General features: G+C 40.2%; 2 protein-coding genes across 3 annotated transcripts; one reads left to right on the top strand and one right to left on the bottom strand.

The window, feature by feature from the left end:
- Positions 1-97340: 97340 nt before the first annotated feature.
- Positions 97341-104251, bottom strand: LOC126475443 (probable prefoldin subunit 4). Its single transcript, XM_050103306.1, has 4 exons — positions 104095-104251; positions 103858-103962; positions 98090-98206; positions 97341-98008 (listed from the first exon to the last, which is right to left on the bottom strand). Exons 1-4 carry the CDS (start codon positions 104125-104127, stop codon positions 97856-97858), a joined length of 408 nt encoding a protein of 135 aa, XP_049959263.1. The 5' UTR covers positions 104128-104251; the 3' UTR covers positions 97341-97855.
- Positions 104252-104395: 144 nt separating this feature from the next.
- On the top strand, positions 104396-228235 carry LOC126475442 (N-alpha-acetyltransferase 60). Of its 2 annotated transcripts, none has more exons than XM_050103305.1 (6): positions 104396-104817; positions 104893-105001; positions 129051-129215; positions 163169-163395; positions 212077-212181; positions 227142-228235. In XM_050103305.1, the coding sequence occupies exons 2-6, from the start codon at positions 104927-104929 to the stop codon at positions 227302-227304; spliced, it is 735 nt and encodes a 244-aa protein (XP_049959262.1). In that variant the 5' UTR covers positions 104396-104817; positions 104893-104926; the 3' UTR covers positions 227305-228235. The 2 variants fall into 2 exon arrangements, with proteins under 2 accessions (XP_049959262.1, XP_049959261.1); XM_050103304.1 differs by having other exon boundaries at positions 104396-104802; positions 227142-228233.
- The last annotated feature ends 60123 nt before the right edge of the window (positions 228236-288358 follow it).

The raw sequence follows: 288358 nt of genomic DNA, 5'->3' as shown, positions 1-288358 counted from the left end.
ACAGTGCAGTCGTTGTCACAATGCAGAAACGGAACGATTTATCTGACGATCAAAAGGTCACGACCATTGGCTCTCCGGCCAAAGTTGGAAGCTTTTGCGAAATGCTTAAGTTTGTAAACTGTTCGTGCGGCGCCGTGGTTAAATTATACCGTGCATGGCAAAATGGCACTATCCAGATGTGTCGCCGAGGCAACTATGGTGCAGCGCAACCATAGATAACAACAGTGGACGACGTCTGCGGACATATCTACATGCGGATAGACATGCAGCTGTTGAGCAACAGACCGCGCAGATGAACCAAGGGGCAACCAACAGTGTCTCCTCAACGACCACTCAGCGAATGTTGCTGATAGTTCTCTGCAGCAGGGGCCTTGTTCACGCACCCATGTCGACTGCTGTTCATCAGCGACGAGGGCTGGAATTTGTTCACGACAGTACGGATGTTCGCTGAGTGGCGACAGGTGGCCACTTCAGATGAATCACGTTTTATGCTCCATCGAACAGATGGCGTTTGGCGTGTAAAAGCCTGAAACAATTGTCGGAAGGGTCCAACCCAGAGGATGAAAAATTATGGTCTGGGGAATCTTTCGTGGCATTCCTCAACATCTAAATCTACAGCTACATAGATATTCCGCAAGTCACCGTATGGTGCGTGGCAGAAGGAACTCTTACCACTATTAGTCAATTCCTTTGCTGTTCTACTCGGAAATAGAGTGAAGGAAAAACGACTATCTACACTCATGCTCATAAATTAAGGATAACGCTGATACATGGTGAAACAACGCTCTGGTGGGCGGTTTGCGGGTTTCAATCACCTCGGGGTATTACCTTGCGGTGCATTTGACCTGCGGTCGTCGCACGGTGGCCCTGGCAGCAGTCCACATACGCAGAGGTGTGTTGGTGCATGTGAGAGTACGGTGCAGCGAGTAAGTGTCCAGACGTTTTCAGACGTGCTAATGGTGACTGTGTGTTGAAAATGGCTCAAAGAACACATATTGATGACGTTATGAGGAAAAGAGTACTAGGACAACTGGAGGCTGGTCAAGCACAGCAGGTCGTAGCACGGGCCCTCCGTGTGCCACAAAGTGTGATCTCAAGATTATGGTAACAATTCCAGCAGACAGGAAACGTGCCCAGGTGCTATAGTACGGGACGTCCACAGAAGGTCACGGAGTACTGCAGGTAGCCTTGCTCGGGACCTTACCACAGCCATCGGAACAGTTTTCTCCAGACACACAGTCTACAGATGACTCAACAGATATGGTTTATTCGCCCGGAGACCTTCAAGGTGCATTCCACTGACCCCTGGTCACAGGAAAGCCTGTTAAGCCTGGTGCCAAGAACACAGTACATGGTCATTGGAACAATGGTCCCAAGTTATGTTCACGGACCATTGATTCTCGCCGGGTATTCATCTGGCGTGAACCAGGAATCGGATACCAACCCCTTAATGTCCTTGAAAAGGACGTGTATGGTTTGATAGTGTGGGGAGGGATTATGATTGCACGTACACCCCTGCAGGTCAGGTGTATCGGGATATTTTGCACCAGTATGTCCGCCTTCGGGGTGCAGTGGGTCCCACCTTCCTCCTGATGGATGATTACGTATGGCCCCACCGAACAGTACCTTGAAACAGAAGATATCAGGAGTGGCCTGCCTGTTTTCCAAACCTAAACCCCACCGAGCACGTCTGGGATGCTCTCGGTCGTCGTATCGCTGCTCGTCTTCAAACCCCTACGACACTTCAGGAACTCCGACAGGCACTGGTGCAAGAATGGGAGGCTATACCCCAGCAGCTGCTCGAACACCTGATCCAGAGTATGCCAACCTGTTGTGCGGCCTGTGTACGTGCGCACGGTGATCATATCCCATATTGATGTCGGGGTACATGCTCAGGAAACAGTGGCGTTTTGTAGCACATGTGTTTCGGGACGGTTTACTCAACTAAACACCAATACTGTGGACTTACAGGTCTGTGTCGTGTGTGTTCCTTATGTGCCTATGCTATTAGCGCCAGTTTTGTGTAGTGCCGCGTTGTGTGGCACCACGTTCTGCAGTTATCCTTAATTTATGAGCATGAATTTATATGCCTCTGTATGAGTCCTAATATCTTGTATCTTACCTCCATGTTACTTAGGCGCTATTTATGTCGGTGGCAATAGAGTCGTATGGTAGTCAGCTTCAAATGCCGGTTCTCTAACGTTTGTTAGAGTTATCTCGTCATTCTTGAAGGCACAACAGATCAACACAAGTATGCATCTATCCTTGGGACCATGTCCACCTCCACAAGCAGTTTGTTTAACTTCGGCACAATGGCACCTACCAGCAGGACAGTGCAATGTCTCACACAGCTCGGAGTGTACTTTCATGGTTCGAGGAGCACCGGAATGAGTTTATCGTACTGTTGTGGCCACCAGACACCCAGGATTAAAGTCCATTCGAGAATCTATGGGACCACCTCGATCGGAGTGTTCGCGCCATTCACCCTCAGCCGTGAAACCTAGCGCAGCTGGCCACAGCACTTGAGTCGGCATGGCTCCATATCCCTGTCGGTACCTTCCAGAACATCACTGACTCTCTTCCTGCAAAAGTTGGTCATTCAGGTTTCAATGTGACTGGACCTTGTTTTTATGGATTCCATGCAATTAATTTACACCGTAGAGCACGTGAGTTAGAGACATGTCCTAAATTAGAGTGCTTTGTCACCATGATGGAAGGAACAGTGTGGCGTTGCCCTTGACTGGGATGCCACCTGACCTCATACTGGCCGTCAGTGTTATCGAGAGTGTGATGGGCAAGACGCGCGATATCGGTGCATTCGATCGTGGACAGATCATGGGTGTCCAGCACATGGGGCACGTCATCGTCGAGGTTGCACAGGCACTAGAACTTACCTGTACCACCGAATCAAGGGCATACTGTGGCTACTTCAATTTGGGAAAATCAGTTACCCATAGATTTTAATATTTCTTTCTTAACAGCACCTGAGGCTGCGTATAAACAAAAAGCCCTACAGGAGAGTCTCTGCAAATGGAAGAAGACTGTGGCAAGTTAAAACTTTACATTGGTCAGTGAGGCGTCCTTGGATGACATGACTGGCCTAGCGAACTTCTCGTGAGACGCAGGGATTCAGATTCTATGGAAGGAAGGTAATGTTTATCGTCCCATCGACAACGAGGTCATTCTAAGTTCATTGGACAAAAAATTAGTCACGCCAGTGCACACACACACACACACACACACAAACACACACAGATAAATCATTGAGCCTTTACAGATGGAGCAGCGATCGGATCAAGTGCGCATGCGCACTGCCCTTACGTGAGCATGTGGAAGGGCCGGTTCGTTATGTATCAAGCGGACATTGTACGTAAACACTGGTAAGTCTAACGACGTGACAAAACGGCAAGAAGGGACATTCGAGTTTGACCATGCTCTTGGTTCGTTCAAATGGCTCTGAGCACTATGGGACTTAACTTCTGAGGTCATCAGTCCCCTAGAACTTAAAACTACTTAAACCTAACTAACCTAAGGACATCACACACATCCATGCCCGAGGCAGGATTCGAACCTGCGACCGTAGCGGTCGTGCGGTTCCAGACTGTAGCGCCTAGAACCGCTCGGCCACACCGGCCGGCATGCTCTTGGTCATAGGGCGTGTGAATTTGCTGGACTCCTTGGTGTTTCGCAGTGGACTGTTCAACGTGGCTACAAGCAGGGGTGTAACACAATAGCCACAAATCACGACAGTCAGAACTGTGGCCGGAAAAACATCGTGACAAAGAGACTCGAAGGGCTCTTCACGGCTTTTGAATAAAAATCGCCTCCAAAACCGAAAGGAATTAGTCCAGTCAGTGAATGAAGGTCCATCCCAACATGTTAACGAGAGGATATTGCGACGGGAACTGCTTGCAGTGAACATGTGGAGTCGGTCACCCCGGAAGAGGCCATTGCTTACATAAAGACGATAACAGCAAAGTTCATCGGGCTGAAAAAATATGTGACTGGTTTTCTGATCACTCCCCCGCACTATTAAGTCTCGACTGGCCTGCAAAATCACCTGAGTTGGATGTCACACTAAATCTGTGGGACATGTTGGAACAGCGGGTATAACACCGACGTCAGCATCCCCACAGTTCTGTGGAGCTGCAAGATCAAATCGTCAGCGAATGGCTTTACATGGATGCGACGTAGTTGCACAACATTGTGGACTCACTTCCTAACCGAATCCACGATGTTATCGAATCCAGGGGTGGAATTACACGGTATTAAATGATCCAGGTAGTGATTTCTCTAAGAAAGACTAATTTTTTGTGCTTTTAGCTTAAGACGAAGCACAATCTCTGGCTGTGTTATGTTGTGGGAAGGAAACGACTATACCCTCTCAAAACAGCTATCCTGATAGTCTCCCTAAACGATTTAGGGAAATGATGGAAAACCTAAATCTTGATGGCTGAGCAAAAAGTTGAACTGTCACCGGTTCAGAATCTTGGAATTGTCACATATAATCTGCACATCATGTACACTAGAAGATTTTTCTTTTAAGTTTTGTTCTCACACTCTCTTTTCATTAGTTGCCAATGTAAAGGAAGCAACGTTACCTCTCATTCAAGTAATGATGAATACAGCCGGTGTTTAAGTGCAGGGCAAAGCTATAGACAAATAAATAAATACACTGGTGACCATTAAAGTTGTAACCTCAGGAGCTGTAGCACATGACGTAATTTTACTTATTCTGGGTATAGGAATAAGGCGTGATTAAAGTTGCAGGTGTGATTCCTAAGTATCCCAGCATATTAGTTGACCGAACAGTACACAGGTGTACTGCCGCTTCGTATTTCAGTATTTCGCTGATCAGGCATATCGCCATCCTCAGGTGCGTTCCCAACCACAGACGCCGATGCAATTGCCTCTTCACCCACCAACTGCGCACCTGGGTACGGACAGCTCATAGAGTGGCCCGCAGGGGATATAAGTCGGCCGTACTCCTTCAGGAGGTCAGTTTGTCAGCGCATGAGACAATGGCGTCATGTCACTCCGCTGCTGGACCAGATGGCGTCACTCATAACCAACTAAAGCACATCCGCCGGAAGCTCACACGCATCTACAATAGGGCAATTCCCGTAACCTTGGAAGACTGCACAGGTGGTGCGTATGCCGAAATCTGGAAAAAAATCTGAGTTAGCCCGTCAATTAGCAACCAATCAATCTCTTGTTAACAATGTCCAAAATTCTTGAGTGGCTGCTACTCTAGAAGATACGACCATTAGTCCTCGACCAGGATGTGATCATACCGGATCAGTTCACCTTTTAACCTCGGCTTTCGGCGAAATTACAACTACTACGGATCTCAGGGTATATCGCCTATAATATGAACTTATCTAACTACACCACTACCTTTTTTTTTGGAGAGGGATCACGACCGGGTCTGGAAAGACAAACTGATCACCAAATGGTATGGCCTTGACGTCCTTCCTTAGTACCGTATCAAGTCGATCCCTTGACGTCCTTCCTTATTACCGTATCAAGTCGATCATCATCTTTCCCCAGAACAGGACAGTAACAGTTAAGGTAGGACAACGCTCCAGCCTCAAACACCTCTCGGAAGGCGTTTCACAGGGATCGGTTTTGTCACCAACTCTTTTTGTCATTTACGTTAACGAGCTTCCATTTCTGCCGCGAGTTATGCTTGCCCAATTTGCTGATGATACGGCTTTGTTGACCAGTGCCTGACGAGTCAGTGCCGCTATCAACCGCCTCCAGTGACAACTGACGTTAACTGAACAATGCCAAACTCAATACAGAAAAGAGGAAGGCCGTTATGGTTACAGGACGACACCCTGATCTCCGTGATCGCCTGATTCTGCACAAATGACCGCTCAACTGGGCGGACAGAGTGAAATGTCTTGATATTGTCCGGGACAAGAATCTCCTTTTTAACAATCAAGTAGGCGATAAACGAATGAGCTGCTACACTTTTTTCACCAGATCTACCCTATACTAGCTAGCATGGAACCACAGACTGGGAACAAACACTGCCTTTATTCTGCAACAGTCCTCTCAGTGCTACTTTACGGTGGCTTCACATGGGACATTGTTTGCCCCTCACCCTTACACCTCCTCCAGGCAGTTTAGGATCTGTGCTTTTGGGCCATATTCAATGAAACTCAATGGGCCTGGATCCAGGCCCTTCCCATGAATTTGGCATAACACTCCTCGGGGAATAGATTCGGATATCCACTACGAATCTCCTCAACAAAGTTTAGGCATTACACCTGACATCCAGGGGCCTTGAATATGTCAGCTCTGTGGCAATTGCACATGCACAGTGGCACAGGGTCAAGGTACACTAAGCCATCGTGAATTATCTTCCATAATACGTCGACTTGAAGCCAAATGAGGACAAGGAAAAAAAATGGAAACTTAAAATAAATCAGTCAGGAACCATCGGCTCAGTAGGTCATACAACCCAGAGCCAAAGACTCTGTTTAAGACCCATTTACCTTCATCCCAGAAGTCCAGCCACAGAGACAGTACTACTTTGGAAACACCCACCCGCCACACATACATAAAGGCGACATGCCTGATCACCGAAATACTGTTCTCGTTGGAAACTATGACACCGCAGTACACCCATGGACTGTTAGTAAAATATGCAGGTTATTTGGGGATATACACAGTTAGAAATTTAGTACACAGAGCTACCATCTCTGTATCGACGTAGGTCAGGTCCACATAGGCAACATTTGTGGCCGAGTACACCAATTTTGGTCAAAAAGCAAGACACCCAAGGTCTTGTGTGCATGGTTAAAAGTAAACCGCGCTTAAAATGTCTGTGCGGTCCACCAGCAGTAATCAGCAGTCAGCAGATCGTCGTCAGCCAACCGTACATCTTACCTTGGTTAATTCCACGTATTGCAATGAAATATGCCTTGGAGGAGAAATGATGGTAATAGAGATACGAATTTGCACACAGCCGCCTATATACACACTTTTCTGTAGAATCGCTGGTGAGTGACGTCATTGTCACACATACTTTCGTCAACAAGTAGCAGTATATCTAGCTACCAGTCACATAATTTATGTTTGGCAAAAAAAAAAAGAAGTAATAACAAATTTTTCGAAGGTTGAGATGGATATACCTCTCGAATTGGTCAGTGGGAATGCATCAGTTCTCGAAAAAAAGAAAAAATGACAGCTGCAGTATACAAGAAGAGATGTACAGTGTCTCGTTTCAGTCATTATTCTTTCGTTCAGTCCGAATACCTACGTCATTTAAATATTAAATTCATAAAATATATGCTAATTGACACATCTAATAATCATTTTATGAAAAAATCACGTCTTATTATTTGTAACTGTATACTGCAGGCAAAAATCCAGTTTTCATTGCAAGAAAAAATTCTTAGTTACTGACTTTAGGAAAAGATTGGTAATTAAGATTATATAATCAAAAAACTACAAAATAATTTTTCTGTCGTCTTTTACTTTACATTTTACGTAAATGCTCATTGAATATGCACAGTTGCTTAAAAATTTGAATCCACCTAGAATCGAATCCAGGCCCTCCTTGCAGTAAGCAAGCACACTACCGCAGAACCACATTGCTTGTGGAAAAAAAGGCCTTAGAAGTTGATATTCTGGAGGATTTTTGAGAGTTGCACAGAACTGCTTTTGGAGATATATATTTGAGTTTTGAATTAGACTTACAATAAATTAATTACAAAAGCCGATTGTCATGTTGTCCCCTTGTTAGAGAAAAACAGGCGATGTGGTGACATGTGGAGGCACAATTTAATTCTACGCCTATAAAGTTTGATTCATAAATTAATAAATTTCTGCGTTCGTCTTATGTTTAGTGTAACGTATATGGTGCCTTGAGCCTTTCTCAGTACATCGAGATGTTCCACCATCTGATTACTGTACAGTTATAAAACCTGGCCATCTTGCGAAAATCGGGTGTGAGCCACAATCAAATTTAGTCATGGTCAGCTCGCTTGTTTAACTTTGATTGAGGTCGGCGCACAGAATTTTACGGCGAACAGGATTAAATGCCGACAGTACCACAGTTAACTTTTAATGGAGGTTGGTGCACTCAGCCAGTGGTATTGCACTATGAGAGATAACATTGCAGAGACCTTGATGATATGCCACAGCTCTCTGGCTTAACACGTCAGAAATCTAACAGTAGCTGTCATAACTACCAGCTACATGGACCAGAGATCCTGTACAGCCTTGAATATGGCCTTCCCGAAGCCACTGATCCCAGATCCGCATGACGCCCTAACTAACGCTAGCAGAAAAACCTCGACCGATAAAATAAGGTCTCTATAGGCAACAATGCTGTTGCTCTCAAATTCCAACAAGTGCTGGTAGACGTTTCTGCTTCTTACAAACAATCAACATTCAAATCCGATACTTTGTGCAGTTGCGATGAAATGCTTATCGCTTGCATATCCAGCCATCTAGTGCACTTCATGTCAAATTGACATTTGTTGAACGCCGCTTCCATGGAGTTGCAGTTTAATGGCCAGCGGCGTAAATAACGCTCTTGAGCGCATAGTGTTTTAGTTGATTAGAAGCACGTTGATTCCACAGTGTTTCGTATCAGGATCCATTACAGTGCCAATACCTGCTTGCCTTCAATTTTGGCTATTTTCCGCTTTGGACAAATACGCCGCTGAGCTAAATCTGGAGTCGTCCGTTGAAAAACCATTACTTACAACGTTTGTGCAGTGCGCATCATGTAAGGGATAGTCTCCCTGTGCCTCTAGGTAGATACAGTAGCCTGTAATCAGTAAGACGAAGTGAAAGTCAGCTGGTTCATTAAATACAGAGAGGATTTTCGTATCGGCCTTCGAGCGATCTAGCGAGAAGTGAAGGCAGATCTGCGTCGGTGACAGGAAAAGTGAAGCTGCTCGCGTGCGATCGCAGTAGAAGAAGCATAGCCGACGGCACAAAAACAGTCCACACCACGGCGGAATGGCTGGTGAAAGTCTGGAGATGCCGCAGTAAGCATATTACTTATCTCTAACGCATGCCGACAACAGCAAAATATTGGAGGCGCTCCAAATCTAAATTTGTATTTTAAATGTTGTTTTGAAATGGTTTTTCTTTCTATTTTTGGGCTCCCGTGTCCAACCATGGAGAAACGAAGGATTAATGCAGAACTAAACCATTTCGACTATATATGTACACTACAAACTACCACGTGAGGTGGCGAAGTGGTTAGCACACTGAACTCGCATTCGGTAGGACAATGGTTCAAACCCGCGTCCCGCCAACCTGATTTTGGTTTCCCGAGATTTCCCTAAATCGCTTCAGGTAAATTCAGAGATGGTTCCTGTGAAAGGGCACGGCCGACTTCCTTCCCCATCCTTCCCTAATCCGATGGGACCGATGACCTCGCTGTTTGGTCCCCTCCCCCGAGTCAACCAACCAACCACTCCAAACAAAAATATTCTGGGATATCGCAGTCGAGCCCTTGCTGAACACCCTAGACAGTGACGAAAGGGTAAGAGGTGTGGTGGCTTGCGCAGATGACCTGCTCATAGTGGTTTCAGCCAACTCGAGAGCAGAACTAGAGACAAAAAGCACACAACTGCTTCAGAAAATTAACAGTTGGTACAAAGAAAATAAATTAAAAATAGCTCCCAACAAAACTGTATGTTTACTGCTCAGAGGGACACTACAGAGGAATCCAATTCTAAAATTAGACAATACAAGCATACAGAGGAAGTAAGCCACATGTTATCTCGGACTGCGTCTAGACGAAAAACAGACTTTCAACCACCATATATAATTGACAATTGACAAAGCCTCCAAAATTATGCACAAACTAGAAAGACTAAACACAACTCAGTACAAATTACCTATTAAGACGATAAGGATCCACCACATTGCGATATTTGAATGCATCGCATGCTTCACCTCAAGTGCTTGGGCTCACAGACTGAACCTACAGACTAACAAGACAACTGCAAGACGAGAATGAGCGGAGCCTTCAACACCACGTCACTAGAGGGACTCTGCGTTGTGATGGGGATCTGCCCTACAGACACAACAGTACGTTACAAAGCTGCAATTTACTGGCTGAAGAGGGACAGGCCCGATAAAGTCACCGAAATTACGGGAACCAACATTATGAACAAAACACAAATGAAACAATGGCGGATTCAAACATGGCAGAGAGAGTGGGATGCATCCGATAAGGGTCGCCGAGTACACTCTTTCTTTCCTGATGTATACGAAAGACTACAACTGAAACATGTCGACCTAAGCTGGGGGATGGTCCATTTCCTGACAGGCCACAGGCCGTATCCGGTACATTTAAACCGTATGGGACTAACTAACGATGAAGTATGCGTATGTGGAGAAACTGGGACACCAGAACATGTCACACTGCTGTGCAACACGCTAGCACAATACAGAATGACAATGACATCAACAGAATAATACGTAATCCCGATGACTGGAACACAATAAGTAGTGTAGTCGATATTGTATCGAACATTCTGCACGAAGAATACAAGCGCCAAACCCATATGGAAGGAGGCGTAGACAAGCACAAACAACACAATAACCACATGGGAGGACACAAACACGACCACAGATTCCGAAACCGAGAAAGGAACACTAAGTGAACATGACTCAGAAGGGATCAACATGTAAGGGACCAAAACCAACAATGTATGACACTGCATGTCACAACACAGTCACAAACAACACAACAATCATAAAACGAATAAACACCGGCACCACATACTAAGACTGTAGTAATAAGGTAATGTCGCTTGGGAGGAGAAGGCTCGAAGAACTTTTATTCCGAGGCTCCTCCTCCCCAATGGCATCCTGCATAGTGTTTAAAGTATACTGCATACAAGCAGTAATGTATTGCTCGTCTTATTGTGTGGAGACAGAAGTATATTCTCTTCTCTATTCAAAGCTATAATCAATTAATTACATATATCAGAAATGTATTAAGTTATTTAAGGAATAACGCATTCAAGTAGCAATGAACTATATTCTGTTTTAACTAACAAGTTACAAACATAAGTGTATTTCTCATGTGAAGCTAAAATTCATGTATTCCATGTATGAAGTGCTCGAACAATATTTAATCTGTATAATCTGTGTAAATATACATTAGCGCAAACCATTTCAGATGAAAATAGCTCGAGGTTGTACCGAGACCTTCTCATCTGAAATAGATAGAGATAGATAGAAATAGATAGAAATAGGCCATTATTGAGCAACATGCTCTCTCTATATTACAAATTATTCTTAACCACGCTCATTGTGTTACATTTTTTTCCTTTTTAATTTTTGTTTGACATTTGCATTGTATAAATTATATTCTCATCAACTAGGTAGTAACAAATTATATGGAACCATTTTAACAATTATTAAGCATTCAATTCGCTGTAACCTCAGAGAAATCTTTATATATTTTGTTCTTTATATTATTAAAAAAAGCATTAACAACTGTATACCAATAACTCTGTAACAGTGAGAAGTCTTTGCTATTAGATTCAGAAGCATGCGACCCACCTTACATTTCAAGGCGGGGGTTACTCTGTACTGTTAATGAAATAAAATAAAAAAATAAACTCCAAACTAATATAGTACTCCAGAGTGAATCTTCCACTCTGCAGCGGCGTCTGTGCTGTATTTCAAGTAGACTAAAACTGTGTGCTAGACCTCGACTTGAACCAGGAAGTTTGCCTTTCGCCACCTTCTGTGAAGTTTAGATAGCAGGAGAGAGGTTCTGGCGGAAGTAAAGCTTTGAGGGCGAGTCGTGAGTCGTGGTTGGATAGCTCATCCTTTAAGAGCACTGGCCGCAAAAGGCAATGGTTCATGGCTCCAGTCCCGGCCTGGCACATAGTTCTTATCTAATATGATGCTGACGATGCAGAGTACTTTTACAGTCATACGTTTATTTCATGCACGTGGCAGTTTATTAGATTGTACTTAAATTTAGGAAAGGCTTTTGACACTAACTGAAATGCACTCTTTGAAACTTTGAAGTTGTTGCGTATAAAATACAGGGAGCGAAAAGTTATCTACAACTTATACAAAAACCAGAGTGAAGTTATCCCAATGAAAGGATATGGAAGGGAGACAGTTACTGAGAAAGGAAGGGGTCTGGTCTGTGACCAGTGACTGACGTTATTCACTCTGTGCACAGAACAAGCATTAAACAAAAGAAAGGAGAAATTTAGAAAAGTAATTATAGTTCTAGGAAAAGAATAAAAGCTTTGCTGATGACACTATAATTGTCGCGGAGAAGGAAAAACATTTGGAATATCGGTTGATTCGGATAGATAGTGTCTTGAAACGAAGTTATAAGATGAACGTCAACAAAAGTAATAAACCGGTAACATGCAGCTGAGGAATGTAGATGAGGAAACGAGAGCCTAAAAGTATTAGATGAGTTTTGTTACTTGGGTAGGCAATACGTGAGGATGACCGAGGTAGAGAGGATATTAAATCTACACTCCTGGAAATTGAAATAAGAACACCGTGAATTCATTGTCCCAGGAAGGGGAAACTTTATTGACACATTCCTGGGGTCAGATACATCACATGATCACACTGACAGAACCACAGGCACATAGATACAGGCAACAGAGCATGCACAATGTCGGCACTAGTACAGTGTATATCCACCTTTCGCAGCAATGCAGGCTGCTATTCTCCCATGGAGACGATCGTAGAGATGCTGGATGTAGTCCTGTGGAACGGCTTGCCATGCCATTTCCACCTGGCGCCTCAGTTGGACCAGCGTTCGTGCTGGACGTGCAGACCGCGTGAGACGACGCTTCATCCAGTCCCAAACATGCTCAATGAGGGACAGATCCGGAGATCTTGCTGGCCAGGGTAGTTGACTTACACCTTCTAGAGCACGTTGTGTGGCACGGGATACATGCGAACGTGCATTGTCCTGTTGGAACAGCAAGTTCCCTTGCCGGTCTAGGAATGGTAGAACGATGGGTTCGATGACGGTTTGGATGTACCGTGCACTATTCAGTGTCCCCTCGACGATCACCAGTGGTGTACGGCCAGTGTAGGAGATCGCTCCCCACACCATGATGCCGGGTGTTGGCCCTGTGTGCCTCGGTCGTATGCAGTCCTGATTGTGGCGCTCACCTGCACGGCGCCAAACACGCATACGATCATCATTGGCACCAAGGCAGAAGCGACTCTCATCGCTGAAGACGACACGTCTCCATTCGTCCCTCCATTCACGCCTGTCGCGACACCACTGGAGGCGGGCTGCACGATGTTGGGGCGTGAGCGGAAGACGGCCTAACGGTGTGCGTGACCGTAGCCCAGCTTCATGGAGACGGTTGCGAATGGTCCTCGCCGATACCCCAGGAGCAACAGTGTCCCTAATTTGCTGGGAAGTGGCGGTGCGGTCCCCTACGGCACTGCGTAGGATCCTACGGTCTTGGCGTGCATCCGTGCGTCGCTGCGGTCCGGTCCCAGGTCGACGGGCACGTGCACCTTCCGCCGACCACTGGCGACAACATCGATGTACTGTGGAGACCTCACGCCCCACGTGTTGAGCAATTCGGCGGTACGTCCACCCGGCCTCCCGCATGCCCACTATACGCCCTCGCTCAAAGTCCGTCAACTGCACATACGGTTCACGTCCACGCTGTCGCGGCATGCTACCAGTGTTAAAGACTGCGATGGAGCTCCGTATGCCACGGCAAACTGGCTGACACTGACGGCGGCGGTGCACAAATGCTGCGCAGCTAGCGCCATTCGACGGCCAACACCGCGGTTCCTGGTGTGTCCGCTGTGCCGTGCGTGTGATCATTGCTTGTACAGCCCTCTCGCAGTGTCCGGAGCAAGTATGGTGGGTCTGACACACCGGTGTCAATGTGTTCTTTTCTCCATTTCCAGGAGTGTAGATTGACCACAGCAGTAAAAGCTTTTGTGGAAAAGAGAAATTTGCTAACGTAGAATACACAAGTTGCGGCTGAAAAGTTCGGTGAATGGTTCGAAAAATTAAGGAAACAAGAGCTATAAACAAAATAGCATAACTGGCCTTGAAATTAATCACCATTAGCTACATCACACTTCTGACACCGGTTGTAAAGCTGTTGGAAACCGTCAGAAAAAGCTTCTTGCGAAATCCCTCGAAGCAGCGCGATCACCCGTTCTTGGGGATCCGTAATGTCTGTGGTACATCCTGAGGCATCAGACAATAGTTTGGTAAGAGAGGGAAGTGGATGTCTGAGGGTGTGAGGGGTGGGGGCATCGTAGAGGGACACCAAGGCTCTTAACACAGTAAGCAGTAAGAACGTTCGGCTGGTTTAGTAGTTACGCAGAGGTGAAGAGGCTTTCACAGGCTAGACTAGTGTGGGGGTCTGCGCCAAACGAGTCTTTGGACAGATGACCAAAACAAAAATTAGTATTCTACAAGTGGCCGTATTTACTACATATGAATAACTTTTCCTCGGTGCCATTGCTATAGTAATTGTGCTATGGTAGCTACTACTATTTCAATCAATGAAATTGCTACGACTACATTAACTACTATTATACGATGCACAGGGTATGGACAGAAATATGGTAACACCAAACACACAACACATTATCATGAGACCACAATAGCTCAATAATATTGAGATCTGGTGACTGTAGTGTCCAGGGGAAATGCGACTATTCATCCTCCTGTTCACAAATGGTTCAAATGGCTCTGAGCACTATGGGACTTAACATCTGAGGTCATCAGTCCTCTAGACTTAGAACTAATTAAACCTAACTAACCTAAGGACATCACACACATCCATGCCCGAGGCAGGATTCGAACCTGCGACCGTAGTAGCAGCGGGGTTCCGGACTGAAGCACCTAGAACTGCTCGGCCAAAACGGCCGGCCCTGTTCACAAAACAAGTCCTAGAAGATGTGAGGTGTGTGAACAGGAGCACTGTCGTCTTGGAACGCACCATCTTCTGTACCATGGACTGGACCTGACCAGCCAAAACGGTCACATAATCCTTGACAGAAATGCGACCTTACAAAGGAACCAAAGAATACCAAGATATGGCTCCCAAATCATCACCGAAACCCCGCCATATATGACGTACGACAATAAAGTAATGAGACTGACTTTCTTTGCAAGATGTGGCAACCCTGTAGGCTTGCGTAGGCACAATATCTTTGATCTTGGTCTGTAAGCTGCTTCTAGTCCAAGCAGCACGTCGATGCAACTGCTCAGTCATGAGTTGTGCTGTAATACGTTAACACGTGTTTGTGTCTCTCGTCACGGAAATGGAACCGAATAATATTGCACAACGGTATGCCATTTCTTTTTGCGTTAAATTGGGTGAAAACGCGACGACAACTTATGGTAAGCTTCAGAAGGCTTTTGGAGAGGAGGTTATGTCAAGAGCTCAAGTTTTTCGTTGGCATAAAATGTTTAATTAAGGCAGAACGAATATTGAAGACTGCAGTGAACGACCATCAACCTCTCGGACGGATGTCAGCTTGGCCAGGGTGCGTGAACTCGTATGATCTGATCGACGATTATCCGTGAAAATGATTGTAGAAGATTTGAACATCAATCATCAATCGAGGTAAGGTCTAGTAATTACTGAAGGTCTTGGTATGAGATAGATTTGTGCAAAAATAGTCCCCAAAAATCTCACACCACAACAGCGAGAAATACGGAAAAATGTGGCAGCTCATCTGTTAGAGCAAATGGAAATCAATCCAGAATTGTTGAGCCGTGTTATCACTGGTAATGAAAGTTGGTTTTTTCAGTACGATCCAGAGACAAAACGCCAAGGTTCGCAATGGTGCTCAAAGGGATCACGCAGACCAAAAAGAGCTCACATGTCAAAGTCAAAAGTGCATGTGTGCTTCTTTGATTCCAAGGGAATTGTTCATAAAGACTGGGTGCCTCCTGGACAAACAGTTAACCAATATTACTACAAAGAAAGTTTAGAAAGACTTCGTAAAAGAGTTCTTCGTGCCCGTGCCAACATTGCTGATAATTGGATTCTGCATCACAATAATGCGCCATCCCATACTGCTCTGTCAGTTCAGCAATTTTTAATCTCAAAACAATTCACCAGATATCGTTCCGTGCGACTTTTTTTCTATTTCCAAGAGTCAAAACGGCGGTTAAGAGACACCATTTTCAAACAACGAAGGATGTCCAAAAAGCTGTGACCAGGGTTTGGAGGATGTTACAGAAGATGAGTTCCAGAAATGTTACCATCAATGGCAGAAGCGCTGCAAGAAGTGTGTGCAATCAGAAGGGAAATATTTTGAAGGAGACAACACTAAACTTGTGAAATTTAAAATTTTCCCGGCGAACTGAATATTCAAAAAGATTTCGGGCTTGCAGCCGGTCGTCGTTAGCTTCCATCCACGATATTTCGACTGGACAACTGCCAGCCATCCTCAGGTGAGCCATCAAAGACTGACGAAGGCGCCCTTCGTTCCGTAATATATAGCGTGCAGCGAGTATTCCGCGCATGCGTCAAAATCATATGGAGAGACGAACCACACCGCCCCCAGCAGCGCCCTCGCTGGTGGAACTGCAGAACTCAGCTGTCTTCGGCGTTGTCAATTGCTGCGGCCATCGGAGTACTCTGACGTCTTCGTCTGGAGCAGATCTTAGAGATGACGGGGTTCCATGCATTATCTAGCTGGTAGCCATTGTCACGGTTGATAAGATTGTCTGTCATGGGAATTTCCACTGATTCTTTTATGACGGAGTCCCAAAAGGATGTTTCTGTGGCCAAAATTGTTGTCTTTTCATACTCCATTGAGTGTCCAGTGGAAACGCAGTGCTCAGCAATTGGAGACTTGCTAGATTGCAAAAGGCGAGTACAGCGCTTATGTTCAGTGCAACGTTCTTCTACTGTTTGCAATGTTTGTCCTTTACGTGACATGCCACACTGACAAGGTATTTTATAAATTCCCGCCTTCCGCAATACCAGATCGTCTTTCACTGATCCCAGCAAGTCGGAAATCTTCGATGGTGGACTACTTTCACTTCGAAACCGTGGAGGATTCTTGCAGTTTTGGAGGAAATGTTGCCAACAAAGGGAAGAAAAGCTGGAGATTTAGTAGACGTGCTCTCTTCTTTCTCCACTCCCTGTTTCTTTGGCTTAATTGCAAGTGCCTTGCTAATTTGCCGGGTAGAATATCCATTCTCTTTGAAAACCCTCTTCAGATGGGCAAGCTCTTCAGGCAAACTATCTGCATCTGACACTACATGAGCTCTGTGTACAAGTGTTTTAAGTACACTCATTGTTTGCGATGGGTGATGGCAGCTGGACGAATTTAAATACAAATCAGTATGTGTGGGCTTACGATAAACCGAATGCCCCAGAGAGCCATCACTCTTCCGTCTAACTAGCACATCCAAGAAAGGGAGGCAACCATTTTTCTCTAATTCCATGGTAAACCGAATGTTCTCATGAATGGAGTTGAGGTGATCTAAAAACTCCATTAATTTTTCTTCTCCATGAGGCCACACTACGAAAATGTCATCCACGAACCTCCAAAAAACAGTTGGTTTGAGGCCTGCTGATTCAAGTGCTCTCTCCTCAAAATCCTCCATAAAAAGGTTGGCCACCAAGGGAGACAAGGAACTACCCACGGCGACGCCGTCAATCTGTTCAAAATATTCTTGGTTGAACATAAAATATGCTGAGGTGAGAGCGTGGCGAAACAAAGTAGTGATTCCCACCTGAAACTTAGTGCCAATCAGTGCCAAGGAGTCTGCAAGAGGTACCTTTGTAAAAAGAGACACCACATCAAAACTAACTAAAAGATCAGAAGTACTTCGGCGGAGAGATCGCAGTCTGTTGATAAAATTGGCCGAGTTACGTATGTGATGTGGACATTTGTCCACAAATGGCCTCAGCAAGGATGCAAGATGTTTGGCTAAATCGTAAGTGGGGGCCCCAATATTACTCACTATTGGCCGTAAGGGTAGTCCGTCTTTATGTACCTTCGGAAGGCCATACAGTCTTGGAGGTACGCTGCCATGAGGTCTTAAGCGCTTGATCGTCTCTGGAGGCAACGAGGAGATGTCTTCCGTTGAACACGTCCTGTAGGATCGTTCTCAATCTTCCTGTAGGCAGAATCATGTAGGAGACCATACATCTTATCCACATACAAACTGCGAGGTAACAGTACAGTTAAATTGCCTTTATCAGCCTTCAGTACCACAACGTCCGGATCTTCTCGGAGATTTCGCAGTGCAGCCCTTTCTGCGGAGGTAATGTTACTGTGTTGAGGCGGAGCCTTCAGAAGAGCACGGCAAGTTTCCCTCCTTACTTCCTCTGCAGTTTCCATAGGGACTGGATTGATGGAGTAACCTCCGCCAAATCTGAGTGGGTACACAAGGATGCGAGTTCTCGGCAGATGTCAAAATTTGACCGTCTGGTGCCACAACAGTCGCCGCCACAGGGGATTACTGCACGACGTTCCGTTGTTAACCTCACGGACAAGAATTTGGACGACGCGACGCGGTCGGTATTAAGTAAGGGTTTGAACTTTGCACCTACACCTAGAGCACCACCTTTGATAAGTTTTGTGAGTGGTGTTGAAGAAGCCGTACGACGCTTCTTGTACAGCTGAAGACAGCGAAAGAAATTATAGAAAAATAAATAACCAGAAGAATAAAAAAGACATATTGCGCTTTTGGTAAACTATACTACAAATTAGGCGATCAGTATCTTCTGCTAGCTTTGACCTATGGTAACGACACATGGGACATGTGAAAAATTGAGAGTTGCTCAGCAAGCAACGCAGGCTCGTATTTGGGGCTGCAAATGACTACTATGAATAAGTGGTGCAGGCCACACCAGAGGAAATTTTGCGATAACTATTCCATAATAACAGCATTTTAGACCGATGTTTAAATTAAAAGTTTACAAAGCAGTATTTAATGTTTATTATTTAACTGTATAGAATTAACTGTACAATTTATGGTTTAATGAATGGTGAGATAAAAAATGAGAAGAACTGGATTCATTAATGTTCTCAATGCGACTTGTGAACATGGTTATGAATAACTATATTTATTATAAAAAGAAACAAAAATTTGAGATTCTTGCCCACTCAGAAACCAGTACTTCAATTTTAAAAATAACATATTATAACTATAAGGGAACTTTTTTGTTGAGCTAATCCCAGATAACAAATCAAATGTAACAGAAAAAGGTATTGTATTTGAATTAAGTATATTTAAAATTTGCTTTCTTACTGTACCTCTTTAAACGAGCAAAGTTACCTGATAATGGAGTTCCTCAGGTTCGAAAGTTCATGACGCGTCTGGCGACAGGAAATCAAAAATTTTGTGTGTCCTGATTTGCATGAAATGTGGAACTGTGTCTAGCATCAGAAAATTTTTCTTGTCTTAAAATCAAAACAATTGGTTGCGGAAAATTTGGCCGTTAAACAAATTTTTTACTTGGTAAATCAGCAGCGACTGAAACACAACTTCATGTCCTGCCCATAACAAAGGCCAAGAACAAAAGCGAATTAGTAATATAATCTTTACGATTTTATTGAATATTTTACCTAAAACTAGCTTCTTACCTGCAACTTCACCTGCGTATGCACACACGGCCCGTCCCACAAAATAGGTGACTTATATGAAATAAAACACAAGATTTTGTTTGTATGGGTTTTTATGCGAAATAGGCTCCTTGCGAATCAATGCACAATTGCAATATTTGGAAAAATTGTTCGAAACTAAACTAAAAAAAACGGCGCATGGGGACAGTTAGGCGAATATGGTGATTGTTCAAGCACGACGATGAATTTTTGAGCCAACAAATCGCGTACGATGTTGCTTTCGTGTGGTGGTTCATTGTCGTGCAGCAAACATTGTGATCCTTAATTCCGGTATTCAGGTCGAACTCAAACTGTCCTCTCCCATAAACGATTTGAAATATCCAACTAGCGATCTTCGTTGGCCATTTGACGCACTGGGGGGAATTTTTTATGGATAATTCCTTTTGAATCAAAGGAAACGGTGAGCAGTGCCTTGACACGGTTTTGCTGCATGAGCGCTTTTTTTTCCTTCTCGGAGATTCTGAATTTTCCCATTCCAAGGTTAGGCGCTCTGTAAGTGAATCGTACCGATAACACCGTATCTCGCCAATCCCTAGCGGCCAATCTTTCCATGTCTCTGCGGTGTCAGTGAGTGAGGGGGGCACAAAGCGACACCAAATCTCGCCCAAATTTTGCGTTAGAATGCGGTGCCAAGTTGTTTTAGCAATTCCACTGAGCACCTCACCTAACCTCATAATTCGATAACGATCATTTCGAATGATTTCAGCCGCTTTTTGAACGTTCCCTTCGACTCAAACTGTCGATGATGCTCACGGAGATGTATCATCTTCATTGCAATCTCTACGATCACTAAAACTTGCGTACCACGTAAAGACTAGGAGATGAAATACTGGCAGAAGTACACCTCTGAAGAGGGGTCTTCAGTCGTGCTAGGGTAGTTCAGTCAGTAGAGCATTTGCACGCGAAAAGCAAATGTCCTGAGTTCGAGTCTCGGTCTGGCACACAGTTTTAATCTGCTCAGATGTTCATATCAGCGCACACTCCGCTGCAGAGTGAAAATCTCATTCTGACATCTTTACGACTCATTACTTCATTACCATAAACTCAATCATTTCAAAATGTGGCATTTTTACCCCAATTTAAAACTAAAATTAATGTTCACACTTTATTTTCCGTTTCACAACCGGTTCAGAGCATTCTGTTAAAAGTTTCGATTATTATGAGCAGTCTGTACCATGGGCCTATTAAATTTAAAACGAAAGGAAATCGAAATATCATACTAATTAATTAACGCATCCGTTCACATATTCAGATCCGTTCACAGATTCATTTTGAGTTTTTGTATGTCCATCCTTTTGATTGGAGGTCTTGGGGACCACGGCCGTTCACTACTGTAAGAAAAGAAAACGCCTACAGTCGTTCTCATGGTATTATTTATTGTGTAGCTACAAGTTTCGGCGCTTCAAGTGCCATCTTCAGGCCTTAGTTGATGCTGAAGGGGTTATCACGATCCATTTATAGGCTGCATCAGTGGCCAACATAACTGGTTTACGCAGACCAAGCAATGTCAGCACTCCAACCATTAACTGCGGTTGATGGTTGGAGTGCTGAGATCACATTTACAGTTTGTTACCACTGATGCAGCGTATATATGGACATTCAGTTCTTCACCACCGACTAAGGCCTGAAGATGGCGCATTGAAGCGCCGGAGTTGGTAGTTACATAAGAGATAAAATCATAAGGACGGCCGTAGGCGTTTCATTTTCTTACAGTTCATTTTGAGGGTCAACTGCCAGTTCCACAACAAATCATCAATCCTTTGCTGTTCTTCTTCTGTTCACTACATTTTCTGGCGTTCCAATGACAGCATCACCTGCAGAGCATCGCCCCAGTATCAGCTGTTATCCACTAGATTATTTGTAGAGGGTGAACACGAACTCTAACGACAAAATTTCGGAGATGTTCGGGACATTTTATAAGTATTCTGGTAGAAGGAACATATCGTTTCCGGTAGCTCATTACAAGGTAATAATGTAGTTATGATTTATTCGGTTTGTTATCCCACTTACCTTTGTTTACGTGAAAAAATATACACAGCCGTGAGAAGCTCTGCAACAATAACTCACCTAACAGGTACAACACAAAACACACAGTAATAAACTGTGCCAGAAGTCATGGCATAGCAATACGCATATTTATAAATGGCGTTAGTATCGGGTACACAAGGTATAAAAGGACAGAGCACTGGCGGAATCGTCATTTGTTCTCAGGTGACTCACTTGAAAAGGTTTCCGACGTGATTATGGACGCACGACGGGAATTAATAGACTTTGAATGAAGAATGGTCGTTGGAGTTAGACACATGGAACATTCCATTTAGGAAATCGTTAGGGGATTCAATATTCCGAGATGCACAGTGTCAATACTGTGCCGAGAACACCACATTTCAGGCATTACCTCTCACTACAGACAACGCAGTGGTCGACTGCCTTCACTTAACAATAGAGAGCAGCAGCGTTTGTGTAGAGTTTTCAGTGCTAAAAAACAAGCAACTCTTCTAGAAATAACCACAAAAATCGAAGTGGGACGTACGAAGGACGTATCCGTTAGGACAGTGCGCGAAATGTGTGGCGTTAATGGGCTGTGGCAGCAGACGACCGAAACGACTGCATTTGCTTTCCGTTAGTAAGAGCTGACGGCAGAGTTCGAGTGTGTCGCAGACCCCACGAAGCCATGCACTGAATTTGTCAACAAGGCACTGTGTAAGCTGGTGGTGGCTTCATAATGGTGTGGGTTGTGTTCACACGGTATGGAGTGGATCCTCTGTTGCAAATGAACTGATGATTGACTATAAATGTTCATGTTCGGCTACTTGGAAACCATTTGCAGCCATTCATGTGGACTTCATGTTCCCAAATAACGATGAAATTTTTATGGATGACGATGGGCCATGTCACCACTCCACAATTGTTGGCTCTGAGCACTATGGGACTTAACATCTGTGGTCATCAGTCCCCTAGAACTTAGAACTACTTAAACCTAACTAACCTAAAGACATCACACACATCCATGCCCGAGGCAGGATTCTAACCTGCGACCGTAGCTGTCGCGCGGTTCCGGACTGAACGCCTAGACTCCACAATTGTTCACGATTGATTTGAAGAACATTCCGGACAATTCTAGCAAATACTTTGACCCAAATCGCCCAGGGAGAGGTCAGTTCGCGCACAAAATCCTGCACCGACAACACTTTCGCAGTTACGGACAGCTATAGAGGTGGCATGGCTCAATATTTGTGCAGGGGACCTCCAACGACTTTTTGATACCATGCCTCGTCGAGTTGCTTCACTACACCGGCCAAAATGAAGACCGTCACGATATTAGGAGGTTTTCCATTACCTTCGTCACCTCGGTGTATATGAGTACACTGTGTTCATTAGTGGCCGTACAACATGCATCGAGTAAGCCGGAAGTTACTTTTACATCTGACGGTGCAAAAGGAGACGCATCCCTGTCTATGGTGCAAGATCGCTAGCAGCACACACATTTCTACCAACGCGGAGTAAAGCCGTCGGCACACGGACCGTGCAACCGAACGTTGAGCGTGCCGAGTTTCTGACGTCATAGCGTGGAGTAGCACGTTCGGGAGTCTTTCCGAACGTGCAGAGCAATATCTAGCGTGTCAGATATTCTGAGCGTGCGTCTGAGCTTTGACCACCTACGTCACACGCACGCCGTCTCCCTTCAGTACAGAGTTGTGAGGCGCCATATTGGCACTCATTTCAAGCCTATACGTATATATGCCGTTTCTGGGCACTAGCAAATTGAGAATCACCGGAAAACCCGTAGTAAACTGTGTGATTCGTTCCAATAAAAAAATGATTAACATCATATTCGTGGCAAAAGAATTATTGTAACTTGCATATTATAAGAGTATGCCATTTGAAGGCAGCGACACACACTGAAAATCCACCCAAAACGCATTCTTCTTGGTACAATTTGTTATAATTAAATTTCAATTAGTAACATATCTACGATTAAGGTTTTCACCAAGTGTTAACATGCTATGATTGAGTGTCACTACTGTGTTGATGGTTTAGCGAAAAAAATTGCGTCAGTGATTCGCATGAAGTAGTAAGTTTGGGCAGAAGTTCGCGACTCGACAAGTCTAAATTTTTTTCGTAACATTTGCGTTTTTATTACGTTCTGATACTTCATCATTAGTTGAATATCAGTATATACTATAATATTTGATTTTGTGTAAATATAAGTTCACCTTTTTTGAAGGGTGACTTTGTTCGGTTGGCTTCATTTATAGGACAGCTTGCGCTACTTGTATAAAGATATTTTGCTCCTTTTTCTTTTCCGCTTCGTAATTCACATGTTGCAAAGATTCCGCTATGGGTAGGAACAGTGATCAAGTAAGGATTACCTTGACGTTTTACTAAAATGTGGGAATGATGTCTTTATTAATTGGACATGGCACTTTCCTTTTCGTGGACGATGGAGCAAAATGTGCGTTTTCCTAGAGCTAACGCGGGAATTTTACTCGCGCCCGTTTAGTAAACAGTGTGATTTACCAACTAGAAACCTCCCGCAACTGCCGCTGGAGTGCGTTGTGATCGCGTATACCACGTTGGGGACCACGTATCGTATGCACAAGTCGCATTATTTCTGAGCGTTCAGCAGCGTGTTGAATTTAGCACACTCAACGTTGGTGTTCGACAGCACGGCCCTAATGCCGACGGCTTAAGGCAGCCTGGACTGGGGAATGTGCCTCGGTCACTGGGATGTCTTCGGCTCTCACTGCAGGATATTCGATTCCAGGTGCCGCGAGGTGGAGCTCTCGGGGTAAGCCGAGGGGGCCGCTTACTCGTGGTAAGGCTACAGCCCGTCCCTCACGGCACTTGCACACGCTACCGGAAGACATGCGGCTGCTTCCGCCATATGGCTGCAACCTGTCTGCGATTACCTTCTCTCTGTTCCTCGCGAGCTACCATGGCTACCAACTTAGCTACCCTGCTCCCATTCTTTTTCGTACGAAGGTTCTCTGATAAATAACGCTTTCGCTTGTAATACACGTCGACAGTTGACAGCACGGACATGAAACGCGTGTAATGAAATTTTATGAAATGATAACCGCTAATCATTATAAGGTATTCACATAGCATCGAACTGTTCCACTCTCAGTTTCGAAATAACACAACATATTCAGTTCACTACATCTACGTAGAAACACTTCACTAATCGCAGATATAACACATGGTGAGGGGATAATACACTACTGGCCATTAAAATTGCCCACCAAGAAGAAATGCAGATGATAAACGGGTATTCATTGGACAAATATATTATACTAGAACTGACAAGTGATTACATATTCACGCAATTTGGGTGCATAGATCCTGAGAAATATTTTTTAAATGTAAGCATGTAGCCACATTTACAAATTTATTTTTTGGACATAACATAACTCGCTCCACATCATTGCCATTTATCATGCAAATGATCCAGGGAATCTGAAACTAACTGGTTTTGGAACGCCCTTCCTATCAGCAGATGTTGTATGAATTCTCACAAATATATCATCGAAAGCTGTGAAAACAGTTCTGTGAATATGAGCATTGACGATAATGAACACAATGTTATCAGAATACACTGGCGTCCAAAATTATAGCAAGAAACCATTATTTCCCCACTCTGCGTCAAACTCTCAATAGACGCCCGTACGATCGCGTTCTTCACAGAAGGTGGCATTCTGGTCAATGGACAATCACGCAAAAGATGACACCAGAGCACCTACCAAACGAGGTGTTTTTGTCGGGTAGTCCGTCTTCCACAGTTGCTGCGTACACAGTCACAGACGGTGCAGTATAGCACAGAGAAGACGCCTACCAGACTCTGCGGTGGAAGGCCATAGGAAGAATGGAAGTAGGACAGTCGCAAGTGTGGTCCGATGACTTAACGTGAATCGTTCTGTTGTTTCTCGGATGCGGCAATAGTTTATACAGATGGAAACTGTATCCCAAAGACCAGAGCGGGGCCGACCATTTGTAACAACAGAAAGAGAGGACCGTTATTTGGCTGTGAGGGCATGACGGTATTGCCGAAGTACTGCACGGCAACTGGCATCTGACCCAACAGCATCAACTGGACGTGTTGCATCGAGACAAATGGTGTACAGAAGGCAGAAGTGGGCAGAGTGGTCTTTACTGTCAGAGACCTGCTTTATGTGTACATCTGATGCGTCTTCACAGAAGGGAACGTCTAGAGTGGAGCCGTCAACATGCCACCTGAACAGTCAAACAGTGGGCCAATGCTCTTTCACAGATGAGTCCCGATTTGGTCTGTAGAGTGATTCTCGACGGATTCGCATCTGGAGAGAACGTGGAACTCAATTTTGCGACCCAGACATTGTGAAAATGGACCGAGATCAAGGAGGATCCCTAATGGTGTGGGTAGGGTTTATGTTCATCACATGAACACCTCTTCAAGCCATTGTACAGATGGACTGGCAATGATTAACTACTGTCAGATATCGTGACGAGATCTTGGGACCTCATGTGTGGTTGTTGTGAGGTACTGTAGGCCCAGACTTTGTATTGATGGTCGATAATACACAAGTTCATAGAGCACAGGTGGTTGATGTTTTCTTGGAAATGGAAGATAATATACCCCTGGCGTGGCCTGCTCGCTCTCTCGATTTGAATCCCATAGAGCACGTTTGGGATGCGCGGGGAGGTGGGTTGTATTGCATCAGCTTCCATCAACCACTCTCAATGACTAGCAAGCAGCTCTGCAGGACGATCAGGCATCGTTGCATCAACATGAGATTGATGACATCATTCAAAGCACACCCTATCTTGTCATGCCTGTATTGCTGCCAGAGGTGGTCACACCTCACACTGAGCACATTAACCAGTTGTCAGAATGTGTCTGCAAAACCGTTAAGTTGGAAAACACGAAGAGAATTTTTGTCTATTGTTATGTATGTAGCAGTTGTTTACATTTCTGTATTCTTTACGTTGTTTCTGCTTTAATATCATCTGTCTATATTTTTTTGTGGCAAAATAAACGCAATCGTGGAAAATGTTCGTTTGTTGTTTTAATTTTGGACACCAGTGCACAAATGATTTCTATGTATATTAGTCAACAATGATAACATAATTTTATCAAAATAAGAGCTGATATGTAAAAGTTCCCTAAATTTTTCGAGTGCATGTGGTTACGAGTACAGTAAAACACCATATGGTGCCTCCCACACAGCCTTCTTTTATCAAAGTAGCAAATGCCTGTGAGCCAAGCTGTTTGGTTGCTGATTGGTGCTCATATTTTTACCGCCCTGTTTCCATGGGTTAGTGGTTTTGTGATAGCTGACTTGAGGGAACAGTGTTTTTGTATAAAGTTCTATTTCGGGAAAACAGTTGCAGACTTGCACAAAATGTTGAAGCAAGTTTCGGAAAGAATGTTTTAGGTCAGACACGGACTTACGACAGGTGATTAAAAATACACTTGGACAGATGTTATTTACTGTACCAGTCGACAGCAGTTGGACAACCTTCGTGCTGCTCCACTCTACATTGTTGCCAAATTTATTCAAGACGATGGCCACAGATATGGCAACATTGCAGTGACATCATGCCTGGAAATTCAAATTTTGGGGGGAAAACAGGTAAATTGGGCTACACCCACTATCCTAACGCCCTCCACTCACCTCCCTGCCACCCCACTCCTCCCCCTCCCCTTATCTCCACAAATTGGTGGGAAAAGGTCTCAGGCTGTGCTGGGCAGCCAGATAGGATGGATATAAGTCATTATTTTGTATGCATTCCTTATTTAGGAACAATTGAGTTGCCATAGAGGGTAGCTCCATCCAATGTCTTCACCATAAGTTCTGGAGTGCAACTGACCTAGTTCACAGCACTGCCACCAGAGGGAACTGTTGTCCCTCCCCCTCTTCCCTCCTTGACGTAATACAAGATGGCGGTCTGGGAAAATGGCGGGAAAAGGACTCAGCCTGTGTCTAACTGGTGGACTGGGAGGATGGACATAACTGTTTACTGTGTTCACAAGACAAGATGTCTATGCTGGACAAGGAGGAGTATATTAGCATCTGAGGACTGTGTCGATAGCAATGATATTTGATAAAGGCAAATATGCTTCATGAAATAATAATATGGGGCTAAGTTACACATCCCAATTCATACTGATAAACGAGTGTGCTGCAACTGTAGATAATTCGATAAAAGTCCAGTCAGTCAGCCTTCTGAAGCAAAAGAAGCAAGATGTTAGTAGTGGGACAAAGGATGTATGGGGACACTCTGCATTGTTGCCAAATTTATTCAAGATGGCGGCGATTACGTCATACAAGATGCCGGGCTGTAAACTTCATAACAGTGCAGGGCATAATCCAAAATGGCGGGTTTGATGGGAAGTTTGAAATTTGGCAGGAAGATAGGTCAACTGGGCTACCTCCACTAACCTAACCCTCCAGAAAGAAATTGGCGCGAAATTCAAATTCCAGCACGATAATGCAACACACAACGAAAATAGCGGGAAAATAGACCAATTGGGCTACGTCCACTAACCTAATCCCCCAACCCCTAGAAAATGGCGGGAAGTTCAAGTTCCAACAGGGTAATGTCTCCGAAACTGTACTTCCCTTTATTATTATCATTTATTATCGTTTTCTATCATTTATTGTTATTATTTATTATTATTTATACCATGCACTTGTGTCCACTACGAGGTCCAGAGTCCAACTGTGTTAATTCGTACCCTTGCCACCAGAGAGCGCCGCCGTGACGTTAATCAAGATGGCAGACTTTGGCCGGGGAAAATAGGCCAATTGGGCTACCACCACTAACCTAACCCCCAGAAAACTTGCGCGAAATTTGTATTTTGGTGGGAAAATAGTTCAATTGTGCTATGTTCACTAACCTAACCATCCAGAAAAATTTTTCATCAAATTCAATTCCAACAGGATAATGGCTGTAAAACCGTACTTTTTTTATTATTGATTATCATTTATTATCTTCATTATGATTTATTATGATTTATTATTACTATTATTATTATTTATTATTAATTGCATCTAATTCAAATTCCAAAACGATAATGTCTATTTCCTATTATTATTATCATTTATTATTTATTCAAGATGTCCGATTTCGGCGCGAAGAAAGCCATTTGCGTTACATCCATAACAAAAATCTGTCACAAGTTCAAATTCCAAGTTCAAGTTTCAAGGAGTACTGTCATCACTTGTTCTCCGGCAGACTTAGTACACATCTTCGAGATGGCGACACCCAGTGCACTCGCCACTAAGTCCAGACGCCAACTGACTTAGTTCAAATCATCGCCAGCAGAGGAGGCTACCCCTGGCGCCACCGGTCAGCAGTAGCCCGCGCGCATGCCTCTGGTCCAGCGCCCGCTCGGATCATGCGGGTCCAGTGGCACAAACATGTTTTGCTCGTTCGAACCCGTCCATTCTGACGTCACAACGGTATGTTGTCCGTTCACCACGTGCATTCGGCCCTCTCACACGTTTTGCACCAAAACTGTACGCCCAAGAGTGGAATCTTCCCCAAGGTCACACAACCGCAGGTCCACCACATGGCTTGCTCGACAAAGAATGCTCTCGCTAAGTTAACTGTCACAACGTCTATTCTCTCTCGAACGCGCTCGAGTTATAACCGGACATGCACCGCGCCGCCGCCCCACGGCCGTCTGATCGCTTACGCAACACACCCTCGTACGCCACCTCCATACACGTGTTGGACATAGTCTTCTGTAAATATGCAGACACCCACATCGTGCATCTAACCTATCAGTTACCTAAGTACCTTATTCCATTTCAATTTTAATCATATTCAATAATTCAATTTACAATTTCATATAGGTATGCAAAGGTCATCAACTACATATTTTCAACTACTTTTCAAGGACCAGAGCGCCACCTCTTCCTAAGAACCCTCGCCGAGTTTGAATTATGGCAGTAGAGAAAGGTCACTTGCGCTTTCGCTACCAACCTAAGAAAGAACACTTGTACTAACCTCAGCCACCCGACTGCCACTTCCTCCTAGGATCAGGCGCCAAGTATGAAATCTGCCAGTAAAACAAATCTCACGAGCGTTTTCGCTACCAACGTAAGAAAATTGTTGCAAACGAAGCTCACCACCACTACTACTTCCTAGGGGCAAGTGCTAAAAGGACTCAGCCTGCACTAGGCTGAGGAGGGAGGAAGGAATGTACTTTACATATTTCCGAGCAATTTATTTAGGGATGGATTATATGTATCACAGACCACATGCTCTGACATGCCCCACAGCATACAGACCTGCAAACCACTCCCACATAACTCATGTATACAGCTCTAACACACTCTTCCTAATTGTAAACCGTCAAAAATAACACATTGCACAGCCTACAGACATGCGAACCACTCATAAACAATGCACAGCATTTACGTCCATTTCGTCATACAACACCTAAATTGTCAAAATAATAATCCATGTAAAAGACTCTGCTTGCTAATTGTCAGCTGTTGCAATCATACACAAGCCTTTATTTAAACAATTAGAGGCAACACCACCAACTAGTGTATTCACCACTGAGTCCATAGCCCAGCTGATTTAGTTCATATCGATGCCACTAGAGGATGCAGTAGTGACGCAAGTACCATAATCTAAGATGGTGCCACCTAGTGTGCTCACCACAAGCTCCAGACCCCAACTGTCTTAGTACATTTCCTCGCCGTCAGAGGACGACACAGTAACACCAACTGTTGCGGAAGTACAGTTATCCATGATGGCGGTAACAGGGTGTTCTCCACGAGATCTACGATGCTGTCATCTGTTTCGTGACGTAAATCAAGATCGTGAGGCAAAGCGACTCAGTCTGCTCTGGGCTGCTGGAGGGTGTACAGAACGAGTTCACTCTATTTAGTTTCAAACATTCTCTTTAGCGATCGAATATACCCATCACATTGATACAAAACATCCACCCTCATGTGCTTGGCGTCACAATACACAGACTGCCGACATGCAAACAACTCCTACAGGGCCGCTCGTAAAATAACGCAACAGACACGCACAAGCACGCAACACCACAGCGTCTCCCCCGCGAAGTCACATGCCTGACAGCCCTCAAACTACACACGGGTCCCTGCTCGGCTTCCGTAAACATGAGGTGGCGACAGCCGCATTAATACTCCATGCTCGTGAAATTCCTATCCAAATACGAGCTCACCTAGACACAGCTCCTGGCGCAAACAGCCAGGGACGCACGCGCCACCAGACACAGCAGCCGTACACGGATGAAACTTGCATTCCTCTATACAGTCACCGTTATACTGTCATAGCACTCCCAAGGGCATTCACGCCAGTCTCATATTCGAGGCATCTCCAGGCGCTACTTGTCTATCCCATTGATTGCAGAACAGCACAGAGTGTGTTGACACACACGCTCAACCGCACGTACCCAACCCCCCAACATGACCAACACAACACAGCCAAGTGCACACGCATAATTAAAAACTCATCTAACAACCTTCCCAATCTTATTCTTACGTCACATCACTTTATATATAAAAAAAATAGCCATCATGCTCTCAACATACGCAAATGGTCTCACCGCTCCTGTATCGCACCACAATCAATCGAGCATTCTCATTTGCTCTTATCGAATTTACAAGTCGAATTACTTACTCCGCAGGTATTGGAGCACCAAAAACCTTTTCTTTCTCGGACTTCCAGCAGTTATTTGGCAAAGATTGCTAAATTGGTCAAACAGTTCCTTCATCTATACATCTCCAACCTCTTCATTCTTTCTACCGACGCTACACTCAGTGGTAATAAACTATTTTACACTGATCACCATTTTGCATCAACAACTAAACATGCGAAATTTGTCTACAAGTCATCAAATACATACTATACTAGCAAGAATATTGGACCATCAAACCGATCTCCAACCAGGGAATATATCACCGAATCCCGTCTCGATCTAGTAAACATGCAATTCATTTCCCCAACCACACCAAATCACCCTCTTTACATCGGCGAACCAAAGTCACTCTCAGAACTGACGTTCAAAGACATGCTCCTCTCCCTTTGGCATAAACGCTTTGCTCATTCCGCTTTCTTGTTCGCTTTCTACGGTCATCTCCAGGCTAGTCGATTACAAGAACACTATTTTCGCCACAATATTATACAATTTTCGCCGTACTTCTCGATATCAAGCGCACAGCACTAGCCACCCGATCACTAACGCAACATAATGCGCAAGAAATAGACAGTAAATTATTTCTCCAGAAACACCAGACTTCAGCAAGGTGCAGTGTGCTGTAAACCACTGACTAACTAGAAACAAGTAGAGTAAATTGGTATTCGCACTCTCGAATACCGAAGTCAGTGATCTAACAAATCTCACATGATCAATTTGTTTACAAACCAACTATGATCTTTCCCACGTCTAGAGAACAGGCAAACTTGTGTCCAACACACGACAATCCATATTCCCTCAACTAAATAAAGGCATCAAATGTGCAGAAGCAGTCGACCGAACAATTTACATGGAAGGGAATAACACTCCACCGCAAACGCACCATCTTCTCAAAGTTACACTTGATCACGAAAGCAGCCCAGCACGTACTTAGTTCTCTGTTCGGTCATCTAGAACAGAGTAAAGTTATCTATCATACATTCCTACACTCCAACAGGCCTGTGCATTCGGAAGAGCGCTACCATTAACGTGGGAACGCGAATCAATACCACCACATACTTTGCTTACGCGAACACATTCTAGAAAACGCCTCACATATTTCTTCTATCATTATACTTACAATTAAATCTTATGATCTAGGTCTCAACTGAATGGTAATCAGCAATGAGCGAAGTATTGGAAATACACTCTGTTGAATGTTGTGGCTCTGGAAATACCTGTACCTTCCTTAGCACCAGACATACTCTTCCCTTCGCTATCACAGAACCGGTACCCTAAGTCAGATCCACACCCTCCCTACAACAGCACATAGACATTTCCTTCACACAAACAGATACACTTTACAAACATGATCCTCAAATGCGGACATATCACTCACTCACCTGATGAATTCTAAAAGTCATTCGGCTAAGGAACGCAGTATGTGACCGGTATTTGCAGCTCCCTCACGCCGCTAGATATTTATCCATTATGTGTAATGCATTCTGTCTCGATACCATGTCAGTTGCTCCGTTGCATATCCACTGAGTTAAAGGTGATGACTAATTGAGAAGGGTCACAGCCACAAGTGAATCATATCTTGAAACGAGTCACTACTCTCGAACCTATATGCTACAGTAAAAATCCAACATGATCTTAGTCAGTCCCTAAACATCTTGCAACTACTCCCATTTATACAGCTATGCGCATGTGATCATACCATTTTAAGTCGGAACTGAGCAGAAGCCGGACAAAGCCATATCCACCACCTTCTGCAGCCTGTCTAGAAACAGAGTGAACTGAGTTACTGCGACAGGACCGTGTTTTGACCATTCGGCGGAAATGCGAGCATTGTGGTGCGTTCCCAAACTACATACAAGTACTACAGATCCACGTCCATTCAAATCTATAAGCCCAACATCCTATCATCGTAATTCTCAACCCCCTCAGCAGACAAAAATTAACAACTATAGAAGCTCAAATAACTTCATCCGATATAGAACTTACATAGACGCTGTGTGGAAGCAAAGCTGCGTTGGGGGTCCAGCGCGGAGAGAGAGCCAGAGACAGATAGAGGGAGACAGAGAGAGAGATTTCGCAATGCTTCCCAGAATAGCACAGCGTGCACCCCTTCAGGCATTGCTAACGGCATACTTCGCTCCTTACTGAATTTACCCCTCAAACTGCTGCTGCTACTGCTCCCTGTATCGAACAAACCTATAAAATACACACTTATTCATACACTACAGACGGTATTTTCAAGTGTCATCACCCTACTCTAGGAGAATGATCGTGTCCCATGTATTATACTGTACATTGCAAGAAACGCCCACAGTGGTCCTGTTTAGTTGTTTGAATCATTGTTTTATAACGCGCTTTGTACACTGCCAAACATTTCTTTTTTCCTCTCATTTCTTCGACCTCCATGTCAGATTCTAAACCGGCGTTAAGTCGCTCTGATCCACGACCTCTCACAGAAAACTAGACATCACACTATGTAAATTATATTCTTACCGTGGATATCATAACACTGAATTATTTTTAAATAAAACACACTTTCAACATAAGGAAACTAGTAGCGTTTGTCAGCGTTGTGGAGAGTTTCCAAACTACCGTGCGAAAGTCTTTCACGACCTCTACATTTAAGTTCATATGTCGCCGTGACAGAACAGATGATGGCTCGGCGTTCCATTTCGAGTTATTGGTAATTTTGCACTCATGTACGCGATCGCTGTTTAGCTGCTAACAACCCCCAGAACTTGTCTCCCACCCACAAAACTTCTCCCCCAACTCAAACAAGCTATGTCCCTCAATCACTATGTGGTAACCGATGCGCGGATGTGATGGAAAATACACCTTCGATGTACTGTAATATTAAGCAACAGACTTGATAGTGTGAAGAATTTTACACTAAGTTCAGCACCGGCCATTGATGTGACAGCATCTCCCCCAATTTCAGTATCACAGTTAAACCACCCCTTTTACATCACTTTGCGAGTATGATTGCGAATGTGGGTAGATTACTGTTCAGTACGTGCATTCATTGGAGTCAGAGAGCATTCTCCCCGTCTTAGGGTAAAAGACCAACCTCACACAGTCATTGACCATCACACCCTGCAGCACCGCTAGAGAATTAATCTCCAAGGAGCAGAAGAAGAGCGCTACACTCCACGTCTCGTCGTGTGACTAGGACCTCCCGTCGGGTAGACCTTCGCCAGGTGCAAGCCTTTAGATCTGACGCCACTTCGGCGACTTGCGCGTCGAACCACGTCTCGTGAAGGAATATAGCTCTCCAAGCCCCAACCCATCCAAGTGCACGAGATTTCTCGAGATGTTACCATGTCGAGGAGCTTAGCACTCGTTATCGATGTATAGTAACAGATTTCAAAGCGACGCAATGTAGTAGCATACAGTTAAGAAGAACAACAAAAGACTTATTTTTATACGCGATGGAGTTCGAGACGAATTGAGTTGGATACATTTTTACCTAAATCAACGAAGCTATCAACTCTAAATTATTGTTCTAGAGTCTAGGATCTGTACTTGGAAGGTATTCATAAGATAGAGAATATAAACATACACACTCCTAAGACTATGACGTTCTACACTTAAAAACTGGATATAATATTAGATCGAAAACCTTTCACCCCTATCAGACATACATCCTTCTTCACAGGCTGAACTATCTTATCGAATCGTAAAACATTTGCTGTTCATGATACGAGCGCAGTATAGCTTTGCAGAGACGTAAAGTGTTCACTTTGCACATCCGATCACAGTTCAAAAATTGTACGATGCCTGCATAAGGCCTACATAAAATGATACTTACTAGCGGGGGATATATCCTACAAGGAAACAGATAAACGCAAAGCAGCAGCGCGCGACATGTGAAAATTACAACTCATTCCATCACTAACTCTTCACACAGTGCATTAGTAGGGCAATGCGTACACAGCGATTGCAGCGCATCACAAGCTCTTACCGCTTAGTTATTTATGACCCTGAAGTCTCGATTTTTCACCCATGATGCGACAGGGGTGATCACATAAATGAAAGCTCATTTCGAGGAGTGTGTCAAGTTTCTTCACACATGATATGGAAGTCCTCTGATGAACGACAGGCTTACCGTTAACGATCGGAAGTAGACAGTGCTTTAAAACACATACAGAACACGTAGCTGTATACGAGTAGAATGCAGGCTATGTCACGTGACTGATGCATCTGGAATCACTGGTATCTCAATAGACATACAGTATAATGCACCCTCAATGGGAAAAAAATTGACTGTCTCGCTTATTTTTCCCTGATTCTCCTACAGTAGGGTTGATGAAACTTTAAACTACCGTCTCTAGTGTATGAATAAGTGTGTATTTAATAGGTTTGTTCGATACAGGGAGCAGTAGCAGCAGCAGTTTGAGGGGTAAATTCAGTAAGGAGCGAAGTATGCCGTTAGCAATGCCTTAAGGGGTGCACGCTGTGCTATTCTAGGAAGCACTGTGAAATCTCTCTCTCTCTATCTCCCTCTCTCTGTCTCTGGCTCTCTCTCCGCGCTGGACCCCCAACACAGCTTTGCGTCAACGCGCGAGTAATGGCGCCTACGTCAGTTCTATATTGGATGAAGTTATTTGAGCTTCTATAGTTGTTAATTTTTGCCTGCTGAGGGGGTTGATAATAACGATGATAGGGTGTTGGGTTTATAGATTTGAATGGACGTGGACCTGTAGTACTTGTATGTAGTTTGGGAACGCACCACAATGCTCGCATTTCCGCCGAATGGTCAAAACACGGTCCTGTCGGCAGTAACTCAGTTCACTCTGTTTCTAGACAGGCTGCAGAAGGTGGTGGATATGGCTTTGTCCGACTTCTGCTCAGTTCCGACTTAAAATGGTATGATCACATGCGCAAAGCTGTATAAATGGGAGCAGTTGCAAGATGTTTAGGGACTGACTAAGATCATGTTGGATTTTTACTGTAGCATATAGGTTCGAGAATAGTGACTCGTTTCGAGATATGATTCACTTGTGGCTGTGACCCTTCTCAATTAGTCATCACCTTTAACTCAGTGGATATACAACGGAGCAACTGACATGGTATCAGGACAGAATGCATTACACATAATGGATAAATATCTAGCGGCGTGAGGGAGCTGCAAATACCGGTCACATACTGCGTTCCTTAGCCGAATGACTTTCAGAATTCATCATGAGTGTGCGTGATATGTCCGCATTTGAGGGTCATGTTTATAAAGTATATCTGTTTGTGTGAAGGAAATGTCTATGTGCTGTTGTAGGGAGGGTGTGGATCTGACTTAGGGTACCGGTACTGTGATAGCGAAGGGAAGAGTATGTCTGGTGCTAAGGAAGGTACAGGTATTTCCAGAGCCACAACATTCAACAGAGTGTATTTCCAATACTTCGCTCATTGCTGATTACCATTCAGTTGAGACCTAGATCATAAGATTTAATTGTAAGTATAATGATAGAAGAAATATGTGAGGCGTTTTCTAGGATGTGTTCGCGTAAGCAAAGTATGTGGTGGTATTGATTCGCGTTCCCACGTTAATGGTAGCGCTCTTCCGAATGCACAGGCCTGTTGGAGTGTAGGAATGTATGATAGATAACTTTACTCTGTTCTAGATGACCGAACAGAGAACTAAGTACGTGCTGGGCTGCTTTCGTGATCAAGTGTAACTTTGAGAAGATGGTGCGTTTGCGGTGGAGTGTTATTCCCTCCCATGTAAATTGTTCGGTCGACTGCTTCTGCACATTTGATGCCTTTATTTAGTTGAGGGAATATGGATTGTCGTGTGTTGGACACAAGTTTGCCTGTTCTCTAGACGTGGGAAAGATCATAGTTGGTTTGTAAACAAATTGATCATGTGGGATGTGTTAGATCACTGACTTCGGTATTCGAGAGTGCAAATATCAGTTTACTTGTTCTAGTTAGTCAATGGTTTACAGCACACTGCACCTTGCTGAAGTCTGGTGTTTCTGGAGAAATAATTTACTGTCTATTTCTTGCGCATTATGTTGCGTTAGTGATCGGGTGGCTAGTGCTGTGCGCTTGATATCGAGAAGTACGGCGAAAATTGTATAATATTATGGCGAAAATAGTGTTCTTGTAATCGACTAGTCTGGAGATGACTGTAGAAAGCGAACAAGAAAGCGGAATGAGCAGAGCGTTTATGCCAAAGGGAGAGGAGCATGTCTTTGAACGTCAGTTCTGAGAGTGACTTTCGTTCGCTGATGCAAAGAGGGTGATTTGGTGTGGTTGGGGAAATGAATTGCATGTTTACTATATCGAGGCGGGATTCGGTGATATATTCCCTGGTTGGAGATCGGTTTGATGGTCCAATATTCTTGCTAGTATAGTATGTATTTGATGACTTGTAGACAAATTTCGCATGTTCAGTTGTTGATGCAAAATGGTGATTAGTGTAAAATAGTTTATTACCACTGAGTGTAGCGTCGGTAGAAAGAATGAAGAGGTTGGAGATGTATAGATGAAGGAACTGTTTGACCAATTTAGCAATCTTTGCCAAATAACTGCTGGAAGTCCGAGAAAGAAAAGGTGTATGGTGCTCCAATACCTGCGGAGTAAGTAATTCGACTTGTAAATTCGATAAGAGCAAATGAGAATGCTCGATTGATTGTGGTGCGATACAGGAGCGGTGAGACCATTTGCGTATGTTGAGAGCATGATGGCTATTTTTTTTTTTTATATATGCAAAGTTATGTGATGTAAGAATACGATTGGGAAGGTTGTTAGATGATTTTTTAATTATGCGTATGCACTTGGCTGTGTTGTGTCGGTCATGTTGGGGGGTGGGTACGTGCGGTTGAGCGTGTGTGTCAACACACTCTGTGCTGTTCTGCATTCAATGGTAAAGACAAGTAGCACCTGGAGATGCCTCGAATATGATACTGGCTTGAATGCCCTTTGGAGTGCTATGACAGTATAACGGTGACTGTATAGAGGAATGCAAGTTTCGTCAGTGTTCGGCTGCGGTGGCTGGTGGCGCGTGCGTCCCTGGCTGTTTGCGCCAGGAGCTGTGTCTAGGTGAGCTCGTATTTGGATAGGAATTTCACGAGCATAGAGTATAAATGCGGCTGTCGCCACCTCATGTTTGCGGAAGCCGAGCAGGGACCCGTGTGTAGTTTGAGGGCTGTCAGGCATGTGACTTCGAGGGGAGAGGAAGTGGTGTTGGGTGCTTGTGCGCGTCTGTTGCGTTATTTTGCGTGCTGACCTGTAGGCTGTGCCATGCGTTATTTGGACGTTTTACGAGTACTGAGCGTGTACTGCATTATTTAGGAGCAGTTTGCTATTGTGTACTGCAGACCGTGTATTGTGACGCCAAGCAAATGAGGGTGGATGTTTTGTATCAATGTGATGGGTATATTCGATCGCTAAAGAAAATGTTTGAAAGTAAATAGAGTGAACTCGTTCTTTACTCCCCCCAGCAGCCCAGGGCAGGCTGAGACGTTTTGCCTCACGATCTTGATTTACGTCACGAAACAGACGACAGCATCGTAGACCCCGTGGAGAACACTCTGTTACCGCCATCATGGGCAACTGTACTTCCGTTATCAGCTGGTGTTACTGTGTCGTTCTCTGATGGCGAGGAAATGTACTAAGATAGTTGGGGTCTGGAGCTTGTGGTGAACACACTAGGTGGCACCATCTTAGATTACGGTACTTGTATCACTACAGCGTCCTCTAGTGGACTCGATATGAACTAAATCAGCTGGGCTATGGACTCATTGCCGAATGCACCTGGTGGTGGTGTTGCCTCTAATTGTTATTTAAAGGCTGGTGTATGATTTCGACAGTTGACGATTAGCAAGCAGAGTCTTTTACATCGATTATTATTTTGACAATTTAGGAGTTGTTTGGCTAAATGGACGTAAATGCTGTGCATTGTTTATGAGTGGCTCGCATGTCTGTAGGCTGTGCAGTGTGTTATTTTTGATCGTTTACAATTTGGAAGAGTGTGTGTAGAGCTTTTTACATGAGTTATGTAAGAGTGGTTTGCAGGTCTGTATGCTGTGTGGCATGTCAGAGCGTGTGTTCTGTGATACATATACTCCATCCCTAAATTGCTCACAAATATATAAAGTACACTCCTTCCTCCCTCCATCAGCCTAGTGTGGGCTGAGTCCTTTTGCACCTGCCCCTAGGAAGTGGTGGTTGTGGTGGTGTGCTTCGTTTGCAACAATTTTCTTACGTTGGTAGCGAAAACGCAAGCGAGCTTTGTTTTACTGGCAGATTTCATACTTGGCGCCTGATCCTAGAAGGAAGTGGCAGTCGGGTGGCTGAGGTTAGTACAAGTGTCCTTTCTTTAGGCGCAATTTTCTTAGGTTGGTAGCGAAAGCGCAAGTGACCTTTCTCTACTGCCATAATTCAAACTCGGCGAGGGTTCCTAGGAGGAAGTGGCAGTCAGGTGGCTGAGGTTAGTACCAGTGTTCTTTCTTTGTGCGCAATATTGTTAGGTTGGTAGCGAAAGAGCAAGTGACTTTCCTTTACTGGCAGAATTCAAACTCGGTGAGGGTACTTAGGATGAGATGGCGGTCTGGTCCTTGAAAAGTAGTTGAAAGTATATAGTTGAAGACCTTTTTATACCTATATGAAATTGTAAATTGAATTATTTAATATTAAATTATCATGACATTCTTATTTGGGTTTTCGGGTTTCTTGGGGTGTTGCGATATGTACCAATATTCCACAACACCAGATTTATAAATTCCTGAAACAGTTCTCGTTCATCAACAAAGGGTATCCATACACTGGGGATGGGAAGGAGAAAGGCCGCAGGTATTTCCAATGCGACACGAAGTGCCTAGCAGCTACCGTGTGACCATGTCATAAGTCAGCATGCTCCCTGGCCATACTGTAAGCTAGCATGTTGTCTCTCTTCCATTGGCACACGGAGACTCTGGGGTCGCATGTTTTGCGTCTTTCACTTCAGAAGACTGACTGACTAGCATGAATTGGGATGTGTAAATTAGCCCCATATTCATTATTTCATGAAGCGTATTAGTCTTCATCAAATAACACTGCTATCGACGCAGTCTTTAGATGCTAATATACTCCTCCTTGTCCAGCACAGATGTCTCGTCTTGTGAACACAGTAAACAGTTATGTCCATCTTCCCAGACCACCAGTTAGTCACAGATTAGTCACAGACTGAGTCCTTTACTCGCCATTTTTTCCCAGACCGCCATCTTGGATTATGTCACAGGAGGGGAGAGGCAGAGTCCTCTGGTGGCAGTGCTGTGAACTCGGTCAGTTGGTCTCTGGACCTTATAGGGAACACGCTGGATGAGCTGCCATCTACGATGACTCAAATTGTTTAAATAAACAATGCATCCAAAATAAAGGCTTACAAGCGCCCTATCCAGCAGTCCAGCACAGACTGGGTCTTTTTCCCGCAAATTTCCAGATGGGGAGTGGAAGGGATGTTGGAGCTAGGGTGGAGGGGAGAGGAGAGGGTTAGGTTTGTGGAGGTAGCCCGATCGACCCATTTTCCCGCCAAAATTTGAACTTTCCATCATGATGTCATTGCAATGTTGCCACATCTATGGCTGCCATCTTCGATCCGCCATTTTGAATAAATATGACAACAATGCAGAGTGGGGCAGCAAGATGGTTCTCCCAATATTGTCAAATTTCAGCTGGTAAGGAAGCAGGAAAGTGCAGGAACTGTGGGATCTGATTTCACAAGATCTTACAAACATGATCTAAGATCTCCACAACACCTTGGAAATAAGTTGTGGTACACATGAACATATTTTGCAGGATGAACTGTATAAGAGAATGCTTGTGACGATATTTGGGCAACAACTGCATCAAGACCATCAGAATCAACATTGAGTGGATGTCTACAGGGAACTTGAATAGCTTTTCCAAGACCACCTAAATTTTCTTTCAAAGTATGTGACTGGAGATAGGAATTCGGTTTATGGGTATGACCCTTAAACTATGCAGCAATAGTTGCAAAGAAAATGGGTGAAAACACTGAAGTCAAGAGTAACATCATGTCCTTGTTGATCTGTCATTTTATTTATGTCTTGATGGGATTGTTCACGAAGATTTCGTCCCCTTTGATCAGACGATCAATGAATTATTCTGTTGCATTGTCCTCAGACGTTTGAGAGAGCATGTGGGATAAAAGTCAACAGATCCCCATCAGACTGTCAACAAAATTTTCCAGAGTGATATTCTACACTGAAGTGATAAAATTCAAGGGATACCTCCTAATATCATATTGGACCTTTTTTTATCCTGCTTAGTGCAGCACCCCGACGTGACATGGACTCAATAAGTCGTTGAAAGCCCGCTGCAGAAATATTGAGCTGTGCTGCCTTTATAGCAGCCCATGATTGCAAAAGTGCTGCCAGTGGAAGATTTTGTGCACTAACTGACCCCTCGCTTACGTCCCATAAATGTTAGATGGGATTCAAGTCAGGCAATGTGGGCGACTAAATCATTCACTCAAAGTGTCGAGAATGTTCTCCAGACCAACAAACAATTGTATTCCACTGACATGACATTGTTGTTTGAGAACGTAAAGTTTATGAATGGCTGCAAATGGCCTCCAAATAGCTGAATATAACCATTTCCAGTCAATTATCGGTTCAGTTGGACCATTGTGGAGCCACCATCAGCTTTCACAGTACCTTGTTGACAACTTCGGCCCATGGCTACGTGTGATCTGCTGCACACTCGAACCCCACCATCAGTTCTTATCAACTGAGATCGAAACTCATCTGGCCAGGCCACGCTTTTCTAGTCATCTAGGTTCAACCGATATTGTCATGAACAGAGAGGTGCTGTGCAGTTAATGCCGTGCTGTTAGCAAAGCCAATCGCATCGGTCGTCTGCCGCCATAGGCCACTAACATCAAATTTCGCCGCACTGTAGTTATGGATACATTCATTGTATGTCCCACATTCATTTCTGCAGTTATTTCACGCAGTGTTGCTTTTCTGTTAACACTGACTGCTCTATGCAAACGCCACTGCTCCCTCTCATTAAGCGAAGGCCGTCGGCCACTGGGTTGTATGTGGTGAGAAGTGATGCCCGAAATTTGGTATTCTCAGCATACACTTGACACTGTGGATCTCGGAATACTGAAATCCCTAACAGTTTCCGAAACCAGCTACCATTCTGCATTCGAAATCTGTTAATTTCCATGGTGCGGCCATAATTAAGTCGGAAACCTTTTCACATGAATCACCTGAGTACAGATGACAGCTCCGCCAATGCACTGCCCTTTTGTACCATGTGTACCCGATACTGCCGCCATCTGTACATGTGTGTGCCGATATCTCATGACTTTTGTCACCTGAGCGTAAAGCTGCATATCTGCTGAGCGCAGCAGTGGTCAGTGGCACTGTGCAGCTATACCTCAGATAGTCGATACCATTTTGCAGTCCCCAGCTGAGCCGCCTGGTCGAAATTGCTTTGCTGGAACCAAAGCAGAATGGTCTACCTTCCCATAGCAAAGAGATTTCACAGTGCTCTGCGATGGTAGTCCCGCTGAGCATGCGCGGCAAAAGTGAACAGCGAGATGCATCTTCTTCTTGCAGAATGCTACAAAACAGAAGAGGTGATCTGAAACGCAAAGCACAGAGACTACTACAACAAAAATATGCATAAGGATGCATGGAAGGAATAAGAACCGAAATGAAAAAGCATGTTTACTAGCTTCCTACAGTAACCACTTGCCGAAACTGGGGGTCTCTTTTTCTTATTTTTGGATCAATCATCGCATTTAATTATTCAAAATCATGCAGCGTCAATCGAGTAAAATTTTTAGTTGTATCTTATACCACCTCCTGTCCAAGTCTGATTCCAGAATCCATTCTTTGACAACACACTGTTCGTTTTGGTTTCCTATTGTTTGCCACGTTAAACGTCATTATGAAGGCAGCCGCTGCACTTGTCGTGTTCCTGGTGTCTCACATGCACTGAGTAACCAGTGATTAGCAGCAAACACCTGCAATGGAATGAAGCCGCATATCTATGAGAGTAGCTGCCACATGCGAAGGTGGACAGATGCGCTGTGCACAAACCATCACATTGGGCAGCTGTGCTGTCTTTTTTTCTTAGGGTGTTTATAACTAATAGGGCATGCCCTCTACTAAGAATCTCTTCCAGTTTCAACAAAAGCCCACCGGTTGTCCTAATAGTGTGGGAAGTGATCTGCATTTACACGCCCAGACATCGTTCTGCCAATCATAAGGTGAAAGCCAGTACACTGCCATCTTTTAGTTTGTAGATAAAGAATACGTCAAGTGCTAGAGGAGAAAATTCTGTAAGCCTTCCCTGTGTGCAGGAAGAGAGAGAGAGATTTCCTGTTGTCACTATGGCAAACCTTTCGATGGCCTCCCCTTCTACAGTAATTTTGAGAAGTGTGTGAGTAGAAGTGAGTCGTCAATTTTGACGTGAACACGCAGCAGCAGTTCATGTCTCGTCATTGGAGAGTCGCTGTTATGTGACCTGCTTCAGCTTGGCACTTCTTTAGCTGTTTTGCAGTAAGGGACGCGTTTAGCATTTGATAGTTTATGCACCGCATAGCTCACAATTTGCGGGTCTGTTTCACAACTTCTGATTGCCTGTTATCGTTAATTTTCTATCATACTGGGATCAAAAGTCGATGCTATCCAGTATACATCCCTTCCATGAATTGCCTAGACTTTGGAAAGTGATATGCGTCTCAGTTTATAGTCTTCCAGAGAACATTCAGGTGCCTTCCGCATGGATACAGTGTTCATAAATCTAGATATTATCGTGTTAGTAATTCACAAAAGTCTTAACGTTCTATGCATACTGCTACTTACATTTTGATGAAAGTAGTACTAGATCAATCCCACTTCAACTTGAACAATATTTATTGAGAGCAGATAAATTAGTATTTTTGAGAAAACTTTTTCTCTCACGATGTTCTGATGAGGCGAACCGTTTCCATTAAAAATAAATATCATCAGATGATCCTAGCTCACAGAATGCAGTCTCACTGTGACAGTGCTTCCAATGTAATACAGGTGCTATTATGAGAAACATTCTTTTTTTCTTTTAATCTGGAAAGAAAGCTGGGTGCATTTAATTATACAATGAAGCGCCGAAGAAACTGGTATAGACATATGTACTCAAATACAGAGATATGTAAACAGGCAGAATACGGTGCTTTGGTCGGCAATGCCTATGTAAGACAAGAGTCTCGCGCAGTTGTTTTATCTGTTACTGCTACTACAATGGCAGGTTATCAAGATTTAAATGAGTCTGAACGTGGTGTCACTGTTGGCGCATGAGTGATGGAACACAGCATCTCAGAAGTAGCGATGAAGTGGGGATTTTCACATATCACCATTTCACGAGTCTACCATATCAGGAATCTGGTAAAACATCAAATCTCCGACATCACTGAGGCCAGAAAAAGATCCTGCAAGAACGTGACCAACGACGACTGAAGACAATCGTTCGATGTAAAAGATGAGCAACCCTTCTACAGATTGCTGCAGATTTCAATGCTGGGCCATCAACAAGTGTCAGCATGTGAACCAATCAACGTATCATCATCGATATGGGCTTTTGGAGCTGAAGGATCACTTTTGTACCCTTGATGACTGCATGACACAAAGCTTTACCCCTCGCCTGGGCCCGTCAAAATAGACATTGGGCTGTTGATATTGGAAACATGTTGCCTGGTCAGACGAGTCTCATTTCAAATTGTATTGAGTGGATGGATGTGTATGTTTATGGAGACAACCTCATGAATCCATGGACCTTGCATGTCAGCAGGGGACTGTTGAAGCTGGTGGAGGCTCTATAATGGTGTGAGGTGTGTGCAGTCGGAGTGGTATGGGACCCAGGATACATCTAGATACTACTCTAACAAGTGACATGTACGTAAGCATCCTGTCTGAACACCTGCATACATTCATGTCCATTGTGCATTCCGACGGACTTGGTCGATTCTAGCAGAACAATCCGACACCCCACACATCCAGAATTGCTACAGAGTGGCTCCAGGGACACTCCTCTGAGTCTAAACAATTCTGCTGGCCACCACAGACATGAATGTTATTGAGCATATCTGGGATGCCTTGCAACTTGCTGTTCAGAAGAGATCTCCACCCCCTCGTACTCATATTGATTTATGGACAGCCCTGCAGGATTCATGGTGTCATTTCCCTCCCGCACTAATTCAGACATTAGTCGAGTCCATGCCACATCGTGTTGTGGCACTTCAGCGTAGTTGCAGGTGCCCTACAGGCAGGTGTACCAGTTTCTTTGGCTCTTCAGTGTTTGAATTGAAGTAAATCTTATTTCTTGGATAATGAAGCTTCAACTGCATTGGCACTTAGCAGCGTGAATAATTATCAATTTAACATTTGTGCGATTGTGTTGGGTTCTATATGAGTACAGAATCGCTTGGTTGGTCATTTGTGTTCAGTTTGCAAATGTCGCAGGCATTTTGCACAAACAACTGCTAAAAGCGGTCGACCCACACATAGTACAACAACCACAACAAAAGACGTATACATTCAAGTTGAAGAGCTGTTATGCAACATCCGCACAGATCAAATGACGAAGAAACAGATAGACAGAACACGAAAAAAAGGGAAGTAAAAGGTGGTAAAGTGCATGCTTTTAGCTTAGCAATCGTCCTCAATGAAGCGGAGATTCAGAAGAAACGAAATGTGTTTCAGATTCCACGTTAAACTCCAGGTCGTCTTTCCCTAGTTGGATAACTGGCTAGGGAGATGAAAGTACATTTGCATCAGGACACTGACCCAAACAAAATTATTATTACAATAACCTCTGCCAAAAAATAAATAAATAAATAATTTAAAATAAAAACCACTATCCCAAACTGCAACTGAATAAAGAGGTTGTGCCTCTCTCAGACAAATCCATAACCAATTTTTGACTTTCTCTACCGATATATTCCAATATAAATACATCAACCAATACAGAGTGTTTGGAAGAAACGAACTACGATCATTACCAACTTTTAAAGACTGTTAAAATGACTGTTGTTTAAATCAGAAGCAAAATAATGTTTACAGTTTAATATTGTCAACAATCAACAACAAAAAAGGTAAAATATTTTTTTAAATAGTCCTAGAGGCATGGCAACACATTTTTAATTAGTCTAATACTTGCAAAAGTCTGACATGGTGGAAAAATTGGCCTCACTGTGCCATTGTCTAGCATTGCTCGTAGAGTACCAGTGTACGTTCTAGCCACCTTCAAATGACCTTTGGTGTCATATTACACCTAATATCATATTCATATTCAAGGTCACTAATGACATTTGTCAGTGTCATCCAGGGGAAGGAGAGGAAAAGGTCTGTCAATGGGTAACAAGCTCTATCCCATCCCACACTCCCCACCCCCATTTTGCTCTCATCCAATAGGAATCATTCGAGGGCTACACTCTGCAGTGTTAAGATCAGCCTCCCACCCTTTGATCAACTTTTTTAATAATTTGATCGCTGTCTGCACTTCGTGGACCACTCTGCTTATAGCAAATTGCTCCCAAGACAGGATTCTGTAGTGAGTATAAAATAATGGGACATAACATAATCTGCAAAACGTTAGTTCAGTGACACCAAATGCAGTGGCCAAAAGTATACGAACAATCAAATGACATCACATCAATATTATGCTGACATCGTACCGACATTACACCAGTGTCACACTGATGTAACATTATGCCAATGTCATTATTTCTCTCCATTCGAGACCTCTGTTCTGTAGTAAGATGTCAGTCGAGGGACCCCCTGCAATCGTGCTGTTTTCCTCAGAATTTTTTTAAAAAATGATATTGTTATTGGACTATCACATCTCATAGGTAACATATCTGTAGAATGCTAGATGAGCGGTGTATTAGTTTTTTGTGATGATGTGTAATATGGCGCAGATACCCTGACAAATAGCATATATTCAAACACATACAAAGTAAATATTTCGATGCTTGATGTATATCACCTCTGTGCAGGAGATTGTTGTTTGCAACATATCCCAAGCACCACTCTGACCTTGGCATACACGTTATTTTTTTGGCAGACATTGCATGACACTCATTTGATCTTGAAAGATGCACCATCGGTGCCCTCCAGCACACACCAGCCTTGAAAAGCATGCCACACTCGATGCACTAGATGAGGTTGGAACCGGATAAAGAGAAAGCCGCTGCAGTGTGCGTTTCCTAGCAAGAGTGTTGCAGTGTCTCAGTGAGGAAAAAAAATTTTGCATTAATAATGAAAAGGTCCCCCCCCCCCCCCCCCAATGAACCATGGACCTTGCCGTTGGTGGGAAGGCTTGCGTGCCCCAGCGATACAGATAGCCGTACCGTAGGTGCAACCACAACGGAGGGGTATCTGTTGAGAGGACAGACAAATGTGTGGTTCCTGAAGAGGGGCAGCAGCCTTTTCAGTAGTTGCAGGGGCAACAGTCTGTATGATTGACTGATCTGGCCTTGTAACACTAACCAAAACGACCTTGCTGTGCTGGTACTGCAAAAGGTTGAAAGCAAGGGGAAACTACAGCCGTAATTTTTCCCGAGGGCATGCAGCTTTACTGTATGGTTAATGATGATGGCGTCCTCTTGGGTAAAATATTCCGGAGGTAAAATAGTCCCCCATTCGGATCTCCGGGAGGGGACTACTCAAGAGGACTTCGTTATCAGGAGAAAGAAAACTAGCGTTCTACAGATCGGAGCGTGGAATGTCAGATCCCTTAATCGGGCAGGTAGGTTAGAAAATTTAAAAAGGGAAATGGATAGGTTAAAGATACATATAGTGGGAATTAGTGAAGTTCGGTGGCAGGAGGAACAAGACTTTTGGTCAGGCGAATACAGGGTTATAAATACAAAGTCAAATAGGGGTAATGCAGGAGTAGGTTTAATAATGAATAAAAAATAGGAATGCGGGTAAGCTACTACAAACAGCATAGTGAACACATTATTGTGGCCAAGATAGACATGAAGCCCACACCTACTACAGTAGTACAAGTTTATATGCCAACTAGCTCTGAAGATGACGAAGAAATTGAAGAAATGTATGACGAAATAAAAGAAATTATTCAGATAGTGAAGGGAGACGAAAATTTAATAGTCATGGGTGACTGGAATTCGGTAGTAGGAAAAGGGAGAGAAGGAAACGTAGTAGGTGAATATGGATTGGGGGTAAGAAATGAAAGAGGAAGCCGCCTGGTAGAATTTTGCACAGAGCATAACTTAATCATAGCTAACACTTGGTTCAAGAATCATAAAAGAAGGTTGTATACATGGAAGAAGCCTGGAGATACTGACAGATTTCAGATAGATTATATAATGGTAAGACAGAGATTTAGGAACCAGGTTTTAAATTGTAAGACATTTCCAGGGGCAGATGTGGACTCTGACCACAATCTATTGGTAATGAACTGTAGATTAAAACTGAAGAAACTGCAAAAAGATGGGAATTTAAGGAGATGGGATCTGGATAAACTGACTAAACCAGAGATTGTACAGTGTTTCAGAGAGAGCGTAAGGAAACAAATGGCAGGAATGGGGGGAAAGAAATACAGTAGAAGAAGAATGGGTAGCTTTGAGGGATGAAGTAGTGAAGGCAGCAGAGGATTAAGTAGGTAAAAAGACGAGGGCTAGTAGAAACCCTTGGGTAACAGAAGAAATATTGAATTTAATTGATGAAAGGAGAAAATATAAAAATGCAGTAAATGAAGCAGGCAAAAGGGAATACAAACATCTCAAAAATGAGATCAACAGGAAGTGCAAAATGGCTAAGCAGGGATGGCTAGAGGATAAATGTAAGGATGTAGAGGCTTAACTCACTAGGGGTAAGATAGATACTGCCTACAGGAAAAGGAGAAAAGAGAACCACTTCTATGAATATTAAGAGCTCAGATGGAAACCCAGTTCTAAGCAAAGAAGGGAAAGCAGAAAGGTGGAGGGAGTATATAGAGGGTCTATACAAGGGCAATGTACTTGAGGACAATATTATGGAAATGGAAGAGGATGTAGATGAAGATGAAATGGGAGATAAGATACTGCATGAAGAGTTTGACAGAGCACTGAAAGACCTGAGACAAAAGAAGGCCCCGGGAGTAGACAAAACATTCCATTGGAACTACTGACAGCCTTGGAAGAGCCAGTCCTGACCAAACTCTACCATCTGGTCAGCAAGATGTATGAGACAGGCGAAATACCCTCAGACTTCAAGAAGAATATAATAATTCCAGTCCCAAAGAAAGCAGGTGTTGACAGATGTGAAAATTACCGTACTATCAGTTTAATAAGTCACGGCTGCAAAATACTAACACGAATTCTTTACAGACGAAGCCGATCTAGGGGAAGATCAGTTTGGATTCCGTAGAAATATTGGAACACGTGAGGCAATACTGACCCTACGACTTATCTTAGAAGCTAGATTAAGGAAAGGCAAACCTACGTTTCTAGCATTTGTAGACTTAGAGAAAGCTTTTGACAATGTTTACTGGAGTACTCTCTTTCAAATTCTGAAGGTGGCAGGGGTAAAATATAGGGAGCGAAAGGCTATTTACAATTTGTATAGAAACCAAACGGCAGTTATAAGAGTTGAGGGGGATGAAAGGGAAGCAGTGGTTGGGAAGGGAGTGAGACAGGGTTGTAGCCTCTCCCCGATGTTATTCAATCTGTATATTGAGCAAGCAGTGAAGGAAACAAAAGAAAAATTTGGAGTAGGTATTAAAATCCATGGAGAAGAAATAAAAACTTTGAGGTTCGCCGATGACATTGTAATTCTGTCAGAGACAGCAAAGGACTTGCAAGAGCAGTTGAACAGAATGGACAGTGTCTTGAAAGGAGGATACAAGATGAACATCAACAAAAGCAAAACGAGAATAATGGAATGTAGTCAAATTAAGTCGGGTGATGCTGAGGGTATTAGATTAGGAAATGAGACACTTAAAGTAGTAAAGGAGTTTTGCTATTTGGGGAGCAAAATAACAGATGATGGTCGAAGTAGAGAGGATATAAAATGTAGACTGGCAATGGGAAGGAAAGCGTTCCTGAAGAAGAGAAATTTGTTAACATCGAGTATAGATTTAAGTGTCAGGAAGTCGTTTCTGAAAGTATTTGTATGGAGTGTAGCCATGTATGGAAGTGAAAAATGGACGATAAATACTTTAGACAAGAAGAGAATAGAAGCTTTCGAAATGTGGTGCTACAGAAGAATGCTGGAGATTAGATGGGTAGATCACATAACTAATGAGGAGGTGTTGAAGAGGATTGGGGAGAAGAAAAGTTTGTGGCACAACTTGACTAGAAGAAGGGATTGGTTGGTAGAACAAGTTCTGAGGCATCAAGGGATCACAAATTTAGCATTGGAGGGCAGCGTGGAGGGTAAAAATCGTAGAGGGAGACCAAGAGATGAATACACCAAGCAGATTCAGAAGGATGTAGGTTGCAGTAGGTACTGGGAAATGAAGAAGCTTGCACAGGATAGAGTAGCATGGAGAGCTGCATCAAACCGGTCTCACGACTTAAGACCACAACAACAACAACAACAACAACAATGAAAAGGTAATCAAAACCATAATTTCCCACCAAAGTTTTTAAAATGTTGCTAAAAAATATATTAACAGCTATCGATAAATCACAAATAATGCCATTTATGGTCAGTTACAGCTTAAACAAGAACACCTGCAGACATGTTAGCATGAAGGTAATGTCGGATTATAAATTTTATTGGTGATGTGTTCGAAAATCTGTGATATAGGGCATTGAAGTAATGTTACCCATATGTGAATGGAATCGTTTATGTAGTGTCTGAGTGTAGATTGCTGCTTTATTCCACAGAAACACCCTAATCCCCTTAGTGGTACTAGGTGACAATACTATCACAGTAGGAAACTTCTCACAAACAGTTCGACTATTTAATGAGAGATAGGGTACACTCATCTACAGGAGCACGCTTTTAATAATTTAATTTATTCCAGTTCGCCAAGCTGGTAACTATATATATATATACAGGGTGGTCCACCGATCGTGACCGGGCCAAATATCTCACGAAATAAGCGTCAAACGAAAAAACTACGAAGAACGAAACTCGTCTAACTTGAAGGGGGAAACCAGATGTCGTTATGGTTGGCCCGCTAGATGGCGCTGCCATAGGTCAAATGGATATCAACTGCGTTTGTTAAATAGGAACCCACATTTTTATTACATACTTGTGTAGTATGTAAAGAAATATGATTGTTTTAGTTGGACCACTTTCTTTGCTTTGTGATAGATGGCGCTGTAATAGTCACAAATGTATAAGTACAGGGTTGTTACAAATGATTGAAGCGATTTCACAGCTCTACAATAACTTTATTATTTGAGATATTTTCACAATGCTTTGCACACACATACAAAAACTCAAAAAGTTTTTTTAGGCATTCACAAATGTTCGATATGTGCCCCTTTAGTGATTCGGCAGACATCAAGCCGATAATCAAGTTCCTCCCACACTCAGCGCAGCATGTCCCCATCAATGAGTTCGAAAGCATCGTTGATGTGAGCTCACAGTTCTGGCATGTTTATTGGTAGAGGAGGTTTAAACACTGAATCTTTCACGTAACCCCACAGAAAGAAATCGCATGGGGTTAAGTCGGGAGAGCGTGGAGGCCATGACATGAATTGCTGATCATGATCTCCATCACGACCTATCCATCGGTTTTCCAATCTCCTGTTTAAGAAATGCCAAACATCATGATGGAAGTGCGGTGGAGCACCATTCTGTTGAAAGATGAAGTCGGTGCTGTCGGTCTCCAGTTGTGACATGAGCCAATTTTCCAGCATGTCCAGATACACGTGTCCTGTAACGTTTTTTTCTCAGAAGAAAAAGGGGCCGTAAACTTTAAACCGTGAGATTGCACAAAATACGTTAACTTTTGGTGAATTGCAAATTTGCTGCACGAATGCGTGAGGATTCTCTACCGCCCAGATTCGCACATTGTGTCTGTTCACTTCACCATTAAGAAAAAATGTTGCTTCATCACTGAAAACAAGTTTCGCACTGAACACTTCCTCTTCCATGAGCTGTTGCAACCGCGCTGAAAATTCAAAGCGTTTGACTTTGTCATCGGGTGTCAGGGCTTGTAGCAATTGTAAATGGTAAGGCTTCTGCTTTAGCCTTTTCTGTAAGATTTTCCAAACCGTCGGCTGTGGTACGTTTAGCTCCCTGCTTGCTTTATTCGTCGACTTCCGTGGGCTACCTGTGAAACTTACCCGCACGCGTTCAACCGTTTCTTCGCTCACTGCAGGCCAACCCGTTGATTTCCGCTTACAGAGGCATCCAGAAGCTTTAAACTGTGCATACCATCGCCAAATGGAGTTAGCAGTTGGTGGATCTTTGTTGAACTTCGTCCTGAAGTGTCGTTGCACTGTTATGACTGACTGATGTGAGTGCATTTCAAGCACGACATACGCTTTCTTGGCTCCTGTCGCCATTTTGTCTCACTGCGCTCTCGAGCGCTCTGGCAGCAGAAACCTGAAGCGCGGCTTCAGCCGAACAAAACTTTATGAGTTTTTCTACGTATCTGTAGTGTGTCGTGACCATATGTCAATGAATGGAGCTACAGTGAATTTATGAAATCACTTCAATCATTTGTAATAGCCCTGTACATGGTATCACATAAAATTCCGCAGTGCGGGTGGTATTTGCTTCGTGATACAATATCCGTGTTGAAATGGACCGTTAACAGTTGCGGAAAAGGTCGATATCATGTTGATGTATGGCTATTGTGATCAAAATGCCCAACGGGTGTATGCTATGTATGCTACTCGGTATCCTGGATGACATCATTCAAGTGTCCGGACCGTTCGCCGGATAGTTACATTATTTAAGGAAACAGGAAGTATTCAGCCAAATGTGAAACGTCAACTCAACCATGACCTGCAACAAATGATGATGCCCAAGTAGGTGTTTTAGCTGTAGCAGACAAATTGCATGAGAATCTGGAATCTCAAAAACGTCGGTGTTGAGAATGCTACATCAACATCGACTGCACCAGTACCATAATTCTATGCACCAGGAATTGCATGGTGATGACTTTGAACGTCGTGTACAGTTCTGCCACTGGCCACAAGAGAAATTATGGGAGGATGACAGATTTTTGCACGCGTTCTATTTAGCGACGAAGCATCATTCAACAACAGCTGTAATGTAAACCGACATAATATGCACTATTGGGCAACGGAAAATCAACGATGGCTGCGACAAGTGGAACATCAGCGATCTTTGCGGGTTACTGTAGGGTGCGGTATTATGGGAGAAAGGATAATTGGCCCCCATTTTATCAATGGCAATCTAAATGGTGCAATGTATGCTGATTTCCTACGTAATGTTCTACCAATGTTACTAGAAGATGTTTCACTGCATTACAGAATGGCGATGTGCTTCCAACATGATGGATGTCCTGCACATAGCTCACGTGCAGTTGAAGCGGTATTGAATAGCATATTTCATTACAGGTGGATTGGTCATCGAAGCATCGAAACACATGGCCCACACCTTCACCAGATCTGACGTCCCCAGATTTCTTCTTGTGGGGAAAGTTGAAGGATATTTGCTATTGTGATCCACCGAAAACGCCTGACAACATGAGTCAGCGCATTGTCAATGTATGTGCGAACATTATGGAAGGCGAACCACTCGCTGTTGAGAGGAATGTCGTTACATGTATTGCAAATGCACTGAGGTTGACGGACATCATTTTGAGCATTTATTGCATTAATGTGGTATTTACAGGTAATCACGCTGTAATAGAATGCATTCTCAGAAATGATAAATTCACAAAGGTACATGTTTCACATTGGAACAACCGAAATAAAATGTTCAAACGTACCTACGTTCTGTATTTTCATTTAAAAAACCTACCTGTTACCAACTGTTCGTCTAAAATTGTGAGTCATATGTGTGTGACTATTACAGCGCCATCTATCACAAAGTGAAAAAAGTGGTCCAACTAAAACATTCATATTTCTTTACGTACTACATGAATTTGTAATAAAAAATGGGGGTTCCTATTTAAAAACAAAAAAACGCAGTTGATATCTGTTTGACCTATGGCAGTGCCATCTAGTGGGCCAACCATAGCGCTGTCTGGTTTCCCCCTTCAAGCTAGACAAGTTTTGTTCTTTGTAATTTTTTCATTTGACGCTTATTTCGTGAGATATTTGGCCCGGTCACGATCCATGGACCACCCTGTATATATAATTTTCTATGAGAGAACATGGAGCAGACTGTTGGCATGCAAAACTCGTCACTCATCAGAAGAAACCATCGCTCAACTCTATGATTCGTTTTTCACATTGATGCAAGAAGAAGACAAAATTTGCAAACTATATGTAGATGTAGAACTATCATCTTGCGTAAGTGTCTTCACCTTCATATACTGTGATATATTTAAGAGGTTATAAACAAAGAAGTGTAACTCTAAAAGCCTCCTGAATGCTCAGTAATTGTGTAGTTGTCACCATGACTGAGTTGATGAAGCACCCCTGTCACAGTAGCCTCGTGGTAACCGACTGGTCCTGCAATTATACTGGAAACCAGGAGAAGACAAGGAATATAATATATGTGCTTTGATTGTTGGGCCTTCTGATTATGGGAAGACTAATCTTGTTCTGTCATTGTTAATAAGAGGTGGACGATCCTCTCCTAAATTGATTCAAAGAGCCAGCCCCTTCTAAGGAGTGAGTGAAAGGTGATTCAGTAAAAAGAAGTGTTTCAAAATGTCTCTCTGGTGTCAGTAATTGGTCAGATGAAGACAGTACCCTAGGCCACAAACTTAAGAAAACATTTCCCAAGCTACAAAAAAATTTCTACAGACCATGTGCACGTGTGTATTTGTGTACCTTACTAATATATGCAGGTTCTCTCAACCATGATTCGATCAGCATGTAATTATTATGAAGGTGTTTTGGGAACTCAATTGGGAACACATGAAGTGTCCTTTTCAAGGGACACTGTTGAGGAAATTTAGAGAATGGGCACTGCAGAACGATTCTACTGCTGCAAACATACATTTCATGTAAGGACAACAAAGATAACAGAAATTGGGGTTCTTATGGAGGCATATAGACAGTCGTTTTCCCTGGCTCTGTTTGCGAATGCAGCAGGAAAGAAAATGACTGGTAGTGGTACACAGTACCCTCCGCCTCAAACTGTATGGTGGACTGTGGACTGTGTATATACATGATGATGTAGAACACAGAAAATGATGGATGATCAGTTCTTCAAAATACTGCATTAATGCAGAAAATACTTTGCAATATCTTATTTTCACTCTTGATTTGAAAAGAAAATCTCAAATTACAAATTCCCAATAAACGTTTATGTACTTTTGATGAGTTGCAACTTCTTATCCTTTGATATGGCATCGCACTTTGAACATGTTGTCAGTGATCATGTGACTAGGACGAGCTGCAGTCTTCAGCCAATGTGTGCACTGATCGGATAGCAAGTGACCTGGAAATAACCCCCTCCCCATGGTTCACAAGGATTGGATCATAAAGCACCTCAATGGTTCACCATTCCCCACCACTCCCCATCATTCTCGCGGATTGGATCACAAAACGACACAGGAATCACTCCCCACCCCGTGGTTCATATGGAGCAGACTGCAAAGAGACTTGAGTCACTCCACTGTCTGCACTCTTGTTGTACGTGCATCTCGTGAGATTGTCATTATTCTCTTGTTCTCTTTGCGCAAACTGTTAGTGCTAGAAGAAAAAATTGCAAAAACTAGAATACTGTAGCAGCTATCAAAAATGTGTTGCAGTGTGATGGCAGCGCCTCTGAGATTCATGAGCTGTTGTAGCTCTTCTGTTAACCAAGGTGCAGGTTTTTCCTTTAGGTTTCCAGTCTTTGGGGAAACATTCATTGTGTAATAGAGTTAATTCGTCAGTAAATGCATGGAGTTCTGCTGTTATGTCCAGGAATGGATTGGAATTCTTCTTTCAAATTATCCGTCGTGCCTCCACTGCCAGTTCAGGTACACTAAAGCACTTAAAGCCTCTTTATCTTTCAACATGATCGAGTACCTGTTCATAATGCACAGCCTGTGGCAGAGTGGCTACATGATAATAACATCCCTGTAATGGATTGACCTGCACAGAGTCCTGACCAGAACACCCTTGGGACGTTCTGGAACGCCAATTTCATGCCAGGCCTCACCGACCGACATCGATACCTGTCCTCAGTGCAGCACTCCATGAGAATGGACTGCCACTCCCAAAGAAACCTTCCAGCACCTGACTGAACATATGCCTGTGAGAGTGGAAGCTGTCATCAGGGCTTAGGGTGGGCCAACACCATATTGAATTCTAGCATTAACGATGGAGGGCGCCACAAACTTTTAACTCATTTTCAGCCAGGTGTCCAGATACTTTTGATCACATAGTGTATATTCAACTTGTTTGTTTTCGTTTCCGTTGGATGTGTGTAGCAAGCTCGGTAATAAGTCAAAGAATTTGTATGCTTGTATTCCACTTCCTTATCAGTTATTTCTGTGATGTTTTGGGGCAGTAGAGTCTATATTTATGGAACTAGAGTGTATGTTCGGCTTCAGCCAGCCTTCCATATCCTATACAAGAATTATGTGGATGTCACATTTTGAAATATATGTTCGTTGAATTGACTTGAGAGTAACTGAACATTTACATGAGCCACATGGAGTACTGTACGTTTTGTTGCAGAAGACAGAAGAATATCGCTGGCAGATACATCTGACTTAGCTCTGGCTGGTCTGCATGCCCGGTAGTATAAAAGTATGAGGAATGCGCTGGGAGTGTCTGGGTTAGGGAAACATTAGGTGGGAATGCAAGTGGGGCTGTGCAACCAAGGCTGGCTGATTTTGCAGCAGTTGTGGGGCAAGGAAAGTGGAGGCATGGCAACGAGCCTCAGTACCAAGGGAGGGGACCATATGATCTTTCTCTCACCAATTTGATTCATATTGACAGGCTCTGTAAGGCATGACTTGGACTTTCAACAGATTTAAATAGGAAGGTGTAAATTTGTTTTCGAGAAAATCGAGTTTGAAGATTTTACGCGTACTTACATGCATCATATTGTCGAAAGTAATCATGGACTCCGCAGTCGAATGACTAAGCATTTATTTTCTTAAGCCGAGGTCTGTGGATCTAATCGCGCTGTCAGTAATTTTTCTTTTCTTTCTTTTCCTATTTTTTATCCCCACATAATTCTAACAATAGTTATGCGTGGTACACTGTGAAGTTGTACGGTGAGCAGGAACCGTTTACGAATGTAAACCAAGTTTATTTTGCAACAGACACAATGAAGAAACTGTCCACAAGCAAATATTCGGCTTATGTCGCAATAATTACACAGGCCAACGAAAAAAAAAAAAAAAATTTTTAACTTTTTTACTTTGCGAACTGATCTTTATAGATATTTATGAGTTGAATCCAAATCTACCCTTAGTTTTTTTGTATTGCCCATAGTTTTTCGATCAATATGCTTTTTATTATATAGTATAAAAATCCTATGCTATATGCTAAACGGGGAAATTAATTAAATGCTTTGTTACAACATAAGCATGGTTTATATTTACAGTAAGCTACTTAAAACAATTATATGTGTTAATAGAGGTTTCACTTGTCAGCTGGAATTGGTTTTTATTTTCTCTTTCTTTTTTATTTGAAGCTTCTTGTGTAGCTTTTTCTACTTCTCGGTGGAGTCCTCATGAAAACTCTCCCCTTGCTCCTCACTAACATATCCCATATTGTCCGGGAAGTAATAAAGGAGACTGTTCAAAAAGTGAACATTTAGGCTCATTAAACGTCCTAAAGCTTTAAAATTCTTTAACGTTGTAGCTAAAATAGAAACATATTCTGGGTCTTTTTCATATCCTAGGAAATTTGTAACAACTTGCTTGAATGATACCCATGCTTCTTTCTCATTTAAGGTCATTGTGGATTCAAAGTTAACATTAAACGTCAATTTTCTAATGTCAGGTCTGACAAAGAAGGCTTCTTTTAGTTTAACTTCTGAAAGCTGTGGAAACTTTTGGCAGAGGTACTTCAAACATGGTCCATCTTTAGACAAAGCCTTTTAAAACTGTTTCATTAGGCCTAACTTTATATGTAAAGGTGGTGGGAGCACGTTTTTTGGATCTACAAGGTTTTTGCTCCGAATGTTCTTCTTACCAGATTTTGAAGACTCCCTCACAGGCCAGTTCTTTCTGCCTACTGTTCCATTCACACAAGAAATATGGAAATTTGGTAAAGCCACCTTGTTGACTAAGGAGCAGGCATGTTACTTTTAGATCGCCACATATCATCCAACCATGAGAGGAATAGCCTATTTCATTTAGCACTATTTCTAGGTTTTCATAGCTTCCTTTCATATGTACAGAATGTCCAACAGGTATAGATGGATACATGTTATCATTGTGTAATAAAACAGCCTTTTAACTAGTTTTAGATGAATCAATAAACAGCCTCCAGTCTTCCTTTTTGTATTCAAAACCAAACTCCTTCTCAGACTGGGAAAGTCTGAGAAGTACACTAAAGCACATTCTTGTTGAAAAACTTGGAAAATTGCTGCTCTCTCTTTCTATACATGTATATGCTGGTTCCAATTGGTGGAGAGGGGGGGAGGGGTCTGTCTATGCTGTCTATAAGTTCTGATAAATCTATTGGACTCTCTGAATACTATTCAGTTGGATTCCCTTCCAGGTGGTAGCGTGATACTAAATTTTGCTTAATGTTTTGGTCTTTCAAAAAGGAGTTCTTCTTATGGCTGGTGAAATTACTGGAATTGTCAGAAAGTATTCCTGAAGGCTTTCCTATCCTAGGGATGCAGTCATTAGCAATACATTTGATTATAGGAGCAGAAGAAGTGGTTTTCGTAGGATGCAATTTCACAGAGGGGAGGGGGGAGAGGGGGAGGGAAAGGGAGGGAGAGAGGGGGAGAGAGGGGGGGGAGGGGGAGAGAGAGAGAGAGAGAGAGAGAGAGAGAGAGAGAGAGAGAGAGAGAGAGAGAGAGAGAGAGAGAGAGAGAGAGAGGTCTCATTACAGTGTGAAGGCGCTCCAGAGTGCTACTCGCAGTGCACTGCTGATGTATGTCTGCCCATATCAACGTGGTTCTGCTGGTGGTACAACCGTAAGAAAAAATAAACAGTTTGACTTCTCCTGTCCTGGGTAATCCAGCCATAAAGTAGGTTACAGAACATGCTACAGACAAAATTTTAGAAGTATATCACCAGTATTTGAGGTTCCTTACAGTCACATAGTGTTGTTCATTTAACTAGTGCCAAAAAACAAGGACTGTCTTTTCATCATCATCAGTCAAGTAGTAGACAGCATGGCTATATATCCATGTCACAGAATTCGTTTTTACTCTCAGAAAATGCACCTCATCCAGGAAGACGAGCAATTGTGCAATTATCTGGTCATGAGTCACAAGTCTGAGGAAAGCCAACATCTGGCACACCAAATGCCGGCCATCTTTCGCCGATATGCAAACAATTTGACATTCATCTGTATCCATCACTCCCAGGTGACATACGGTGGAGAGCCCTTGAGATGAATTTGATGTAGGCAAGATGGAACACCTGCTTCCCATTAACCATTACGTATCAAGTGGACAGAATGTCAATATCATTGGTGGCTGTGCTGACCACCTACCACACAATGTGACACTCTATGTGTGGGTCCTTTCTTTCAGTCACTTTCAGCGCCCTACTCAGTGGCAGATTGGTGTGCATCACCCTCGTTGATGTCAAGCATGTGGGCAATAGTGCAATGCCATGTGGGCAATAGTGCAATTCGGATTTAACTCAGTTCAAGGAAGAATGGACCAATGTAGAAGAAAGGCACTGGGATATCCAATAACAGCACTGGTGGAGAGACACACACACACACACACACACACAGACACACACACACACACACACACACACACACACACACACACACACACAGAGAGAGAGAGAGAGAGAGAGAGAGAGATCAGTGCTGAGGTCTCCAGCAGCAGGCTTGTAAGACGGACAACATTGCCACATCTTCATATCAGAGCTTACAAATAGGTCCTTTACTCTGTCCTCAACATCAAAAAGCCCTAAGCCCCTCTGTCTCTCAGGAGGGTGAGGGAATCATAGTGGATCTTAAAAAATACGCCCATACGAAGTGCATTCAAGTTCTAAGGCCTCTGATTTTTTTTCTCTAGACTGGAAAGAGATAGAAACATGCGCATTGTTTTAAAATGAGGCCGCGTTCATTGTCAATACGTCCCAGAGATGGCAGTACCGTACGGCAGATGGAATTTTACTGCCAGCGGCAAGAATGAGAACTGTTTTAAATACTTAAAATGGCGACGTTCTCCTTACTTGAACAGCGTGCAATCATTCGTTTTCTGAATTTGCGTGGTGTGAAACCAATTGAAATTCATTGACAGTTGAAGGACACATGTGGTGATGGAGTTATGGATGTGTCGAAAGTGCGTTCGTGGGTGCGACAGTTTAATGAAGGCAGAACATCGTGTGACCACAAACCGAAACAACCTCGGGCTCACACAAGCCAGTCTGACAACATGATCGAGAAAGTGGAGAGAATTGTTTTGGGGGATCGCTGAATGACTGTTGAACAGATCGCCTCCAAAGTTGGCATTTCTGTGGGTTCTGTGCACACAATCCTGCATGATGACCTGAAAATGCGAAAAGTGTCATCCAGGTGGGTGCCACGAATGCTGACAGACGACCACATGGCTGCCCGTGTGGCATGTTGCCAAGCAATGTTGACGCGCAACGACAGCATGAATGGGACTTTCTTTTCATCGGTTGTGCAATGGATGAGACGTGGATGCCATTTTTCAATCCAGAAACAAAGAGCCAGTCAGCTCAATGGAAGCACACAGATTCACTGCCTCAAAAAAAATTTCGGGTAACCGCCAGTGCTGAAAAAATGATGGTGTCCATGTTCTGGGACAGCGAGGGCATAATCCTTACCCATTGCGTTCCAAAGGGCACTACGGTATCAGGTGCATCCTACAAAAATGTTTTGAAGAACAAATTCCTTCCTGCACTGCAACAAAAACGTCCAGGAAGGGCTGCGCATGTGCTGTTTCACCAAGACAACGCACCCTCACACCGAGCTAACGTTGCGCAACAGTTTCTTCGTGATAACAACTTTGAAGTGATTCCTCATGCTCCCTACTCACCTAACCTGGCTCCTAGTGACTTTTGGCTTTTTCCAACAATGAAAGACATTCTCCGCGGCCGCACATTCACCAGCCGTGCTGCTATTGCCTCAGCGATTTTCCAGTGGTCAAAACAGACTCCTAAAGAAGCCTTCGCCGCTGCCATGGAATCATGGCGTCAGCGTTGTGAAAAATGTGTATGTCTGCAGGGTGATTACGTCGAGAAGTAACGCCAGTTTCATCGATTTCGGGTGAGTAGTTAATTAGAAAAAAAATTGGAGGCCTTAGAACTTGAATGCACCTCGTACTAACAAAGGACCCTAAAGCCGCCAGCATGTGGTGGGACAGATGGTGGAATCAGAAGCATCAGAGCAACAGGGGGAATGCAAGATGGCAAATAGATGTTGGCATATCGTGTCCATTGCAGAATATCTAGAGTCCTAAGATGGCGATCAGTAAGCCCTGCTCTGATCTGGTTTAATATACACCTACAGTTGATGACTATTGAGCACAGAAGGTGTAGAAATGTATAGCGTCACTCGTAAGGTGACAACACACCCACTGGGCAGACCCTTACCTGTAGCCAGAGCATGCAATTTTTGGACACTGAGACTACTGCCTGATGCATATCATAGGTCGCCAACCACACCAATGCTGCACTGACAGCATTACTGGCATGAAGGAGTAGTACTAGATCTTCGACATAGGCATTGCAGCAAAAAGAGTGTCTGCCAAGTCTTATCCCTGCCAGGCATTGTTGGAGGTCACAGAGCAGTGGTTCCACAGCGAAGGCGTACAATATCACTAAAAGAAGACAGTCCTGTCTCATGGAGTGCTGGCCATTGTAAACATCCTGGATGTCAACCCAATAAGATGATGCATCACTACCTCTACAATGGTATCTGAGTGCCGCAGTGAAAAACCCATAGTCAACCATATCAAAGGCCTGGCTGATGTTGAGGGAGGCCTAGACCACAGGCGTTTGGTGATCCTTAGCAAGTGTAATCAGGCTGCGATACTGACAGACTGCAATGCAATGCCTAGTCCTATGAAACAACATACTGGATCATCCCTGTGACGCGTGCTGCCAGCAGTCAAGGGAAAATCTTAATGTCACTGTTGAGTAAGGTCAAGGAGCGATAGTCACAGATCCTGAATCCATCTTCTGGTTTATATATATGTGTGATAAGTCCTTCAAGGAAGGCTCCAGAGAGCTGCTCTATGGGACAGAATAGGTCATTGCAGATGTCCATCCAAGATAGCCCCAGCAATTGCTGGAAAACTAGTAGAACTCCAGAGGAAAGCCATCGAGTTCCAGTGACTTATGAATGGTTCCCATAAGTATAGCTTCAAGGACCTCTGCCTCCATCACATCTTCAATCAAATCCGTTATTGCAGCCAGGGAATTGTGCCAAAAGTGAGCTAGACTTCCATGACCACCTCTAGGGGATGGTGATACTCCGAGTACAGCACAGTGTAGTGTCCCTGGAGGGCATTCCATGTATCACACTGAGTTTCTAGGTGTCATCCATCGTCCTTCCTGACAGTGTGGATCTATGCCCATTGCCAGCATCGTCTTTCTGCGATGATACAATACATAGATGTTCCCTACTGCCCCACTCTGTCTTGAGTGCATGCCCTGATGATCACCCCAACATGTGGTGGTATGTGAGGGTGGTGACCTCTGCCTTGATGTGATTCTCCATTGTCTGCCATGTGGGCCAATGCAGCAGTGTGGAACACTCCCATAGAATGCAGAAATAAAAGCCTGCAGAATGTTGCCTCCATGGCGGCATGTATCTACCATAGCCAAACAAGATCTTCTAGAGTGCAGGCTTGGTGCAGAGTATCCAACATGAGAGGCCATGCCACCAAGGGCGTGAGTTCCACATGTCCTCTGTTGGTCACTGACATATCAGAGAAGCAAAGTGAGCCAAATGCAACTACCATGGATCACAGCTGTGCCATACCCTGTGAAGGCCAAGGGTGATGGCTCACGTATAGGCTGCATAGTCGGAATATGCTATGGACCACATGTGGTGTCACTGCCAGACACCACACTTGCTAGGTGGTAGCCTTTAAATCGGCCGCAGTCCATTAGTATACGTCGGACCTGCGTGTCGCCACTATCAGCGAGTTGCAGACCGAGCACCGCCACACAGCAGGTATAGTCTAGAGAGACTCCCTAGCACTCGATCCAGTTGTACAGCCGACTTTGCTAGTGATGGTTCACTGCCTACATACACTCTCATTTGCAGAGACGACAGTTTAGCATAGCCTTCAGCTACGTCATTGGCTACGACCTAGCAAGGCGCCATATTCAGTTACTATGTATCCTGAACAGATAATATTGTGAATCATGTACCATAAAGAGCGACGTTCATCATTAATGGATTAAAGTTAAGTATCAAACTAATTACGTCCGCTTTCTGAATTATAATTCCTTGTCATGTTCCAGACCTCAAGTCAGTATAGTCCTTCCCTCCTCACGACAGCCTGCGTGAGCTAAAACGCGTGCATTTTGGTCTCCACTAGTAACACGGTGTTGGCTCTTCTGCCAACCCAACACCACACTTTGTCAGCTCTTGTCCCCCTGACAATGGAGCACGAGATGTAAACCCAGTCCTTATTGCTAAGATGAATAGCTAGTACAGTGCATGAAGCCATAATCATCACCACGAATGTTTTCCCATGAGTCCATGAGCTGGAGGTTAGGGCAACTGTGGTAAGTTCTGCACATGGAGAGTGACGTGGTAACTCATCCTTGGGTGCTTGGGTGCAGTTCAAGTCCCATAACGAGAAGTGTGAATGCATCCTTGAAGAAGGTAGATCATCCATGACGCCGACCTGATCCAGATGGTGCTTCGTTGTTTATGAGTCTGACCTCTAGGATAGTAAGAGCCATACCTCTGGTGTCAGGGAAATATTCATCTTCAGGAAGTATACCTTCAGGAAGAAGGACCACTACTCCACTACCAGTGGCAGACACAAGCCATGTATCCCAATGATCCTGTGAAATCTTCGACACATACCTCCTGAAGGAGGCTAATGTCAATGTTCTTTGCACTGAGCATTTTTTGGTGTATGGCCAGTTTATAGCATGCAAAAATGTTATTGATATTAATAGTAAGTTGTTTGGTACAACATTTGCGGCCACCAGGGTCAGTTCTACCAAAGCTGCAGAAGCAGCCACTCTCACTGTGAAGGGATTTTGCTGGACATAGCTGAGGGGACACCTCACCCTCATCACCCATGTGGTACTCTGATTCATCCTTGGTCTCCCAAGAGTCAAATTTGACACTTGGTAGCTGCTAGAGAGTACTGTCAGTGGAGCACTCACATGCATACTCAGCAGCAGAAGTTGGTCCATTGGCGGCAGGTGCAGGTACTGTAACTGTCATGAGCTGTAAGAACGCGATGGGGCAGACGAGCTGTGGCGTTAGGGAGGGTGGTAATTCTACCCAACACCTCAGTGTTAGAGTCCTTTGCATCATCTGAGGGCAGGTCATTGTCCTTTTCATACATTCAAAGAAGGCAGTCATCTGATGGTGTGCTCCGCCACTTCTTGTATTTTTGCAGGGGCTGCTGTTAGCAAACGTGTGGTTCTGTGTCAGAGTGTGGTCAACAGTCATCTGGCACTGCCCACATGGGAGGGAGGGAAGCAGAATTGGGTACAACTCCTGACTCAGCATCCATCTTCTCAGGAAGGTCAGCCTGTGGGTGTGAGTGGTCATTTTCCTTGGGCAGTCCAGCCGAAGACAGTGTGAAAGGAGGCATGTGGTCTGCCATGCTATTATCGACTATTGACAGTGGCACAGTGTGTTGGTATTTGGCAAGAACATGTCACTTCCATAGCTGCTGCGTAGGTGAGGGGGAGAGCAGTGGGTGTCCTAGGAACTGCAATGTCGCCAATTGCTCTGAAGCAGTCTGTACTGGATACATATCAAACAAAATGACCTTCCTGGCTGAAAACTGGCACTAATAGGAAGCTGTCCATCATATATGACAATGCCCCTGCAGTACCCCATAACTAAGTAGGATGGCATGAGCTTTCTCAATTTGATCTTGATTTGCCACACATGGTTTAAGACGTAATATGTCTCAATCATTTGTCTCTTTGCAGCCAAATGGCTTATCATGTTATCATAGGGTTTGAACACTGTCATCACACCACCTGGTGGAACTTTGAACTCAGAGTGCAGAGGCCAAATCCAGCATGGTCTGTGATGACAACACCTACATGACCTTAAGAGTAATTAAATTTGAGATCACGAGCATGTCTGTGCACAACATCTGTTCACATTTCATTTATCAGTTTCATTTAGAGGATGCTGCTAGTAGCTGATATGTAGACCCCAGTGATATTTTGAAGTGCAATATGAAGATCATCCTGGACAATCAAGTGCTCAAGGTCTTGCATGCCTGCTTGAAACAATATCTGAACTGTGGCCTGGTGGTACAAGTGTGCTATAGTGTTCTCAAAAGATAGATGCAATAAATTTGCTGTGGTGAGAAGGTAAACAGGAAACACTTGTGCACATGCTCTGCGTGACAGGTGGGACACAAACAAGATGTCCTTACCTCACCACTGCCTTAAGGCACAATGAATAAATTAATCATTCAGTATTGACAATTGTCAAAATAAATCAGTTTTTAGAAGTATGTGGGATGGTAACAAAAAATTAATAAAATAAAATAAAGTTGCTGGTGGGAAGATTCAATCAGCAGACCCCACTCTTCTGAAACAAAGTGCTTACATTTTCAACAGTGGACTCCAACTGCTAGTGGTCATACAAAACACTGTATAAATGCACATGTAAAATTTTCAAGCTCAGTTTGTTTCAAAAATGGTTGAGAGTTGCTTCTTGTTTGCATATGTTGAAGCCTTACTTGCGCCTTACATCCAGTAAATATGAATCACATCAGTGGGGAAGTTTGTACTGTTCTCTTGTAAGAACGAAACGAATTTGTAAAAGGAAATTCAAAAGAATGGTTACAGAGAGTACTATTAATGTTAGTGGTGCTAATGACATCAATGATATCATCATAAATGAGAAGAGAGAACTAAAGGCATACCTTTTACAGTGCTTAAAATATGAAGAAAGGCACACTGCAGAAAACATCTTAAACTGGATGAAGTCCATTACCACCTAATATAATTTCAGTGTCAGCAATCACAGACATAATAAGGGACAATGTGTCAAATACAAAATTAGCTGCCACGCTTCAGAAACTTCCACACATCCCATGCATTGTAGATACTTTAAACCCAACTGTGCAACATGGAATTCAGAATACCATACAGAAAAACATTGATGAGTCAACAAAGCTGTCATGTTTTTCCAAGAACAGTTCCTTTGCTTTAAGCAATCTAGCTGAAATGCTAGAAGATTAAATGAAATGATTGAATAAAACTGAAACAAGATGCCCCAACCACGTGAAAATCTTACTTATGACATGCTGCAAAGATATATTTTAAATGAAGATCCCATAATTGCTTGCCCCTCTGTTTTAGGCATGAAATTGATCACTTTAACTTGAAAGACAGAGACTGGTAGATAATACAACACGTTATAAAGATTCTCAGAGTTTCCTGTGAAGTAACTAAAGAGATGTCCTCACAGAAAAGAGTCTCAAAAATTAATCTTGGCAAGATTAAGGGAACAGCAACTGAAATATAGAATTTCCTCAAGAAATAGATTCATTGGTTAATAATTTGCTTGAGGGTTCTCAGAGTGGTTTAGGGTTATCTCCAGCAACTGTACTCAACCACCTCTTCCAAAGGCAAGGATTTGCAGATGACAGAGCATTCCAGGAGTTCTGCAAGAAGATTATTGGAGAAATGAAAGAGTTGGTTGTTCAGCAAGAACAAATACAGCTAAGTTCTCAACCAGTTACGACCGTGATACATGAGACTTCTTCCACCAGGGACAAGGTTAATGAAACTTCTAACTTATTCAGACAACGTGGGACAGTGTGGTACTGAGGTGCAAGACTCACACATTTCTCGCAGTTGACTTACATATTGTGTGCAGCTGATTCTCTTCTCTGGGTAGTCAGCTACGTCGATCTCCCAAAAGCTTCTACTCCAAAGACTACAGCGGATTACAGGAATTTATTAAGCTACTTCTCTGTTCTTGAAATAATTTGTGTACTTGTGGAACATTTTCAGTTCATTAATGGTATATTTTCAACTCTCAACACAAAGCAACAATTACTCCTTTTCACATAAGTAAGTAAACTCTGGCAAGCCAATTGGTGTCCTTAAATGTGAGACTCGATAAAACACAAGTACAATATCATAGTAACAATCCAATAATTTATGGACATTACATGCATCCTGCCTCATGCAGAGCTAAGACGTGAGTGAGATAAAAGTCTCTAGTACCAAGCGAGTCCAATACATGAATGTGCATAGAAATCTATATACAATTGTTCATTAGTCTTTTTTACAATCAACACAGACACTAACACACCAAAGAATATTACATAATTATTCCTTGGATTTTCATCACATCTTCAGTGGCGCTGGCAGCAAACACTTGTCGTCGTCAGTGACTCGCCCCTCTTACAGTCTTCTAATAACAAACTTCTGACCTGCTTATAGAAACAGGTGGATCAATAGAAATGTTCTCACTCTCCCGCACTTGAACTTAAAATATCAGGTGTTCAAGACGGTTGAAGGCCGAGTGTTTCTAGAATTTACACCAAAATTCTTGAGGCACTACAAACTGTCATAAGCTCCAAGGAAGTTACGACTGGGGACATTTGGCTATTATCAAATTTAGAAAATATTTATCAAGGCATATTCTTCCAGAAACCCCAGTGAGCCCTTAAACTGGTGGCAAACAAGAAAATTGTGTACCCTATGCTATACAAATTGGCTCTGATAGTATTGCCATCATGTGAAAGCTGATGTCATGTATTTGAGCCAGGCATATTCCAGATTCCAAAGGAGTGAGTGAGAATGTGAATCTTTTTATTGAATCTGAATGGGACAATATGAATTTAAAACCTATTGACCAAATGCAAGTTGGAACCAATATGATGTTCAATGAAATTGTTAGCACATGTGGGGATTGCTGGAATCCCACACAGTACAGCTTTCTGGTGATTGTTAAAACAAGTAAATTGAGTGAAGATCAATACAGATGAAACTTCCTTGAGAGTCTGTTTACTGATGTGTAACTATACCAGCATACTGTGGACTACACATGAATTCGCACGTGTGCTATATACTTGTTCCGTGGTCATGGAGCATATGCATCTATACATTGTCAGCAAAACTGAGGCAATCACCACAAAGTCTTACTGAGGCAGCAGCTAGAAAAGGTGAGATGTTCAATGTTGGAACTGAAGACTAATGGAGATGATCAGATTTACCCACACAATAGATACAGAAGTTGCACCCCATCACCACCCGTAGTTTCACAGTATATCGACATCATACGCTAGCTTGAAAACAGTTTAGTATACAACATCTCCACAGTTTGACATGATATTATGGAGGTTTGTGAAATGGACTGCAGAATTCAAAACTATATGACTGCATGTTGGATTATTTTGCACCCCATAGGATTTGGGAATGTCCAAACTTCTGTAGGTGTCATATAGTCGATTTTGGAGTTTCTGAGTGTTCTTCCTCTCTTTTACTGCAAAAACAGGGATTTCTTATTTTCAACTGATTCAATGGATCCATATAAGAGGGTAATCCCAAAAGTAAAGTCTCCTATTTTTTTTATAAGTGCATACACCTGTTTATTTCTACAATGGTTTACATCAGTTTACAGCTTGAACATTTAGCTAGAACCTCTGGTTTCACCTCGTCATCGGACCTGTGGAAATGTAGGAAACCTCTGTTGATCCTTCCATTTTCCAATCATAGCTCCCTTAGAGTACCGTGCAATTGTCTCTCCTCTCCCAAGTTTTGCTGATACAACGTCTTCGGGGGTATATTTCCTATTTAATTTCAGAGTACCTGTAGAAAGTGTTTCAGGTTTAACAGAGTTGTAGCTAAATGAAAACTGTTATAATAATTGTCCAAGTAAATGTGATAACCAACATGCAGCTTTTCTGCCATCAAATGCAAAACGACCTTAACAGTGTGATCTTTTCCCCCCATATCTCCACTACTTCCCGTGTACACAGCGCACTTATTTATGAAACCGTCTGGATTGTTGAGCATGTATATCTTAATGCCATATTTATTACGTTTGCTTGTTATGTATTGTCTAAATGACAATCTTCCCCTCCAAAGAATCATTGATTCATCTTCGGGGGTATATTTCCTATTTAATTTCAGAGTACCTGTAGAAAGTGTTTCAGGTTTAACAGAGTTGTAGCTAAATGAAAACTGTTATAATAATTGTCCAAGTAAATGTGATAACCAACATGCAGCTTTTCTGCCATCAAATGCAAAACGACCTTTTCAGTGTGATCTTTTCCCCCCATATCTCCACTACTTCCCGTGTACACAGCGCACTTATTTATGAAACCGTCTGGATTGTTGAGCATGTATATCTTAATGCCATATTTATTACGTTTGCTTGTTATGTATTGTCTAAATGACAATCTTCCCCTCCAAAGAATCATTGATTCGTCTATTGATAAATCTCTTCCCGTGTAATACACTTGAGACATTCTCGTGTTAAAATAATCCAATATAGGTCATATCTTATATAAATGATTGTCTGGTTCTGAGTTTCCTGGAAGTGGATTTTTTTGTAAAATGCAGAGAGCATAATACGATCAAATACCAGTCTCAGCTTATACTCATCGCTATTCCTCTATTCTCAAACAGCGGTTCTTTCTTCCAGTAGTCTTGTAATCGCAGGTATTTAATGTTACCCATATGTAACGAAACACCCAGGAAAACTAGTAATTTGCCTATACTTAGAGGTTTCCATTTACAGATCCTAGATCCCTCTTTTTTATTTTCACTCAACAATATGTTGACTGTGTTATTGTTCGTTTTATCAACTATAAGTTGCAATTCGTCTGTTACCAATAATCTGAAGAAATCCATAGGAGAATTGCCAACAGGATGAATTTGCAGAGCTTCTTTCTTCGTAAATGGGTGATACTGCATATTATGTGGTTCTTTATGCCAGGACTCACCTGGATTATCTCCGTGTGACAGGTCGGGCTCTTTTTCATCATCAATTTCCACACAATCGTCTTGATCCGTATTGTCAGATTCAGAACTGTCACAAAACAGATTCAAAAGCTGTGCTTCTACCCTATCATCACTCTGCAATTCTTCTGCAGCCTCTAAATGACAATCTCTGTGGTATGCCTTGTCCTCACTAGACAGAAAATCATTGTCGTCTAGTACACCAAGTAACTGTTCCCCTGTCAACACTTTTCCTGCTCTTTTTCACTTTGGAAGGTCCAGGTGCCGGTTCATTAGCTGCCATTACGAACAATATACGTTCAATAACTGACCACACAAAAGAAAAGTTTATACGCTTTGATGCTGCAACTAGACTGAGTAATCCCACAGTGAGCATGGACGCTTATGTCAGCTGCACTGGTTCGTGGCTTGTTTTGATACTTATCAGCCTCAGCCACAGCGAAAGTGTTAAACTAACTTACGCTAAGATCAACACACACACACCCATGCCTGAGGGAGGACTCGAACCTCTGATGGGGGGACGAATGTAATCTCAGCTTCTTTGTTTACAGACAATTGGTAAATTACAGTTGCATTCAATTTGTGCAGCAAGGAAAGAGTAACTGGGGACATGTTTACTTTTTGAGGTGTGTTTAACTGTCTCTTACCTTATCTTGATATAGGATGTACAAGGAATCGACAGAGAACACTGGGGACCCCATTTCAGCAAGTATCTATAAAGATTCATACCCACTATGCCACAGTAAAAGAGCCAAAACCACTCCCATGATAAGAAAATGGCATAGTTTCTTGAACAGTTTAAACAAATAAACTAAGTTAAGTAGCACTTGCTAATGTCACAGAGTTTCCCAATGCATTCGGTGATGCTGAAAGTTGTAGCCAAATCACAGACACTCATTTCTAGAAATGCATGAAAAAATCTGTACTCCAGATGCCAGGGAGGGGAAAGTACCATCCCTTGCCCCCCCCCCCCCCCCCTCTCCCTGCAGATCCCTCTAAGGTTGTGCTGTGAGAATCATAATGTGTGTCATTCACCTCAATACAGAGATGTGCACTGATGGAGCAAATGGTCTGTTTAATAATAATAATAATAATAATAATAATAATATCCACCAGTACATCAAAGCAATACAGCTACATCCAAACTTATATATACAACTACAGAAATCTGTAATTATTGATACTTGTTCAATTACCCGAAAGTTCCTAAATGCAATGTAACATATACCGTACATTTAAAAGGAAGTCACGCTTGATCAAGATCACGTACTTTCCATTTTTAACCAGACATAACGTCTGAGAAAGAAAAGAAATAATACTAATCAGTAACAAGTTTACATGGATATCATTTTGTCTATTGATCTGCTAGGCAATTTTGTAATACTTAATATAAAACATATTTGATGTCTGCTTAATCTGCAATACATTTACATGCATTGTAAGCTATTTTACTCTGCTCTACCATAATATCTCATAATTATTTTCAAATTTTGAGAATATTCATTCACATCATACTGTGATATGAACATAAAATTTAATTGACTCCATGAATGTTATGTATACATTGATTATACTCAGGTAAATTTTCTTTTTTGTTCCTTTTATTTCATGGCTCTTTGTCTCTCACCAAATACCTCATTTTTCCTGGGGATGTGTACAGTTTGTTATAGGCTGACATAATAATATGCAGCGTTGTAGCAGCTGTGAGTTGTATTGTTTAAGCCCCACAGTAGTGGCTGGTGAACTCTCTCAGTGCATCTGTTACATGTAAGGTGGGGATGTTACAACAAACTAACTTTTTTCCTGTAAGTTTCTTTAAACTTCAGAAAAATTCGTTTACATGAATTTATTTTCCTGCATAGTCTCCTGAATAGGAAACACATTTTTCCCACTGGCTAGGCAGTTTCTTGATCACATTTTCATACAATTAATGTGGCTGTGACAACAGCCAGTTGCACACAACAACACACTTCAACAGCACCAATGTTGTCAAAACTATGTCCTCCGACTGCTTCCTTTAGTGGCCTAAAGAAATGAAAATTGCAGAGCAACAGCTCCCAACTGCAAGGAGGATGTTCTAATTTGATCCAGAACAATTCCTGAATTTTTTGTTGAGTTTGGGATCTAGTGTTGTCATGAAGCAAGATCACATGCTGCATTGGAAATGTGTGCCTTTTCTGATCATACACGTGTTTTGTGTTTTAAAAGCAAAAAAGACTCTTGCAAGAACTTCCCCCACAGAGAGACAGTTTTTGACTTTGATGGGTGCAGATTCGTTCTTTTTGAACCCTTCCACCCTGCCCCCCCCCCCTTTTTTTCTCCAATTCCAGAGAGTAATGGTGCACTTACATTTCATCACAGCTCACAATCCGGTGCAAAAGATATCCCCCTTCAGTTTGGTAAAGTGTCAAGAGCCATTTACTTACGTCAGGATGATGAAATCTGTGCTCTGTGGTGAGAAGATGAGGCACGCACCTTGTGTACAATTTCCAAAATCCAAGGTCATCAGTAACTGTTTCTCATCCTCTTAAAAACTGTTCACGCTGTGTATACATTTGAGTCTTTCTCAGGGTGTTGTCCCCGAACTTTGCCACAAGTCTTGTCAAAATTTGGGACTGTATTACACCCACTGTTGTACAGAACTTGACGAATGCATTGCACAACAGACAGCGGTACGTCATACTCTGACATTGCAACTCTTGACTGAAAGAATGGCATAGCAATATTCTAACTGTGGAGAACAATCACTGGAAGTGAAAGCAACAATAGGCAGAGATCACACCACTCTCTGTTTATAAAAGTTTCACAATACAAAAATTCTGGTTTATGTTTGATTCATCCCGGAATTACTTTGCATTTATGTCTGCCAGGCAGTCTGCTTTCATCTCTTTGCACGTCTGTATTATTTATAACTGTTCAGTTAGTTTATTCTAATCCCTTCCATATTTTCACTTTTCATCAGCATCTCTTTTTTCATATCTTCAATATTGGCACCTCTTTAAACTATGGTACCAGTATATGTGATACTTTATGGCATATCAATTCCAGCTTGACCTACTGTAAAACACAACACACTACATACATTTATTAAATACTTTGTCACTACAACATTGGCCTCATCTCCAAACTGTAATTTTTTTAGATTGACAGTATAACAAAAACTTGTCAGGTATTCCTATTTTCTCCAAGTTATATGTTACAATATGAGTGATGAAGTCGCACATCTGGTAACATTCAGTTCAAGAAATCAGCTAATTTAGGATTCCCAGTAACAGTAACTCATTTCAAAATGTTGTTGTTGTTGTTGTTGTTGTTGTGGTCTTCAGTCCTGAGACTGGTTTGACGCAGCTCTCCATGCTACTATATCCTGTGCAAGCTTCTTCATCTCCCAGTACCTACATCCTTCTGAATCTGTTTAGAGAATTCATCTCTTGCTCTCCCTCTACGATTTTTACCCTCCACGCTGCCCTCCAATACTAAATTGGTGATCATCCCTTGATGCTTCAGAACATGTCCTACCAACCGATCCCTTCTTCTAGTCAAGTTGTGCCACAAACTTCGCGGTCTCTGGTTTGGAGCATAGTGGAAGGCTTAAACCAGAGGCTCAGATGATTCTGCGGAGATCTGGGGTGCAAATTTCTCGACCTCCGCTATCGGGTGGAGAAATGTAGGGTCCCCCCGAATAGGTCAGGCGTGCACTACACACCAGAAGCGGCTACAAGGGTAGCGGAGTACGTGTGGAATGCACATGGGGTTTTTTTAGGTTAGATACTTCCCTCCCTAGGCCCGACAAGACGACTCCTGAGACGCGGCAAGGTAGGAGTAGGCAAAATGCAACAGGGAACAACAATATTAATGTGCTAATAGTAAACTGCAGGAGCGTCTACAGAAAGGTCCCAGAACTGCTCTCATTAATAAACGGTCACAACGCCCAGAAAGTTGGCTGAAACCAGACGTAAACAGTAATGAAACCCTAAACTCAGATTGGAATGTATACCGCAGAGACAGGCTGGACAGTGAAGGGGGAGGCATGTTTATAGCGATAAGAAGTGCAATAGTATCGATGGAAATTGACGGAGATCCGAAATGTGAAATGATTTGGGTGAAGGTCACGGTTAAAGCAGGCTCAGACATAGTTATTGGATGTCTCTATAGGCCCCCTGGCTCAGCAGCTGTTGTGGCTGAGCACCTGAAGGATAATTTGGAAAATATTTCGAGTAGATTTCCCCACCATGTTATAGTTCTGGGTGGAGATTTTAATTTGCCGGATATAGACTGGGTGACTCAGACGTTCATAACGGGTGGCAGGGACAAAGAATCCAGTGAAATTTTTTTAAGTGCTTTATCTGAAAACTACCTTGAGCAGTTAAACAGAGAACCGACTCGTGGCGATAACATATTAGACCTTCTGGTGACAAACAGACCCGAACTATTTGAAAAAGTTAACGCAGAACAGGGAATCAGCGATCATAAAGTGGTTACGGCATCGATGATTTCAGCCGTAAATAGGAATATTAAAAAGGGTAGGAAGATTTTTCTGTTTAGAAAAAGTGACAAAAAGCAGATTTCAGAGTACCTGTTGGCTCAACACAAAAGTTTTGTCTCAAGTACAGATAGTGTTGAGGATCAGTGGACAAAGTTCAAAACCATCGTACATAATGCATTAGATGAGTATGTGCCAAGCAAGATCGTAAGAGATGGAAAAGAGCCACCGTGGTACAACAACCGAGTTAGAAAACTGCTGCGGAAGCAAAGGGAACTTCACAGCAAACAAACATAGCCAAAGCCTTGCAGACAGACAAAAATTACGCGAAGCGAAATGTAGTGTGAGGAGGGCTATGCGAGAGGCATTCAATAAATTCGAAAGTAAAGTTCTATGTACTGACTTGGCAGAAAATCCTAAGAAATTTTGGTCTTATGTCAAAGCGGTAGGTGGGTCAAAACAAAATGTCCAGACACTCTGTGACCAAAATGGTACTGAAACAGAGGATGACAGACTAAAGGCCGAAATACTAAATGTCTTTTTCCAAAGTTGTTTCACAGAGGAAGTTTGCACTGTAGTTCCTTCTCTAGATTGTCGCACTGATGACAAAATGGCAGATATCGAAATAGATGACAGAGGGATAGAGAAACAATTAAAATCGCTCAAAAGAGGAAAGGCCTCTGGACCTGATGGAATACCAGTTCAATTTTACACAGAGTACGCGAAGGAACTTGCCCCCCTTCTTGCAGCAGTGTACTGTAGGTCTCTAGAAGAGCGTAGCGTTCCAAAGGATTGGAAAAGGGCACAGGTCATCCCCGTTTTCAAGAAGGGACGTCGAGCAGATATGCAGAACTATAGACCTATATCTCTAACGTCGATCAGTTGTAGAATTTTGGAACACGTATTGTGTTCGAGTATAATGACTTTTCTGGAGACAAGAAATCTACTCTGTAGGAATCAGCATGGGTTTCGAAAAAGATGGTCATGTGAAACCCAGCTCGCGCTATTCGTCCACGAGACTCAGAGGGCCATAGACACGGGTTCACAGGTAGATGCCGTGTTTCTTGACTTCCGCAAGGCGTTCGATACAGTTCCCCACAGTCGTTTAATGAACAAAGTAAGAGCATATGGACTATCAGACCAATTGTGTGATTGGATTGAGGAGTTCCTAGATAACAGAACGCAGCATGTCATTCTCAATGGAGAGAAGTCTTCCGAAGTAAGAGTGATTTCAGGTGTGCCACAGGGGAGTGTCATAGGACCGTTGCTATTCACAATATACATAAATGACCTTGTGGATGACATCGGAAGTTCACTGAGGTTTTTTGCGGATGATGCTGTAGTGTATCGAGAGGTTGTAACAATGGAAAATTGTACTGAAATGCAGGAGGATCTGCAGTGAATTGACGCATGGTGCAGGGAATGGCAATTGAATCTCAATGTAGACAAGTGTAATGTGCTGCGAATACACAGAAAGATAGATCCTTTATCATTTAGCTACAAAATAGCAGGTCAGCAACTGGAAGCAGTTAATACCATAAATTATCTGGGAGTACGCATTAGGAGTGATTTAAAATGGAATGATCATATAATGTTGATCGTCGGTAAAGCAGATGCCAGACTGAGATTCATTAAAAGAATCCTAAGGAAATGCAATCCGAAAACAAAGGAAGTAGGTTACAGTACGCTTGTTCGCCCAGTGCTTGAATACTGCTCAGCAGTGTGGGATCCGTACCAGATAGGGTTGATAGAAGATATAGAGAAGATCCAACGGAGAGCAGCGCGCTTCGTTACAGGATCATTTAGTAATCGCGAAAGCATTACGGAGATGATAGATAAACTCCAGTGGAAGACTCTGCAGGAGAGACGCTCAGTAGCTCGGTACGGGCTTTTGTCAAAGTTTCGAGAACATACCTGCACCGAAGAGTCAAGCAGTATATTGCTCCCTCCTACGTATATCTCGCGAAGAGACCATGAGGATAAAATCAGAGAGATTAGAGCCCACACAGAGGCATACCGACAATCCTTCTTTCCACGAACAATACGAGACTGGAATAGAAGGGAGAACCGACAGAGGTACTCAAGGTACCCTCCGCCACACACCGTCAGGTGGCTTGCGGAGTATGGATGTAGTTGTAGATGTAAACTCCTCTTCTCCCCAATCATATTCAATACCTCCTCATTAGTTATGTGATCTACCCATCTAATCTTCAGCATTCTTCTGTAGCATCACATTTCGAAAGCTTCTATTCTCTTCTTGTCCAAACTAGTTATCGTTCATGTTTCACTTCCATACATGGCTACACTCCATACAAATACTTTCAGAAACGACTTCCTGACACTTAAATCTATACTCGATGTTAACAAATTTCTCTTCTTCAGAAACGCTTTCCTTGCCATTGACAGTCTAGATTTTATATCCTCTCTACTTTGACCATCATCAGTTATTTTGCTCCCCAAATAGCAAAACTCCTTTACTACTTTAAGTGTCTCATTTCCTAATCACCTGACTTAATTCGACTACATTCCGTTATCCTTGTTTTGCTTTTCTTGATGTTCATCTTATACCCTCCTTTCATGACACTGTCCATTCTGTTCAACTGCTCTATTTCAAAATAATTACAGATATTTCAGTATTATCAGTTTTGACAAAGACTATTTTAATCACATTAAAACAAAAAGATGAGACTGATCCATATCACAAATTTTTAAGTACAGGGTGATTATAATTAAAGTTAAACTTTCACATCGCTATAGAAATAATACCACTGGTCAGAATCGCATCAAATTGCAATGGAATATTGTCGGAGAGGGGGGAAATCGTATGGCTGAAGAAAAAGAATAGTGTGAAAATTGATCAATGTGTGTCAGAATACATGGATGGAAACGAAACACCTGTCATGCACACGACCCACTGAAGTTGATATAAACTTGCCAGGTAAATGGCTTTTCCTCCTTTCACGTCTGCGACGTTCGCCATGACTGTCTCAATGTAGGATCACACACTGCTTGTAAAGCTGTATTACAAGAATATGACTATGCACACATTGCTCTGCAGAAGTTTTAGACACTGAAGGGTCTGAAAAAAGGCGTTGGTCCAATGACTGCCGAGGGTCAGGAGAAAACGATTTGCAAATTTGAAGAGACAGGTTCTTTTGGTGTGCAACCTGGTAGAGTGAGGAAACGAATTGATTCGACGTAGTGGAAGCAGGGGCCACAGCAATGCAGGAGGAGGTGAGTGGTGGTGTGCAAATGTGTAGTGCACGGAGAATTGCCCGAAAATTGGACATACTCATGAGCACGGTGTGTAAAACCCTACGAAACATCCTTCTTTGCTATCCATTCAAAATTACCCATGTGCACGAGTTGCTTCCTGTTGGCCTGCCAGCAAGAGAGACATCTGATTAGCATTTCTTGCTCCCATGGAAGTGGATAATGATTGGCCATGGAAGATTTTGTGGACAGATGAAGCCCACTTCCATCTGACAGGATATGTCAATACACAGAATTGTAGAAGATTGGCAACAGAAAATCCACACGCAAATCAACCAGTACTCACCCTGAAAATTTCCCTGTGTGGTGCGGGTTAAAGGCATCATTTATCATAGGGCCATAATTTTTTAAAATGATGTGTGCTTCCGGTCCTGTTACCTATACCGTCACTGGTAAGCGCTATGAGTGCCTTCTGGGCAACCACGTCATTCCAGCTCTCCAACAGTGCGGATGGGATCATTTTTATGCAAGATGGCGCACCTCTGCACATTGCAAATCTAGTTAAGCAGCTGCTGAAGCACCATTTCGGAAATACTAGAATTATCAGCCACCATTTCCCTACAGCCTGGCCGTCCCAATCACCTGATCTTTATCTGTGTGACTTCTGGCTGTTGGGCTATCTGAAAGATGTGTTCAGTGTTCCGATTGCAAACTTAGCTGCACTGAAGGCAAGCATTGCACAACACATTCTGAATGTGACTCCTGAAACACTTTGATCAGTTGTGGAACTTGCTGTTTCTTGATTTCAATTTGTTGCAGAAAAAGGAGGACAGCATATTGAACATGTTTTGCACCAGTCACATGGAAATTAATAATCCGATTGATTTTGATTGATACTTTATATGCGATTTTTGGCCTCAGGACAATTAGAAACCAATTTTTCCCATCCGATGCGATATGACCTTGCCATGGTGGATGGGCTTACGTGACTAACAGTACAACACCTGTACACCCATGCACATTGAGAAGTACAGTTTGTTTAACATCAAACTTGCACCTTAGGCATTGTTGTACGATTTATTTGTTATTTGTAGTCGACTCTTAAATTATGATGCATACAGCGCCATCTATCGCTACAGTTTATAACTATTTAATTTTCTTCTGCTACACTTTTCCCCTTCTTCGATAATGTTCCGCTGAAATTCGATATCATTCTGACCAGTGGTGGTGTTTCTACAGCGGACTGAAAGTTTAACTTTAATTATAATCACGCTGTACTATGTATGAAGCGATCTACCTTCTGTACCACCAATAATAATTTTAAATCTTTTAAACATTGTTTTGCCACTTTTCCATTGTGCTCTAGGGCATCCTAAGACTTGAGAATTTAAGTACTCGGTCTTTTGACTGATTTGATGCTGGCCTCCCTCTTCTCGTATCTTGAGCTTATCTTTTAAGCTCCACGTCATTACTACATTCCACCTTCCAGTATAGCCTTAATACATCCATTATAGTCTACTCTGCTGTCCCTATTATTTTCCTTTCTACTATTCCTCCCAGGGCTAAGATAATCATTCCTTTTTGAGAGTCTTCCCCACTATATTCTTTTTAGTCATTACTGCATGTTATGCTTTACCTGTCTACTTACTATTTTAAATATTATTCAATAGTATCACTTTTAAATGCTTCCAGTTTCTTCTTCTTTGGATTTCTGATAGTCAACACTGAACTTCCATACATCACTGTGCTGCATGTGCCGACTTTTGGGAACTACTTCCATTTTCATATTAATGGCTGACAGCAGTGAGCCTTTTTTTTTTTTATTGAAGAAAGCTTTCTTTACCCGTGCCAATCTACTTTCGATACCTTTATTGCTTCAGCCATTCTGTGTACCCTTACTTCCTAGGTAAAAGAATTCTTCCACTACTGTGTTGTTTCCAGAAGTTACGGCAGCAGTTATTCTCCTTTTTATGATTCTTTGCATTGTTCATTATTAAGCCATTTTCTGAACTGAAAATGCTATCCATTCCTTTCAACAAGTCTAACATCTTACATCCCACCAGAAGAGCTATGACATCTGCAAACCTTAGCACTGATCTCTGTCCCTCTTACAGCATTATTATTCTCACAAACTCTTCATTCATCTCTTTAATTGCTTCAATATTTAACAATGCTACTTGGTTATGTTAATGTTTTGAATAGAGGGAGTTAGAAGGAAGTAGTCCTCAGTAATTTTCTTTCTAGCTTTGCCAAGCAATAAAATGTCTTCTTTGCAAAGATGCAACAACAGTTTGACAATCAGTCTTTGTCTTGGTTATGGAATTGTGCCATATTCAATAATATAATGCTTTCATGAGCTTACCAAAATGTTACTGAGCAGAAAAGCATAATCAATTGGGCTTTTGAGTTTTGTTACTGCCAGAGTTTAGAAAGCTGTACCCCACTTAAAAAATTCTCTGCCACGGAGCACAGGCAGGCTGTAGGCCTCTTCACTCTCATGCTTCCTACTACAAGTGAGGCCACTAGGGTGCCACATTTTCAACAACATTGAAAGACAAGTTTTTAGCTACTCTGAAGAAATTGAACCCAAACAGCCACCAATGCAAGACATAATAAATACTTACTTACTACTCCAGAAGTGGATCCAAATGATCACCTGTGTTCTAGCACTATTTGATACACTGAATGACATTATTACTTAAGCAACAACAAAATAAGGCAGCCAATATAGAATTACAGTATCACTTTAGTTCCTTCACTGTTGTTGCTAGCTAGAATCCAGTAAAAGTTTATTGTCTGCTTATTGTCTTCTTAGTGCTATGTTTGATAAGTTGATTCAAACAGACTCTCTACCTGCTAAACTTGTTGGAAGAAGCTGCATGAAGGAGCTAAAACTACAATGTTGGTAATGGTACTAAGGAATATTTTTGTAATTTTAAGTTCCACATATTTTGTACAAAGTTATTTGTATTTAGAAAACATGAACCAGGATTACTAAAATATGAGCAAATAATGTCCTCCAGATATCTCTTTGCTTTTACTTGGGTAATTTTTTAAGGATGATGGTGGTGGTGATATTCTTCCTCTGCACACTGCTCCAAATGGCACCCACCTTTATCATTGAGACTAATATCTGTGTAATTATTGTAAACCCAAGAGATACAAATTGGAATAACTTAGTTTTAGTAGGAGTCTCGGAGAAGTCAGCCTGGTGAGTTGATGTCTGTATTTTCTCGCATCTACTGTTGCATGTGACCTCCATAAACTGCACTGGTAGTGATGGTGGCCCACTGGCTACTTCCACTCAACTTGGCAACCTTCTCTCAAAGATGCCTTTTGTGGGTACAGTTCCATCACTATGCCACCACTGAGAAACATGCTGATTGATGGTTTTGGTTCAGCTTTTTTCTTTAATAAATTAACCCATGTGTAGTATGGTACATTTTTATATAAAATAAATCATTATAAACTTTACCATTTACAATTATAAAAAGTGCAAATGTTTAATACAATTAAAATAGGCTTGCTTTCCATCCTCTCACTTCCACCAATGGTATGTTTCTTGGGTTGAATGAAACTCTTCTCACTATTTTTGAGTATTTACTTACTAGACGCCATTACAGTTCTTGTAGAACCTTGTCTTTTTTCACCTGTCTCTACTCATCTCTGTCCATTACTTTCCTTCTCCAGTCCCTGACTTCCATTGCTTTGAGTGTCTCTTATACATCTTCAAGTGGCATTTTCCTGAGTTTTTGTCTCCTTCTGCCCTCGGGCTTACCTATACAGTTTAGTCAATAATCAGCCGCCTTTAGTGAATTAGCAGTCTAGTTAAAAGTTGATTAACTATCTTCAGTAAATTGATTCCTTAGGATGGATAGGATGTGTGACTGCTGTGTACGGACGCAGGAGGAGCTGGCCACTGTTCGCGAACAGCTGAGCGTGTTGATGGCCGCGGTCAGCCATCTTCAGGCTGCTGCCTCGGAGTGTAGCGGCAGTGGGGAGTCTGGTGCGTCGCAAGGTATGCCCCCAGGTGTTACATGCTGCACCCACTGTCCCTGCTCTCAAGACATCTTCGCGCGTATCGGGCGCGGTTGGGCCACCCTCTCCCCAAGGGGAGTGGCGGGTTCAGCGGCGTTCGCGGCGCACGAGGCGGAGGGTAAATGTGGAGGCTGGCCATGTGGCATCGCCCACTCTGCCTGTGAGTGGACATGTGGCTGCTCCTTCAGCAAGTTCCGAGCAGGCACACGGGGGGAGGGGTTTATTAGTTATTGGGAGCTCCAACGTTAGGCGGGTGATGGAGCCCCTTAGGGAAATAGCGGAAAGGTCGGGGAAGAAGGCCAGTGTTCACTCTGTCTGCTTGCCGGGGGGTCTCATCCGAGATGTGGAGGAGCCCCTACCGGCGGCGATAGAGAGCACTGGGTGCACCCGACTGCAAATTGTTGCTCATGTCGGCACCAATGACTCCTGCCGTCTGGGTTCAGAGGTCATCCTCAGTTTGTACAGGCGGTTGGCGGAATTTGTGAAGGCGGAAAGCCTTGCTCGCGGGGTGGAATTAGAGCTAACTATTTGTAGTATCGTTCCCAGAACCGATCGCAGTCCTCTGGTTTGGAGCCGAGTGGAAGGCTTAAACCAGAGGCTCAGACGATTCTGCAGAGATCTGGAGTGCAAATTTCTCGACCTCCACTATCGGGTGGAGAAATGTAGGGTCCCCCTGAATAGGACAGGCGTGCACTACACACCGGAAGCGGCTACAAGGGTAGCGGAGTACGTGTGGAATGCACATGGGGGTTTTTTAGGTTAGATACTTCCCTCCCTAGGCCTGACAATATGCCTCCTGAGACGCAGCAAGGTAGGAGTAGGCAAAATGCAACAGGGAATAACAATATTAATGTGCTAATAGTAAATTGCAGGAGCGTCTATAGAAAGGTCCCAGAACTGCTCTCATTGATAAACGGTCACAATGCCCATATAGCAACAGGGACAGAAAGTTGGCTGAAACCAGACGTAAACAGTAATGAAATCCTAAACTCAGATTGGAATGTATACCACAGAGACAGGCTGGACAGTGAAGGGGGAGGCGTGTTTATAGCGATAAGAAGTGCAATAGTATCAAAGGAAATTGACGGAGATCCGAAATGATTTGGGTAAAGGTCACGGTTAAAGCAGGCTCAGACATGGTAATTGGATGTCTCTACCGGCCCCCTGGTTCAGCAGCTGTTGTGGCTGAGCACCTGAAGGATAATTTGGACAATATTTTGAGTAGATTTCCTCACCATGTTATAGTTCTGGGTGGAGATTTTAATTTTCCGGATATAGACTGGGAGACTCAAATGTTCATAATGGGTGGCAGGGACAAAGAATCCAGTGAAATTTTTTTAAGTGCTTTATCTGAAAACTATCTTGAGCAGTTAAACAGAGAACCGACTCGTGGTGATAACATATCAGACCTTCTCGTGACAAACAGACCCGAACTATTTGAAACACTTAACGCAGAACAGGGAATCAGCGATCATAAAGCGGTTACGGCATTGATGATTTCAGCCGGAAATAGAAATATTAAAAAAGGTAGGAAGATTTTTCTGTTTAGCAAAAGTGACAAACAGCAGATTACAGAATACCTGACGGCTCAACACAAAAGTTTTGTCTCAAGTACAGATAGTGTTGAGGATCAGTGGACAAAGTTCAAAACCATCGTACATAATGCGTTAGATGAGTATGTGCCAAGCAAGATCGTAAGAGATGGAAAAGAGCCACTGTGGTACAACAACCGAGTTAGAAAACTGCTGCGGAAGCAAAGGGAGCTTCACAGCAAACATAAACATAGTCAAAGCCTTGCAGACAAACAAAAATTACACGAAGCGAAATGTAGTGTGAGGAGGGCTATGCGAGAGGCGTTCAATGAATTCGAAAGTAAAGTTCTATGTACTGACTTGGCAGAAAATCCTAAGAAATTTTGGTCTTATGTCAAAGCGGTAGGTGGGTCAAAACAAAATGTCCAGACACTCTGTGACCAAAATGGTACTGAAACAGAGGATGACAGACTAAAGGCTGAAATACTATATGTCTTTTTCCAAAGCTGTTTCACAGAGGAAGACCGCACTGTAGTTCCTTCTCTAGATTGTTGCACAGATGACAAAATGGTAGGTATCGAAATACATGACAGAGGGATAGAGAAACAATTAAAATCGCTCAAAAGAGGAAAGGCCGCTAGACCTGATGGGATACCAGTTCGATTTTACACAGAGTACGCGAAGGAACTTGCCCCCCTTCTTGCAGCGGTGTACTGTAGGTCTCTAGAAGAGCGTAGCATTCCAAAGGATTGGAAAAGGGCACAGGTCATCCCTGTTTTCAAGAAGGGACATCGAACAGATGTGCAGAACTATAGACCTACATCTCTAACGTCAATCAGTTGTAGAATTTTGGAATACGTATTATGTTCGAGTAGAATGACTTTTCTGGAGACTAGAAATCTACTCTGTAGGAATCGGCATGGGTTTCAAAAAAGATGGTCGTGTGAAACCTAGCCCGCGCTATTCGTCCACGAGACTCAGAGGGCCATAGACACGGGTTCACAGGTAGATGCCGTGTTTCTTGACTTCCGCAAGGCATTCGATACAGTTCCCCACAGTCATTTAATGAACGAAGTAAGAGCATATGGACTATCAGACCAATTGTGTGATTGGATTGAGGAGTTCCTAGATAACAGAACGCAGCATGTCATTCTCAATGGAGAGAAGTCTTCCGAAGTAAGAGTGATTTCAGGTGTGCCGCAGGGGAGTGTCATAGGACCGTTGCTATTCACAATATACATAAATGACCTTGTGGATGACATTGGAAGTTCACTGAGGCTGTGGTGTATCGAGAGGTTGTAACAATGGAAAATTGTACTGAAATGCAGGAGTATCTGCAGTGAATTGACGCATGGTGCAGGGAATGGAAATTGAATCTCAATGTAGACAAGTGTAATGTACTGAGAATACATAGAAAGATAGATCCCTTATCATTTAGCTACAAAATAGCATGTCAGCAACTGGAAGCAGTTAATTCCATAAATTGTCTGGGAGTACGCATTAGGAGTGATTTAAAATGGAATGATCATATAAAGTTGATCGTCGGTAAAGCAGATGCCAGACTGACATTCATTGGAAGAATCCTAAGGAAATGCAATCCGAAAACAAAGGAAGTAGGTTACAGTACACTTGTTCGCCCACTGCTTGAATACTGCTCAGCAGTGTGGGATCCGTACCAGATAGGGTTGATAGAAGATATAGAGAAGATCCAACGGAGAGCAGTGCGCTTCGTTACAGGATCATTTAGTAATCGCGGAAGCGTTACGGAGATGATAGACAAAATCCAGTGGAAGACTCTGCAGGAGAGACGCTCAGTAGCTCAGTACGGGCTTTTGTTAAAGTTTTGAGAACATACCTTCACTGAAGAGTCAAGCAGTATATTGCTCCCTCCTACGTATATCTCGCGAAGAGACCATGAGGATACAATCAGAGAGATTAGAGCCCACACAGAAGCATACTGACAATCCTCCTTTCCACGAACAATACGAGACTGGAATAGAAGGGAGAACCGATAGAGGTACTCAGGGTACCCTCCGCCACACACCGTCAGGTGGCTTGCGGAGTATGGATGTAGATGTAAACAATTTCTTTACACTCCAGGTTTCTGGCATTCTCTGTACATTACCAACTCTTCTTATTCTTCCTTGCTCAATTTTCACTACAATATCAATCTGTTCAAGAAGTGTCTATAGCTCTGTGCTGGTGCTTATTTTCTAGCTCTCTTTCCCTTTCACTGCCCCACGTATCTTTCTCAAAATTTTCCTTTCTCATCTCAGCAGCCAGCCTTATTCCTTTGTAGTCATCATCTAGCCTCCCAATCAATATATTACTGTGTCTTAATATGGTCATGTATGTATCGATTTTTATATTCCCACTAGCGCATTTCTGGAGTTCAATATATTCTGCAGGCGACAATAGCATTTATTTCACCTTGCTAACCTTTCTTGAATTTCTACTACAGTCCTATTATCTTCAGTTATTATTGAATATAGATATTTAAACCCTTCCACACACTTTTTATTGAAGTCTCTCTTCTACCCCTACCAGAATCCTCCACCGCATACTTTCGTTTGCCTAAATTCACTGGCAGTCCTTCTGCACTGCTCATTTTAATACAGCATAATTATTCTTCAAAGCTCTGACACTCTTTGCAATCAGTGCTACATCACCAGCATTTGTCACAAACTGGACATATCGATAAAACAGTGTTCCCCCTGAGTTTTTGGCATTTGAAAAATTACCTTCCCTAGGGCTACATTAAAGCTGCAGCATAGAGAGACATCTCTCTGTAGCAACACCTTCCCTACCCAGAGCTCTCCTAAAAGCTCTTGTTCTACTCTAAACATGCAAACTGTAGCTTGCATTGTCATTTGCATCATCCTCAATAATTTTAATGGTATTCTAAAATCTTTCATACTCTGGAGAAATTTATTCGTGTCTATACTGATGTATGTTTGTTTAAAATCAGTGTACAACTGATACAGTTGCTTTTCATAATCTCAGAATTTTCCTAGCAACTATCTCAATCAAAATGTCTGGTCAACTGAATATCTATTTATCCCAAATCCAGCCCAAAAATGTTCCAGTATTCTTTCTACCCAGCATTCTAATCAAGAGGCTAAAAATCTTACTAAACACCTTATATGTTGATATTCTACCTCCATAGCACTTCCTCTGTGGCTACACAGATGATTCTTTTCTGAACCTCCACTTGATTTCCACATGCCCTTTCTTCCCTGTGCTTTTTCTTGTCTCGAGAATCTAATTTCTTCTTGTAGTCTTCCTGCTTTTCTATAATTTCAAAACTTCCTATACTGTGTTTCACTTTTCCTTTATTGTTTTTGTTCCTTGCAACATCTATCTTCTACATGTATGCGATCCACTTTACGTGATGACCTCTCTCTCCGTCCACCCCTCTATGACTACTGACTTCCATAATGTCCAATGTGTGTCATTTATCTATAATTACACGATCTATTTGATTTCTTGTAACTCCATCAGGTGATACCCACGTGCACTTCTTAATATCTCTCCTTGGATGCCATGTGCTTATCAGCACCTCCATCCCAACGGCAGTCTAGCAGCCTTAGCCACTAATTTCATGGAGGCTATCTTTTCCTACTGTGTTTATATAAACTACTACTTTCTCTATTTTGCATTCAGATACTCAAGGATCGTTTATACATCATGCCTTTGTACTTTGCTGATTTCCAGGCTGGAGTGAAATCCACCCTCCTCCTCTTCATCTGCATCATCCACTGGGGCATAGGCACACATCGTAAATTATTACTATTATTATTATTATTATTATTATTATTATTATTATTTTAAGAAGCTCTAAATCTCTAAGAGCACAACCTATCACTCTTGTTGTTGTTGTTGGTGGTGGTCTTCAGTCCTGAGACTGGTTTGATGCAGCTCTCCATGCTACTCTATCCTGTGCAAGCTTCATCTCCCAGTACTTACTGCAATCTGCATCCTTCTGAATCTGCTTAGTGTATTCATCTCTTGGTCTCCCTCTACGATTTTTACCAACCACCCTGCCCTCCAATGCTAAATTTGTGATCCCCTGATGCCTCAGAACATGTCCTAACAACCGGTCCCTTCTTCTAGTCAAGTTGTACCACAAACTCTGCTTCTTCCCAATTCTATTCAATACCTCCTCATTAGTTATGTGATCTACCCATGTAACCTTCAGCATTCTTCTGTAACACCACATTTCGAAAGCTTCTATTCTCTTCTTGTCCAAATTATTTATCATCCATGTTTCACTTCCAAACATGGCTACACTCCATACAAAAACTTTCAGACACGACTGCTTGATACTTAAATCTACACTCGTAGTTAACAGTTTCTCTTCTTCAGAAACGCTTTCCTTGCCATTGCCAGTCTACATTTTATATCTTCTCTACTTTGAGCATCATCAGTTATTTTGCTCCCCAAATAGCAAAACTCATTTACTACTTTGAGCATCTCATTTCCTATTCTAAGTCTCGCAGCATCACCCAACTTAATTCGACTACATTCCATTATTCTCATTTTGCTTTTGTTGATGTTCATCTTATATCCTCCTTTCAAGACACTGTCCATTCTGCTCAACTGCTCTTGCAAGTCCTTTGCTGTCTCTGACAGAATTACAAAGTAATCAGCGAACCTCAAAATTTTTACTTCTTCTCCATGGATTTTAATACCTACTTCGGAATTATCTTTTGTTTCCTTTACTGCCTGCTCAATATACAGATTGAATAACATCGGGGAGAGGCTACAACCCTGTCTCACTCCCTTCCCAACTGCTGCTTCCCTTTCATGTCCCTCGACTCTTATAACTGCCATCTGGTTTCTGTACAAATTGTAAATAGCCTTTCGCTCCCTGTACTTTACCCCTGCCACCTTTAGAATTTGGAAGAGAGTATTCCAGTCAACATTGTCAAAACCTTTCTCTAAGTCTACAAATGCTAGAAACGTAGGTTCGCCTTCCCTTATCTTTCTTCTAAGATAAGTCGTAAGGTCAGCATTGCCCCACATGTTCCAATATTTCTACGGAATCCAAACTGATCTTCCCCGACGTTGGCTTCTACCAGTTTTTCCACTTGTCTGTAAAGAAATCGCGTTAGTATTTTGCAGCTGTGACTTATTAAACTGATAGTTCGGTAATTTTCACATCTGTCAACACCTGCTTTCTTTGGGATTGGAATTATTATATTCTTCTTGAAGTCTGAGGGTATTTCGCCTGTCTCATACATCTTGCTCACCAGATGGTAGAGTTTTGTCAGGACTGGCTCTCCCAAGGCCGTCAGTAGTTCTAATGGAATGTTGTCTACTCCCGGGACCTTGTTTCGACTCAGGTCTTTCAGTGCTTTGTCAAACGTAGTATTGTATCTCTCATTTCATCTTCATCTACATCCTCTTCCATTTCCATAATATTGTCCTCAAGTACAATACCCTTGTATAGACCCTCTATATGCTCCTTCCACCTTTCTGCTTTCCCTTCTTTGCTTAGAACTGGGTTTCTATCTGAGCTCTTGATATTCATACAAGTGGCTCTCTTTTCTCCAAAGGTCTCTTTAATTTTCCTATAGGCAGTATCTACCTTGCCCCTAGTGAGATAAGCCTCTACATCCTTACATTTGTCCTCTAGCCATCCCTGCTTAGCCATTTTGCACTTCCTGTTGATCTCATTTTTGAGACGTTTGTATTCCTTTTTGCCTGCTTCATTTACTGCATTTTTATATTTACTCCTTTCATCAATTAAATTCAATATTTCTTCTGTTACCCAAGGATTTCTACTAGCCCTCATCTTTTTACCTACTTGATCCTCTGCTGCCTTTAATACTTCAACCCTCAGAGCTACCCATTCTTCTTCTACTGTATCTCTTTCCCCCATTCCTGTCAATTGTTCCCTTATGCTCTCCCTGAAACACTGTACAACTTCTGGTTTAGTCAGTTTATCCAGGTCCCATCTCCTTAAATTCCCACCTTTTTGCAGTTTCTTCACTTTTAATCTACAGTTCATAACCAATAGATTGTGGTCAGAATCCACATCTGCCCCTGGACATGTCTTACAATTTAAAACCTGGTTCCTAAATCTCTGTCTTACCATTAGATAATCTATCTGAAACCTTCTAGTATCTCCAGGCTACTTCCATGTATACAACCTTCTTTTACGATTCTCGAACCACGTGTTCGCTATGATTAAGTTACGCTCTGTGCAATATTCTACCAGACGGCTTCTTCTTTTATTTCTTACCCCCAATATATATTCACCAACTATGTTTCCTTCTCTCCCTTTTCCTACTCTCGAATTGCAGTCACCCATGACTATTAAATTTTCATCTCCCTTCACTACCTGAATAATTTCTTTTATCTCACCATACATTACATCAATTTCTTCATCATCTGCAGAGCTAGTTGGCATAAAAACTTGTACTACTGTAGTAGGCATGGACTTCGTGTCTATTTTGGCCACAATAATGCATTCACTATGCTGTTTGTAGTAGCTTACCCGCATTCCTATTTTTTTATTCATTATTAAACCTACTCCTGCATTACCCCTATTTGATTTTGTATTTATAACCCTGTATTCACCTTACCAAAAGTCTTGCTCCTCCTGCCACTGAACTTCACTAATTCCCACTATATGTAACTTTAACCTATCCATTTCCTGTTCTAAATTTTCTAACCTACCTGCCCGATTAAGGGTTCTGACATTCCACGCTCAGATCCGTAGAACGCCAGTTTTCTTTCTCCTGATAATGATGTCCTCTTGAGTATTCCCCGCCAGGAGATCCGAATGGGGGACTATTTTACCTCCGGAATATTTTACCCAAGAGGATGCCATCGTCATTTAACCATACAGTAAAGCTGCATGCCCTCAGGAAAAATTAAGGCTGTAGTTTCCCCTTGCTTTCAGCCGTTCGCAGTACCAGCACAGCAAGGCCGTTTTGGTTAGTGTTAGAAGGCCAGATCAGTCAATCATCCAGACTGTTGCCCCTGCAACTACTGAAAAGGCTGCTGCCCCTCTTCAGGAACCATACGTTTGTCTGGCCTCGTAACAGATACCCCTCCGTTGCGGTTGCACCTACGGTACGGCCATCTGTATCGCTGAGGCACGCAAGCCTCCCCACCAACGGCAAGGTCCATGACTCATGGGGGGAAACCTATCACTAACTGCTGTGAAACTAATAACATTTGACTTCACTAACCTACTAAGAAAGCCAGTTCTGTGATGGCCTGAATCCTCCTCCATTATACGTCAGTATACATTTCCCCAATGTAAGCATTCCTTGTCCTTCCCATCATATTTCCTGTACTGCCACACTACTTTCACTCTACACCAGTCCATGTTTTCTCTAATTTTTTGCAACTTGCCAGGTCTCTTGAAGTGTCCTCACTTTACTTTATATCCCTTTTCATCGCCAGGTCTCATCATCCTGCAACTCTTATCCTTCCACTGATTCCGTTTTAGGAGATGATGTTATTCATATGCCCAGTCCCCAACTTGGATTACCAGACATTTTCCATGGATGGGAGGGAGGGGTGGGGATGTGTTAATCCCCTAGGGAAGTTATTCCCCTAATGGGGTTGGCTTTCCTATACCTATAGAGCCGTTCCTGCTGCCCCATGTGAGACACCCTTGGTTTGGCTCCTCTGTCAAGGTCCATCCAGCTTTGAATACCCTGTCAGTAGCTTTGCTACCAGTAGCATAGCCTTCAATTTTACTGGAGGATGCTGACACACTCACCCATCCCTGAAGGCCAGTACCGGAGCACTCTTCCTGTTGAGTTGATTGTATTTTACTCCCACCAGCTGTTGCATGCAACCTCCATTAGTTGCTACAGCAGGGTCAGTTACCTGCCAGCTGGCTCTGTCGGTCCATGCCTAGCTGCACTCAACGTTTACATACATATGTTGAACAAGAGATGTCACAACTCACAAAAGCTGCCTTACATCATTCCTAGCATGAACTACCTTTTCTTGACTTTCCACTTTTGATATTGTCACTTGAATGTCGTAGATCATTTGTCTCTGTCTGTACTTAAACCCCACCCTATAAGGACTGTACACGTCTTAATCCACGTTACACTGGCAGATGCTTTCTCCACATCTACAAATATTACAAAAGGTCTGGATTGTTCCTCCAGCACCTTTTTCCATCCTGACACTAAGCTCTTCTTCATCCATATGTCTAATTTTTATGTATATTCTGGTCAACAGTTTGCAAGCTTGACTTGTTAGATTAATTGAAGGGGTTGATGGAAGAAAGTTATAACCCTTCATTTAGTAAGTATTAGTTTGATCACTTTATCTCTCGTGTTTTTAAATGCACATCATGCTGGTAACACACAGTTCCACATGCACCATCAGAAAATGCTGTTTATGTGGATGAATTGCTTTGTTTTATTGTCTTTATGTTCTTATCTTTGAATTTAACAAAATATATAACATGCAGTAAAGCTCTTGTGGGTCAGCATTTTCTTCCGTCGACACCTTCCATTGTCCCAACATTATTTACATTTATGGTACTATTATGTGCCTTCTGTGGCAATTTGCTAGCTTTTCTGGAAATCTGATAGTAACACACCTGTTTCATAGATTTTTATGCCAATCCAAATAACCAAGTTTATACACCTTCAAATGTATACATCAACACCCTATTTGTTTCTATTCAAATAATTTAATGCACTGACTGCATTACTGGAACATGTATTTCTTCCACGTCTTCCACATTTTTCACCAACATCTAATAGGTTAACAGCTTCACATTTTATTTTTCTGAAGTTCTATTTAACCTTCCAGTACACTGTCAATTTTTCCTAAAACTACATTTTCCTCAGTAGCTTAACATATGTTCCTCATTCATCCTAATTTAGCCTCTATTCTTCCTGTTAGTGCTCTGTTTGGCCTCAATTGTTTCTTTGTTTACTATATTTGACTCCTCATCTACCGAAACACTACTAATACTTTTACTTAGGCCATTAGTCACTACCTCTGAGAACTTCCAATTCCCTTTAATTTTGTCTTAAATTTTCTGCATTTGACTCCATTGTATACTCTTTCCTTATCCTCTTAATTGACAACAAACTGTTCACCAAAACTAAGTGCAGCACAGAGAAAAAGAGAAAATTTGAAATAATTGCAAAACTGAAATAATATTACGAAACTTTATTTGAAGCTCAGAATTATGTTGTACAGGACTGGAAATCACATCATTCAGGTGCTGTCCATTTTGAAGTATGTATTCAGTAAGTCATTGCCAAAAGTCCTGGATAGAACGGTTCAAAGTTTCAATTGGTGGTGGGTTCTTGTTCAGTCTGTCTCTTGAGCTGAGCAAGAGTTCTTACTGTAATGTGGAAAATGATACTCTTCAGAGGACCTCATTACAATGAGTCACAAACAAAGGTCTGGAAACAATAGCGACCAGGTGGTACCATACTTTGAAACTGCATGATTCTCCCTCCCCCCTCAAAACTTTTACTGCTACTGTACATACTCTGGCAGTGTGTAGAGTGGCTCCATTCTGTGGAAAACAATAGCTGAATGTCAAGAAATACATTGAGTCTTTGTGCCAGACACCTCTCTAACAAGTTGATGTAAAGTTCTCACTCATCCTTGTCTTTAAAAGAAGAAGAAGTAGTAAGGGCCTTTCACAGTACAGCACAACACTGTATACTATACAGTAACTTTCCATTTCACAGTATACTTTTTCTTTATTCTCCTGAATTGCATTCATCTGTCCATCAGAACTACATTATGGTCAGCCCTCAACTGGCTATGTCTTTTTTAGAATTTTGTTTCTGTATCTTTAACCATGACGTAGTCCAGCTGACACTTATCTGTGTCTCCTCGTCTTGCAATTTTGGAAGAGAGTGGTAATTTCAACCAGTTGAAAACTATTTTCAACCTCCTAATACACTTCATTAGTCCCTCATTTTCTCATCTAGCCTCTACTGTGATGTGGGCTTCTAAATCTGTACAGTCATAGTTGGTGTTAGCTTCATTTCAATCCTCAGAGGACTAATTCTGTCAGTGTGCTGATGGCAATTAGTCCTATCTTTCTACTCACATACTAACATTTTTTACATCACTCATTGATGCCATTATTGCCCTACAATTATCAGAACAGAAATATGTCCTCTTTCCATGTCACCTCAGTAAACCTGACCAAGCCTTGCTTTAGCCTGCTTAACTGTTTTCAGAACCTCCAGTTTCCCTACATCATTCCTCCATGCTCACTCAGTGCTCTGTGGAGTATTTTCATTCTGTTGGGAATGTACACCAGAAACTATTTAGAATGGCGAAATTACCCTGAACATCACAGCAGGAGCTGCTGGAAATACTTAGTAAAAGGAATAGCAAGATTGTGTCCGGTCTTTGTTTGTCAGATAAAGATTCTCACTCTTAATCAACTGCATCACATCAATCCTCAACCTCCATATCTATTATGCTTGAAACCATAAGGCACATCATTTTCAAATCAGCTTTTTTTCACCCACGTAAAGCATATTACCCAATAAACACATTCCATCCACTAGCTCATCCTCAGAGAGGGAGAATGCATCTAGTTGCTGGATGTTCAATCTTACAATTTTGTCCACTTACCTGGATTGCATCCTTTGTAGAGTTTATTGTAGAAGAAAGCAATAAATAATTTCTACCCTTCTATGCAAATGCGACCCATTCTTCCCTGTATGACAGGTACGATACAGTCTGTGATGAAATTTACCCTTTTCAAGCATTATGTCCTCCTGTGCCTCAAGTAAAGCAGCACTACATGAACGCTAGTCAAAATATAATGTGATGACAATGCACATTTTACGAGAACTGATGTTAAGAGACCAATTTCATTTGATGGTTTCAATACCTTCTTTGTTTTACTTCATTTTTCGTGTATCTTCAGTGAAGTAACATATAAAAACATCTTCAATAAATGATCAATTCTTGGCATACTTCTACTACTTTTTCTTCTGTTTCATGCCTGTCAATTGATACTGAAATTAAATTACAGCTAGAATAGATCTTACAATAGAGTAATGACTTGTATAGAATAAAGCAGTATACCAACAATACATAATATGGGAAAGCATTATTTATCGAAGACCACAGCTGTAGGTTCCTTTCAGAACACAGACATAGTAATATCTGTTTGCTTTTGTTACGTAAAATTATTTCTTTATTTCATGTAAAAAGTAATAATACAAAATTTATAAGTTAACTCGTACCAGCAGAAATACATGTATCGAATTTGGCCAATGTCAATCCAAAGTCCATACCCAAGAAGAATAGGGCACATGTACTTCATTCCATTGTTTCTAGTCTCATGTTGTGCACATGCTCTCTGACATCATTTACGTGTACAGTGGAGCTGGCTCTCTTTGATGATTCCATAGAACATCAGGGCCTACTGTACAGCTATCACCAGCATAAGAGGATTAATAATTACAAACACTCAAAAGCATTGAAAGCATGCTGTTACGCAGTTCCCTTCTCTCTCTCTCTCTCTCTCTCTCTCTCTCTCTTTCAAAGCTCTGTCATTGGCACTGGATTTTACCAATGTCCAAACACCCATTCAAATAACAGGTTTTTTGACTCCATTTTGCAGTCATATGTAACTAGAACAATACGGAGCCACTCAGTGTTCCACTGACAAAGCATAACTTCAGAATGGCAGCTCACCCAGAGTTTGCACTCTTAATGACATCTCAATATTCACATCATGCATGTGCCATTCACCTTCACAGTGAAATTCTATTTCAAATCATCCTTGAGATCTAGGCATTTAAGGCTGTATCTCCAGTTCCTGAGACACAACTTTTAATAAATATCCATGGGGATTTTTAATGTAATTGGATAGTTTTTACACTGGCAGTTCTAAATGGACTGCTTATAATGCTAGCCTCCCTCTGGCAACTTTATTTTATATTGTTAACACAAAGCCAATTTCATTTTGCTTCTGACTAAATGAACCCTGAACAGCCAACCAGTTGTATTTGAACATCCTGACAGCATCCACAATTGAGACATCATATCACCTATGTTAACCTCCAAGCTCCTGGTGTATCGGTTTTACAGTCTTCAGGTCTTACAAAGCCTTTTTTATGTTGAGTGTAATGAACCTCCCAGCAATCATGGGCTAATATGTGGCTCAGGAAAAGATTCAATTACCAACCAACAGCAACAAATTTTGCAGTCTTTTGGGTTATAAGGGCAAAAACTACTTTTACTTTTAGAGAAGGGTTAGTGGTATAATATAGGGTTCACTAATTCCATAACCATTCCATTAGCTCACGAAAGGATTATTAAGCATCAGGAAGATTTCTGGAAAACATGTCAACTTAAATAGCACCTGTAGACAATGATCAGATAATGACTGACCATATTGCCAAGATAACCACCACCATAGGTCGAAACAGCATCCCCTTGCCATCTTCTAATCACTGAGAGCAGGGAGTTGGACATATCGAGTCCTGTAACTGCCCCTCCCTTATGTGGAAGCTAATGGTGGTGTATCTGGTCAGTACCATTCAGAAACAGCCCCAGATCAAGATAATTCAGTATTTCTTGGTAGGGAGGATGCAGCATGTTAACTTGGATGGACAGTAATCATTGACAAATATAAGTGGCTTCAGGCATGCCATAGGGAAATGTGTTTGAACCCTTGTTGCTTACATTGTATATTCATGACCTCACTGACAATATTAATAGTAGCTTCAGATTTTTACATATCATAAATTGCCTATAACAAAGAAAAGCTCCAAACATACCCAGTTACACTGACAAGATTTCAAAGTTGTGCACAGATTGACAACAGATCTTAAATGTTCAGATATATAAAATTTTACATTTCACAAAACACAATAATGCTGTATCCTATAACTACAGTATCAATGAGTCACAGCTGCAATCAGCCAATTTTACATCTATCCGGGTATAACAGTGTTCAGGGATATGTAATGGAATTATCACATAGGCTCAGTCGTAGTTAAAGCAGGTAGCAGACTTTGGATATTGGGTAGGCTGTACTGGGTAAATGTAATAAATGTGCAAAGAGAATGCTTACAATTGGAGATTGATGCCAATTACCCATAAAAGCCTACTTACAAAGTTTCAAGAAACTAGTATTAAGTGAAGAATACAGTGATATTCTTCAGCCCTCTACATATTGGTCCTGTAGGGATTGTACAGAAAAGACGCACTGATAGATTTCAGCAGTTATTCTTCCTGCACTCCATGTGTGGCTGGAATTGTAAGAAATCCTATTGTGGTACCAAGCTACATAACCTCTGCCATGCACTTCACAGTGGTTTGCAAAAAATATACATAGATGCGGAAGTTAGTGAAGCATCAACTTTATCAACTTAACCCATGAAATGTGGCGATTCTCTCTCTCTCTCTCTCTCTCTCTCTCTCTCTCTCACACACACACACACACACACACACACACACACACAGGGGGGAGAACAATGTCTAGTACAACACTGTGGCATTCAAACTAACTTTCAAGTTTATTTTTTTAAGGTTACAGAAAAGGATGCAGAAATGTAATTAATATTGCAGAGTGTTCCAAGTATAAGTCAGCTATTTACACAGGTGGTTAAATCAACAGTATCAAACAAATGAATTTTCTAACATAGAATAACAATTCTTTGCAAATCAAAATTATTTAGCATAACAGGCACAGGTATGACAAATGTAACACTATTAAGCACTTATTATTCTAGCACATATTTTTCTAAAAATAAGAGTATATATGTGAAGCCCATTTGGAAGGTATCATGGACATCACTCCTCTCAGATGAAAAATTCAAATATAGCACATATTAAAATAAAGTGAAACAGTATTCATAATGTGAGAGGTAATTCTTTTGTTTAATCATACATTGCAGTTCACACAGGGACTACAAAAAATGAAGCACAGTGTTCTTTTGAAACAAATATCTCCACGTATGACAGTGTAAAACAAGAAAATGTAAGTACAAACAATCTCTCACAGGGAATGGCTCAGTCATCATCTGCCTCAAGGTTTATGTGATTTCCAAATTTAGCATAAAGGTAAGTTTTCAGTTCACTCATTTGGTTTTTTATATTACTGCATTTATCCTCCAAATCCTTTGTTTCTGATAATATCTTGTTTTTGGCTTCCTCCAACATTTTCTGGAAATCATTGTAATATAAATAAATTCAAATAATAATAATTCAAAAAGTATAAAATATAGCTTATATTATTCTAAGTACCTCTGTTTGTTCAATATCTTGATTGATGAAAACTTCACCCATAAAATACGGAACAAATTCTGTTTGGTCCATTAGCGTCAATTCATCACATGCCTCCTCCAAATTCTTCAGCTGGTTCTGTAACAAAAACGTAAATTCGCATGCTATTAACTTGACAGTACACAGAAATTTAATGAACAAATGAAACTTCACAGAATTTTACAGAAAAATATCTTTACCAAAAACATTCCCAATTTACAGCAGTATTCCAGAATGAGATTTTTACTCTGCAGCGGAGTGTGCACTGATATGAAACTTTCTGGCAGATTAAAACTGTGTGCCAGACTGAGACGAACTCGGGACCTTTGCCTTTCATAGGCCTACCGTTTTACAGCAGTATTGTTTATGTTTGCATTACTCAGTAATCTCTACATCATCTAGACGGAGAACTAACTCCACTGAACGACTCCAAATGTCCATTTCTTCACACACACACACACACACACACACACACACACACACACACACACACACTCTACAAATTTTACAATATCCTTGTGGTTCCATTCCAGCAAATGGTAACTGAAAATAGTGATTAACTTATTAATATTACATTGTTGAGGTATTTTTACTATGTATATCCTGCAGGAAACTGAATCAGTTGCAACAATACCTAACACCCATCATCTGTTACACTGAAAGCATCTCTGCTGTTAAAACACATACATTTAGTGCCAAAAAGTCCACCCTATCTCCTGAAAACTTAATATTTCTTGTACTGTTGCTAGTTATACATTGTCACATTTGTAATATGTGTGTCTGGTACAATGAGTGATAACATGCCGGAACTGGTACACAACGTATCACTTCAAACACAAAGTATCTAAAAACGTATTTTGCTTTAAGTGAGAAGCAGATGCCCTTTCATGTGTTACCATCAGCAACTTGTACATTCACTATTTTTATCATCAGCAGTGGCAGATCTAAGCAAAATATGCCAACTTTGTTCAAATGAGTCTGCACTGGTTGAGGCACTTCCATTTGGAAACTGCAAGTACTTAAAGATTTTTGGCTGATAAAACATTTAATTTATCAATTTTTACTACGTCTCACAGCACTGGTTTACATGACAATGGATTAAATGAGTACAGTGTGTGAAAAAGCAAAATACATTTAATGAGCCCCCCCCCCCCCCCCCCCCCCCCCCAACATCCAGATCACATTAGAGTTCAGAAATGATACAGCAGAAATTTTCGCTGGTGTTTTTTTTCTTCTTACACTAGTTTTGAGACGGTTGTTTTTGTTGTTCTCCAGGAACCTTCAGCATCCAATGTAATAGAGCCATATGCTGCAGAATCAAAAACTACTTTCTTTTGCATTCTAGTTTAACACTTTGGGGGGGGGGGGGGGGAGGGGGAGGGATCTTTGGCTGGCATTGTAATCGTCTACTCTTTAAAAAAAATCATAAAAATATACAAGAAGTACAAATAATACTGCATATGCACTTGATTCACGAATAACTTCAACAATGTCATTGTTTTAACTAGGCCTAAGCTAAATTTTACCATTAGAATTCAAAATGTTGCTTTTTTTAACTTCTTTACAGACACTATGCACTATAAAAAGGTTTGCACCATAATCTGGTTGGCTTCAAGAGATTTGCATGCACTGGAAGCTCTTAACTAGCATTATCACAACAAAGTACGTATGCTGTGGCCTGGTGCAACATCAGGTGGTCAAAAACCTCTAGGCCTCCAATGACTGAACTATGTGGAACATCAGGTTACTTATGTAATGGCATGCTTCACCCACCATCATACGAGTTCATCGTATATGAGTTTTGTATCACAAGACCGAGGAGAGATACAGAAGTTCAAATATGTGTGTGTGTGTGTGTGGGGGGGGGGGGGGGGGGGCAAGATTGCAGTGGCCCACAAGCCAGATAGATTTTACAACAATTACATATGACCAGGTCAATTTACAGAAATGTTAGTATTTGGTGGAAATGCAATGAAAGTACTTAAGATGATCACAATTCCGGTAAATCTATGAAATTTTCTGACAAGGATCTCTGGATGATAAAGTATTCTCCTGCCAGGCGTCTTGGTCAACAATGATTGGATAGAGGCTTGGCAAACCACATGTATTAACTTACTGTGACATGAACTTCCTTTTGGAGGAAACATGATTTCATGACAGATACATTCCACAGGAATTAAAAATTCCCAATTGAATGGATGTATCACTGGCAGCTACGAACACCTAATGAAACAAGAGCACTTCTGGTAAACCACAAAATCTATTCAGTTTCAAAACCATGTTGAAGCGAAATTTCATAGGAATTCTAACATTCTCAATGGGATGGGTGAATCAGTAGCAGGTATCAACACCAAATCAGACAGCACTTATGATAAACCATAGCATCTATCTAGTTTCAAACAGGATGCCTTCATGTTCATAGAAAGAGACCTTCAAGAATTACATCAGACGTGGATGAAAAGATTGTGTAGTAACACTCTGCTAGTAAATACCAGTACCTCTCATTGAGTCCAGTCAAAAGTGGACTAACCCAGCAAAGCCGAGCTACAAAATGTCCTTTCCAGTAATACAGAATGACTTGTAAAAAAAGAAAGTATATTGACTGTAAAGAGGTGCAAAAATAGTTGAGAAATCAGTCATGGAAATGAACAATTTGTGACATAAGATCCAGCCTTACATAACCAACTGAGAGTATAGTACACGAGCATACCACCTTGACATGTAAAGGCTAATCCACATGTAGCAAATGTATATGTCCAGCTCAGGGAAACAGTGGACCATATTCACAGACAGGAATGCGAGTTAAATTCTCAGGAAGGCATCCTGCATACCTTTACCTATAAGTGTGTTCTGCAATTACCAGAAAAATCATATGTAAGTGTTCCAAAGCTCTCTACACCAGTTCCAGAAATTGGTCACTGTTCCCCCATCCACTATGATGCAGAAAACGGTGTAGGGGAAACTAAATTAAATGACAAGAAACTATCAGTCCCACAAATCCACTGTGCACCACCGAATCCGATACTGAAGTTCGGTCTTTGTTGAGTGGAGATGTGTAAAATGTAAAGAAGAAAATACATCAGAAGTGGAACTGCTGTACTTCACAAATGTGAATGACTTTCAAAGCTTTAATGACTTTCAAAGGAGAGAATGATGAAACCATACACTCCTCTACAACAAACACAATGTTGGTTGAAATACCCTGCAATTAACTTCAAATGGAACAACCTCTGTGCTAACGTCTTTTTAAAGATTTTAAGTGGAACCAACATCAAACCAGTTGCTTCAAATTTAACAATAAAATACTTAAATGGATGCATCTCCATTAGTAACAATGTAATTGGATAATAACTGGTATTCCATGGAAACTGAAAGGCAACCCTGCCTCAAACGTTTTGATGTAACACCTATAAAAACTATTCCACACAATGGCATCCACCTTTTAGGTACAACACACAAATAAATGATAAAATTTTCACACAGGTCTTTAAGAGAGAACCCCGAAGCAATCCAAATCCATACTGAAGGCTCCAACAACAACGACACTTGTGTTGATAAGCAAATTCTATATGGTGTCCAAGTACCCCTTCTGACTTTGTACAATTGCAATTCATTTGTAAAAGAGTAGCTGAACTTCAAGTAATGTGATCGTCAATGCATGACCACACAAACAGATTTGAAAAAGAAAGGAATTACATTGATGTTTGTGAATGAATCATCCGAATGCGGCATGGACTAGCAAGTTCCAGCCTGTTGTGCTTTGTTGCACAATTTCCAAATGCCCTGTCTTGTTCGAGAGGGTTTTTTCTAATCAATGTGCAATATATCGCAGCACACACAGGCGGAATGTGGTTTTCTGGTCTGAGGAAAATCCCTAAATGCCAATTTATCCCTGCTTCCCAGATCAAACTGCTTTTGTGTTTCTTTAGTCAGGTGTTAATGCTTCTTTTTGTACTCCCTATATACACCTGACAGCATGTCCAATGGATTTTATATACTCCTTTGGGGCAAGCAGCAGGTATAATTCCCTTGCAGTATTCAAACATTTGCACGTCTTTCTTGTTAGTTTAAACCAGGTTGAAAACCTTTGATGATCCATAGGCCTGATTCACATATTTACTTAAGGTCACAGGCCACCTCGTCATGTGATAAGGACAACAGCATTCGAAGTGTATCAAGTCAAAACGATAGCGCAGTTTTGCGTATTTGTTTTTATTTTGAATATTTGTACACATTTGTGCATCTTTTTCTGTTAACCAGCTCACAATTAACTAACACCTTCATTTGCTCACTTCCTACGTCATTTCCCATATTTGTCCCAACACCATCCCTGCCACAATAGACCCCTGCCCTATCTTTATGCACCCTATCCTCATTCCTTCACAACCTTATCTTCTCTTCCATCCAATTCACCACCTGGTCTTCCTCAACTCAGTGTGCTGCCTTCCTGGATGTTTACCACCTCCTCTCTGCTCCATCTACATCACTGTCCATATTAAACCCACCAACCACACACAATACCTGCATTCCAACAGCTGCCATCCCTTCTGCACTAAAAAATCCCTCCCATACAGCTGGTCAACCACAGATGGCATATCTGCAGAGAGAGCTCCCTTGCCCAGTATGCTGGGCAAAGGCCTTCACAGACAGGACACGGAATGGAAATAATGAGTCACAGACAAGCACAACAAGAGACTACTAAACAAGTAGCTTTCAGCCAGAAGGCCTTCTGAACTACACACACACACACACACACACACACACACACACACAATCACTGCCTCAATATTTATGGTATTTCCAAATTGCTTGTATATCAATTGTATACAGTGCCACAAATTTTTTATTATATGCATCTTAAACGAAGGTTATTTGATCTCATATAATCAATGGACAATAACAATCTTGATAGCATGCAGAGCTGCATCAAACCAGTCTTCATACTGAAGATGACAAGAACAATATGTATCTAACTCCTTTCTATGCTAATGTTAACAAACTGAGGTCTTTGTGGACATTATTTTTGATCCTAGTGTTGCTTTTAACTATTTTTATGAATAGAGAAGTATTGGCAATGACTAACGACATTACTGGATATTTGTATTGTGGGGTAGTAGTCAAAATGTGCACGTTTTGAAAAGGTATTTGCAGGATGTTCTTGAATTAACACCAGTTATAATTCTTATAACACACTTCTGTATTCTGAAAATAGGCCAACTATCCTTGTAACTTAAATTTTACGTTCCCAATATATTATTGAAATTACTGAAACTGTTGAATAACTAAGAACTGTATAGCCCATCTGGGTGTAAAAAACCGCGGCGCGCCCAGCTCCAATTTTGGAACAAGAGCAAGCAAATCATTGCTCCTCTATAACTACTCGAAGCAAAGTTTCATGACTGGGTCAAACTACTACAAACCTCATAAACAAAAGCAGATATTGTTTTGTCTGGATTCGGCAGTGGGTGATAAGTGAAATGATAAACTTGTTAAGCTGGAGAGAACTGCATCCACATAACTTCTAATATCAATTTTTGATGAAAAGCGTAAAAATTTGTAACTTTCTCAGTGTAATATAATCAACCATAGGAACTGTGTAGGATCGGTTCTTGGGTGACTGTAACATTAAGTATACATTTTCTAAAACCCAAAGATTGGTACAGGAAAGTGTGCGTCATTTACATGGAGCTTGAGGGAAAATTATCTAAATTATTTTTAGCATAATACTGTATGAATGCTATATGACCCACCTGCTTTGATTTTAGTTCATCCTTATAATCTTCGAGCCTTGCATTATGTCTTGCAAATTCATTTATCTTTTGCTGGTCGTCATACGAGATGTGAACGTCTGAATCCTAGAACGAAGGTAATATATGGAACTGTTATTAAACTGTTTCATGTCACACTACTAAATACGACATTGAACTTACTTAAGAAAGGACAAACAGTAAAAAGAAAGTATTTTGTCATCTATCAAACGCACGTACCGGCTGAAAAGTAGCCGAATTCGAGCTTGCCATTTCCCACGATTAATACGGACTTCAATTAAATCGTAAACACTACCACTACCGCCTCAACCACGGATTATGTGCCACAGAACAAAGATGTTCATAAAGAGAAGATGTCATATTTCCCCTTCGCACCAGAAAGAACCAAAGCCTTATTAGGCAACGGAAATATCGTTTTACCTGGGTTCTTCAATGGGTGATACTGAGATGGGCCATATTTATTAGTTTATGACAGACTTCTTTAGTTAAAGACAAACTTCTTTAAATTCGAATCAATTTATTAATGGTATCTCAAATCATTTACTACTGTCGCACTTGCAGGTTTTCGATGTTTATCTTATCTTTGATACCGTAGAATAGTGTCTTGAATGTTTGTATACAGTTTGTATTTATGTCACATCATCAGTATTAAACTGTTGATAAAAATTGTACCATTGGTTTGGAGTTGGCCTTGACAGTTCGTGAAAACGTTGATAATAATTTTAGACATTTAGGAAGTGATAGAAATGTTTCTCGGAATTCGAAGATGATGACATTTAAGGTTAATATGTGTTGCTGCGATACTTAGTGCGTTCTAAATGTGATAAAATTGGAATCGGCAGTCGCAGAGCAGTTTAAAAAGAAAACTATGTGCAAAATAAAATATGCATAGCTGATAAATGGGCCGTTCATGGCCGGAATTAAGTGGTAAGACAGTTTAAGGTACGCAGATATCTCAAAAAATCTTCATTTTGTTTCGAGAAAATATTTTCTGATGTGATTAAAATTTTGTTCAAGGTATGCTGGGTATCCGTTAAATCAAAAATCCTGCATGACTAAACCGGTACCCCTTTGCAGTTTAACAAATCTTCAACTACGGTTTCTGTGTCCCACAGATCTTGATGAGGTTTGTATTATGCATATGTACATACATTTGTTTAGTGACAGTCTGGTGTTGAGTGTGTACCCAGGCACAAGTGTTGCCCCTCGAATGATTTATTTTTAATGTCACACAATGTAAAGTCCTGGATGAAATATCATATTTTTGTTACCTGGTGATGAATATAAACCAAAAAACTAACACTGAAAAAGTTATACTGTAATTTTGCTTTTTTTGTATTGCTTTGAATAATACCACATGGATAAGCATCAAATCGTATTTCTTGCAGCTTTTGTTGAAGTCTAGAACTAAGAAAACAATTTGACACAGTTAATAACTAATAATAAAATAATTGTGATCTATGTTCCAATAATATAACCACATAGGAAGGTAATAGTGTATTAAGGAATGATTGTTGTATAGTTTCAGCCTCTATAACAGTGCATATTATTGTTAACAATGCCACTCCATTTGAGGTTTCTCTTGTTTCATATGCATTATTCTGAAAAAGAATGTCCTGAGAGAGACACAACATGTTTTACTAAAAAGTTTCCATCAGTGGCAGTATGAAACATATGTTTCATGTTCCTGTAATTTGCTGATGATGCTTAGTAATAATATTCGCACAAAGTTGACACTCAGCTCGGTGACTGATGGGAGCGACTGTAAACGGTAAATGCCTTTACAGTCGCTCCCTTCAGCCACAGCGCTGAGTGTCGACTTTGTTTGCATGTGTAGTATACATTATTTATACTTTAGGTTAATTCACAGTAAACACTATTTTTTTTCAAGTGAGATGAACAGCATATTGCCAACCATTCATAAAATACTGTAATATATTTCTGTGAGCAGTGACTGTATTAGGTGTCTCTCTAAGGTAAAATATTTGGAACTCATTATATGAAAGTTTCACATATAAGATTATTTACCCAATCTTGTTCGTTCCAGTTAAAAGTCAGAAATAAAAACTAATAATATTTGTGACAGAAGGAAAACACCCCCTTTCCGAATGAAATGGAAACCGTTCTGTTGGACAAGCAAATTTAAACTCAAAGATTCAGTCTCCATATTTTATTTTATTTTATTTTATTTTTTTAAAAAAAGAATGCTTTGCATAAACTATACATGTGTTGATAAATCCAGATTTTTTTTTCCTGCAACTTAATTTATATTTTTATGCTTTTGTCCTTTTTTTATTGAGCAGAGTAATGTTTGGGTTCCAGACAAACTATCTGCTTTTTGTGTATTTGATATGTTTAATCCAGTAGAGTAGTTTCTGAATATTACTTTACACTAACTGACGCAAATGGCTCCTCATGTCATTCATAGTATATTACAATTTTCTAAATTTGTATTTATTTTTGTGTAGGCCTATATTTATAGGCCTAAAGAAAAGGCTCGCCAGAATGCTAGTGTCACTTTTATTGGTATCTGTCACCACATTCCTTCAGTAGATATTCTGCCATCAGCAACCATATTTTTAAACATATTTTTTCCTGTATTGCACCAAAACTTCTACATACCAGTTTGCACTAATATTGTATCAAGAAAATGAATAGGCTATGTTTATTAAGTATATAAGGAAAATTCACTTGAGAAAACTATAAAATTACAAAGAGACGTAGTAGCTGGCTAGTACTTTCCTTCAGTATACCAAAGTCCAGTACTGCCAGTAGACACACATCAAAGTGGAAAAACTATTCTTATGTATCAGAACTATTGGTTCCTTCCTTAGGCAGCAAAGAGGAATAGGCTGGGAACATAAAAGGGCAGGTAACTCAGATCCCAGAATGAGAGGAACTCTGTTGTGAGAACAGGCAGACAAGCGAAAACAAAGTCTCTATATGTCCATTGCTTGCCTGGGTTCGATTCCCGGCGGGGTCAGGGATTTTCTCTGCCTCGTGATGACTGGGTGTTGTGTGCTGTCCTTAGGTTAGTTAGGTTTAAGTAGTTCTAAGTTCTAGGGGACTGATGACCATAGATGTTAAGTCCTATAGTGCTCAGAGCCATTTGTCCATTGCTTCACAGGTGGTTTTAAGACCTCGGCTGTCAGTACAGAATGTCAAATCAAACAACTTTCAGCCATCTCAATTTCCAAATTATCATTTTATTGGACTACCAGTTTCAGCAATATATTACATCATATTCAGGCCTCCAGACCGACGTGTAGGAAGATTCCCATCTCTGTTCCAGTCAAAATAGGGGCCAGCATTAAATGACTGTTATCCAGAGTTTCTACTTGAGGCAGTGATCACTTCAAACATCTCGTGCCAAGTCAGTGGTTTGCTAATATGACATTCAGCAAAAACAGAGTTTCAGTTCACCGATGGTATAACAACAGAGCAAGGAATAAAGGAACAGAACTGAGAAGTGAAATGAGTAGTTCATTTAAAAACTGAAAAGATGATTTGGGAAGCAATGGGAGAGGGAAATGAAGATATAAAAGAAGTAAAGAAAGTAACTGAATAAAGAAATAAAATATGTAATAATAATAGGAGGAGTTATGAGATTGTATGTTAACAGAGGTTATGTCAAGGACATGTTAGAGACCAAGTTATTATCTCTGAGGTTCAGTGAGCCTAGTATTGGCTGCAGGAACCAAATAGCCCATGTAACATTGTAAGCACTCAAGTCCCTGTAATAGTGTTGCAGAGCATGCCCAGTGACGGCATACTGAATGTCCCTAAAATGGACAATTCTTTGTTCACTCTGCACTCAATCAGTTTAGTAGTGATCTTTCCTATTTAAAATACTGTGCAGTGAACACATGTAAATTAGTAAACAACATGCATAGGTTCACATGTTCTGCCTTTCATATTGCACAATGTACCAGTGGTAATGCTGGAGAAAGTGGTCATGGATGGTGGGTGCATGGGACAGGTTTTACAATGTGAGAGACTGTAGGATAGAACCCTTCGGGTTGGGTAGTGGACTGGAATGTCATATGGTTAAAATGTATGTTACAGAGGTTAGGAGTGTGGCTGAAGGCTATAGTGGGTGGCTTGGAGAGGATATTTCAGTGAGAGGATCTCATTTTGAAGCCTGATTAGAGAAAATCGTAGCCTTGGTTGAGTAATATGTCGAAGCATTTGAGTTGTGGATAGTTCTGGAGACACTTAAAAGTTATTTGGAACTGAGACTTTATTAATCAGAGAATTTTAGAGAAAGATACTGCCAGGAGATTTGTATGTGGGTAAGATCTGTGAGGAGATTTTGGGAGATTAAAATCTGTATAAAGTATTTAGTGTAGGTGATGAGGAGGGACTCATTGGGGAAGCAGATGTGTTTGTCACGGACTTCTGGACTGTGGGGAAGGGAGCATTTCTTGTGAAGGGATGGTATCTGTCAAAGAGCAGTTGGTGTTGTTTATTTGTAGGCGATACATGAGATGAGATATTAACACCAAGTACAGGCTAAAGTGCGCATATGGTGTCAGCCGTTCTTCCACTGCATGTTACTGTTGGCAGCTTGTTTGTGTTGGCTACAGCTAATGGGGTGATAGCATATAGTAGCTAATGAGAATTGCTGAATCTAATGACTTGTTTTGGCAGAAGATATGAATGGACTATATTTGTTTTTGACATGGATAGGTTGAAGTTAGATATAGTGGGAATTAGTGAAGTTCGGTGGCAGGAGGAACAAGACTTCTGGTGAGGTGACTACAGGGTTATAAACACAAAATCAAATAGGGATAATGCAGGAGTAGGTTTAATAATGAATAGGAAAATAGGAATGCGGGTAAGCTACTACAAACAGCATAGTGAACGCATTATTGTGGCCAAGATAGATACGAAGCCCACACCTACTACAGTAGTACAAGTTTATATGCCAACTAGCTCTGCAGATGACGAAGAAATTGAAGAAATGTATGATGAATAAAAGAAATTATTCAGATTGTGAAGGGAGACGAAAATTTAATAGTCATGGGTGACTGGAATTCGAGTGTAGGAAAAGGGAGAGAAGGAAACATAGTAGGTGAATATGGATTGGGGCTAAGAAATGAAAGAGGAAGCCGCCTGGTAGAATTTTGCACAGAGCACAACATAATCATAACTAACACTTGGTTTAAGAATCATGAAAGAAGGTTGTATACATGGAAGAACCCTGGAGATACTAAAAGGTATCAGATAGATTATATAATGGTAAGACAGAGATTTAGGAACCAGGTTTTAAATTGTAAGACATTTCCAGGGCAGATGTGGACTCTGACCACAATCTATTGGCTATGACCTGTAGATTAAAACTGAAGAAACTGCAAAAAGGTGGGAATTTAAGGAGATGGGACCTGGATAAACTGAAAGAACCAGAGGTTGTACAGAGTTTCAGGGAGAGCATTAGGGAACAATTGACAGGAATGGGGGAAAGAAATACAGTAGAAGAAGAATGGGTAGCTTTGAGGGATGAAGTAGCGAAGGCAGCAGAGGATCAAGTAGGTAAAAAGACGAGGACGAGTAGAAATCGTTGGGTAACAGAACAAATATTGAATTTAATTGATGAAAGGAGAAAATATAAAGATGCAGTAAATGAAGCAGGCAAAAAGGAATACAAACGTCTCAAAAATGAGATCGACAGGAAGTGCAAAATGGCTAAGCAGGGATGGCTAGAGGACAAATGTAAGGATGTAGAGGCCTATCTCACTAGGGGTAAGATAGATACTGCCTACAGGAAAATTAAAGAGACCTTTGGAGATAAGAGAACGACTTGTATGAATATCAAGAGCTCAGATGGAAACCCAGTTCTAAGCAAAGAAGGGAAAGCAGAAAGGTGGAAGGAGTATATAGAGGGTCTATACAAGGGCGATGTACTTGAGGACAATATTATGGAAATGGAAGAGGATGTAGATGAAGATGAAATGGGAGATATGATACTGCGTGAAGAGTTTGACAGCACTGAAAGACCTGAGTCGAAACAAGGCCCCCGGAGTAGACAACATTCCATTGGAACTACTGACGGCCTTGGGAGAGCCAGTCCTGACGAAACTCTACCATCTGGTGAGCAAGATGTATGAAACAGGTGAAATACCCTCAGACTTCAAGAAGAATATAATAATTGCAATCCCAAAGAAGGCAGGTGTTGACACATGTGAAAATTACCGAACTATCAGTTTAATAAGTCACAGCTGCAAAATACCAACACGAATTCTTTACAGATGAATGGAAAAACTAGTAGAAGCCAACCTCGGGGAAGATCAGTTTGGATTCCGTAGAAACACTGGAACACGTGAGGCAATACTGATCTTACGACTTATCTTAGAAGAAAGATTAAGAAAAGGCAAACCTACGTTTCTAGCATTTGTAGACTTAGAGAAAGCTTTTGACAATGTTGACTGGAATACTGTCTTTCAAATTCTAAAGGTGGCAGGGGTAAAATACAGGGAGCGAAAGGCTATTTACAATTTATACAGAAACCAGATGGCAGTTATAAGAGTCGAGGGACATGAAAGGGAAGCAGTGGTTGGGAAGGGAGTAAGACAGGGTTGTAGCCTCTCCCTGATGTTGTTCAATCTGTATATTGAGCAAGCAGTAAAGGAAGCAAAAGATAAATTCGGAGTAGGTATTAAAATTCATGGAGAAGAAATAAAAACTTTGAGGTTCGCCGATGACATTGTAATTCTGTCAGAGACAGCAAAGGACTTGGAAGAGCAGTTGAATGGAATGGACAGTGTCTTGAAAGGAGGATATAAGATGAACATCAACAAAAGCAAAACAAGGATAATGGAATGTAGTCGAATTAAGTCGGGCGATGCTGAGGGAATTAGATTAGGAAATGAGGCACTTAAAGTAGTAAAGGAGTTTTGCTGTTTGGGGAGCGAAATAACTGATGATGGTCGAAGTAGAGAGGATATAAAATGTAGGCTGGCAATGGCAAGGAAAGCGTTTCTGAAGAAGAGAAATTTGTTAACATCCAGTATTGATTTAAGTGTCAGGAAGTCATTTCTGAAAGTATTTGTATGGAGTGTAGCCATGTATGGAAGTGAAACATGGACGATAAATAGTTTGGACAAGAAGAGAATAGAAGCTTTCGAAATGTGGTGCTACAGAAGAATGCTGAAGATTAGATGGGTAGATCACATAACTAATGAGGAAGTATTGAATAGGATTGGGGAGAAGAGAAATTTGTGGCACAACTTGACCAGAAGAAGGGACTGGTTGGTAGGACATGTTCTGAGGCATCAAGGTATCACCAATTTAGTATTGGAGGGCAGCGTGGAGGGTAAAAATCGTAGAGGGAGACCAAGAGATGAATACACTAAGCAGATTCAGAAGGATGTAGGTTGCAGTAGGTACTGGGAGATGAAAAAGCTTGCACAGGATAGAGTAGCATGGAGAGCTGCATCAAGCCAGTCTCAGGACTGAAGACCAGAACAACAACAACACATGGATACTACGAGATTAATGATTGTTGATCTGGCTATTATGGATTATCTACCTCTACATCTGTACTCTGCAAACCACTGTGAGGTGTATGGCAGAGAGTATATCCCATTGTATCAGCTATTAGGGTTTCATCCTGTTCCATTCACATATGGAGCATGGATGAATGATTGTTTGAATGCCTCTGAGTCATGCAGTAATTATCCTTACCTTATCCTCATGATTCCTCTGTGAGTGATACATATGGGGTTGTAGTATATCCATTGAGTAATCATTTAAAACCCGTTCTTGATACTTCGTTAATAGAATTTCTCGGGATAGTTTATATCTGTCTTCAGGAATCTGCCATTTCAGTTCCTTCAGTATCTCTGTAACACTCTCCCATAGGTTAAACAAACCTGTGACCATTCATGCTGCCTTTCTCTGTATACATTCAGTATCCCCTGTTAGTCCTATCTTCACAATGTCCTGATCTCTGAGGTTATGGTTAGGCAGTGTCCTAACTGTACAGTTTTAATTTATGAAATAATCTGTTATATATGACACCATTTCACACAATACATTCCATTATGCGTTCACGTAATGTCATACACTTGACATCATGATGACATTTGTGAAACACTATTTTCTGATTTGTTTTGCCATCTTGTCTGATGATGATTTGTCATATTCACTTCCCATCATTCATCACACTGACAGTTACCATCTGTAGCATGCAACAGAAAAACCGCTGACACCGCAAGTGCACTTTTACCTTGAGCTCAGTCCACTCTGTAGTGGAGTGGTCAGTGCTTCTGACAACAGGCCCGGATTCAGTTCCCAGCCAGGTCGGAGATTTTCTCCACTTGGTGTGTGTTTTGTTGTCCTCATCATCATCGACACACAAGTCACCCAATGTGGCGTCAACTGAAAAGACTTGCAGCTCAGCGACCAGACTTCCCCACATAGGGTCAGTGCCATACAGTCATTTCATTTTAGCGCCAAAGTACAGTGTTAATATTAAGTGCAGTTTTGGAGCTGTCTTATTATAAGATGCTGAAAAATGCTAATGCAAATTCTTTACAGACAAATGGAAAAACTGGTAGACCCCGACCTTGTGGAAGATCAGTTTGGATTCTGTTGAAATGTTGGAACACGTGAGGCAATACTGACACTACAACTTATCTTAGAAGTAAGATTAAGCAAAGGCAAACTTATGTTTCTAGCATTTGTAGACTTAGAGAAAGGTTTTGACAATGTTGACTGGAATACTCTCTCTCAAATTCTGAGGTGGCAGGTGTAAAATACAGGGAGCGAAAGGCTATTTACAATTTGTACAGAAACCAGATGGCAGTTATAAGAGTCAAGGGGCATGAAAGGGAAGCAGTAGTTGGAAAGGGAGTGAGACTGGGTTGTAGCCCATCTCCAATGTTATTGAATCTCTATACTGAGCAAGCAGTAAAGGAAACAAAAGAAAAGTTCAGAGTAGGAATTAAAATCCATGGAGAAGAAATAAAAACTTTGAGGTTCACCAGTGATATTGTAATTCTGTCAGAGACAGCACTGGACCTGGAAGAGCAGTTGAACGGGATGGACAGTGTATTGAAAGGAGGATATAAGATGAACATCAACAAAAGCAAAATGAGGATAATGGAATGTAGTCGAATTAAATCAGGTGATGTTGAGGGAATTAGTTAGGAAATGAGACACGTAAAGTGGTACATGGGTTTTGCTATTTGGGGAGCAAAATAACTGATGATGGTCGAAGTAGAGAGGATATAAAATGTAGACTGGCAATGGCAAGGAAAGTGTTCTGAAGAAGAGAAATTAGTTAACATCGAGTATAGATTTAAGTGTCAGGCCGTCTTTCCTGAAAGTATTTGTGTGGAGTGTAGCCGTGTATGGAAGTGAAACATGGACAATAAATAGTTTAGACAAGAAGAGAATAGAGGATTTCCAAATGTGGTGCTACAGAAGAATGCTGAAGATTGGCTGGATAAATCACGTAACTAAAGAGGAGGTACTGAATAGAATTGGGGAGAAGAGGAATTTGTGTCGGAACTTGACTAGAAGAAGGGATCAGTTGGTAGGACATATTCTGAGGCATCAAGGTATCACCAATTTAGTATTGGAGGGCAGCGTAGAGGGTAAAAATCGTAGAGGGAGACCAAGAGATGAATACACTAAGTAGATTCAGAAGGATGTAGGTCACAGTAGGTACTTCAAGATGAAGAAGCTTGCACAGGATACAGTAGCATGGAGAGTTGCATCAAACTAGTCTCTGGGCTGAAGAACACAACAACAAGATGCTTCATTAGTATTTGATTATTTTCATTCTGCGAAGGAATTTGTATATGTTGTTGTATTGGCTCAGTGTCATTGTGTGAGCTCATTCTGCATGAAATCACCTTCTTTACCCTTTTCTGAAATATGCTTCATTTTTTAAATGTAATACTTAGGTCTTTTCAACATTTCTCATAGCTATTTTAATACTCAATTTGACCTCTTCTAATGGTATTGTGCAAATTTAATTCACATAAGCTCTTGTGCCATTAGTAAAGAAACAGATGTAACAATATTGTTTTTGGAACTATTATTAACGAAGACATGGAGAAGGGAGGAGCTTAGGACTATTATAGAGATACTTTGTTATGCACCAGGAGGGTTTACAAAGCTGCTCTCTCTCTCTCTCTCTCTCTCTCTCTCTCTCTCTCTCTCTCTCTCTCTGTCTCTCTGTGGCGCAGTGGTTAGACACTGGACTCGCATTCGGGAGGACGACGGTTCAATCCCGCGTCCGGCCATCCTGATTTAGGTTTTCCGTGATTTCCCTAAACCACTCCAGGCAAATGCCGGGATGGTTCCTTTCAAAGGGCACGGCCGACTTCCTTCCCCGTCCTTCACTAAATCGATGAGACCGATGACCTCGCTGTCTGGTCTCCTTCCCCAAAACAACCATCCAATCTCTCTCTCTCTCTCTCTCTCTCTCTCTCTCTCTCTCTCTCTCTCTCTCTCTTTTTCTTACTTTCTCACTCTTTCACGAATTCTCACCATGTTAGCTTTTTACAGACTGCTATTCACTATTCATTGATCAAATAGTCTCCTTGCTATTTGTTTCCAGTTGATCACTATCTGTAATTTCTTTAAAAAAGTGTTCTGTAAGAACTCGGCCTTTAAGATTGCAGAGACATGACATGCCTATAGGCTCAGCATCACTAGCCTTTGTATCAACAGGAAGATCAGCAGTGTACTACATTTGTCCAATAAGAAGGTATTAACCAAATTGGGAACATGAAATCAAGTGCCATCCGTATAATTTGTCGCAGTATGTAAGTCACACGTATTGCATATGTGTCCTAGAACAGAGTTCATCTGCTTCAAAGGAAGAGCTTTAAATGCCAAAATCTGGTCATATAACTACCACTTGTATGGTGAAGGTATGATGGTAAATGTGGATCAACATCCAAGAAGCACATTTCTACACATCTCCATGAAAATATGTAAACATCTCAGATATTCATAGAGTGTGTAACAGAGTTTGCTCTTTTTATGCTGAGGAAAGGTAAATACTAGTGCTGATGAGTAATATCCTATATGGGAGCACCTCATGTACCAAACCTCTCTAGAAACTTTCAACAAGACCAGTGTCACAATAGACCATTGGAGCACGTGCGAATACCTGTGTCAGCACCTGCACGTGTGTGTCTGTGTGTGTGTGCGGGGGGAGGGGAGGGGGTGGCTGTTGACATTCTGTCTTTTTCCCATGTCCTTTTAAACATTCTTGAGTGTGAAGCCAGTGCTGACCCTCATTCCAGTGACCATGTGCTGATATAGATAAACATTCCAGATACTGAAATCCCTAAAAGAAAGCTATTAAAATGGGTTTTCAGCAGAACAAATCTGATGGTGTCTAACCACCTGGAAGAACTTAAACACTAAGGTAGTGTTCAGCACTGGGTAAATGACATCACAAATGTAATCCATTACACTGCTAAGTGCCGATGCACCTCTACCAAACAACTCAGTTAATCTTTTTTTTTTTTTTTTTTTTTTTTTGGGGGGGGGGGGGGGAGGCAGTCTGCCTGCTGAATGATGAATGTCTTCATACAATGAGAAATTCAGCAAGAATTTATTATTTGTAGATGATTTTTATTTCAGTCAATACTTCAGGGCCTTGAGTTGTAGGTTGAAGTGACAGGTTTTTCAGTTTTTCAATTGTGGAAACATTTTGTGTCAATTGTAACCACACTTATCACATTTTAATGTTCTGCAGTTGCAATTACTATTATCTATTTCACCCATTTGGTGAGATTTCTGGGCCTCATATGTGGTGACACTTGTCATGACTTCGACGTGTAAAGGAGATGTAGCTCCAGGTTATGATAGGACATACATGTTCCAGTTTTATAATGCATTTGCATGATCCATGTTGGATATATCATGCATGGCATGTGTACTTTTCAACACAGACGGGAATTAGGCTCATCACATAAACTTATAAAATTAGCCTTACTTCAAACTTTCTTGTGGAAGTGGGAGGACACCACTTGCAATCTGTCTGCAAGAAATCTTATTCCTTGGATCATTGCATCAAATAATGTTTAATGCTCAAGTACATTAAGACTGTTTGCTTTATATAAAGTCTCTCCAGCATTTTATAGATCATATAATGTTAATGGAAAACAGATATTTCAAAATACATAGGTGTCTATCCTTTGTGCATCCATTCAGTTTCAGGTAAAATCAAATCAGTAAACTTTATTATTGTCATTTGCTGCTGGAATTCCATTCTTGGCCACAGCTTATTGATATACACATGGGGCCTTCCATTTCATGATCAGACCACAAGACAAAATTGAGAAAATTCATCACTCACAAACTCTTCATGGAGGGACATCTGTATCATTTCTTGCCTTATTTCTCAAGGACCTGGAAACAGGGACTGACAAGACCATTCCCCAAGAAGGAATCTGCCAAAAAACCCTCCAGCTACAGGCCCAGCAATGTCTAAGACTTAAGAACATGTAGATCATGGACAATTTACTAATCACTTAATCTGGGATAACTTTCTAGACAAATACCAATTAGGTATATGAAAAAAACTGCAGCATGACAACTGCTCTTACAAAAGTTCCGGTCGAACTGAAGCTAGCTACGGACACTCAAGAAGACAGCGTTATTTGCTTTTTGGACTTTAGCAAAGCTTCCAACATTGTTCACTTGCAAAACACACAAGCCAGAATTTTTCTATAAGTAATGTACATTGATTCCACCCACACTTTACATTCTGCCAATAGTGTCTACTGATCAGAGAAAAACAGTTACAGTGGAGAGAAGTAGCATAAAGGACCCCATAAAGATCAGTACTAGGTCCATTACTTTTCTCATTATATCTTTATATCTTAAGACTATGTCACTGATCTCTCCCTCTCTCTCATGACAAGTATCACTGATGACCTCAGTTATACGTGTGTGCAAGACCAACATATTTGTGCGCAACCATCAAGCATGTCAAACTGATATACCTGCCTTATCACAATGGGCACAGAATACAGGTTTGAAACTTAATCCATCAAAAATGCAAGCAGTTTTAGTAGCTTACAAAAGACCTAATACACCTCTGTTCAGAGAATCATTTCATCCTTAATAGTAAACAGAGCAGAAACAATTTTTTGCTCTGTGAAAAGAACTGGGGATAATTTTGGACCATCACTTATACTAGACAGAACCACCAACTGCTGTTTGTAAAAGGTGTCCAAATCTCTTCATGCACTCCATAAATGTAAAAAGGTATTTCCTCCTGAGCTTAAAAAGAAACCTGTAGAATCACTTGCGCCCCCAGTTCTTGAGTATAGTAATACTATTCTTCAAGAGCTTCCCTATGAGAGCTCGCACCAGACAAGACATTTGTGTATGATACATTTCAAATATTCATATTTTTGACTGTATTACTATTGCCTTTGAACTGTTATCGTGGCTGTGTGTCTTCATCTCCATCTCCATCAATACTCTGCAAATCACATCTAAGTGCCTGGCAGAGGGTTCATAGAACTACCTTCACAATTCTCTATTATTCCAATCTTGTATAGCGCGTGAAAAGAATGAACACCTATATCTTTCCATACGAGCTCTGATTTCCCTTATTTTATCGTGGTGATCGTTCCTTCATATGTAGGTTGGTGTCAACAAAGTATTTTTGCATTCGGAGGAGAAAGTTGGTGATTGGAATTTCATGAGAAGAACGCCTTTCTTTTAATGATTTCCATCCCAAATCTTGTCTCATTCTGTGACAATCTCTTGCATATTTCGCAATAATACAAAACATGCTGCCTTTCTTAGAACTTTTTCGATGTACTTCGTCAGTCCTATCCAGTAAGGATCCCGCACCGTGCAGCAGTATTTTAAAAGCGGATGGACAAGCGTAGTGTAGTCAGTCTCCTTAGTAGGTCTGTTACATTTTCTAAGTGTCCTGCCAATAAAACGCAGTCTTTGGTTAGCCTTCCCCACAACATTTTCTGTGTGTTCCTTCCAATTTAAGTTGTTTGTAATTGTAATACCTAGGTATTTAGTTGAATTTACGGCTTTTAGATTAGATTGATTTATCATGTAACCAAAGTTTAACGAGTTCCTTTTAGCACTCATGTGGATGACATCACACTTTTCTTTATTTAGTGTCAACTGCCATTTTTCAGACCATTCCGATATTTCTTCTGAATCATTTTGCAGTTTGTTTTGATCTTCTGATGACTTTATTAGTCGATGAACAACAGTGTCATCTGCAAACAACCAAAGACAGCTGCTCAGATTGTCTCCCAGATCATTTATATAGATAAGGAACAGCAAAGGGCCTGTAACACTACCTTGTGGAATGCCAGAGATCACTTCTGTTTTACTCAATGACTTTCCATCAATTACTACAAACTGCGACCTCTCTGATGGGAAATTACAAATCAAGTCACATGACTGAGACGATATTCAATAAGCACACAATTTCACTATGAGCCACTTGTGTGGTACAGTGTCAAAAGCCTTCCGGAAATCCAGAAATACAGAATCGATCTGAGATCCTTTGTCAATAGCGCTCAACACTTCATGTGAATAAATAGCTAGTTGTGTTTCACAGGAACAATGTTTTCTAAACCCATGTTGACTGTGTGTCAATAGACTGTTTTCTTCGAGGTAATTCATAATGTTCGAACACAATATATGTTCTAAAATCCTGCTGCATATCAACGTTAACGATATGGGCCTGTAATTTAGTGGATTGCTCCTACTACCTTTCTTGAATATTGGTGTGACCTGTGCAACTTTCCAGTCTTTGGGTACGGGTCTTTCGTCGAGTGAACGATTGTATATGATTGTGAAGTATGGAGCTAATTCATCAACATACTCCGAAAGGAACCTAATTGATACACAGCCTGGATCAGAAGACTTGCTTTTATTAAGTGATTTAAGTTGCTTCACTACTCCGAGGATATCTACTTCTATGTTACTCATGTTGGCAACTGTTCTTGATTCAAATTCTGGAATATTTACTTTGTCTTCTTTTGTGAAGGCATTTTAGAAGGCTGTGTTTAGTAACTCTGCTTTGGCAGCACTGTCTTTGACAGTATCTCCATTGATATCGCGCAGAGAAGGCATTGCTTGTTTCTTGCAGCTAACATACTTCGCACACAATCAGAATCTCTTTGGATTTCCTGCCAGGTTTTGAGACAAAGTTTCGTTGTGTGCAGTTAAGTGTAGATATCTTCTGTTTGCTCAGCCCTCTATTCACTCTTGGCTCTCCCTTTTTTGTACCTTCAGCCCTTAACATTGCTATCTAAACATCATAGCAAAATTACTGATTTTCCACAAACAAAAGTTTTCTCTATACCACTACATAACACAGCTGTCTTCCAAAATCATTTTTTGCTAAGGGAACCCAAGTTTCAATCTATGTTGCTCAAAGAAATTACGTTCCTTTCCAACTTTGACATGTAATGTTCCACCTTCTATCACAACAGTTATCTCTTACACACACAAAATGTAAGTTAATGCTGATGAATAGGAAGAAAACTCCCATACTGTTCAAATACAGTATTAGTGGTATGCCATTTGAAATGTGTTAATTAAATATCTGGACGTAACATTGCAAAGTGATTTGAAATGGAATGAGACATGTAAGGTCAATAGTAGGGAAGGCAAATGGTCAGCTTCGATTTATTGGGAGGATTTTATGGAAAGTGTTGCTTATCTGTAAAGGAGACTGCGTATAGAACATTAGTGTAACTCATTCTTGAATACTGCTCAAGTAGTTGGGTTCCTCACTGCATAGGATTAAAGGAAGACATCGAAGCAGTTCAGAGGTGTGCCACTAGATTTATTACTGGTGGGTGTGATCAACATGCGAAGTTTACGGAGATACTTTGTGAACTCAAATTGGAATCCCTGAAGGGAAAAAGACATCCTTTTAGCAGTTACTATTCAGAAAGTTTAAAGAACTGGCATTTGCAGCTGATTACAGAATGATTCCACTACTGCCAACTTATATTTTTCATAAAGATTGCAAGTAAAGATAAGAAAAAATAGTGCTCATACATAATTATATAGAAAGTTGTTTCTCCCTCACTCCATTTGCAAGTGGAACAAGACAGGGAATGACTAGCAGTGGTACAGAGTAACCTCCACCATGCACTGTTTGATGGCTTATGTGGTATGTATGTAAATACTTATCTGCAGCTCATTCTAGATAACCTCCTCCCTCACCAGTCTATCCCCTTGTCTTAGAGTGTTCTTTATTGAAACAGTCTGCTCTTTCTTAAGAGCTGCTGTTACTGTCAGTATTCTGTCTTTTCAGGTTTCTTCTCTGTCCCTATCCCTTTGTCCAGATATATTAAACACGGCTTCAAAAGTGCTAAAGTAATTAATATTATTGTTGTTATTAATGTCTGCTTATGTTATTATTATTATTATTATTATTATTGATGTTACGTGTGGTGGTCATTATAATAAGCCTCGTAAGAATATCTCAGAGGTACATAACTGAGCCACAAGTGTACATAAAAGTTGAATGTGTTTTGTAATAGTTTTTGAAAGACTCTGATCTGATCAGGCTAAATAAAACTGTTAATAAGTAAAAATAATCATGACATTCCTGCTTGTTGCCTGTGAGTAGAACTTACCTTCAGTAATTGTTCATAAATGGGGGGACTATTTGGGACCTGTGCTAAGTGTGACATAGTGGCTCTTGATTTGGACTAGTGTGTCTACTTGCAGGATAAGAAATCATTTAGGATTTGTTGGGGTAAGATTGTACTTGAGGCTACATTTTTACATTAATGTAATTGTTTTCAATATCCATCATTTTCTCATGCCTATTTGTGTAGTGTCACTTTGCTTAGTCTTATGACACAGGGTTGTCTTTCAGTTGACAACATGCTGTGATCTGGTAGATTAATACTTAACCATTAATTAGACATTTACTAAGGTACATCAAGAAACGACATGTGCAACTCTCAAAATCGGACATAAGGTAAAGCTTTTAAAATGGTGGCTGCGGCTATTGTTATTATCAATCTAACTGATCAGTTTAAATTAGCATCACAGCTTGAAGGTTGTTTGATAGGTTATCCCTTTGCCCGTCACTGGTAGGGGTTGTATTAGACAGTTTTTAGCTGCTATTATCTTTATTGCAGATAGTTAAGTAACAACATCTCTTTAAGAATGTATGAAGCCACAATATTCTGACTTGGCTGCTGCACTTTATATCTTTTGGATTCAGTTTACTTAGTTTTGTATAGTATAATCCATGTTCTGTGGATCACACTTGTAGCTACTCGCTGTGATGTGGAATATGTCATTATGTGTAGAAATAAGATACATTTCATTTTTGAAAATGTGGCTACATGCTAGCAATTTAAATAACTGGCTTTGTAAAACTTTTAATCTACACCAAAGTTTCATAATATAATTCAACCATACAGTGGAACTTCAATTTTACAGTCTCCGGTTTTACGTTTTTCGTGATTCTACACCGTAAATTGGTAGCCCCTGTGAAAAACCCATAAGATCAATGCTCAAAATTCCCCAATTTCACATTTCTTCCTGGTAAGGTTTAACTCAGTTGTAAATTCTTACTCGATGTCCCGCTTGACTTCGTCCCATTTTCTTTCTGTTGATGTTTGATGTGGCACAAAAGACAGATGGTTCGCACCACAGGTGGTGGCAGAGTTATGGGAATATTTTAGGCTGTTGCGGAGAAGGGAAATGTGAGAGAGGAAATGCTAACATAATCCACAATTGGTGTTGCCAACTCAACTTGCAACATTTAGCTTCACCATACAGTTATGATACAACTACTGCTACGTTGCAGCAGTAGTGGAAAAACAAGACAGTCAATGCAAAGTGGTCTGGACCAAGCCAATATGGGATGAAGGGGCCCAGCTATCACCTTTTCTTATGCCCGTTATACGTCAGTCTCATCTTTTTGCATGTATTTTTGATGTACTGTATTCAGCATCAGTATCAATCGTCAACTTTTTAAATTTAAGCACCAAGTTTCAAAGAACATGCATGGTCATAATCGAGGAAATGTCACCCATTTCTTGCTAGTGAACTCTTATAGGCTGGCAACTTGTTAAGTCACCCAGTAGCCTGTGCAGCCACCACACCACTCTAACATATGTAAAATGAGATTGCCTGCTGGATGTGTGGAGAATGGGAGTGGCCCCTCCCTGATGGGAGTGCTGGTAGGGGTGAAAGCATTTTGTGAAGTCCTGAAAATATACTTTTTGGGCAGATGATGTGCTATGACAGAGATTTCACACAGAAACAGAACAAGGGTTTTGCGATAGCACATTTTAAAGACTTTCATGTTCAAATCTGACCTGATACAGTGGCAACAACTATGTACACTATCATGTATATACTTTGCACCACACACACCATAGATCGTAAAGAATGGCAGCAGTGATACAGGGCATGAAGCAAAACTGTAGCACCTAAGCTTTCTTTCAAATTTAGATTTTACACAGTGTACAGAAATTCGCTGAGATGACTTCTGGTAAGCTTCTGACATCAATTGGGGAAGTAAACTCATTTTTTTTTTATGTTTCTGTTTCTCTCATAAAGCCTCAAATACCACTTTAACAGTGGTGAGCGTATGAAGTGCGGCGCGTAAGAAAAGTATTACACAATAACAGCAATGGTGACGATGTATGTCATTAGGCAGATGTCCACATTTCTGCTTATGGTTTAACCACTTAGCTGCTGAAGGTTTTTGATTTAATTCAATATGTTCATCAAGTTTTGCTTTTTCCTGGGTTAGCTTAATGGATGATCTCTCAAAAATACATGTTTTGAATGTACAATTTGTGGTCGTAGCATGTTGGAAAACAGCTTAATTACCTTTTATGTGGATACCAATTTCAACTTTTTGATGAGTTTTTACTTGCTGTTTTACATTTGTGATTTTTTTAAGAACTGATGAAATTCATGACCACAAATTATTGTATAAACATTGTATATTAGATTTAATTTCCTTCACTTAGACAAATTTTATAAAAAGTATTGGATAGGATTGTGATTTTTAATCATATATTCAAAATTTCATGTGGTTTTGATCATATTTTGGGGGTTTTAACATTTCCCTTGATTCTGAAGTTCCCTCAATTTTGTGTTTTTTTAAGTCTGCAACTAAGTTAAATACCGAATATGGACAAAACTAATCTGATATTTGATGTGCCAAGTAACAGAACTGTTGACATGAAAGGTGCTGAAACCGTAAATATAAAAACAAGTGGATATGAAAAAATGCACTACACTGTTGTCCTTTCCATGTTTTGCTGATGGTACTAAACTTAATACAGTGATTATTTTCAAGCACAAAACAATGCCAAAATCTTCTGAAATACTGCCAGATATTGGTGTTCACGTACATGACAAGGTTTGGGTGTATGAGGCTGGTTTGAAACTGGGATTAACAGAATGTGGGAGAGAAGGAAAAGTGCTTTATTGAAGAAGAGTTTTCTCCTTCTACTAGATGGTTTAACAGTCATCTGAAAAATTCTGTAAAAGAGAAGTTGAGACAGGGAAATACAGAGCTTGCTGATATTCCGGGAGGACTGACTGCTCAATTGCAACCTCTTGATGCCTCAATAAATAAACCATTTAATATGTATTTGAAAAAGGAATAGAACAAATGGCTGATGGATGAAACCTGAGATGAATTCAAGCCTAAGGGAGATTTAAAATGATCTGCAATCAAATATGTGTGTCAGTGGATAAAATAGTCATGTCTACAGTGAGAGATTGTTAAACCTATCAAGAAGTGTGGCATAAATAATGCTCACAGTGGCCATGAAGACCATCTTATATATGAAGAGGACAACGATGATGATGATGATGATGATGATGATGATGATGATGAAGATAAGAAGAAGAAAGTTCAGATGATGGTTTTCAGGGATTTTAAAGGTCAGATTTGTTTTACAAACTAAGATTTCTTTTTATTTTATTTTTTACTGTGGCTTTGCAATCCAATAATAAAAAGGTAAAAATGTTATTTTTTTAAAAAATTCTTAAAAATTAAGGTGAAATTATTTAATTGGATACGTAAAAAAATCTACTCACCAAGTGGTGGTAGAACACCCACATAAAAAACTGTTGTGATTGAAAATCTGATTCTTCAGGCAGAAGGGTTGAAGGGGAAGGGAGAAGGAAAAAGACTGGAGAGGTCTAGGAAAAGGGGTAGATTTTGAGAAAATCGCCCAGAACCGCAGGTCAGGGGACACTTACCATACAGGATGAGAAGGAAAGACTGATTGTTGGGGACTGCATCGAACAAGATTTGAAAACCTGAGAGCTTAAAGGCAGAAGACAGAGTAATATGCAAGACAGAGATTACTACTAAAACATCATGTCTGAGTTAGTAAGAGTGAGTAAGCTAAGTGCATTGTATGTAACAGAAGTGGGAGGGGGTGGTGAAAAATAGACAGGAAAGTCAATGAAAAATGCGGAATACTAAAATGGAGTGAAATAAAGAGTAGTTACAGTGAAGAAAAGCTGAGATGGAAGAAATTAATGTAAATTAAGACCAGATGGGCAGCAAGAACCAAGGACATGTTGTAGTGCTAGTTCCTACCTGCTGAGTTCTGAGTAACTAGTGTCTGGGGGAAGAATCCAGATGGCGTGTGTTGTGAAACAGGCACCAAGGTCACGAATATCATGTTGTAGAGCATCCTCTGCAACAGGATATTGTGAGCTTCCAGCATATACCCTCTGCCTGTCCGCCCCATTAGCTGAACGGTCTGCTTGTTGGAATGCCACGCACGGGGGCTCAGGTTTGATTCCTGGCTGGGGTGGAGATTGTCTCCCTCAGGGATAGGGTGTTGTGCCGTCCTCATTATCATTTCATCCCCATTGTCGGCGTGCCAAGTCGCCCACTGTGGTGTCACACTCAATAAGACTTGCACTTCACGGCCGAACTTCCAGTCTGGGAACTCCCAGCTATTGATGTCATACACTCATTTCCATTTACCCTCTGCCTATGCCCATTCATCCTAATTGATAATTTGGTGGTAGTCATGCCGATGTAGAAGGCTGAACAGTGTTTACATACTAACTGGTATATGATGTGTTGTTTCGTAGGTGGCTCTCTCTTTAATAGTATATGTTTTGCCAGTTACAGGGCTATTATAGGTGGTGGTAGGAAGGTGCGCAGGGCAAGTCTTGCAGTGGGGATGGCCACAGGGTTAGAAGCCGTAGGCTAGGGAGATGGGTGCAGAAGGAACATAGGGTCTGACAAGAATATTGTGACGACTGGGAGTGTGACGGAAAGCTATTCTAAGTGCACACCATTGGTGACTCAGTATTATCCTGGTCTGGAATGTGTTAATCAGCTACTTTGACAGGGCCATGTTTTCCTAAAATCATGCTCTGAAATGAGGTCCATTCTGTCTGAAATTTTGCCCACCAAACACACACACCCACACACACACACACACACACACACACACACACACACACACACACACAGAGAGAGAGAGAGAGAGAGAGAGAGAGAGAGAGAGAGAGAGAGAGAGATACATTCTGCCACCAAAGTATTTTGCCATTTTGTCACCCTTTTCAACTTCTCATTTGAGTGCATATGCAGTGCTCACATCTTAACTATGCAGTGTGTTGTTGGCTTTAGTGTTTTTATTAATTGTTTGGGATAGTAAATTATTTGTTCAACAGAATTTTGCAGAGGACAATTTGTGTAGCATATTATCAGCCAGTACCTTCAGTTACACTTTTAATAATCTAAATTCTAAAAATATTCTTCATACTATGCACTAGAACAATTATTGTCAAATGACTGTTTTGATATATCTATTTCCTCATGCTGTGATAGTCATTCACTTTTGTTGTTTTTAACACCTACAATTATTGGACCAGTTGTGTGTACAGTATATATATTATCTAGCAGATTACGTACATAGCTTCATGATGTTGTATACAGGTAACACTATTGTGTACAGGGAGATAACGTTGTTAGCAAATTATGAAAAATAGAGACTTCCAGGTGGTCAATGCTTACTGCACACATGGGCAGTTAATCGTCAATGTAAATAAACGTAGTGGGCACAAATAAACAAAAATATGTTGTATAGATTTACTCTAACATCAGTGATTAGTATCTGGAATCAGTCACAAGTGTCTAGGAGTTTCTGTCGATCACATCTTTGTATCCATGGGAAATTCAGAAGCCATACACAGATTCGTTGGAATACGTCTAAAGAAGTGTAATTTTCACACACTGAGGTTGCTTACAAAATTGTAATTTGACCATTCCATACTATTTTAGCTCAACCATTGTCCATTTTTGTAAGTCAAAAACTTTAGAATGATGAATAAATTGATTTTAATGTTTGTGTGTATGTGTGTGTGTGTGTGTGTGCGTGCGTGTGTGTGTGTGTGTGTGTGTGTGTGAGTGGATGTGCATGTGGTTGGGTGGGGGTGGGGGAGGTGGAGGAAGGAAGAACTAGCCGTCACAGGAATGCTCAACAAACTGCAGTCGAATATATTACAAGAAAATCATTGAGCTTTCCCAGGGAGGCTTAGCAACAAAATGCCGAGAGTGAACATTCCAAAACAAGTTAAGAAACTTACTCCAACTTTCAAATAATGTAATAATTATGATGATAAAATTAGAGAAATCCGTGGTTGGGCAGAGGGGTGTCAATAGTTGTTAATTGTTAGTTAGTTAGTTAATTGTAAATTTTCTTTTTAATACACAGCTGACTATTAAAATTGCAACACTGTACCATCTGCTTCGATATGCAAATGATTATCATTTCAGCATAAGTGTATGAAGTGGTTAGGGCTATTGCATATAAGGCAAGATTACAAGTATTTCATTTAGAAATTGCATTTGAATTTCAGTTGTTTGTGAGAACATCATGTTATGCCTTCTGTGAGAAGGAGATATGTCGATGAGCACATGTCAGAATCCAATAATGGCTGTATCATTGCCCATGGAGACTGCAGTTTGCCATTCCACCAAATTTCTGCTTGGATAGTTGGATTACATGACAGTCACACAAATATGGAATCAATGGGCACAGGAGGCCCATGCTGATTGCTGTGGGAGATCTCAATGGCCCCACAAGTATAGCTCTTGAGAAGACATACATATTGTCCACTTGGCCATGCAGGATCATACAGCCACATAACTTATTTAGAGACTCACTTGTTGCAAACAGAAAGTGCCATAACATCTGGAGCACCATGGACTGTCAGCATGATAACTGTTGTTGCAGCTTCCCATGATGTGGCAGCAGAGAAAGATGTACTGACAGTGGTGTGCACAACGATAATAGTGGACACAAGAATGGCATCACATTATCTTTTAAAATAAGCTGTGCTTCTGCATAACCATCAAGATGGATGTATGTGTCCATGTGAGGAGCTCCAAGGAGTATGAACGGCGACAAATTGCATTCGTTGTCATCATACAGTCCCAGCACCTGGCATGATAATTTGAGTTGCTATTGTGTACACAACATGATCACCTCTGTTTCACATAGCCAGCAATTTGGACAGCAGCCATTTCTGGTGTCCTAAGGGTGGTGGCTGTACTCTATCTTCAGGTGATATCATCTTTCAACAGGATAATGCAAGTGCATATGTTGCCTGTGCTGTCCTGACCTATTTCAGTACAGAGGATGTTCACTTATTGCGCTAGTCAGGACATTCTCCAGATCTCTGGCTTAGAGTTGAAGCAGCGTGGAATGATGCGCCAATATCTGTCATCCAAGCTCAGCTTGGCTCAATGCCTGCTTGGGTTAGAATGAGTGCTGCTGCCATAGGTGGCAGCTACGTGTACTAAGTTTTGCAACCTGTTTACCTCCAAATCAGCTACATATTTAATCATAGTTTCTACCTACTGCTGTGTTATTGGTCGGCAGTCCATATAGTGCAAACGAGGATAAATTTTAGTACTAAATAAGGAACGTTGACAACCCTAAGCAGTTCAACAACCTTTGCTTTGCAAGAATGAACAGACAGTCATAGATCTTAACAGTGAATGTGGATGTACAGTTATCAACAACGAAGGCTAAAAAAGGGACCTTCTAGAACAAAAATTCAATACTCACATATAACCAGTTATCCACCAACTGTATATTGAATGAAAGCAAAAACAAACTGAGCTAGTGAACGTAAATTTGATTCAAATGGATCAAGGAGTTTGACTTAGCAGGGAAAACTCTCTCTCTCTCTCTCTCTCTCTCTCTCTCTCTCTCTCTCTCTCTATATATATATATATATATATATATATATATATATATATATATTAGTTCAGTACATCTGTTCTATCAATATTTCAATATTTACATTTGCATTAACAGCAGATTCCAATATTGTTTTATTTATTGAGTAATAGATTGTCACAGACATGTCTATTGTACTTAGAAATCAGTATTACTCTTTTATGAAATTATATTCACACAACAGGAATCCATAAATGAATTCATAATTACTGATTAAAATTATGTTTGCATATCCTGTAAAAAGGTATATCTATATTTATGTCGTACTAGCTTTTGAAGATTTATATTTGCTTTAGTCTGTTAAAACATCCTTTATAATTATTTGTAAAGTAAATTTGTCACATTGGGTGTCATAGTGTTAATACTGAAAATGAGGGTATGAAGTGAACTACTAAATTATTCGAAAATCAGTAACATAGAAAATTAATGGCAACTTCTAGTTACTGTCTAATATAACATGTTATTCTGCAGGAACCTCATGTGTACAGGACATACAAACTGTACTTTTTGCAAGTTGAGTACATTTTATAGCACTGGGGTGCAAGCTTGTGCTAATAGCCCTTAATCTTGTCATTCATGAAGAGTAGCTGTATTTTTTAAGTGTGTACTACAATTCTTTGATGGCTGCAGCTAGTAAATAATGTTTGTAATCAGGATGTATATTTAAACTCCTTATTAAGTGGATGTGTTATTTATTTTACTTAAGTTTCATCACTAATGGCCCTTTCATTGATGGAATGTTAACCTTTAATTTTCCATTTACTCTAGTTAAATGTAATGCAGTGCATTTGTTTAGAGATATACTGTTTTTTTAATTATTCCTAACCTTTTTTAATAACTGTCATGTGTTTGCCTTGGTATTTAAGCATTTAATGCTGTGTGGAGGGTTGTCCATATATGAGAATGGATGTTTTCTAAATGATTTTTGTCATGCAGGTGCGAACTCTGTGCCAGGATTGGTTTCCAATTGATTATCCCTATTCATGGTATGAGGATATCACTTCAAATCCAAGGTTTTATTCACTAGCAGCAGTTTATGATGGAATTATCATTGGCCTCATTGTGGCTGAAATAAAATCTTATTTCAAATTGAACCGAGAGGTAAGCAGATGTCGTGTATTATGATGTTGAGGTGCATACTCCTAAGGTAAGTCACTTTACTCCTGAGCTTAACAGAGTGAAGCTGTGCAACTTTAACAGAGTATGAAGGCTGGAAGCAGACATTCTAGACTTGCTGCTGTTTGCCGACAGGACCAAGCTTTTCACTGGTTAAGAAACGACTCTTGTACTCGGAAGAAATCGCGATTAAAGTTTTCTGAAAACACCAAATGCTCGAATGTTTCCATAGCCAGATCAAGGCCAGCCGTGTTCTTGTCAAAATGAGTCAGTGACCTCAACATCATTGAGGTGTTAATTTTCAGGATGCTTGTGATGTGTGAAAAAGTAATTAATTAGCCAGAAGTGCCTTGAAATAATGCAGTAATCTCTGTGTGAAAGGTCTGAAAGTATTGCTATTAGTATTGCTATGTAGCTCAGCTGATGTGTCTGAAATAATGTCTGCTAACACAAAGTAGGAAAAGGGGTAATCCACACCAGTTCAAAGGAAAATTGAAAACATAGTTCATCAACCATTCCTTACAGAAATTATCAGATTATCTAGATTCAAGAATTGAATATTCTTGTAAGCTTTAGCTACATGATCTTTTTCCTGGTAGCACTTTGATATAACTGAGGAAACAGTGGCTTTACTTCTAATTTACTAGTATGCATTTAGCAAGCACAAGCACAATTCATATTTTGAAGTACAGTGGCAATTTATTGTTATAACAGAGCACAGACTAAGTTTTTACGTGGTGTCTATCTTGTTAATGTGCATTTTGATTTGTCCCGCATCCTGAAGGTTCTCCTCCTTGAACCCACCTATGGAACATGATGAATGATAGCAGGAGACATCACTACCCATTTTCGAAAATAAGCTTACTATCCAACCTGTGTTTGCATCACTCTGTGTCCTCTCATCAGTGAAGTCATAATCTGGTTATATCAAAGGAAATGTATCATTGCTACAAGTAAATTGTTTGGTATATGTTGCAAGAAAGCTGAAGCAATTAACAAAAACATACAAAAACATACAACACAATACATACAATTGCTGTCATTCCTCAGATGGAATGCTAGAAGCTAAATGGAATGAACTTCTAAAATCAACAAATAAGTATTGGAAAATTACAATGTATGATTGTAACAAAAATCATCATCATAGAACTGGAAATGAGAAAAGAAAGAAGAAGATTTTTGTTGTATGTGATTGTCGCTGTGAAATGTGGGAGCACCAAATTCAAAATGGCATTTTTAGAAACGAGGTACCTCGCTTCATAAACAGCAACAAAATGCTGATCTTCATAAATTCATTTAACAAATCAGACAAAATTAATAAAGAATATTCCATCATGTGGATATAAATTGTGTCTGCAGTAGCAGCAGTAAAGAGGAAATCTTAAGAACTTAATTTGACTGATGCGTTCATTATATTTTATAGATCCCATCAAGAAGTAGAATCTTCAGGGATGTTAAATGAGTCAAAGCATGCATTAACAAAAGATAAGGAAACCACAGAAACTTAATCTGCATATTGTATTAGCAATAAACTATGACTGTATCACTCAGGGAATGGAAACCACTGAATTACAGGCACTTAAGATGTGTCGACAGAACCTGTAATCTGTAAGTGAAAATGTGTCGTGATGATCACTCAATTGGCAAAATTTTCCAGATTAGTCCCTCATTCGGATCTCTGGCCTGGGCTTTGCAAGGGAGAAAAAGATTGAATAACTTATAAAAGGGTAACAGTACATGACTTTCCAAACAACATACAGGAATTCAGCCAGGTAATATTGACAGCAACCGCCGATATTTCGGTGGGAGCACACCCTGCCACTTTCAAGGCAAACAGTAGAATCCAAGAATTGTGGAATGGAAGCTAGAAAATCTGAAAAGGGGACAGCAAAGGCTTAATCTAGATATAGTAGGGGTCAGTGAACTGTTTAATGGAAAGAAGACAAGTTTAGTGTCAATAGTCAAGGAGTGCAGCTGGTGACAATTGAAATGCATTAGTAGTAGTAATAACTGATTGTTTTTTAACTAAGAAACATAACTCAATACACAGTTTGTGGCGACTAGTGTCCACATTACTTGAATACCAACTGAAAAGTCAAACCTTGATGTTGCCTGAAAGGTGCTCACAATGACAGGCTCAGTGAAAGCTGGTTGCTTAAGGACAATTAGCAATAGGGTCTCATGAAGCCATTGCCTCAAGAATGGTTGAGACGAAAGTCCTACACAGCCTTGAGCTTGCGGGCAGCTGCGCTGCAGGCTTAGGGATCCATGACCTCAGCAGTTTGGTCCCATAAAACCTTACCACAAATTTCCAAATTTTTGCCAGCAATGCATTGCACTCGAGGGCAGCTGATGGAAGGCCATTGAGTATTAAATGGCAAGTGTTCATGAAAGTGGTGAAGATAACTTGTTTAACGCTGCAGATGTGAGTGATGTTCAGCCCGGAGCATGCACGATCTACAGAGTTGTTGAACTATGGCCTAAATATCCACCAGCGGATGGATACTGGAATGGCGTTTTGCAAGCATGTAATTTCGCCTAGGAAAGTGGTGATCATGACTGCAGCATCATTTACTCTGATCTTCACACCACATATCGGTGAGGCTGGAGTTATCTGATACCTTAGAGGCAGCGTGAAACATGGTTGTTAACAGCCTGCAAATTTCATTGCTGCTTGCTGTTTACATGCAATTTCCTGAGGTAGTGTTACTTGTAAGACAGGTCATTTACAAAAGAGATGGTGGTGTCATCTGGGAGAGGATGTGGTACCTGCAGGGGGGAGACTCCACAAAGGTGTGGAAGCAGTTCTGAGAAAAGGGAAAGCAGGCATTGTCGGCATACAGGAAAGACGAACCGGATGCGACATGCAGCAGATACTTTCCATAGAATTTCGAAGAACGCACAACCCGAGGCGTAGGAGAACCCCCACAAGCAACAGAAGCAAAAGCTCACAGCTGAGAGGTGCCAATGTGGGCGCACATGCTGCCCACGACGGGAGGCATCTGATACAGGTGCCCAGGAAGGGGAGGTCCAGGACAAGAATCAGAGGAAGACATGCTGTGTCCAGGTGTAATGCCAGTTGAAAGACTGGGTGAAAATCAGAGGCACAGTGGTGTCAGTACAGGAATAAGACTATCTGGACTATATCGTGTGAGCATTATCAAAGAACACGTGGTCTCATGAGCAGCTGCAGGAGAACCCAGAGAAGTGGCCAACAGAGAGAGGTGCAGAGAACTAAACGTGTCACACTTGGATCGAACGTCATCCACATCTGGAAAGGAAACAATGCAGAACGGTGGGGATACCAAAGGCATGGGTGTAGGCTCTGCGATCAAAGGGAAGGAAATTTGACACCAAGGGCAAAATTACAGTATATGAGAACTTCTGGTGCTCAGGACAGAGAGAAGTGACCAGCAATCAGCACAGGCAAAGGACGGAGCAGCACTGTCACCACCAAACCAATGGGAGAGGCCCCCCAATAGAGAATGTGAACAGCAGATACCACAGACACAGAAGGTGAGGCAAAAGGAGAAAGAGGCACAGAAACCTGAGAAATGGGTGATTCGAGAAGAGAGGTGGTGCCAGGAGTTGGCAAGACAGGCCGCAGGACCGACCCGGGCAACCAGGCTGGCATCGGTGTCAACAGGGGTGGCCACAACAAGGCCAGTGTCATCCAAGACAGTGAGAAAGAGTGTTCTGAGGGTCAGTGAGAGGAGGATTGTCATTGGTGTTTACAGGGCTGGCATCGACCAGCCTGATGAAATGGCTGGCGTCAACAGGGCTGGTCACAACAGGGCCAGGGTTGGCTGGGCCAACGATGAGAGGGACGGCAGCACTGAGGCAAGTGGCACAGGAGGCCATGCCAGCATATAAGAGGTGGCCACCACTGCGGTGGTGGCAGGTTGTTACACAGGCTCCCAACCAGCAGATCGCTTACCCATGGAGTTCTGTTTGAGTAGCTGCCATACCTTTTCCTGCTGTTGATGGTGTTGCACGTGCGTCTGTTCCAGACATTGCTGCTAAAATTCCAGAAACTGTTTGTTGATCATGACAAACTATCACACAAGTGAATGTCAGCCTCATCGACAGTTTAATGCCCGTGGCTGAGGGGTAACTGGCAACAGTTGTAGTGCGCTGGTAGCTATAACAGCTGTTTATTTTCTAACTGAGAAACAACTTGGTACACAATTTCTGGCAAATAGCATCACACTATTTTAATGCAAACTGAAAAGTCAAACATAGATGTCACCTATAAGATGCTCACAATAACAAGGTCCACGAATGCCATAGTCAGTGGTGAGCAGATTGGGTTGCTTGTGGATGGTTAGCGATATATTCCAACAAGGCTGTGGGCTTGTGGGTGTTTCAGGCAAAAGTCCTGTGAGGTGTTGAACTTGAGAGCAGCTGAGATGTAGGTCCAGCACAGCATGACATACAAGAGCAGCTGGCAGAATCCCAGTGGCACATTGCACTCAAGAACAGCTGATGGAAGTCCAGTAGGTATTGAATGGTAGGTACTCCCAGTGATAGTGAAAAGACTCCATTCAATGGGCTGCAGATGTGGCCAGTGCTGAGCCCAGTGTGTGGACTGACCGCAGAGCGGATGGATACTTGTGTGGCATTTAGCAGGCATGTGTCTTCGCATAAGAAAGTGGTGCATGTGACTGCAGTGCTGTTTACTTTGATCTGCAGGCTTCATATTGGTGAGGTTGGCTCTCCCTGATGCCATGGAGATGTGCAGCTTGATTGCAAATAAACTGTCGAATTGTGTTGATGTCTGCTGTTTACATACAATCTTCTGAGGTAATGTTACTAGCAGGCCAGGGTGCATCTACCAGCAGTATATGTTTGCAAGACTAGTGGCCTTATCACCAAGCAGCAGCCCTGCATACACAGTAGCAAAGATTTCTGGTCAGATGAATATAGCATAATATAAACAACAGTGGAAATGTTGTAGTGAGAATGTTTCTCATGAATATGAAGGTAGGGCAGAGAATGAGGTACTGTGGCCAGCTCAGTGATTTGATTATTGTCACCGTAATCTACAGAGGACCAATGCCAACAACAATAGTTCAGATATAAATTCTGACATCACAAGGAGAAGCTGAAGAGAGATGGAGACACTGAATGTGTTATTCATTGTGTAAAGAGAGGTGAAAATCTAATGATCAAGGGTGACTGGAACACTGTAGTAGCAGAAGAAATGGGAGACAAAGTTACGGAGAATATGTCTTGGGAATAGTAAGGAGAGAGGAGAAAGACTAATTGAGTTCTGCAGTAAATTTCATCAAGTAATAACAAATATACTGTTCAAAAATTACAAGAGGAGGAGGTATTGTTGGAAAAGGCCTGTAGACATGGGAAGATTCTATTTGGATTACATTATGGTTAGACAGAGGTTCTGAAATTAGATATTGGATCGTAAAGGATGCTCAGAAGCAGATATGCATTCAGATCACATTTCAGTAATAATAAAGAGCAGACTGAAGTTTAAAAGAAATACCCAAAAGAATCAATGAAATGGGATACTGAAATATTAAAGAGTGAGGACATGCATTTGAATTTTCTTAAGGCTGTAGATACTGTGGTAATGAGAACCGCAATCGACAGTTTAGCTGAAAAGGAACTGACATCTTTAAAAAGTGGTGATCACCGTCAAATGTAAGAACAAGTAAGGTAACAGTGAAGAAATATTGGGTAACATAACAAACTCTTTAATTGTTCAATGAGAGAAAAAAGTACAAATATATTCAGGAAAAGACAGGATTACAAAAATGTCACTTTGGAATGAACTAAATAGGAAAAAGCACTGAAGATAAGGCAGAATGACTTCAGGAAAAAAGTGAAGACATAAAAATAAGAAATGTTTATTAGAGGGACTGATTTGGTGTTTAGAAAAGTCAAAACAACTTTCATTCAAATTAAAAGCAAATGTGTCAACATAAAGAGCACTACAGGACTTCCACTGTTAAATGCAGATAAGTTGAAACAGTACACTGACACTTCTACAAAGGGAATTTACATGCAAAACGTATGGGATACAGTATTAGAGTCAGAGTTTAACATAGCTTTGGAAGACTTGCAATCAAATAAGGTGGAAGGAATAGAGAATATTCATTCAGTTTTTCTAACTCACTGGGGAAGTGTGAACCAAATGACTGTTCATGTTGGTTTGTAAAATCTGTGAATCAGGGGATGTGCCATCATATTTTCGAAAAAATATTACCCACACAATCCTGAAAATAGCAAGCCCAGATAATTGAAAGAACTATAGCACAGTGAGCTTCACAGCTCATCCATCCAAGTTGCTGACAAAAATAATGTACTGAAGAGTGGAAAAGAAAATAGTGGTTCTGTTAGATGATGATCAGTTTGGCTTTAGTTGCCAGAGAGGCAGCTCTGACATTGGGCTTGATAATGGAAAAATAACTTAAGAAAAATTAACCATCTTCTTCATAATATTTGTCAACCTAGAAAAAGTATTACATGATGTAAAATTATCAAAATAGGTGCAAGCTATAGGGAAAGACAGGTAATATATAATACGACAAAAAAAGGACTAAGAACAAAGTGCTAGAATTGGAAAGGGTATAAGATAGGGCTGTAATCCTTTGCCCCTACTGTATATGTTGAAGAAGCAACAATGGAAATAAAAGAAAGGGTCAGGAATGGTATTAAAATACAGAGTAAAAGTTTATCAATGATAAGATTCACTGACAACATTGCTACCTTCAGTGAAAGTGAGGAAGAATTACAAGACTTGTTAACTTGAATGAACATCCAGTAAGTACACACTATAGATTGAGAATAAAACAAATAAAGACAAAAGTAATGAGTGTCAGCAAATATGAGATTAGCAGTAAACTCAGCATCAAAATTGGAGACAACAAAGTAGACAAAGAGAAGGAATTTTTCTACTTTATAAGCAAAATAATATGACGGATGAAGCAAGGAGGATATAAACATCAGGCTTGTACTGACAAAGAAGGAATTCCTGGCCAAAAGAAGTCTACTAGTATCAAACATCAGCCTTAATTTGGGGAAGAAATTTCTGAGGCTGTACATCTGGCACTCAGCATTGTATGGAATTGAATCATGGGCTTTAGCTAAATTGGAAAAGAAGAGAATTGAAGCATTCAAGATGTGGTGGTGTAGAAGGATTTTGAAAATCATATGGACTGAAAAGTTAAAAGATGAGATGTTCCACAGAATTGGGGAGGAGAGGGAGGTGTGGAAAGCATTGACAAAAAGAAGGGACTAGGTGATCAGACATGTGTTAAGACATCAAGACATAACATCCACAGTGCTAGAGGGTAAAATTAGTAGGGGAAGACAGAGATTGGAATGTATCCAACAATAAATACTTAGTCATCAAATTAATTTCAAAGACATATATACTCCTTGATGCCATTCATGCCTACACCAGCTAAATTTAATTATGAAACTTAGAAAGAAAGCTACACTTTGAAAAAAGCTGCTGTCTCCTCAGCTGTATTGAAAGGTTGCTGTTTATCTGCTACTGGTAGCTTGATATTTATTTAACTACAGATTTTTTTTTCCACAAAGAAAACATTTACTTACATTTGTAAATACTGAGTGCTATACACAATACAATGCTAATTGTCATTGAGCTTTATGACAAACACTTCTACTTGCCATGTATTTTAATTTTCTGAACAAGTATGCATATTTGAAAGTTGATACATAGAATTAAAAACAAAGAATATTATAATTAAGTCAGTAGACATAATTATACTAGCCAAACAACACGATTGTTTTAACATAAATTTCAATATCTCTCACAAAAATAAGACAACATGCAAGAAAGTTCTGTTTGCTCAGATTTTGACACTGATAGAGGGAAAGAATCTCATCAGTCAGCAGTGTGTATCGACTTGATTTTACAGGGTGGCAAATGAAAAATGGCCCCGAGTGCTAGACTGCTCATTATCACCCACCAGTTCAATTGTCATGTGTTGTTTCAAAGCTGTAGTGGTTACATTTTGTATTTTCAGTACAAAAGCTGTTGTGACTTGGTTAAGATGTGTACAGTAAATATCTCAGCAAGATTTTTCCTCTTCAAAAAAGAATCATAGTAGAGACATACATGTCTACTGATTAACTTAATGAAATGAAGAACATTTTTGCAAAGAAGTTTCCTGGCCTTTCCAAACCAGCAAAGAACAGTATACAGGATTCGGTGACAAAGTAGTGTACTACAGGGCCAATTGCAAAAGCAGAAAAGAATCATACCTCACCCATTCATACCTGCTGTGATTGTCAATATTTGAGCACAAATGATCTGGCGTCCAAAGAAGTCAACATGTGAACATTTCACCTAGGCCTTGTCAACATGTTTTACGCCGCATTGGAATGAAGCCCCACAGAATGACAAGAGTCCAATAACTAAAGAAGAAAGATGAGGGAAAACGTGTGAACTACTATTTGTGGCTGTGTTAAATAATTGATATGAAATGTTGAATCTGCTGCTGTATTTCATGAGTGATGAAGCATGGTTCCGTCTGACAGGACATAACTCCCAGAACACCAGAAAACAACCCCTATGTGATAAATCAGAAACCACTTCACAGTGAAAAACTTGTATTGTGGTGTGCCGTGTCAGCAAGTTGGATTGTGGGTCCAATATTCTTTGAAACAGCAGTAAATACTGCTGTGTATATGTGAATCTTTGAGGGATTTTATGCACAGTTGACCTCCCATGAATGTGCATATGATATCTTTCAACAGAGTGCGGCAACGTGTCACACTCCACATGAGTCAATCTCATGAATTAATGAAGGATTCACGGAAGAAAGGACTGTCAGCAAAGGATTGTGGCCACCATGTTCACGAGGCCTAAGAACTTGTGATTTTCATCTATGAGGCTGTCTCTAGGGAAAAGTGTATGCAAATAACTCAGTAATGTTAAAAGACTTGAAGGACATTATTCGTAATGAAATTTTGAGAATTGATGCGGCAGAGTTGGGTAAAGTGTATATTAATGTATTAGGCTGCACACAAAAGCGCATTGACGTGCATGGAGGTTATTTCCAGCACCTCATGTAATGTAATGCAATGTAATGTAAAAGACAAGATCAGTTCAGAAAATACAGACCTTTGCATTAGCTTATTCATTATTTATTTATTACCTAATTATTACACACTTATATATTTGCTGTTGTATCAGTTGATGGTGGGCAACAATTAGCGCATAATTGGCGAGCAGTCAGTACTTGGGGCTGGTTTTTCAGTGCCATCCCTTACAATATGGCTTCACTGTCAACTTCAGAGATTTTGCAAGCTAAATTAGCGTGCAGCAGCTTTTACAGCTACTTTCTGACAGATTAAAATCTGACAGTATAAGCAAACTGTGCTTGCATTTAGAAATTTCAAATCAGTTTTTCTTTCTTATTCAACTGCCATGAACCATGGACCTTGCCGTTGGTGGGGAGGCTTGCGTGCCTCAGCGATACAGATGGCCATACCATAGGTGCAACCACAACGGAGGGGTATCTGTTGAGAGGCCAGACAAACATGTGGTTCCTGAAGAGGGGCAGCAGCCTTTTCAGTAGTTGCAGGGGCAACAGTCTGGATGATTGACTGATCTGGCCTTGTAACATTAACCAAAACGGCCTTGCTGTGCTGGTACTGCGAACGGCTGAAAGCAAGGGGAAACTACAGCCGTATTTTTTCCCGAGGACATGCAGCTTTACTGTATGATTAAATGATGATGGCGTCCACTTGGGTAAAATATTCTGGAGGTAAAATAGTCCCCCATTCGGATCTCCGGGCGGGGACTACTCAAGAGGACGTCGTTATCAGGAGAAAGAAAACTGGTGTTCTACGGATCGGAGCGTGGAATGTCAGATCCCTTAATCGGGCAGGTAGGTTAGAAAATTTAAAAAGGGAAATGGATAGGTTAAAGTTAGATATAGTGGGAATTAGTGAAGTTCGGTGGCAGGAGGAACAAGACTTTTGGTCTCGTGATTACAGGGTTATAAATACAAAATCAAATAGGGGTAATGCAGGAGTAGGTTTAATAATGAATAAAAAAAATAGGAGTGCGGGTTAGCTACTACAAACAGCATAGTGAACGCATTATTGTGGCCAAGATAGACACAAAGCCCATGCCTACTACAGTAGTACAAGTTTATATGCCAACTAGCTCTGCAGATGATGAAGAAATAGATGAAATGTATGACAAGATAAAAGAAATTATTCAGGTAGTGAAGGGAGACGAAAATTTAATAGTCGTGGGTGACTGGAATTCGTCAGTAGGAAAAGGGAGAGAAGGAAACATAGTAGGTGAATATGGATTGGGGGGAAGAAATGAAAGAGGAAGCCGCCTTGTAGAATTTTGCACAGAGCATAACTTAATCATAGCTAACACTTGGTTCAAGAATCATAAAAGAAGGTTATATACCTGGAAGAATCCTGGAGATACTAAAAGGTATCAGATAGATTATATAATGGTAAGACAGATATTTAGGAACCAGGTTTTAAATTGTAAGACATTTTCAGGGGCAGATGTGGATTCTGACCACAATCTATTGGTTATGAACTGCAGATTGAAACTGAAGAAACTGCAAAAAGGTGGGAATTTAAGGAGATGGGACCTAGATAAACTGAAAGAACCAGAGGTTGTAGAGAGTTTCAGGGAGAGCATAAGGGAACAATTGACAGGAATGGGAGAAAGAAATACAGTAGAAGAAGAATGGGTAGCTCTGAGAGATGAAGTAGTGAAGGCAGCAGACGATCAAGTAGGTAAAAAGACGAGGGCTAATAGAAACCCTTGGGTAACAGAAGAAATATTGAATTTAATTGATGAAAGGAGAAAATATAAAAATGCAGTAAATGAAGCAGGCAAAAAGGAATACAAACATCTCAAAAATGAGATCGACAGGAAGTGCAAAATGGCTAAGCAGGGATGGCTAGAGGACAAATGTAAGGATGTAGAGGCTTGTCTCACTAGGGGTAAGATAGATACTGCCTACAGGAAAATTAAAGAGACCTTTGGAGAGAAGAGAACCACTTGTATGAATATCAAGAGCTCAGATGGCAACCCAGTTCTAAGCAAAGAAGGGAAGGCAGAAAGGTGGAAGGAGTATATAGAGGGTTTATACAAGGGCAATGCACTTGAGGACAATTTTATGGAAATGGAAGAGGATGTAGATGAAGACGAAATGGGAGATAAGATACTGCGTGAAGAGTTTGACAGAGCACTGAAAGACCTGAGTCGAAATAAGGCCCTGGGAGTAGACAACATTCCATTAGAACTACTGATGGCCTTGGGAGAGCCAGTCATGACAAAACTCTACCATCTGGTGAGCAAGATGTATGAGACAGGCAAAATATCCACAGACTTCAAGAAGAATATAATAATTGCAATCCCAAAGAAAGCAGGTGTTGACAGATGTGAAAATTACCGAACTATCAGTTTAATAAGTCACAGCTGCAAAATACTAACGTGAATTCTTTACAGACGAATGGAAAAACTGGTAGAAGCGGACCTCTGGGAAGATCAGTTTGGATTCCGTAGAAATGTTGGAACACGTGAGGCAATACTAACCTTACGACTTATCTTAGAAGAAAGATTAAGAAAAGGCAAACCTATGTTTCTAGCATTTGTAGACTTAGAGAAAGCTTTTGACAATGTTAACTGGAATACTCTCTTTCAAATTCTAAAGGTGGCAGGGGTAAAATACAGGGAGCAAAAGGCTATTTACAATTTGTACAGAAACCAGATGGCAGTTATAAGAGTCGAGGGGCATGAAAGGGAAGCAGTGGTTGGGAAAGGAGTGAGGCAGGGTTGTAGCCTCTCCCCGATGTTATGCAATCTGTATATTGAGCAAGCAGTAAAGGAAACAAAAGAAAAATTCGGAGTACGTATTAAAATTCATGGAGAAGAAGTAAAAACTTTGAGGTTCGCCGATGACATTGTAATTCTGTCAGAGACAGCAAAGGACTTGGAAGAGCTGTTGAACAGAATGGACAGTGTCTTGAAAGGAGGATATAAGATGAACATCAACAAAAGCAAAACGAGGATAATGGAATGTAGTCAAATTAAATCGGGTGATGCTGAGGGAATTAGATTAGGAAATGAGACACTTAAAGTAGTAAAGGAGTTTTGCTATTTAGGGAGTAAAATAACTGATGATGGTCGAAGTAGAGAGGATATAAAATGTAGACTGGCAATGGCAAGGAAATTCTTTCTGAAGAAGAGAAATTTGTTAACATCGAGTATAGATTTAAGTGTCAGGAAGTCGTTTCGGAAAGTATTTGTATGGAGTGTAGCCATGTATGGAAGTGAAACATGGACGATAACTAGTTTGGACAAGAAGAGAATAGAAGCTTTCAAAATGTGGTGCTACAGAAGAATGCTGAAGATAAGGTGGGTAGATCACCTAACTGATGAGGAGGTATTGAATAGGATTGGGGAGAAGAGAAGTTTGTGGCACAACTTGACTAGAAGAAGGGATCGGTTGGTAGGACATGTTTTGGGGCATCAAGGAATCACAAATTTAGCGTTGGAGGGCAGCGTGGAGGGTAAAAATCATAGAGGGAGACCAAGAGATGAATACACTAAGCAGATTCAGAAGGATGTAGGTTGCAGTAAGTACTGGGAGATGAAGAAGCTTGCACAGGATAGAGTAGCATGGAGAGCTGCATCAAACCAGTCTCAGGACTGAAGACCACAACAACAACAACATTGAACTGCCAGAAATAAACAAACCAATCATCAGAAAAACTTGTGCAGAATGCTATATAGCTAGAAAATGTTTTATTATTTTTTGGTAAACTAAATGAGATAAACTGGCCAATACAGCAATCAGTTCCATGTAAATGAAATATCAGCAAATTTTTACACCATTTCTTTCTTCAATTTATGAAACATTTCGTGATATAATGGATCATAAGAAAGTGCTAATTAAATAAATAAGGAAGTGGTTACTAAATTAAAATGGATTACTACAGAACTAAAAGCATCCAAAGGCATGAAAAAATACACAGAGAACTAAAATATAGCAAAAACTTCTCATTCTTCCTTTGTCCCTGAAACCAATTCCGGGAAACCTTCTCAGTCCTCATCGTCTAAGGAGAAGAAGGATAAAAAGAAGTCCTCTAAGACGAAGGAAAGTCTGGTGGCCCCCATGCCACTAGAGTCTGCATGTACTCCTTCTGTGTCCAAGGTGGAGATCCCGGTGACCCCTGAGGCACCAGATCTCGCCAGGCAATGTGCCACAGAACCTGTGTCAGTAGATCCCCTGAATTCTCAACCTGTGGCAATACATGACATTGGGTCATAACTTGCCCTTCCGCACTCCAATCACTTCATGCCCCACAGTTTTCAGACGATCTTATCCTCCAGTAGAATTGTAACATATTTTTCCACCACTTGGCGTAACTATGACAGCATACCCTACGTTCTGTATTGCCATCCAGGAAACAGGGCTTCCAACAACATGGACTCCTGCCCATTGTGGCTACCGAGGTTATTTTAAAAATTGTACCAACTATGAGAGGCTTTTGGATGGTATTTGTACGTATGTGCTGGACTCTATATACAGTGACCTTGTGCCTCTTGATACACCGTTGGAGGCTGTGGCTGTTCGGGTATGAATATAGCAGGATTTTACCATCTGTAATGTTTACCTCCCTTTTGACGATGTCATGCCCCAGGATGTACTGTGGACTTGTCTGCACTACTCTATCAGCTCCTCCCCCCCTCCTCCCACCACCACCACCACCACCACCACCACCACCGCCACCGCCGCCCTTTTCCAGTTTTGGGCAACTTCAACACCCATAACCCTTTGTGGGGTGGAACAGTGATCAGTGGCCATGGTCGAGACATTGAAAATTTACTGGCACAGCTCGATCTTTGTCTCTTGAACTCTGATGCCCCCACACACTTCATAGTAGCAAATGGACTAATTAGGTCATTGATCTTTCCTTTTGCAGTACTGGTCATCTACCATCTATTCACTGGTTGATGATGATTGATTTGTGGGGCACTCAACTGCATGGTCATCAGCACCCATACAAAGTCCCAATTTCTACTCAGTCCAGTCTAGCCACTGTCATGAATGATGATGATGATGATGATGATATGATAAGGACGACACAAACACCCAGTCCCTGGGCAGAGAAAATTCCCAACCCGGCTGGGAATCGAACCCGGAACCCCATGATCCAGAGGCAGCAACACTGTTCACTGGACCATGAGCTGCGGACCTATCCACTGGAGGTTCCATAATGACTTGTGTGGTAGTGACCACTTCCCGATCTTCCTGCCCCTCCCTCAGCATTGTCCCCCTGGATACCGAAGATGCAACATACTGGTTTTCGATTCCTGGCTGACATGACTTCCCCACCTTTGCCAGCTTAAGCATAAGTGCTGGCGACACCTCAGTACACTTCACTACCTCAGTAACACCAGCTGGGGTGCAGATCGCTCTTCCCTCTGCAGCTCTGCAAAGCCCTGACTCAGTACCATCTTGACTATGGGAGTCTTGCATGTGGCTCAGCATCACCCTCACCATTGCGGGTACAGGACCCCATTCATCATTGTAGGGTCCGATTTGTGACAGAAGCCTTTCGAATTAGCCCTATGAACAGCCTGCTATTTGAGGCTGGAGTCCCTTCATTCTACATCTACATATATACTCCACTAGCCACCTAGCGGTGTGTGGCGGAGGGCACAATTCGCGCCAAAGCCGTATTTCCCCCCTCTGTTCCACCCGTGGATTGCGCGAAGGAAAAACGACTGTCTGAACACCTCAGTACGAGCTCTAATTTCCCTTATCTTTGAATGGTGATCATTGCATGATATGAAAGTTGGTGGTAATAATATATGCTCTACAGCCTCAGTAAAGATCGGATTTCAGAATTTAGTGAGCAGCCCCTTCCATTTAGCGTGCCGTCTATCTGCAAGTGAGTCCCACTTCAAACTTTCTATGAGATTTGTTACGCTCTCGCGATGGCTAATGTACCAGTCATGAATCTTGCTGCTCTTTATTGGATCCTCTCAATCTCTTGAATCAGACCCAACTGGTAAGGGTCCCATACAGACGAACAATACTCTTTAAGACTGGACGAATTAATGTATTGTAAGCTATTTCTGTTGTTGAAGGACTGCATCGCTTCAGGATTCTACCAGTAAACCACAATCTCGAGTTCGCCTTACCCATTACTTGTGTTATCTGATCATTCCATTTGAGATCATTTTGAATAGTTACACCCAGTTACTTGACGAATGTTACCGCTTCCAAAGACTGGGCATTTATTTTGTACTTGTACATTAATGGGGATTTTCATCTCGTTATACGCAGTAGGTTACACTTCCTAATATTGAGAGATAACTGCCAGTCATTACACCATGCATTTATTTTCTGCAAATCCTCATTGACTTGTTCACAACTTTCGTGTGATACTACTTTCCTGTAGACTAGAGCATCATCGGCAAACAGTCTAATGCCGCTGTCAGTACCATCAACCAGATTTTTTATGTAGATCGCAAAAAGCAGTGGACCTATTACGCTGCCCTGGTGCACACCTGAAGTTACGCTTGTTTCTGTTGAAGTCACCCCGTTCAGGATGACATACTGCTCCCTGTCCGTTAGAAAACTTCCTATCCAACAACATATGTCATCAGATAGACCGTAAGCATGCACTTTTTGGAGCAAGTGAGAGTGCAGAACTGAGTCGAATGGAACTGAGTCGAATGCCTTTCGAAAGTTGAGAAATATGGTATCAACATGGGAGCCGTTATCTAGAGCCTGTTGTATATCATGCACAAAGAGGACCAGCTGTGTCTCCCATGACCGCTGTTTCCTAAAACCATACTGGTTTCTGCAGATGAGCTTCTCAGAGTCTAGAAAGGTCATTATGTCTGAACACAAAATATGTTCCATGATTCTGCAACAAATCAATGTCAGTGAAATAGGCCGGTAATTATGTGCATCCAATTTTCTACCCTTTTTATAGATTTCTATGACCTGGGCCTTCTTCCAGTCCTGTGGAACTTTCCGCTGTTACCTATAAGGTGCCAACAACAGCTGCTGAATTATGCTGTAGGCATTCATAGTTTCCCTGAACATCCCAACTACTGTGTCCTTTTCCATGGAAGAGTTCCACCTCCCACAACAGTGACTCAGAAATGGGTTTACAATTATATATGAAGTCTTCACGGGTTGTCAGCTGAGTAGCATCATCGTCTCGTAGCGACGATGCTACTCGACTGACAACCCGTGAAGACTTCTTGTATGAAATTCGCCGAGAAAGCCTGCACTCGCATTTGGGTTTACAATTGCTGCATGCCTCCAGTGTCTGTTCAGAACTCCAACTTCCTCCATTGTTGCCTCTGGTCAGGGAGACATTGCATCTGCCCCATGGCTTGTGTCCTGACCTCGAATTTGCCTCAATTTCTCCTGTGGTCCAAAAGATTCCGTTGACACCACAGTTTTTCACCACCTGTTCTTGGCTAGCATCTGGGTTCAGAAGCAGTATTCGTCGATGTTTTCATTTCTTGGTTTTAATGCCTTATCTTCATTGATCTTTTAATGACTTGTCTGTGCTGTCTTTTTTTCTGGGCTTTGTCTGTTGTTTTTTATTTTATTAGTTACACTTAGGCTTTCCAGGATTTGCTTTTCAGCTCCTTCCTGTGACAGCTTCTCTTGGTTTGCCACTTAATGGATGAAGGTACTGATAATCTTGCAGTTTAGACCCTTTCACCCCAAACCAACCAACCATGTCTTGCAAATGACCTAGTGTTCTCCGTTCATGTCTGGAGCAAGCTTGGTCCTTTAATTAACTTCTGATGGCTTTGTTTTCTGATAAGAGTGTGACAATTATAATGGATATTTTGCACATTTCAAAGAAGAGGCTGACAGGTATTTAGTTTTCTTTTCTCGTATCCATCTTCTTTCTTGTGAAGAAGAACAGTTGCAGCATTTATGTAAGGAATTTTTTTCTTCTGCAGACTTTCTGAAGTAGTTTTGGTTGTTCCTTTCATGTTACTTTTCCTCTTGTTTTCATCATTTTCTATAGGTGTCTGTGTCAGCAGTTGACATGGATTGTCACATAGTCAAGGTGCATTTTCTTTATATGTGCCTAGAAGAAAAGAAGTTTTTAACTGTGTTTAAGAGCCGTACAACAAAAGATACAGAAAAGACTATACAATCCATAAAAAATAATGTGTAGTGCAGTGTGATATAATGGAATGTTTGCCTAGGTAATAAAAGATTTTTCTAAGGAAATAACACATCCTCTGTCTGCAACAATAAATTAGTCATTAAATGGTCTTCTGAAATATGCCAAGGTGAAGCTATTATATAAAAAAAGCTTTGAAACAGTATTTGAAGAAGTTATTGCTCAATCTCTAATCTTCGTATCATTCTGTTTTTAAAGGTGTTCAAATCTTTTCTACTAACCAGATACAAATTCTCACACAAACGTCAATATTCATGTAAAAAGTTCAACTAGGCTTTCAGGAAGACAGTTTAATGATGCAACCTATAAAGGAATAATAGAGAACACTGGCTGCTCTGTGGATAAATAAAAAACAATCACAGGAATTTTCTATGACATGGCAAAGGTATTTAATAGTGTGAATTGCACTACTGACCTAGAAGGCATGGAGTCAAGGGAAGTGCATTGGAGTGGATTAGGTACAATCTGCCATAAAGAAATCAAAGGGTAACTGTAGAAGAAGTCCCCCAAGGTTCAATTGTAGGCCCAGTTCTCTTGTTCTTGTATGTAAATGACTTACTTATTAATATAAATTCTTATTCAGTACTTTTCAAGGATGATGGCATAATGATCATCCTTTTTTTAAAATTTATGTCAGAAGAACCAGTACAAAGAAACACAAAAAAATTGTATAGTGCATTAAACACCTTACTTAATGTAAAGACTTATAGGTAAAAATGCATAACATTACACTGTGAATGATCTAAAAGAGGTAACCTCAATACCATTTGAAGCTGTAGTAGATCTCTCTTGGTGCAGGATGTAGGACAGAGACAACAGCAGAGCAAGAGGTCAACGGTTTGTATTTCTCCACAATTGCAGTCTGTAACAATGACTGCAAATCCCCAGTTTGAGACCTATGAGGATCATTTGCAGATAGTATTTTCCACATGTCCATTGTCGCTTTGGATGGAGTAATCTGCAACATTTTGTTGGTTTTCATGAGGTTTTCCTGGGCCTCACCCTCGGGATGGTTGATACATAATCATTCAATGGTTAGCAGGGCTTGATGATTAGTTTCTTCTTTCCACACTGAAAGCAACTTCTTGACAGGTATCTGGGACAGTAGTACCTGCCAGATGATATACCTTGGAAAGTAGTGTAGGCTACAGAAATATAGTAATAAGCAGCAAATCTCATTCAGAGTTTGTTGACTTGTTGGATGTGTGCAAATCTGTACCCTGCAGGATGTGGATGTTATGCAATGAAGTATCAGTATAATAATACCAGTATTCTTAAAGTTCATGGGTAAGAGGCCCTTGTACTAACTGATATCTTGCAAGGATGTTATTTATTACTTCCTCTTTCAGCCTTGTGTTATGGCAGTACACCAGTTAAGGTTTGGTCAAGTGTGACACCTAAATATTGTGGATGTGGTGTAGCATCCAGATGTACTCCTTGACATGAGACACTCGTTTTTCTGTATATTTAAGATGGAAAGTACACCATTGGGTTGTAACTGTTTTGGTCGAAGTTGATTGTTATTGTAATAAACACCTATATTCTTTGAAGCATCAGTCATGTGACCTTCCACTTCCACAAGACTTTGCTGGAGTTGCCAAAGCCAGATCATCTGCATAAATAAAACTCCTGGTGTGCTCTTGAAGTGGCTGATCATTAGTATAGGTGTTAAAAAGGGCAGGGACCAGTATGTTTCTTTGTCATCTGTTATGGAGTAATTCTTCAATGAATTTGATGCAATAGTAGTTCTTGGTAAGCTCACAGATCTCCTTCATCCATACATGATAATTGATAGCGTCGTGAGCACCTGTTGTGTCAATGAAAACTACACCCCTGTAGTATTGGTGTACTCAGCCAGTACAGTGCATCTGTACAGGTGTGTGTGTGTGTGTGTGTGTGTGTGTGTGTGTGTGTGTGTGTGTGTGTGTGGAGGGGGGGGGGGGTCATGCAGGAGTGCCACAAGTTCTTGAAATCAGGAAATTTCAAACATGTCAGGGAAATTGGAAAAAAAAAGAAAAAAAAACACACACACACGCACACACTGGAAAAATTTTGTTTTTGTCTCAATATATGAAATGGTTTGTTTGCTGAAATGTCATGCATCGTCACTGGCTGGGCGCAGCTGAGAATATGCACCACTTCTTTACCCCCTCATTGTTACTGCTTCTCTCCTACCTACCACTCCCCTCAGTCAGTGCTGTCAACACTTCTTGCAGCTAGCCTAGTAGCTGCCGACGAGAGGCAGGGAGGCATAAGGAGTGGTTTGTTTGGATCTGATTCTCAGAGATTGTTGATGCAGCGGCCGGAGATGGTGGTGATGTGTGCATGACTTGTGTCTGAGTTATTGTGTAAATGTTTGTGTGCTCTCATTTTCGGACAAAGGCTATGGCCAAAAATTTAGTTGTGACAGTCTGATTATCTTCTCTATGTGCCTGTCTGCAGCTCAGCAATCATCTTTACTGTGAGTTGCTACCCATCTTCATTAGTATTGATTACACAAGTTATCTGTTGCATAGATTGATCATGGCAGCGTCACTTCATTAACATGCTGTCTGTGACATGTGAATAGTTGGCCACATGAGTGGATTCCTGCAATGAGCCAAAACTGCAGGCCATATTTGCAGGTCAGGTATATCTAACGTATGTTGTTGTTGTTGTGGTCTTCAGTCCTAAGACTGGTTTGATGCAGCTCTCCATGCTACTCTATCCTGTGCAAGCTTTTTCATCTCCCAGTACCTACTGCAACCTACATCCTTCTGAATCTGCTTAGTGTATTCATCTCTTGGTCTCCCTCTACGATTTTTACCCTCCATGCTGCCCTCCAATACTAAATTAGTGATCCCTTGATGCCTCAGAACATGTCCTACCAACCGATCCCTTCTTCTGGTCAAGTTGTGCCACAAACTTCTCTTCTCCCCAATCCTATTCAATACTTCCTCATTAGTTATGTGATCTACCCATCTAATCTTCAGCATTCTTCTGTAGCACCACATTTCAAAAGCTTCTATTCTCTTCTTGTCCAAACTATTTATCGTCCATGTTTCACTTCCATACATGGCTACACTCCATACGAATACTTTCAGAAATGACTTCCTGACACTTAAATCTATACTGGATGTTAACAAATTTCTCTTCTTCAGAAACGCTTTCCTTGCCATTGCCAGCCTACATTTTATATCCTCTCTACTTCGACCATCATCAGTTATTTTGCTCCCCAAATAGCAAAACTCCTTTACTACTTTAAGTGCCTCATTTCCTAATCTAATTCCCTCAGCATCACCCGACTTAATTCGACTACATTCCATTATCCTTGTTTTGCTTTTGTTGATGTTCATCTTATATCCTCCTTTCAAGACACTGTCCATTCCATTCAACTGCTCTTCCAAGTCCTTTACTGTCTCTGACAGAATTACAATGTCATCGGCGAACCTCAAAGTTTTTATTTCTTCTCCATGAATTTTAATACCTACTCCGAATTTTTCTTTTGTTTCCTTTACTGCTTGCTCAATATACAGATTGAACAACATCGGGGAGAGGCTACAACCCTGTCTTACTCCCTTCCCAACCACTGCTTCCCTTTCATGTCCCTCGACTCTTATAACTGCCATCTGGTTTCTGTACAAATTGTAAATAGCCTTTCGCTCCCTGTATTTTACCCCTGCCACCTTTAGAATTTGAAAGAGAGTATTCCAGTCAACATTGTCAAAAGCTTTCTCTAAGTCTACAAATGCTAGAAACGTAGGTTTGCCTTTCCTTAATCTTTCTTCTAAGATAAGTCGTAAGGTCAGTATTGCCTCACGTGTTCCAGTGTTTCTACGGAATCCAAACTGATCTTCCCCGAGGTTGGCTTCTACTAGTTTTTCCATTCGTCTGTAAAGAATTCGTGTTAGTATTTTGCAGCTGTGACTTATTAAGCTGATAGTTCGGTAATTTTCACATCTGTCAACACCTGCTTTCTTTGGGATTGGAATTATTATATTCTTCTTGAAGTCTGAGGGTATTTCGCCTGTTTCATACATCTTGCTCACCAGATGGTAGAGTTTTGTCAGGACTGGCTCTCCCACGGCCGTCAGTAGTTCCAATGGAATATTGTCTACTCCGGGGGCCTTGTTTCGACTCAGGTCTTTCAGTGCTCTGTCAAACTCTTCACGCAGTATCATAACTCCCATTTCATCTTCATCTACATCCTCTTCCATTTCCATAATATTGTCCTCAAGTACATCGCCCTTGTATAGACCCTCTATATACTCCTTCCACCTTTCTGCTTTCCCTTCTTTGCTTAGAACTGGGTTTCCATCTGAGCTCTTGATACTCATACAAGTCATTCTCTTATCTCCAAAGGTCTCTTTAATTTTCCTGTAGGCGGTATCTATCTTACCCCTAGTGAGATAGGCCTCTACATCCTTACATTTGTCCTCTAGCCATCCCCGCTTAGCCATTTTGCACTTCCTGTCGATCTCATTTTTGAGACGTTTGTATTCCTTTTTGCCTGTTTCACTTACTGCATTTTTATATTTTCTCCTTTCATCAATTAAATTCAATATTTCTTCTGTTACCCAAGGATTTCTACTAGCCCTCGTCTTTTTACCTACTTGATCCTCTGCTGCCTTCACTACTTCATCCCTCAAAGCTACCCATTCTTCTTCTACTGTATTTATTTCCCCCATTCCTGTCAATTGCTCCCTTATGCTCTCCCTGAATCTCTGTACAACCTCTGGTTCTTTTAGTTTATCCAGGTCCCATCTCCTTAAATTCCCACCTTTTTGCAGTTTCTTCAGTTTTAATCTACAGGTCATAACCAATAGATTGTGGTCAGAGTCCACATCTGCCCCTGGAAATGTCTTACAATTTAAAACCTGGTTCCTAAATCTCTGTCTTACCATTATACGAGGGTTATTCCAAAAGTAAGGTCCGATCGGTCGCGAAATGGAAACGACTATGAAAATCCGATAAAGCTTTGCACAGATGTGTTGGGTAGTGTCTCTAGTATAACCCCAGTTAGCATCACGTCGCTCTTCTCATTTCTGAGCTCGCAGTGAGTGCGTAAAGATGTCTAGAAAATAGTGTCTGCCGCCAAGTACGAGGGCCTGGTGAGAAATTTCGCCTGAAGCTGTGCAGCCAACATTACATAACTGTCGTGCTGTTTCGTCTTCACGACAATTCTCAGCCGCATCTCTGGTCACATGAACCGCTGTCTTTGAAGACAACATTTTGACACATACAACGAGGTGTAGGCCAGCGTGGAGAATTGGCGGAAAGCACTGGCGGCTGCCTTCTATGATGAGGCTATTGAAAAGTTGGTACAACGCTATGACAAAAGTCTAAGTCAGAACGGCGACTACGTAGAGAAGTAGCTAAAAGGTGTAGCTAATTGTTACAAGTAAAACATTTCTGATGTTCACTGTGGTTTCAATTTGGCAATCAATCGGACCTTACTTTTGGAATAACCCTCGTATAATCTATCTGATACCTTTTAGTATCTCCAGGGTTCTTCCATGTATGCAACCTTCTTTCATGATTCTTAAACCAAGTGTTAGTTATGATTATGTTGTGCTCTGTGCAAAATTCGACCAGGCGGCTTCCTCTTTCATTTCTGTCCCCCAATCCATATTCACCTACTATGTTTCCTTCTCTCCCTTTTCCTACACTCGAATTCCAGTCACCCATGACTATTAAATTTTCGTCTCCCTTCACAATCTGAATAATTTCTTTTATTTCATCATACATTTCTTCAATTTCTTCGTCATCTGCAGAGCTAGTTGGCATATAAACTTGTACTACTGTAGTAGGCGTGGGCTTCGTATCTATCTTGGCGACAATAATGCGTTCACTATGCTGTTTGTAGTAGCTTACCCGCATTCCTATTTTCCTATTCATTATTAAACCTACTCCTGCATTACCCCTATTTGATTTTGTGTTTATAACCCTGTAGTCACCTGACCAAAAGTCTTGTTCCTCCTGCCATCGAACTTCACTAATTCCCACTATATCTAACTTCAACCTATCCATTTCCCTTTTTAAATTTTCTAACCTACCTGCCCGATTAAGGGATCTGACATTCCACACTCCGATCTGTAGAATGCCAGTTTTCTTTCTCCTGATAACGACGTCCTCTTGAGTAGTCCCCGCCCGGAGATCCGAATGGGGGACTATTTTACCTCCGGAATATTTTACCCAAGAGGACGCCATCATCATGTAATCATACAGTAAAGCTGCATGCCCTCGGGAAAAATTACGGCTGTAGTTTCCCCTTGCTTTCAGCCGTTCGCAGTACCAGCACAGCAAGGCCGTTTTGGTTATTGTTACAAGGCCAGATCAGTCAATCATCCAGACTGTTGCCCTTGCAACTACTGAAAAGGCTGCTGCCCCTCTTCAGGAACCAAACGTTTGTCTGGCCTCTCAACAGATACCCCTCCGTTGTGGTTGCACCTACGGTACGGCTATCTGTATCGCTGAGGCACGCAAGCCTCCCCACCAACGGCAAGGTCCATGGTTCATGGGGGGGGATCTAACGTATAGGGCCTGCCAATCTGAAGCCCATTGTTTCCCACTAATGTGCGGACCATGCCCGTCAGATGTAGTCTCATTGATCTGTCCGCAGGCCAGGTCTGTTTGTATGTGGCCTAATGAGGTGGATTTTCATGGTTTATCTGTGGACCTATTACTGAGGTGCTCCACAGCGGGTCAGAGGCCGTGGGTGATAGGTTTCAGGAATTGTGACTGTCTCACTGCAAGTACATTGTACAGTGTGGTGTTTTATAGACATTTTATTTATTGTAGTACATTTTGCCACTTCAAAAGGGGTTTATATATTAGAAAGTATGTATGATAAGAACAAGAAAATTGTGGCAGTTGCTGGCTGTTTGTACACTATATACACATATGTTTCACAAAAGAAAAATCACACAATACCTGTAAAATAATAGACATAACACAGTGGGTTAAAACCGATAATAACGAACATAGTAGAACCAACATTTTATTGGCCGTCACATGTAGTGTTGGTTTACACAACTCTTCCCTGCCTTATACACTTCTTTCAAGAGGCGTACTTTTTCTTAGGTTATTTCTGAAATCAGTTATTTTAAATCTGTCTTTTGACTCCAAGGAAATGCTTATTTTTGTCACCAGATGTGTTTTGTTTTATTGAAATAAAATAACAACATTGGTCTTAATGAGACATTTATACCATTTGGCTTGCTTTCTCCACCTAAAAGCAATTCATTACAAAAGTTGTTGATGTTAGTACTTAAGATTTTTGCTCACACGGGGGAGAAATAGAGAAGTCCTTACATTTTTTGTCAACTTATGTTTTTACTTACCTTTGAGAGCTCACAATTTGTCAGGGAAAAATGCTAAAACTTGTCTGTAAATCAGGGAAATATCGCTGCGCGAGATTAGCCGAGCAGTCTTAAGGAGCTGCAGTCATGGACTGTGTGGCTGGTTCGAGTAGAGGTTCCCAGCGGAGGTTCGAGTCCTCCCTCGGGCATGGGTGTGTGTGTTTGTCCTTAGGATAATTTAGGTTTAGTAGTGTGTAGGCTTAGGGACTGATGACCTTAGCAGTTAAGTCCCATAAGATTTCACACACATCAGGGAATTTCACATGGGGAAACTTGTGGCAACCCTGGTGTGTGTGTGTGTGTGTGTGTGTGTGTGTGTGTGTGTGTGTGTGTGTGTGTAACTAGTGTAAAAAAAGATTTGTGAGAAAGCCAACATGTTTTCAGCTTGTGCCTGTTGACAAAGCAATGCCTCCAGTATTCAGCAAGTTTTTTCTCCTAAATTACTTATACCTGTAATAATGTGTGTTTTGAATGCATTTTGCATGCACTTGGTGTTATAATAAAAACCTAAAATGCACAATCTGCTTATTAGTGAATTACTGATGGCTCCACCAAGTACTGTAAGCCATTCAGCAATGTTCTTTCAAAGATTGTATATAAATGATACAATAGTGACATTGTGCTGCAGCTCTTAGCATCTGGTGGTGGTTTACCTTGCTTCAGAATGGATCACACATGTGATTTCCTCCAGATTTTTAGGAATGGCTTGTTTTGAGGTAGTTACTGTAGAGCTGAAGGATCTGTTTGTTGTCTTGCTTCCTTTTCGAAAAAAGTTAATTTGTTCCATTGTCATTCTAGGTACTGTAAGTATCTGTGTGCAGTTCAGGTATGCTAAAGCTCTATATCAGTTCATTAGTTTCATCATGAACTATTTGACATACATTGCTGGATAAAGGCCTCCACATGACTTTTCTATGCATTATAGTGCTATATTATATAGTTAGAACTGTGATATTTTGGGCTTTATTGGTATCACACTGATAGCCAGAATTGGTGTTATATTTTTATTATATTTCACCTTAATCTTAAGTTCTCTAAAACATATAGATGTGTTGTTTCATGTAAACAGATTAAAATTAAACTTTGAGAAAACCCTAGTTATGCAATTTAAGAACAAGTAATCAAGAACAAGTAAATTCTGAATTATTCATAAAAACGTGGAACTGCGGGAAATGGATTACAGCAAAGTTATCAGTGTATACCTCGAGAAACATCTATCATGGGGCCTACATACATAATTTTTTTCAGAAAATAAACTAAACACTTCGATATTCACAATGTACTATTCAACATGACTACCAATAAGACCAAGAAACATAATGTACCATTATATTTGAATCAGTTGTAAGATATACAAAATTATTTTTTCAGATGAATTCAATTAATATATCATAAATACTCATGCTGTAGAAAAAATAATTAGAAACATGTAATCCAAACCCTTTAGATCCATGTCATCTACTACTAAGAGATCAGAAATGCTGTTTCTCCATTGTACATTTTGATCTAATTAACATCATACATCAAAACACAAAATTTATGTGAAGATAAAATATTTCCATTGCAAATATATAAATAGTATTAAAAATATCATGCTTTCAAGTCAGACATTAAAGCTGTGTGCTCAAACTTCATAATGCATGTATATGAAAATATATAACAAATTATAGGGATGAAATATCCAGTGTGTGGCATTAGGAATACTGAAGAAGACGTTACACAGTTTGTTATTATGAAGATGCCACTATTCCATGCAGGAATTTCTGGTTAATATTGTAATATTGTAAACAACATGTAATGTGCGTATTGTCTGCTGAAGTTCAAAATTTTGGTATTATTCTTGTGGTCTTCAGACGAAGACAGTTTTCATGCAGCTTTGTACACTTCTCTAATTTGTGAAAGTATCTAATCTAATAATAATAATAATAATTATTATTATTATTATTGTTGTTGTTGTTATTAATATTATTATTATTATTATTAGCCATCATCTTTATTTGTCCATAATAACATCATCATTTTTGTAGATTTACAATAATGGTATCATGCCATATAAAAGATGTACATCTTATACTATTTTATAAACACTTACCACCACTAATACACTGCAGTATGTAATGCAGCTCAGAAAACTTTGAGTGAATGTAAACACCTTTCAGTTAGCAACTGTTTCAGGTTGCCCTTAAAAAGATTGCCATGGAGTTGCTTTATGTTATTTGACAAACTATTATAGAACTGACTTCCAGCTCCAAGTGGATTGTGTCCTATAGCTCTCTTCTTACTCAGTATCCTATGATAATCACACCTGGTCCCTGTGTTGTAACTGTAATGTCTATGTTCATTACACTTACTTCATAAGTCTCTTTTAAAGAAGATTATAGACTTGTGGGCAAACAGTGAATACATAGGCAGTGAACTATAATTTTCTGCATAAGTACTCATCCATCTGAACCTACTTACTGCAGTTAAAGCTTAAGCTTTACCACTGCCCCAAAATTTTATTCCCCCCCCCCCCCCCCCCCCCCCACACACACACACACACGCACACACACTATTGTCCATTACCAAATTAGCCATTCTGCAGAGCCTCAGATTTGGGACTATTAACTTGAGTCAGCTTGTACTGCAAACCTATCTTCTAAGTTGCTGTGTCAGTATTGGCGTGCATCTTCCTACATTTCTCTGGACTCACTAACTGATGGTTCAAATGGCTCTGAGCACTATGAGACTTAACTTCTGAGGTCATCAGTCCACTAGAACTTAGAACTACTTAAACCTAACTAACCTAAGGACATCACACACATCCATGCCTGAGGCAGGATTCGAACCTGCGACCATAGCGGTCGCGGGGTTCCAGACTGTAGCGCCTAGAACCGCTCGGCCACTCCGGCCAGCCGCTAACTGATCTCCACCTTCTTCTGTAGATAATTTAGTTTACTATTTTGCAATCATGACTTATTAAACCCTTGTGGTTCGGTAATACTCACACCTTACAGCGTGTGCCTTTTGGATAGCTTTGAAATCTGACAATATTTTGCTTATTTCATGTATAACATGTATCAGGTGGAACAGCTCTGTCATAGTTGGTTCTTCCAATGAACTTGATAACTCTTATTAAGATTTTTATTTTTATATGAATCTGTAACAAATGTTCCAATAGTTGTAGTAGTTTAGTAAGCTAATTAACAAAAAATTTGATGAGCCTCTTTTGTTTATAGGAACCTGTAACAAGTGTTTCCAGTAGATGTACCAGAATATTGATCTTACCCTGTCACATATAACATTGTCTGAGCAAGACTTTTGTGGAGCATGTATAGATGAGAGGGAAATAACTCCTTAGCCAGAATTTAATAAAAATAAAATGAAACTTTTGTATCCATAGTTAAACGAGGTGGAGTGATCATCTACAGACATTCAAGAAATGAGCTGTTGTTGTTGTGGTCTTCAGTCCTGAGACTGGTTTGATGCAGCTCTCCATGCTACTCTATCCTGTGCAAGCTTCTTCATCTCCAAGTACCTACTGCAATCTACATCCTTCTGAATCTGCTTAGTGTATTCATCTCTTGGTCTCCCTCTACGATTTTTACCCTCCACGCTGCCCTCCAATACTAAATTGGTGATCCCTTGATGCCTCAGAACATGTCCTACCAACCGATCCCTTCTTCTGGTCAAGTTGTGCCACAAACTTCTCTTCTCCCCAATCCTGTTCAATACTTCCTCATTAGTTATGTGATCTACCCATCTAATCTTCAGCATTCTTCTGTAGCACCACATTTCGAATGCTTCTATTCTCTTCTTGTCCAAACTATTTATCGTCCATGTTTCACTTCCATACAAATACTTTCAGAAATGACTTCCTGACACTTAAATCTATACTCGATGTTAACAAATTTCTCTTCTTCAGAAAAGCTTTCCTTGCCATTGCCAGTCTACATTTTATATCCTCTCTACTTTGACCATCATCAGTTATTTTGCTCCCCAATGAGTAAAACGTCACATTTCAGAGTGTGCGCTGAAAAGTAATGCCTCCAATTTTTTAAAAATTCTATTCTGTAATGTTCATATGTCATACACATTACTTGGTCAACTTTCCTGATTTGCTGACACAAGTTGCAACCCTCTGCCACTAGAGAGCTCTGAATTGTAGTGTGTAAAATGGTGGGGCACAGGTAGTGTGTAACATCACTATGTTGGTGCATGAGAAACATCATGCTGTAATCCCTCAGAAAACTGATAGCATGAATTCAAGAGTTTTTCCACAGATGGACACCCTCTTCTTCAGCCTGACAATGCCAAACCACAAGCAAGCACATGTGACATCTGCAGTAATCTGACACATTGGGTTCACTGTCATTGATCATCCTCCATACAGTACTGACATGGCTTCATCCAATATTCATCTATTTCCATAACTTAAAGAACACCTTCAAGGACTTCACTTTGATAGTAATGAAGTGGTACAAGCAGAGATGATGGTGTGTCTCCACTAACAAAGGCAAACATTCTACAGTGATGCTATCAACGAAATGGTCTTCTCATTGGGCGGTATGTGTTTGTTGTCAGCTAGACTATGTTGAGAAATAAATATCTAGACAAGAAGGAAAAAGATATAAAATGTTAATAAAGTTTGTTTTATTTGAATAGCTTCAAGAGTTTTCATGTAAAAAAAATTCAGAGGCATTACACCCTCGTACAAGGCTGTAGAAATTATATATAACTCGATATCCTTGACTATTTCTGTTCCACACCATCTTTGATGTAATACTGTGAAACACTGGCTACCTATTATGGTGTACATTCACTTACTAGCATAGTAGTCTTGCTAGATCAGTTGTCTCATACTAGGTCCTTCTATTCTTACTGTCAGTCTTCTGAGATTTGGGCAGAGGTCGAATGCAGCATCTTAGAAAGACGCATAGAGTGTTACAGTTGCATGCAGTAAGTGGAAGAGAAGACAGCATACTCTGGTTGCATCCATAGTGCCATTTGTAGGAAGCCAATGAGCCCTGGAGAGAGCAAGGCTCACTGTTGTGTGCTGGCAGCCTCTTTAAATATACCTTCTTACACGGAGGTGTGAGTGTAGCACCTTGTGCAGTCAACAGAGGCACCGTTAGTATCATATCTCCCCCCCCCCCCCCCCCCCACACACACAAAAAAATAATAATAAAACAAAAAATTTTGTCATCGCATAGTGTGGATTTGTGAAGTGACAATAGGTAAGCCTGTGGCATGGTGAAGCTGATGGAGTTGGTTGCAGCCCTATGGCGGATAGTGCCAACTAACTCTTGTCCCAACATTCTCCTTGTGAACCACCAGGAACATCTGCCAAAAAACTGGAGGTAGGCTGTCTATCCAACAGCACAGGTGATGCTGCTGAGCACAATGAAGGCTGTGAGGCTGATACAGGCTCAATGTCCATGACTGACACTGCTACGAATGGCAACAGATGTGATGGATGCAGCTATGGCTGTGTAGGTTGATAGAGGTCGACCTTCATGACAATGTCATCTGTTGACCCATGTGTCCTAACCTCAAGCCCTGGCATTGGCTGTGTGGCAGCAGTTTGGTACACAGAAAGTGATTCTGAAACATTAAAATCCATGGCAGAATCACAATAATCATGAAATCGAAGCTGGTTTTGGTATCGTCAGTGGGTGCCTGTTTTGCCATGAATGGTATAATGAGCTCGGCAAGTCGTGTTAGTGATGACACCTGATTCCCCATTGTGATGCTTGTTATAAACATTATAGAAGACTTTGTCCTTCATGTGGAACTTCATTGCGAAGTTGGCCTTTGAAGCAGCGGTTAGAGGATGAAACAGATGAAACGAAGTGCGATGACAGTGACCGTATCATAACTCTACTGGTGCAGCATGGTGAAAAGGCAGAGTGTAATAGGGGCTGAGAAACAATAAAAAGCACATACCCAGGCATGAGGTTTGGACATCTGAGCCCTGAAAGTACGGACAAAACATTTGGTTTCACCCTTCGGTTGAGGATAGAATGAAGTAATTTTGATATGTTGAATCCCATTTTGTTGGCAAAATTGTTGAAATTCCAATGAAGAAAACTAAGGGCCACTGTCTGAAATGATTGATTGTGGCAAGCCTCCTAACAAAAGACAGAAACGAATGCTTTTATAGTGCTAGTGCTAGTCGCTGTGTTAAGCAGAATGACAAATGGATGTCTATTGAATGTGTCAATGATAATTAGCCACCATGTGTTCTGGAAAGGACCAACAAAATCAGTGTGCATATGTTGCCAAGGACTGTCAGGCTGATGCTAGTTGAAAAATTTTTGGCATGGTGCTGCCCGTGGCAGTGAGCAGTCTTCTCATCAGGACTGACCATGTACAATGCTAGCTACTTAATTTTAGTGATTCCCCAGTGTGATATACATAAAAGTTTCAAAATAGTTTACTGCAATGATATGAGAATCATGACTTGCATTTGTTCAGTAGGATTATGCAATGAAATCATGTTGTTGGAAAGAGAAAAGCCATTGCAATGAGCATGTTATTGGCATACTACTGTACCTGAAATTGATTTTGGACTTCGAGGCCAACCCATCCAAATGTAGTTCTTGAGCAGTTGTAGTGATTCATCATGTTCAGTAGCTGGGGGGGACAATCAATGGGTAAAGCTTGCAGTGCTTATGAATCGGTTGATCAATTTCAAGACAAGAAGCCTCCAATGCATAAAATTCTGGATCACATCCCATAGATATGTGAGACAGTGTGCCTCCCGTTGCATGATGTGCTGTAGGGCAACAAATAATTTCATATTAATAACTGGAAAGAAGTAGTGACTAATTGCAACTTTTGTTGAATGAGCAGTCAATGGCTTAAGATCAGTCACAAGAAAAAAATTTTCTGGTACGTAGATACTAATGAAATTTTCTGCTGCCCTAAATAATTGCTAAGTCTTCCTTTTCCAGCTGACTGTAGTTGAGCTGGACCTTATGGAGCTGTCTCTTAGCCATGTTTTGGCAGTGATCATTGATGCAGGCAGGCAGCTTGTTAACAGTCATGCCCACATAAAATGCCGCACAGTGGTTGCAGATAAATTGATAGAACATATGGCTGCTTTCAAAGTTGCTCGCACCTTTGATAAGGTAGGAAATACATGCGACAGTACTGGAATATATGGTAGTGGAAGAGTGTATGGGACAGGCGATGGATCTAGATCTATTACGATGATGTAAAATATGGGGCAAAGCATAGGGAGCAAAGGTGGAACAGGGATGGACAGAGGTGTTGCATAAATTGAATGGTTGGTGGAATACTACCATGGGAGGAATGGGGAGGACATTTCTCGTTTCTGAGCACAGTGACAGGTAGTATACAGAGAAGCCCTGGTAGAGAAAGTGATTCATTTGCTCCAGTTCTGGGTGGTACTCAGTCACTAAGTCGGCACTGCTTTGTGACCTGTCAGTCAGTATGTGGGAGATGGTGTGTGACTGGAGAGACAAGGCATAGGTTGTTTTATCTGCACTGAGAAGCTGTCCCTCTCCAAATATTCCAAGGGTCTAGCCAAGGACGTCATAGGCCAAAATCACCCTCCCTACTTTCTCCAGAAACAAATCTCCTGCACCATGTGTTATACCATTGTGTGTATATACTGAAACAGCAGGGACATAAATTGCAGACCATTATCAGCAACAACTTTGCACAGAAAACCATTCATGACATAGAATTTGGTAAAGACCAGCAGAGTGTATTCTGTGTTGTGGTTATTAGCACACTACTGAAACGTAAAGTAAAATTAGTCCAGTTGTTCTGACTAACCTCATCATTAACTTGACTCTTCATCAAAGCAGCTATTTTCTCAGGTTTGGGGAAAAAAATAATCACTGGCAGCCAAATCTTGTGAATGTGGAATTACTTGAAGAAATACAGAAACCAGCCACTTTTGGTTTAGCTTGATCTATGCCAAGACTTGTTTTGGGTCTTCACCTATCTTCTATTGGTTTAGTAACATTTTTGTCTTTATCACTACAGTGTTCTTGTCAATTATATTTTGTGTGCTGCATCTATCATTTGCTCTGTAACTTGTAGCTCCTTTTCTTTCATTTATATGCTTAGCACATACACTTTTAACTTTATTGTTGCAGGATAGCATTCACCAAATGGCCAATTTATGTGTTTGTTAGCTTTGAAAAATAATTAAATTAAAGACTGAAAGACATTCTGGTTTAAGTAAAGCTATATATAAAGTGCCTGGTAGCTGTACTTCTTCAAGTAATTTAATCCTCAGTCACAGAGCTCAACAAACATTGCCATGGCTTAGTCAATATGCTAAGGTTCTTCTTCATACAGGAATAAGAGCACTTTTGCAACAGTGATGTGCACATTATCATGAAGGAAGAGAAATTTCTTCTGAAAATTTAGTCTAAATAGCAACCTTTATTTTGACCATTAAATAATACTCAGCAGAGCTTATGGTACAACCCGTATTGTGGTAATCTATGAGCAACATACCTTTGGAATCTCAAAAGATAAACTGTTTTCACTTTTTGACACATTTTAGCCTTTTGTCACCATTTGTTATGACTGGTATTTTGTCTCTGACATTTAATGATGAATCCTAATTTTACACAATGTTATGAAATATTGGGAACACATGTATGTTGTTTACAGACATAACCCTGCCACATAAAATCTTTATAATGACCACAACTCCATGTAAAATGTGTCATATTGATTTTTTAATGTCCAGAGCAGTGAATGCAAAATCACACTTAAATTCAGCCACCAGCTGAAAAATTCTTTACTGTTGAATCTACATCCTATTTTATATTCATGTGAGTTAAACACTGTAAAATGCAGTTCTTTATCACAGTAGGTAATTCAAATACATAAAAGATATTAGTACATGGTTGTTCACAAAATCACCACAAAAAGCAGATAAGCATACATCTCTGCAGCTTCAGAGACTTTCAGCTGAAAATTTATACTTCCCTAAGCCATAATACTTTGGTCACGTGCTTGCTGTTTCTTTGTCAGGGCAAGAACTTTTAAAACATCACTTCTGTACCATGTGTATTGCATGTTATTTCATCTATAATCAGAGTGGAATAGTATATATCCTAAAGAAGAATGTATTTCTTTTCTAAGGTTGTAAAATCATGTGGATTTTTGGTTGTATTGACTACAGTGTATTAACTTTTAGCTGCTATTGAGTTGTTGTATGAATCTAAGCTTTTTATTTTTTCTCCGACCTAACACCTTGTTTCCAGACAAACAATAGTACCATAACCATTGAGACATGAAAATTTTATTTTTAATATTAGCTCCATGTAGCTTATATTTAAATCTAAGACAAGGAAAAAAGAAAATACGGCGAGAAAAATCAGACAACTTTAATTTAGTTTTGATGTTTTGCTGCAGGATCGTGGCATTCTGGCACAGTCATTTGGAAAACAGACAGAAGTGGGATACATTTTGAGTCTTGGCGTCAGCAAAGCTCATCGTCGTAATGGCATTGCATCGCTCCTGCTAGACAACCTCATTTCTCACCTTACAACACTGGAGCATTCAGATTGCAAGGCAATCTTCCTGCATGTGCTGACTACAAATTCAGCTGCCATTCACTTTTATGAGCATAGAAACTTCAGGTAAATCAGAAAATAATGCCTAACATTTCTTGCTGTAATGTCATATATCTGCTGCAATGCAAAGAGGTCCTTTTTTGTAGTTAAACAGTCAGTGGTGGTATTATAGATTGGCAGGTTTGTTAAATTTTCGCAAGTGATTGATGTGTCCAGTAAGAAAGAAACAGTCAGTCCAAAATTGTTCCTCTCCTTTTTCATTCCTTCAACAGCTGTACATATACCCTACCCTTTTCCTTCATTATGATGAAGGAATGTTATAGTATTCCAAAGGCTCAAGACCCAGATGTATTTCTAAATTTGTGTATGTGATTCTGCTCGTTTTTGCTATGATTAACTACACACTCCTCTTTAGTATCACATATAGATAACAACAGTTTTTTTACTTTGATTTTCAAAACTGTTTGCATTGGCATTTAGTGAAGCGTTACAGGCAAGAATATATCTGGTAAATTATTACTGTCCAAAAGTTAGAAATAAATTAGTGTTACCAATAAATCAGTTACTCGAAATAGGAAAATTTGATTTAATTTTTTGAAAACTCATTTATCAAATTCCTAAGAAAATCAGACCTCTAAATTTTCAGCAAATTATCAGAATAAGAAAATGTGTATTTAGCAAGCTGTAAAATAGCAAGAATTAAAATTTTATATTTCTGTGTCTTCTTTAAGAACATTGGGAAAGAGGAAGATACACATGCATTTGCATTCACAGAATGTGGTTTGAATTTTTTGTTAGCCTCTACTTATTAAAATCTTAATATATGTCCATTTATCATACCACGAGAGTTGTGTATCACCTAAAAAAAAATTTATCAGAAGGCACAAACCAGTCTCCTTAGCCCCACAGCTGTCATTCACTTTTATGAGCATAGAAACTGAAGGTAAATCAGAAAATAATGCCTAACATTTCATGCTGTAATGACGTATATCTGCTGCAGTGCAAAGAGGTCCTTTTTTTGTAGTCCCAGCAGTATAGGAAAAACAACAGATGCTGACAAACATTGCCAATCAAAAGGCTGCTGTACTGTAGTGAAGCCTAAATTCGTCCAGAAAACATATGAAAAGTCAAAACAGCTAGTATATGGTAACCCATTGTACCTGTGTCTCTGAAAACATTCAGTTTAAATGTACTGATGCCCATGTGTTACAAAGCTGCAGCCATCACCAGAAGATGGCCCTCAGTCGGCAGAGATCTAAATGTGCTTATAATGCTACACAACCAAGGATTGTTGATCTTAAAAGCATGAACAAAATACAGTGTCTTGCATGTATTTTAGTTTTGTAACGGTTGAGTATAAGATCACTTCTCCGAAGATATTTCACTACTGTAGGATTGTGGTAATAAAATTTTTCTCAGATAAAGGGTGCTGTAGATCTTGAATTTGAGAATCAAAATTTTCATCAGAGTCACTTAAGATTTTTATGTAGTTGTTGACTACATTGCTGATTTGTTCAGAGATAACCATTAACTGCTCATTTCTGAGACACACATTAATTATTAAAGAAGTAAATTAATGTTTCCACTCTTAATTATGCTTTTACTCTGTTTAATTACTTATACTTAAATTTTGTATTTATTGTAATGTAAATCTCTCAGTTCGTTTTAACTCAAATACGTTATATAACCTTTCATATTAACCAATTGTCATAAGTTAATAAAACCAAAGATAACTTGATACCCCAAGTTGGCCATCATATTTAGACTCCAATTTTAATTCAAAACTGTTAATGTTTCACAAAATTTTACTTCTATTAGATAACTATGTATAATTTCAGGAAAAAGTTCTCCAGTAGTAACTCACTAGATAACCACTGAATAAGTTTTAACACTTCACAAAGTTTTATTTTGTGTTCTTTATATACTTGCTACTGACCATTTATTATTATGATATTTTAATTGACAGAGGCGTGTAATCAGACATGACTTAAGACATACTAAGCTTTGTTGATACGTCATTTTAGTAACATCTTATATATTAAATTTGTTTTAATACTCAACAACAATGTCTTGACATAGTTTGAAGCATCTCCTCACACTGTGTGGCTGTTGACTTGCCGAATGTTGGCCTGGCATCTAAAAGCCAGCAGAGCAGCACCAGAAGACATCCATTTGGTACTTGAAAGGAACTAAAAACATGCACTTTTGTAGCATTTGCAAAACACATTTAATGTAATAAAATTGGTAATCATTTACTGAACAAAAGAACATAACCTACTGTACTGTATATTATGAGGGTGGTAAAATTCATAGTGAAACGGCTTCCAAGTGTAGCTATCTTTGTTAGTAAAACATGTCAGACATCAGTAACCAGTAGTAGTTGGTAGCTATCATCCATTTGAATTGTGATTCATACCTCACCATCACCTTGCAAGCAGTTGCTGTAATTGTGCATTTGCCACAGGATAATGATATGTATCCTTTAACCTACTATCTAATTGTGTTATAAAATAAAATAAAAATAAAATAAAGAACTTCTTTCTGAAATCAGATATAAACTCCAAACAACTTCTGGAGGTATTTCCCAGACAATGGCAGATCATTTTGCTAAATCTAGTACTGCTGAACTTCTAGTCTCAGCATCCCATCACCACCATGCATCTGCAGAACGCAATGAATTGGATGTCAGTTACAGTGACTCAGTATCCTATAACTACGTAACTGAAGCCCTTTTAGAACTAGGACGAGAAATTCTGCCTTATGCAAGACACTTTTTTTCTGTTTTGTTTCACCCAGACATGTTTCAGTACTTTTTGTGCTATCTTCAGTGGATTATTTTTTATTTTCTAACTAATATTGTTGTTACATATTAACATTTAGTGAAGCTTTTGGTACATAATATTTACAATTGCATAAGGCAGAATTCCTCTTCCTATTTTCATAGCAAGTATGGACATAACAAGAACAAGAACAAGAAGAACTGTAACCCACAAGATGATCCTTTTAGAACTATTTGATACAATGTTAGAGAAGGCAATAATTCATAAATGAGTTTGCAGTTCTTTTGTTCCTCCTCCTACACTGCAACAGTAATGTATCAGTTGCAACAACAATAACAACAGCAACAACAACAACAACAAATATCAAATTGGCTACAGCTCTGAGTGTTCATTTTAACCATTCTTTTTGTCTCTTTAATTTATGTCTTTGGGTCATTCCATGCCAAGTGGTCTAGAGGCTCCCACATGACCCTCATGGATTTTGATGAAATTTTGTATGAACATTCACACTTGTTCTCAATGAACACTGGTAAAGTTTCAGTTTCAGGAATTCAATACTTTCGGAGATACAGTCACTTGTTTAAGACCATAGCACAGCTTTCTATAGTGCGTCCTTGAATTTTCAGCAACTTTGAGATGAGATATCTCTGTAAGTATTTGCATGAAAGAAACAAAACTTGGCCATCTTATACAACTTTTAGAGCTCTTTAAAGTAAAATGTTAAGAAAAGGATTTCTGAGCAATTTTCATATAGATAATTTGAAGCAAAGTTGGGCGAAAAAATAGCTGTTTAAAAAAAATGCGAAATTTATTTTTTATATCTCCAGAAGTAGTTGTGGGATGTACATGAAACTTTGCTCACCATAAGTCACCAACACAATGTCTTAGAATATAGAATTTCATTCTCCTATTGCTTTCCATTATTTCACAAGTCTAGGGTAAAGTTGACGATTTTTCAAAAAGTGCTAAAAATGGGTATTTTTAGTCAAATTTTTCAAAAAAGTGTCCAAACTCTTCTAAACTATGGTCATTAGAAAGAGCATATTCTAAACAATCTAGAAAAGTGGATTTGGTTTTGCAATGCAAGCATATAAGGCCCTAAAAAGTAGCATCATCAAAGAGGCGCACTGGAAGTTTGAAGACATTTTTCTGGCACTCAAATTATACCTGAAATCTTTTATTTTGCCTTATACATGTTTATTAATGTCTGGGATAAGTGAAATAAGAAGTCCTGATGAATAGGACCTAACTTAAGTCCAAATAGCAAAAGAATAAAAATAGAAACAATGTTATTTCTTAATTGTCACCTCCCCCCCATCCCCCCCCTAATCTCTCTCTCTCTCTCTCTCTCTCTCTCTCTCTCTCTCTCTCTCTCTCTCTCACACACACACACACACACACACACACACACACACACACACACACACACACAGTTATTATTAAGAATGAATGTAAATCGTAAAATTTATTTGCATAATCATCTAATTATTAGTTGCCTGTTTAATGAACAACACCAGCTTACTGATGGGAAAGAAGTGTATAAATGAGTTGCTATGGTCCATGGTGGCTTAACCAGTGCTAGTTTCATTTCACCTGAGAAAACCAGCATTCCCATTGCCATAGGGGCCACGCCCAATAGCTTAGCAACAACAGCCATGGGTGGGTTTCTTTACCACAGGATCCCAAGCCTGATAGCAAAATTATTTAAGTGCCCTGTGTAAAATTAGAAGGCACTCTTGGGTTCCTTAGATTGTTTCCTCTAACCTATTTCAATTTTTGATATACTACATTAATTTTCTGATGAATATCGAGAGGAATGGTGTTTTGCCGGCCAGACGAATTTACTGACGGAGCTGGAATAACTGCAATAATGTGGTGTTCCGGAACCCAGCAGTTGTCACTTCTTGGTGGCCAATAAAATGAATTTTCTGGACCATGTGGGTGCATAAAATTTATTAATGCATCCCTTTGCTCTGTGGAGGTCTCACAGATATTCCCAATCCACCACACGTTTTCATAGATGTATGCAACATAATGTCCTGGTTGGAGAGCAGACATTAATATGCCTCCTTCATTACTGTGACCCATTTTAGCTAGAAAAGATGAACAATCATTTGAAACTCTGCTGACCTGAATTGTTGTTCCATCAATAGGTATAGAGTGATGATTTTCTCTAGTACCTGCTACAGTTTGGCCGAGTTTAAACCTCTCTTCTTGTGACACAATATTCTTTTGAATTTCATCTTTACTGACGAGACCAAATTTAATTCCATTAATGTTTTCAGAGCAGAAGTGAAACAGATCTAGGGGAGTAAGAATCTGTCCATTAAGTGGCCATTGCAAGCTTGCTCTTGCTGCTAACCACTTTGTTGTACCTCCAATCCCATCACAAGGTGATTTCCCGTGACTAGTAGCAAAACAATTCCATTCGGCTGTCATTCCAAAATCACTCTTATGATAGCACAAATTTAGGAAATTCTTGAAATTTTTATATTGAGCACTGGGGCCATCACTGAAATAATGAATGTGGGATATCTGTGCAAACTGTGCTTTTATATATTTGATGAGCTCCTTGATAAAAACGTGAACTGTAATAGTGTCATGCCGCAAACAATTACTGATAATGCAGAAACTTAAAGATTCTACTTTCTCATTTTGACGAAAGTAGGTAACAAATGGATGAATTGTTGCATGACTATTGTCCCAGTGGAAGCCTTGCACAGCATCCTGAATGATAAAAGAATAATTTTCTGCAAAATCCATTAGGACAACAAGCTCTTCGTCTTTCAGATGACATTTAAGGCCTTTAAGATGCAAGCTTTGATGCTTGGCAATGTAATGATGGTATGACAGACTCCATATTTTATTTTTTACATCTTCAATAAATTCATCCATTGCCATTTGCTTCGTGTCCAGTGTGGCCCGATCGGTATGTATCCGTTGCTTAAACACAATAACTTCCTGTGGCTCATGATCTAGGAAATAGCTGGTAATTTCAGATGCTATAGCTTCGGGCCCAGGACACCTTTCACAGCGATTTAGCATGCACTGTTTAGAGTTCAAACTGCAAACTGTGTTGCTGAGAATTTCCTTATAATTTTCACGTATACCAGCTCCGCTAAGCATAAGCTTAACATTTTGGTGAATTGCACAGACGCAAACTGCGTGCATTCCAGCTGATCCTACTGTTACACACCATTTGGGTCTAAGTTCAGAAAACTTTGAGAACCCTTTTCTGGACCATTAGTATTCTTATAGATAACATACATTTCCCATAAATTGCAAAGTAACAATCTTTTCTGCATGTATGTCTTTCTATCTAAAAGTCTAACTGAAATACTATCTTTTTTTCCAGGGCACACCCTACTATACTCATCATCTTCAAAAAAATTTCGCACTCTACTAGCAACTTCTGCTGGTAATTTCCTGCTTTGCCTATTTTCGGGAAGTGCCAGAATGCCCTTCTCTACCTTAAGCTTCCGAGCATTCTTCACCATTCTTTCGGACACGCCGAACTAGGCTGCTGTCTGTCTGACTGTCCAACTTACAGGTGCCAAGGTTAAAATTTGCAACTGTTCTTTATGAATTGCATTCTGCATCTTGGCTTCCAGTTCAGTCAGCAAATATGCATAGTCGGCACAGTTTCCACATTCCTTAATTTCACTAGCATCTTCAATTTGTTGGTTTACTCCCATTGCATTTACAATTCTGTTTTTAATCACATTTGAGCCTTTTGAATTTTCTTCTTCACATATTGGGGCTTCTCTCTGTAGCTTACTGTTCTCTTCAGGGGTGAAATACCAATAGACAATAAGCTACTATTTAATTCTTCTTTTGGTGTAAAGTCCTCATCAGAATGTGATGATGAGGCTGATAAAGCTTTGTCCAAGTGTTTATTTAATGTAGTCCTGCAAGCCGGACAAATTTTCTGACCTGGCTTTATGTTATTAACAAGCTTCTTCTTCAACATATCAGAAGCCTTATTAGCTGCTTCAGTATCAAGAGTGTGAATTCCTGCCTTAACATTATGATTCACCTTCCGAAAGGGATTGAAGCATTTTTTTTGTAACCTCTCATATTGTGTCAATAACAGGGCCTCATGGTGTAGGCAAACTTGAGAGGTATAGTCCAGCTTTGCTTCAGAACGTCGGACCAACAACTCTTTTTCCTCATCACTAAAATCCACAAACCATTTTAAAGCAGCTTTTTTGGCAAAGAAAGTGACATGACACTTTGCTCCACTATCTCCTTGCCCAATTGAGCAGGAAGGTATGCTGTACCCTTCTGCATCCATCTCTAATCAGTAACTAAATAATGTATTTGGCCTCTAAGTGCAAATTATAATCTGCTTAAATTTCAGACAAATTGCTACTGAATGAAATTATACACAATGTATAATACCAATGAAAAAATCTAATAAGAGATATATGTTATAAAATACACAATCAAAACAATTTTTTGTAAATTAGATTACTTTGATGGTCTTATGAATCATTTAACAAGCCACACTCAGTCAAGAGAACCCTCTCACTATGCTGGAAACACACCACTGAAATACTGATTGTTCAAACAAGCCTCACAATAATGAAACAATCTGATTGATAAAGTAATTGTTGCCATTATATTTTCTATAAACAGTGAATCTTGTGAATTTTCTCTGTGAAACTAGTGGTTACATATTTACCAAGGTAGTAGGCTACATTTAAGTGTGATTAAATACAAAACTAAAACTCTTAGATGTTTAACCAACCAATTTCACATGTTTCCCTAATAACTTTAAGACAAAAATTCACAGGTTACAACACCTAGGTATTAAAATGTCTGCAATATTGATTGGAAAATTTACATCACTTGATGCATGATTCAAGCAAACCGATTCTTTTTTGGAAACATGTTTTATACAATTGAATCCAAAAATTAGGTTTTCATTTTCCACTTGTAAATATTTACAATTTTGAGAAATACAAAAAATATGAAGCTGTTATTCATTGAATTCTTTATTATCTCTCTCTCTCTCTCTCTCTCTCTCTCTCTCTGTTTTTTTTTTTTTTTCCCAAATGAGAAGAGTTTTATGCAGATGAACACTTACGATAAAAGCAGAAGGGCTACTTCTCATAGTTTTCAAGTTTTTCTGACAGTCTCATTGCGTATTTACCAGATCTTTTTATTTCAATTATTCAAGGCACTAATAAACATTTATTAGGCATAATAAAAGGTTTCAGGTATAATTTGAGTGCCAGAAAAATGTGTTCAAACTTCCAGTGCGCCTCTTTGATGATGCTACTTTTTAGGGCCTTATATGCTTGCATTGCAAAACCAAATCCACTTTCCTAGATTGTTTAGAATATGCTCTTTCTAATGACCATGGTTTAGAAGAGTTTGGAGAAAACACTTTTATGAAAAATTTGACTAAAAATACCCATTTTTAGCACTTTTTGAAAAATCGTCAACTTTACCCTCGATTTGTGAAATAATGGAAAGCAATAGGAGAATAAAATTTTATATTCTAAGACCTTGTGTTGGTGAGTTATGGTGAGCAAAGTTTCATGTACATCCCACAACTACTTTTGGAGATATAAAAAACTAAATTTCACATTTTTTTTAAACAGCTATTTTTTCGCCCAACTTTGCTTCAAATTATCTATATGAAAATTTCTCAGAAATCCTTTTCTTAATATTTTACTTTAAAGAGCTCTAAAAGTTGTATAAGATGGCCAAGTTTTGTTTCTTTCATGCAAATACTTACAGAGATATCTCATCTCAAAGTTGCTGAAAATTCAAGGATGCGCTATTGGATGCTGTGCTACGGTTTCAAACAAGTGACTACATCTCTGCAAGTATTGAATTTCTGAAACTGAAGCTTTACCAGTGTTCATTGATAACATGTGTGAATGTTCATACAAAAGTTCATCAAAATCCATGACGGTCATGTGGGAACATTTCTCGATATTAGACCACTTGGCATGGAATGGCCCCTTTTGCAGATGATGAATACTGCCCTAACTTCCATAGATTTGAGAAACTTTCTGGGTCTTAGTCTAATGGTTTGGATGACTTAAAAGTGTTGAAGTATGTATGCAAACTTCCACTTCTTTAACGAGATGACTTACTTGAGATGTTCGGCCGACCTTTCCTCGTTGGTTAGCCTGCCGCTGCAAACCCTCTTTCTCTTCTTCTCTGAAGTATGTTGCTAGTTACAGGAATTTCTCAAGACTTTTGCTACTTATAAAAATAAGTAGACGTATAAAGTTTCATTTGATTCAACCAATGATGTATATTTAAACTTCAGACATTTTACAAAATCCCACTCTTCACATAAATAAATACTGGTTAGTAAGTCTCTCGTTTGTCCAAACGTCAGAAAGAAAGTTAATTTACATATAAGAGAAGGTTGGCTTAATAACCATGTCCATTCTCAACATGAATCTTAATACACGTCTTCCCTTCACCAAGGAGAAGACAAAAGGTTTTTTTTTTCCCCCAACTATTCATGTTACTATAACAATGGTCGAAACACAATTAGAACAGAGTAGCAGAAACACTCCATGGTTCTTCTATCAACTTTCACTAAACTTCCATGGATCAACCGACAAGTACTTGTCGGTGCCGTTTGACCACTGCCTCTACATTCTGCTCACGACTCATTTCCAACCTGCACACACAAAAACGTGATGAGCAGTAGGTAGGATTCCACTTCCAGCACTCATACCTAAAATATTGTGTGTGTGGGATGGCAGAAGACCGAGTGGTTCTAGAATTTATGCATAAATTCTTGAATTACTACATTAGGACCTAAATGCAAGGCACTGATCATGCAGGAATGCCTTGGTCTCAGGACTATGGCAACAGATAGTGTTATGCTGCTTGAGTTTTGTAAAGCTTTTGTGCAATTGCTACTACAATGATGTGCTGAAAATTAATGCCTCTGAATTTTTTATGTGAAAATTCTTAAAGCTTTCTAAACAAAACAAACATTATTAACATTCTACATCTTTATTCTTCATGTCTACAGCCCTCTGACACTAGAGGGCTCCAAATTGTAGTGTATAACTTGGCCGTTTGTAATATAACTGGTCAGTGTGCGAGAAACATTGTGCTATAATTGAGTTTTGAATTCAGAATTTGTACACACACGGAGCACCCTTTCCTTCAGCACGACAATGTCAGACCACACATGAGTACTGTGACATCTACATCAATCCAACACCTCTGGTTGACTGTCATCAATCATCCTCTGTACAGTCCCAACTCTGCCCCATCTGATTTTCATCTGTTTCCAAAACTTAAAGAAGGCAGATATTAGGTTGCGGCTCCATCAACAAAGCCAGACATTCTATAGTGATAGTATCAACAAATAAATCTGTCATTGGGAGAAATGTGTTCATTGCCATGGTGACTGTTGAGAAATAAATCTGTAAAATGAAGAATAGAGATGCGGAATGTTAGTAATGTTTATTTTACTTAAAGGAGTTTAGGACCAAACCATTACTCACCCATCACTTGAATTGATTTTCCTAAATCGCCCATAAGCAGTGAACCCTATCAGCAGTCTCACACGTTTGACCTAGTGGGACATCATGTGCAACAAATACCAACCCAACCTATGATGTAGCAAATTGCCACCATTTTTCCTGACAAGGTCAGCATTATTTTGGATTTATTGGGACTCAGTATAGGTAAAATTATTTGTTGTTATTAAGACAGCTACATAATGTAGCAGTGACGACTAATACTAAGTATGTCGCACTAGCCTTGGTAATATTTTGCCCTGTATATTTTGAAAAATGTGGCATCTGATACATCCTGGGAGACCAAAATGATTGCATGTAGTTGAAATTATAGTTTCCTAAGTACCTTAAACTCTACCATTAATAAACTTACAACCACAAAGTGATATTCGTCAAATGCCACTATGATAAATCACTCTGATTTTAATAACATCTTTCACAAGATACACCTGTGTGGCCAGAGATCTTGGTTATGTGTGTGTGAGTTGTGCTTGTGTGAATCTGCATGTTTTTTTCTGCTTTAAAAGAAGGCCTCGTGGCCGAAAGCTCAAATGTGTAGCAGTCTTTTTGTTGTGCCTCTGTGCAACTCAGTGTCTCCTCTGTATGGCAAGTAGCACTCTATCCTTTCCATACTATTATAATATTTTTGCTAAACCTTTTGATTTATATTTTAAGAGTGTTTTGCATCTGACTCTGCTGAATTAGAGATGTTTCTCGACCATACATTTTTTTCCCCCCACATTCAAAAATTAACTTGGGAATACTGGACCACTGCTTACTTTTTCTTCGAATTTAATACACTGGTTGATGTGGTGTTGAGTCATAGCAAATATCTCAAAATCTCCCTAATGCTCTATCTGTGTTGAACCTATGCTTTCTACTCAAAAGTTCTAAAACAAAAATCAGAGCAAATCTTACATGCTCCGCCACTTTTGTACCTACTATAAAGGAGCGGACTTTTCCACTTTTCAGACATTTCCTTAAAATCTCTGTCCAACTCCCCTATTATTACTTACCAGAATATTTCTCAGATTAAACTCAAAACCCATGTCAGCATTTGGATACTGCAAAATTCTTAGGTGTCTATATTGATGAGAATTTAAATTGGAAACTTTTTTTTTTTTTTTTTTTTTTTTTTTTTTTTTTTTTTTTTTTTTTTTTTTTTTTTGAGACTACTAAAACAATTTAGTTCCGCCACATTTGCACTGTCTGCAGCTCATGGTCTAATGGGTTACGTTGCTACATCTGGATAATGGGGTCCCGGGTTCGATTCCCAGTCGCGTTGGGGATTTTCTCTGCCCGGGGACTGCGTGTTTGTGTTGTCCTCATCATTTCATCGTCATCATTTGTGACAGTGGATAGATTGGACTGTGAAAAAAAAAATAGGCTATGAAAACATTGGGACTTTGTATAGGTGCTGTTGACTGTGCAGTTGAGCGCCCCACAAACCAAACATCATCATCATCACATTTGCACTTAGAATTATTGCACATCTTGGGCAGAGACATATCAGTATCTTGACATACTTTGCCTATTTTCATTCAATAATTCCATATGGAGTAATGTTCTGGGTAACTCATCTTTAAGAAACAAAGTCTTTGTTTGACAAAAAATATGCTGTAAGAATAGTGATGGTGCTCACCTATGATCATCTTTTTGATATTTGTTTAAGGAGTTGAGCATTCTGACTACTGCTTGACAGTATATTTATTCTCTCAAGAAGTTGTAAATAATCCACTACAGTTACAAATGAACAATGAGGTTCATAATTACAATACCAGAAGGAAGAGTGACATTCATTACTCCACATTAAGGTTGTCTTTAGTACAAAAAGGGGTGTACAGTCCTGCACCAAAAATTTTTGATCACTTACCCAGTGATATAAAATGTCTGACATACAGCAAAGTAAAACTTGATAACAAACAGAAAGTGTCTGCTTGATAACTGCTTGTGTTCTGTCGAAGAATTTCTATTATTGTATTACTGTAATGTGTAAAAGGTGGTAGGTTGGAATTAATAACTTACATCTGTAAATCCTTTTTCTTTTTGTAATAAAAAAAACCTTTGAAGTGTTCAGAGTGTAACTGTGTGCACAAATTATTTGCGCTGTGAGTATGAAATGACTCATTCCACATCATCATGATCTGTTGTGTAAAATTATCCGTGGAACATGCTTTCAACTGATTTAGCATGACAGTAGTGCACAGCTCCACATGAATGCATTGAGTGACTTGACAATCCCTCCTAACTCAAACTAACTACATGGTTAACAGATATTTCTGAAACCATCGCATGGTTAATAGTTATCTCTGGAAAATATATGATAGTTATATTTACACTGGTATCAAAAATGGTTCCTGAAACAATTGAGGTTTCCATTGTGACCGTCTCTCTTTTGTACTTTAAGTACATTATCAGATCTTAAGTGGGCAACTGTTATTTCGAGCTATCCAGTCACATTAGCTGTTCCTTCCTTTTTTTCTCACATTAGCTGTTCCTTCCTTTTTTTCTATGTAGCATCTAAAAGTCATCCTCAATACCTTGTAGTGGGAGGCCTGTCTCAAGCATATGCTTGCTTGGCTACTACTGATGGCCCATAGTTCCCCAGCCTGAAAGCATCTCTGTGATCTTTGTATCTAATTGAAAATGTACGCTCAGTTGTCCAATGTACCTTGCATCACATGAAAAACATTGTATCTCATACCCTCCCACTTCTTCCAATACACTGTACCTCTTCACAACATTGTGTTGTTAACTGTAGTTCACTAACTTTACACTTTAAAGTTAAATATGTCCCGAGTTTCTCTGAGATTTTACCATAATATGCCACTGTGAGAATCCTTATTTTATTCTTCACTTGTTCCACTTTTCTCCTCTTCTCCTCCTTTTTAATAAGACAGTTCACGATATCATAACTGTTGTTTACTGCTATCTGCTTAGCATTTTTTAACTCATTTAGTCTCTTGTCTGAACCGATTGGATAGTTTGCCACAGTGTGAACTAAACTTCTGAATGTAGCTTCTTCATATATACATATATGTGGGTGGCATTATTCATTTGGCATCGCTTCATCTGTTGTAGTAGGCTCTCTCAAGACATTAAAAGCATGCAAGTTCTCTTTGCTTATTACTTCTGAAACTAAAATTTGCACATGCTTACTGCAATTGTGCTATACAGTCAAGTCACTTTTCTCATGGAACTCATTAAATTTTCTAGAATTTTGTCAATATCTTCTTAAGTTCCTTCTACATCTACATCTACATCTACATTTATACTCCACAAGCCACCCAACGGTGTGTGGCGGAGGGCACTTTACGTGCCACTGTCATTACCTCCCTTTTCTGTTCCAGTCGCGTATGGTTCGCGGGAAGAACGACTGTCTGAAAGCCTCCATGCGCGCTCGAATCTTTCTAATTTTACATTCGTGATCTCCTCGGGAGGTATAAGTAGGAGGAAGCAACATCTTCGATACCTCATCCAGAAACGCACCCTCTCGAAACCTGCCGAGCAAGCTACACTGCGATGCAGAGCACCTCTCTTACAGAGTCTGCCACTTGAGTTTGCTAAACATCTCCGTAACGCTATCACGGTTACCAAATAACCCTGTGACGAAACGCGCCACTCTTCTTTGGATCTTCTCTCTCTCCTCTGTCAACCCGATCTGGTACAGATCCCACACTGATGAGCAATACTCAAGTATAGGTCGAACGAGTGTTTTGTAAGCCACCTCCTTTGTTGATGGACTACATTTTCTAAGGACTCTCCCAATGAATCTCAACCTGGTATCCGCCTTACCAACAATTAATTTTATATGCTCATTCCACTTCAAATCGTTCCGCACGCATACTCCCAGATATTTTACAGAAGTAACTGATACCAGTGTTTGTTCCGCTATCATATAATCATACAATAAAGGATTCTTCTTTCTATGTATTCGCAATACATTACATTTGTCTATGTTAAGGGTCAGTTGCCACTCCCTGCACCAAGTGCCTATCTGCTGCAGATCTTCCTGCATTTCGCTACAATTTTCTAATGCTGCAACTTCTCTGTATACTACAGCATCATCCGCGAAAAGCCACATGGAACTTCCGACACTATCTACTAGGTCATTTATATATATTGTGAAAAGCAATGGTCCCATAACACTCCCCTGTGGCACGCCAGAGGTTACTTTAACGTCTGTAGACGTCTCTCCATTGATAACAACATGCTGTGTTCTGTTTGCTAAAAACTCTTCAATCCAGCCACACAGCTGGTCTGATATTCCGTAGGCTCTTACTTTGTTTATCAGGCGACAGTGCGGAACTGTATCGAACGCCTTCCAGAAGTCAAGGAAAATAGCATCTACCTGGGAGCTTGTATCTAATATTTTCTGGGTCTCATGAACAAATAAAGCGAGTTGGGTCTCACACGATCGCTGTTTCCGGAATCCATGTTGATTCCTACAGAGTAGATTCTGGGTTTCCAAAAACGACATGATATTTGAGCAGAAAACATGTTCTAAAATTCTACAACAGATCGACGTCAGAGATATAGGTCTATAGTTTTGCGCATCTGCTCGACGACCCTTCTTGAAGACTGGGACTACCTGTGCTCTTTTCCAATCATTTGGAACCTTCCGTTCCTCTAGAGACTTGCGGTACATGGCTGTTAGAAGGGGGGCAAGTTCTTTCGCGTACTCTGTGTAGAAACGAATTGGTATCCCGTCAGGTCCAGTGGACTTTCCTCTGTTCAGTGATTCCAGTTGCTTTTCTATTCCTTGGACACTTATTTCGATGTCAGCCATTTTTCCGTTTGTGTGAGGATTTAGAGAAGGAACTGCAGTGTGGTCTTCCTCTGTGAAACAGCTTTGGAAAAAGGTGTTTAGTATTTCAGCTTTGCGCGTGTCATCCTCTGTTTCAATGCCATCATCATCCCGGAGTGTCTGGATATGCTGTTTCAAGCCACTTACTGATTTAACGTAAGACCAGAACTTCCTAGGATTTTGTGTCAAGTCGGTACATAGAATTTTACTTTCGAATTCACTGAACGCTTCACGCATAGCCCTCCTCACACTAACTTTGACATCGTTTAGGTTCTGTTTGTCTGAGAGGTTTTGGCTGCGTTTAAACTTGGAGTGAAGCTCTCTTTGCTTTCGCAGTAGTTTCCTAACTTTGTTGTTGAACCACGGTGGGTTTTTCCTGTCCCACACAGTTTTACTCGGCACGTACCTGTCTAAAACGCATTTTACAATTGCCTTAAACTTTTTCCATAAACACTCAACATTGTCAGTGTCGGAACAGAAATTTTCGTTTTGATCTGTTAGGTAGTCTGAAATCTGCCTTCTATTACTCTTGCTAAACAGATAAACCTTCCTCCCTTTTTTTTATATTCCTATTAACTTCCATATTCAGGGCTGCTGCAACGGCCTTATGATCACTGATTCCCTGTTCTGCACTTACAGAGTCGAAAAGTTTGGGTCTGTTTGTTATCAGTAGGTCCAAGATGTTATCTCCACGAGTCAGTTCTTTGTTTAATTGCTCAAGGTAATTTTCGGATAGTGCACTCAGTATAATGTCACTCGATGCTCTGTCCCTAACCACCCGTCCTAAACATCTGAGTGTCCCAGTCTATATCTGGTAAATTGAAATCTCCCCCCAGTATGCACACAGAGTGCAAAAGCATTTCGTTAACATTTTGTTTATAATAAATATGCTGAAAAAATTTATGTGCAATGTATTCCAGATTTTCTCTCAGTTGTTCTGCCACTAATGCTGCTGAGTCGGGAGGTCGGTAAAAGGAGCCAGTTATTAACCTAGCTCGGTTGTTGAGTGTAACCTCCATCCATAATATTTCACAGGAACTATCCACTTCTACTTCACTACAGGATAAACTACTGCTAACAGCGACAAACACACCACCACCAGTTGCATGCAATCTATCCTTTCTAAACACCGTCTGTGCCTTTGTAAAAATTTCGGCTGAATTTATCTCTACCTATAACGATTTCAGCTTCAGTGCTTTCTATCAGTGCTTGAAGTTCCGGTACTTTACCAATGCAGCTTCGACAGTTTACAATTACAATACCGATTGCTGCTTAGTTCCCGCATGTCCTGACTTTGCCCCGCACCCTTTGAAGCTGTTGCCCTTTCTGTACTCGCCCAAGGCCATCTAACCTAAAAAACCACCCAGTCCATGCCACACAACCCCTGCTACCCGTGTAGCCGCTTGCTGCGTGTAGTGGACTCCTGAGCTATCCAGCGGAACGCGAAACCCCACCACCCTATGGCACAAGTCGAGGAATCTGCAGCCCACACGGTCGCAGAACCGTCTCAGCCTCTGATTCAGACCCTCCACTTGGCTCTGTACCAAAGGTCCGCAGTCAGTCCTGTCGACGATGCTGCAGATGGTGAGCTCTGCTTTCATCCCGCTAGCGAGACTGGCAGTCTTCACCAAATCAGATAGCCGTCAGAAGCCAGAGAGGATTTCCTCCGATCCATAGCGACACACATCATTGGTGCCGACATGAGCGACCACCTGCAGATGGGTGCACCCTGTACCCTTCATGGCATCCGGAAGGACCCTTTCCACATCTGGAATGACTCCCCCCGGTATGCACACGGAGTGCAAAAGCATTTCATTAACATTTTGTTTATAATAAATAATTTTACCATTTATGAACTACCCAATTTTAAAACATTCTCTTCCAAATGGTGAATAAACATATCTACCATTGCGCCTGAAATGCTTGATCCCTTGACCAACCCATTTTTTCAGATGTAAAATTTGTTGTTAAATGACAAGTCATTTAATTTTGTGCTCATATGCAGCAGTTCTATAAACTCTTTTAGTCTCATGCCTCAACATGTTTGAAGAGACTATTTTTCAGTATCCCAATTGTCTCGTCCACCAGAATAGTACCATAGAAGTTCTTACTGTCGAGGTACATCAGTTGTGAGCCATGCGTAATTGAATTACCTTTAATTTCATTACTACACATCAAGTATGTTATACTACACACATCTTTTCTCTAGGAAACTGATAGAGCAATTTTGTTAACTTGTAAGCTGGATTACCTCTTGCATTAATAGTAAGCTGTACCTCTTGCATTAATAGTCGGTCTTACTGGATGGTTACCTGTATGTACTTTTAATTGTGATCGTAGTTTAGGTGCAGTGGAATTCATAGTATGACAGATTTTCTTCTTGAAATACAAAACATGAAACACACATTTTTAAAAGCTAAATTTATTTCTTTTTGGAACTTACCAGTTGAGTCCTTCAGTGTTTTGGCAATGCCGTATTCTTCAAAAAATGCTAACATTTTCTCAATGTATCTCTGTGCATTCACAATTACTATGATGTTCCCTTTGTCTGCCTTTGTAGTAACTGCTTTTCCTTCCATTATCTTCTTGGCAATGGATCTGATAGAGTTATTAGATCCTTTCTACTTCTCTGATTAATCCTACAACATTTCTGTTTATGTAGTTTGGTGTCAGTAGCTTTTCACAGCTTGTGTCATGCATGTCCAACATGTTTTGTTACATTAGCTGCCATTTTAGCTAGAGAACCATTTATTTTGCCTATTTCTTATTAAATACTGGTTCAGTATTTAGTTTCAGGCCTCTGTTTAGCAGAATGCTTTCCTGTTCATTAAACATTATCTCAGTTTGGTTTGCTAATTTAGTATCTGCACAGGCATGACAATGCTGCTTTACTACACGGTCAGTGTGGATACTTTGCAGGCCAACAGCGCCTCAATAATAACCGGGGAACAAAACCCTGTGAGAGGGAAACAAACTGGTAGTGCAAGTCGATCTACGGGAAGCAGAGAGTCTGAACCCACATAAAGACAAGCACAGGAAGAACTCAGTGCTTGGCTGACACAGATAGTTAACAGCTAAGCATGCAGCACATCACACGGCGCATGGGCACAGATGAGTCCCGCGGTGGTTGAATTCCGAGTAAGCACTGGACCGGCCATCCTGCTGCTGCCCACAGGTAAACAGCTCCACCTCCAGGTTTGCCCATATCACATGTCACAAGTGCCATCTGTGGCAGGTTTCCACACTAACCCACTGCACTACCCATGCTAGTTCATCTGCCTCCCCCTGAAAAGGGCACATGGTGCCAAAGATGACCAGTCTTGGGCCATGAACTTTGATGCAGAACATGAGAGGCCCCTGGAGTACCTGACAGCAGACCAACCACCACAGGAGGAAATATTGATATGAATGCTCTGTAAAAAGGGCTAAAGGGCACTTAGGCTGCAGTAAGGTGGGGAGGGGGAGGGGGGGGGGCTGGAATACCATCGTGACCCACCTGCCATCCAGCAGGACAGCAACGGTGGTGTCCCAACAGGGCACAGCCTTAGCTGATTTACATGGCAAGTCAGCGGCTCACTACCAACACCCACCACTAGCAATTGGTGACATTTGTGGCCCATTACAACACCCAGTAGGTGCCGGCAGCTCAGGAGGAAAGCACAGTGGTCCATGGGATGCAACTCAGGGTGCAGCAAACAAATCCAGGGGACACTATGGCTGGCGCCCATGCAAACATTCCAATAATACATTGTCATATGAAGTGGCAGACAAACTCCCAGGAGACAAATCACCGACTGCTGTTGGATAAGAGAGTCTTGAGATCCCTCAGTTGCAAAAATAACTGACAATGCATGAATCTTGACAGTCAACAGTGTGGACAACTTGGCTATGTATGGGAAATTGAACAATGAATTGATCACCGACAACCACATGTGCACCCTGCCCACAAGGATGCTCCACGACCTCCCAAGGAGGAGACTGGCATGGTGGTGCAGCATAGTTTAGTGTACTAGACTCACAAGAATGTGCCAGATGTTCAATGTCGTGATTTATTGTCAGCCAACAGATGTTATATCACACCATTGTCTTCATACAAGTCATACTCCAGTGCTACACAAGCAGCAACTGGTGTATGCGAGGATGCAGTGCTGGGGAAATGACCACACAACAGCATTGATCCTACATGGCAAGCCTGATAACCCCTTGGATAGTGTTGAGCCAGGAGGGAAAACATATGGCACGCCTGATGCCCACTCAGAGAGACACACTCTGGCCAGCCTAGCTGGATGATCATCTAGGAAAATAGGTCAGCAGGTGTAGTGGTCATGACCTTGTATGCCGTCAGCAGAAAGTCTGACAGGGTTTGCTTCAAGGCATCATCTAACATGAACTTGAGAAAGAGCCTTCTGCCAGTCAGAACTCCAGATTGGGCCCCACTGATAGCTGTGATAGTGCATCATCATTCGCATTTGCATTCGACGGAGGTGTTTTATATCCGGGACCTGAGGAAGATATTGAAATGGCGGAAAGAATTCCATTAACAAATGTTAATTGTTCACGTAGCAGTAATGATATTCGAACAGTGCAAAGAGAGGATGCTGCTACTCGTATACGGTATGGAGATAATCCAACTTTCGACGATTTGGATACGAGTGGCGAAACAGTTGAATTTGAACGGGTGCCAGAATCAAGGCCAGAAGAAAGTAATATTGGCGTGCGACGGCGCCGCCCAAATAGACCACGAAATTGTGGTCGAGGTCACCAGAAGAAGGGGGGGGGGGGGGGGGGTAGTAAGGAATGTCATAACAACAGTTAGCGAGAAAGAGGGCCCACTGCTGCAACCAGTGTACAGTACTAACCAGCAGCTTATACCCAAACCTCCACGTGTCAGACACTCAGATGGATACCAAACGTTGTGTGTCAATAGAGTATCAACCAAAACACTGATTTAGTTTGGGCTGTGTGCTGTTGTCCAGTAGAACATGCGTAAACGGTAATTTAAAGTAACACCAGAACTACGGAGTATAGGAAACTGTGAGCAATTAACATGAAGAGCTGTGGTAGGTGAGTTGGTAGAGCGACAGAGCGTCATACTAGAGGTCCCAAGTTCTAAACCCACTGATATATTTTTTTTAACAGTTTAGGCATGAAATTGTGATATGGGAGAAAAATTTTCTGACTTGTGAAAGGACGTTTCTGAGTTTGTAGCAGTGCTCTTTTGGCAGCCTGCTTTTGCTGCGTTTCTTGAAAGTAGCAACATATAGTGTACATTTGTATAGATAACACCACACCATTCAACACAAATGTACTCTATAGGTTTGCTACTTTCAATCTTTCAACTAACAAAATGAATATATATATATATATATATATATATATATATATATATATATATATATATATATAGACACACACACACACACACACACACACACACACACACACACACACTGTGACTTACCAAACGAGAAAGTGCTGATAGATAGACACAATAAAAAACACATACAAATTTCAAGCTTTCGCAACCCAAGGTGGCTTCATCAGGAAAGAGGGAAGCAACCTTGGGTTGCAAAAGCTTGAAATTTGTGTGTGTGTTTGTGTGTTTTTTATTGTGTCTATCTACCAGTGCTTTCTCGTTTGGTAAGTCACAGCATCTTTTTTATATATATTTTTCCCACGTGGAATGTTTTCAAGTGGGTTTCGAACTTGAGACCTCTAGTACAACACTCTGTTGCTCTACCAACTCACCTATCGAAGATCTTCATGTTGATGGTTCACAGGTACCCTTTTCCTGGACTCCATAGCTCTGGAGTAACTTTTAATTACCATTTATGCATGTTCTACTGGATGACATCACATAGCATGAACTAAATTGGCATTATCTGGAGGTTTGGGTGTTAGAACCAGGGCCAATTAAGGAAACCAACAGCTGGCAATTGAAGATGAGAAGGGGCGTTTTAGCCCCAAAAGTAATAGCTAGCATTTCTTTTTGCACCTCTGGATCATTATGCTATGCAGCTTTTTTGATGCCTAAGTGATGGACCGTTCAGTGGGATCCAATGGGAGAGGATGGCACCAATGCCATACTGGGACATATCACAGGCCAGGGTTAAAAGCTTGCCCGACAAAAAGTAAGCCAGACAGGAAGCAGAGCACAGACACGGCATGAGAGACTGGAAAGCATGTTGACAATCTCCAGACCAGACAAACTTAACACCCTGCTGGTGACGCCAGTTAAGAGGCTGGCAAATGTGCACAGCTGGGGGAATGAACTCGGCATAATACAGAATTGTACCCAGAAAAATATTGGAGTTCCTTCAGGTTGTAGTAGGTTGACAATGACCTTGATTTGGTTGTCAGGGACAAGAATGTATTTACTAAGCACATGGCCCAAAAAAAACGCCACTGGCGAGAAGAACCTGCTCGTCTCTGGGCTGCAATGAAGATCATTCTCCAGGAGCCATTGGAAAACTGACCGAAGGTTTTGTAAATGCTCCTTCCAAGTAGGGTCTGTGACCCATATGTCATCTAGGTAGTTGAAGCAACAATGAAGTCCTGAATCAACAGCTCGAAATACTATTGGTAAATTCCAGGCGCAGATGAGATTTCAAAAGGCAAGTGATTAATTTGGTAAGCCCAAAGTGGGTTTTGAGGATCAGGAATATCCGAGAAACCACATCCAACAGGAGCTGTAGGTAACCACTGTGCAAGTCAATGCAGGAAAAAGACGCCCTCCCCCTTTCCCCTCCCAGTGACTTCGCCAACCACTCTACCTGCCACAGAACAGGATATGAATCTGTGACATGTTGCACATTGACCGTCTGTTTAAAATTTTTGCAAAGTCACACGGCACCATCAGGCTTCTGAATCATCACCATAGAGGTTGCCCAGTGACTCAACAAAATAGGAGAAATAATGCCCTGATACTGCCAACACTGCATTTCAGCCTTCACCGTGTCATGCATGGTGAAGGGAATGGCGCGAGAACTACAAAATTTGTGTGGTATTGCAGTGCCTGTGTTGTTCAGAAGTATGATGCAGTGTTCCTTTAGACACACATGCATGTATTTATCCTCTGACACTGGACAAGCAACTTTCAATTAAAGTGTCTCCCCTGTATGGGAATATACATAATGGATGTACGAGTGCATATTGTAGACACATGGTTGATGACATATGGAAGTTTGGATCTGGCCATGAAATGTGCTCGAATAGCTTAATGTTAAGGTGATCGCTTGCGATAAAGAGGAAATCCGGGTTTGAGTCGTGGTCCACCATAAATTTTCATTGGCATCATTCCATTATACAGCTGATGGTTGTCCAGATTTGTAGCAGTGAATACATTTCATGACAAAATTCACATACCACCAGTGGCTTATGACACATGTGGAGGAGGAGGATATTAGTGTTTAACGTCCCGTCGACAACGAGGTCATTAGAGACGGAGCGCAAGCTCGTGTTAGGGAAGGATGGGGAAGGAAATCGGCCGTGCCCTTTCAAAGGAACCATCCCGGCATTTGCCTGAAGCGATTTAGGGAAATCACGGAAAACCTAAATCAGGATGGCCGGAGACGGGATTGAACCGTCGTCCTCCCGAATGCGAGTCCAGTGTGCTAACCATTGCGCCACCTCGCTCGGTATGACACATGTGCCTCGAAATTTTCTGCTCAGCCCAAAGTGTTCTCAAACAGCTGACTGTAGAATCACAGTAATCAGTCCACGTAAAAAAGATAAGGATTTTTACACGAAATGCACTTTGTCAGTTATCTGGAAACCAGAAAGAGAAAACATATCAACCCCAAAGATATTTTGTGCCAGTGGCGAGATGACCACTAATAAGATAAGTTGTCATTCCACATTCTTATAATGCACAGAAATTAACAATTGCCATCGCAAAGGAATGCACTGTTCACTGTAAGACAGTACGTGGTTGAGCAGCTTTTGCAATTCTGTGCACCCCAAGAGCCTGTATGATTCAAGTTTAATTAGGCTAGCTGCCACTCCTGTGTCTACTTGGAATTCAACCAACCATCCATCTAATACCAAAGTGAGTAAAATATGGTGGGGTCGTATGCAGCCCCAGAGTACAGTGAACATACTGGGACATTCAGCGACTGAATCATTGCCCATCAACTGTTTTGGACAGTTGCCAAATGACCTATTTGCTGCTGTACCCCACACATGGCCTACAAGTGCAGGCAGTTGGACCGAACATGCAAGAAATGACATTTGGGGCAGGGCTGCTGGCTCGCCCAGTGAGCAGAAGGAAAATGAGACAGATGATCCAAAAAACGTCACTGCTGGGGGTTATGATGTTGTGGCTGGTGCGAACCCACCAAGCTTGACAAGGTTGGGGACAGACAGTGCCATTAAGCCACTGCACTGACAACATCAAAACCAACTGGGATTCACTGTAGGGCACCAGGAGCTGTTTAGTATGCTCACTCAATTTAGCCACCTACCAGCTATAAGAAAGGACGCCCTTACCACAACTATGAGCCCTTGCAGTTCCGCAGTTTGTTCAACTTCTGATACGGAAGTTAGGATGAGGTCAACGTCCTAGTCTGAACCTTCATATCAGTTGTTAACCTGACAGTGACAGCCCAAATTAGTGAGTCTGCAATATCTGATATAGAAGGTTAGGACAAGATCAACATCCTAATCTGAACCTCCAGATAAGGAGTAAACCTGACAGTCACAGCCCAAATTAGCAAGTCTGCTTAAGAGGTAACACGTTTGGGACACTCAAAATGTCAGGAGTGTGAGGGTGGCATAGAAATCGGAACAGTAGGCACCTGGCCCTCCACCAGTGAGGCAAGGGTGCAAAGGAAGTCCACATTCTGAGTTATAAGTTCCTGCATCGGCTCCTCTTGCTGCTCCTTCTGTAGACACAACTGTTCGTGGCACCACTGCAGAAATGCTGGATCCATGCTGACCCAAGTGAACAGTAGGAAAAGGGGAGAGAAAATGCAGGGGTGTAACAGGCATAAGAATGTCCTTTGACACCACTTTAGTAGCTGCACTGGTGTGAGAACCCTGGTCCACTATATGGTCAGTGCGGATACTTCACGGGCCGGTGGTGACTCCATAATATCTGGGAGACAGAACCCCATAGGAGGGAAATGAATGTGCTGTGCTAGTCAATCTATGCAAGCAGACAGTCCAAAACTGCATAGAGAACACAGGAAGAACTCAGAGCATGGTTGGCAAGGACAGCTAATGCTGAAACACTTGGCACAACACATGGCACGATATGTAAGCACTGGCATGCCCAGCCTGTTCCCACTCACAGTTAAATACCTCTGTCCCGTACCACATGTCGCACGCACCCTGCATAGTCAGGTTTTCACACTATTCTGCTATGCTACCCATGCCAATTTGTCTGCGTCGTGTCTTGGTGTCTGCTGGTGGGTATACTAAAACTAATCTGGGATAGAAGTTAAAGTATTGAGGTTGCTCTACCATTGTCATCTTCCCAGTGAATTATCTTGCTTCATGATTTCCTTAAGAACTGTTTCTGCAAATAATTGTTAACTGAAGTTTAATAGCCACCAAATGCATTCATGCAGCTTATCTAATTTCAGCATAAGGTGTGTCCAGTGGGCTTCTTATTCTGTCTTTCTTATCTTAAAGGAGCTTAATTCCATGTGCATCCATAGTTTTTTCACTTTGGCAACAACTCATTGTTCCGTGCTCGACTTCTGACCACAGAAATTCAGTTTATGCAGCTAGATATATTAAAATGCTTGTGCAGACGAGCCATTAAAGTCTATATACTAATATAAAAACTTTAAATGCAAATTTTTAAAACCAGTTGGGTATATTAAACTTACTGGAAGATATGTTAAAAACATCTTTCCAGATTACAAATTTCTAGTTGTACACCAACTGCTTTCACTATTTCATCTCTCGAAGCCACCCATGAATTTTCTATTGTATTCCATTCAGCAGTTCTCTTTTGTCATTTCCTAATGCTGCCTTTGAAACTCTTTGCAGGGTGCGGTTTGTTTCCACATTTGTAGATTCCATTTCATTAATTTCCTATCTTTCTGGAATTTTGCCACCTGTAGTGTATATTTCATAACTAATTAATTATGATCAGAGTCTTCATCTGCTCTTGGAAATGTTTTCCAGTTCAAAATCTGGTTTTCTAGGACTGTATCTTAGAATTATATAATCTATCTGAAACTTTCTGATGTCTGCAGGTCTCTTCCACATACACAGTTGTCATTCTTGATTATTTTGCAATGTGTTAGCAATTGTTAAATTTCTCTGTGCAAAATTCTTCTATGCAGCTTCCCCTTTCAATCATTTACCTCAGTCACATTCTACTAGTATTTTTCCTTCCCTTACTTTTTCCATTGTCACATTCTAGCCCCTGCCCTATTAAATTTAGCTATACTGTATCCAAACATGGAAGCAGAATTGCAGCATGAGATGTCACAAATGCAGCAAAAGCCAGCATCATGCAGGTATTTGCAAAACAGTACTTCAGAAGACATAGAGTTTAATTTGAGTCCCAGTCCAGCTTAAGATTTTATTCTCTGATAAAATAGAACTGCCAGGGCTGGCCAAACAGTACATACAGCTCACAGCTCAGTGAATCTGTGGTTTCACTCTGCTTGGCAGTGCTCACAACAGTATCGCAAACTGCTCAAACAGCCACTTAACTTTTGAATTGTGCTGGATGAGCGTCTGTGTGTGTTTGTGTGTGTGTGTGTGTGTGTGTGTGTGTGTGTGTGTGTAAGAGAGAAAGAGAGATATTTTTGTGTAAAGTAAAACCAGTAGTCAATGGCAAACATGTTTTTGAACCAGTACTATTTTATTTTATCATTAGGTACTATAATGATTTACCAAGTGAACTGCAAACCATCATTGCAATCCCTCTTCTTGAAATTAAATAACTAGTATGAAAGTTATCAGTTTGAAAATAAGATGCGAAACAGAGAATAAAATTAACTGGATACTAAATGCTGAACAAATAAAAGGTAGATGATTAAACTGAATTGCAATCATGATTGTGAGAATAAATTTTGGCAGTAAGGCTTGCTGTGTGACTAGTGCTAATAGACGTCAATAGGTAGCTACATGACTGAAACCTCAAACCATTCATACATGCTTAAACAAAGCATAGTAAGTACCCTGTTGTTCCATATTTTGCTGTGACCTCAAAGCAGCTGTGTCCACAATGAATATTTTTACAAAAGCAATGTACCTTCAAACTAATGCAGACTCACCTTGATTGTTTGAAAAATTGGGATATGTTACAAAACACTCCTAGCACTCATGCAAGCTATTTTAAGAAACAATCCAGTCAAAGTCCAGTTCATGCAGTGTCAAGAGTCCCATCAGTAACTGACTGAGTTCACAGAGTAAATCTATAAAACAAACCAAATGACTGATCGGCACACACTTCCACTGCTTGAATTAAAACTGCCTCACACTGGCCATGGGCTCGCTTATAAAGAGGATTCGTCAGAGGGCATTCCTGGTGACAAATGTTTTCTGATTAGTGGTACTATGGTGGTCAACAGTAACGTTGTGCCAGTGCTAGTTGGTTTCTGCAGTGAAATCAGGTGGTGCCACTTTACCATGTTTCATCACAGTCCATGGGCATCACTGTGGAAGGATGGGGCAGGACAGGCTTGATAGAAGTTGCATGATCTGCAACAGGAGCAAAGGGTAATCCAGGGACAGAGTATGAGGCAACTGCTGACGTAGGCAGTAGAAATGAATTTGAGTTTGATGGCGCCACAGAACGCCATGGATGAAACCATAGTGAGCAGCATTCATCGTGTGGATCCAGATTGGATGACATCCAAACTCACAGGCCAGCACTGGGATACCCCACCTGGAAGTTACAGGCCTCGCCGACAACGTGTGCTGGCAGTGGGTGTAGTATGTCCAAGAGGACATGTCTGGCCACTCTGCCAGGCTGCAGCCTTCCATTGGCGTGGACTCGTAAATTCTCAAAAAACTATTGAGGATATTAAGTGCAATGATACCCCTCAGTTCCTTGCAGAACTGGGCCTTGAAAGTGTGGATAAAGCATTTTGCATGACTTGGAGGCTGGGTGAAAGAGCGTGGTATGAAGGTGTTGAATCCCGTTACAGGCACAAAACTGTTCAAAGTCATGTGAGCTAAATGTGATCCCAGCATCTGAAGCCAAAGTGCATGGGGTACTTACAAGGACAAAAATTTTTCCCAAGGCCACAGTAGAAGGGCAGAAGTGACCTGGGACACGTAGAACACAAAAGACAAATGAGAAAAGGAATCTGTCACAGCCCACCACATGGAGCCCAAAAATGGGCTCACAGCTCTGCAGCATTGGGCCAGGGAGGTGTATCTCGATGGGCCTTGCAAGCAGAACATTGACAGACAGAGTCCGCAGTGTTGGAGATAGTACTAAGCCAGAATACTTGTTGCACCAAACTTTTCATTTATGATGTGGCCTAATGGACGATGTGCAGGAGGCGCAGCACTTGTGGCTGAAGAGAGTGAATAATCAGGACACACCAGTGGTTTTCGCCTGAAACCCACTAGCATTTGAATTCTCCAGGACCATCAGAGGAGAAAACAAGGTCCAGGAGGTGCATTCAGCCACTTGTGTTGCACCAAGTAAGTGAGGCAGTGTAATGATGGGTCTTTGTCAGTGGTGGCTGCAACATTGTGTATGTTAAGGGAAAAGCTGAAATGGCTGAATCCAGATATCAATCAACCTGGAAACACACCAATTTGTGTTGGTCAAAATCTGGGTTGTGTCTCGTGAGGAATCAGGACAATGCATTCACATTCATGTGTAACACAGCTGTCTGATAGTGGATGCAACAGTGGAAATTAGACTAGTACAACACCCAGCACCCTGCATTGGTCCGCTGTGGTAAGCAATGCTTTGGGGAAGATATGGTGAGCACCAGTCAGTGGTCAGTGACAAGGTGAAATTTATGTACATAATAAAGGAATAATTTAAATTTATGGAGGGCGTAGATGATTGCAAGGGCCTTCCGTTCTGTTTGAGAGTAGTTTTGCTCGGGGGGGGGGGGGGGGGGGGGGTTCTTATAAGCATATTCAGAGAGTACTCAGTTTCATCAGGGTGTCTGTTTATGGGACAGGGCTGTGCCAATTGTTGGGGGGTCAAATCAGCCACTAACACTTGCAGCAGATGGGGGGGGGGGGGACATGTTTTGGGGTACAGTGCCTGGTTAAGACGAGTTTCAAAGCCTGGAAAACTTGTTGACAGTGAAATGACCATTCGAAACGTGCACTATCTTCATATCTGGTTCAGTGCATAAAACAATTCGGATATGCGATGAAGCAGCCATAATAGTTAATCTTACCCAGAAACACTTGAAGGTCTTTTACGGTTTTGGTGGTAGCATATTGTGAATTGCTGGGCCATAATATTCCATTGCTTTGAGTCAATTGGCTGTTTGCACAGGTTGATTTGACTCCTTTTGCTGCCAGACTCTTGAACAAGAGCACAAACTGGTGAAGTGGCCATCTAGAGCTGCACCTGTAACTAAGATAGCATTGAAGTATGGGGGACAGTTTGGAATACTTAATAGAAATTTATCCATAAACCTCAGAATATAGCAGGGGCTGATGAGATTCATTAAGGCAACCAGCTATAATGATAGAGCCCATATGATGTATTGAGCAGTAGATAAGCATGTGATGCTGCATCCAAGGGAATTTGAAAATATGCTTCAAAGAAGTCGATTTCATTGAATAAAGTACTGTGGTCTAATTGTAGGAAGAGTTCATTTAGGCTCAGACAGTGGTAAGTTTCCACTTCAGCTTGTGCACTTATTTTCATTATAAAGTCATCATTGAGTTTCAAATTCCCATTGGACTTCCACACTGCTACCAGTGGAGTAGCTCATTGAGTTTGTGAAATAGATGTTAATATATATTCAGTAGTGAAACTGTACAGTTCTATTTTGAGGATACCCTTAGATCGAGTGGCACTGTATGAACTTTGAAGAACTGCGTGGTAGGTGTTGCCTTAAGCATGATGTGAGCTTTTAAATCACTTGCCTTTCCAATCCAAGTGAGAAGATTTGACCACATTTTTCACAGAAAGTCTTTAGCATAGTGCAAAGTCCTTCAGATTGAATGGTATGTGCTGCTTCAGGAACTGTAAACCCAAAAGTGTGGAAAGAATGTACCTCAAAAACATTGTTCGCTTTGGGATCAGCTAGCTCAAGAAAATTTATTGAATGGGTGATTTCTTTTAAATGAGCAAAACTGAAATTTTTCCTAACAATCGCATGTGATGGGTCCATAGGCCCAAAGTTTCATCCCTGCAACATATCCTTCAGTTTTATAACCCACTGGCCTTAATCTTCACTAATCCCTGTCTTCTACCGGCCTATCCCCTTCCTTGCTCCTACTACATCGCTGCACACATCTTGTATCCCCCCAGTGCACACGCATGGTCCTTTCTCCTCTGTTTCTCTACACTTCTCATCCCCCTCCCCCCTCCTTCTCACTCTGCACAGCCTCTTGATGCTACATGTAGTAGCACATTATCTTGTCCTCATCACATCCCTGCATGCTCCCTCAGGCAGCACTAGCGATCTTCCACCATTCCTATCCTGCTATCCCTCTCCCTCCCCACCCCACACCTCTTCTGTAGCCCACTATCCACCCAGCAAAGATCACAGCTATCCTCAGAGGCAACCACATTCAGTCATTGGCACCCAGAGACAACAGTGGCCTTGTATGTGTGAGTTCCAAATGTGTGTGTGTTTTATTTTGTCTGCGTCTGATGAAGGACTTAGTAAAATAGCAAATAAACAAATAATATCTAGCAGTCTCTTTTCATTGTGCCTGTCTGCCACTCAGAGCCTTATCTGTATGGTGAGTAGTGTGATAATCTGTCCTTTCAAATCTGTGAAAATATTCTTGGCAGTTCAACTTACTGTCGGATTCATTAGTGGCTCTAGTTTCTGTATCAGGTGATACCATTCAGGATTTCCTGACAAGAATATGACCCTCTGTCTTCCCATGTTGGAAATTTGGCAACCTGTAAAATCTAACTGCAATTTTTGCCAGTAAGTCTCCCATTCTTCACTTTTTTCGTTAAATAATGGAAAAACCATAAACATGGAAGGTATGGAAGACATATTTGCTATATTCACTAATGTTTGCACTGGCTCTAATATTGCTGTTGTTAGCACTTGATGGCCTTATGTGGTTTGAGTTAGTAGTTGTAGTTGTTCCATGATTGAAAAAAAAAAACTCACTTAAGAATGTTCAAAGTCTGATTTGCATATCACTTGCCTTGTATAGGTTATTTATACTCAGAACTAATGGAGAAACGCCCAGTTTATTTGATAAACTGAGATATGTTACAGAACCATCCTTGGAACTGTACAAGCAGCTTTAAGTAAGGAGTCCCATAAAAATTCAGTTCATGCAATCTCAGAGTCATACAAGTAACTAACAGAGTCTGGAAAGTAAACACCCATAAACTAAACCAGTAGACCGATCAGCATGCACTTCCACAACTGGCTTGCACCATCTTCTGGTGACGAGTGCCATCTGGGTAGTGATGCAACAGCAGTTGACAATAATTTTGCACCAGCTAATAGGTTTCCATACTGATGTTGGGTGGCGCCACTACAGATATTATGGCTGTCGTTTGTACTTTGTGATTATCATGATCAAGTACATGCATCATGGTGGTAGATGCCTAACCACACAGGGATCGCACTGTTGGAGCAGGAAACTCACCACACATGCCAAGGAATATGTGCAGTCATGGCCAAGGAATATGTGCAGTCATGGCTGGGGCACAGGGACTCCGGCAAAGGTGTATTGGCCAAGTAACAGTTGCTGTGGATGGGTGAGACCCATGGAGAGGGCCCTTGTTCGAAGTGGGGTAGCACCATGGCAGAAGACTTGCACTTGAAGCAAATTAAACTTTCTTCTGCTTGTGGCCACACAGCTTCATTAGTCTGTTCAGATGGTAACACTTATTACAATGTAGAAAGATATGATCCCAGAATGATTCCTTTCCTGACTACACCATGGGAGGGATATAAGGCTCAGAAACAAGGGGTGAAATGCTCCTCCCAGTACTTAGTTTGTTCTGTGACCAACAGGGATTCCCTTTTGCCTACAAACCCACGTTTCTTCGCTGAACACCTCGAGGACATTTTTTGGGGAAGTAGCAGCAATTTCAGAAATGAAAAGTGGCTCTTGATTAAAATGGCCTACCCTCCTCAGCCACAAGCATTCCTCACTGAGTGGGATGACATTCCTGTGAATATAACTCCCCACAACAGTATCAGTGTGGCACAGGGTATCATCTTAATCTTACATCTGACTGATGATGAGTTGTGTGCCAATTTGGAGTGACATGTTATGCATTTTGTCCATTATGTCCAATGGGTACCAGAGGACAATAGGATTGATACTGTAGCCATCATGTTGACCTATCAAGGTGACAGTACATAAATATGATATGAAGCATTATGTTCCTCCTACCATGCAGTGCTACAAATGCATGAGAATGGGCACATGTCCTCACATTGCAACATCAGCCCCCTCTGTAGGGATTGTGGATGGCAGTTGCACACGAAAGCTCCTTGTGCCCTTCCCCTGTCTGTACCACTTGCACCCATTTGTCTGCTACTGCTTTACTGCTTTCCCCAGACACCCTTTGGGGGTCATCGGCTCCCCACCCACCAGGGATGTCATCTCCAACACCCAGTTGAAGAAGCAACACCCTCCTCCAGCATCTCTTACCATGAAAGGGTCCTTCAGGACACTCCCTTCCCAGGATTTTGCTAATCAGCAACTGGATGCCAGCTAGTGGCAGAAGGAGCCACAGGTTACAGGTCATTGGACTTTGCATTCCCCCTCTGTCCAGAATCTGGGGCAGACAAGTCCTCCGAGAAGAAGGTGGTTCCGGTAGACACCATGCCACCAAGCTCTACCTGTTCTGCCTCTTTGTCTTTCTGTCTTTGAAGTGGCATCCCTGGTGGCCCCTGTGTCCCATACCCTCCCCCCCCCCCCCCCACCACCACCACCACCACCACCACCACCAACACCAACACCACACACACACACACACACACACACACACACACACACACACACATCTTGGTTCAGAACCAACGTGTATTGATGCCGTATCTACGCAACTGGTGGCAGCAGGTGGCCTTGAGATGTGACCTGCCTCCTTGGTCCCTTCGTGCCCCCATAGGATATTGATAGCATGATCCTCCAGTGGAACTGTAGCAGTTTTTTCTGCCATATGGCTGAGCAATGTCATCTCTTGTGCATTTCCCTTTTTATTACATCACCCTTCAGGAAACTTGGTTCCCATCTGTGTGGATTCCTTCCATTCACAGCTATCAGGGCTATTTTAAGAATGAAATAGTGTTGGGCAGTGTTTACACTTAGATTCTGTCTGCAGTGAACACATGCACTGTAGCTGTTTGTGTGAGGATGTCTCTAGAATTTACCGTCTGTAATGTGTGTCTTCCTCCCCGCAGAGTTTCTTAAGCTCCCCATCCTTCCTTATATTGGGTGATTTCAATGCCCACCAACCTTTGTGAGATGGAACATTGATCACTGACTGCAGTAAAGCTGTTGGAAACTTGCTCACAGAGCTCTATCTTTGCCTCTTGGATACTAGTGTTCCCGCACACTTCATTGTGACATATGGGTTTTATTCAGCCGTAGATCTTTGCATTTGCAGCTCATCCTTCTCTTGGAGAGTGCATGATGACCTGTGTGACAGCGATAATTTTCCGTTTGTCTTTACCCTCCCTTGATGTCACTCTCCTGGGTGCCACACAGATGGGTTCTGAACAGAACTGATCGGGATGCCTTCACCTCTTCCATCACCCTTACTACCCCACTACATGGAGGTATCGATGTGGCTATCCAGCTGCAGGGCATCTGACTTACCAATATCCTATTTCTTGGGACCTCCTTGTCAGAAGACAGTACCTTGGTGGACCCCAAAATCACTGGCCATTAGAGACCGAAGACGAGCTCTCCATCACCATAAGCAACAGCCATTGATGGAGCACCTCATTCCTTTAAACAGCTCTGTGCCTGCGTCTGTCACCTCACAAAACAACAGAAATGAAATGCTGGGAACAGTTTGTTGCTACCATTTGACAGTTTCGCCCCCCACCCCCCTCCTTCAAAGGTTTGGCCAAAAATTTGACACCTCCATGGACAGCAGTCCCCCACAGGTGTACCTGGTAGTCTACACTGATCCAGGCACTGTCACCAAAGATTTTGCTTTGCATTATGCTCGAGCCTCTGCATCTGAGAATTATCAGCCAGCATTTCGTATCCTCAAGCAGCAGGTGGAACAAATTCACTTACCTTTCACTAAACGTCACCTGGAGCAATGTCATGCTCTGTTATATGAGTGAGAATTCATCAGTGGCCTAGGTCTTTGTTCCAACACAGTTACAGGTCCAGACTGCATCCGCAGCCTAATGCCCAAATACTTATTGGTGGATTGTCAACATCAAATCCTCGCTATTGTGAACTGTATCTGGAGGGCAGATGAGTTCCCGTCTCAGTGGTGAGAATGCATATTGTCCCTGTATTGAAACGGAGTAAACACACTTCAGATGGGCAGCTATTGCCCAATTAGTCTCACTAATGTTCTGTATAAGCTGCTTGAATGTATGGTGAGCCAGCAGCTGTGTTGGTGCCTTGAGTCTCAGGGTCTTTCAGTTCCATCACAGGTCAATGTTTACCAAGGACTTCCTTCTGCTTATTGCTGCTGTCTTTGACTTTTGAAAGGCTTACAGCACCGCATGATGCCACCACATCTTCATTACCTTATGTGAGTTTAGTCTCTGAGGCCAACTCCCAATTTTTATCAGGAACTTCTCGTCAGATCATACATTCTGGGATCAAGTTGTTGCTTTTCACAGTACCCCACATACACAAGAGAACTGGATCCCGCAGGGCACTGTATTGAGTGTGCTCCTTCTTTTAGTGGCTATCAATGGTCTAGCTGCAGCTCTGGGGTCTACAGTGTCACCCTTCTTGTATGCCAACAATTTTCCCATTTACTGTTGTTCCTCAACTGTGGGTGTTGCTGAATGCCAACTGCAGGGTGCCATACGAAAGGCTCAGTCCTGGGCACTCACCCATGGCCTCCGGTTTTCAACTGCAAAGACGTATTGTGTAATTCTGTCAGGATCATACTGTCCGTCCACACCCATGACTCTACCTTGATGATACTCAGTGTGATGGAGTCATTGCGTTTTTGAGACTAGTCTTCACTGATCGACTGATGTGGCTTCCCCATCTTTGCCAACATAAGCAAACGTGCAGGTCACACTTTAATACTCTTTGATGCCTCAGTAATACTATCTGGGGCACTAATCACTATACGCACTTGTGGCTCTACAGAGCTCTTATTCTGTCTGATCTAGTTTTTGGGAGCCTGGCTGGTGGCTCAGCACCACCTTCAGAACAGCGGATGCTAAACCCAATACATCATTGTGGGGTCCAGCTTGCAACAGGTGATTTTTGACTAGCCCTGCAAACAGCCTACTCATGGAGGTGGGGTCCACTACCTACGGCTCCAATGCCAACAAATGTTGCTCACCTGTGGGACACATGTTTTCTGCTCTCCTGAGCATCTGAACTACCATGTCCTTTTTCCTGGTGGGGAGATGCACCTCACACAATAGAGGCCCAGGGCTGGATTCACGATCACAGTTCGCATATAGGGTTTCTGCTCTGAAGTCTAGCTATTCCCACTTTCGTCTCTTATTAGGGAGCAATTGCATGCACCCTCATGGTGTTTACACCATTCTTGGATCTGTCTCGATCTGTCCTTTGGACCAGAAGACACTGTTAATCCCATTGTTTTTTGCTGCCTGGTATACACTGATGGCTCTATGGTCAATGGAAGAACCAGTTTTGCCTACACATGTGCAGTGAATTACACTCCCTGCTGAACAGATGCAATGTATTCACTGCAGAATTGGTGGCCATAGCCCAAGCCCTCGGTCACGTTCATTCTTACATAGGTGAGATGTTCTTAATCAGCAGTGACTCCCTGAGTAGGCTTCAGGCCATCAACCAGTGCTACCATCAACACCCATTGGCTGAGACTGTCCAGGATCTCCTTTGTGACCTCTACCAAGCTGAAGCGTCAGTTATGTTTTTATGGACCCCAGGTCAAGCGGGGATACCAGGGAACAAACACGCTGACCAGTTGATGAAATTGGCTACAGGATGCTGACTTTGGAGGTGAGGGTACTAGAACCGGACCTTTGGTCGATAGTACACCATCAATTATTGGAGGCTTGGATCATGGATGAAGGGGGCCATGACCAAGTGGCAGTCTTCCCTTTGTGCTTCTGGCAGGGAAACTGTTGTTCTCTGTTGCCTCCACATTGGCCACATTCGTGTGACCCAGGGCCACATTCTCCAAAGTGAGGATCCTCTCCACTGCTGGTGTTGTGCCTGCCTGACAGTGGCTGTCTTCCTATGGGACTGCCTTAGTTTGGTGATGAAATCTTCATGTTGCTGACACACTACCTCCTAAGCTAGCAGATGATGCCAAAGCGGCTGATCTGGTTTTACACTTTACCTGTAAAAGTGGTTTCTACTCTTCTCTGTGATGTAGGGCATATTAGCCTTGTCAGCCACTTGAGGAATTGGACGTGTGCTCTGTCACCTGCTCTGACTGAGGGGAACCAAGGCTGCCCTTGCTTGGTGGTCCAACCTGGCTCCTGTCCTTCCCAACTTTTTAATTCTTCGTATTCTTTCACATCTGTTGTTGGTTTACCGTCTTGTCATCATCATTCCATTTTCTGAGATTTTATCAACTTGTCCACACTGCTAGTTTTCTTGTGGTAATGGAGGGTCTGGAGCACTGGTCTGATGCAGAGGGTGTCTCCCATCATATGACATATCCCGAGGGCCTCCAGCTGCTTTCTGGATGGGGCATCTCTCCCACCTTCACCTTTTTATGCCTCTCTGACTTCTTCTTGCTTCTGTATCTTGAATTTCTTGATTCTCAGATGCAGTCAAGTTCATCAAGATTTGTCTTTTGTATCTTTCCTCTCTGGGGACTATTTCTGGCTTGACACATGAAGGATTTAAGGACCAATGACCTCATAGTTTGGTCCTTGTAACCCCATAAATCCATCCATCCAAAGATAACTCACCACCTGTTCGATAACATCTTTTACTACAGGATCCTTCAGTGGGTGGCATTGTTTGTGTCACTCAACATAATGACAGGAGCTGATGATGAGCAGAATTAAGTGGAATCCTAGCAGCACATACAGTAATTGATTGCCAGATGCTGTCGCTTCTCTGTGCATATCGTGGCTATTATTTGTACCACATCATTTATTAATGTCCTCCACAGTTTCCAATACATGTTTTTGATAAACAGATGGTGTAACATAATTCAAATCTTGCCAGTTATGATGAGCATTTACCATGGTCTACACTAATTATTAAAACGCAAAACCATTTGTCAATTTGAACACACTAATCTCCAAATCTACTAGATGAATTTTCATGGGATTTTCACAGGTAACTAACTTGAGTGTAGCTTGGGGAAATATATAGGCTTTATTTGATCAAAATCAGATCATGAAGAAAAAAAGGTATCATGATTTGCAGTTTTATCAAAAATCATTGTGTCTGTCAGTTTGAACACGCTAATCTTCAAAATTAGTTGACGAATTTTCATGGGATTTTCACAGGTAACAAGAGCGTAGCTTGAGCAATTTATAGCCTTTATTTCATCAAAATTGGAGCACAGGAAAAGAAGGTATCGTAATTTATAACGTTTTATCTAAAATTTTCTGCTCAGCTTAGTATTTCAGATGTTTAATCATCACATGTAGTGCAGCAAAGAACCAGTAGAAGGCACCCTTAGCTTCATTATACACCAAAGTTCCAATAGATAGCCATCCTGATTTAGGTTTTCCGTGATTTCTCTAAATCACTCCAGGCAAATGCCGGGATGGTTCCTCTGAAAGGGCACGGCCGACTTCCTTCCCCATCCTTCCCTAATCCGATGAGACCGATGACCACGCTGTCTGGTCTCCTTGCCCAACAACCAACCAACCAACCATCCAATAGATAATGCTGTTAGTTTTTTTTTAACTCAAGTACAGGGGGCTCATTCCATCTCAAATCATCTAACAGTCTGAATCTTGATATCTCAGATTTGGATGAAATTTTTTTTTTTTTTTTTCAGGTAATGTATCCACTAACACTAGTTTAAATTTGAAATTTCAAATTTTTCTGACCTTTGGTTTTTGAGTTGCAAGGGTTTAAAAATCAAAGAAACCTCCATTTTTGATCAATCAATGATTGTTTTAAAATGCTGTAGCTCAAAAACTATATAACCTAGAAAGCTCGAACTTGCACCATTGTTTTCCTTTATAAATTCCCTTCAATTTGATATGTAACATGGCTATGCTAACTAAATGTGAAAATTTTAAACTATTCCAAAAAAAACACTTTTTGAAATTTCCAAAATACGTACCCTCGGATTTTTTTATAAAAATTATATGTGTTGTCCAGCCTAACTGACTACATGCATGCAAAATTTCAAGATGAGATCTCAATGGGTTCTTGTATAAAATAATATTTTACTACTGCAATACACACTAGTGAGGTGAAAAGCTGACTATTTCTACGCTATGAATACTAAAGTAGGCCTACGTAATTCTAACAAGCTTAAATTATTATGTTAGCCTTTTTGTGAAACATTACCCTGTTATTGTTTGTTAATTCATTAAATGATATTTTAATGCGAGAATAAAATATATAAAAAATAATAACTTAAGAATCTTACAATTTTGTACGACATTCACTTTTTATTATAAAAAAACCTGAGATTTTCATGTAGGTTTTCATATAGTTTTGGCCACTACCCCCCTTGATGTAACGGGGAAACTACACTGCATCCTTTCATCATATATTATAAATGGGAGGGAAAACTAAAACATCTGCAGTATGTTTTTGTGGTGTCACCGCCAGACACCACACTTGCTAGGTGGTAGCTTAAATCGGCCGCGGTCCACTTAGTACATGTCGGACCCGCGTGTCGCCACTGTGATCGCAGACCTAGCGCCACCACCAAGGCAGGTCTCGTGATACGAGAGTGGACTCGCCCCAGTTGTACGAGAACCTAGCTACCGCCCAGTTGTACGAGAACCTAGCTACCGCCCAGTTGTATGAGAACCTAGCTACCTCCCAGTTGTATGAGAACCTAGCTACCGCCCAGTTGTACGAAGCCTTTCTCTCTCATTAGCCGAGAGACAGAATAGCCATCAGCTAAGTTAATGGCTACGAACTAGCAAGGCGCCATTTGTATCAGTGCCTATAGCTTACGAGTATTCAAGAGAGATGTATTCCAAGGACTAATAAAAAGATAAGTAATAAGCATCTACATACTTTTCTTCTTATTCATTTATAAGTTCTCATGTTCCAGACTTCACGCCCGTTTGCTTTAGCCGTGCTTGCCCTATCGGCTACAGCGTTAGTCTAGAATTCATTTTCAGCCATCTCAACTTCACGGTGTCGGCCCAGCTACCGACACAACAGTTTTCATATCAGATTGCCTGAAACATAATGCAGTCACTTTCTATGTATTCCAGAAAAAACTGCTAGGAATCATAAACCAAAACTTGCCTTTTGCACTTAAAAAGATTACTTACTTTTCTGATGGCAGCGCTGCACAATATAAAAATAAGAAAAACTTCCTTAATTTGTGTTTGCGTAAAACTGATTTTGAAGTTGAGGCAGAGTGGGAGTTCTTTGCAACATCCCATGGCAAGAGCGCATGCGATGGCCTTGGCGGAACTGTTAAGCAACTAGCTGCTAAAGCTAGCTTACAAAGATCATATGAGCAACAAATCTTAACACCCAAATCACTTCATGTATTTGCCATGGAAAACATAAAAAACATTGACTTCGAATATTGCACAACAGAGGACTATGAACTGATCAAAGAATACTTATTTCCTCAGTTTAATGACTCAAAAGCGATTGTGGGAACATCAAAGTTTCACTCATATAAACCCTGCACAGAGAGTCAAATTACTGTAAAGCCTTATCATTTTAGTCTGGATGAGTCTCTTGAATATGTGACAATACTGAACCAAATAACACCGTCACATATGGAAAATATTACTGCCAGTTTTGTGACAGTAGCATATGACGACTCTTGGTGGCTAGGATGCATTGGAGAAAAATACAATGACATGTACCGAATAAATTTTTTACACCCAAAGGGTCCATCCCAGTCTTTTTACTATCCACAACCAAGAGATATATTAGATGTCCCAGGAAATACTCTTTTACAAACAGCAAATCCAACAACAGCTATGGGAAGAACCTACACTTTAAGTGCTAAAGAAATGAAGTTGTCTTCTCTTGCTTTGGAAAAATATCTTAAAAGATCATAAAAGAAGCATGTTTAAATTATGTTACATCTACCCTCACTAAACACTAAGTTCTATAGATACAATGTGTATTAACTTTGTAAATACCGATTGGTATTAGAAATACAGTTCTATCCATGCAGATAACAAGTTAATCTTTTTCCCAAGCGAAATTACTTATATGCCAATTTCTGATACAAGGAACTTGTTGTAAATGATCACAAATAACACTGGAAAAGCAAGAAAAACATAATCTCTGCCATTTGCAGTTAAGGATGAAGGTGAGTGGCTTTATTCAAAATTTTAACTTGTAGCTCTTATATTACCAATTAAAATGTGTTCACTTCCTTCTGATGCATAGTTAAAAGAATCATGAACATTAAATTAAAACAACATTATATCATTTAATGAATTAACAAACAATAAGAGGGTAATGTTACATAAAAAGGCTAACAAAATAATTTAAGTTTGTTAGAATTACATAGGCCTACCTTAGTATTCATAGCGTAGAAATAGTCAGCTTTTCACCTCACTAGTGTGTATTGCGGTAGTAAAATATTATTTTATACAGGAACCCATTGAGATCCCATCTTGAAATTTTGCAAGCATATAGTCAGTCAGACTGGACAACACATATAATTTTTATAAAAAATCTGAGGGTACATATTTTGGAAATTTCAAAAAACGTTTTTTTGGAATAGTTTAAAATTTTCACATTTAGGTAGCATAGTCATGTTACATATCAAATTGAAGGGAATTTTTAGAGGAAAACAATGATGCAATTTTGAGCTCTCTAGGTTGTATAGTATTTGAGATACAGCATTTTAAAACAATCATTGACTGATCAAAAACAGAGGTTGTTTTCATTTTTAAACCCTTGAAACTCGAAAACCAAAGATCAGAAAATTTTGAAATCTCAGATTTAAACTAGTGTTAGTTGGTACATTACCTGAAAAAAAATTCATCCAAATCTGAGAGGTCATGGTTCGAATCGTATAGTACAATTGGTTGATTTGATAAGGAATGACCCAGATGTATTTTAGGAAGTTTATATCAGTGACAGAATTAAGTGTCACAACCTTATTTTTACAAATACAAACCAACAGTGCATTTACTTGACTAGGGTATATGGATTTACTGATTTCACTTTGTGTATTAAAAACTTAATGACATGGCATTGCTTCATTCAATATGTTTTATTTCAGACTGGAAAACCCCCTGGGTTGCAAAGTGATTTGTTTTAATAATGCATTTGTCCTTCTGGGGCATCATCAGGTTGTCTACAAAAAGAGGAAAAAATTCCATTAAGAACAAAATAGAGGGAAGGCATGGTCCTATCTTGTACAACTACACAGATAAATGAATTCAAATGTATGCTAGAACTTACATAAAAGTAACTGTATAGAAAACACATCCATCATAGTCATACAGAATGAGAAGGGGACGTAATTAAAAGAAAGGTAATATGACAATAAGCCATCCCATATAGGACGGCGACAGAAACACTTTTCAAAAAAGACTGTATGTTACCTTACTAACACCAGCAAACTTCACTTTGTTAGCGCAACCTTCGACCACGCTTGTTGTTGTTGTTGTTGTTGTGGTCTTCAGTCCTGAGACTGGTTTTATGCAGCTCTCCATGCTACTCTATCCTGTGCAAGCTTCTTCATCTCCCACTACCTACTGCAACCTACATCCACCTGAATCTGCTTAGTGTATTCATCTCTTGGTCTCCCCCTACGATTTTTACCCTCCACACTGCCCTCCAATACTAAATTGGTGATCCCTTGATTCCTCAACACATGTCCTACCAACCAATCCCTTCTTCTAGTCAAGTTGTGCCACAAACTCCTCTTCTCCCCAATCCTATTCAATACTTCCTCATTAGTTATGTGATCTACCCATCTAATCTTCAGCATTCTTCTGTAGCACCACATTTCAAAAGCTTCTATTCTCTTCTTTTCCAAACTATTTATCGTCCATGTTTCACTTCCATGCATGGCTACACTCCATACAAATACTTTCAGAAATGACTTCCTGACACTTAAATCTATACTCGATGTTAACAAATTTCTCTTCTTCAGAAATGCTTTCCTTGCCATTGCCAGTCTACATTTTATATCCTCTCTACTTCGACCATCATCAGTTGTTTTGCTCCCCAAATAGCAAAATTCCTTTACTACTTTAAGTGTCTCATTTCCTAATCTAATTCCCTCAGCATCACCCGACTTATAGAAGAACAAACATGGTATCAGCTGTGCGCAACTCAGGTCTGTTTAGTGCTAACACAGATATGACTACCAGAGTCTAGGAAACACACACAGCACTAGTGTGGCAAAAGGTAACTAGATGGTGTGCAATATCAGCCATAAGGAGCATTACATAAATATAAAATTATGCAAAACTTGTAAATTGAAATGCATTTATGGAAATCCTAAGAAATAAATAAAATAACAAAAGCATTCAAAATTACATAAAACCAAATACTTATTAAGCTGGCCATATGCGAAGCAAAATTGTAAATGATGGTAGCTTAATACATAATGAATCAAGTATGCCATGAAGTCCCTCTGATGTGCAGTAAACTGCCAAAAATTTAAAGTGCATATACAGCACGTGCATTCAGTTACCAACAAATACAAACATCAAAGCACTAGAAACAAGGATTGTAATAAAATTTGCAGATCACAAACAGACAATAAAATGAAGAAATGTTGTTGTTGTTGTTGTTGTTGTTGTTGCGGTCTTCAGTCCAGAGACTGGTTTGATGCAGCTCTCCATGCTATTGTATCCTGTGCAAGCTTCTTCATCTCCCAGCACCTACTGCAACTTACATTCTTCTGAATCTGATTAGTGTATTCATCTCTTGGTCTCACTCTACGATTTTTACCCTCCTCGCTGCCCTCCAATACTAAACTGGTGATCCCTTGATGCCTCAGAACATGTCCTACCAACTGATCCCTTCTTCTAGTCAACTTGTGCCGTAATTCTATTCAATACCTCCTCATTAGTTATGTGGTCTGCTCATCTAATCTTCAACATTCTTCTGTAGCAGCACATTTCGAAAGCTTCTGTTCTCTTCTTGTCCGAACTATTTATCGACCATGTTTCACGTGCATACATGGCTACATTCCACACAAATACTTCAGAAACAACTTCCTGACATTTAAATCTATACTCAATGTTAACAAATTTCTCTTCTTCAGAAACACTTTACTTGTCACTGCCAGTCTTCATTTTATATCCTCTTTACTTTGACAATCATGAGTTATTTTGCTCCCAAAGTAGCAAAACTCATCTACTACTTTCAGTGTCTCATTTCCTAATCCAATTCCCTCAGCATCACCTGATTTAATTCGGCTGCATTCCATTATCCTCATTTTGATTTTGTTGATGTTCATCTTATATCCTCCATTCAAGACACTGTCCATCCCATTCAACTGCTCTTCCAGGTCCATTGCTGTCTCTGACAGAATTAGTGTCATTGGCGAACCTCAAAAGTTTTTATTTCTTCTCCATGGATTTTAATTCCTACTTTGAATTTATCTTTTGTTTCCTTTATTGCTTGCTCAGTATAAAGATTGAATAACATCGGAGATAAGCTACAACCCTGTCTCACTCCCTTTCCAACCACTGCTTCCCTTTCATGCCCCTCGACTCTTATAACTGCCATCTGGTTTCTGTACAAATTGTAAATAGCCTTTTGCTCCCTGTATTTTACACCTGCCACCTCAGAATTTGAGAGAGAGTATTCCAGTCAACATTGTCAAAAGCTTTCTCTAAGTCTACAAATGCTAGAAATGTAGGTTTGCCTTTCCTTAATCTGTCTTCTAAGATAAGTCGTAGGGTCAATATTGCCTCACATGTTCCAACATTTCTACGGAGTCCAAACTAATCTTCCCCGAGGTCGGCTTCTACCAGTTTTTCCATTTGTCTGTAAAGAATTTGTGTTAGTATTTTGCAGCTGTGACTTATTAAACTGATAGTTCACTAATTTTCACATCTGTCAACACCTGCTTTCTTTGGCATTGGAATTATTATATTCTTCTTGAAGTCTAAGGGTATTTCACCTGTCCCATACATCTTGCTCACCAGGTGGTAGAATTTTGTCAGGGCTGGCTCTCCCAAGGCTATCAGTGGTTCTAATGGAATGTTGAAATATATATCTAAATAAATAAGGTACTTACAATAAAATAAAGCCCTTAAAAATCCCATAGCAGTCCTCCCCCTAACTTCTCAATATACCAAAACAGTAATGTTAAAGACTACAGGCTCCTATGCAGATGATTTACTGTGGAAAAATCTGTACCAAGCAATGAGGAGGTTGGGGGTGTAATAAAAATGCCCTCAGCAAAATCTAATGTTAGTGTAAAAATCAGTTCTAGTAATCAGATAAATTGTAGTAATAAAGTTCTTTCTGTTTGCCATCAAAATATTCAGTCAATAACAAACAAAATTTTAGGTTTAGAGATTTTACTAAATTTGGAACTCCACTTTATCACTGTTCTGCACATTACAGAACACTGGCTTAATATTGATCAAATTGTCTTTTTCTCTATGCCAGGGTAATCATTCCCAAATTATTTCTGTAGATACAGTTATAAAAATGGAGATACTGTGATGTTCATCAGTCAATGTCTAAAATATAAATCCGTTAATAAGTATCAGAATCTCAATACAGAAAGAGACTTTAACCTGGTACTCATTGAATTCTGTGATACAAATACAGTTTTCGCGTGTATTTATCGCTCCCCAAATGGAAATTTTAACTCATTCCCAAATAAATCTTGAATAAGTACTAAACAGGCTCCATCTAGACAGAAAATCAATGTGCTGTGTTGGGACTTCAAAACTGATTTTCTTGGAAGCAACAAAAGAAAACATCTACTGCTCAGCCACATAAATACTTTCACCTTAATACTGACTATAACAACACCAACAAGAATTACAAAAACTACTGCCAATGCCCTGGACCAGATGTTTGTGAATACAGACTGTTGTGCAAATTTGTAAGTAGAAGCCTTAGTGATCATAAAGATCAAGTTGTCACCCTCCAAAGCTACTTGCTCCCCACCCAGAACTGCAAAAGGACTGCAACAGCAAGAAGTTTCAGTACACATAATGTAGAAACATTCAGTCCAATTTTATCAGGAGAAAGGCAGGGGGGAGTTTCCCAAATAGATGACACCAACAAAAGGTTCAAGAAATTCTCTAGTATCTTCAGTGATTACTAAGAAATTGCATTCCCTCTGAAAACACAAGTAATAAGAGGCACAACTCCAAAATATAAGAGATTGATAACAACAAGTATCAAAATCTTAAATTCGAGGAAAAGAGAATTACTCAGATACTGGAAAAACAATAACATACTCCCACTTCTGAACAACCGCATTCAGAAATACCTTCAAATTTACAAAACAGTGATATGCTAGGCAAAAAGAATGGCCAATGATAAGTTCATAACAGAGTCATCAAATAAAAACCAAGCAGTGTGGAAAGTAATAAAGAAGGAAGCAAATAAAGTGTCCCCTATTATGGAGAATATCACTCTGAACCATGAGAAGAAGAGAGTAACTGATCCCCAACACATCACACATCTTTTCGGGTGTTACTGTGCAGATATCAGATATCACAAATAATTTAACAGTCAGTGTCAAAACAGTACCTAGAATAGAAATAGAAAAACAAAGTGCAGTCATGTTCCTTTTCAATCTATGTTTCTGGAATGACTCTAGATGAAATCATCCACGTTGCATCAACTCTTAAGAAAATATCATCAGGAATTGATGGGATTCCTGATTGTGTCATATTGTGAACATTTCACTGCCTCTTGCAGATATATAGTCAATTCATCTTTTCTGTCAGGCACATTTCCAGACTGTTTAAAAATTGCTGCAGTGATTTCTGTTTATCAGAAAGGAGATAAATCAAATATAGAAAACTATAGACCAATTGCCTTATTATCAAGCTTCAGTAAAGCCACAGAAAAAGTAATATATAATAGGCTAGTGAAATTTTGAGAGGAAAACAAAATTCTCACTCATACTCAGCATAGATTTAGAGAAAATAAATCAACAACTAGTGCCATCTATGGTTTTATACATGATGCCCTGCAAACAATGGAAAAAAACAAAGTGGCACTGCAATTTGTTTACACTTAAGTAAAGCTCTAAGCATATGCCATTAAAGACATTGCACTAAAATGGTTCACATTGTACTTGAAAAACAGAAAATGGAAAATAAAAATAAAACGTGAACTAAAGTAAAATACTAGAATATGTTTCCCAGATGCAGAAACTGAAAGAAAAGGAGCCCCTCAGTGATCCATTCTTAGACCAAACATTTTTCTCCTCTATATAAACAATTTAATTTAGACCTAAACATTGAGTCACAAACAAATACTTTTTTCGCTGATGACTCAAGCCTCCTTATTACAAGAAACACCTCAAGTCACCTACAAGCACCTGAAAATAAAACTACAGCAAAGCTAAATAGATGGTTTGGAGGGAATAAAGTACTGATAAACACCAAAAAACAACATTCCTAAATTTGTATTTAAAAGATGATGCATGCAACACCAGTGTGGCAATAAACTCCAACAACATTTCGTCTTCTCAGAAAAACTAAGTTTTTTGGCATATGGCTTCAAAATAACTTCAAATGGAATACACATATAAACAAAATAAATTGAACATTAAATAAAATATGTTATAATCAACATTTATCCTCTGCTAAAGCAAGTTTTAGCACTGTCTGAATTGCCTACTTTGCTCAATTCCATAGCATCCTACTGTATGGAATTATATTCTTGGGTAACACACCACCTAGTTCACTCATTTGCTAACCCAGAAAAGAATTGTAAGAGCAATGCAGCAAGCTCGACAAACAGATTCTTGCAAACCCCTCTTTCAAACGTTATCACCCCACCCACTTCCCTGTATGTACTACTAGACATCTGTAAGAATGTTAGAAAGAACTTAAAAGGCATAAATGAAGTATGTTATAAAGAACTTGAAAGACATCAATGAAAATTTTAATATCCATGAACATAATACAAAGCAAAAGGAAAAGCTTCATAGCTAGTCAGTAATGACATCAGCCTACAAAACTTCCACAATAAACAGTGGTATACAAATTTGCAGTAGTCTTCCACATAAGGGAAAAATCATATAATCATTCACACTCTTTTGTAAAACCTTCAGGGCATTCGTATCAGATCATTGTTTCCATTCAGTAGCAGTATGTTTGGAACATTTCAGATACAAGAGACTTGAGACAAGACAGTGCACCTACTACAAATAGTGCAAGCTCTTTTGCGGATAAGGCTCTACTGAAATAATACTGCATTTTTACTGTATTGTGCTACTGTTTTGTTTTGTGTTTGTTTGTGTCCCACAATCTCAAAAGATTTTTTGGATGAATGAATAAATAAATAAAAGTAATCCTGTCATGTGAAACCAACTAAAACAGAAAACAATGCATAGCATTGTACTAGCATTGTAAAAACCGGTAACATTGAATTGTAATCGACTTGATTTTTACTGATCAGTTGATTATTCAGCAAATTATCCTTATTCTGGAATAATTTTATTGATATTCTGCGCTAGGAAAATATGAATTTGTTAAATTTCTTTGTAATATGAGTATCTACTCATTATATTTTAATTTAGTTTTGTTTCTGAATTAAAATTTCTAGAAAGTGGTTGAGTCTTTCCGAATACACCAGAACAGCTAAAAGAGGGTTGGGTTGTTCGGGGGAAGAGACCAAACAACGAGGTTATCGGTCTCATCAGATTAGGGAAGGACGGGGAAGGAAGTCGGCCGTGCCCTTTCAAAGGAACCATACTGTCATTTGCTTGGAGCAATTAAGGGAAATCACAGAAAACCTAAATCAGGATGGCCGGACGCAGAATTGAACCATCGTCCTCTCGAATGCAAGTCCAGTGTGCTAACCACTGCACCACCTCGCTCAGTAAACAGCTAAAAGACTTCAGGACTATGCGGTCTCAAGAATCCAATGAAGATCATGAGACAAAACTTATATCAGGCTCTAACTCACTTTTTGGAGACTTCTTCCGAAAGCGAGGTGCCACATAACTCTGATTGAGACCATCTTACATTATCTCACTCTTCAAAATACTTCAATCACAGAGGCTCAAAGTTACTTGCCTCCACTGTAGCATCATAGAAGCAAAAAATTTTAATGTGAAGTGGCACAGGCAAGTGAGTTTTAATATCCCGAATCCTGCTTATTCATAACAGTTTACCATTTTGCTTTAAACATGTAAAATTCCCAGTGAGCTTATGTTATACCGTGACCATAAACAAAGCACAAGGCCAGACAGTGTGTGTTCCTGGCATGGATCTTAGCTCAGTTTCCTTTCGCATGCCCAGCTCTTTGTGTGTGTCTCTCTCTCATTAGTGAAGCAAAGAAGCTCTTAGTTCATGTCCCCAATCATACTACATCAAACGTAGTATACAAAGAAGCTTTATAAATCAAAAATAAATTCCACGCATTCAAAGTTTCAGGCTCAGCTGTCAAAATATACCTGGGCAACAGCAGGGCTCTCAGCTAGTTGCAGTAATAAGATACATCTGTATGTGACGGTGATGTTGCTAACAATGTAGCATAAAAAGTTTAGCTGCTGAGAATGCTCTATCTGTTAGTTTATGCTCATTCAATTGAATGCAGAAAAATGAGCTACTTTGATAATTAGCTTTAGAGGTATGAAACTAAAGTTTCTCCTGGTTTATAAAATGTACAAGCAGCATAGAGAAATGCAGCCAGATGACATATTCGACAACTCCCAATATTTCAATCAGTGAGCATCCCATCATTTGCAAGGCACAAATGCAATGAGAGATCACTGTGCAAGAAAATTTACAGAGGGGTTTTTTTTTATCAGTAAGGACGTTATTAAAAGATTATTGAAGGTGGCACATTATGACGCTAACTTCAGTTGTGCACCTATTTGAATTTTGAAAAAGCGCCTTCATAATCTATATAATTTGGTTTTGGAAAAACTATTACAGAAGGCACATGTAATCGTGATAAAATTTAAAGAAAAAAAATAATAGTTCCATTTCTCAGAGCAGTGTTCTTGATTCTTTAAATTTTGTTGTAATGTGATGCCATAAGCTGTATTCTGTTTTCTTTGTGTTTTGTTTTAAAAGAAACCTGTATGCTTTTCATGACAAAAGAAGATTGTATCACAGTGTTTCATATTATTTTTCAGGTTACATTCTTTTCTACCATATTATTATTCCATAAAGGGAAAGTGCAAAGATGGCTTTACATATGTACTATATATTAATGGAGGCCATCCACCATGGGGCATATAATATCCTTTTCCAAATGTGTACAGCTTTTTGAGTTTTAGAAGGTATTTTGTAATTATACTGTTGTACCTGAATAATTAAAGATATTTTATGTTTATAAAACTGTTTATTTTTCTTTGATCTTCACTTCAGTTGCCAATTCCCATCATTTTCTCTTTTATATCACTAGTATTCTTTTGTTATTGCATATCTTATCCTCATCACATTGATTTTTTCCTCAGATGGTATATAGCTGCAGCATGATAAGAGTGAGCACACTATGTGGCATTTCCTGCTTTCTGATCTTTGATTTTCATTGTTCAGCCTGTGAAGCATTATATGCTCTCAAGTTCTGTCCCATAGAATAAATTTCAGTGAGATTTTGGTGGTATTAACCTGATAGATTATGCTCCTGTTGATATATATGTCTGCTCACGAGACATCATTGACTTAGAAGTGATACACTATGTGTCCAGTTGGAAAGCTTTTCGAATCTGATTTTACACGGGATGCACCCTCACTTCACATGCAATTCAAATCTGGATTGCAAAGTACAAAATAAAGTGCTATTTGATATTTCACCTAAGAAACTGCCTCCATTTATTTATCATACTTGCACAACCTGTTTACATCGAGCATGCTTTGCAGCATTATTATATAATGCGGCATTATACATCCAAAGATATTATGAACCAATTTGAGTTCATTGCAGTTGTTTTTGTCATATACAGCTCTTTTTGTAACTTTTAATACATTTCTTTCAGCTCTCAAATTCTTTCACAAACTGTTTTGGTTTTGGTGCGGTCCAACTCTTCTCTGCCATTGTTCACATAGAGACATTCGTGCTTTCCTCATTATATACCTTTGTCTCAGATAAATAAGCAACATCAGGAAGAATTCTACTCTCTCATGTGTAGAAACTTTTCAGTAATGAATGGCATTCAAAGTCATCATAATTTTAAAAATACTAAATTTAATGCCAACACTTTTGTCTCGTATATGGACTGACTGAAATTTCAAATAGTATGTTATTATTTCTGCATGCCAGTCATTACAAGTATGCGCTGTCATAGAAATGCATTGTAGTAAACTCATAAGCAACTGACTTAATGTACCTAGAGGCATGTAGCATCACTTTTTGATATGATGACAACAGTGACAAAACATGGCATGGACTAGGAGACACTGAATATGTTGGCAAGCAGTCCCGATCCATGATTGCTGAACTACACCCAAAGTTCAACAGGGCTTGTGTTCAAGTGACCTGGAGGGGGCATCTTACAAGCAACCACACACCCATGGAGTGGCACAATTTGGGTTCAGTGGTTCCTTGGGTTTGCTGAAGATACAATCTCTTGAAGAGTGCTGTAAGTGAACAAAAGGATGTACAGGACCAGACAGTAGGTTGCTGTCTCATTCTTCAGTGAGAGATGATGGCGGGCATATCAGGGATTCCATTTTATGCTGTGCAAGTGCACCCCATGTAAGATTACTTCCCCACCCTGGAGAATGTTGCATTGTTGACAAGTGGAATGCATCTCACGTATAGTTTTCGACATACTTGTATTCTTTCATTGGAATGTACCTTCGTGTACTGGAATTCATCAGTTCAAGTGATATTTTCCATGCTTTGAACATCTGATGGTAACGGTCATGTGTCCTTGCAAATCACTATGGCCTGTGTTGTGCGGGAAGCAGAGGTACACACATTAGGCAGTGGCTTTACAGTGAGGAGATAATTCTGGATGTTGTGACAGCTCATGAATTGTTCAGCATTGAATGTTCAAATGAGTTACTGCACCATGACCCATATACTAGCTGTTACAATCTGTGATAACTGGTGGTGATTCCTGTCAGCATCATATTACTAATGGTAGTTGTTTTTAGCAGTGTTGGTTTTTCACAAATGTAGATACTTACAGTCCACCCTAGCATGGTGGTATTACATAGCCCAGTGCCTGCATAACTTTCAAGATGGTATTGCTCATGCAACAAGTGTCCATGATGTGCTTACAGTCAATTGTATTTATCAGTGGCGGTCAGTTACCATTTACTAATGTGCTACAGCACACTATAAATATCACAATAAAATTATGCCATTTCTCTCTCTTTGAATGCGAACCACAAATCACACTAAAATTACATTGTTTCCCTTCAAATGTTTGCCGAAATCGCAGTAATATTACGCCATTTCTCTTCAAATGCAGGCTGGTATCCAAATAAAGTGGAAAAAAACGTTTTTTGTAGCACTCTCTCCGTGAAAAAATTTGAAGATGCTAATGTTTCATTATATCAATGAAAACAATCAGTTATTGATAAAATTATTTAATTGGGTAGGTAAAAAATCTACTCACCAAGTGGCAGTAGAACACACACATAAAAGACTGTTGTGATTGGCAAGCATTCGGAGTCAGTGGCTCCTTCTTCAGGCAGAAGGATTGAAGGGGAAGGATGAAGGAAAAGGACTGGAGAGGTTAGGGACAGTGGTAGATTTTGGGACAGTCACTCATAACCATGCATCAGGGGAGACTTGCTGTAAGGGGTGAGAAGGAAAGACTGATTGTTGGGGACTCAGGTTTTCAAATCTCATCTGATGCAGTCCCCAACAATAAGTCTTTCCTCCATATCCCGTACGGTAAGTCTCCCCTGACCTGCGGTTCTGGGTGACTTTCCCAAAATCTACCCCTTTTCCTAGACCTCTCCAGTCCTTTTCCTTCAACGTTTCCGAAAGTTTGCCAATGACAACAGTCTTTTACGTGTGTGTTCTGCCACCGCTTGATGTTTCATTATGTAATGTTTTCTGTTGCAGAACCACAAAATGACTTCAGAATGGCTGAAAATAGCTGTGAACAAATAAACTTAAACTAGCAAAAATGGGAAATGCCATCTTCCTTTAGTATTAAAATATTGTCTGTAGATGATCTGCTAAAGAGGCTCTTTCTCAGTAGATCGTAAGAGGAGAAAGTTAGGTAGATCTTCTCCATATGTAAATCTAATGACATAGGGTGCGGGACAAGGCTGACTGATTTGGCTCAAACTATGTGAACAGAAGCAAATAGATGCCCCTTTCAAGTTCCTAAAATATTTTCCATGAATGGGCAATAGGAAAATGTATTACACTCTCTAAATATTTAGGCATAGAGTATGAGGAAATTTTGAACAGTAGGCAGAACGGCTCAGTAGCTAAGGGGTTAAGAACATGGATTGATAGTTCATTTGATGGAGTTTGATTCCCACTGGTTCTACCAATTTTTTTTTTTTTCCTTTAATTTTATTTTATTACTCGCAATGTTTAATGACTCATTATGAAATTTTATTATATTTAAACACTTCAATTTATATATAGTGAACAATAATAAAACTGACAAATTGCAGGGACAGATTCCTGACTGGAAATGGAGTGGAAAAGGTTTTATGGACATGTGTCTGGAAATTTATCATTACCACGGTAGATGGCACTGAAGAATGACAGTTCCTCTGACCATGTGCCTTGTGTTCCTTGTGTGTTACAGGTGGTAGGGATGGTAGCGATTGTCATACTGGATACACATAATCATACTTTAGCTTACACTATATTAGGGGGCCACTTGCCTGGAGCTTGCACTAGGGTTCATCTCAATATCCTGTTGAACGAAGTCCTCCAGATCTGGTGTATGCACAGTCTGCCTCCTTCTTGCACGTTCATCTGTCTGAAAGGACCCAAGATCACACATATGCCCAAAACGGGCTTGAAATGTTATGCAATGTGTTTGGTGTCTCGGAGGGTGCCTGTTGTGGTATAGCCGTGCTGCCTCGCAACTTTTTCCATGTGCTTGGCCATACACAAACACCATCTTGGTTTGTTCTCGACATGAATACAGGACCATTCTGGTGCTCACCGTAAGCTGTGTCAATCACACAAATGTGCAACACATGAAGAACACATGGCAAATGGTCATTTGTCAGTGTAATCTATCATGCCAAAGATGCATTTTTGGACACATGTTCTCTTTCCTCCATTTCCAGTCATGAATCCATCCCTGCAGTGTGTTGGTTTTATTAATGTTCACCCTGTGTATGTAAAATTATTATATTCAATTTAGTTGCAATTACTATCATTTTAAGGTCTATAGGCCACCACATCGTAGCACATTGGTAAAATTTCTCTTGAGTTGCCACACATCCAAAATCCTTTATTTGAATGTCTTCTGTCAACCAGTAGATGGTCTGACTGTATCCTAATCACATGACACATCAGAGCTCTTCCATTCCCTGCATAAATAGGAGTCCTCTTTAATTAATTCAACAGCAGTCTCTAATTCAATTACTCAATGGTCTATATTCTCTGTTACAGAAGGAGTGCATTGCTTCCCATTTTTTACTTTTTCTCATAACTGGTATTGCTCTGTCCTCTAGAAGCTGTGACAAGTTCCTTAAGGTAAAAATTGCATTTAAAAAATGCTTGTTACTGACAGTCAGTAAACCTCAAATTATTTCAGAATGTCGAGTAAAAAAATTACATAAAGGCATGATGAAAAACAATGGTCTGCAAATATCTTCAATTTGCATTGTGGAATGTATTGCATAGTTTCAAGCTTACCTATGCTTGACACATTTCTGAAAGAGAGTGACACTCAATATGGCATACTGCCTTCCAATTCATGTAATTTATTGTCTGTCTTCCTTCATTTGCAACTGTCTTTGGGCTTTTGTGTCGTAGGTTGCTTTCATATTTTTATAGTAATAATGTATTTAAGTGTATATATAGCTAATAGGATAGGGTCTCATTAATATGTGTTTTGGTGGTAACTGATGAGAATGTTACAACCGTTGGCTAATTGCTTATCAATTTTTGGCACTGTAGCATACGAGGGTGGTTTGAAAAGTTCTCGGAACAGAATAGAATAAAAGTACTTACATCACTGAAACTTTTTTTATTTTTCAATGTAGTCTCCATGTCTCTTGGTCCAACAATATTCCAGTGCTTTGATCCCATCTCGAAAATGAGTTTCCTCCAGGCCTGCAAAGTAGTTGTCAACTCCAGCTATCAGTTCTTGTTTGAAGTGAATCTTTGTCCACCAACAAAAATTTTCTGTTTTGGGAAGAGATGGAAGTCTGATGGAGCCATATCAGGTGAGTAAGGTGGGTGTGGCAACAATTCATACCTTGTTGTTGTGGTCTTCAGTCCTGAGACTGGTTTGATGCAGCTCTCCATGCTACTCTATCCTGTGCAAGCTTCTTCATCTCCCAGTACCTACTGCAACCTACATCCTTCTGAATCTGCTTAGTGTATTCATCTCTTGGTCTCCCTCTACGATTTTTACCCTCCACGCTGCCCTCCAATACTAAATTGGTGATCCCTTGATGCCTCAGAACATGTCCTACCAACCGATCCCTTCTTCTGGTCAAGTTGTGCCACAAACTTCTCTTCTCCCCAATCCTATTCAATACTTCCTCATTAGTTATGTGATCTACCCATCTAATCTTCAGCATTCTCCTGTAGCACCACATTTCGAAAGCTTCTATTCTCTTCTTGTCCAAACTATTTATCGTCCATGTTTCACTTCCATACATGGCTACACTCCATACAAATACTTTCAGAAATGACTTCCTGACACTTAAATCTATACTGGATGTTAACAAATTTCTCTTCTTCAGAAACGCTTTCCTTGCCATTGCAAGACTACATTTTATATCCTCTCTACTTCGACCATCATCAGTTATTTTGCTCCCCAAATAGCAAAACTCCTTTACTACTTTAAGTGCCTCATTTCCTAATCTAATTCCCTCAGCATCACCCGACTTAATTAGACTACATTCCATTATCCTTGTTTTGCTTTTGTTGATGTTCATCTTATATCCTCCTTTCAAGACACTGTCCATTCCATTCAACTGCTCTTCCAAGTCCTTTACTGTCTCTGACAGAATTACAATGTCATCGGCGAACCTCAAAGTTTTTATTTCTTCTCCATGAATTTTAATACCTACTCCGAATTTTTCTTTTGTTTCCTTTACTGCTTGCTCAATATACAGATTGAACAACATCGGGGAGAGGCTACAACCCTGTCTTACTCCCTTCCCAACCACTGCTTCCCTTTCATGTCCCTCGACTCTTATAACTGCCATCTGGTTTCTGTACAAATTGTAAATAGCCTTTCGCTCCCTGTATTTTACCCCTGCCACCTTTAGAATTTGAAAGAGAGTATTCCAGTCAACATTGTCAAAAGCTTTCTCTAAGTCTACAAATGCTAGAAACGTAGGTTTGCCTTTCCTTAATCTTTCTTCTAAGATAAGTCGTAAGGTCAGTATTGCCTCACGTGTTCCAGTGTTTCTACGGAATCCAAACTGATCTTCCCCGAGGTTGGCTTCTACTAGTTTTTCCATTCGTCTGTAAAGAATTCGTGTTAGTATTTTGCAGCTGTGACTTATTAAGCTGATAGTTCGGTAATTTTCACATCTGTCAACACCTGCTTTCTTTGGGATTGGAATTATTATATTCTTCTTGAAGTCTGAGGGTATTTCGCCTGTTTCATACATCTTGCTCACCAGATGGTAGAGTTTTGTCAGGACTGGCTCTCCCACGGCCGTCAGTAGTTCCAATGGAATATTGTCTACTCCGGGGGCCTTGTTTCGACTCAGGTCTTTCAGTGCTCTGTCAAACTCTTCACGCAGTATCATATCTCCCATTTCATCTTCATCTACATCCTCTTCCATTTCCATAATATTGTCCTCAAGTACATCGCCCTTGTATAGACCCTCTATATACTCCTTCCACCTTTCTGCTTTCCCTTCTTTGCTTAGAACTGGGTTTCCATCTGAGCTCTTGATATTCATACAAGTCGTTCTCTTATCTCCAAAGGTCTCTCTAATTTTCCTGTAGGCGGTATCTATCTTACCCCTAGTGAGATAGGCCTCTACATCCTTACATTTGTCCTCTAGCCATCCCTGCTTAGCCATTTTGCACTTCCTGTCGATCTCACTTTTGAGACGTTTGTATTCCTTTTTGCCTGTTTCACTTACTGCATTTTTATATTTTCTCCTTTCATCAATTAAATTCAATATTTCTTCTGTTACCCAAGGATTTCTACTAGCCCTCGTCTTTTTACCTACTTGATCCTCTGCTGCCTTCACTACTTCATCCCTCAAAGCTACCCATTCTTCTTCTACTGTATTTATTTCCCCCATTCCTGTCAATTGCTCCCTTATGCTCTCCCTGAATCTCTGTACAACCTCTGGTTCTTTTAGTTTATCCAGGTCCCATCTCCTTAAATTCCCACCTTTTTGCAGTTTCTTCAGTTTTAATCTACAGGTCATAACCAATAGATTGTGGTCAGAGTCCACATCTGCCCCTGGAAATGTCTTACAATTTAAAACCTGGTTCCTAAATCTCTGTCTTACCATTATATAATCTATCTGATACCTTTTAGTATCTCCAGGGTTCTTCCATGTATACAACCTTCTTTTATGATTCTTGAACCAAGTGTTAGCTATGATTAAGTTGTGCTCTGCGCAAAATTCTACAAGGCGGCTTCCTCTTTCATTTCTTAGCCCTAGTCCATATTCACCTACTATGTTTCCTTCTCTCCCTTTTCCTACTACTGTATTCGAGTCACCCATGACTATTAAATTTTCGGCTCACTTCACTATCTGAATAATTTCTTTTATTCCGTCATACATTTCTTCAATTTTTTCGTCATCTGCAGAGCTAGTTGGCATATAAACTTGTACTACTGTAGTAGGCATGGGCTTCGTGTCTATCTTGGCCACAATAATGCATTCACTATGCTGTTGGTAGTGGCTTACCCACATTCCTATTTTTTTATTCATTATTAAACCTACTCCTGCATTACCCCTATTTGACTTTGTATGTATAACCCTGTAGTCACCTGACCAGAAGTCTTGTTCCTCCTGCCACCGAACTTTTCTAATTCCCACTATATCTAACTTCAACCTATCCATTTCCCTTTTTAAATTTTCTAACCTACCTGCCCGATTAAGGGATCTGACATTCCACGCTCCGATCCGTAGAACGCCAGTTTTCTTTCTCCTGATAACGACATCCTCTTGAGTAGTCCCCGCCCGGAGATCCGAATGGGGGACTATTTTACCTCCGGAATATTTTACCCAAGAGGACGCCATCATCATGTAATCATACAGTAAAGCTGCATGCCCTCGGGAAAAATTACGGCTGTAGTTTCCCCTTGCTTTCAGCCGTTCGCAGTACCAGCACAGCAAGGCTGTTTTGGTTATTGTTACAAGGCCAGATCAGTCAATCATCCAGACTGTTGCCCTTTCAACTACTGAAAAGGCTGCTGCCCCTCTTCAGGAACCACACGTTTGTCTGGCCTCTCAACAGATACCCCTCCGTTGTGGTTGCACCTACGGTACGGCTATCTGTATCGCTGAGGCACGCAAGCCTCCCCACCAACGGCAAGGTCCATGGTTCATGGGGGCGGAATTCATACCTTAGTTCGTGTAATTTTGCCATGGCTACGGTACATGCATTTTTGATCCAGCATCAAGAGTCACGGCACCTATCTTGCAGATAATTTTTTCATTTATAATTCTTCAGTTAAAATGTGATATACTCTATCAGATGACATCTGGCAAGCATGAGCAATTTCACGCATTTTCATTCGGCGATCCTCCATGACTATTTTGTGCACTTTTCCAATGATTTCTGGAGTAGTGACACATCTTAGCTGACCACTGCATGGATCATGGCCAACCACAGTGTGGATCATCATCTAATCTCTACCGACCTAATTTAAATTCATTTGTCCACTTGGCAACAGTTGAATATGAAGGAGCAGAGTCCCCCAGTGTATTCTGGAAATCAGCATGAATTTCCTTTGCTTTCATACCTTTTTTTTACGAAGTACCTAATCACTGCTCGAATCTCGGGGTTTTTTTTTTTTTTTTTTTTTTTTTTTTTTTTTTTTTTTTTTTTTTTTTTCCCCCCCATCCTCACAAATCACTATGCGGGAACAACATCAGAGCAATGTCACTGCCACAGCTCTCTTTCAAGACCACTGACATGGCACGTGTTTACAGGCAACAGTCCAATGAATATCACGTGAACAACTCATTGTGCTAGTGCTGACCTCTCGTGGTGATTCCAAAAACTTTTCAAACCACCCTCGTAGTTTCATCTTAATACATGTAAGTGGAAACATTAACTGAAGAAAAATTAATTTTTGCACCAATTAGTGTAGGGAAGATCATGATTGTCTTCAAAAGCACATAAAATGCTGCAACATAGATTGAGGTTGAATTTAGGAATCTGCTAGCAGTTGCAATCAACAAACTGAAAGAACTAGATAGTAATTTGTTGTAGAGGTTTAATAAGAACATACATGCTGCTTTGCATGGAAAGATCCATTGCAATTCTTATACCAAATAATAAACATCTGTGACCATACAGTTTCACTAAAGTGTGTCATGAGAATTACTGAGCTGAGCCTACAGAAATCAGAATATTCTCTTATGCAAACAGTGATGTGAAACACATAGGTGAAAAGAAATCCTTTTTTTCTGAAAAGAAAATAAACGATGTAGAGGTAAAATTATTTATATTAAGAATGAAGTCACGTAATACCAAAGCAGAAATATATTTTTGTTATGACTCATCATCAAGTTTCTACTTAAGTAAATAAGATAAAGATAAATGATTTGCAAGTAGCATCTGTTAGTGTTAGTCACACGGAGTTTCCGGTATGTTACAAATCTGCTGAACGTCAAAAGCAGTCAAAAGCAACTTTGGGAGAGAGAGACAATAAAAAAAACTGCAGAAATGAGTGAAGTGGAAGAAACAGACAGCATTTTAAAATGAGATAGCAGATAAAAACATATATATTTCAGCCAGATGTAAGGTGCATGAAATATGCTTAATAAGGAAGAAATGGTAACTGAAGAAGCAGTTAAAGGATAAAGAAAGTGAAATTATATTATTAATTAGACAAGGAAACTTCAAGAAAAAAAGAAAGAAAAGAAAAATTATTCAATGAAAGGCGGGGTTTAGAAGAAGATGTACAATGCCTGAAGTTCTAATTATGTGTTGCTTAGAGAAACAGTTGTAGAACAATTACAGGGGGCCAGTTTCATTAAAGGTAAAGTAAAGACCATTTCATGAAAATGTGTTCAAAAATTAGAATATGCTGTTTTCGAAATTCAGAAAAATCTTACTAAAGTAAATGAGAGAAATAGACAAGTTACACTCAATGTGAAAACTGAACATGTATCTCAAGTCGAAGGAGAAAAAATAGTGGCCATAAAGTGAATGTTTATCCCTATCTTCTAATTTATCATCTGCTTTCAGTATGTTCATTGGGGCAGTGGCACACTTCCTACCATGAACAAACAGAAGTGGCCTGTGGAATTGTACTCTTGCCAGGCAGTATAATGATTTTTCCAATGGTGTCAGAAGAATGGGCATGAGATTAATATAAAGAAATTGTGTTCAGAATAGGCAGGCAGTTATCTGCTCAAGCAAATAATACTAGGGCAATGCATACACACTTGTAACTAGAAAAAGCAGTGAAGTCACTTAATTTGGGTTCAAAAATTATTAAGACCTGCTGTCAGGTCATGAATTTTCCTTAGTGCAGCAACATTTGGTACAGTTCACTTCAGAGGAAGACTGTAGTGGCTAGATACAATTAAGACAAGAAAATGCAAGATGGAGATGTCCCCCTGAAAGTTGTAAAACAATAACGAATACAATTGAACAACTTGTAATAGGAAAAAAATTGGTTTAAAATAAGCTGTAACTAATCAGATGCACACAAAACACATACAGAGGAAAGTGATCGGTGCTTTGTGTACCGGAAATGTGAGTAAATTTTGAGCAAGATGGTTGAGTGACAAAATTTTACAAAAACTATCCCTTCCCAAAAATTTGTTATGGTTCTAAGAAATATTTTGTTATTCTGGATGTAACAATCAATAAGTTAGGAATAAAAATTACCCGAAGATTTTACAGAATTTACTGATGCATGGATGGTTAATAAAAGAAATTGCTTTAGACTGCACAAATAAAACAAGAAACAGTGAAATGGTATGAATAAAACTGTGTTATGAAAATTGTGGCTATTGTGTGCTAATCTACAGCTGTATCAAGTGAAAAGATTGAGTGTCTGTATGTTATGTAAGAATATTGTGACCCAGCTGGAAGATGCGCTAGTTTACATAGATCAAGGAACAATCACCAAAATAATTACTCAAAAAATTGTGTGTCGAAGGATATAGCATATCTTGAGTTAGTAATAGAAAACAAACTCAGATAAATAAATTATGTTTGAACATATATATTTGAAACTTACAAAATGATGAATTAATTTAGTATAGAACAAGTAACATGTACGTTATTAACCAAGAGAGCCATCACCATCTGGAGGATGTATCAAGCTGTTAATAGGTATGTAAACAAGAAGTTGAACATTTTAGCTCAGCTTCCAAACTTTATGTCCTCTCCCATCTGTCAGTTTGACCAACGCCCAGTCTGCCAAAGGCACTTCATCTCAGTTTGTCTGGTTATGATACCCCAAGCCATGTGGTTAGCTATCTCAGTTGCCCCCCCCCCCCCCCCCCTCCTGCAACACACACACAAAACCCCCGCCCCTCTCTCTCTCTCTCTCTCTCTCTCTCATTGTATCAGTTGCTGTACTGATCTGAAATATAATGTGTACTGTGGACAGTGACAAGACTACATTGCAACACAACTGTTTTGCACATGGTAGTTTTGTGCAGTGTTGATGTCATCTCTGTATCAGTTACTTTAACTTTCCTGTAATTCTTGGAAACCAGTGAAGTACGTGGCTATAACTGCATCATCTGTGCTGAAAATTTTAAGAATCCACATTAAAAGCTGCATGATTAAGGATAAACCACATGACATGACAATAAATTTCAGGATGTAATTATAAAATATGTAAAAATTTAATAATAGTACAATCTTCTATTACACATGACCATTTTTTCTAAATTTAGGGACTTCTCTGCTTGATTCTTATATTTAACTATGCTCTTCCTCAATAAATTGAATATTAGTAGGCCACACAGTAATTGATTCACAAATATATAGCAATTATCAAGAAAAGTTTATTAATTTGAATGGTAAAAAAATGTAACTCTTGCCAGTAATAGATTTTCTGTATTGTTGCATGTAGTATGTACTGGGTAGTTAGGTGCCCACCCCATTAAATAGTTATCAAAATTCCAAGGCTCTGATTTAAATTTATTATGGTTTTCATAACTTATTTCAGCAAGGCAATTAGTTTTTGGCAGTCGTACTGTAAACGAAGTTTGACACACCTCACAAGAAACACTTCTGTATGTAGACAGTATTTCCACTGTTTTCTCAGCAAAGCACATTTCTATTGAGAATGGCATAAGAATTTGATTGTTGGTGCCATTTATCCTAGGAACCCATATTTTACGTGTATCTGTGCTACATAATCCCTTATCAGACCCATGAAATAATGATATTACTGAATTTGCCTTATAGAGAATTGCTTCAGTTGACACAAAATTAGCATATTAGCATTTAAGTGGCAAAACTTGTAGTCTGTATATCAGTGGTTAATTAGATTGCAAAATCAGGAGTACTACTGCTTTACGAGCCCCTTGTGACTACCCACTAGAATTAGGAAGATACAACTGAAGATTCGAAAGACATCAAACTTACACAATGTTGCCAAAGCAAGTGATACTGTAGAAATAGATGGATGCTGTCCAGAGAAGATTTCTTCAGTGAAAGAGCTTTGCTGTTATAATTTAAATGGAAGTGAAATATGTCTCTTTTTTTTTTAGGTGGGGGGAGTAGGGGACATATATAAAAAGGAACTAGAAGCATTTGAAATGTGGTGCAGAGGAAGTATGCTGAAAATGAAGTAAGCATGCAAAGTACAAAATGATAAATTACTACAAAACATAGGGAAATAAATCTATGAAACACTCTCTCCTGAAGTCACAATGGGTTAATAATTAACTTTCTGTGGGAAGGAATGGGGAAAAAAAAGAAAAGAAAAAAACCTTATTGGAACAAGCTAAGATTAAAATGTTTAAAACAGATTATTGAAGTGGTATCAGCATTCTGATGTCCCTTATAGCACTTACAAACTTCACCTAATGATATGTTTAATTAACAAAATACAAATATTTGCTTCTGGCACTTTGACCAAATATACAGCTAGTCTTAATAGGAGAAAACAATCATTGCATGTGAATAGAATTTTAAGTATGTTTCAATGAAGTATGGTGAAACTGCTGCTGTTATGCACAAATGATGCAGCAGACAGTGTCAATAACTCTTCAAAATTTGTGTTGAAATAGAGCCTTGATGCTATTGGAGTACAGTGTGAGGGATAATCTGCAGGGTCATGTAGCAGGTGAGATGACGCAGTGGTTAAGGCACTGGATTCACATTCAGGAGGATCAGGTTGTCTTATCCCATGTGGCCATACATATTAAACCCTCCATGGTTTCACTAAATTGCATAAGACAAAGGCAAGAATGGTTCCTATGAAAAGGACACAGTGATTTCCTTTCCCATCCTTGTCCAATTTGAGCTTGTTATTTATCTCTGATGACTTCATCATCAATGAGATATTAAATTATATTCTTCTTCCCTTCCTTCTACAACCACTTACATTGATCAGATATTGCAGTGGACTATTGACAGAAAAACTGTATTTGGTGAAGTTCTTCAGAAGGATAGATAAACTGCCAACACCAAAGTGTATTTAATTGGTGAAGTTTTTCAGAGGAATAGATAAACTGCCAAGACTGTTACTTCAGAGCCCTTTGGGTAACCTATTTGTGAATGATATTCATCTGTCTTGATCCTTGCCAAGTTTGAATGACTGAGAAAGAGGTTTTTCAGGATACTTTTATAATTTGCATGCATTTGCTTAGCGGAAGAAATGTTGAAATTTGCTGAAACTTCAGTTGAATTCCTCATGCCACTTACCAGTGTCACAGAACAAAGCATGACTTCAACAAAGGGCTTTTTATTATGTAACTTTTTGTTCTAGGTTTGGATGTAGAAGATAGCACAAGTGAATTTTCTCTGACCTATATGTTCAAGGGAGGGCAACAGGGTTCACAATTTAATACTATGAGCATCTACAATATAGATGTTGAAATATTGTTTATAAATTAAGAAGCTGGTTTTCAGAAAACAAATGACAAAAAAATATTATTTTATTATTATTGAAAGACATTTTAGGCATTTTAATAACTGCTTTTTGCCACCTCATAGTTATGTGCCATTGCACAAAAACCAGGCGCTTGGACCAGAGAAAAACTTAATACTGAATCATTCATTTTGAATGCTCTTTTGTTCCTAAGCCTAACCAACAGGTTCTACTGATCAGTAAAGTGTCTTCAGTATCTCACTGTTGCATGTTGATTTCTCAGTTTTCACTAATGCCTCAGTTCAGAGTAACAGTGCCAGCATTTCGTACATGTGTAGACACTTTGGGTCTAAATGTACTACTGAATAAATATACAGCATATAAATCCACAATTAATGCCTTAAATTTCACACTCCATCTCTAGGTTCAGTTTTTCATGTTTACTCTATGTTTTTTGCTTGAGCCGAAAAATCTGGCCTTTCTTATGTTGTTGTGTACTGTAGACTTCCAATTATTTCTCTTTGTATCAACAGCTGCTATATTCATCCACTGCAGTGTATTTCACTTTTGAAGTAGCTTTCTGTAGAACAAAGTTGGAATCATGTTGTTTTAGCTTGTCAAATTTTGAATTATGTTAATGGTTTTTCCTTAATATATTAGTTTTTGTTAAATGAGTAAAATAGAAGACATGTATTTTCAGGACATACTTTTGGATGAAAGACTTGAGTGATGTATGAAACACACACACACACACACACAGATATATATGGCTGTAAAATGTTCTTTAATTATTGATATCATATGTTTGAAGGCTCTAGATGTAAGAAACCATCTTTAAAGCTGTATATTTGTCCTTGACGTTGTTGCACTGACTACATGAAGCACTACTGCAGCATCGTGTACCGGTCCAATCCGTGCTCCTTTCCAGTGTGGTTGTGGCACAAGATGCAGGCAGCCCTGCAACGTGTGTGGCCTGGACTACGGCGAGTTGTTGTACAGAATACAGCAGCAGTCTTCTCATTTTACAGCTAACACCTGTGCTTTTTCTGCAAAACAGAAGATGGTACTACTGGTTTCACAGACAATCCTGTGCTTAATATAGCTCTGAAAATATATTTGGAGCTAATAAACGTTTTATTATATTTATGTAGGTCAATTTTATATGAAGTGTTGTATGATTAGAATTTATTCTACACCAAAAACTTGAAGTGCACAAATAGCAGGAGTTGTGTAATTTATTCTGCTCTTTTTCTTGCCCTCTGTTGTAGGTTCTTTTCAGATAATTAAAAGCTCTAAGTTAACGAAGTTTGATGTTTACAGGAGTAGAAAATGGGAAAGTTATACTACTTTAATATTTGCTCTCTATTATTTCAAGTGTTCTGCTGAATCTGAATTGGTCAGGATTATCAGCAGAACAGAGAATACCATGATTAATACAGTGAAGTAAATGATAAAACTTTCTCTAATAGTTGGAACTGTGATTAGTTTAAGGGAAAAATAAGTGAATGTAGGCATTGCTTTTTTATGACTAAGAATGGATTACTAAAGGAAGAGTACTGAAGAAACCACAGCTCAAAAATATAGAGTTGATCTGTGACACAGTTTGAAGTAAGCATGTTCTGTCTGCTTTCACCACTTCACTTTTATTATAAGGCAGAAGTCTACTACGTTATTGAAGGGTCTAGTCAAAACTTTTACAGTTTCTGGAAATTGACTTAGTATTAACTGGCAGTTTTTCATGTGGCCTTATCATGTTTAAAACTTTTTCTTGACAAATCGTTGATTCTATGAGGTATCAGAAGAGATGTATTCAGTGTTCATGTAAAGACTGTATCTTGAGTATAAAGATGCACATTTAAGTTGAAAAGTGGATTACTGAGTTCTAATCTGCAGAAAAATAGAGTACTTGAATTTTTAAAAATAATGTTAGTTTTATGCTTACAAAGAAGAGCCCAAGAATGATTTAAATATATTTGATTCCAAGAAATCATTTGGTATCTGTACTAGACGTTTCAGTTATAAATATGTTTTTATTACACTTACCATGAAATAAAATTATCTTCAGCAGTACCTGGCATGTATATTGCAGAGAAACCAACACAATCCTGAAAGAAATTAGCAGTGAATATTACAAATCAGAGGTTCAAATGAAAGCCTTAAATATCTGTTACCAAATAATTTATTACGTACATAACTAATTTACTGTTACCCATTCATAAAATAATCCTTATAATGTGTTATGTATATATTACAGTCTTTGGAATTGGGTAGATACTGCTTGAGGAAGGTGTTCTGTACACAGCTGTAATTACTCTCTAACCGTATTTTCACCCATTCTTTATCTGAAACATATTTTCCTCCAAATGCTTCTTTCAGCAGTAAAAGAAGAAAGAAATTGTAGATGTGGTTTTGTGGTGCGGTGAATGAAGCATACGTGGAATACACTCAGATTCTGTACGTTGTACAGTAGCAACTGTTAATGGACAGTAAGCACCAAAATATTCAATCTCAGAAGCTTACATTGTTAATTGCAATTAAACAGGAAGCCTTCATTAATTATCTGACATGTTACCAATCAATTTTCCTCCCTTGTCCATCAGAGATCCTGGTTATTTTCTATCATCCCAAAGGAAAACAGTCATCCAGTGACGTGTTTTCTGGCATAACCACTCATTATGCCTGTTCTGATCACAGATTTGTATCACTGAAATGATGCTTTTGAAGCTACTTTTGTAAGAAGTGACCATATTTTTATGCCTTTGTTGTTTCTGTGACTTCAACAACTCATGTCATCTCTTAGTGGGCATTTTCATTTCATGTGCTTTTAAAATTATTCTGCACATGTAAAATTTTCATTCCACTTTCATATTTTCTTTTAGATAAGAGAGAAAAGAATCACATGCCTCTAATTTGCAGAAAGACTTCTTGTTGTAGAAGTTTCTATTGTCATTCTTTTCTTCCTATTTTTAACAGATGAAAGTATACTATTAGCAAATTTGTGTTGGCTGCCATATAAAAAATTGACTTGAGTATTCATAATTCTTCATGAAGAAACTTATTTCGGCCTTGCTTTGTTTTTGTTGATGACAGATGTGGTAGTGTGAACTGCAAACAAACATATTTTTGCACTTGGTTATCACCAAACTTCTTGAAGTGCCTGTCTTTCAAATTGTTTTATCAAAAGTAAGATAGTGGTTATGAATGGATGGATGTGGTATAAACACATTTACACACAAACTATGTTCACAAAAGGCCTCTAAAAAAGAAATTAGTTACTTACATAACTGTTGCTTGTCACGCACTGATTCAAAGAAACTATTAAATTTTATAAGAGCCATTAGACTTCCAGAGTTTACTAAAAGAAATTCTTTAAGCTAATTGTTAGTCTTTTCTGATGCTATGTTGTGGATAGAAAAATGATGTCAAACTACATTCCATTTCTATTGTAAATAGAAGTGTAGGCGGTGAGGAATCATATTTACAGAAAGTTACTGCCCCAACATTAATACAGCATATTAGGTCATCTAAAGAATTGAACTTAAGTTACATCCCACCCTCTTTTAGGAGTGACAGGAAAAATTGAAAGAAATTTACTTGTCAGTTGCAGCTCAAACAAAGCCAAGTGTAAAATTGAAGTGCCAGGTTTGCTAATTATTTAAACAATATGTACAGGACATGTCTACTTTAACATAACAGCCACTTATATCTATTTTTTATGTATATACTCTCCTTACCTTTTGTGTAAAAAAAATTCTCACTGTTCCCACCAATAGCAGTGACCATGTAGTTAGAAACTGAGAAAGTTTGATTTGTAGACGCTGACACAGAAAGCTTTTGGTCACAAAACGAACTCCATCTCAGCTGTACTCTAATAAGAAGCAGCTTACTCAGACAACTGTTTCACATATTTTATGGTCCAAGTCCCATTAGTAACATTAGTGCATTATCTCGACACATATCTGGCAAAACAGTTCAATTTATGTTCATATATTATATAGGTAATGATCATATGATTGATTACTAAACTTGATCATTTGATACATCACAGTTCAAGCATACTTCAGATAGACAGGTCATTCCTAACCGACATTAGTAATATGGCAAGCTTTCAAAATGTAAACATCAGCTACAGTATACCCCAGTACAGCCAGTCACCATAAATGAAACCACTGTTAATGAATTTCCACAGAGAATAGGAACTTAAGGCAAGTAAGTTTCTGACATCAGTTGCTAGATTAGCTTTTAAAGCTAGAAATTAGTTTAAATGAATTTCATTGAGTGCTGTATCCTTAGAGGAGAAAATCTAGGAACTTTATTAAAAATAATACTTAGAAATCAAATAGTTATTAAAGTTCACATTTTACTTACATTGTAAAAAGACTGAAATATGTAGAGAAATTCATGGCACAGCTGCACAGTAATGACTAAAACCCAAATGAGCCAGTGAGAAATAATCCATTGTCTTTCATGCATGCAGCTGGGATAGTTTGTTTCTTCTTGAGTTGTTCTTTTTTTTTTCAGCTGATAACCTAACAGCCTTCTTCAAGAGGGTCACTGGAAGAATTTAAACCATTTGACACAATGTTGTGGAATAAACGAACAATAAAACTTTGTCTGGCTAAGAGTAAAACAAGCCAGCACAGATTCTGCATAGCCACAGTGCTTAAGAATTATGTAGTTGATTATTAAAAATGATGATATGTATAGAAATAACAAGCAGTGAAGACTCTGAACAATGATTCCTCTGAAAGTGCAGATATGAAATGAGTGGTTTTCATGATTTGTCAAGCTCATCTCGATTGAGCAGGTTGTCTGCTAATTGTATTTACACCACTTCATTGACCACAGAATTGCAATGAGTTGAAGGTGTGACCAGTATTTTGACTTTCCATAATCCATAGAAGGGTCAGTGTAAATACAATTGTATGCCACTGAAGACTTGTTTTGCTGTGGAAGGTGGGCATGTCAGTGGTGTTCAGTGCACAATTCTTGTACAGTATGTACTGTTTTTCCTATGTACTTTTTACTACAGTGTCAAGGAATTTCATATACATTTGCCTTTCTTGAAAGCAGATCATATTTCACAGATCCCAGACGAATTGCTGTCTTGACTGGTGGTAGGTAGCTCATGCCCACTTTATGCTGCTTCATCATTCTATCAATTTTTGAAGATACATTTCCCACATACAAAAGAAAGCCTTTAGATTGCAGTAAATAACTCTGCTTGTGAAAACACTAGATCAATCAAAAGAAGAGGAAGAAGAAAGAGGTGTAAAGTTTGTCCTCTTTCAACCATATTGGGAAAGTCCAGAAAAAGCATAGACTGCTTCTCATGATATGGAACACTTTGAGTCATAGACAGGCACAATTAAAAGACTGCTATACATTTAAGCTTTCAGCCAAAAGGCCTTCTTCCAAAGCAGAAAATTCACACAAGCATAACTCATATACACAAGACCACGGTCTCAGCCACTCTGGCCGGACACAGTGATCATGTATGTGTGAACAGAGCTTCTGTGAGTGTGTGTGTGTGTGTTCTCTATTTTGAAAGAAGGCTGTTTGGCCCAAAGATTAAATGTATAACAGTCTTTTAATTGCACCTATAAAGTCTCCTCTATATACTGAGTAGCAATCTATCCTTTTCATGACATTGTTCTATGTGGGAAATGTTTCATGAAAAATTGCCAGAGTAATGAAAAAGCTTAAAGCGAATGTGACCCTCCTCTTGCCAACCAAGACGGCAGTTCTTCTGGGGTCTGCTTTTAAGAAAGGCAAGTATATGTGAAATTCCTTGTCATTGATGTTAATGGTGCATTGAACACCAGTGACACACCCACCGTCTACAGTGTGACAAGTCTCCAGTGGCTTACAATTGTATTTACACTGACCCTTCCATGGATTACGGTAAAGTCAAGATCCTGGCCACACCTTCACCGCGGTGCGATTCTGTGATCAAGGAAGTAGTGGAAATACAATTAGCAGATAACTTGCTTAGTGGAGATGAGGAGTTCCATCTCAATAAACCACAGAAACCACTCATTTTGCATCTGCAGTCTCAGAGGAATTATTGTTTGGAGTATTTGCAGCCTGGTACTTCAACACATGCTATCCTTTTTAGTAAACAACCATGTATTTCTTAAGAACTGTGTACCTACTGAATTTGTGTTTGCTTTGGTTTACTCTTAGACATAAAAAGTTTTTTTTTTTTTTTTTTTTTTCTGTGATTAATGCTGTTGTTGCTGATTGCTGACAGAGTAATCTCTGTCACACACATCTTTACACCACAGCACTGTATTGAGTGGTTTAAGTTCTGGCAGCATCTCACCTTATAAAGATGGCTGTAAGATTACCAGTCAAAATATCAGAAGAAGAAACAGCACTATTCCAGATGCTCACCTGAAAGATGATGGAATAAGCCAGTCAGAGTAATTGTTTTAGCCAACAAACTGAGACAGTGATAGTAGTAGAAACAGTGTCTACAAAAAGCTAGAATGGTGTTGGAAATTACACAATTTTGTTTCTGTACATTAACAAATTTGAAAAATTACTCCAATAAGTATTTTATTGAAAAAAGTTTTGTGTACAGTTGTACTCAAGTTATTTAGTATGTGCTCTGATGGTGTTCTTTTGTATGATAGATCATATGGTGAGAAGCTTATGCAACACGACCCTCAGTTGTATTAATCTATATTGGCTTGCACGGGTGGTCTTGTTTCCCCAGAACATGCAATGTGCTAAGTTCTCTGTGTCTTTGAAGCTGAAATGAAAACTAATCCATGGCAGAGCACTTCAAAATTTCATAGGCGTTGGCTATAGCATAAGAAGTCAGTTACAGCATTTAATATGAAATTTTCACACACATGAACTAAAAACATTAGATACAGGGCAAAAGGATAATGAAGAGATCTAGTACCCCAACATAAATGGAAGTATTGCATTCTGCATAACTTGTTGGAACTAAAATTGGGTCACTTCCTATTATTTTTCTGTCACCAATTATCTGCTTCCAGTGATTCCAATGTACAAAGTGAGGTATCTCACTTTTTCTCTTCAAATAACTTTTGACTCATTGATGATGTTTGTAATCTCTTTTCATCCAGATGAGTCACGACCAGTGGCTTGTGAAAGATAGACAACACATTTTTTTAAAGACATTAACTGTGTTATTTAGTGGGCCTGTGGTGTTTCTTTCTGTCATAACAGATTTTGTAGGTATTATAGAAAATTACAGATAAAATATATTTTTAAAATTAGGATGTTGAGCTGTTGTGATCATTTGAATGCTGTATAGTGCTGCAGTGTATGCTACTCTCCATGGAAATTTCATGTTCGACCACTAAACTTTGCAGAGGTTTAAACATTTTTGTGCTGAAGATAAGGATATATCTCTAAAACCCACTTGCAACAAACCATTTAAATCTTTGTAAAGTATAACACTCAGACATGACTTTGTGTCTCAGCCGGAAGTGCAGTTTTCTGTTCATATAAGCTAGAACTTCTGGTCACCAAGTCATTCAAACAGATACATAACAGAACAAAAATCCAAACAAAAGAACTGTATCACTGAATTTAATATGTATACATATGCTATTCTAGTGGGAAAAAAAATCATAATTTAAAAAAGAACTTTATGTCTGTAGTGTAGTGAATGATGAAATTATGAAAATGCGTCAATGTTGTGTTTCACAAGCCCTTAGTCTTATTTGTCTAGATGAAAAGAGATTACAGTTATCATTAATGAGTCAAAAGTTATGTGAGATAAAGAAAATTATGCCCTTTACTCAGTATATGCTGTTTCTAGTAACAGAGGTCTCATACAGATATTTCTCTGATTGGTCAGAACTGGACATTATTCACAATTGCTTTCTCCAAAGCTCCTTTCAAATGTTTTAATGTTAAAAATAATTCAAAGTAAAGAAAAGATTTTAACAATGGAGCACCTTCATTTACAAATAAAATCTGTAATAATGTTTCAGTACCATGAATCCCTCTGTAAATGACATTTTTCTTTTGGATGCAGTTCTTGAGCTGTTACCTCAAAATCAATTTGTAGTTTAGAAACATTGCAGATGTTGTACATATGCATTTCAAGCTATGGAGGTTTTAGTGACATATATTTAAAAAGAATTTAGGAAATTCTTCAATACAACAAAGCAAAAAAATTCTGTATGAATATCTGTGTAAAAAAAGATTGATCAGGTGACAAAAATCTACATAGAATATGTATACAAAAATCGGTTTTGCTGTCCCATTACCCACTTGTTTATTGTCATGGCATTGGTCGAAGTTCATTTCCTGTGTTATAAGGCAAAGAAGGCAGAAAGGGTGGGGGTAGTCTAGTTTTAGAATATGCGTTAAATGTTGCTTAGAAGTGTAATTTTCTTCATTGTTCAAAAGTTATGTTGAGATGATGACTGACAGAAGCAAGATTGTTGAGATAAAAAATGGCATGTTGTTAATTGAAAACACATGAAGAGTAGTAATTTGTGTGTGCAAATATAGACAAGATTAGTCAGGAAGAAGAATTTGGCATATAAATAAAAGACAAAAACAGTTAAGAAGAAGTTAGATAATTATGACAGAGAGAAATATGATTTGTATAGTGTGAATATCTGTTTCGCATATCAGTTTTACACTTCCTGTGTTAAGCAAGCAAGGCCTGTATGCAAGGCAAAAAAGTGGTGATGAAAATACTGGAACGTACTGAGCTTTTCAGATACTAGCAAATATACCTCAATAAAAGAGATAACTTGCTTGTGTTGTTACTTACATTTGTAATACATAATGTCATACATTATTCTGTTTGTCACTTGCTTCCTTAAACTGATCTAATATAATGACATTGGATCGTTAATGCTTTTCATCCCCCCTCCGGTAATCATCCACGTTCCACCCACCGCCCACCCCAAGCATACTGGTCTCACTTCTGAAACAGCTAAAATCGACATGCTTTGCCTTGTATTTCTTAAAAAAAAAAAAAAAAAAAAAAAAAAGGCAAAAATAATATATTTGCCACTGTCAGTGTTTTATTAAGCCTAAATCTTCCTCGTAGTTACCACACCCCTCGTTCTCATCACTGTAAGCAAATTTTTCATCATAATGGAATATCATTTTTTATCAGAGAAATCTTGCGTGATACAAAGACTGTTACTGTCATTTCCCACTGGCTGAAATCCACCCACATGTATTGGTAGCAGCAGGCTCCTTAGATGAAAACCAGAAGTGCTAAACTATTGTTAACAAGTTATCCACATTTTGTGTGTGTGTGTTGGGAGGGAGGGGGGGGGCGGGGAGAGAGAGAGAGAGAGAGAGAGAGAGAGACCAACATTGTTTTACTGTCTTTAGTTTGGCTTTTGGCTCTACATTTTATGTGCATTCTTCAATATGTACTATTTTTAATTTTTTATGGAAAACACACCGTCTGTGCAGCTATAGCAGTGCCTGAAGTAACAGTCATGGCACTGTATTATAGCAGAATAAATTTAATAGCTGATTTTTCTGGCAGCTTTTGCAGATCGAGGATTGTAAAGGGGTTAGACTGCATATTTATTTTAAAACATTGCTGTTTGCAGTTCCAGAGATGGATAATAAGTCAGTCTGTTCTGTTATACAGTGCATATTATTTGACTGGTGAATTCCTTGAAATCTATCTGGTTTGCCAAAAAAAGTGAGGAAATTCCTTTGAAATGATGGGGCTGTGCACTGTAGGTAAAAATTTGGTTCTGTAACACTAATGGTGGTATTTTAATACAGAACGTATGTCTAGTCAAATTTAATGTTAAAAGATGAAGGTCATGGTAGAAAATCAGATTTAGATTTGCAGACTTTAGTAACAAACTTTATACATCTCAGGAGGGGTAAATATGTGTGACAAAACAGGTCACTAGTTGTCTTGCAGAGAAGCTAGAAAACTATAACAGGACACATCTCAAGATTGTTTAGCCTGTTTATTATCCAGTTCTGTCCAATGCTGAATGCTAACAGAGATGTAAACATTGTTCCTCAGTTTTGCCCTGACAGTTATTAACAACTGGTGTCTTCAGTGGAAGAAAAACTGCACAGGGGGGGGGAGTGAAGATAGGAGTCTGAGAGTAATATGATAAATTATGGGAGAGAGGCCTATGAAGTGTCACACAGGTTTAGGGAATGCAATGACACAATAGGTGTGCTCTTCCCTTTAAGACCCAGGACACTTCTTTCCAAAGAACTATAACTGTACCAAAATAACAAAGAGCTTAACAGGTGATCACATCTGAACATGGCAGGGAGTTTTGTTGCTGGTCCATTTCTCCCCATGCTCTCAATATGGTTGCTATAACAACAGTTGTGTAGTTTAGTAGTGAACCCATTCAGTCCTATGCTAACATTCATTGTTTAGTTTCCTTTGCAAGATCATAATAACCTTATCACTTTTGTGTTAACTATCAGATATACTTTCACACATTCTGTTAAGCAAATTAAATATTCTTCCATGGCAAAAATAAAGACAAATCACACTGAGAAAGTTACCAGCCACATATGCCATCTACAATTACTCTGTAGTAACCAATAGCAGAACAATATGTAACAGTGAACAGGAGATATACCATGACCAAACTAGTTCTCTTGTTGTTTGTTGCTGTGGTAGTTGTAAACAACTAGCTGTCATTCACTTTGTAACTCTGATCCAGGTATAACAGCAGCTATAATGTTTCAACATGTCATTTTGCATAAGTCCTTGCTTCTTCCATTTGCTATTTCTTCCCTCACTGTACAATTACAGATGCCCTTGAGTATAATGTCTTTTGTTTTAAAGCACTTGGCCTGTTGCCAGTATTGCATTAGTGAAACAGGACATGTTCATTGCTCTATTGATGCTTCTACATACCATTTAGTGGCACTTCCTTGGCTGTATAAAGCTGGTTCTTTTAGTACTACCTTACTTTTCCTTTCATATTTCTTCCACTAATACTACATTCTCTACATCAATAGACATCTTTCTCCCCCTGAATGATTAAGTGAACTGTCATAAAACAAAAAAGTTATGTTCAATTCGTATTCCAATAGTTCGGAACAGATTTACTGTAGCTCCTCTAAACAATACATTTTTTGAAGCCAAGTCTCATCATTTTCATCTTCAATACTTGTTTGACAGAGAAAATACATTGACACTAGTAAACTCACTTTCCATATGAAAAGGCAATGTGGCCTTTCTTTTTCAATCTGTCCTACCATTTTTCCTGTTACTTTATAACAGTCCCTTCCGTAAAATCTAATCATAGAACTGTTGGAATCTAAGAAAGTTGACATTTAGTGTCATAATTAATAATGATGATAGTGACAATAACAATAATAACTTTACAGACATCAATTAATTTAAATTCAATAAGCTGAGGTAATTCAGTGTCTTCATCACTCATTTATGTGGCTAGGAAATGAATAATAAACATGCATGATCCATTAAATTTCTGCTGTGCAGCTAAATGACTTCTCTCCCCTTTTTTTTTTTTTTTTTTTTTTTCCCCCATCATTGTCTTCTAATATTTTGGCTGTATACCTTTCAGCCATCTTCATAGTGAGCCAGCAGACAGAAGCTACAGTACTCATTCTGTTATTTTAAACCACAGATACACAAATACCAAAGATGTGATGTTGATTGGCAGCAAAGAGAACGCATAAGTTGAATCCATGATGTGCTTCCAGAATTCAGTGGATCAGTCATTGCATCATGAAAATATGAAGATGCAAATTAACAGACATGTTTATTTGTTGTGAAAAATAGGAAATAGAGCAGCATTTGCGGGAAAATCAGTCTTGAAATGGCTATCACATAAATTACTTAAGGAATTTTGATATTAATTAATTTTAACTGTGAATGACTGTTCCTACATTTGTAGCTCTTCGGAACTCTGTACACCATCCCAGCGTTTCTTCTCCCTGCTGCAGATATACCCATACTCATCAAATATGTTGTCTTAGTTTGTAATTCTCAATCTAAATTTTTATTTTTGATTTGTGCGTTATTTGTTTTTTGTAACCTTAATGCCACTTGTTTCTACTAACGTAACTAGAACAGACATTGTCTTTCAGTTTGGTGTAGAGATTCCTTCTTTAGGAAATGCTGTTAGATTGTTGCTTCAGGAAAACTTTCCAAAACGCTGTGAGAAAGAAAAAAAATGCGTCCTGTTTATACCTTTCTTATTGTTCTGGACACAGTGTTTGGTTCATTTATCCCTTACAGATTCCAGATTTTTCCCTGTGGTTTTTGTTGCTCTTCTGATTCATAAAGTTCAAATTTATATAAGCTTTTTCGGGTACATTCTACTGTACATTTAAAAATTATTTTGATAAATATATTACCTTATTTTATCTTAAATGATGTTTAATTTTTATTTTTTGATTGTTTTATGTAATTTTTAGTGTGTTCAAACCTAATGGCAGTTATTTGTAAAGTATTTGTGTTGCATATGTGTAAACAGCTCATCAGTGATGAATGCATAAATGCAATAGTAATGTTAGAATGGAATTAGATAAAATTGTGTTTTAATTGTAGCACAAGTGAATTGAGGCGAGATATATAGTATCATACTGTAATGATTAAAAAGGTGAAACGGAAGCATCCACAAAAAGCAAAAACTGCCATTTTTATGATTGATTATATATGCCATAAAAAACATTGGGATGCTTATGAGGAACCTATGAAGAACTTGATTATAAATTAAGAGCTGTAGTGCTATAATAAATACTCATAGTAAATGTACTGTTTGTTTTTAAAATGTTTATGACATTTGTTATATGGGTTTTGAAGGAAAATTTATTATGCCGTTGTACATCCTGTTTTCAGGAAAGTGCCAAGATTTTGTGGTGATAATGTAGTACTGTTGTATATGAATTTCTTGACTGAGTGTTAGTGAAGAATTTTTATATTACATTTTCATATGACATATTGTAAATCTGTTATGCCACAAATGTGGTGGTTGCGAACTGCCATGTTAATAAACAGATAAATGTTAAATAATGTGGTGTTTAATTTCAGATAAATATTACCCTCACCTTTCATTTGTGTTTCTATATCACAGTTCTCTCTCCAAAAGAAATTACATTTTAACTCACTTCATTTTCAGAAGTTTCACATTTTATGTTACTAAGGAAGTGTAAAGCACTACCGTAAATACATAGTAAGCTGTATTGCATGAAAGCTTTGGAGCTCTGCTACACATGTCAAAGGGAGAAGGTTCAGAGTTGTATGCATGAAACACATGTAAAGGATATGTAAATGAAATGTTTTACAAAAAGAATAAAACAGTGGTAAATCCAGGATGGAATGTAACAATATGAAAAGGGTAGTTGTTACTTGCCATATAGCAGCGATGCTGAGTTGCAGATGGATCCAACAAAAAGACTATCAGAAAGTGAGCTTTCAGCCAATGAGGCCTTTGTCACACAGACACACACACACACACACACACACACACACACACACACACACACACACACACACAACACCAGTCTCTGGCTGTCACCTTGTGCATGTGAGTTGCCTGACATGGGCCTTATTGGCCAATAGCGTACTTTCTGGCAGTCTTCTCATCTTTTTGTTATGCCTGTCTGCGACTCAGCATCTCTGCTATATGGTGAGTGGCAACTATTCTTTTCATAATATTGTTACAAAAAGAATAGGTAAGTATGTCCAATAATTGTAGTGTCACTTAAAATTTAGGCATGACATACAGAAGTATATAATCTGTTACCAAATCCGAAATATGTAGACAAGCTTGAAAAGTTCTCACCCTAGCAGTGAAAGGCTGCATTTTCCAGTCAGAACTGGATCTTTTCTTATGTGATACCCTTCTAGGTCAATCCACTTTGTCCAAAGTAGTTCCAGTGAATACACTCTTGCCTTAACTTGTGCACTGGATTCAAAATGTTTTGTACCCACAATTTTTTGTAGATGAGGGAACAACGGAAATTAGGTGCCAAATCTGGTGAAAAGAGTTATGTTCCAACATTTTGTACTTCAAACCCCATAATTTCTGTCATCAAATGACTATTGTGAACAGGCATATTGTCTTTATGAAAGATGTTTTTTGCATTGTAATTGAAGGCCCCTTTCACTTTTTTAATTTTTTTTATTTATTTATTTATTTATTTATTTATTTTCACTCAGCTGTTCTAGAAGGCATGGCTGCCATTTGCCAGCTATTGCTTTAATATTTGCTAGGTAGACAGAAAAGAATCCTGTCTTCACACAAGAAAATTATAGCCCTAGTACTTCTGGCAGATGACATGGATTTCATCTTTTTCGTACAAAGTCACCAGCATCCATTCAGCATTTTCAGAGTAGTTTGATGTTTTAACAGATATACCTTTTGTTATCGAACATCCACTACCATTTTGTGCACTTTTTATGTGTTTCCATTTATGCTTGTAGTTCTGTAATGTCATTCATGTGTGTTGCTTTTAAGAGAAGCATGGGTAACTGTGACCTGAAGACTACAGTAATTAGGGAGATCATAAGAAATCTAGATCAGAATGAGAAAATGCCTGCAATTACAAATGCAGTATCTTCACAAATGTTCTCAGTTCTTCAAAATTTGATCATCATATTTGCACATTCTCTATAAACACAATTCAAAAAGTTGTGAAACTCATAATGTATCCCACAAAAATGAAATGTAAAGAGTGAATGATTGTATTTATTTCAGTGGTGGGACACATCACATTGACAACAGCAGACGTATAGTAATAACTTGGAGCTCTAACTTTTCACTGCATCAATTAATACTGAAACACCTGAAAGCTCAAAATCATGAAGCAGTTAGGTGCAGAAGTCGTTAAAGAATGCAAAAGCTTGGTGATGCAGGACCATGATAATACTGAATTGCAATGCAACAAATGACTTGTATATTAATAGCAATGATAACTGAATCTCATAAAGAACATTAGCCCACAGGTTCGACTTGTAAAAATATAAATGCACATTCGATAACAGGCTGAAGGATGTGGGCGTCACATCACCAAACTGACCAGCAGGTTTAACTAGCTGAAATCATATGAATGGTTTACAGTTAGCAAGGCAGGTCAGGATCATAATGATTGCAGTAATAAATAAAACACAGTACATTTCTAGATATTGGGCATGTCAACAAAATAAATACATAACCTTCTCCTGTGCACATCCATTTGAGAGAGCCGACAAGCAGTAAAAGACAAGAGTTGAAGCAAGAGCATGTTGTACATCAGTTTTTTGAAAGCAGGTGATTCATGAATTTTACAGAAATTTCATTATGTATGTTAGGATGTATTCTCTACAGGATAATTACATCTTTGACTTTAACATATGTTATAACGATTCATTAAAATGCCTCCTTGAATGATGGACACAAAGTTTACAATAGTTTGTTCTTGTCTGATTCACAAAGGGGCCAAGTATTTCCACATCTACACAGATACTCCGCAAGCCACTGCAAGGTGTGTGGCGTGGGGAACCCTGTACTATTATTTGTCATTTCCACTCCACGGATCCCAAACTCTTGAGCAGTTCTCCAGAATGGATTGCATCATAGATCGCACCAGCATCCTATATGCGATCTCCTTTACAGGTGAACCACTCTTTCCTAAAAATTCTCCCAATAAACCAAAGTTGACCATTTGCCTTCCCTACCACAGTTTTCATGTGCTCTTTCCACCTGATGTCGCTTTACGATGTTACACCCAGATATGTTAACGACTTGATTGAGTCAAGCCAGACACTAGTAATACTATATCAGAACGTTACAAGTTTGTTTTTCCTACTCATCCACATTAACTTATATTTTTCCACATTTAGGGCTAGCTGCCATTTATCATACTAACTGGAAATTTTGTCAAAGTCATCTTGTATCCTCCTACAGTCACCTGCCCCCCCACCCCCATCTGCCAAATCATTTACGTATATAGAAAACAACAGCAGTCCCATCAGACTTCCCGGAGCACTCCTGACGATACCCTTGTCTATGATGAAAACTCATCGTCAAGGGCAACATCCTGGGTTCTATTACTTGAGAAGTATTTCATGAGTTTTAGAATCAAAGAAACAAGACAAGAGCACTGATGTATGAATTCAGCATAAAATATAACATAGATACAATGTCAATTTGTTAGCATTCCTGAGGGAGTAGTTTTTGCGTATTACATTTCTAACAAAAGCGTTTTCTGTATTTCTCAAAGAGCCTTTGGTTGGTGCAGATTGCATATGCTATTAAATGCCTTTCTTGCATGACATTTACGTAAGCCATTGATCACAACAGATTACTCAACTCCTTAACAACACAATATTAAATGTCACAGCTTAATGTTAATACCTGAAGTTTTAGCTGTGCTCAGGACTTTAATTAAATATTTGCTTCCCCATCTGGATGTAGTTGACAGAAAACATGAGACAACTGTGGCGGGGGCCTCAGATGTTAACACATCACAAGTGACAGATATTATTGTTCATTAGAAAAAATGAAAAAAGCATACTACACTTCAGAGATATGTAGATTTCCGAGTACTACTCTTTGAAAGACAGTTTCTCATAATATATGATTTACTAAATTGTCATGTTTTTTAACAATTTATGCTTTAGCAGTCAAAGTCCTTGTAATTAATTTTTCTTTTAGAATAATAGCTTTATATTCTTTTAATCAATGTAATTATTTTGGAGTTCAGTTCAATTGTTTTTGTAAATACTGCCATGTCACTGTGGTATGATATGCATGGTGATAATGGCAGTAAGATGACTACGGTTTCTTTCTTTTTATAACAATAAGTGTTAAAATTCATGAGATGCTGGATTGTAGGAATGACAGGATGTTTCTGTAGGCAATGACCTGGTGTGATGGACCAAAGGACTAGGTGCTGTCAGTGTTGTAAGTTATGGTAGGGCCCATCTTGGCAGCCAAGTTCCTGACAGAAAGGTCATCTACCAGAACAGTAGGCAGAAAGTGTCTGCTTAGTTCTGGTTCCATCTCAGAGTGGCCTCAGAGAGTTTTGTTATTATCATGTCACATGAAACAGCTGTACAACAGAATTACTATTACATAATGTATGACCTACATAGGTTGTACTGAAAGAAAATTCTTTGTTAACACACAAACAGAAATAGCAAGGATTAATCAAATACATTAGATGGGTCCATCCTTAGCATGGACAGAACTTTTTTGTAATTTGCCTTCAAAGCATCACTCATTGTCCAATACACTACTAAAGTTTGTGACGAATGAGTTCCTAGAGCAAAAATCACTTTTTTTAAATTAATGTCCACAAACAATAATGACAGTGTGCCCAGTATTTACAGCAGCAGTCAGGTCTGGTGCAAGTATTGTAGAACCTGTGACCACTGGAGGTACTCTAGTTTACTTATTAAAGTTTACCATTAAATATCAGTTAAGTTTTTGTCAAAAGTTATCCAAAACCATATTCTGAAATAGTGTCTTGTTTCTCCACTAGGCAGTGTCACAAGTTCCTCCAAATGTCATAACACAACATACACACATATGTAATACTAACTAATGTAAATCCACCCGATGATGGAGGTTTAAACCTTCGAAATGCGTCGTGGAAAAAATAAAACGGTGACTGGTAACAGTAAACTTGTTGTTTCATTTAATGTCAGTAACAGTCACGGTAAATCCTAACCTAAAAATGTTCGCATTTACAGTATTGTAGAACAGTTAGCCCCGCTACTGCGTTGTTGTTCCTCCAGCACATCGAATATCTAAGTTCTTATGGTGTGCAAAAAGGCATTCCATATCACAAAAGGAAAACTTCATCATTTTGCAGTACACCAGAAGTGGATAGCAGATTGTGGAGTTCATCTCAGGTGAAACCAAAATTTTGTGAAGGTTGCATTGGTGCTATAGTTTTTGTTGTTCATATTGTTGTGGTGACTTCTGCCGCTGAATGTATCAGGATTACCAAATGTAGCAGGAAGACACCAAATGTAGTGGATGGGTGCCAGGAGGTGCCGTATTAAAACTCAGTGAGAACTTTCCAATTTTATTTATTTGCTTCCACTACAGTGCTCCATTCACCTCGGTCTGCGTCACATGGCCCCACAATGCTGAGGCCACCGCCCCAGCAACCCAGTGCAACACGCTGCTGTGTGACAGCCTTGTAGGACCGCGTCATCAGGGCTGCGCTTGCAGCCGGCTCAGTGGTTTTCTTCCCCGTTGACTCGGCGCTGCTCCACCGGGAGCCGCAGGCCGGCCCCGCTGCTGCTTCTTCCTTGCTGGCGTAGCTGAGAATGCAGCAGCAATGACCGCCCATGATCCGGCATCCGAATCTGCAGCCCTTGCCTTGAGAAGTCTCCGGCATGTGACGAGAGCCAAGATGACTGCCCGTGGTAGTGTGCCGAAGAGTGGCCCGCCCTGGCCAGCTGCAGACCCCGCGTCGGCCTCAGAGGGACAAACCAATGACCCGCCGTGGACTGGGACACTTACGTCCCATCTGTTGCTGCGTGTAGCTTGGTGGTGTGGTGTGCCCCGCTGTCCAGGAGAGCTGTCACACTTCAATGAATCTCCTTAGAAAACGGCACCTATTTATACTTGCCTGTGTGCCTCTGTTCTGCCAAGCACACCACTTCGCATCATGTATGCATAACACTTAGACTGGGCAGTGGCCCTCTTCTGCCTGTGACTTGCACCATGGAAACTGCTGTGTGTGCCCTCTCCAGCAGTTCTACGCCCCTGTGGCCTCTATTTGCCTTCACAACTGCTGGTATGCATAACTTACTGCAATCCGGCCTGCACCTGGCTGTAACTCGTGCTCCGAATATCACACGAAACAAACTTTCCCTATCCTAAATGGCGGTGACGCTACATTATTCCCCTCTTTGAAAAGACCCAGTCCCCGGGTCGTCCTTTAACTAACTCTTAAACTTGTTTGAATTGGCACTTATGAAATAATTACTTACTATTAGAAAACTTAGACGTGATCTAGTGCTCCTAAGCAAATGACATGAGGGGAAAAACATTTAAAAAATCCTTAATGGATTACCACTCCGCTGAACACTTGTTCAACCCCTTACATACGCCCTCGGTATCCAGTCTACTGTGACTTAGACTACCCTTGGTTCCCTCTTGGAATTAGCTCTCTGCCTGATCAGAAAGAAAACAACACATAACAAAGTTAAGGCTGTGATGACACTTGGCACAGAGGTGCTCAAAATGACTGTTATTTGCTGTTGCCTTTCCCTATACTGAGCGACATGTTGCACAAGCTGTTCGGCTGATATGTGCCTCTCTTGCTTTAAAATGAGCTGGTTTATGGATCTCAACAGATCTGGCTCCAGAGTTTGATTTAAGAAGGTCAGATTCTGCCTTGGCAAAAACTCTAAAGTGGCTTCTGGCAAGTACAGCTGTGGCTGCGTAACATTCAATTGTGTGACTCCTGAAACTTATGCTGGCAAGTGGAAGGTTGGTCCTATTATGTTACACTTAGTTCCATTGATTAAAATTCTGCTCCCCTCAAGCTCTATACGTTTCACTTCCGTAAACACTCTTTGCTCAAAACAACTTGTTACTACTACCAAATTCTCATAGGTGGAGAAGATCCAATGCATCCCATTTTGGTTCCACGATGTCTCTTGGACATCCTATTCCTTTCCTCCTGGTTAAAAATAACTGCACCGTTCACGTGTCCCATATTGACAGCTTCACCGATTTTCCTCCAACATTCACTAGTTTTGATCCAAACTCAACACCGATTGTGTGACTACTTTCATCCTTAAATTCACATCATATGAACTGGTGCAATAAACTCGACTTTCCTGACCCTCCACTGTCGGCAACTAAAAATTTAAACAGGGAATCGTATGACTCTGCCATAATTCAACACATATTTAATACAGCTTTGCCACAAAATTTACTCCGACATATTTATTTCTCGAGAACTGCATTTGATTTTTCCTCCAACAATACTCCACATACGTCAGATGGTACATGTCCCTTTTCAGTGACCTGAGGACAGGGGGGGATGAACCATGGGCCTTGCTGTTGGTGGGGAGGCTTGCGTGCCTCAGCGATACAGATAGCCATACCGTAGGTGCAACCACAATGGAGGGGTATCTGTTGAGAGGCCAGACAAACGTGTGGTTCCTGAAGAGGGGCAGCAGCCTTTTCAGTAGTTGCAGGGGCAACAGTCTGGATGATTGACTGATCTGGCCTTGTAACACTAACCGAAACAGCCTCGCTGTGCTGGTACTGCGAACGGTTGAAACAAGAGGAAACTACAGCCGTTATTTTTCCCGAGGGCATGCAGCTTTACTGTATGGTTAATGATGATGGCATCCTCTTGGGTAAAATATTCCAGAGGTAAAATAGTCCCCCATTCGGATCTCCGGGCCGGAACTACTCAAGAGGACATCATTATCAGGACAAAGAAAACTGGCGTTCTACGGATCGGAGCATGAAATGTCAGATCCCTTAATTGGGCAGGTAGGTTAGAAAATTTAAAAAGGGAAATGGATAGGTTAAAGTTAGATATAGTGGGAATTAGTAAAGTTCGGTGGCAGGAGGAACAAGACTTTTGGTCAGGCGAATACAGGGTTATACATACAAAGTCAAATAGGGGTAATGCAGGAGTAGGTTTAATAATGAATAAAAAAATAGGAATGTGGGTAAGCCACTACCAACAGCATAGTGAATGCATTATTGTGGCCAAGATAGACACGAAGCCCATGCCTACTACAGTAGTACAAGTTTATATGCCAACTAGCTCTGCAGATGACGAAAAAATTGAAGAAATGTATGACGGAATAAAAGAAATTATTCAGATAGTGAAGCGAGCCGAAAATTTAATAGTCATGGGTGACTCGAATACAGTAGTAGGAAAAGGGAGAGAAGGAAACATAGTAGGTGAATATGGACTAGGGCTAAGAAATGAAAGAGGAAGCCGCCTTGTAGAATTTTGCGCAGAGCACAACTTAATCATAGCTAACACTTGGTTCAAGAATCATAAAAGAAGGTTGTATACATGGAAGAAGCCTGGAGATACTAAAAGATATAAGATAGATTATATAATGGTAAGACAGAGATTTAGGAACCAGGTTTTAAATTGTAAGACATTTCCAGGGGCAGATGTGGACTCTGACCACAATCTATTGGTTATGACCTGTAGATTAAAACTGAAGAAACTGCAAAAAGGTGGGAATTTAAGGAGATGGGACCTGGATAAACTGACTAAACCAGAGGTTGTACAGAGTTTCAGGGAGAGCGTAAGGGAACAAATGGCAGGAACGGGGGAAAGAAATACAGTAGAGGAAGAATGAGTAGCTTTGAGGGATGAAGTAGTGAAGGCAGCAGAGGATCAAGTAGGTAAAAAGACGAGGGCTAGTAGAAATCCTTGGGTAACAGAAGAAATATTGAATTTAATTCATGAAAGGAGAAAATATAAAAATGCAGTAAATGAAGCAGACAAAAAGGAATACAAATGTCTCAAAAATGAGATCGACAGGAAGTGCAAAATAGCTAAGCAGGGATGGCTAGAGGATAAATGTCAGGATGTAGAGGCTTATCTCACTAGGGGTAAGATAGATACTGCCTACAGGAAAATTAAAGAGACCTTTGGAGAAAAGAGAATCACTTGTATGAATATCAAGAGCACAGATGGAAACCCAGTTCTAAGCAAAGAAGGGAAAGCAGAAAGGTGGAAGGAGTATATAGAGGGTCTATACAAGGGCGATGTACTTCAGGACAATATTATGGAAAGGGAAAAGGATGTAGATGAAGATGAAATGGGAGATATGATACTGCGTAAAGAGTTTGACAGAGCACTGAAAGACCTAAGATGAAACAAGGCCCCGGGAGTAGACAACATTCCATTAGAACTACTGACAACGTTGGGAGAGCCAGTCCTGACAAAACTCTACCATCTGGTGAGCAATATGTATGAGACTGGCGAAATACCCTCAGACTTCAAGAAGAATATACTAATTCCAATCCCAAAGAAAGCAGGTGTTGACAGATGTGAAAATTACCGAACTATCAGTTTAATAAGTCACGGCTGCAAAATACTAACGCGAATTCTTTACAGATGAATGGAAAAACTAGTAGAAGCTGACCTCGGGAAAGATCAGTTTATATTCCATAGAAATATTGGAACAAGTGAGGCAATACTGACCCTATGACTTATCTTAGAAGCTAGATTAAGGAAAGGCAAACCTACGTTTCTAGCATTTGTAGACTTAGAGAAAGCTTTTGACAATGTTGACTGGAATACTCTCTTTCAAATTCTGAAGGTGGCAGGGGTAAAATACAGGGAGCGAAAGGCTATTTACAATTTGTACTGAAACCAGATGGCAGTTATAAGAGTCGAAGGACACGAAAGGGAAGCAGTGGTTAGGAAGGTAGCGAGACAGGGTTGTAGCATCTCCCCGATGTTATTCAATCTGTATATTGAGCAAGCAGTAAAGGAAACAAAAGAAAAATTTGGAGAAGGTATTAAAATCCGTGGAGAAGAAATAAAAACTTTGAGGTTCGCCAATGACATTGTCATTCTGTCAGAGACAGCAAAGGACTTGGAAGAGCAGTTGAACGGAATGGACAGTGTCTTGAAAGGAGGACATAAGATGAACATCAACAAAAGCAAAACGAGGATAATGGAATGTAGTTGAATTAAGTTGGGTGATGCTGAGGGAATTAGATCAGGAAATGAGACACTTAAAGTAGTAAAGGAGTTTTGCTATTTGGGGAGCAAAATAACTGATGATGGTCAAAGTAGAGAGGATATAAAATGTAGACTGGCAATGGCACGGAAAGCGTTTATGAAGAAGAGAAATTTGTTAACATCGAGTATAGATGTAAGTGTCTGGAAGTCGTTTCTGAAAGTATTTGTATCGAGTGTAGCCATGTATGGAAGTGAAACATGGACGATAAATAGTTTAGACAAGAAGAGAATAGAAGCTTTCGAAATGTGGTGCTACAGAAGAATGCTGAAGATTAGATGGGTAGATCACATAACTGATGAGGAGGTGTTGAATAGGATTGGGGAGAAGAGAAGTTTGTGGCACAACTTGACTAGAAGAAGGGATTGGTTGGTAGGACATGTTCTGAGGCATCAAGGGATCACCAATTTAGTATTGGAGGGCAGCGTAGAGGGTAAAAATCGTAGAGGGAGACCAAGAGATGAATACACCAAGCAGATTCAGAAGGATGCAGGTTGCAGTAGGTACTGGGAGATGAAGAAGCTTGCACAGGATAGAGTAGCATGGAGAGCTGCATCAAACCAGTCTCAGGACTGAAGACCACAACAACAATGAGGACAGGGATCACCATCACTCTTCCTCACACTTCAAAAAGACTGCTGCCCCGAGCAGGCTCACAATACTCGAAAACACATATTAAATACAATGCCTAATTACTCTACACAAACCCAACGATACATGACAAAAAAAAACTACAAATACTCTACTAGTTTCTGGATCGCAAAGCATACGGTACTTCATGCTGTACTCTATCTGCTTGGTTTTCTCTGCACTTAGCACCTCTCTTCACTCTCTCTTTCTTCCTCTTTCCTTCCTGTGACATGCCTCGAATCACATCCCAGCAACCCTTAAATGACCGTAACCACCCAATGTGTATTATCGTCATTCTAGTTGGCAGCTGAAACTTAACATTAACGGGAGATGTGGTTTCAACAACTTGGCATGGTGATACCCCCTTGATACCTCGTGAGGAACTTCTTCATTTTCCCTTTTTGCGTATAGGGGCTGGACAGCATTACCCATTGCCCCACTCTATACTGCGGTAAACTTCCTTTCCACTTTACTGCATCTTCCTACCTTTCCAAAGCCTTGATATTCGCCTTTTGTACCCATTTCCAAACATCCCGAATTGTCCTAGCAAATTGACGTACAGATTCACCAGTCCTTCCTTTCTGTAGCTTCACTAAATCAAATGGTGATGGCATTTTTCGCCCTTTCACAACCTCATAGGGAGACAAACTGGTATTTGTATGGACTTTTGCATTGTATGCACATACTATATGCTTCAAATACTTGTCCCACGGATGGTGATGAGAATCCACATAAAAACTCAGCATCTTCCCGATTGTTTTGCGTACCCGTTCTGTCCTTCCGTTGGCCTCTGAATGCAACGACTTGTCTTCAACTTCTTTACCTTCAACAATTTACATGGTTCCTTCATTAAATCTGACATGAAGTTGGTCCCTTGGTCAGTAATTATTGTCTCCGGCACACCAAACTTCAAAATCCAGTTGTTTACTAACGCTTGTGCGACCATTGCTGCCTGTTGATTTGGCATAGTCACCATCTCCACATACTTTGAAAAATGGTGTATTATTGTCAGAACGAATCTGTTCCCCAATGGTGTTTGCCTAAAAGGTCCTAAGACATCATGTCCAGCAAAGAGAATGGATATGTAGCTTCCGGTGATTGTTGTAGCTGTATCTGTTTCCTGTTCAAATCTGTCTCTGTGCACTTGGTATACAACTCTTGACATACTGATACACATCTGTTTTCCTACCTCTCCACCACTCTCCTATTCATTGCTCTACACCCTCTACGACCAGATAACACGTGATCATGTGCTTCCTTTAAAACTCATCCATCAACTTCGCTGGCACTGCTACCCTTGGCCCTAACTTTGCTTCCCTGTACAGAAGACCATCGTACATATTAAACTGTTGCTGTGTCTGATACAGTTTACACTCACTGTCAGAATCCTGTAATTCTTGCCATACCGCTGGGTCGTAACCTATGACTTCTACTTTTTCCACCTTCCTACTTAGTGCATTCACATTACCGTGCTTCTTCCCAGGCTTGTGCACCAACTCGTAGTTGAATTCACTAAGCCTCACAGCCCACTGAGCGAGTCTAGTGGACGGATCCTTCAGCCCCAACAATCACTTCAATGCAGCATGATCTGTCACTACCCGAAATCTTAAAATATGTGATTCCATAGATTACGCTAAGCATCTCCCTCTCAGTTGTTGATTAATTCCTCTCTGCTGCATTCAACTGCCTAGACACATAGGCTACAGGATGTTCTTTCCCATCAATTTCCTGACTAAGAACATACCCTAATGCTTGATTCGATGCATCGCATGCTAGTATAAACTCCTTTTCAAAATCTGGAAACACAAGAACCGGACTTGATGTTAACACTTCTTTCAGTTTGTCAAATGCTTTCTGACACTCTTCTGCCCACTCAGATTTTACACCCTTCTGTAACAATCACGTCAATGGCTGTGCTAAATCTGCAAAAACCTTCAAGAACTTTTGATAGAAATTGCAAATTCCGATGAATTACTGCACTTCCTTAACTGTTTTTGGTTCCCGAAAATCCCTTACAGCCTGTACCAACCTTGGATCTGTTCGCACTTTGTCCTTACTGATAATATGACCAAAATATTTTACTTCTTCTAATGCAAACTGACACTTCTCCAGGCTCAATGTCCAACGAGCTGCTCTTAACTTCATAAAGACTTCCCTTACCCACTGTTTATGTTGCTCCATACTACTTCAAAACACTATAATGTCATTCAAATAGACCAGACACTGCTGTGGTTTCAAACCCCTCAAGTTACTGTCTAGCAATCTCTGAAACATTGCTGAAGCATTTTTCAAACCGAATGGCATTCTAATGTACTGGTAATGGCCTCCAGGTGTAGAGAAAGTGGTTTTTGGATGATCCTCTGGAGCCACCTCTAACTGGTGATAACCACTTGTCAAATCCATTGTAGAAAAGTACTGGCACTCTCCTAAGTGATCCAAAGTCTCCGATATGTTTGAAATGGGGCATGCGTCCATTACTGTCTTATTGTTGAGGTATCGGTAGTCACAACAGAACCTGTATTTCTTAGTTCCGTCTGTAGATGTTTTAGGCACAACGACATTGCCCGCTCCCCAGCAACTATTACTAAGCTCTATTATACCGTCCACAAGCTGCTGATCAATGAAATCCTCCACGATCGGCTGCAAATACCTCGGTATTCTGTATGGTTTATGGTAAACAGGTGCTTCATTCCCTGTTGGTATCATATGTTGAACTAATGGAGTTGCTGGTAATGGCCCTTGTGGAAAAAAACAAATCCTTAAATTCCCACAATAACTCTTCCATATGCTCTTTTTCTCCTGCTTTCAAATGTTTATTTTTGTCACGCAATGCAGTTTTGTTGGCAGTTAGTGGTTGATCGCTTTGCCTACCTCTCGAACACCAGTCTTCGTCATCTGGCACATCTAAATTTGCTACTAAAACTCCTTTCCTCAAATTCGCATCTACAGCACTAAAATTATCAATGTTCATGGGAACTACTAATGTGTCATTCCCCTCCTCTACACGTACAACACTACGTTTCGTGAAACAACCCAATGGACCTAAAACTTCATTATCCTCCAATGGTTCAATAACGCATACTGTACCCACAGGTAGATTCAACTCCACACTTATCCAAAGCAACTTCTTGGTGCCACTAGACACACACTCATGTGAATTAAGCCTTAATACTAATGTACACGGTTCAATTGGTTTGCTCATTATGTTGAACACCTCTTGCGACAGCTCTGCATTGACAACAATTTCCCCTAGCGGAAATGACATTCCACCAAGTTCCACAGTTGGTTGTCCAATGTCAATGTTGGCATGATGTTGATGCAAGGAATCTACTCCTAGGATCATGTCGTATCCCTCGTTTATGCATGGTACTACCTCCATGCATGTATTAAATTGGACTTTCCCTATGCAAAAGTCAACTGTCGCCGACCCCAAAGACGTGACCTCCTTATCGCCCACTCCATGCAACCTATAACGTGGTGAGTCTAGTTTCCTTCGTCCCATTATATTCTTAGTAGCCACTGACACTTGCACCCCTGTGTCCAACAAAATCTCAAATTTTTTAGTTCCTACAGATCATACCACTGAATATTCCACCTCTGCATACATATTCGTAGCATTGAAATCAAACGGGAGCTCCCTTAGGTGGGTCTTGGGCCCCCTCTATCGTTTGACAATTGTCCACCTCTCCTATCTCCACTTCTCCATCCTCCACACTGCTGATTTCCACCCTTTCCTCTATTTCTTGGCGACTGGGTACATTGCCTCTGCACATGTCCTGTACGACCACACTTAAAACTTTCACACCTGCCGTAAACACTGTTTGTCTCTCGCATGCCCCTGTTGCCATGTCTATTTCCTCACATTGAATTGCCACCTGAATGGCCTAATACAAATCATCCAGATTCCCTTCACGCACTTTCCATGACATATGCGCCGGTAACACTCCCAAAAATACATCAAGTGCCCTTTGCTCAGCCTCCTGCAACAGAACACTATTTGCTTCATTGCTCTGACCCAACTTGTAAGTATACTCATTAATTTCCCCTATCCAGTCCACAAGTTTCTCCACAATCTCCCCCTGTCTCTTTGTCATTGTATTTAACCTCTCTCTAAAGTACTGAGTGCTATTCTGTTTCTTGTACCCTTGTAAAAGCCCTTGCTTTAACTGCTTAAACTGTCCTGCCTTCCTTGAGGCCTCAGAGCACCTTACATGTGTCTTCACTTCACCCATTAATCTAATCTTGGCTACATGTAACAATTGTTCATCAGACCAACCATTAATCACCGCTGAAGTCTCCAAGTCCTCCTCAAATAAACATATGTCCTCAGATGTCTTGCCAGAAAACGGAATAATCAGACTTGCGGCAGCTGGATCAATCTCCTGCACCCTAGACAACAACGACTGATCAGATGTGTTTCCCGCTCACTTCTAGATGTTAATTCATTTCTCAACTGCATATTGTGTGCTGTCAATTGTGCTATCTTTTCCATCAAAATCCGCACCACTTCTGGTTCCGACACACCTTGCGTCATTTACTCTGCCATTGTGTTACTTTCGTTCCCAGTTAGTCGTTTTGTTTCAGGATTAAGTATAAGAATAATCTGACTTCCTACAGCTCAGTATGATGATACTCAGAATCATCATAAACCAATACAAAAGTAATCAAATGCCACGAAAAAAAAAAAGAAAATCTTACTGTCCCAAATATACCAACACTTAGTCTGACAACAAAAAATACTATGCTCATGCAAAACGTTTACAAAGTGGCTTTTGACACTTCATACTCAAAACACAAACAAAAAAGAAAATGTCCAACACTCAAAAGAACAATTTTGACAGCATTCACCACATCTTGTGACAGTACTGCAGCAGTTGACTCGAACGTCATACTGGACAGATGACGTCCGCTATTCTGATGCTAAATGTTGTGGTATCAAATGCCAAATGGGGTGTATTGAAACCCAGTAGGAACTTTCCAAATGATTTATTTGCTTCCACTACAGTGCTCCATTCACCTTGCTCTGCGTCACAGGGCCCCGCATTGCTGAGGCCACCACCCCAGCGACCCAGTGCAACGCACTGCTGTGTGTCGGCTTTGTAGGACTGCGTCATCATGGCTGTGCCTGCTGCTGGCTCAGTGGTCTTCTTTCCCGTTGACTCAGCGCTGCTCTTTTTGGAGCCATAGGCCAGTGCCGCTGCTGCTTCTTCCTCGCTGGCATAGCTGAGAACGCGGCAGCAATGACCGCCCATTATCCGGCATCCGAATCTGCAGCCCTCGCCTTGGGAAGTCTCCAGCATGTGACGGGAGCCAAGACGACTGCCTGCGGTAGCAAGCTGAAGAGTGGCTCGCCCTGGCTGGCTGTGGACCACATGTTGGCCTTAGAGGGTCGGACCAACGAGCCACCGTGGACTGGGACACTGGTGCCCCATCTGTTTCTGCATGTAGCTCGGTGGTGTGATATGCCCTGCCGTCCAGGAGAGCTGTCACACTTCAATGAATCTCATTAGAAAACGGCACATATTTATACTCGGCTGTGTGCCTCTGTTTTGCCAAGCACACCACTTCCCATCACATATGCATAACACTTAGGTTGGGCAGTGGCCCTCTTCTGCTTGTGACTTGCACCATGGAAACTGCTGTGTGCGCCCTCTCCAGCAGTTCTACACCTCTGTGGCCTGTATTTGCCTTCGCAACTGCTGGTAAGCATAACTTACTGCAATCCGGCCTGCACCTGGCTGTAACTTGTGCTCTGAATATCACACAAAACCAACTTTCCCTATCCTAAACAGTGGTGCCACTACAATATCGACACAACCCAACACAGTGATAGTTTGATTGTGTCATAACTTTTCACATTGTTTGTTCATCATTGTCCGATATCTTCATTGCATATTCATTAACACAGTAACTTTTCAGAAAATGAGTTCACTGTATTATTTACAGTTCATGCTTTCGTGTCATCCCATGGATCCCAAGTGGTTTTTGTTAAGCAAAGATAGGTAACATGTTTATAGAAAAATGTGTACATCCTTTTGTAGAAATCATAGCCATACTTCATTACAGAAATAAGTTTACAATCATAAAAATAGTTTTCTTTTGTACACCTCTGGTCTGATTTCATAAAATCCTGCATTGTGACAGAATCACACTGGCATAGGTCAGCACGACATTGTCTTTTCGTAGGACAAAATCAACTTTTGCATAGAGTATTCAGCTTGGCAAAACAAAGAGAAAAAAATGAAGAACATGTTTAAAGCTGAGCAGGACACATACTTAGGACTTGCGAGGAGCTATGATAGCTGTACTCATTCAAAGCCTGCTTACATGGCTAATGCTAATATATACATGGGTTTGAATGCCATTAACACTAAGTTAATCTCCCATTGTTACCCAGTAGTAATATGATATGTTAGGGATTTACAAATAATTGGTAATGAGGGCACATCCTTCTTGTGGCAAGCTTTTGTTTCATTTGTTCCAGAAGAATTGGAGAAACAGACAAAGAAGTAACCTACGCACCTAAATATTCAGTATTACAAACTTCATATTAGACTATTCACACAGTGGAGAGTCTAGCCATGCAGATGTATAAATGTCATCCTTTTCTTTCCCAAACGTATTCATGCTTCTCTCCAGAATTTCTTCCACTCCCTTAGGCCATCTGGTACTACAGCAACTGCATGTAGAATATCTGAATTAAAAACAGTCTTGGTTGCAACCAAGATTGTTTTTAATTCAAATATGCCACTCTTCCTTGGGATAGTGTCATTTTATTTCTATGGAAGAACCAGAAGTGCTAAATTTTCTTGGTCAGTTCATCAGTCAATGTATCTAACTTGTTGATCACCACAACATGTAGATTGACTTCTGTAGTGCACTGTCCATGCCCTTTGTAATGAATGTCCAAGTATAAAAGTACTAATCACATAGAGTATTCTTTCAGTTCGTTGGTTATTTTGCTAAGACATGGCTATAAAAGTTTCTACTAACATACCTGGTTAAATTAGTTTGTAGATCACAACTAATAATCAGTTAAGTACAAACACTTTACATAACATAAAAGGATTAATAATTCATGTAGGTACTTTTTGCGTCTTGATGGGTATATAACATCTTACTTTTATTGTTTTTGGGATAGGCCAGGAGGTGATTTCCTTCACGTGGAATCCTGACTATTTTATAAGTACCCATGTACAAAAGCTGCCATTTAGAATTTCTTTTGTGGAGAAGTGAAGGTTTTGGGCGAGTTTTCGAAAAGAAAACTTCCTCCTACCTGATATCTTTGCATTTGTCATAATTTCCCAACATAGTAGGCCTTTCTCAAGTGTACTTGTTTGGTGAGTGTGACTAAGGCTTGTCATACCTTTTCTTCACAAGAACATTCTTATCTCAGAAGATGTGGAAAGGGATCTGCCCAGTCACTCTTCTCTTTTGTCTTGCATATTAGCTGGAGTGAACAGTGTGGAGTAAAGTGGCGAATTGTTTGCTGTTTGTTTGAATAACTAAATAGTCTGTACAATGTGTCCATTGACTATGTACATATGTTCATATAAATTTACTCAGCTCACAGAAAATTCTGGCTATGATGTTTCCTTCTGGGTGAAATTGTGATACTAGTATCTGTTTAATTTCATATGCATGCTTGACAAGTAAAATTTGATCCATTGTCTGCAGCAAGGCTGCAGGCTTGGCAATTGTAGGCATGAAATCATTTGTAATAATTCTTTTAATGATCAGACCCGCTGCAGTAGACATTGTAGCATGTTGTTGTTGTTGTAGTCTTCAGTCCTGAGACTGGTTTGATGCAGATCTCCATGCAGATCTCCATCTATCCTGTGCAAGCTCCTTCATCTCCCAGTACCTACTGCTACCTACATCCTTCTGAATCTGCTTAGTGTATTCATCTCTTGGTCTCCCTCTACGATTTTTACCCTCCACGCTGCCCTCCAACGTTCAATTTGTGATCCCTTGATGCCTCAGGACATGTCCTACCAACCTATCCCTTCTTCTAGTCAAGTTGTGCCACAAACTTCTCTTCTCCCCAATCCTATTCAACACCTCCTCATTAGTTACGTGATCTACCCACCTAATCTTCAACATTCTTCTGTAGCACCACATTTCAAAAGCTTCTATTCTCTTCTTGTCCAAACTATTTATTGTCCATGTTTCACTTCCCTACATGGCTACACTCCATACAAATACTTTCAGAAACGACTTCCTGACACTTAAATCTATACTCGATGTTAACAAATTTCTCTTCTTCATAAATGCTTTCCTTGCCATTGCCAGTCTACATTTTATATCCTCTCTAGTTCGATCATCATCAGATATTTTGCTCCCCAAATAGCAAAACTCCCTTACTACTTTAAGTGTCTCATTTCCTAGGCTAGTTCCCTCAGCATCACCCGACTTAATTCGACTACATTCCATTATCCTCGTTTTGCTTTTGTTGATCTTCATCTTATATCCTCCTTTCAAGACACAGTCCATTCCGTTCAACTGCTCTTCCAAATCCTTTGCTGTCTCTGACAGAATTACAATGTCATCGGCGAACCTCAAAGTTTTTATTTCTTCTCCATCGATTTTAATACCTACTCCAAATTTTTCTTTTGTTTCCTTTACTGCTTGCTCAATATACAGCTTGAATAACATCGGGGAGAAGCTACAACCCTGTCTCACTCCCTTCCCAACTACTGCTTCCCTTTCATGGCCCTTGACTCTTATTGCTGCCATCTGGTTTCTGTACAAATTGTAAATAGCCTTTCGCTCCCTGTATTTTACCCCTGCCACCTTTAGAATTTGAAAGAGAGTACTCCAGTCAACATTGTCAAAAGCTTTCTCTAAGTCTACAAATGCTAGAAATGTACGTTTGCCTTTCCTTAATCTTTCTTCTAAGATAAGTCGTAAGGTCAGTATTGCCTCACGTGTTCCAACATTTCTACGGAAACCAAACTGATCTTCCCCGAGGTCGGCTTCTACCAGTTTTTCCATTCTTTTTTTATTATTCATTATTAAACTTACTCCTGCATTACATGGTTATAAATACAAAATCAAATAGAGGTAATGCAGGAGTAGGTTTAATAATGAATAAAAAATAGGTGTGCGGGTAAGCTACTACAAACAGCATAGTGAATGCATTATTGTGGCCAAGATAGACACGAAGCCGACGCCTACTACAGTAGTACAAGTTTATATGCCAACTAGCTCTGCAGATGATGAAGAAATTGATGAAATGTATGATGAGATAAAAGAAATTATTCAGATAGTGAAGGGAGACGAAAATTTAATAGTCATGGGTGACTGGATTTGAGTGTAGGAAAAGGGAGAGAAGGGAACATAGTAGGTGAATATGGATTGGGGTTAAGAAATGAAAGAGGAAGCCGTCTGGTAGAATTTTGCACAGAGCATAACTTAATCATAGCTAACACTTGGTTCAAGAATCATAAAAGAAGGTTGTATACATGGAAGAAGCCTGGAGATACTAAAAGATATAAGATAGATTATATAATGGTAAGACAGAGATTTAGGAACCAGGTTTTAAATTGTAAGACATGTCCAGGGGCAGATGTGGATTCTGACCACAATCTATCGGTTATGAACTGTAGATTAAAACTGAAGAAACTTCAAAAAGGTGGGAATTTAAAGAGATGGGACCTGGATAAACTGACTAAACCAGAGGTTGTACAGAGTTTCAGGGAGAGCATAAGGGAACAAATGGCAGGAATGGGGGAAAGAAATACAGTAGAGGAAGAATGAGTAGCTTTGAGGGATGAAGTAGTGAAGGCAGCAGAGGATCAAGTAGGTAAAAAGACGAGGACTAGTAGAAATCCTTGGGTAACAGAAGAAATATTGAATTTAATTGATGAAAGGAGAAAATATAAAAATGCAGTAAATGAAGCAGGCAAAAAGGAATACAAATGTCTCAAAAATGAGATCGACAGGAAGTGCAAAATAGCTAAGCAGGGATGGCTAGAGGATAAATGTAAGGATGTAGAGGCTTATCTCACTAGGGCTAAGACAGATACTGCCTACAGGAAAATTAAAGAGACCTTTGGAGAAAAGAGAACCACTTGTATGAATATCAAGAGCACAGATGGAAACCCAGTTCTAAGCAAAGAAGGGAAAGCAGAAAGGTGGAAGGAGTATATAGATGGTCTATACAAGGGCGATGTACTTCAGGACAATATTATAGAAATGGAAGAGGATGTAGATGAAGATGAAATGGGAGATATGATACTGCGTAAAGAGTTTGACAGAGCACTGAAAGACCTAAGATGAAACAAGGCCCCGGGAGTAGACAACATTCCATTAGAATTACTGATGGCCTTGGGAGAGCCAGTCCTGACAAAACTCTTACCATCTGGTGAGGAAGATGAATGAGACAGGCGAAGTACCCTCAGACTTCAAGAAGAATATAATAATTCCAATCCCAAAGAAAGCAGGTGTTGACAGATGTGAAAATTACCGAACTATCAGTTTAGTAAGACACAGCTGCAAAATACTAACGCAAATTCTTTACAGATGAATGGAAAAACTGGTAGAAGCCGACCTCGGGGAAGAGCAGTTTATATTCCGAAGAAATATTGGAACACGTGAGTCAATATTGACCTTACGACTTATCTTAGAAGAAAGATTAAGGAAAGGCAAACCTACGTTTCTAGCATTTGTAGACTTAGAGAAAGCTTTTGACAATGTTGACTGGAATACTCTCTTCCAAATTCTAAAGGTGGCAGGGGTAAAATACAGGGAGCGAAAGGCTATTTACAATTTGTACAGAAAGCAGATGGCAGTTATAAGAGTCAAGGGCCATGAAAGGGAAGCAGTGGTTGGGAAGGGAGTGAGACAGGGTTGTAGCCTCTCCCCAGTGTTATTCAATCTGTATATTGAGCAAGCAGTAAAGGAAACAAAAGAAAAATTCGGAGTAGGTATTAAAATCCATGGAGAAGAAATAAAAACTTTGAGGTTCGCCAATGACATTGTAATTCTGTCAGAGACAGCAAAGGACTTGGAAGAGCAGTTGAACGGAATGGACATTGTCTTGAAAGGAGGATATAAGATGAACATCAACAAATGCAAAATGAGGATACTGGAATGTAGTCGAATTAAGTCAGGTGATGCTGAGGGAATTACATTAGGAAATGAGACACTTACAGTAGTAAAGGAGTTTTGCTATTTGTGGAGCAAAATAACTGATTATGGTCGAAGTAGAGAAGATATAAAATGTAGACTGGCTATGGCAAGGAAAGCGTTTCTGAAGAAGAGAAATTTGTTAACATCGAGTATAGATTTAAGTGTCAGGAAATCGTTCCTGAAACTATTTGTATCGAGTGTAGCCATGTATGGAAGTGAAACATGGATGATAAATAGTTTGGACAGGAAGAGAATAGAAGCTTTCGAAATGTGGTGCTACAGAAGAATGCTGAAGATTAGATGGGTAGATCACATAACTAACGAGGATGTATTGAATAGAATTGGGGAGAAGAGGAGTTTGTGGCACAACTTGACGAGAAGAAGGGACCAGTGGGTAGGACATGTTCTGAGGCATCAAGGGATCACAAATTTCGCATTGGAGGGCAGCATGGAGGGTAAAAGTTGTAGAGGGAGACCAAGAGATGAATACACTAAGCAGATTCAGAAGGATGTAGGTTGCAGTAAGTACTGGGAGATGAAGAAACTTGCACAGGATAGGGTAGCATGGAGAGCTGCATCAAACCAGTCTCAGGACTGAAGACCACAACAACAACACTTTAACAGCATTTCTTTTGATTCTGCATGTTGCAATGAGACAATAGTATTAGACTCAACAAGCTTATCTTTAACTTGCTTTTCATTATTCTCAACTGGACTACTGTGTAAAGGTGTGTTATCAGTATATATCGCCTTTGTCTTAAGAAACTTCCTTTAAGCCCTGGCAGTATTTGTGATGCTCTATATTTGTTTTTACTAAGTCAACTTCAATATTACTTTAGCAAAAGATCTTTTTGAAAACACAAGGAAATTCTGGTCTTATGTAAAATTGGTAAGCGTGACGAAGGCTTCCATCCAATCACTCACTGATCAGTCTGGCCTGGCAACGGAAGACAGCAAAATGAAAGCTGAAATTTCAAATGTAGCATTTGAGAAATCTTTCACGCAGGAGGATCATACAAACATACCACCATTTGAGTCTCGTACAGATTCCCGTATGGAGGACATAGTGATAGACATCCCTGGGGTTGTGAAGCAGCTGAATGGGTTGAAAATAAATAAATTGCCAGGTCCTGATGAGATTCCAATTCGGTTCTACAGAGAGTACTCTACTGCATTGGCTCCTTACTTGCATTTATCACGGATCTCTTGACCAATGTAAAGTCCCGAGCAAATGGAAAAAAGCGCAGGTGATGCCTGTATATAAGAAGGGTAGAAGGATGTATCCTCAAAATTACAGACCATTATCCTTAACATCGGTTTGTTGAAGGATTCTCGAACATATTCTCAGTTCGAATATAATGAATTTCCTTGAGACAGAGGAGTTGCTGTCCATGCATCAGCACAGCTTTAGAAAGCATCGCTCCTGCGAAATGCAACTCGCCCTTTTTTCACATGATATCTTGCAAACCATGGATGAAGGGTATCATACGGATGCCATATTGGAAAGCATTTGACTCAGTGCCCCACTGCAGACTCCTAACTAAGGTACGAGCATATGGGATTGGTTCCCAAATATATGAGTGACTCGAAGACTTCTTAAGTAACAGGACCCAGTACATTGTCCTCGATGGTGAGTGTTCATCGGAGGTGAGGGTATCATCTGGAGTGCTCAGGGAAGTGTGGTAGGTCCGCTATTGTTTTCTATCTGCATAAATGATATTTTGGATAGGGTAGATAGCAATTTGCCGCTGTTTGCTGATGATGCTGTGGTGTACGGGAAGGTGTCATCATTGAGTGACTGTAGGAGGATACAAGATGACTTGGACAGGATTTGTGATTGGTGTAAAGAATGGCAGATAACTCTAAATATAGATAAATGTAAATTAATGCAGATGAATAGGAAAAAGAATCCCGTAATGTTTGAATACTCCATTAGTAGTGTAGCTTCATGAACTCGGGTGGGAGTCTCTGGAGGAAAGGAGGTGTTCTTTTCATGAATCGCTACTGAGGAAATTTATAGAATCAGCATTTGAGGCTGACTGCAGTACAATTTTACTGCCACCAACTTACATTTTGCGGAAAGACCACAAAGATAAGATAAGAGAGAATAGGGCTCATACAGAGGCATATAGGCAGTTATTTATCCTTCGTTCTGTTTGGGAGTGGAACAGGGAGAGAAGATGCTAGTTGTGGTATGAGGTACCCTCCGCTACGCACTGTATGGTGGATTGCGGAGTATGTATGTAGATGTAGATGTAGATATTTTGGCTGTCAATGTTTAGAAAGCATTTGCTTGAGGAGAAGTTGATCACTGTGTCCTTCTTCCTTAGGAAATCAGTGCCGAAAATGCATTCACAACTAAGCACTAACTATTAGGAATAGGATTTTATAACTCCCATTTGCTATTTCAACTTCCACCTGCATTTGAATTTTGACATTTCATGACCTAACACCAATAGCTCCAATACCCTTACAATTTTATACAGAAAACAGGGGAACTTTTTTTGATCTGACGAATCTTATTAAATAAATTGGACAACATAATGTTCACCATAGCACCTGTATCTAAAACAAATATAGTGGGTATCTTCCCTACAATAAAGTGTACTGTGACTTGAATAATTGCTTCACTATGACCACTGCATTTGTAACTGTCATTAGTCAATTCTTCCCTAATGTCTTTGTTGTAGTAACATAATAAGTTTAATGAATTATATACTTTGCTCCTGGTCCACCATCCAACAACTTACTGTTTGTTATCAAGCATAGTTTGTTAAACTTATCACCGTAGGGTGGGGCTCTTCCACCACCAGAACAATGTTCACAGTGAGTTTCTGTATTCGCCAGTTGTATTAATATTATAATTTGGTCCTGAAATTTCTTTTAAGTGTCTTTTGTTGATGTTCCACTGATTATGTTTGTCATAGTCATGGTATTGTTCTACTCCTTAATGATGGCAACTGGTTTGGTATGTGTTACCATCCCTCCTTATTTTAATGAAATTTGGTGGGCTACATTGCTTCAGACCTAATTACTTCTTCCAAAGTGTCATTCTGAGGTGAAAGTTCAGCAGCAGAAGACTGCACTACGTGTGTCAGTTCTGAATCTAATTTTTCTTTACAGTTATTTGACATTTCTGATGACATACCTTCTGGTTTATATGATATAGCATCTGACTTAGTTAACACTTGATTTATGTTAGATGATATTTCCTTACACATAGATGACATTTCATCATATCGAGTGAACTTTACACTTATGGTAGGAGACATTTCGCTATTTTTAGTGGATATTTCATCTATGTTAGTCAATATTTCATCTAACTGAGTTGACATTTCATTACACATTTCATAATATTTAGTTTAAATTTCTTTACACTTAGCAGCTATTTCATTACATTTAAATGACATTTCATCACTTGCTCTAATGGAAATCTCACTAAAATTTTGTGATGTTCCAGATAATTCATTTTCCATTTGTACAAACGTTTTGGATAATGCAGTAAATTGATCTGGTGTGAGAAAATGGGTTGGATTAATTATCTTATTACCTGCTTCTGTTTCCATTGTGGTGGATTTTCCTGTCTTTCAATATAAGATATAACATGACAGAAATCACATAAGATTCATGTATTTCAGTTTAATATCAGCACAGTAATAATAATATTGTTGAGCAAGAACATTCTGTCATGAAACAATAAAGAAGCACTGTGCGATTACTTATGCTCATGACACTAAGTCAGCCATCTTGTACAAGTCAGATTTTTACTATTGTTAAAGCTCATTAACACAGAAATTTTAAAATATTCAAATTTCAAGCAAAATTTAGCCTTGAAGTACAGGTGTGCATAAAATCTACTCTACAAGCTGACAAAGAAGAATAAACAATGTTGTCTGTACCTTCTGTGTTAGCTCATAACGTAATTTTTGCCCATTTTATTTTTGAAAATTTAGTTTTCTATTGAATATTTCTTCAGTTACAGTTGTTTTTTAACTTCTTTGGTATTTTCTGGTTGTTCATCAGCTGCTTGTCAGTTTTTTCCTTACTTATACGTTTTTAAGTATATGAAATAAATCCAAGAAAATTTACAACAATGTGATGACAATAAGGTTTACATGCAGTGTGCAAAAAAATTAACCCTCGAGCAGGTGCATCATTTTTCATAACACGTGTAAAGAATGTACCTCTTTATATTGTCACATAGAAGAAGGTGCAAGTAGATGAATGATGAACATTAACTTCACTTAACGAAGGTTTATTCAGCACTTGTACATACAAGAGTGTAGAGCGAACTGCCTCTGGCCAGAACACATACAGTATATATACAGCTACAGAACATTCCAGTAGAATGATTCTTGACATTTGTGGATACTCATAAAATGTATGCGAACCAAATATAGAAATTAAAACGGTATGGTCCAGGTGAGTTCTGAACTCATGACTCTCCATTCAACAGTTTAGTATCATAACCACTACACCATGGTACTACCTCAGCCTCTTCTGTGACATTGCTCCCTTCTTAACAGAACAGTGTCTTGGTGTTACATTGTCCTAGTTCGGGAACGAGTCATCAGTCCTGCATACTCCGACTTCCAATGACTGATGCTCACCCTGACAGTGATCTTCTTAGAACTTCTTTTGCCATTTTTATTTATTTATTTATTTATTGTTCCGTGGGACCACATTAAGGAGAAGTCTCCATGGTCATGGAACGAGTCAATACATGAAATTATAACGCGATTGTAGAAACAGATAAAATGAAATATAAGAAACATATTCAGTTGTAGATTGTAGAAACAGATAAAATGAAATATAAGAAACATATTCACGTGACACGTTGTTAGTTTAAATAAAGAAAATCAAGAATGTAACACTGGAATTTGCTTAATTTTTTAGCTCTTCCAGGAGCTCCTCGACAGAATAGAAGGAGTGAGCCATGAGGAGACTCTTCAGTTTGGACTTAAAAGCGTTTGGGCTACTGCTAAGATTTTTGTGTTCTTGTGGTAGCTTATTGAAAATGGATGCAGCAGAATACTGCACTCCTTTCTGCACAAGAGTCAAGGAAGTGCATTCCACATGCAAATTTGATTTCTGCCTAGTATTAACTGAGTGAAAGCTGCTAACTCTTGGGAATAAGCTAATATTGCTAACAAAAAATGACATTAAAGAAAATATATACTGTGAGGGCAATGTCAAAATTCCCAGACTATTGAATAGGGGTCGACAAGAGGTTTTCGAACTTACACCACACATAGCTTGAACAGCCCGTTTTTGAGCCAAAAATACCCTTTTTGAATCAGAAGAATTACCCCAAAAAATAATACCATATGACATAAGCATATGAAAATATGCGAAATAGACTACTTTCTGTGTTGAAATGTCACTTATTTCAGATGCTGTTCTAATGGTAAATAAAGTGGCATTTAGTTTCTGAACAAGATCCTGAACATGGGCTTTCCACAACAGCTTACTATCTGTCCGTACGCCTAGGAACATGAAGTGTTCCGTCTCGCTTATAACATGCCCATTCTGTCTGATTAAAATATCAGTTCTTGTTGAATTGTGAGTTAGAAACTGTAAAAACTAAGTCTTACTGTGATTTAGCATCAAATTATTTTCCACAAGCCATGAACTTATTTCATGAACTACATTATTTGATAATGTTTCAATATTACACACAAGATCCTTCACTACCAAGCTGGTGTCATCAGCAAACAGAAATATTTTTGAATCACCTGTAATACTAGAAGGCATATCATTTATATAAATAAGAAACAGCAGTAGCCCCAGCACCGATCCTTGGGGAACGCCCCATTTAACAGTGCCCCATTGGGACTGAACATCATTACCACTCTCAATATTGCGGAGAATTACCTTCTGCTTTCTGTTCTTAAAGTAATAGGCGAACCAATTGTAAGCTACTCCCCTTACTCCATAATGTTCCAACTTCTGCAGTAATATTTTGTGGTCAACACAGTCAAAAGCCTTCGTTAAATCAAAGAAAACACCTAACGTTCGCAACCTTTTATTTAATCCATCCAAAACCTCACAGAGAAAAGAGACTATAGCATTTTCAGTTGTTAAGCCATTTCTAAAACCAAACTGTACATTTGACAGCAAATTATGTGAATTTAAATGCTGCAGTAACCTTGTATATACAACCCTCTCGATAACTTTAGCAAACACCGATGGCATAGAAATAGGTCTATAATTATCAACATTATCCCTGTCTCCCTTTTTATAAAGTGGCTTCACTACTGAGTACTTTAATCGGTCAGGAAACCGACCACTCCTAAAGGAAAAGTTACAGATATGGCTAAGTACTGGGCTAACATACATGGAACAATACTTCAGTATTCTGCTAGATACCCCGTCATATCCATGAGAGTTCTTGGTCTTTAGTGATGTAATTATTAACTCAATCTCCCTCTTGTCAGTATCATGGAGGAGCATTTCAGGTAACAGTCTCGGAACATTTTTTTCTACGAGCACTATATGATTCCCTGTTGGGACTAGGTTTCTATTTAGTTCACCTGCTATATGCAGAAAGTGATTATTAAATACTGTACATATATGCGACTTATCAGTAACACGTACATTCCCACTACGAACTGATTCTATATCCTCGACCTGTCTCTGCAGACCAGCCACTTCCTTTATGACTGACCATATGGTTTTAATTTTATCCTATCTGCATACCACATACTTTTTGCCTTCCTAATAACTTTTTTAAGCACCGTACAATACTGTTTGTAATGGGCTACTGCATTTAGATTGTGACTGTTTCTAACGTTTTGATATAATTGCCACTTTGTTCTACAAGATATTCTTATACCTTTAGTCAGCCACCCAGGCTGCCTGTTTGTGCTAGTACCCTGTTTTGAACATTCTAATGGAAAGCAACTTTCAAAGAGCACGAGAAAAGTCTTGAGGAAAGCATTATATTTATTGTCTACTGTATCAGCACTATAAACATCTTGCCACTCTTGTTCCTTGATAAGGTTTACAAAAGTGTCTACAGCAACTGGATCAGCTTTCCTAAAAAGTTGGTAATTATATTTAACATGTGTTGCAGCACAAAAATATTTTAGACTTAAAATTTGTGCACCATGATCTGAAAGGCCATTCACCATTTTGCTAACAGAATGCCCTTCTAGTAATGATGAATGAACAAAAATATTGTCTGTGGTTGTTCTAATGTTCCCTTGCACTCTCGTTGGAAAGAATATGGTTTGCATAAGATTATATGAATTAAGGAGGTCTACCAGCATCCTTTTCCTTGCACAATCACTTATACAATTTATATTGAAGTCACCACATATAACTAACTTTTTGTATTTCCTATAAAGTGAACCAATAACCTCCTCTAGCTTTAGCAAAAATGTTGTGAAATCGAAGTCTGGGTATCTATAAATAACAACAGTAAGAAGTTTAGCTCCACTAAATTTAACCACACCTGCACAACATTCAAACACCTTTTCAGTGCAGTACTTTGAAACATCAATTGACTCAAATGGGATACCATTTTTCATATGCATGGCTACTCCCCCACATCGCAAAGAGCTCCTAGAAAAGCTGCCAGCCAACCTGTATCCTGGTAAAGGAAGCCTCTGAATTATCTCCTTATTTAAGAAGTGTTCAGATATACCAATAAGTCAACATCTATAAGCAGTTCACTAACTTTATCTCTAATGCCTTGTATGTTTTGATGAAATATACTAATTCCCTCATTAATCGGATACCTAAGCTTTGTCGAAAGTGGTTTCTTTGTTAGAGAGACTTCCCTTAAGCAGGAATACCTGTCAGCTGACTTCAATCTAAAAAAGGTACAGCTCTAACACCCACAACTACCGGAATTTTCCCATGAGTGATCCCACCACCCCCACCTATGCTGTCACCTATAAGCTTTGCCAACCTTCCCTTTCCATACCTGTTGAGGTGCAGGCCATGTCTAGTGAAACCCATCCTGCTGATAGACTCCACCAACACCACTGAAATGTGACTCATGCCTTCTGTCATTAGCACACCCCCAAGTCTCATGTTATTACACCTGACGGCTGTATTAAGATGAGGCCGATCGTGATGCTGAAACAGTTCCACGAAATGCACATTCGTGTTGCCAGTCTGAGTGGCTATCTTTTCCAGGTCACCATCTTTGTCATACTCCCCATTCCTATCAATACTATTACCAGCCCCACCCACATTCACTACCTGATCCTCTTTTGTAAAATCCCTACATAACCCCCCTATGTTAAAAGTCACCTGAGCCAATCCTGCATTAGGCTTCACAATGCTGGTGACCTGGTACTCACTCCCCAAAACTTCCTGCAACTGCTGGCCTACACCTCTACCATGAGAACTACCTAACAGCAGAACCTTCTTCTTTCTCTTAGACTTTGCAACTGTCCTAGCCACCGTAACTGCTGAGGTCTGCTGCATACTTCCTACATCTACAGCTACTAGAGATTCCTCTCCACTAGACTCTGACAGTTGATCATATCTATTACAAACACCAATAGTAAAACTATCTGAAAATCTCCTTCTCCTAGCAGATCTCTTTGTCACCTTTCCACTTGTTGCCTGTTGCTGGAGCTTTGAATTTACCCTGGGTGGCAGGATCCTTACAGGCCTTCATTCAAAGGATGTGGACCGTATCTCTGATCTTTCGTCGTCTTGCATCGGGGTTGAAATCTTCCACTTCACAAGTAACATCAGACAACTGTCTTACAACCTTATAAGGTCCAAAGTAACGCCTGAGGAGTTTCTCAGAGAGACCAACCTTCCGAACTAGAGTGAAGATCCAGACGAGGTCACCAGGCTGGTAAACAACAGGGCGGTGGCTCGCGTCATACCTTAGGCGATCGTTTTCTTGAGCCTGCAGCAAGCAGAGTCGAGCTAACTGACAAGCTTCCTCAGCTCTGGTTAACGCCTGGCTGATTTAGTCATCATCCATGTCATCAGGATGTAGTGGAAACACAGTGTCCATCATTGTAGTCACCCCACGTCCATGCACCAGGAAAAATAGCGTAAATCCTGTGGTGTATTATTTGGTGGTGTTGTAAGCAAACGTCACAAAAGGTAGTACCTTGTCTCAGTTGCTCTGCTCAACATTGACGAACATTGATGGCATGTTGGCCATGGTCTTATTAAGGCATTCAGTAAGCCCGTTAGTTTGTGGATGATAGGCAGTCGTCATATGATGAGTAATGTTGCATTGACAGTTTATCTCTGTCACAAGATTCAATTGAAAAATTTTCCCTCAGTCTGTAATTATTGACCCTGGGGCATTGTGTTTTAATAAAATATCTTCCCCGATGAATTTGCCTACCTTGGATGCTTCAACTGTTTTCACAGCTTTTGTAATGGCATAGAGTGTCAGATAATCAGTGCAAACAATAATCCAGCTATTGGCACTAGCAGACATGGAAAATCATCCGAGGAGGTCAGTCCCAACATGCTGGAAAGGCATTTTTGCTGATTTTTTTGGTATGAGTCGGCCAGGTTGCCTTTCTCCTCTAGCACTCTCGACAGTGCGGCACATACAGATGGACACTCCTAAATAAACCTGGCCAGAAAAATATCTTGTGGATTCTATCGTAGGTCTTAACAAATCCTAAATGTCCAGTCTCAGGTGTGTCATGGAATTTCTGTAGAACATCTAAGCACATGTGTTTAGGAATCACTGGTAGCCATCTCTTTCCAAACAGAGCAAAGTTTTTCTTGCAAAGTAATCTGTTAGCTACCTTAAATTGTCCTTTCACACCCTCTGACCAATTTAAGGGAAGCATAATTTGAGATATCTTGGTGTCCTTCTTCTGCTCAGCAGAGAGATCCTGGATTGCAGTGAGACAGTCACTATCTTCATCAAAGTCTTGATGGTCTTGCACAGAGTTTCTTGAGAGACAGTCGCATCTTGGTGTTTTCTTCCACTTTCGTACACTATGGTAATGTCATACTCTTGAAGACGTAGTGCCCACCTGGAGAGTCGTCCTGTTGGATTCTTAAAACCTGTCAACTAACAAAGTGAATGATGGTCTCTAACAACTGTGAATGGCCTTAACAGAGATACTGTCAAAATCTGCACATGACCCAGATCACAGCAAGACATTCTCTTTCCATAGTTGAGTAGTTTCTCTCAGCTTTTGTAAGTGTCCTAGAAGCATAAGCTATAACCTTCTCTTTTCCATCCGAAATTTGCACATGAACAGCAATGATCCCATACCCACTGGCATCTGTGCGTAGTTCTGTAGGTGCTCATTCATCATACAGACCAAGTTCAGACTCTCTCATCAGAGCTTTTCGCAGCACATCGAAAGAATCTTGTTGAGCACCACCCCAGATAAATTTAGCATCAGCTTGTAACAACTCTTGGCCTGGCTTTGATACAAAACCCTTTGATAAAATGACAGTAATAAGAATGTAATCCGTGGAAGCTTCTAGGAAATTCCATTATAGATCTCACCTTTGTTTGACACAAGCTTTCCAAGTATTTTGATTTCTTTTGCTCCAAAGAGACACTTCCTTGGATTAAGTTTCAGTCTGCCTTGTTAGAGACACTTAAGAATGGCCCTCAGTCTTTTTATATATTCATCAAATGTCTCTGAGAACACTATAATGTCATCTAAATAACAAAGACAGATCGCCCACTTCAGGTGATGTAGAAGATTGTCCATCATCTGTTCTAAAGTTGCTGGTGCATTACATAAAATGACCGGCATTACCTTAAACTCACACAGGCTCTCAGGGGTGATGAATGCAGTTTTCTCACGATCAGCCTCATCTACTTTGATTTGCCAGTATCCCGAGTACATGTCCATGGTTGAAAAAAACTTAGCCCCCTTCAGACAATCTAGTGTATCATTAGTTCGTGGAAGAGGGTAAACGTCCTCTTTAGTTATCTTGTTAAGCTTCCTGTAATCAACACAAAAGTGCCAACTGCCATCTTTCTTCTTGACGAGGACCACTAGAGATGATCATGGGCTCTGTGGAGGCTAAGTGATGTCATTCTTCATCATTTCTCTACCTCATAGTGAATTATTCGACGTTCCATTGCTGACACATGGTATGCTCTCTGGATTATTGGTTAATGGTCTCCAAGTGCTAATCCGGTGCTTCACTGTCGATTTGTCTAATTTGCTCTTTGCTTTGGATTGAAGCACTCAGAGAACTCTTGAAGAATGGCAAGTAGCTTCTTCTGTTGTTTCTTAGTGAGATCTGATGGTAGTCAAGCTAGAAGATCTTGTCTCGTAGTGGTAGCGCTAATTCTCCCCACAGACTCAGCATCGGAGGTTTCTATGACGCTCAACTGTTCTTCAATTAATGGCTCAGTGTTTGCTATGCACATGCATCTCGGAAGGATCTACAGTTCTTGGCAACAGTTAAGTATCCACAATTCACTGAATCCATTCTTAAATGAGACAACAGAGGCTGGGATGACCAAGTTATTCTTCAGTGGTATGCTTCTCTTACATTCCACTGCAAGATTCAGGGGTTGATGCATGGCATGACACATGACAGTTACATTTCTAGCACTGACTACAGGAATGATCACTTCATCCTGCACTCATAGTCTTCATACACTTGGGTACACATTTTCCTGTCCACAGTATCTCATCGAGCATAATCTTCAAGTGACCACAATCTATAATTGCCTGAGAAACTTTCAAAAAGTCCCATATGAGTATGACGTCATGACTACACTCTCATAAGACGATGAATTCTAAGGCCTATATATGGCCACTTATACCCCCACAAATGGTACATCTTCCTGTAGGTTTACATATTTCCCATTAGTCACCTTCAGCAGAGATGTTTTGTTGTCGATGAATATGGTTTTCTGCAACTGGCGATGGTACATCTCCGAAATGACTGAATATGATGCTCCAGAGTCCACAAGAGCTTGGGCTGGAAGGCCATCTGTGAGGATATTGATATAGTTTGCTATCCTTTTTGTAGTGATCGATGGTGGAGGATTTTTCTCTTCGGTGGCCTCACCTCCAAGGAAGCTCGCCTTTAGTTTTCCAGGTTGCGGCATCTAGTTGATCAGCTGGAGCTTCTAAATGGCAATGGAGACCTTGATTGGCATATTGGGGAGTGTCCTCTCCAGTGGCTAGCTTGCGGTGATGGTGACCTACATCATCCTGCACCCACATCTTCTAGTTCATCTCCATCATCGTGGACTTGGCAGTGGCTAAGATTGGTCTGCTGTCTTCTGGTGCAAACGTCATCAGATATCCCCTGCCTTTCTCAACAATAGTGCACCATATGTCTCGGTCATCCACAGTGAAAATATACTGATTGGTTATCCTGGGTCCTCCAGAGGTCAGTCTTGCTTGGTGCCCAAACGGGTTCCTCATGCGGCATTGTAGGAATGTAACTCTGCCTGGGTCTCGACTTTTTCACCATTTTAAATGGAAATGAAGGACGAGAGATTGGGTTCAATGTCTGTTCAAGTTCCTACCTTATGACCTCTTGAAGTGTCTCAGGTTTTTGCTCACCATGCAATCCAAGTGCCTTCTGAACTTCCTCTCTCACTAACTGATGAAGAACAACTGTGAAATCAGTTGCTTCCTCCATCGCAGACATCGATACGACATTTGGAAGCCATTCAAACTTCTTGTGCATAATTCTTTTTTGATGCATTGTCTTGATATACGGGCAACATTTTATGAAGTCTTCTACTGTCAAAACCTCCTTCAGGAATAGGGCTTGATACATGTCCTCAGTAACACCCTTCATGAGATGTGTAACCTTATCTTCCTCCTTCATTCGAGAATCCACTATTTTACACAGCTCCAAGACGTCTTATATGTAGGATGCTTTAGTTTCTTCTGGACACTGTGCCCTGCACTTTAGTTTATCTTCAGCATTGTACTTCCATCATTGTGTGTTGCCAAAATACTTGCCCAGTTCCATCTGGAATACTTCCCAGCTTGTGAACTTCTCCTTGTTGTTCTCATACCAATGCTTGGAAGTGCCCTCCAAGTAGAAAAATACATTAGCCAAACACAAGGTGTCCTCCCATTTGTTAAATTTGTCTATATGCTAATATACCTTCCGCCACTTGTTTGGACCTTGGCCATCATCACCAGAGAACCCGGAAGGATGTCTCATGTGGTGGCACACAGTTGCTGTCATCTTAATGTCCTCTTTTTCTTCCCTCCCCTGTAGATTGCATTCTGTTGAATATGGCTTGAACTCCGTTTTCTCACCATGTAAACGGCAGCTCTGTAGTGGCCTGATGGGAGCCACTGTGTTGTTGATAGTGTGCGCTATCACAAGTTCCAATACCCGATGCCTCCACCAGAATAATGTCTACTTAGATAAGTGACAAACACTAACTTCACTTAATGATAGTTTATTCAGCACTTGCACACAAGAGTGCAGAGCGAATTGCCTCTGGCCAGAACACATACAGTATATACAGGGTGGTCCATTGATCGTGACCGGGCCAAATATCTCACAAAATAAGCATCAAACAAAAAAACTACAAAGAATGAAAGTTATCTAGCTTGAAGTGGGAAACCGGATGGCACTATGGTTGACCCGCTAGATGGCACTGCCATATGTCAAACGGATATCAACTGCGTTTTTTTAAATAGGAACCCCCCTTTTTTATTACATATTTGTGTAGTACGTAAAGAAATATGAGCATTTTAGTTGGACCACTTTTTTTGCTTCGTGGTAGATGGTGCTGTAATAGTCAAAGGCATATGGCTCACAATTTTAGATGAACAGTTGTTAATAGGTAGGTTTTTTAAATTAAAATACAGAATGTAGGTACATTTGAACATTTTATTTCGGTTGTTCCAATGTGATAGAGGTACCTTTGTGAACTTATCATATCTGAGAACACATGCTGTTACAGTGTGATTACCTGTAAATACCACATTAACGCAATAATTGCTCAAAATGATGTCCGTCAGCCTCAATGCATTTGGCAATGTGTAATGACATTCCTCTCAACAGCGAGTAGTTTGCATCCCGTAATGTTCGCACATCCATTGACAATGCACTGATGCATGTTGTCAGATATTGTTGGTGGATCATGATAGCAAATATCCTTCAACTTTCCCCTCAGGAATAAATCCAGGGACGTCAGATCCGGTAACTGTGCGGGCCATGAATTATGCTGTTCAATACCACTTCAACCACACGTGAGCTACATGCTGGACATTCATTATGTTGGAAGTGCATTGCCATTCTGTAGTGATACATCTTGTAGTAACATCAGTAGAACATTACTTAGGAAATCAGCATACATTGCACCATTTAGATTGCCATCGATAAAATGGGGGCCAATTATCCTTCCTCCCATAATGCTGCACCATACATTAATGCACCAAGGTCGCTGATGTTCCACTTGTCGCAGCCATCGTGGATTTTCCATTGCCCAATAGTGCATATTATACCGGTTTACGTTACTGCTGTTGGTGAATGATGCTTCATTGCTAAATAGAACCCGTGCAAAAAAATCTGTCATCATCCCGTAATTTCTCTTGAGCCCAGTGGCAGAACTGTACAAGAAAAGTTGTCACCATGCCATTCCTGGTGCATAGAAATATGGTACAGGTGGAATCGATGTTGATGTAGCATTCTCAACACTGACCTTTCTTGAGATTCCCGATTCTCATGCAGTTTGTCTGCTACTGACGTGCAGATTAGCTGTGACAGCAGCTAAAACACCTACTTGGGCATCATCATTTGTTGCAGCTCATGGTTGGTGTTTCACATGTGGCTGAACACTTCCTGTTTCCTTAAATAACATAACTATCCGGCGCATGGTCCAGACACTTGGATGATGTCATCCAGGATACCAAGCGGCATACATAGCAAAAGCCCGTTGGGCATTTTGATCACAATAGCCATACATCAACACGATATCAACCTTTTCCGCAATTAGTAAATTGTCTGTTTTATCATGGGTAATGTATCACGAAGCAAATACCATCCACACTGGTGGAATGTTATGCGATACCATGTACTTATACATTTGTAACTATTACAGCGCCATCTATCACAAAGCAAAAAAAGTGGTCCAACTAAAACAGTCATATTTCTTTACATACTACACGAATATGTAAAAAAAATGGGGGTTCCTATTTTAAAAAATGCAGTTGATATCTATTTGACCTATGGCAGCACCATCTAGCGGACCAACCATAGTGCCATCTGGTTTCCCCCTTCAAGCTAGACGAGTTTCGTTCTTTGTAGTTTTTTCATTTGATGCTTACTTTGTGAGATATTTGGCCCAGTCACTATCAATGGACCACCCTGTATACAGCTACAGAACATTCCAGTACAATGATTCTGGACATTTGTCGATACTTCTAGAATGTTCGCAAACCGAACATAGAAATTAAAATGGTACAGTACAGGTAAGTTTTGAACTCACGACCCTCCATTCAACAGTTTAGTATCATAACCACTACACCACAGTACTACTCAGCTTGTTCTGTGACATTATTAGCAAAGTGAACACTAGCCAAATCTTAGTATAATCAAGCAATCACAAGATAAACTTACATTACATGGGATACTGTTTAATTAAATAGTAATAAAATAAAATTTCATTACATCACTCTGTAGCCATACACAAGTGTTACCCCACATTCATGACGAACTCGAAGCATTAAACAGTGCAGTTGCATCATATCCTAGCCAAAGGCTTATTTGATTCTAATTATCTCATTGACAACTGCCTCATTGTGTAATTGTGCTGCTAGCTTGTAATCTGGGTCATTTTCTTACACAGATCATAAATTTTTCTCACCCAGCTTTTTGTTTGTTTTATATAGCTGATGCTCACTTGCATGTATGAAAACACAATTTATCACTGTTGTTAAGTGAATCAGTAATGAAGGAATCAGTATGGGCTGTCAATTGTAAATCAACAATCAAATGGTATACGACAATGTTATTTGTGATTGGCACACTTTATACATAGGTGTACCCACTCAATGGTTAAAGATGTCCTGTCATGGTCACCACTATAATATATCAAAAAAAAAGTGAAGAATGAAATGATGTATTTTTGAATGTTGATTATTTGAGTGGTGGGACACATCATATTAGTGACAACAGCAGTATATTAATGAGATGGAGTTGTAGCTTTTCTGTATTAAGGATAAAAATGAAGCTTGTACCGGATTAGTTAATATTAAAATTCTTGAAAGCTCAAAATCTTTAAATAGTCAGGCACAATAGTTATTGTTGGAGAGTGGAAAAACTTGTTGATGCAGAACTGTGATAATATTAAATTGCAATGCAATAAATGATTTGCATGATAAAAGCAATGATAATTGGGCATCATAAAGAACATTACACTTACAGGCTTGACTTGTGGAAATGTAAATGCACACTTGATAGTGCACTGGTGGTGCATGACCATTGTGTCACCAAACTGACCATTTCGAACAGGCTTAATTAACTAAAATCATATAAATTGTTTACAATTAGTAGGACAGGATCATAATGATTGTAGTAATCAATAAAACAGAATACTTTTCTAAATATTGGGTGTATTAACAAAATAAATACAGAACTTACTGTGCATGTCCCTTCAAGAGAGTCAACATGCAGTAAAATACAAGAGTTGAAGCCAGAGTAAGTCATACATTAATTTTTTTTGTAAACAGGTGAGTCACAAATGACCATGGCCCTACTGCTATTGATTGCTTCCTTTACCAATGCCTGGCTGATTCCAAACCTCCAACCCACTTTCTGGTCACCATGAAGAATTATATGATCTGTCACAGTTACTTCTCCTATGAAGGTCTAACCTATAAACAAATCTGTGGCACAGCAATGGAAACCTACATGGCACAGTCCTATGCTTACCTATTCATGGGCTATCTAGAGGAATCCTTAACAATACAGGATCCCAAACCCTTCATTTGTTTTTGATTCATTTATGAGCTCTACATGATCTAGACTGCGTGTGAGAACATGCTATCCACATTAGTCCGGAACCATAGCACCTTCCCCCAATTTTTTTTTCTGGTCCTTCTCAGCCCAACAAACTACCTTCCTTGATGTTGATCTCCACCTCAAGGATGACTACATTGGTACCTCCACCCATATCAAATCTTCCAACCACCAACAATACCACCACTTTGAAGGGTGCCATCTGTTCCACACCAAGACTTCCCTTCCATACAGCCTGTCCACCCATGGTCACCACAACTGCAATCAGGAGCCCCTCTCCAAATCTACCAAGGGTCTCACTGAGGCCTTCACAGACTGAAATTACCCTTCCAAACTTGTTCAGAAACAGATCTCCCACACCTTGTCTCTGCGGTCGCCTACCACCACCACTGTCTGGCCAAAAGGAGCACCACTCTCATGACTCAGTACCACCTAGAACTGGAGCAAGTGAATTAAATTCTCCACCAAGGTTTCCATTTCCTCTCATCATAACTTGCTGTGATGTTGTTGTTGTGTGGTCTTCAGTCCTGAGAGTGGTTTGATGCAGCTCTCCATGCTACTCTATCCTGTGCAAGCTTTTTCATCTCCCAGTACCTACTGCAACCTACATCCTTCTGAATCTGCTTAGTGTATTCATCTCTTGGTCTCCCTCTACGATTTTTACCCTCCACGCTGCCCTCCAATACTAAATTGGTGATCCCTTGATGCCTCAGAACATGTCCTTCCAACCGATCCCTTCTTCTAGTCAAGTTGTGCCACAAACTCCTCTTCTCCCAAATTTTATTCAATACCTCCTCATTAGTTATGTGATCTACCCATCTAATCTTCAGCATTCTTCTGTAACACCACATTTTGAAAGCTTCTATTCTCTTCTTGTCCAAACTATTTATCGTCCACATATCACTTTGGTACATGGCTACACTCCATACAAATACTTTCAGAAACGACTTCCTGACACTTAAATCTATACTCAATATGAACAAATTTCTCTTCTTCAGAAACGCTTTCCTTGCCATTGCCAGTCTACATTTTATATCCTCTCTACTTTGACCATCATCAGTTATTTTGCTCCCCAACGTGCTGTGATAATGGGGACATTATCCTCCCCACCCCTCTCGTGATGCACTATGCTCCCCACATCACCTACAATATCCTTGTCCATCCCTACTCCATGCCTGCTCCAATTTCTGTACTTCATGGCTAATATCATTCCAATAGACCTAGATGCAATGCAAGATCTGTTCCATACATCCTCCCACTACTACCTACTCCCGTCCTGCCACAGGTGTCTCCTACCCCATCAGAGGCAAGGCCTCCCATGAATGCAGCCATGTGATCTACCAACTTAATTGCAATTACTGTGGAACATTGTATGTGGGCAAGACAACTAACTAAACTGACTAAATGAATGGCCACCACCAAACTGTGGCCAAGAGAGAGCTGCTCAGCCCAATTATTGAGCATCCTGCCCTACACAGTGCGATTCACTTAAATGACTGCTTTGTCCCTTCTGGATTCTTCCTATCAACTAGCTTTTCTTAATTGTGCAATTGGGAACTCTCATTTCAACACATCCTTCATTCCCATAAGGCCTCTTGTCCTCAACCTCAGCTAGTCCCTATCCTCCAAATGCCTATCCCCTTCCCTGTCTGCACTCCAGTACCGCACAGACCTTCTATTCTGCCAGCATAACTACATAGTCCTTTCTCTTTTCTACTTCATTCCTTTCCCCTTTCCCTCTCCTCCTTCCCCTCGCCCCCCCCCCCCCCCCCGCCCCCCACCCCACAACACATCCAGTGCTGCACTTAGTAGCTCTATCCTGTCCCTACCACATCCCTACATACTCCCTCAAACAGCACTAACATTTTCTCCCAATTTTATCCTGCTATCACTCCACCTCTCCACCCCCAACTCTTACTTATTCACATTGCCAATCCCATCTAGATCGTTACTCACCTCAGATGTAGTTACAATTAGGCCTTAGCAATTCTGAAGTTGGGGCCCTAGTGCCAGGAAACAATAGTAGCCCTTTGTGTTTGTTTTGTGCTTTTGTGAATGTGTGTAAGTGTTCTATTTCTGAAGAAGGTCTTAGTCCACAAGCTGAATATTTCCAGCATTCTTATTCATTGTGCCTGTCTGCGACTCAGTGTCTCCTCTATGTGGTTAGCAGTAATCCAGTCTTCTTTCCATATTGATCTAATTCAGACAAAATTGACTAATTCCAAAAAGATGTGCAGAATATTATATTTAGAGTGTCATTATACTGAAATCTGAGGAAATTAAATGGAGAATGTTATTGCTCAGGTAACTGCATCAAAATACAAGTTGAAGTCTCTCTTGTCCAAACAGTAGACTTTAATTCCTTGTGAAACAGTTCAGTATATTTGATATTTCCTGATGTGTCAGCAAAACTGATTATTTCTAGAGTTTTGAGTTTTCATTCAGCACCAGATTTGAAAATCTGGAAATTAGTGCAGTAATTGGAGAATGGTAGATGAGGTGGCTTGGAAAAGGCCATAACCAGAAGCATTGTTTAAACTACCCTGCATGGCTTCCCCATCAATGAGACATGATTTTGTATATACTCATTTCCATTAAACACATGTACTCTCTCATTTGTTGACATTAAATTAACCTACAAATTGTTAACTATGAAACATATGTTTAGCAATATACTGTAGTTTAAATAATTGCAATATATTTGGTATTATAAGGAGACATTGCTCTAGCTACTGCTTTGTGTATCCTTTTCAATAATGACTTGCATTATGTGATCAAGGTTATATCACATTTTATAAAGGGAAATGCCATTTTTTGACAGAGGGGGAGGGAGGAGGGTTGTCAAGGAGATGACTGAAAAGACGCTTTGTGGGACCTGTGCCATGCTACATGTGTTAAACATAACCAGAGATATGGAGCTCTGCTTGGGTGGACCGTGCATTTTCTGTGTTGCTCATGGGAAGAACATGAAGCCTAACTTATAGCAAGATGGGTGTTCAATAGGAGCACGTAACTGCGGAGTCCAGGGGAGAACACCAGAAGTTTCTTCTTAGAAATTAGTTCAAAATGTAATACAAGCAATAAGCCTGCCCAGCTAGCCATGGGGTCTAACACACTGCTTCCCCAGCAGGAAGGCATGCAGGTCCCTGGCAAGAATCCGCACAATGGACTAGTATCGAGATCCAGTGTGCCAGCCAGCCTGTGGATGGTTTTTAAGGCAGTTTTCCATCTACCTCAGCAAATGTGGGCTGGTTCCCCTAATTCTGCCTCAGTTACACTATGTTGGCAATTGCTGTGCAATCATTGTCGCCATGTACGCGTACACCATCATTATTCTAACATGCAAACATTTGGGGTTACACTCATCTTTCCCAGGAGGGTCCACTGGAGGCCAAACTGCACAATAGCCCTGGGTTCAGAGTGGGGTGGCAGTGATGTGGGTGGACTCCTGTGGCCTGTTGTGGGGTTGTGAACCACTGAGGGCTATGGCGAGATGAAGCCTCTTCATCGTTTCTAGGTCCCTGGTTAAATACACACACAATACTCACACAATACAAGCAATTATAGTAACATATACACAATGGTTTATAATTCTTAATGTGTTGGTAACCATAAAACATGTTCTTTTGTACATCTAAGAGGGACAGGGCAATTTAATCCATGACTAAAATGTCTTCTGATCACATCTTGATATCTAGTCTATTTGAACAATGTTCCATATCAAGATATGACTCTTGGCAGGTATTCCACAGCTGTTGCTTTTGCAGCATGTTTAACATCAGTACAGCTGTTATGCCGAATAGAGATACAGTGAACATAGATGTATCTTAGCTTCCAATTGCACAGCGAGTTGAATGTTTTACAAATGTGTGAATGTTGTGAAGACAATCATTTGCTGTGAAATTTAAGATGCAGACAATATATGAGGGTCATTCAAGGGAAAAAAAGTTGAGTTCTATAAAATAAGAAACACAATATTTATTGAAAAAAAAAACAGTTCATTACATACATGAAGCTTCCTTCACTTCTCTACATATTCACCTCCTACATTTAAACATGGTCACAAGCTTCATAAATCCTGTAATTCCCATATTATTCTATTCGGCCATCAGCTCATTGAGCCACATTGTCAGTGCATTCCCCAACTCTTCATCACTTTCATAACATTTACTGCCCAGAAACTCTTTACTGCCCAGAAACTCTTACAGCTTTGGGAAAAAGTGGAAATTGATAGGAGGAAGGAGTGGACTATATGTGGATGAACAAACATTTTCCATGTGAACTGACCCTGACATTCTTGAGTTGTGGGAATAGTGTGATGGTAGGCATTGTCGTAAAGAAGTAAAATTCCTCCAGATAGCATTCCTCACCTCCGGCTTTGGATGACTTGCTGTAGTTTTGAGTCTCACAATGATGATTTGCATCAATTGTAGAGCCTTTTTGCATGAAAGCCACCAAAAGAAAATCTTTATGACCCCAAAAGAAGTTTGCCAAGATCCTTCATGTTGAGAGAGTTTGTTTGAATTTTCTCAGTTTTTCGGGCAATGAATGAGGATGCCATTCAAGTGACTGGCACTTGTGCTCTCAGGTGATGTGATAGACTCATGTTTCATCACCATTCACAGTATGATCAAGAAGGGCATCCCCATCTGTATGATATCAGCCAAAAATGTCAGTGCTGAGCCGATTGTCCGAGTGTGTTGGTCACTTAGTTGCAGTGCTAACCATCATGCACAAATTTCATTGTACCCAAGATGTTACAACACAATTTCACCAAGCAAAGAACAGGATATTCCTTGAAACACAATCTGCAATTCATCAAAAGTTATGTTCCTGTCTTGCATGATTCTGCTGCTTATGGTAGTCTTCGTGTTTCTGTGACCAGTGGTGACTGTCCAGAACTAGTTTCATCATGCACATTTGTTCATCCATTATTGAAAATTACGCACCATTTTTTTTACATTTCTTTCATTTTTTGCGTTATCATCATGCACTGCACTCAGTTGCTGGTAAGTTTCTACTGGTTTCATCTTTTGAGCATTCAAATAACACTCATTACTTCATGATCAGCAGGACTTTGTGTCATACAGTTCACGTTGACCAGACCACACACCAATTGCTCAAGGGTGGCTTCTTGGAACTTCACTCACAGTGTTATTTGCACAACTGTTATGGAAGCCAGTTCACCATGAAGAGAAAGAGGAGTGAACTGTGTGGCTGATATGTGCAAGCAGTCTTTTGTTGGAATGCAGTGGCCACCTGGCTTAAGAAACTGACAGTAGAAGAGTATAACATAAGAATTCTGAAGTTCATAACCATATACAATAAATTTTTAAGTGCAGGAGGTGATTATGTAGAGAAGTGAAGAAAGCTTCATGTATGTAACAGAATTGTTTTTCCACTAAATATTGTGTTTTTCATTTTGTATAACTAAATGGTATTTTTCTGGATGATCCTTGTAGTAGGCAGTTTAAACATCCTGTTGACAGTGACAGGCAATGAAGATAAATTACAAGTGAACCTCATCAATATGTAGCACAGCCAGTATTTTTGGGGCACTACTGTGAAAACAGCAACCCTGCCGCAGCATCTGTGAGAAGGCTTATAAGTCAGTGGGAGCAAAACACTTTTATGTCAGTTGCAGCATCTGGCCTGTTTACACATCATAAGCCAAGCTGGGCTGAGCATCACACAACCAACAATACAGGGATAGAACAGGGCTACTGCAGAACCAATTGGCCAGTTTCCATTTCTTCAAACAATGGACCTTTTATACTGTATGTGTTAGAAGTGGTACATCAGTGCAATAAATGAGCACTTAACCAGTATAAAAATCCATAAATTACAGCCAAAGGGTTCCAGTCTGGAAGCACCAACTGTGTGGAGAGGGCTACATGAGGCAATGGGGTGATATAGTTCTGCAAGCAGTGACCATAAATTTGGCTCTTCACCACCATCAGTCCAACTGGAGGCTCTGAATACACCTCATTTGACTTGGTGCCTTCCCACTGGTGACTCGCAGTCTGGTTCACATCAGCTAAGACAGACTTCTGCCCTGGTGGGCAGCCATTTGAGACCAGCGTGGTGTACAGTTTGCCCTCCTACGCTGGTGCAGTTGGGTGGATAGTCAGCTGCTGCAAATGGGAATGTTGTTGTTGATAGAAGAAGTAAAAAACTGTGTGAGATGTAAGGAGGATTTCAGAAATGCATGGACATTTGAGGAGTCAAAGCAGGGCTTCCAACAGTGCTTTATAAAACAAGTCAGCTCAAGGTTTTTCAGTGAGCAGTTAGGTTAAATAGCAAAGAAACACAGGGGACAGTGGAAAGTTTTGTTGGTAGAAAATGGAAAGTTAATGTACACACTTATGAGCTGGGGGATAGTGATGACACAAATAGGATTATGCTCCAAGAAGCAGAGCATAGGTCACCAGATGCCTTCCTGAGGGGCCTGCCACCTGACGTGTCCAGTAGGATTCCAACAGATGTCCCAAAAGACCTGTACACTACCATCAGGTTGGCTATGGACTTATAAGAAATGGATATAGTAACATGGGTGCACAATAAGCTAGGGGTGCTTTTCCACTGACATACCATGTCATGCGTATGGCTGATAGGGCACATACAGAGGTAATATCATCGTCAGCCTCAATGTGAAAAATATGGTAAGGTTGGACACTAGTGAAGGGGTTGTACATGCAATAGATGAAGCAGGCTAGAGGGAGGTAGACAAAAATTAAAGACAAGCAGAGGGGAAGTGAGGTGTAGTGGTAAGTGTCAGTGGCAAATGTGGACTCCATAGGAAGACAGCAATTAAACCTATTATGTTATAGTTTTTGTGGGGGTGGTCGATGTTGGTGTAAAATCATATATTCAACTGTACTGAGTTCTTCAGGTTGGGACAGAGAAATCTTAACAGTGTGTAAACATATTGCCTCATATGAGTGGAGGTTACTATGCAATCCTGGATTATACTTTCTGTTCAAACATGATGCCAATGTTAACGTTTGAAGCCATGTGGTGGAACTTAGAGGGAAATGTTTCAGCTAGAAGAAGCTGTCACCAGTGGAGTACACTCACAAAGCTTTCCTGCCTTAATCGAAAAATTTGTTAAACTGCAGACAGAAACACTAAGGCTTCATTCATATGATATAGTGCCAGGAGGCATTGGGTAGCTGCTTTGGATGGGTTTAGAACCAAAGTTGCCTGTTGAAATGTTGTGTGTATAAAATCACAAGGGGAAAATTATGAGTTGGACACATGACTTTGTTTTGTATGGAGAAGCATTGTACTTGTACAGGAGAGAGATGGTGGGAGAGTGTAGCCTTCAGTTTAGATAATTTTGGTGACAGTAAGGTGAATTTGACCACGAGGCTGTTGATAGCAAATTTGGACATCCTAGATGCGGATGACTGGGACACATCATGCGTGAGCCATGGTCATACACAAACCACTATTAGAACTGTATTACATAGATGGTAGAGTGTCTAAGAGATCAGAGAGAATAGAAATAGAAAAGATGTTACCAGAATTTGAGGATTTATTTCATCCCCAGGGTCCACCACCACCAATGCCCATAACACAACGTGGCACAAAACACAGAATGAAGTACCAGTATATCAAAAACTGTATCAGATACATTGACATTTACAGCCAATTATAGAGGCATTCATTATCCAGTAATTAGCCAACAGAATAACAGAAAAGAGCACTAGTCCATGGGAGGCAGCTGTCATGGTCATACCCAAAAAATCAGTAGAGGGTTCAGAAAAGTAAAGATTCTGTTGCAAATGTTGTTGTTGTTGTTGTTGTTGTGGTCTTCAGTCCTGAGACTGGTTTGATGCAGCTCTCCATGCTACTCTATCCTGTGCAAGCTTTTTCATCTCCCAGTACCTACTGCAACCTACATCCTTCTGAATCTGCTTAGTGTATTCATCTCTTGGTCTCCCTCTATGATTTTTACCCTCCACGCTGCCCTCCAATACTAAATTGGTGATCCCTTGATGCCTCAGAACATGTCCTACCAACCGATCCCTTCTTCTGGTCACGTTGTGCCACAAACTTCTCTTCTCCCCAATCCTATTCAATACTTCCTCATTAGTTATGTGATCTACCCACCTAATCTTCAACATTCTTCTGTAGCACCACATTTTGAAAGCTTCTATTCTCTTCTTGTCCAAACTATTTATCGTCCATGTTTCACTTCCATACATGGCTACACTCCATACAAATACTTTCAGAAATGACTTCCTGACACTTAAATCTATACTCGATGTTAACAAATTTCTCTTCTTCAGAAACGCTTTCCTTGCCATTGCCAGTCTACATTTTACATCCTCTCTACTTCGACCATCATCAGTTATTTTGCTCCCCAAATAGCAAAACTCCTTTACTACTTTAAGTGTCTCATTTCCTAATGTAATTCCCTCAGCATCATCCGACTTAATTAGATTACATTCCATTATCCATGTTTTGCTTTTGCTGATGATCATCTTATATCCTCCTTTCAAGACACTGTCCATTCCATTCAACTGCTCTTCCAAGTCCTTTGCTGTCTCTGACAGAATTACAATGTCATCGGCGAACCTCAAAGTTTTTATTTCTTCTCCGTGAATTTTAATACCTACTCCGAATTTTTCTTCTGTTTCCTTTACTGCTTGCTCAATATACAGATTGAACAACATCGGGGAGAGGCTACAACCCTGTCTTACTCCCTTCCCAACCACTGCTTCCCTTTCATGTCCCTCGACTCTTATAACTGCCATCTGGTTTCAGTACAAATTGTAAATAGCCTTTCGCTCCCTGTATTTTACCCCTGCCACCTTTATAATTTGAAAGAGAGTATTCCAGTCAACATTGTCAAAAGCTTTCTCTAAGTCTACAAATGCTATAAACGTAGGTTTGCCTTTCCTTAATCTTTCTTCTAAGATAAGTCGTAAGGTCAGTATTGCCTCACGTGTTCCAGTGTTTCTACAGAATCCAAACTGATCTTCCCCGAGGTTGCAAATATCAACATCTAAATAATAAAACAATAAGAGATCCATACAAATACCAACATTAGAGGACCATCAATAACTTGGAGCAGTGCCAGTACTTCTCTACAACAGATTTAAGGAATGGGTACTATCAGCAAAAGGTGGTCTCAGGTGACTGGCCGAAAATGGAATTCTCAGTTCTATAGAGTAAAATAGAATAGAATAGAATCTTTATTTGCCTTTCAATATGTTTTCCATACAATTGGCATCATCAGTGTGTTCAATACATTTTTTTTTAATTACAATAATTATTATTGTACATAATTATACCTGTGCAGGGCAATCAGATACCATGCTAAGGTAATATTGATAATACCACAATTATTCATTCACAATAGTAATAATAATAAGAGTAATAATAATAATACATCATAACAGTTAAATATACAATAGTATCAAGATATATTTATGGTACATCTTACGTATCCATGTAAAAAGTCTTTGCTGGTACATTACTGTCACAAACATATATGTAAAATTCACGTGGCAGTTTTTTGTTTCATGTAGCAAATCTCTTTTGTGTCACTGTTTAGAAACTCATCAAGTGAGTAATATGGCATACATTTGAGCCACACTTCTATTGTCTGCTTAAAGTTATTCATCATTAGTTCGCTCACAGCTTTTGGGTCATTACCAATACCAGAGGATGCCATTCAGGTTAAAAAAAGGCAGCAGCTAAAATTGAGCTTGTTGATTGGGAAACTAAGACATTTGAAACCTCGATAATGTGTGGTGTACCTTGACAATATAATTGTGTACTTGAGGGATATGAAGAGCATACACAATGGTTAAAGGAAGTTTTCAAAACATTAGCCCTACATGCCACATATTAAACACTGAGAAGTGTCATTTTGCCCAGGAGGAAGCTAGTTAGTTCAGGCGTATAATTAGTTAAGAAGGGGTAAAGAAGGATTCAAGGCTGATACAAGCAGTATGAGAATTTCTAACTCCTAGAACAAGGTAGGAGTTACAGTTATTTCTGGGATTGGCCAATTATTAAAGGAAACTCGAGTAGGGCTGGGAGGAGGACATTAAAAATGGTTGGGCCTGCAGACAACAGTAATATGTGAGAGCTGAATGGAACCATGCGTAAGATAAAGGAAGTTACAAAGAGTAACAAAGTAATGACAGAATGGCATACTACACAGTTTTCACTATGGAAGAGGAAGTGCTAAACAATATAACTGCATTAAAAACAGAGTTAATGGACTATACAGAGGAAATTGTAAACACCATGAACCGAGACATGGGGTTATACACATCCAATTAGTTTCAGTGGACACAAAAGTGACAATTGCAAGACTGTTAAAATCATTATCAGACAGCATATAGGATGCACATGTAGTAATGTCAGGTTTGCAGGTGGTCATTCACCATGCAGTGCACAGTCAGCTAAGTCCAGGACTACTAATACCAGAGGAATATCTGTTTGCCTTAAAAAAAGGTGCACAAGGAGTTACCACCAGAGTTGGGACTCATCAAAAAGTCAAACAAAATGGAATCTTCCACAGTACTACCATATAGCAACAGTAGAAGTTAGGACAGACCAAGAACAGCTCTAAGTGATAGTTCACACTGACTGCAAATGATCACTTGCAGTTTATGTGTTTCACCAGTAACCACCTCCCAGTAATGTAGGAAATATTAGAGAAATATGTGCAGGTAAGAACAGGAAAAATGTTTATGATTTTGAAAGGTG

This window comes from Schistocerca serialis, chromosome 4, assembly GCF_023864345.2.
Source record: "Schistocerca serialis cubense isolate TAMUIC-IGC-003099 chromosome 4, iqSchSeri2.2, whole genome shotgun sequence".
NCBI classification, from domain to species: Eukaryota; Metazoa; Arthropoda; class Insecta; order Orthoptera; family Acrididae; genus Schistocerca; species Schistocerca serialis.
This window is presented reverse-complemented; position numbering and strand designations above follow the sequence as displayed.

Bases quoted from the DNA above. Each gene is read 5' to 3' on its own strand.
- LOC126475443 (XM_050103306.1), bottom strand. From the start codon at position 104,127: ATGGCAAGCTCGAATTCGGCTACTTTTCAGCCG. The intron at 103,963-104,094 runs GTACGTGCGTTT...CCTTCGTTCTAG, and splicing joins ATTCGGCTACTTTTCAGCCG to GATTCAGACGTTCACATCTC. The intron at 98,207-103,857 runs GTGGGTCATATA...TTTTTGTTACAG, and splicing joins ATGAACTAAAATCAAAGCAG to AACCAGCTGAAGAATTTGGA.
- LOC126475442 (XM_050103304.1), top strand. The intron at 163,396-212,076 runs GTAAATCAGAAA...ATTATTTTTCAG, and splicing joins TATGAGCATAGAAACTTCAG to GTTACATTCTTTTCTACCAT. The intron at 212,182-227,141 runs ATATCCTTTTCC...ACGTTGTTGCAC, and splicing joins CATCCACCATGGGGCATATA to TGACTACATGAAGCACTACT.